Consider the following 260,040-nt stretch of genomic DNA (forward strand, 5'->3'; position numbering starts at 1 on the left):
TTTTATTTCAGGTGTGTCGCAGTTTGCAGTGTTTCATTTTAAAATAAATTTCAGTGTAGTACCATTAACAACTGACTGGCAATGAATGATAACAATTTTTCAACCGTGTGCTGGGGGATATCCCATTTTATCCTTTGTTTAATAAATATACTAATTTTGGCATGTTTTGGACCTTTTACGTTTTTCCTTATTTCTTCTAATGTCAACCGTTCGAAGTCTGCTTTGATCCTATTTTATACAATGTTCAGCATTGTTTATATGAGGCCACAACACAGTCTGTGGTCAATTGACAGGGTACAATGAGTTCTATATGCCTTCACTCCCTGTTGATGCAGAGCACAACCCTAGCTTGAGTTCTGTGATTCCTTACACAACATTTAGAGACACTGGTTATTTTTTATTCAAGATATGAAATTCCCTTTTACCTCCTGCTAACATACTGGGCATATTGACAAAGAAAGAAAAGGCCCAACACCAGCAAGGTGTATATACACTGTGGCTTATTATCATACTATGACGTGGAAATAAGTGTTTTTATTTTTAGATCCCTGACATGACCTGAAGCACTGTAGCTTGAAATCGAAACAAGATCCAAGATACTCTGGAAAAAAAATCGTTGAATGAAACGAGATGCATAACTGGTTCTTGATCATTTCATTTTACATCATTAATATGATCATAATAACAAAATAGATTGCAATTTGAAAGGAAGAAGAAGACATTACTTTTGATATGACTGCGCATTTATCCAACTTGTCGCACCAAGGTTGGTTGAACAGAGCTTATTAAGAGATAGTCCCAGTTAGGAGACGAAATGAATTACTCTGGCTTAGCAACACAATGATTTCAAAGCAATTTTACTTGGGGTGGATAAGATAGCAGCATGGATCTAATTTCTAGTTTAAGTGCCATAAATGAGATTCAACCACACATCTGCCTTATCCTTTGTTAGCGTTTGCTAATACCTCCAACAGTTCCTCCAGCAGTTTGTTTATTGCTCCGATATTAGACTTTACTAATGATGTTATTTCCACAATTTCCTCAAGCTTTCACCATCATTATTAAACTTGCAAGAGTAACTTCAGAAATGATGTGGTATTATTCACATGGGATGTCCATTAAGACTATCAGCTTGCCAGATTATAATTATTGTGAAACAATGCATCACATGCAGTCTAGAAATGCACCATTCAATTAACTGTGAAACCTAGCATAAATTTCTCATTTTGCAATGTTATTTCCAGATGCTTGAATAATTCTAATGGTAATTGCTGGATTGTTAATTATGGGGAGATATTATTTGCTGGGACTGGATGCTTTAATCATGTATAAGACATCATTGTTGTCACAAATATCATACTATGTTGTACGGGTGTCAGGGGTTATGTGGAGAAGGTAGGAGAATGGGGTTAGGAGGGAGAGATAGATCAGCCATGATTGAATGGCAAAGTAGACTTGATGGGCCAACTGGCCTAATTCTACTCCTATTCCTTATGACTATACATAGCATACCAAGAGATAAGCCATGGTGCATAGTTATAGCTTCTGACTGAATGGAGAATCTTGAAGGCAGCAGCAGTAGCCCAGCTGGTAGAGCTGCTACCTCACAGTACAAGAGATCCAGGTTTAATCCTGACCTCAGGTGCTGTCTCTGTGGAGTTTGCACATCCTCCTTTTGACAGCACGGGTTTCTTCTGGGTGCTCCAGTTTCCTCCCACACGTCAAAAACATGTGGGGTTGCAGGCTAATTGGCCTCTGTAAATTGCCCCCACTGTGTAGGGAGTGAACGAGAAAATGGGATAAAATGGAACGAGTGTAAATGGGCAATCACAATGGTCGGCGTGGATTTGGTCGACCGAAGTGCCTGTTTCTATGATTCTGTTTCTCCAAACTAAATTAAACCAAACTTAGAACAAACAAACATCTGGCAGCCGGAAGCTGGGGAGTGGTGGGCAGTCGGGGGGCAATAACACAATCGGAGTGTGGGATTCAAGAAGAAGAGGCAATGCAAAACCAGGAAGGTGAACAAGGGGACAGAGACCAAGGGCGAGGGGCGACTGAGGGAAGCAGTTAGAGGAAGGCTTTGGGAAGAGATAAGGATTGGGGGAAAGTGGGAGGGGACTGCGACATAAAATGTGCGTAAGTGTGTGTTTATGGTGAATAGGTGGTGAGAGTACATTGGTGAGTACTTTGAATGCGTGTACATGCTAAATTGGGGCAGCAGACCTCCTTGCCTCCTTGCCATTGGATGATGATCTCACTCCATCAGGCCCATGTGGTAGCTGGTGTGTCACAGCTTTCCTCTGTTAAAACAAATGCATGCATGTCATTCCTCAATGATAATAATATTGATAATAGATAAAGATATGTTATCTGAGACAGCAGGCACAGATTATTAACCTACTATTGCATACAATGTATGAGCATTGATTCATTTTGTTACATTTCTTTAAAGGTACAATGGGATTTAACCATTCAATAAGAAATACATGATTGTTGCTGAAGGATATTTTCACAGGGTTATGGGAAAGGGGGTGGAGAGTGGAGCCAGATGGATAGTTGTCTCAATAAGCTAGTACAGGTGAAGAGGACTGATTGGCCTCCTGTGTTGGTTGGTTTTGCTAAGTGTTGGATGCTATGTTTGACAGTTCTCTTTACTTAATAGTAATCAGGACTAAGAATATTTGCTTATTCATGCAATACACGAGTATCACTGTGAAAGCCAGCATTTGCCATCTATCTCTACAGTATATGCCATTTCTTATGTTTGATTCATCTCCTTGAAATTCTGCAGTTCCGTTACACAGGGATATTCTGGAACTTGGCTAATCAACGATAAAGGAATGGGCGATGTGTGACTTAAAATGGAATGGAAGGCTGGCTCAATGCCGTGGCATCTGCTGCCCTAATTCTTTCAGGTGGAAGAGTGGTGAGCAACTCTGATGTAGTGTACCTGGCATTATGCATAGCCAGCATCCTGCCAGAGGTGATGGGGTAAAAGCTTGTGATGAAGTATGATGAATGGATTGTCGGTCAAACAGGCAGGTTGACCAGGGTATTAAACCTGCTGAGTGTTAGTACCTCAATGTTCTAAGATGCCTGGGGATAGTCTTATCACTCTTCGGGTTTCTGCGTTTTAAATAAGCATGATAATTAATGAAGAAAGGACAGGGTAGGTCAATAAAGGTGGTGTGGCTGATGTAATCGACATGGATCTTAGCAAACCTTGTGATAGGCGGCTGGTCAAAGAAGTGCCAGTCTATAACATCCAAGTGGCAAGTTGGATCCAAATTCAATCACTGGCAGAAGTAACGGGTATTGTAACTGATCCTCTTGGCAACTAGAAGACAGTTATTTGACAGGACAAAAATATGGTGAGGATATTTACCATGTCAGGCATTATCTCTGAAGAGCAAAAGTCAGCTGTTGGCCTGTTTCCTTTATCACCGTCACTTTTTGGCATATATTAACCATATAACCATATAACAATAACAACAATTACAACCATATAACCATATAACAACAATAACAATTCATATAACAATTACAGCACGGAAACAGGCCATCTCGGCCCTACAAGTCAGTGCTGAACAACTTTTTTTCCCCTTAGTCCCACCTCCCTGCACTCATACCATAACCCTCCATTCCCTTCTCATCCATATGCCTATCCAATTTATTTTTAAATGATACCAATGAACCTGCCTCCACCACTTCCACTGGAAGCTCATTCCACACCGCTACCACTCTCTGAGTATATTTCATTCATTATTCTTTATCTCTCTACATCATCGTCTATATCTCTTGTTTCCTTTATACCTAACTAGTCTGAAGAAGGCTCTCGACCCGAAACGTCACCCATTCCTTCTCTCCAGAGATGCTGCCTGTCCCACTGAGTTACCCCAGCTTTTTGGGTCTATCTTTAGTTGAAACCATTACATGTTTAATCAATGATGTTTTATTATTAATGTTTAATGTTTTATGTATCATTCCTAACTGTCACTGTATGTCATTGTCACTTGCGGGCGGAGCAGAAAGGCAAATTCCTTGTATGTGAATACTTGGCCAGTATACTTATTCATTCATTCATTCAGTCATTCATTCATTCATTCATTCATTCATCTGCAGTTCCTTCCTACAGATGGTTTCAAATGACTGACCCTTTTGTCAGAACTTGTAAAGGGAGGAAATAAATGATTTTTTTTTGCAAGTGAACAAAGTGAATGTCTATGATAAGGTTTTCCAAGATGTACTTGGTGTAAGTGCTGTCAAAGCTAGAGACATGAATGCTGATTAATCATAGCAGATCTGTCTGGAGGAGCAGAAATATAGGAAGGTGAATGAAGGAATCAAGGTAAAGTCGAGGAAAGAAAACATGCTGCATGTAGGAGGTTCTACATAGAATACAGCCGTTCTTGAAATTCTGAAATAAAAGATAATAATGGAAATATTTAGGAGGTCAGGTAGCATCTGTGGAAAGAGAAAACAAAATTATTTTTGAAGCGTGGGACGACAGATGGCACAATGGGCTAAGTGTTCGGCTGGCGACCAGAAGGTAGCCGGTTCGAATCCCGCTTGGAGTGCACACTGTCGTTGTGTCCTTTGGGGCAAGACACTTCACCCACCTTTGCCTGTGTGTAAATGTAATGTAATTAGGTGAAGCACTTTGGGGTCAATGCAAGTTGACTAAAAATGTGCTATATAAATAAGATTATTATTATTATTATTATTATTAAATTATTATTAAAGGTGGATGACCTTTGAGATGAAGGAGCAGTTCACTCTCACATCATCTATCTTAGTGTAATGCATTGTTATAACAATGTAGAGGATATAGGATCAATGACAACACCCAAGGCAGCAATCCCGTTAAGAAGTGAGTTGCTCAAGATGTCTCTCGTGTTGTACAATACTGAATAGTTGACAATTCATACTCATGGATTCTGTTCAGTTTTTAAAGGAAGTAACTCTTTCCAAAGGGCCTTCATTTAACTCTCTCATGGGATTTATGTTTTGTCCAGGTGGATGTGTTCATTCCTCCTCACAATCTTCAGTCAACATGTTCCCCAAAAGCCCATGTTAGGAAAGATCAACATTCTTCACTAGAATATCAATCAATCAATCAATCAATATCAATAAATATCAGTTTTATTCGGCACATTGCACTTAAAGTGCAAGTTAAATGAATTTGTCAGCAGCGGTACAATGATAAAGAACACACAATACACAATAAAAATTTAACACAAACATCCACCACAGCATTCATCACTGCGGTGGAAGGCACAAAATTTGGCCAGTCCTCCTCCATTTTCCCCCGTGGTCGGGACCTCAACCCTCCGCAGCCGTTGCTGCGGGCGTCCAGATGAGTAAACAAGGTAAAGTCGAGGTAAAGGAATACCCAGCATTGTTCATAATGCCTAAAAAGGGAATTATCTGTTATATTTGCTGTACAATGCAGCACAGTGGCAAACCTAGTAGAGTCACTGCCTCACACACCAGGTGCCCTTGGTTCAACACTGACCTCTGATGCTTTCTATGGAGTTTGTACCTTCTCCGGGTGTTGCATGGGTTTTCTCCAGGTGCTCTGATTTCCTTCCACATCCCAAAGAAGGGCAGGTTGGTAGGTCTTGTAAATTGGTCTTGTCAATTACTCTGACGTGTAGGTGAGTGGTACAATCTGGGAATAATAATATAGGGAGTATTTTTTTAAATAATTGTTGTCAGATTAGGTGTAAATGAGTGATTGATGGTTGGCATGGATTCAGTGGACCCTATCTATGTTGCATTTCTCAATGAATCTATCTAGCTATAAATCATAACAAAGCTCAGTTAACTCAATCACTGAAACAAAATATTTGTACGTATATTGTACCATTTCTCAGTCCTTCTGAAACAATAAACCCTTGCAGTACTGTTATGCTGCCATGTGGCTTTGGATGCTGATTTAATTACAGTCCTAGAGTCATCACACAGTGGGATTGCCCCACCACAACAATGTTTCAATTTCAGATTCAGATTCAGATTCAGATTCAACTTTAATTGTCATTGTCAGTGTACAGTACAGAGACAACAAAATGCATTTAGCATCTCCCTGGAAGAGCGACATAGCATATGATTTGAATAAATATTTACATTAGCATATATACAGACATAGTGTTTTTCCTGTGGGAGGAGTGTCCGGGGGGGGGTGATTGGCAGTCACCGAGGTACGTTGTTGAGTAGAGTGACAGCCGCTGGGAAGAAGCTGTTCCTGGACCTGCTGGTCCGGCAACGGAGAGACCTGTAGCACCTCCCGGATGGTAGGAGGGTAAAACTATATTCTAAAACTATAGCTGAATATAAGGGCCGTAGAAATTAGGTTTAATATGTTTATTGTACCCTGCAGCTTGTTTCTAAGACTGTGCCTCACTGGATGCCAATCTCAGATTCCTAAACCCACGGAAAACTGCTTAACTAGTCCACAAAGATTAACGTTTAATTTCGATTTGTTTAGAGACACAGCATGGGAAAAGGGCCTTTGGCTCACCAACTCCACGCCAACCATCGATCATCCATTCACAGTAGTTCTATATTATCCCGCTTTTGCATCCACTTCCTACCCACATTGCGGACAATTTATAGATGCCAATTAACCTGCAAACCTGCATGTCATTTGGACGTGGGAGGAAAGCAGAGCACTTGGAGGAAACCCATGCGGTCACAGGGAGAACATGCAAACCCCACACAGACAGCACCTGGGTATGATTAGGATGATGTATTTCCTGACATGCACTTACCAGCCTGCAGTAGAGACACTAAATCAGAGAATTGTCTATATCAATCCAATTTGGATTGACTAAATTCTGTTGAATACTGGGCCTAGTTGAATGCTTATTAACAATTATATATTACCACATGCAATTCAGTTGCCTCGTTGGAATGTGGTGCATTCACAGCTGGCAATGCCCACAACAAGTTGTCAATGTTACTTCCAAAAATGATAAAAATTGACATTATTTTTAAAGTATTGACGAACTACTATTGCCCAAACACATACAAAAAGCCGTGATAGCTACTAGGGACAGCTAAACCTGACATTTTTAGATAGACACAAAATGCTGGAGTGATTCAGCAGAACAGGCAGCATTACTGGAGGGAAGGGATAGGTGATGCTTATCCACTGAGTTACTCCGGGATTTTGTTTGTATCTTCAGTATAAACTAGCATCTGCAGTTCCTTCCTACATATCTATCAATCAATCAATCGATCAATCAATCAATCAATCAATCAATCAATCAACCAATCAATCAATCAACCAATCAACCAATCAACCAATCAATCCATCCATCCATCCATCCATCCATCCATCCATCAATCAATGTTTATTTATATAGCAGATTTAAATCAACGTCAAGTCAAGTCAAGTTTATTTGTCACACATACGAGATGTGCAGTGAAATGAAAGACCTGTGTTGAACCAAAGTGCTGTACATAGAAGAATTTGCGTGATTTGTTTTTAAGTGGATGGAGTTATTTTTAATAGTGCCCTTAATGTGTGACTACCAGAAAAGGATATAAAGCTATTCGTCATTGTGTTACCACAATGTTATTAAGTAATAATCCTGTGTCTGAAAAGCAATGGGCAATGGGAATAATATGGAGAAATATCATTGATAATTATGTTTGCACCTTACCCAGGAAGTGTGTCAGCCAGACTGCTTCCACAGGAAGCTTGTGGCAACCCAGTGATAATTAGCCTGACTAAAAATACAAGCTGGTAGTACCTCTGAGACAAACAGAATCCAAGGGGAAAATAAATACTTCAGATAAAAGTCTGTGTGACTCCTTGGTTATCAACTTGTTTAACCATTTTAAAGATAGTCATCAGGGTTTACAACTATTTTAATTTGTGTGTGGATCCACAGGTTCTACAGGAATGGCAATAGGTCTTTTAGTTGAGTTTAGTTTAGAGATACAGTGCGGAAACAGGCTCTTGGGCACACTGTGCCTGTACCGAACAGGTCCCAGTTTTCACTAACACCATCCTCCAAACACTAGGGACAATACACAATTTTATTTTGAAGTCTCGTGACGAGACTACGTGAAGAACCTGCCAGCCCGCATGCGCATCAATACTTCGTCACATGGCGCGAGATTTGGATGCGTTTGGAAATGCTCCGTCAGAGTTCAATGGTGAGGTAAGGTTTTTTTATTTGCAGGAACGGTGCTTCTTGTTTCAACGTGGGTTTGATTTCCAAAAAATGGACAAACCAAGAAACAAGAAGAAATGTGCCACTGAAAACTCAGCGGGGAATGACGGCAATGAGTGAGGTTGTTGCTATTGAGCTCAGAGATGCTGACAGAGGGGTCGAGGACGCTGGCAGGTGTGGCCTGCACAGCAACCTCCACTAAAGCTCCGAAAAGGAGAAGCTTGTCGACCCGGGCTCGGAGACGCTGGCAGGTAGGGTCTGAATAGAATAGAATAGAATAGTTTCTTTATTGTCATTGTAACATGAACCATGTACAACGAAATTTAAAAATGTCAGCCAGTCAGTGCACCATTCAAACATTTCTAAAAGCTAACGATACATACAAGGTAAAGTATTAAAAGATAAACAACTAAAATAAATATCACGAAAATAGCACGCATAAACACCCAACCCTCCATCCTTCTGTCAATTTCACAGTGTACCACAGTCCCTTAGTATGTATCGCCCCTGCGTTCCTTGGCGGCTACATTTAGTGCTTTTATAGCAGTGGGGTAAAAACTGTTTTTTAGTCTGTTCGTCCTTGTCCTTGTAGATCTGTACCGTCTGCCTGACGGCAACAGTTCAAACAGGGAGTGTCCGGGGTGGGAAATATCCTTTATAATACTCTGGGATTTTTTGGTGCAGCGGGAACTGTGTAAGTCCTCCAAGGTAAGGAGAGGGCAGCCGACAATCCTCTGGGCGACAAAAACCTTAGCGAGAGCCCCCAAAATAAGCAGCTTGGCAACCCAGTCTCAGAGACGCTGGCAGGGGGGCCTGCCCAGCAACCTCCGCGAACGTTCCGGAAAGGAGCAGCTTGTCGACTCCGGGTTCAGGGAAGGTCAAGTCGGAACTGGCTGTCCAAAAGACCAATACTGACCAGGCAGGCACTGCCTCAACATCAGGTTATCAGTCAACTCACAAGAGTGGAGATAACTGAGTGAGAGGCTGGTGATGGGGAGGTGCATTGCACTGATACAGGTACAGTTCAATTCAGGTATCTGAGGATATCTCCCGCTCAGAGGCTGGGAGTTTCAACAAATGCACAAATTTCAGCTCCCGACTAAAAAAGAGCTGCCATTCCCTCGGGGATAGGTGAACCAGTAGACGCAGAGCTGGCAAGTAGTGTTATATACTTGACTTCACACCAGCTGAATGAGGAGAACATGCTGGACAATGCTGAAAAGTTTGTTAATCTTGGTAACTGCTAGACACGTGATGTATCATAGAAACATTGAAAATAGGTGCAGGAGTAGGTCATTCGGCCCTTCGAGCCTGCACCACCATTCAATATAATCATGGCTGATCATCCAACTCGGTATCCTGTACCTGCCTTCTCTCCATACCCCCTGATCCCTTTAGCCACAAGGCCTACATCTCCCTCTTAAATATAGCCAATGAACTGGCCTCGACTACCTTCTGTGGCAGAGAATTCCACAGATTCACCACTCTCTGTGTAAAAAATGTTTTTCTCATCTCAGTCCTAAATGATTTCTCCCTTATCCTTAAACTGTCCTGGACTTCCCCAACATCGGGAACAATCTTCCTGCATCTAGCCTGTCCAACCCCTTAAGAATTTTGTACGTTTCTATAAGATCCCCCCTCAATCTTCTAAATTCTAGCGAGTACAAGCCGAGTCTATCCAGTCTTTCTTCACATGAAAGTCCTGACATCCCAGGAATCAGTCTGGAATCGAAGGTTAACACCACCACCTGGGACATTCTGATTGGCTAAATGAAGTCTAAAGATCTAAAACTCCAGCGAGTTCAGAAAGCTCTCACAAGTGGGATTGTAGTGTTTGTGAGTTTTTGTGAGGTCAACGTTCTGAAGTGAAGCAAGACACGTTAGCACTGCTGTGTAAGGATATCATCACTAACAGGTTTGTGGCTGAAACCGCTGTACTGAGGCAGGTTGGAGCACCAGGCCTGCACAACTAAGACAGATCCAAAGTCTTTTAAGACACAGGTTGATAGCGCTCACTATGGAGACAGCACGTGTCACACACTCGGTCTCAACCCCCAGCAGGCCAAGATGTCAGAGCCAGATGGAACACATATTAGTGTCAGCAGATGCTGTCAATCAACCATCTAATCCCGTTGAGGTAGGTGAGTATTATTCCCTTCAGCTCCATGAAATGTACGGAGGATATTCAAGTCGAAGATATATTGAGGCTATTCAAAAGTGGGAAAAGATAGCCACTGGCCCCTTTACTTTACTAGCCATAAATGGCTATAAATCTGGTATTCTGTCTGACCCATTTCCTCCATGACAAGAGAAGCCCTAATTCCGTGTAAACAGCCTAAAGAGGAATATATAGCTATCCGAGTAGAGGTATTGAAATTACATAAAAGGATATGATTGAGGAGATTGTCCATGAACAAGATGAATATATTTCCAATATCTTCACAAGGTCTAAGGAAGATGTCCTTGATTGGGCTAATCTGAACATGTGCTTGGAATGAAACCATTTTAGAATGGATTTTCATTCGGCAAAGCTGCTGATTATTGAGGATTGTGGGGGATTTGGCACGCACGAGGGTACAGGGTTCATACTACCTAGTAAGCCTGTAATTACACTACAAAGTGAGGGCTGGGGTGTAACTGACACCTTTACTAGTTGTGGTGGTAGGTAGAATGAGGATGAGTTGAGACATGGCCATAAAATATGGCATCAACTAATTGGAAATGCTAGCAGCTGTGCCAGGCATTGAGAAGGTATTGTGGGAATGACCATGATATGCAAATAGGCTACATCGGGACAATACAACAGCAGCAGCGTATGTTAACCACATGGGAGCTGTAAATTTCCAACATGTGATGCACCAGCAAAGTCCCTTTTGGCGCGATATATAAGAGGAAAATATGGGTGTCAGCTGTACATCTGCCATGTAGGTACAAAATTGAAGCAGACACCAGGTCAAGAAATTCCTCATTCTACCTTATCGGAAGATGCTTCCAAAAGATAATTCAAGATGAGGCAACAGGAATTAAAGTACCTGTAGTGCCAAATTGGCCTACTCAACCATGTTTCCATTGTTAAAAGCTCTGCTGACAGAAGCTCCTCTATTTGCTCACAGACACGAGCAGTGGTTTCTGTCCTGGGCCTCCTCTACTGTCAGAGAGTGAGTCCCAGTGCTAATTGGAGGAACATAGTGTCTGATCATCAGCTTCTCATTTGCTTCAGCCCTGTAAATCTTTAGGCTCACTGACCATTTATGACTGTGTATGTCCCTTCCCTCTATCAATGATGGCTGTGCAATCAGCAGTTTACGCACTGTGTTCTGGAGTTTTTTTCCCTTAATTGCTATGTCTTTTTACCAGACCACAATCTTATATATTGTTATATGGTTAGTTCAACATATCACTCGTCACCGCATCCACTGCATGATCGTATTGATTTATTAATTTGAGGATTTAAAGAGACCCTTCGTGCGTATAGGACTATCCAGCAGGACAGTTGACATGATCACTGCAGCTTGGCGAGGTGGCACAAGAAACCAACCTACATAAAACAGGGGAAAGGTTTTGCGAAGAGATACATGTGAGCTATTTTAAAGCAGAAGTAGAAGAGGTTTGGGGTTTCTTTCAGTTTGGTTTTATGAGAAGTGACTAACTTATAGCGCAATTAACACTGCTCGCAGTGCCTTATCATCGTCTCTAGTGCTTGGGGAGGGGCAACAAACAATTGGCTCTCACCCACTGGTGACAATGTGTATGGAAGGTGTCTTTAATATGAACCCTCTAAAACCTAGATACAAAGTAGTGTGGAATGTGTAATCAGTATTAGATTTTTTACGCAACTTAGCACCAGTTGCATCCTTAATGTTGGAGCAGCTACATTAAGTTAGTCATGCTTATGACACTTATTTCAACACAAAGAGCTCAGTCTTTACGCAATCTCTGTCTGGATAACTCGGTCCTTTCTGACAAGAGGGTAGCATTTTATGTGAATGAACTCATAAAGCAGAGCAGGCACGGTTGGGTACAAGTTGGAGCTGACAGCATACCCACCAGATTGGAGATTGTGGGTGTTTATTATGTGATAAAGTATAGTGAGGTTACTAGTGATGGATAAGCTTTCTTCATAGTTATAAAAAAAGTCTCACAAGAGAGTGAAAGAGACTATTTCATGATGGCTAGAGTGTACGCTGTTGAAAGCGGGTGTGAATACAGAGAATTTCAAGTCACACTCCACCAGGGCTGCCTGCATGTTGGCAGCCAATAGAATGGATGTTCCTCTTGATCACATTCTTGCAACAGCAGGATGGTCAGATGAATGCACTTTTGGAAGTATATAATAAACTGCTTAACAGGCCTGGACGATTGCAGATAGAATTCTGGACAGTGTTACATGAGCTGTTTGTCTGTAACTCCAAAGCTAATGGGACTGTGGTCCAGTTAAGGTGATGTACATGTATGTAAAGTTAGCATCATGTGTTAATGGCCTATGTAATTTCTATTATTTATGGTTTATCTGTGCAGTGTGTTCACATACAGATTGGTTTACTGCATGAAACTTCAGAGCTTCAAAGGCTTCACGTAGTCTCGTCATGAGACCAAAATAAAATAGAAAGATTAAAGGAGAACTTACCGTTTGAAGCTTGATCTTTATTTTATGCGAAGTTGGAGTGAGAGAGACCATGTGCCCTCCACTCCCAACCCTGAATCTCATAAATTCCATTCCATACGTCAAGGGTTATTAATCTTTCTATAGCTTGATTCTGGGTCAAGTGGACTGTGGTTTCATGCAGTGGCTCTGAAGATTGACGCGCATGCGGGCTGACAGGCTCTTCACGTAGTCTCTCACTCGTGCTTCTCATAAAATAAAGATCAGAATTCAGAATCAAACCCAGGTCTCTGGTGTTTTAAGGCAGCAACTCTACAGCTGCGCCAAGGTGCTGCCCTAAACTCCTCGTGCTGGTGGCTGTGATTCTTCCTCATACAGGAACTCAGCTGCCAAACAGCATTAGTCACGAACAACAAATGCTGCAGAGAACTTATCAAAAAGCTCAAGTTATTCAACATGCTCATTTTTTACACTGAGGGTGAAAGGTGAATTCGTATACTCAAACTCTTGAATGGGAATTTAAAATGTACAACCTTTGCAAGTGGTCTGCTGGTTCAAGAGGAAAGTTAAGGGCCTGTCCCACCAGCATGCAATAGCATGCGTCTAGCGCGACCAAACGTGGTCGCTTGAGGCGTACGGCCTCGCGGGGCCGGTCCCACTTTGATCAGCGGAGGCGTATGGAGTTGTGCGGGGCTGGTCCTGACATCGCGCGGGGCTCCAAAAATCTTGCACTGTTCAAAAATTCCGCGCACAAACGGCCTGTTGGCCCGCAGGCGCATTGAAGGCGTATGCAGCGCCTCGACGGGCTTATACAGCGTCTCGACATCATACGCAGCGTCTCGACATCGTACGCAGCGTCATGACGGCGTACGTCTAGCGGGTGGCGTTGCGCGATGACGTCACCGCCTGGCGTGCCATTGCACGATGATGTCACCGCCCGCTGCCGTGTGACGTACAAATTCAGTCGGCCCGCCTCCTGCCCAGCTGATTGGTGAGTGACTTAAATTACGTCACGCACGAACTTTGCGCGAACTTTGCGCGTACTTACCGCGAACTCTGCTTCCGTTTGGTCGCGCTAGACGCATGCAATCGCATGCTGGTGGGACAGGCCCTTTAAGAAGTTTAAGGAATAGTGCTATCGGAAGAAGCGAGCATTATAAACACAAACAATTGATATAGGCACACTTCCTTTATAGATACGGTATCTAGAAATGGCACTCTGGTTATTAGTATGGATGAGGAATAGAGAAATACTCAAAGTATTCAAATTCTAGATATTATTATAACTCAAAAAAATTGAATATCTCAGGAAGGAGAGCAAATGCAAATGGCTTATTTTTAAATATCTACCATCAGGATTGTAGGAAGCAGCTAAATGTCAGTAATACATTTTGTTTTCATTAACTCACAATGACCTCAGTTTGAATCCTCTGCTTGATGAAAAGTCAAAGATAAAAAAAACGTAAGATTCCTTCCAGCAACAAATTGACGGGCATAATTTCCTTGGAGTGATTATTTTAGTGAGCCTATTATCGTCATGAATATTTAACTTCTTGTACGATCACGGTCAATCACGTAGGAGGTTAGTGGTCACATCTCTCTCAATGGACAGTGTAGGACTGTGAAAAATTAACTATTAACGGAATGTGTAGGAGCATCAAATTCTATTGTTCTAAAATATTAGATTAAATTTTTTTTTAATAAAGTGACAGAACTATTAATTTTGCAGGCGCTCGCTTACTTAGTGCTTCAATTTGCGGTAATGAAAATATTAGCTGGTTACAATGCACCTACATTATGATCACCTCACAATTTTGTTAAGTAGCTAAGAAGCTTCTTAATTGGTACTAGACCAAGTAGGACCCGTTGGGTCCCGTCCCCTCAACGCCCGGTTGCGGAGGCGGCCTGCGGGGTCACACACACACACACACACACACACACACACACACACACACACACACACACACACACACACACACACCCACACACACACACACTACACACACACACTAACCACCCACACACACACTCACACACTCTCTCACACACACACTCACACACACTCTCTCACACACACACACGCACACACACTCACACACACCCACACACACACACTCACACACACACTAACCACCCCCCCCCCCCACACACTACACACACACACACACACAACCACCCCCCCACCACACACACACACACCCCCCACCACACACTCACTCACACTCACACACACTAACACACACACCCCCCACCCACACACACACACACACACACACACACACACACACACACACACACACACACACACACACACACACACACACACACACCCCCACACACACACACACACACACACACACACGTGACATTTTAGATCAAGGCTCTTCTTCAGATTTATTTAGTTAGTTAGATTTAAATCCCACAGATGCCTTAGAAGGATTTGAACACCTCACTCTGGTTCCCTGCACTAGCAAGCACTTAGTTTACTGATCTATGATTTCAAAATGGGCGCAGCCTGCGGCATCACACATACACACTAACTTGATATTATATTAATATTATTCATTCGCTCCTTTCCCCCCCATCCCCTGCCCTATCCACTCATGCATAGCCCCCAACAAAGAGGGGGAGGGCGGTAGAGAGGGATGGTGGTAGAGAGGGGAGTAGAGGGGGAGGGGGGTAGAGAACAAGGGAATATAGAGGGAAGGGGTTAGAGAGGGAGGGGGAGGGGCGGTAGAGAGGGAGGGGGTAGAGAGGGAGGGGTTAGGAGGGAGGGGGAGGGGTTAGACAATAGACAATAGACAATAGGTGCAGGAGTAGGCCATTCGGCCCTGCGAGCCAGCATCGCCATTCAATGTGATCATGGCTGATCATCCCCAATCAGTACCCCGTTCCTGCCTTCTCCCCATATCCCCTGACTCCGCTATTTTTAAGCGCCCTATCTAGCTCTCTCTTGAAAGCATTCAGAGAAGCTGCCTCCACCGCCCTCTGAAGCAGAGAATTCCACAGACTCACAATTCTCTGTGAGAAAAAGTGTTTCCTCGTCTAAATGGCTTACTCCTCATTCTTAAACTGTGGCCCCTGGTTCTGGACTCCCCCAACATCGGGAATATGTTTCCTGCCTCTAGCGTGTCGAAACCCTTAACAATCTTATATGTTTCAATGAGATCCCGTCTCATCCTTCTAAACTCCAGAGTGTACAAGCCCAGCTGGTCCATTCCATCAGCATATGACAGTCCTGCCATCCCGAGAATTAACCTTGTAAATCTACGCTGCACTCCCTCAATAGCAAGAATGTCCTTCCTCAAATTAGGGGACCAAAACTGCCCACAATACTCCAGTTGTGGTCTCACTAGGGCTCTGTACAACTGCAGAAGGACCTCTTTGCTCCTATATTCGAAGTGGCCAATTAGGAAAAGGGGAAATGCAACGAGACCTGGGTGCCATGGTACACCTGTCATTGAAAGTATGCATGCAGGTGCAGCAGGCAGTGAAGAAAGCAAATGGTATGTTGGCATTCATAGCAAAAGGATTTGAGTATAGGAGCAGGGAGGTTCTACTGCAGTTGTACAGGGTCTTGATGAGACCACACCTGAAGTATCGTGTACAGTTTTGGTCTCCTAATCTGAGGAAGGACATTCTTGCCATAGAGGGAGTACAGAGAAGGTTCACCAGACTGATTCATGGGATATCAGGACTTTCATATGAAGAAAGACTGGATAGACTCGGCTTGTACTCACTAGAATTTAGAAGATTGAGGGGGGATCTTACAGAAACTTATAAAATTCTTAAGGGGTTGGACAGGCTAGATGCAGGAAGATTGTTCCCGATGTTGGGAAGTCCAGAACAAGGGGTCACAGTTTAAGGATAAGGGGGAAGTCTTTCAGGACCGAGATGAGAAAAACATTTTTCACACAGAGAGTGGTGAATCTGTGGAATTCTCTGCCACAGAAGGTAGTTGAGGCCAGTTCATTGGCTACATTTAAGAGGGAGTTAGATGTGGCCCTTGTGGCTAAAGGGATCAGGGGGTATGGAGAGAAGGCAGGTACAGGATACTGAGTTGGATGATCAGCCATGATCATATTGAATGGCGGTGCAGGCTCGAAGGGCCGAATGGCCTACTCCTGCACCTATTTTCAATGTTTCTATGATACATCACGTTATTTACCAAGTTACCAAGATTAACAAACTTTTCAGCATTGTCCAGCATGTTCTCCTCATTCAGCTGGTGTGAAGTCAAGTATATAATACTACTTGCCAGTTCTGCGTCTACTGGTTCACCTATCCCCGAGGGAATGGCAGCTCTTTTTTAGTCGGGAGCTGAAATTTGTGCATTTGTTGAGGGTATCCTCAAACTCCCAGCCTCTGAACGGGAGATATCCTCAGATACATGAATTGAACTGTACCTGTATCAGTGCAATGCACCTCCCCATCACCAGCCTCTCACTCAGTTATCTCCACTCTTGTGAGTTGACTGATAACCTGATGTTGAGGCAGTGCCTGCCTGGTCAGTATTGGTCTTTTGGGATCAGGGGGTATGGAGAGAAGGCAGGTACAGGATACTGAGTTGGATGATCAGCCATGATCATATTGAATGGCGGTGCAGGCTCGATGGGCCGAATGGCCTACTCCTGCACCTAATTTCTATGTTTCTATGATTCCTCTTGTTATAAAGGCCAACATGCCATTCGCTTTATTCACTGCCTGCTGTACCTGCATGCTTACTTTCATAGACTGATGTACAAGGACCCCCAGATCCCGTTGTACTTCCCCTTTTCCCAACGACGCCATTTGGATAGTAATCTGCATTCCTGTTTTTGCTACCAGTGGATAACCTCACATTTATCCGAATTAGACTTCATCTGCCCACTCCCCCAACCTGTCCAAGTCACCCTGCATCCTCCTCACAGTTCACACTGCCACCCAGCTTTGTGTCATCTGCAAATTTGCTAATGTTACTTTGAATCCCTTCATCCAAATCATTGATGTATATTGTAAACAGCTGCGGTCCCAGCACCGAGCCTTGTGGTACCCCACTAGTCACTGCCTGCCATTCTAAAAGGGACCCGTTAATCCCTACTCTTTGTTTCCTGTCTGCCAACCAATTTTCTATCCATGTCAGCACTCTACCCCCAATATCATGTGCCCTAATTTTGCCCACTATTCCCCTATGTGGGACCTTATCAAATGCTTTCTGAAAGTCCAGGTACACTACATCCACTGGCTCTCCCTTGCCCATTTTCCTAGTTACATCTTCAAAAAACTCCAGAAGATTAGTCAAGCATGATTTCCCCTTCGTAAATCCATGCTGACTCGGACCGATCCTGTTACTGCTATCCAAATGTTTGGCTATCTCATCTTTTATTATTGACTCCAGTATCTTCCCCACCACCGATGTCAGTCTGACTGGTCTATAATTCCCCGTTTTCTCTCTTCCGCCTTTCTTAAAAAGTGGGATGACATTAGCTAACCTCCAATCCACAGGAACAGATCCTGAATCTATAGAACATTGGAAAATTATCACCAATGAATCATGATTTCTAGAGCCACTTCCTTTAGTTACCTGGGATGCAGACCATCAGGCCCTGGGGATTTATCAGCCTTCAGTCCCATCGGTCTATCCAACACCATTTCCTGCCTAATGTGGATTTCCTTCAGTTCCTCCGTCACCCCTGATCCTCTGGCCACTAGTATATCAGGAAGATTGTTTGTGTCCTCCTTAGTGAAGACGGATCCAAAGTACCTGTTCAACACATCTGCCATTTCCTTGTTCCCCATAATAAATTCACCTTTTTCTGTCTTCAAGGGTCCAACTTTGTTCTTACCTAATTTGTTCCTCTTCGTATACCTAAAGAAGCTTTTACTATCCTCCTTTATATTCTTGGCAAGTTTACCTCCGTGCCTCATCTTGTCTCCCCATATTGTATTTTTAGTTATCTTCTGTTGCTCTTTAGACTTTACACAATCCTCTTGCTTCCCGCTCATCTTTGCTATGTTGTACTTCTTCACTTTAATTTTTATACTGTCCCTGATATCCCTTGTCAGCCACGGTCGCCCCTTACTCCCCTTGGAATCTTTCTTCCTCCTAGGAATGAACTGATCCTGCACCTTCTGTATTATTCCCAGAAATACCTGCCATTGTTGTTCCACTGTCATCCCTGCTAGGGAATCTTTCCAGTCAACTTTGGCCAACTCCTGCCTCATGGCTCCATAGTCCCCTTTGTTCAACTGTAACATTGACACCTCCGATCTACTCTTCTCCCGCTCCAATTGTTGATTAAACTTGACCATGTTATGGTCACTTCCTCCTAATGGCTCCTTAATCTCAAGGTCCTTTATCAAATCCGGTACATTGCACAACACTAAATCCAGAATTGCCTTCTCACTGGTAGGCTCCAATACAAGCTGCTCTAAGAATCCATCACAGAGGCACTCCACAAACTCCCTTTCTTGGAGTCCAGTAACAACCTGATTTTCCCAGTCTACCTGCATGTTGAAATCACCCATAACAGCCACAGCATTACTTTTGCTACATGGCAATTTTAACTCCTGATTCAACTTGCGCCCTATGTCCAAGCTACTGTTTGGGGGCCTGTAGATTAGTCCCATTAGGGTTGTTTTACCCTAATGGTTAGATAGGGAGGGGGAGGGGGTAGGGAGGGGGAAAGGGTAGAGAGGGAGGGGGTGGAGATGGATGGGGAGGGGTTAGAGAGGGAGGGGGTGGAGATGGATGGGGAGAGGGTAGAGAGGAAGGGGGAGGGGGGTAGAAAGGGGGGAGGGGTTAGAGAAGGAGGGGGAGGGGAGTAGAGAGAGACCTGTAGATGTTCCATTAGGGTCTTTTTACCCTAATGGTTAGAGAGGGAGGGGATAGAGGGGGAGGGGATAGAGGGGGAGGGGATAGAGGGGATAGAGGGGGAGGGGATAGAGAGGGAGGGGATAGAGGGGATAGAGAGGGAGGGGATAGAGGGGATAGAGGGGGAGGGGATAGAGGGGGAGGGGATAGAGGGGGAGGGCATAGAGAGGGAGGGGATAGAGGGGATAGAGAGGGAGGGGATAGAGGGGATAGAGGGGGAGGGGATAGAGGGGGGAGGGGATAGAGAGGGAGGGGATAGAGAGGGAGGGGGAGGGGATAGAGGGGGAAGGGATAGAGGGGGGAGGGGATAGAGGGGTAAAGGGGAGGGTGAGGGAGTAGAAAGAGGGGAGGGGTTAATGTGGGAGGGGAAGGGGTAGATAGAGAGCGGGGGGTGTAGGGGAGGGGAGTAGAGAGGGAGGGGGAGGGGAGGGAGAGTAGAGGCAGTTGGAGAGGGGCAGACAGGGATGGGGTAAAGACCCCAACCCATCTCCCTCCTCCTCATTTCCTTCATCCTCCTCTCCTCCCATTCCCTGCCACAGCACCTATCCATGTCGTAGAGCAGAGCCAGGGCCTGGAACTCGGCCTGGTTCTCATACTCAGCCTGGCCCTGGCTGTAGACTGCAGCCGTCAGCTCGGCCGCTGCATGGTCTCCAGTCCAGGCCCCGACCTCGTCTCCATGAGCAGCGATTGCAGACGGCAAATGCATGGCTTGTCATTGAGGAAGCTTCCGCCCCAGGATCTTATGTATAGAGAAAGCAAATGTTTAGATGCTTTGTTTTTTTAGTAACATGTTTGCAGAAGATGAAGAAAACAAAATTGTTTGGAATACATCCACCCACAGATGCACTTATCCCTAATGAGGCACAAAGACAAATGTATTTGGATGTAAGGATTTATATCCCCTATTACAATTCCTGTAATGGAATCATTTAATTTCACTTACAAAAATGCAGGGTTACATGGTTAAGGTTAATGTTACTGAAATCTTTTGAGTAGTTGAGACTTCCTAAAACTTATATCTAAGTTTAAAGTATCTCATAAACAAAATGCTGCATGTCGTTTGATTAAAATTAATGAATTGAAACCATGAAATGCTGGAATTATTGCAAATATATGCCAGCAGCTGCAGAGAAAGAAAAGACTGACATGGTTTAATCAAAAACTCAAATTTGCGAGTGTGTGTGTGTGTGTCTCTGTCTCTGTCTCTGTCTCTGTCTCTGTCTCTGTCTCTGTCTCTGTCTCTGTCTCTGTCTCTGTCTCTGTCTCTGTCTCTGTCTCTGTGTAATCCATGACTATTATCGCATAACTGTTAAGAATTCTGACACTTATAAGCTACTAGTAGAGGCTTATCGTAATGAGATCACATTTAGCTGATTGGATTTCATTGGTCCGGCTTAAGGCAGCTGAATAAAATGGCTTGTTAGACATTCAGAAGTCATCTGACTCAAGATGATCTAAATCTGCTTTTGTCCTTCACCTCTGCTGGGATTGCTAGATATTGCCTTTTGTATCGTGATCTAAGTGAACAAGCCAGGTAATTTGGATAAAAGCTAAAATATAAATATGCACAGAACTGATCCAGCAGTTATTAACGTCAAGGAAGGTTAAATATGTATGTTATCATTTCTGTGCAGGAAGGGATGGCAGTTATGTAAACTTATGGATGCCTTTAGCTAACCATTTCTGACAGGTCTTTCTCGGTTCTTCTTTCCATGTTTGTGCATTGTGATCATGCCATGTTGTGAACTTCTGAACTTTGTTATGGTGATTCACTACATACCACATTTAAGTTGCCTAATTATGTGCAATCACTTCCACAAGTGAGGCTTTTGCTCTTTAGTGAATAGCTCTTTAAAAGGCCACTCCCATAGTAATTAACCTATTGTCATTAGTCTCTTTTTTTAAGGTGAACTCACCCAACAATTAAATATCCAGAGATGTTGCCCGTCTTGTTGAGTTACTCCAGCATTTTGTGTCCTTCCTCTATCTTCGGTGTTAACCAGCATCTGCAGTTCCTTCCTACAAACTTAAAATACCTGTCCCTGGGATTTGAGATGAGGGCTGACGGCAGCCAAACTGAAGAGCTAGTCTTGTCTCAATGCAGTCTGGTTCCTCAAAGCCAAGAACTTCCAGGTTTATTCCATCACATCTTTTCAGTGTGGGTGCATTTACATGAATTAACAATTCTTTTTTCACGCAGAGAGTGGCGAATCTCTGGAACTCTCTGCCATTCCAAGGTAGTTAATGTCAACATGGAAGTCAACATGAATAATACTAGTAGTAATAATAATTTTTAATGGCACTTCACCATCAAATTGATAGCAGCAAATTTCCAATATAGTATCACTTCTGAATGTTGGTTCCAATGTGGGATTGAACATCAGAAGGAGAATACAATGCACAAACAAAACCATATATTGCACAGTTAGTAGTTAATGGATATGATAGAGTTGGAATTATGGAGACATGGATCCAGGGTGACCAAGGCTGGGAGCTGGGAGCTGGGAGCTGGGAGCTGGGAGCTGTGTGTGTGTGTGTGTGTGTGTGTGTGTGTGTGTGTGTGTGTGTGTGTGTGTGTGTGTGTGTGTGTGTGTGTGTGTGTGTGTGTGTGTGTGTGTGTGTGTGTGTGTGTGTGTGTGTGTGTGTGTGTGTGTGTGTGTGTGTGTTTTCAGGCAGAAACCCTTCTTCAGACTGCAGTTTGATTACTGGAGTATGGTTACATGTAAATTTTATTCTGCAAACTGGTTTCTTTTGAATTAACTAATAGCTGTCTCCTACTTTTTTTAATTGCAAAGTCTTTGATCAGATCCTCAAAATTAATGTTACGTAACACATCTGCTTCTATGCTTAGTGGAGATAAGGCATCTAGCCTGCCTTGTTGCATAGTTGTTCTGATGGGATTTTTAATATTCTTCAACTGAGAAAATGAACGCTCAGCTGAGCAATTTGTGACCATTAATGTTAAAAATATACAAAAGGCAATGTCTACATTTGGAAAGGCACACTCAATATTGTCTTCTACAATTATTTTATAAAGTTCAGCATGACTGAATCTTGTTTTTACATTTTTTGTTGCACTGAACTTATAGCGCACTTCGAAATTATATTTCCGATCATATAAACCACTTTGAATATTATTTTAGCAAGTGATTTCTTTTGTGCCGTAAATCATTTACCATTTCTGTGGTTCCCCCCTTCCCTTGATGCCCTAAGCACGTGCTTATTTTGCTTAATGGTTAATCCAGCCCTGGATAGAATTGAGTAAAGTCAGATTTCATAAATCAGGTCTTCCTTAACCTGGAGACCTCCTATACATCATTTCAGTACCAAGGGAGTGCTGTGCTTGCTGTTGGTTACAGCGTGTTCTTACAGAGCCACAAAGGCAATGCAACGCTTAGTTAGATTTACTGTATGTCTACAATTCCACAAATGTCAAAAGAATGATCACAAAGAGAAGGATTGGACCACTCAGAGTAGCCAGCCTCGGAAGGAGACCAGGGGACTTTAAACAAATGCTGATGATTTAAAATGGCAATGGGCTTTGTAGCTAGCAAGGGAAAATTATAACGTTTTCTATGACATTTGTAATAGTCGTGGAGCTATTATCAATATTATGTAAGATTACAAAAGTACATATTATCTATCAAAAAACCATGATAGTTTTAATCATAATTTTTCTTATCAATCAATTATCACTGCCAGCATTCTCACAGTTTATTTTCCCCTCGAGTAATGAAAAAATGCAAAGGTAGTCTTCCGATTCAAAAAGCTCCAATTACTGCAGTCAGTATTCAAAATATTTAAAGAGAGATTTAATTGGAATCAGATAACTTAACTTCACAAATAGTGGTAAATTGACTGAAAAATGCCATCAATTTCAAGAATGTTTCATGCAATAGTATTACTAGTGGTACCAGTTATATTGGTTAACAAAATCCCTTTATGGTTACATTTTTGTTCAGTTTGAAGCAAACTTTTACAAAGAATACAGAAAGCTGATGTCAGCTATACATCTCTCTAGGATATTAAGAATAACGAGAAGGTCACCACAAGTCATTTATTGTTTAGCTGTAGGTTATAAAATGAATCGAATCTTGCTCACAAAAGAAGCACTTACTGCAGCAGTAGATTCCCGTGGTGCTTTGCATACCACAGTGTTTACGCCTCAGTTATTTGGAAACCACATTTCTAATTTAACCCTTCCTCTTTCAGTTCTGGCCTTGTATCACTGCGGAATGAAAAAGTGTTTTTATTATCGTATTATACTCTGGATTATTTCTGTAGACACAGATTAAGAGAATAAATTATGAGTTACAACACCTTTGTTTGGGTTACATCTGGGATAGCTATCTGGGGATTGGCGATTATCTCTCTGTATATGAAATATGTGAACACACGTACATGATCAAGGAACAGATGGTGAACTCTGATAATTGGCAGCTAAACGTGCTTGCGGGCACAATCAACAGTGAAATGATGACCAAACGTGTGACTCTGCCATATGGAAGATACCACCCATTTCTTGAAAATATATTGCTTTGAGAAAAATGTGCACTTTATCAGTTTGCACTTTATCAGTATATTTATTCATGTATGTATATATTTATATTATGGTATATGGACACACTGATCTGCTTTGTAGTCAATGCCTACTACGTCCTGTGTGCTGAAGCAAAGCAAGAATTTCATTGTCCTATCAGGGACACATGACAATAAACTCACTTGAACTTGAAACTATAAATGAAATTATAGTTTAGCCTGGTACAAAATATCAAGTACATTTGCTCTGCTTAATGTGAATAGATTTAATGTGCATATCATTAATATTTTCTTTTCTCCTCTTTACATTCGTAGTGTCCTTTAGTTGGGGCGCAGATTCTTACTTCTATCTCACGAACATTTGGCAATGAGGAATGAGAACATTATCATCGGCAACCAAGCTATGCCCACACTCCAGCTGCTTCTCCAAAGAGCCAAAGGTTGAAGATGGTCCAGCCAGCATTAGCATTCCTCAGGTGCACAAAAAAGCTGGAGAAACTCAGCGGGTGCAGCAACATAACCATATAACCATATAACAATTACAGCACGGAAACATGCCATCTCGGCCCTACAAGTCTGTGCCGAACAACGTTTTTCCCTTAGTCCCACCTGCCTGCACTCGTACCATAACCCTCCATTCCCTTCTCACCCATACGCCTATCCAATTTATTTTTAAATGATACCAATGAACCTGCCTCCACCACTTCCACTGGAAGCTCATTCCACACCACTACCACTCTCTGAGTAAAGAAGTTCCCCCTCATGTTACCCCTAAACTTCTGTCCCTTAATTCTGAAGTCATGTCCTCTTGTTTGAATCTTCCCTATTCTCAAAGGGAAAAGATTCAAAGGGAAAAGGCAACATCTATGGAGCAAAGGAAAAAGGCAACGTTTCGGGCCGAAACCCTTCTTCAGACAGATCAGGGGTGGGGGTGGGACAAGAAAGGAAAAAGGAGGAGGAGCCCAATGGGAGGAGACATATGGAGGGGCTGTTTGGGAGAATTCCTCCAAGCGGAATATGAGGTGCTGTTCCTCCAATTTCCGGTGCTGCTCGCTGTGGCCATGGAAGAGACCCAGGACAGAGAGGTCGGAGACGGAGTGGGAGGGGGAGTTGAAGTGCTGAGCCACCGGGAGGTCAGCTTGGTTATTGCAGACCGAGCGGAGGTGTTCGGCGAAACGATCGCCCAACCTCCGCTTGGTCTCACCAATATAGATCTGCTGACATCTAGAGCAGCGGACGCAATAGATGAGGTTGGAGGAGATGCAGGTAAACCGCTGTCGCACCTGGAACGATTGCTTGGGTCCTTGAATGGAGTCAAGTGGGGAGGTAAAGGGACAAGTGTTGCATCTCTTGCGGTTGCAGGGGGTGGTACGGAGGGAAGTTGACAAGGGAGTTATGGAGGGAGCGGTCTTTGCGGAAGGCAGACATGGGGGGAGATGGGAAGATGTGGCGAGTGGTGGGGTCACGTTGGAGGTGGCGAAACTGACGGAGGATTACTTTTTGTATGTGACGGCTGGTGGGGTGAAAGGTGAGGACTAGGGGGACTCTGCCCTTGTTGCGAGTGGGGGGATGGGGAGAGAGAGCAGTGTTGCGGGGTATGGAAGAGACCCTGGTGCGAGCCTCATCTATGGTGGAGGAGGGGAACCCCCGTTCCCTGAATAATGAGGACATTTCAGATGCCCTGCTGTGGAACGCCTCATCCGTGGAGTAGATGCGGCGTAGACGGAGGAATTGGGAGTAGGGGATGGAGTCTTTACAGGAAGCAGGATGGGAAGAAGTGTAGTCCAGATAGCCATGGGAGTCAGTGGGTTTATAGTGGATGTTGGTCAGAAGTCCTCCCCTTCCTCAGTCCTCCTGCTGTCTCCTCCCAACCCCCAGCCTTTGGGCTCCTCCTCCTTTTTCCTTTCTTGTCCCAGCCCCCCACCCTCCCACGATCAGTCTGAAGAAGGGTTTTGTCCCGAAACGTTGCCTATTTCCTTCGCTCCATAGATGCTGCTGCACCCGCTGAGTTTCTCCAGCTTTTCTGGGTACCTTCGATTTTCCAGCATCTGCAGTTCCTTCTTAAACACATCAGTATTCCTCATCTTGTTTGACCTGCCTGCAGGCTGCTTTTATAGTTGTACAGCACAGTTGGACTGCTTTTAGATCTGAAACATCTTAATGGAAAAACATTATCCTTTTTCTCCAGAGATGTTGCCTGACCAATTGAGTTACTCCAGCACTTTGTGTCGATCTTTGCTCCATGTCTGGATCCATCAATTACTGGCTAGCTCTTGTCCCTCTCTTCCATTCGCTTCTTTCTATCTGTTATCTTCTCTCGAAACCTATCAATCTGAAGAATAGCTCTGACCCAAATGTTGGTCCATTTCCCTCCGATTTCTTCCCAGCTGTTATCAGGCAACTGAACCATCCTACCAACAACTAGAGAGCAGTTCTGAACTAATATCTACCTCGTTGGAGACCCTCGGACTATCTTTGATTGGACTTTACTGGCTTTATATTGCATAAAACTTTATTCATGTTATTCCATTGATAATGTATCTGTACACTGTGGACGGCTCGATTATAATCATGTATCGTCTTTCCACTGACTGGTTAGCACGCAGCAAAAGCTTTTCACTGTATCTTAGTACAGGTGACAATAAACTCAACTCAACTCAAATGCTGCCTAACCCATTGATTTCCACGCAGTATTTTCTATTCTTTCAGCTCAGTGTATAATACCATCGATTGGGTGCATTTCAAACACTGTTTGGATTATAATGGGCACCTGGGGTGTGTGGGGGTGGGGTGTGTGGGGGAGAGGGGGTGTGGGGGAGGGGAGGTGTAAGGGAGGAGGGGTTTGAGGAGGCGGCGTGAGGGAGGGGCGGTGGGGGGAGGGGGATGGTGTTTGCAGGGTGGGGGAGGGGGGTGTAGGGGAAGACGGATGTAGGGGAGGGGGTGTAGGGGGGGGGGGACTGCAGGGGAGCAGGGATGAGGGGGGGGGGGGGGGGGTGTAGGAAGGGGGGGGGGGAGGGCGGGGATGTAGGGGAAGGGGGGTGTAGGGGAGGGGATTGTAGGGGAGGGGAAGGGTGTGTGTGTGTGTGGGCTCACCAGTGTCCCGGATCCGACCGCACTCCGGGATCCAGGACCCAGCTCCGACCTCACTCAGCTATTCCGGTCCCCAGCGCCTGTCGCGCTCACATTCCCCACCCACGAACACAGCCCGCCCCCACCCACAACACAGCCCGCCCCCACCCCCGCGAACACAGCCCGCCCCCACCCCCACAACACAGCCCCGCCCCCACCCCGCGAACACAGCCCGCCCCCACCCACACAGCCCGCTCCAGCCCGTGGAACACCGCCCACATTCCGCTGCTTCAGCTTTATTCTCGGCGGTGAATTCCGCACGGGCGGCTTCTGCACATGCTCACAGACTCAGCCCGGCCTCCGGGGCTTTATTCTCCAGTGGTTGCCGGAAGGGGCATTACCTTCATAGTGACTGACAGGCGAGAAGACCAATCTGCTGATCTGGAGCGGAGGCGAACGGTGAGTAAGGTGGCAAATTAGATATAGGGTACGGATTTTGTGCAAATTTAAAAACAACGCAGACCAGAAGTGATCATGATGAGAGTTTTAGTCATAGTATAGCGAAGATGAGACTTCGAGATATGACTTCGAAATATGAGACTTGTCTTAGCAGAAAATTAGAGCAATTTTCGAAGACATGGACTCCATTCATAGATTCATTAAAAAAAATCCCAGAGCATCATAAAGGACATTTCCCACCCCGGACACTCCCTGTTTGAACTGTTGCCGTCAGGCAGACGGTACAGTCTACAAGGACAAGGACGAACAGACTAAAAAACAGTTTTTACCCCACTGCTATAAAAGCACTAAATGTAGCCGCCAAGGAACGCAGGGGCGATACAGACTAAGGGACTGGTACACTGTGAAATCGACAGAAGGATGGAGGGTTTGGTGTTTATGCGTGCTATTTTCATGATATTTATTTAGTTGTTTATCATTTAATATTTTACCTGGTATGTATCGTTAGCTTTTAGAAATGTTTGAATGGTGCACTGACTGGCTGACATTTTTTAATTTCGTTGTACATGGCGCATGTTACAATGACAATAAAGAAACTATTCTATTCATTACAAGGATAGTATGGTGCAACACAACTTTGGAATTAAACCGATTTACGGATGGGATGATGGATGGGGAGAGATATGAAGCAGATAGATCATCACTTTTTGTATTTCTTTCTGTTTTTGTCTTCTTATTTCTTTACGTTTTTCTCATTTCTTTTACTTTAATCACTCTTCGACTACACTTATTTGGTAGTCTAGGGGTTCTATTCTTGCACATTCACTATCTTTCTTTCTTGCTTTTTTTCTCTTTTTCTTTTCCGTCTTAGCTAAAAATTAAAGTTGAAGCTGTACAATAAAGGTGTTATGTCATATGCTGTGGTTTAAACATTTGTACACGGCTTCTAATAAAAATGAATTAAAAAATAGTATGGCGAAGAGATATAAAGATATCATAAATCGCATTGCAACTGCTTGAGCTCCTAGTGTTGGAGGGTGACAAATCTGTGAATGTGCAAAGTTGGTTATCTACACATTACACCTTTAAATGCTGCTTTCTTTATGATTAGGGAAGCTGATTTTAGAACAAGAATCAATATTTCCTAAAGATGCAGTGATACTAACAAAAAGAGGCTTGAAATGTAAGCGATTTTTGCCAAAACAGTATTGTCTTTCACACGTAACCAATTACAGGAGAGTCTGACAATTGTTATCAATCAGACACGTTTATGGCCACAATAATACGGAGCAATAAATAGGTGAGAGTTCAACAGGTTATTCAAGCTGACCTTGTGGTTCAGTTAGATACATAGAAAATAGGTGCAGGAGTAGGCCATTTGGCCCTTCGAGCCTGCACCGTCATTCAATATGATCATGGCTGATCATCCAACTCAGTATCCTGTACCTGCCTTCTCCCTGATACCCCCCTGATCCCTTTAGCCACAAGGGCCACATCTAACTCCCTCTTAAATATAGCCAATGAACTGTGCCTCAACTACCTTCTGTGGCAGAGAATTCCACAGATTCACCACTCTCTGTGTGAAAAAAATGTTTTTCTCATCTCGGTCCTAAAATATTTCCCCCTTATCCTTAAACTGTGGCCCCTTGTTCTGGACTTCCCCAACATCGGGAACAATCTTCCTGCATCTAGCCTGTCCAACCCCTTAAGAATGTTGTAAGTTTCTATAAGATCCCCCCTCAATCTTCTAAATTCTAGCGAGTACGAACCGAGTCTATCCAGTCTTTCTTCATATGAAAGTCCTGACATCCCAGGAATCAGTCTGGTGAACCTTCTCTGTACTCCCTCTATGGCAATAATGTCTTTCCTCAGATTTGGAGACCAAAACTGTACGCAATACTCCAGGTGTGGTCTCACCAAGACCCTGTACAACTGCAGTAGAACCTCCCTGCTCCTATACTCAAATCCTTTTGCTATGAATGCTAACATACCATTCACCTTCATCACTGCCTGCTGCTATCTCTACCAACCGCCAGTTGGTAGGGCTACTGCCTTCGAGAGCCATTGTCGTGGGCTGAAATCAAGACCTCGGGAGTTGTTGCTGAGTAGATTGAACGTTCCTCCTGGGATTGCATGGATTTACGTCCGGTGCTCGGGTTCTCTCCCAGATCCCTTAGATGTCCCGTGAGAGAGAATAGATTTCAGAGATGATGAAAATGCTCTGAGAGCTAGCATGGACTTGATGGGTGGAATTGCTTCCTTCTACCTCTTATGAAAACATAATGCATGAGAAAGACTGGGAGGAAGTACTGCCCACTAGTTGACATTTTCCCTTTTGATACAGAATCAGGAAGGTTATGATCTTAAAGGTAGACACAAAATGCTGGAGTAACTCAGCGGGACAGGCAGCATCTATGGAGAGAAGGAATGGGTGACGTTTTGGGTCGAGACCCTTCTTCAGACTCGATCCTAAACATCACCCATTCCTTCTCTCCAGATGCTGGTTTAAACTAAAGAGAAACACAAAATGCTGCAGTTACAGGCAGCATCTCTGGAGCGAAGGAATGGTGACGGTTCGGGTCGAGTCTGAAGAAGGGTCTCGAACCCGAAACGTCACACATTCCTTCTCTCCAGAGATGCTGCCCATCCCGCTGAGTTACTCCTGCATTTTGTGTCTACCTTCGATATAAACCAGCATCTGCAGTTCTTTCCTACACAAGCAATCTTTGCTACCAGACTCCCCTTAATGAGGCACTGACACCAGCCGCAAATGTGCTGTTAATGATTGGGCTTCTGATAGAATCCATTCACCCTGTGCATCAGAACAACATGCCTGTCAGTAGAAGGATCAGGTCCTTGTCCAGCATCTAAACCTAACAGTGTTCAAGAAGAAACTGCAGATGCTGGATGATCGAAGGTACACAAAATTGCTGGAGAAACTGATCAGATCAGAAAAAGTTCAGTCTGAAGAAGGGTTTCGGCCCGAAACATCGTCTATTTCCTTCGCTCCATAGATGCTGCTGCACCCGCTGAGTTTCTCCAGCAATTTTGTGTACCTTCTAAACCTAACAGGTTGGCTTTAGTCGAAAATAAAACTGAAAACACCATAAATCACACAAAATGAAAATAGGTGCTTGATCCAGCCCACAACTTAGATATATATGTTGGATTGAGGAGCTGTGGGTGAATATGGATTCAAGGCTAACATAGGCAGAAGAGCAGGAGCTCAAGAAAATACATGCTGTCTGTCTGTAAACACTCTTTAAATTGAGATGACACCTGCCTAGTGGAAGCATTTATGACTATTTACTGCTCGGTTATTAGTTAACTTTTCAAATGACCATATGACTAGTTTAGGTTTATACCTCCTTGTTGTCATTGGGTTTGAAATGCAGTACTCAACAGCAGAATCATTGAATTACAATTTTACACAATAGGTGGTCACTTGTTTGTATCTTTGTCCATTGGTTTTATACCAACGTTGCTAACCAACATGTTGTTCATCCAATGTTTTTTTAACAAGAGTACCTGTACCCTCAGGCATGCATTTCAAACACTGATTATCAAGAGAATCACAGAGTGTTATTTGGTCATTAATTGTTTGAGCATAGAAAGTACACAAAAATGCTGGAGAAACTCAGCGGGTGCAGCAGCATCTATGGAGCGAAGGAAATAGGCGACGTTTCGGGCCGAAACCCTTCTTCAGACTGATGGGGGGTGGGAGGGAGAAGGAAGGAAAAAGGGAGGAGGAGGAACCCGAGGGCGGGGGGATGGGAGGTGACAGCTCGAGGAAACGGAAAGTGCCCGGGGAGGGGGTGGTACGGGAGGGAAGGGAAGAATTGACAAGGGAGTTGCGGAGGGAGCGGTCTTTGCGGAAGGCAGATATGGGGGGAGATGGGAAGATGTGGCGAGTGGTGGGGTCACGTTGGAGGTGACGGAAATGGCGGAGGATTATTTGTTGTATTTGCCGGCTGGGGTGTTGACTAGGGGGACTCTGGGAGCGGAGAGAGAGCAGTGTTGCGGGGTATGGATGAGAGGTGCGAGCCTCATCTATGGTGGGAGGGGAATCCCCGGAACGAGGACATGGGAAGATGTGGCGAGTGGTGGGGTCACGTTGGGAGGTGACGGGGGCAAATGGCGGCCAGGATTCAGTTGGTTTGTAGTGTATGCCGGTCAGAAGTCTGGCGATGGAGATGGTGAGGTCAGGAATAGTAGGGACTTGTCGGAAATGGTCCAGTGTATTGGAGTGCGGGATGTAAGTTGGTGGTGAAGTGGATGAAGTCAGTCAGTTGTGTGTGGGTGCAGGAGGTGGCCCCAAAGCAGTCGTCGATGTAACGGAGGTAGAGGTCGGGGATGGGGCCCTGGTACGTATTGAACAAGGATTGTTCAACGTACCCGACAAAGAGGCAGGCGTAGCTGGGGCCCATGCGTGTGCCCATAGCTACGCCTTGTGTTTGGAGGAAATGGGAGGAGTCAACGAGCATGTCAATCTGTGCCTCTTGTGCTAACCCTGCTTGATAAGCTGAACACTGTCCAATGCCTCGGGCACAAGCGCTAAAGCCCTCGCCCATCTGCCGAGACAGCCAGAAATACAGCATTTTTAACCCAACGGAATCCATCTCAGTCTAGGTTAGGTTACCCTGCTCCAGAAATACACAGAGCTAACACTATGTTGCCTCGATTGAAACACTTCAATTCAAGTAAAGTCAAGTCAAGAGAGTTTATTGTCATGTGTCCCAGATAGGACAATAAAATTCTTGCTTGCTGCAGCACAACAGAATCTTGTCGCATAAATTCAGTTCAGTTCAATTCAATACACACATAAATAAACAGATAAAGTGCAATAGGCTGTTACAGTTCAGAGTGTGTTTGTTGGCAAGTTTCATTGCCTGATGGCTGTGGGGATGCAGCTGTTCCTGAACCTGGATGTAACAGTTTTCAGGCTCCTGTACCTTCTACCCGATGGCAGCGGAGAGATGAGTATGTGGCTAGGAGGTGTGGGTCCTTGATGATGCTGGCAGCCTTTCTGAGGCAGCGACTGCGATAGATCCCATCTGGGGAGAGGTTGGGTAGACAGGGTTTGTTTTCCCAGGAGCAATGGAGACCGAACGCTGGCTTGAGAGGTATATAGCATAGATAGGAAAGAGAGTCAAGATTTTTTTTTCTCCCGTGGTGGTCCAGGCAGGGGGGGGGGGGGGGTTACCGCTTTGTATTTCTGGAGCAGGGTAACCTAACCTAGGCCGTCGTTCCCGTAAGTCCAGGCAGGGCTGTAGGTTAACCTGGCGGGACAGGCAGAGCTGAGCTAGATTTAACGTTGCTTCTCTGCGCTGGATGTGGGCCTGGGGGCACCACACCCGTTGTCTCTGGCCACCCCCGGTGGGGGGGGCACTCGGGTGGGGATGGTCCAGTGGCGATTCGGCAGCGATTGCAGCGCTGGAGACCCGGGATCGATCCTGTCTGCGGATGAGGCGCACATCTGTGTCCAGGGCTGCCGAGAGTGTTTTTCGCTTGTGACCCTATGACCTGGGCATGTCATTCAAGCTCCGCTCTATGATCTTTGCTCCACCAGGATGTCTCCCTCCTCCAATCACCACGCTCTCACCTCAGTCCCACCCCCCTACTTCCGCCTCTGACCGACACCTCCCTCCTCCAATCATCGCGCTGAATCATCATGGTCCCCCCCCCCCATTGCCTGCTGACCGATGTCTCTCTCGTCCAATCGGCGCCCTCGATCATCAGTCCTACCCCCACTGTCTCGCGGAAAGCAGAGATTTTTAATAGTTTTTTTCACTGAATTTCAAAGTCTGGATTAAAAAACATGGGGGGTGGGGGTTTGTCCCCCACCTCTCAAAACAGGGGGTGAGTGACGTGTGTGTCCCCTGCCCCCCCCCCCCCCCCCCCCCCCCGACAAATGGCAGAAGCCAAAGGTAATCTGTAGAAAATCTTCTTTAACCATACCATATAACCATATAACCATATAACCATATAACAATTACAGCACGGAAACAGGCCATCTCGGCCCTACAAGTTCGTGCCGAACAACTTTTTTTCCCTTAGTCCCACCTGCCTGCACTCATACCATAACCCTCCATTCCCTTCTCATCTATATGCCTATCCAATTTATTTTTAAATGATACCAACGAACCTGCCTCCACCACTTCCACTGGAAGCTCATTCCACACCGCTACCACTCTCTGAGTAAAGAAGTTCACCCTCATGTTACCCCTAAACTTCTGTCCCTTAATTCTGAAGTCATGTCCTCTTGTTTGAATCTTGCCTATTCTCAAAGGGAAAAGCTGGTCCACATCAACTCTGTCTATCCCTCTCATCATTTTAAAGACCTTTATCAAGTCCCCCCTTAACCTTCTGTGCTCCAGAGAATAAAGACCTAACTTATTCAACCTTTCTCTGTAACTTAGTTGTTGAAACCCAGGCAACATTCTAGTAAATCTCCTCTGTACTCTCTCTATTTTGTTGACATCCTTCCTTTGGTTCCTATAATTGGGCGACCAAAATTGTACACCGTACCCCAGATTTTTTCTCACCAATGCCTTGTACAATTTTAACATTACATCCCAGCTTCTATACTCAATGCTCTGATTTATAAAGGCTAGCATACCAAAAGCTTTCTTTACCACCCTATCTATATGAGATTCCACCTTCAAGGAACTATGCACGGTTATACCCAGATCCCTCTGTTCAACTGTATTCTTCAATTCCCTACCATTTACCATGTACGTCCTATTTTGATTTTGATTTGTCCTGCCAAGGTGTAGCACCTCACATTTTCAGCATTAAACTCCATCTGCCATCTTTCAGCCCATTCTTCCAAATGGCATAAATCACTCTGTAGACTTTGGAAATCCTCTTCATTATCCACAACACCCCCTATCTTGGTATCATCTGCATACTTACTAATCCAATACACCACACCTTCATCCAGATCATTGATGTACATGACAAACAACAAAGGACCCAACACAGATCCCTGAGGCACCCCCACTAGTCACCTGCCTCCAACCCGATAAACAGCCATCCACCATTACCTTCTGGCTTCTCCCATTCAGCCACTGTTTGCATGGAGATTTGCTATGATTTGGACTGCACTGTGTGAGAGTGAAGGCAGATTCATTCACCTCTTCTAAAATAGATTTTGGTAGACACTTCAAAGGAAAACATTTGCCAGACCAGAGAATGGGACACCACTCAGTCCACGTCATCCATTGATATGCTATCCATGTATCCTCAGACTTATATGGAGGCCCAGACTACACTTGAATATTCCCATAAAATATATCTATATAAATGTATACATTGAGGAAAAAACTATAATCTATTGTTAGAGCAGGTTATATGCATCAATGTCTTGCCAAACTCTACAATTCGCGACTTATGTTCATTCATTTTTTTTGTACGTTTGCAGGAATGCGGGCGTCATTGGCAAAGCCAATGGTTCTTGCAAGTCCCTGATTACTGCTTGAAAGAGGTGCTATTCTTCACCAGCTATTTCGGAAGCTGTGAATGTTCAAACACTGTGGTGTGGATCCAGAGTTACAGATCAGTCAGTCATAGTGGAATTTAAACTTGTGTCGTTGGACAATGGTACAACACTCTGAATTTCTTATCAAGTGGTTTAACTATTCTGCTGCCGTGCTTTTCATTTCTTTAGAATTTGGAACTAATATTATTATTGATAATACAAATGTTGTTGTTAGTTAGTTCTTTAGTGGTTGGATGTTCTTGTGTGATGCAGCTGGTTCTTGGCTGATCCACATTGTATTGGGATATTCAGTACAGGATGAATAATCTGCAGTACAGAAGTGTTGTCTTTTATAACAGGATGGCAGAATAATTTAACCTAACCTAACAAACATTTTGCCTGAGAAGGTGGTGCAGGCTGGTAGTTTCAACACATTTAAGAACCATCAACACCTGAATTTATCACTTAAGGGCCTGTCCCACCAGCATGCGACGAGCATGACTTAACGTGGTCGCTTGAGGCGTACGGCCTCGCGGGGCCGGTCCCACTTCGATCGCCGGAGCCGTATGGAGTTGTGCGGAGCTGGTCCCGACAACGCACGGGGCTCCGAAAAACTGACACTGTGTAAAAATTCCGCGCGGCAACGGCCTGTCGTCCCGCAGCCGCGTTGAGGCCGCACGCGACGTCTTGACGCCGTACGCAGCGTCTTGACGTCGTACGCAGCATCTTGACGGCGTACGCCTAGCGCGTGGCGTTGCGCGATGACGTCACCGCCCAGCGTGCCGTTGCGTGATGACATCACCGCCCGACGCCAGAGCGACGTCCAAATTCAGTCGGCCCGCCTCCTGCCCAGCTGATTGGTGAGTATGATGTCGGGACCAGCCCCGCACAACTCCAGACGGCTCCGCGGTTGGAAGTGGGACCGGCCCCGCGAGGCCGTACGCCTCAAGCCACCACGTTTGGTCGCGCTAGACGCATGCAATCGCATGCTGGTGGGACAGGCCCTTAAAGCTATGGACCTAGTGCTCATGAGGTGCTGACGAATGGTATTAGTATAAATGGCGATTGATGGCCAACATGGTGGGCTGAAGGGCCTGTTTCTTAGTTGTATCATTCTGTGACTCTGTCTGCCCCTTGAATGATAAAGACTCCCTGCCTCAACTGTTCACCATAGGAAACAACTGCAATGCCATAAACACCCCACTCACCACTTTCCCTGAATGATGTTTAAATTGAAGAACACGGCCCTTATTTCATCTACTTTCCCCAAACAGAGGGAATTGCTTCTTTCTACTCAGTAGACCATTCATAATTGTAAAAGCCTACATTAAATCACCCGTGGACTTCACTTTCCCAGTGGAAACTTTGCTCTCCATTAACCTGTGTTTATTCAGATGTAGAATTGGACCATAAATAGGTTACAGACGTCTGATTTATAGCCTTACACACAGTCGAGCATTTGACAGACCAGTGGGAGGGATATGCTTGCCACTGTAGGACTGCTAGGCATCTTTGGCTGTGTGTGAACTCTGTTCCTGGCATGTCTAAATGGTTGCGTTAAACGCCCTGGTTTAGCTACACATTGCCTTTGCTTGGGCCTATGTTTTATTTGAATGCATTGTTGGGAGGCCGCATTTCCAATTTATGAACTGTTTGGGTTACCTGACATTACCTGGGTATACTGTTGGGAGGACCTGGGTAACCTTGGGAGGACCTGAACACTCACAATTTGATGAAGTTTCAAGGAGCAAATGTCTTCAGATAAGCATTAGACCCCACCCTCTGTTTTTTTTATTGGACAGGTAGAAAACGGCAAAACCAAGAGTTATTTCCATTATATGTGAGTGGTGTACTCTCTACAATTTTTCTTTCAATCAGTGATTTCCTTAACCCTCTTGTAATGAAATGTTAAACCTGGAGAAAATTGCACATGCGTGAAGCTGATTATCAACAGCGGAAGGAAATATCAATGTCTGCAATTAGATTACAATATAATAAACTGTGAAAAAAAGTATTGTGGAGGTAAGATTGGAAGCAAAGCTCATGAAAGGGGCAACGCTTGATTGTTCCTTATGTGTGTCTCACATGCTGGCTTGAACGAATGTGCTTCGTAATGAATTGAGTTTTAAAATTTACAACATATGACCATATAACAATTACAGCACGGAAACAGGCCATCTCGGCCCTACAAGTCCGTGCCGAACAATTATTTTCCCCTAGTCCCATCTACCCGCACTCAGACCATAACCCTCCATTCCCTTCCCATCCATATACCTATCCAATTTATTTTTAAATGATAAAATCGAACCTGCCTCCACCACTTCCACTGGTAGCTCATTCCACACAGCTACCACTCTCTGAGTAAAGATGTTCCCCCTCATGTTACCCCTAAACTTCTGTCCCTTAATTCTGAAGTCATGTCCTCTTGTTTGAATCTTCCCTATTCTCAATGGGAAAAGCTTGTCCACGTCAACTCTGTCTATCACTCTCATCATTTTAAAGACCTCTATCAAGTCCCCCCTTAACCTTCTGCGCTCCAGAGAATAAAGACCTAACTTATTCAACATTTCTCTGTAACTTAGTTGCTGAAACCCAGGCAACATTCTAGTAAATCTCCTCTGTACTCTCTCTATTTTGTTGATATCCTTCCTATAATTGGGCGACCAAAATTGTACACCATATTCCAGAATTGGACTCACCAATGCCTTGTACAATTTTAGCATTACATCCCAACTTCTATACTCAATGCTCTGATTTATAAAGGCCAGCACACCAAAAGCTTTCTTTACCACCCTATCTACATGAGATTCCACCTTCAGGGAACTATGCACAGTTAGTCCTAGATCCCTCTGTTCAACTGCATTCCTCAATTCGCTACCATTTACCATGTACGTCCTACATGTTGTCATTGAATACCATCCAGTATTTTCAACCACGCATCAGTGTTGGTAAATGCCACACTTCGAAGACAACTATGTGTATTTTTTTTTAAAGGGCATGTCTAGAATTCAGTACTCTCTAAAACTAAGATTGTGCATTTATCATGACATCTCCATCATCATTGGCCTGTCTGCATTATTCTCCAACAAAGAGGTTTGTCATTCTGGGTGTTTACTTTGATGCCATGGTAACCTGAATGTTGCTGTCCAACCTGCAGCAGAGATTTAAAAACAAATTCAAGTTGCACTGAATCTTCAGATGGAGTACAAGGACATCATCTTGGTGCAAACCCATTTGTAAACCATTCACAATCAATGCAAACACAATTGCATTGAGAGGGGACACTGTGCCCAAATCTACACTCAGAAATTGTCCACCTACAAACTTGCCCAGTAGCAGATCCAACAAGGTCTTATTGTAGATTTACCCTATTGATTTGGGGACAGAGAACTCAGACAAAACGTGTGAGAATTTGAGAATTTGATCTAATTCTCCATGTGAAAAAAAATTACATTGTCAGATTGCCCTGATTATGACAGCTTCAAGATATCTTACTAGTTGATGACCACATGTTTTAATTTAATTTGCTGTGTTTTCATTTAATTTTGAATATGTATATACTGTAGTTATATGTACATAAAGGCTAATTTTCACTGACTTGCTTTCAGACATAATATGTTAAAAATCTATTAAAAAATGGAGCTTAATTTCAATGTAATCTTCTGTACACGGTAAGCTGAGCTGGATAAATCACGTGACCCAGGATGAGATAGCAAATTGCATACAAAATTGACTTGAAATTAGGAAACAGAGTTGTAGTAAACTATAGTTTTTGATCTGGACACCTTTTATAAGAGACTAGACCAAGTGTAGACACGTTGGGTCTGTTCCCCCCAACCCAAGATTCCAACAGTCACCCGTTCCCCCAACGCAAGCCGTTCCCCCAACTTCCACCGCGGGGCCGGCATGGACTTACCAACACCCCTGGAGGGGAGCTTCGACTGCCGGCCCTGCAGTCTACGGTGCTTCTGGCTGCTGCGGGGACTTTAAATCTTGACCGCCGGCCTGCGGCCTACAACAATCTAAAGCCGCGGTCTCCAGTGAGGAAGAGCCGATCCGGGACTGACTCTGGACTCTGGTCCTGTCCACGGGGGGAGAATGGAGGAGGACTGGCCAAATTTTTGTGCCTTCCACCACAGTGATGAATGCTGTGGTGGATGTTTGTGTTACATTTTGTGTGTTCTTTATTATTGTATCGCTGCTGACAACCCAATCCTTACCGGGTCACTGCTCGTGCGGTCGACCGGTAGGTGCGGAGAGTAGCTTTGAATGTTTGTCTCTTCGTTGATTCTGTCTCTTTCTTTTTTTTTAAAAAAGCTGCTGTAATGCGCCCTTTTAAATTGCCCCTCCGGGATGAATAAAGTGCTTGATTGATTGATATTGCGCCACTCACACGTAACCCCCAACTGCACAGGCGCGGCTCATTTCTCCTCATCCCCAGCGCTCCCTCCTCCTCCTCTTCACCCTCCCTCATCAATCCCTAGAGAGGGAGGGGGGTAGAGAGTGAGAGGGGGGTAGAGAGGGAGGGGGTGGAGAGGGGTAGAGAGCGAGGGGGCGAGAGAGAGGGACAGGGAGTGGGTATAAGGAGGAGGGTAGAGTGGGGGGAAGGGAGGGTAGAGAGGGAGGGGGTAGAGAGGATGGGAGTGAGGGGCATCTCCCTCCTCAACCCCCTGCCCCATCTCCCTCTACCACCCCACTCCCCACCCCATCTCCCTCCTCCTCATTTCCCTCATCCTGCTCCCTTCACTCCCATTCCCTGCCCCAGGACCTACCCAGGTCGTAGAGCAGCACCAGGGCCTGGAACTCAACCTGGTTCTCATACTCACCCCGACCCTGGCTCTAGACTCCAGCCGTCAGCTCGGCTGCTGCCTGGGCTCCAGTGGGCTTGTCTTGACCCCGGACCTAGGCCTGTCCTTGGTTCCAGCGGCGGCTTGTGTCACGGCCCCATCCCAACCCCCGGGCTCGGCTCTCATTCCAGCTCCAGCACCACCCTCCCCATCGGGCAACGGCAGCGGAGTGTCCCGTCCTGCCTTGCGAGTCCATTGTGACATAACCCGGGGTTTTTTTCCAAAATCGGTGAGTTTTCTGGCTTTTTTAAAAAACTTTATAACGATTAAAAAGTCTGGAAATATAGGTTGGAATGTAACGGGAAGATGTTTATTGCATCTACGGGGAAAATGTGAGTAGAATGTGTGAAAATGCAAAGGCTGTGGCCTAGTGTTTGGAAGAAGATAGGAAAATTAACCAGAATGACACATACACACACACACACACACACACACACATACAAGACGAAGACTTTTAGTATTATAGAGATGTACCACAGGGATTGGTGCTTAGTCTACTGTTGACTGTTATTTATATTAATGATTTGGATGTGAATGTGGGAGGCATAGCTAGTAAGTTTGCAGATGACATTAAAATTGATGGATTAGTGTGTAGTGGCCTGGTCAAGGTCAGGAAAAGACCGGACGCCAGGCGGATTCAAAAGAAGCTTTTTAATTCCAACAGTCCAAGAACACACACCGACACTCTTATCTCTACCCCTCGGGAGTCGACCGGTAAACCCCGTGGCAGACCAACGCCCCTGTCCCTCAATCGTCGAGGGGGATGATCCAAGAAGTGGGCCTACCCCCCCAGGGACCCGCCACAGGACCCCCCCCCCCCCCCCCCCCCCCCCCCCCCAAGTGGACAGTAAAGAAAGGTATCTTGAATTGGGTCAATGGACCGAGGAATCACAGATGAAGTTTAATTCAGATAAATGTGTGGTGTTGCATGGTATGGGCTTTGAGGAGTGTTATAGAACAGAGAGACCTAGGTTGCAAGTGCAAGATGCCATGAAGGTGGTGGCACAGTGTACAGGGTGGTAAATAATAATAATAACCTTTATTAATCCTTTACAGGAAATTACAGTGCCACAACAGCTTCAAGACAGACATAACACCACACATTTCAACAGATATCTTCAATACATAATAAGTTAAAATTTTGTGCATTATAAAACCTTATAGCAGCTGGTATACAAGACTTCCTATGTCTCTCCGTTTTGCACATTGGTGCAATCAGTCTCTGGCTGAAGGTGCTGCACTTGATCACCTTCAGGGCGTGGAGTGGGTGAGTGGGGTTGGTCATTATTGAGCCTAGTTTTTTCAAAGTTCTAGCCTCTGCCACCTGCTGGACCGTTAGTTGCTCAGCCCCGACCACTGAGCCGGCCTTCCTGGTCAGCTTGTCCAGTCTGTTTTTGTCCGCTATTCGGGCGCCTTCTCCCCAACAGGCCACAGCAAAAAACAGAGCACTGGCCACCACTGAATGGTAGACACTGCACAGTAGGGGTTGGCAGATGTTGAATGACCTTAGCCTCCTTAAAAAATACAGTCGACTTTGTCCCTTCCTGTACACCGCCTCCATATGACTCTTCCAGCCCAGCTCACTGTCAAGCTGCACACCAAGGTACCTGTGGTTGGCGACCACCTCCACCTCAGTGCCCCTGATGGTGATTGATGTTGGTTGAGTCCTCCTCCTCCCCCTCCTGAAATCCACAACTATCTCCTTCGTTTTTGTGGTGTTGAGATGGAGGTTATTGTGTGCACTCCACTCCACAAAGTTGTTAATTGTGTCTCTATACTCCTCCTCATTGCCCCCTTTGATGAGGCCTACAACAGCTGTGTCATCTGAAAATTTCTGCAAAAAGCAGCTGTTGGTGTTATATTGACAATCCGCTGTGTAGATGGTAAACAGGAATGGAGCCAGCACAGTTCCTTGTGGAGCCCCTGTGCTGCTCATGATGGTGCTTGAGACATTGTTCTGTAGGCGCACATACTGTGGTCTGAGGAAAAGGTAATCCAAACACCACAGTACCATTAATGGATCCACCTTCATCTTCTCCATCTTCTCCCCTAGCAGTCGAGGCTGAATTGTGTTAAAAGCGCTAGAGAAGTCAAAGAATGTAATCCTTACAGATACATCAGGGATGTCCAGATGTGTGTACACCCTCTGCAGCATGTAAATAAGGGCATCATCGACACTGACATAAAGTAAGTATTTGGTAAGCTTGCCTTTGTCAGTTAGTGTATTGAGTACAGAAATTGGGATATAATGTTACAACTGCATAAGACTATATACAGTTAAATTATCAGGGGCATAGATAAAGTGAACACCCATCATTTTGTTTCCAGGATTCAGGATTCAAGATCTGTGCCTTGGGATTTACCCTGAACAATTTAAACTGTTTTACTCGAATAGACATTGAGAAGCAAAAAATTGAATATGGTGGAAATTTGGAATAAGTTGAGTAAATGCTAAAAACATCCATTAGGTCAGTCAGCATCTGTGAGAGAGAAAATAAAAAATAGGAATAAAAACCAAACTATGGACCAATATCATAAAGAGGTGATGGATACAGACCTGAGAAAACACATTACCTGTAGTTGTAGAATTCAATATTGACTTTAGACTTTTAGATTTAGAGATACAGCGAGGACACAGGCCCCTCAGGACACGCCGACCAGCGATCACCCCGTACACTAGCACTGGGGGCAATTTACAATTGATACTGAAGCCAATTAACCTACAAACCTATAAATCTTTGGAGTGTAGGAGGAAACAAGAGCACCTGAAGAAAAAACACATTGGTCACAGGGAGAATGTACTAACTCCATACAGACGGGCGCCCATAGTCAGGATAGAAGATGCCACGCTATTCTTCAAGCTTGTGTTTGGTCTCATTGTAACAGAACAGGAGGTCAGAGACCAAGCTCAGTGGGGATGGGGTGAGGAACTAAAGATGCCGGCAATGGGATTGTCAGAATCACTCCCACACACCAAGTACAGGTGTTCCACAACACCATCACCCAGTCTGTGATTGGTTTATCCAATGCAGGGGAGCCCACATTGTAGAATGAGTCAGTACAGAATCTGGTATCTGATTCTAATAAAAATTAGTGAAAATGAATCTACTTTAATTGTCTTCAAATTGAGCGAATCATTAGTTATAAAATGCTTTTAATACCATGCGCATTAAACACAATCATTGAAAGATTTATCTAATCATGAAACTCTCAACTAAAATAAATACTGAACTTTTTGTGAAGGCTTATTTTCACAAGTTTTAATGAATTTATTAGAACTTTTTAATGAATTGAGCTGGATCATTTTCTTAATTCTGATGACATTTGAACCCTAGGTTAAATTCACTTTTGCTAGTTTTGCAACAAATATAAAACAAGCATTGCTCATGTTATTGGCCATCTCGAATTGTTTGAGTTCTCTGCTCTATTTCCTTTTCGGCATTGTATCATCTTCCTAATGGCATCATAACACATCTGCAAAGGAATGTGATCTCTTCTGTTAGTCATCAGATGTTTTTACATCCTACCACAAGCCGTAGGAAAACTGTCTTTCCAGGTTTCTCCCCCCCCCCCCCACTACAATCAGTCTGAAGAAGGGGCCCGACCTGAAACGTTGCCCATTCATTCCCTCCACAGATGAGTTTCTTCAGAATTTAGTGTTTTGCGCAAGTTATGGGAGTTGTGTAAATGATGACACCACACATTCACACTCAACAGTAGCAGCAAATGTGTTTATAAATAAAATCGCTATGGACAGCTCACTAACGCCATAGAATTAACGCATACGTCGATTAACCATATGTGGTTATATGGGTTGTTGTTCTTAGACTACAGCTCAGCATTCAACACCATCATCCCCTCCAAATTGGTTACCAAGCTCACAGAACTGATTCTCTGTGCATCCCTCTGCAACGGGATCCTTGACTTCCTCAACAGAACATAATCAGTGTGAATTGTGTACTGATTCGTACACAATCAGTACAAAACACTTCTTGTTTGGGTGACCATTAGCATAGGGACACATCAAGGTTGTGTGCTCAGCCCCCTACTCTACCTATATACACATTACTGTGTAGCTGGACACTTTTCCTGCTCCATCTTCAAATTCGCTGACGACACCACCGATGTGGGAAGAATTATAAAAGATGACATGTCTTAGTATAGGAGGGAGATCGATCTATTGTGCAAATGGTGACAGAACAACAGCCTTGCTCTTAAAGTCAATAAAACCAAGGAACGAATTGTTGACTGTAGGAGAGGAAGGATGAGGATCCACCAACCTGTTTTCATCAACGGGATGGTGGTGGAGAGAGTCAAAACCTTCAAACTCCTGGGTGTGCATATCTCTGAAGATTTATCCTGGACCTAGCACATTTATACAATCATAAATAAAGCCCATTAATACTTCTACTCCCTAAGAAGATTGAGGAGATCCAGCACGTCAAGAATACTCTCTTACAGTGGTGTGCAGTGGAGAACTGGCTGCTTCATGGCCTGGTTCGGCAACTCGATTGCCCAGGATGGAAGAAATTTGCAAAAAGTGGTGAACATTGCCCAATCCATCATGGGTAGTAACCTCCTCACCATCGAAGGAATGTACAGCAGTCGCTGCATCAAAAAGGTATCATCATCAGAGATCCACACTACACTGGCCATGCTCTCATTTTAATTCTATCATTGGGAAGAAGGTATGGAAGACTGAAAACTGCATTGCCCAGGTTCAGGAGCAGCTTCTTCCCGACAACCACCAGGCTATTAAACATTACAACCTCCAACTAAGCTCGAAACTTCATAGACCTGGGGGCATTATTTTTATCTTTGCACTATTATTGGGTTTTTTTTTTAATAGATTCTGAACTACTACTTGTTGTTTATTATAGTGTTTACATAGTACTGTGTTTACATATGTGTTGTGCTACTGAAGGTAAGAATTTCATTGTTCTGTTTTGGGGCATATGATAATAAAAACACTCCTGATTCTCTCTTGATCCCTTGTTTAAAAATCTCATACCCTCAGAATTCATAAGCCAGAGACAGTGGTGATCTGTCAAAGTGCATGTTGGAGATGAAACCTGACTGTCTGAGGTCTACTTGCATCTTGGAGCCTGGGCATGTCTTGGGTATGGAGGTCAACTTGTTCAGCATCCAGAGAGGTACATTTGTTTAGGTGGGTGGTGGTTGCAGCTCAACTAGGCCCAGAGTCATCTCAAGACCAAGTCAAGTGTGTCCAATTGTCATATGCACTGGGAATGAAACAATGACATTGTCATTGCAACTGTACAGGCACATTAACGTAAGAACAATAAAAATATAATACACAATAATCTAATAAATTATCAGCTATACTAGCTGACCAGATCATAACAGTCATAAGCCAAACTATAGTCATGCAACTCTGATACGAAGTGCACTGTTGGAAGAGCTGAATGATGTATGGGGAGATGGCAGGAGAATGGGGTTGAGCGTTGAGAGGGAAAGATGGATCAGCCATGTAGGCTCAATGGGCCGAATGGCCAACTTTAGCTCCTGTAGATTGGTCATTGCATGTGAACTAATCATAGTAGAATAGCATCACAAACCCCACCTTACTGTACAATTCATACTAATACCCACTTCCTACACTGGTCGGTCTTGGAAGCGGTAACGGTGAACTAACAACTACCAACCTGCTGTACCGTTATAATATGGGTACTGATTAAAGATGATCTTGAAAGTCAGATTGTACCGTTTGCTTAGTTACATGGTGTCATTAAGCTTGGAGTAATCCACTGCTTCCGTTTCTCAGTTTTTCTCTTGCTTCACTATTGCTCAATCATTCAGAGAGCTTGCACGGCTTATCTTCGATTCTCACTTCGGTGAACGATGGGGACTCTTTGGATGATTACGGACACTACATCAATATCGTCTACCGAAATGAACCAGACACTGTCAAGGCTTCCCTCTTACTTAACCTGGCGGGACCCAAAGCCATGATCAGAGCTCGGACTTTTGAATGTGCACCAGCTGGCTATGACTAACAACAACACTACCTCTCCCGCATGCTCCCCCTGTCGGTCACCACGAGTGTCCCCTGCTGCTTTCTCACTTCCGGGTTCACCGCCTCCCTCTAATTTTTCTGGGTAAGGGGGAGAGGGCTTGGTCCGTACGTGTTCGGGCCGTGTTAGTAGACTGCCTGACAGACATGGCGAGTATGTTTGATTTCTAAGCTGCATGTGTGTTTAATTATATTCACTCTTTACGAGGAAGGATGGAGATTGGTTATTGCATGTGAACTAATCATAGTAGAATAGCATCACAAACCCCACCTTACTGTACAATTCATACTAATACCCACTTCCTACACTGGTCGGTCTTGGAAGCGGTAACGGTGAACTAACAACTACCAACCTGCTGTACCGTTATAATATAGGCACTGATTAAAGATGATCTTGCACTCCAGATTGTACAGTTTGCTTAGTTACAGCTCCTATGACATATGAACCTATGAACTTATGAATGGTTGATGGGAAGATGCTGTTCTTCAACCTGGAGGGCACTGTGTTTCTGACCCTTGTACCTTCTTCTTGATGGTAACGGACATGACATGAATATAGGAGCAGGGAGGTTCTACTGCAGTTGTACAGGGTCTTGGTGAGACCACACCTGGAGTATTGCGTACAGTTTTGGTCTCCAAATCTGAGGAAGGACATTATTGCCATAGAGGGAGTGCTGAGACGGTTCACCAGACTGATTCCTGGGATGTTAGGACTGTCTTATGAAGAAAGACTGGATAGACTTGGGTTATACTCTCTAGAATTTAGGAGATTGAGAGGGGATCTTATAGAAACTTACAAAATTCTTAAGGGGTTGGACAGGCTAGATGCAGGAAGATTGTTCCCGATGTTGGGGAAGTCCAGGACAAGGGGTCACAGCTTAAGGATAAGGGGGAATCCTTTAAAACTGAGATCCTAGAAGAACGTTTTGGACACCGAGAGTGGTGAATCTCTGGAATTCTCTGCCACAGAGGGTAGTTGAGGCCAGTTCATTGGCTATATTTAAGAGGGAGTTAGATGTGGCCCTTGTGGCTAAAGGTATCAGGGGGTACGGAGAGAAAGCAGGTACAGGATACTGAGTTGGATGATCAGCCACGATCACATTGAATGGCGTTGGAGGCTCGAAGGGCCGAATGGCCTACTACTGCACCTATTTTCTATGTTTCTATGTTAGGGTGGTGTGGGCATTTGATGATATTGGCTGCATTTTTTGAGGCAGTGCTTCCTGGAGATCTATTAGATTACTGCATTGCACTCAAATTGTAATAATTATAACACACAAACATTAAGAACTTGCCGAGCATGTTTAATTAATTTAACTATTACCGGATAAAACATCTAATTTAATTATCCTAACTGAGCACGACTCCTAAAAGGAATCAGTGATACTGTTTGCTCATGCAATGTAATCGTGACTTTTAGTCTACTTCATATCCTCTACAGCTTTTGGATTGAGCTGTAACAGAACCATTATTGAAGAAGCTAATGAGCTTTCACTTGTGATTTTGTGGAGATCCAAGCTAGTGACAAATTGAACATCCTGAAACCACAGTTGATGAAACATCTCTCTAATTTATACCCGGGAATCTTCAAATCTCGAAGAATAATTTATGTTCAGAGTCTGTGCCCTCAGGAAGTTGCACAGAATTAGTGCCACTTATAACATGTGGTCACATGTGGCTGTTCCACTACCGGAATATGTTGCATCTTCCAGAACAAGCTGAAATGAATGAAAGTAGTTCAATTTGTAAACAGCTCATAATATATTCAGTCATCCTTTACACCAGCAACCAGGCCGTGTATTATGTGATAATTTCCTCCTTTACTTGGCATTGTTCCTGACATCTCGCCCCCATATCTCATGGGAACAATGTCAATGATTACTGCATGATAGCACTCAACAGCAGCTGCATACACATATTTATAAATAGAGTTAGCACAGATACCCTGATGTTCTCACTTCACTTGTCGTCAAGTCCTGGAGTTTTTATTTTTTTTAAACTACTTCAAGAGTCAACAGTGTTTATTATACAAGCTCCACACATGAACAAGCAACAACATGTGTAGGAAGGAACTGCAGATGCTGGTTTAAACTGAAGATAGACACAAAATGCTGGAGTAACTCAGCGGGACAGGTAGCATCTCTGGAGAGAAGGAATGGGTGGCGCTTTGGGTCGAGACCCTTCTTCAGACTAGTGTCAGTGAGGAGGGAGATACATAGATAAGGAAGAACGCAACAACATAATGTACAATCATTTGGCATTGTCAATAAATTGTGCCATTTAAGATGATTTTAGATAGGCACGTGGATATGCAAGTATTGGAGGAATATAGAAAATGTCTAAGCAGATGAGATCCGTTTATCTTTGCATTATGTTCAACATGGACATTGTGAGCCAAAAAGCCTCTTCCTTCTTAATGCTGTACTGTATTGTTCAATGTGAATGTTATAAATGATCAGTTATTCCAAGTCCACCATGATAGTGCAAAAAACAAAGTACTTCATGCCCCAGTCCCATGCACAAGGAGTTAAGATCAAATGCAGGTTGGAGACCATCGATAATTGCATGAAGGGTGTGGGAGGAAAGTGGAATAATGGGACAGAGATTGTGCTGGTGTCGGGGAGGAAGAGTGGGAATTATCTCAGCAGTAGAGGAAAGAAGGGAGAAGGAGTTGGTAAGAGAGAACACGCTGAGTATGAAACGCAATATGAGGGTGTGTGTGGGTGGCACAAAGATACTGAGCTTGTCAAAAGGTAGAGGATTGGAATGGAACACATGACCAGCTGTGCAATGGGGGCAGCAGGGGAACCTTAAAGGGAAGGTTAGAGGTCTTATCTCTTCACAAGAAAATGCTTTGCCCACTAACCTTTCTCTGCTTCCCGATTTAGAATATTCACTGCTCAGGCATTAAAGTCTGAAGAAGGGTTTCAGCCCGAAACGTCGCCAATTTCCTTCGCTCCATAGATGCTGCTGCACCCGCTGAGTTTCTCCAGCATTTTTGTCTACCTAAAGCTTAAACACTGTGGCTGACCATGTGAGGAGCACAGTGGCACAGCAATTAGAATTGTTGCCTTACAGTGCCAGAGATGCCTGGTTCGATCCTGAGTACGGGTGCTCTTTGTACGTTTGTACTGCATGTGATTTCTCCGGGTGCTCTGGTTTCCTTCCATATTCGAAAGATGTGCCGGTTTGTAGGTTAAATGGCTTCTGTAGGTGATACCCTAGCATATCGAAACAGAACTAGTGCACGGGCGATTACTGGTCAGTGAGGACTGCGTGGCCAAAGAGCCTATTTCCACGCTGTATCTCTAAACTAAAACTATAACGATAACTAAAATTAAACCTAAAACTAAATGTGCTGTCAGAACATACACTGTTTTGGAGTAATAAAAATAACCATCAAAAGCAAAGAATCTGGGAACAAGGTAGCCTCAAGACACCTAGCTCTAACACAGGAGCCCAAACTCTGGGGCTTTTGCAGGGGGACTGGAAAATTGGCATGGATACGCCATGGATACGCCATGGATACGCCATGGATACGTCATGGATACGCCATGGATACGCCATGGATACGTCATGGATACGCCATGGATACGCCATGGATACGCCATGGATACGCCATGGGTACACTATTTTGAAGCCACCTTATTTTGAAGCCACAAGCCACAAAAAACAAGATAGCTGTGGTCAGCCTTTCTGATACCACAACAGCATTTGTTTTTTAATATGGGCTCAAACACAGGAATATCTCGCAAGGGACTTCACAGAAATGAGGCAAAGGGCGTTGCAAAGGGAGAGATTTAAAAAGGGTGACTTAAACACCTGGTCAAAGTGGTGGGCTTGAAGACGAGCCTGAATAGAGGAGTGAGTGGTGGAGATTTGCAGGGAGCAAAGTGCAGGACATACATTTGTGAAAACACTACATGGCTAACAGAGGCTGTGCGGACTAGATAAACATCTTGGAGGAGGTTACCGAGGGACATGATATTTGCAGACAAGGTAAAGCCAATGCAGGTCAATGAGAACAGAAGTAGAAACATAGAAACATAGAAATTAAGTGCAGGAGTAGGCCATTCGGCCCTTCGAGCCTGCACCGCCATTCAATATGATCATGGCTGATCATCCAACTCAGTATCCTGTACCTGCCTTCTCTCCATACCCTCTGATCCCCTTAGACACAAGGGCCACATCTAACTCCCTCTTAAATATAGCCAATGAACTGGCCTCGACTACCCTCTGTGGCAGAGAGTTCCAGAGATTCACCACTCTCTGTGTGAAAAAAGTTCCTCTCATCTCGGTTTTAAAGGATTGGGTCAAGAGGACACAGTTCCTGGAGATTTATTTTCACACCATCAAAAATCTAGTCTCAGACTCTCTACTCTTCCTTTCTTATTTTCGTATAACCCTTGTAAACAAAGCTGTTGCCATGGTGACACCAGAGAATTCAAAATGCCAACAGATTGCTTAGTATACATTTATGTTGAAAAATGTCTGTACCAGCACCTTATGTTGTCAAGGCCATACTGCCTAACCATTGGTTAGCTTCAGGTCTGCTCCCACCAGATGCCAATCACATGACTATTTTCACTGTGCTCCTTTGTTCTCCTGGCTCCAGAATTTCGCTCTGTCTCTCTGTAGCTTGTAGCATGCTCCCAAAGCCTGTTGGGATACTTGACATCCAGTCTCTTGTGTACTGTGTACTGTATGCTATACTGTAAACCCTCAGCTTAAATGAAGCATATTTGCTGGATGGTTTATTTCACAATATGTCCATTTGCACAGCCAGGCGTGTCCAGCTTCAAGCCTCCCCATTGTCTGGCGTGAGCTACTATTTCCGAGGAATAGTTCTGTTTTGGGGCATATGATAATAAAAACACTCCTGATTCTCTCTTGATCTCGTGTTTAAAAATCTCATACCCTCAGAATTCATAAGCCAGAGACAGTGGTGATCTGTCAAAGTGCATGTTGGAGATGAAACCTGACTGTCTGAGGTCTACTTGCATCTTGGAGCCTGGGCATGTCTTGGGTATGGAGGTCAACTTGTTCAGCATCCAGAGAGGTACATTTGTTTAGGTGGGTGGTGGTTGCAGCTCAACTAGGCCCAGAGTCATCTCAAGACCAAGTCAAGTGTGTCCAATTGTCATATGCACTGGGAATGAAACAATGACATTGTCATTGCAACTGTACAGGCACATTAACGTAAGAACAATAAAAATATAATACACAATAATATAATAAATTATCAGCTATACTAGCTGACCAGATCATAACAGTGCAAGCCAAACTATATCATGCAACTCTGATACGAAGTGCACTGTGGTTCAAGAGCTGAATGATTATGGGGAGATGGCAGGAGAATGGGGTTGAGCGTTGAGAGGGAAAGATGGATCAGCCATGTAGGCTCAATGGGCCGAATGGCCAACTTTAGCTCCTGTAGATTGGTCATTGCATGTGAACTAATCATAGTAGAATAGCATCACGAACCCCACCTTACTGTATGATTCATACTAACACCCACTTCCTATACTGGTCAGTCTTGGAAGCGGTAACGATGAACTAACAACTACCAACCTGCTGTACCGTTATAATATGGGTACTGATTAAAGATGATCTTGGAATCCAGATTGTACAGTTTGCATAGTTACATGGTGTCATTAAGCTTGGAGTAATCCACTGCGTCCGTTTCTCAGTTTTTCTCTTGCTTCACTATGGCTCAATCATGCAGAGAGCTTGCACGGCTTATCTTCGATTCTCACTTCGGTGAACGATGGGGACTCTTTGAAATTGATTACGGACACTACATCAATATCGTCTACCGAAATGAACCAGACACTGTCAAGGCTTCCCTCTTACTTAACCTGGCGGGACCCAAAGCCATGATCAGAGCTCGGACTTTTGAATGTGCACCAGCTGGCTATGACTAACAACAACACTACCTCTCCCGCATGCTCCCCCTGTCGGTCACCACGAGTGTCCCCTGCTGCTTTCTCACTTCCGGGTTCACCGCCTCCCTCTAATTTTTCTGGGGAAGGGGGAGAGGGCTTTGTCCGTACGTGTTCGGGCCGTATTAGTAGACCGCCTGACAGACATGGCGAGTATGTTTGATTTCTAAGCTGCATGTGTATTTAATTATATTCACTCTTTACGGGGAAGGATGGAGATTGGTTATTGCATGTGACCTAATCATAGTAGAATAGCATCACGATCCCCACCTTACTGTACAATTCATACTAACACCCACTTCCTACACTGGTCAGTCTTGGAAGCGGTAACGGTGAACTAACAACTACCAACCTGCTGTACCGTTATAATATAGGTACTGATTAAAGATGATCTTGCTCTCCAGATTGTACAGTTTGCTTAGTTACAGCTCCTATGACATATGAACCTATGAACTTATGAATGGTTGATGGGAAGATGCTGTTCTTCAACCTGGAGGGCACTGTGTTTTGGACCCTTGTACCTTCTTCTTGATGGTAACTGACATGACATGAGTATAGGAGCAGGGAGGTTCTACTGCAGTTGTACAGGGTCTTGGTGAGACCACACCTGGAGTATCGCGGACAGTTTTGGTCTCCAAATCTGAGGAAGGACATTATTGCCATAGAGGGAGTGCTGAGACGGTTCACCAGACTGATTCCTGGGATGTTAGGACTGTCTTATGAAGAAAGACTGGATAGACTTGGTTTATACTCTCTAGAATTTAGGAGATTGAGAGGGGATCTTATAGAAACTTACAAAATTCTTAAGGGGTTGGACAGGCTAGATGCAGGAAGATTGTTCCCGATGTTAGGGAAGTCCAGGACAAGGGGTCACAGCTTAAGGATAAGGGGGAAATCCTTTAAAACTGAGATGAGAAGAACGTTTTTCACACCGAGAGTGGTGAATCTCTGGAACTCTCTGCCACAGAGGGTAGTTGAGGCCAGTTCATTGGCTATATTTAAGAGGGAGTTAGATGTGGCCCTTGTGGCTAAGGGGATCAGGGGGTATGGAGAGAAGGCAGGTACGGGATACTGAGTTGGATGATCAGCCATGATCATATTGAATAGCGGTGCAGGCTCGAAGGGCCGAATGGCCTACTACTGCACCTATTTTCTATGTTTCTATGTTAGGGTGGTGTGGGCATTTGATGATATTGGCTGCATTTTTGAGGCAGTGCTTCCTGGAGATCTATTAGATTACTGCATTGCACTCAAATTGTAATAATTATAACACACAAACATTAAGAACTTGCCGAGCATGTTTAATTAATTTAACTATTACCGGATAAAACATCTAATTTAATTATCCTAACTGAGCATGACTCCTAAAAGGAATCCGTGATACTGTTTGCTCATGCAATGTAATCGTGACTTTTAGTCTACTACATACCCCCTACAGCTTTTGGATTGAGCTGTAACAGAACCATTATTGAAGAAGCTAATGAGCTTTCACTTGTGATTTTGTGGAGATCCAAGCTAGTGACAAATTGAACATCCTGAAACCACAGTTGATGAAACCTCTCTCTAATTTATACCCGGGAATCTTCAAATCTCGAAGAATAATTTATGTTCAGAGTCTGTGCCCTCAGGAAGTTGCACAGAATTAGTGCCACTTATAACATGTGGTCACATGTGGCTGTTCCACTACCGGAATATGTTGCATCTTCCAGAACAAGCTGAAATGAATGAAAGTAGTTCAATTTGTAAACAGCTCATAATATATTCAGTCATCCTTTACACCAGCAACCAGGCCGTGTATTATGTGATAATTTCCTCCTTTACTTGGCATTGTTCCTGACATCTCGCCCCCATATCTCATGGGAACAATGTCAATGATTACTGCATGATAGCACTCAACAGCAGCTGCATACACATATTTATAAATAGAGTTAGCACAGATACCCTGATGTTCTCACTTCACTTGTCGTCAAGTCCTGGAGTTTTTATTTTTTTTAACTACTTCAAGAGTCAACAGTGTTTATTATACAAGCTCCACACATGAACAAGCAACAACATGTGTAGGAAGGAACTGCAGATGCTGGTTTAAACTGAAGATAGACACAAAATGCTGGAGTAACTCAGCGGGACAGGTAGCATCTCTGGAGAGAAGGAATGGGTGGCGCTTTGGGTCGAGACCCTTCTTCAGACTAGTGTCAGTGAGGAGGGAGATACATAGATAAGGAAGAACGCAACAACATAATGTACAATCATTTGGCATTGTCAATAAATTGTGCCATTTAAGATGATTTTAGATAGGCACGTGGATATGCAAGTATTGGAGGAATATAGAAAATGTCTAAGCAGATGAGATCCGTTTATCTTTGCATTATGTTCAACATGGACATTGTGAGCCAAAAAGCCTCTTCCTTCTTAATGCTGTACTGTATTGTTCAATGTGAATGTTATAAATGATCAGTTATTCCAAGTCCACCATGATAGTGCAAAAAACAAAGTACTTCATGCCCCAGTCCCATGCACAAGGAGTTAAGATCAAATGCAGGTTGGAGACCATCGATAATTGCATGAAGGGTGTGGGAGGAAAGTGGAATAATGGGACAGAGATTGTGCTGGTGTCAGGGAGGAAGAGTGGGAATTATCTCAGCAGTAGAGGAAAGAAGGGAGAAGGAGTTGGTAAGAGAGAACACGCTGAGTATGAAACGCAATATGAGGGTGTGTGTGGGTGGCACAAAGATACTGAGCTTGTCAAAAGGTAGAGGATTGGAATGGAACACATGACCAGCTGTGCAATGGGGGCAGCAGGGGAACCTTAAAGGGAAGGTTAGAGGTCTTATCTCTTCACAAGAAAATGCTTTGCCCACTAACCTTTCTCTGCTTCCCGATTTAGAATATTCACTGCTCAGGCATTAAAGTCTGAAGAAGGGTTTCAGCCCGAAACGTCGCCTATTTCCTTCGCTCCATAGATGCTGCTGCACCCGCTGAGTTTCTCCAGCATTTTTGTCTACCTAAAGCTTAAACACTGTGGCTGACCATGTGAGGAGCACAGTGGCACAGCAATTAGAATTGTTGCCTTACAGTGCCAGAGATGCCTGGTTCGATCCTGAGTACGGGTGCTCTTTGTACGTTTGTACTGCATGTGATTTCTCCGGGTGCTCTGGTTTCCTTCCATATTCGAAAGATGTGCCGGTTTGTAGGTTAAATGGCTTCTGTAGGTGATACCCTAGCATATCGAAACAGAACTAGTGCACGGGTGATTACTGGTCAGTGAGGACTGCGTGGCCAAAGAGCCTATTTCCATGCTGTATATCTAAACTAAAACTATAACGATAACTAAAATTAAACCTAAAACTAAATGTGCTGTCAGAACATACACTGTTTTGGAGTAATAAAAATAACCATCAAAAGCAAAGAATCTGGGAACAAGGTAGCCTCAAGACACCTAGCTCTAACACAGGAGCCCAAACTCTGGGGCTTTTGCAGGGGGACTGGAAAATTGGCATGGATACGCCATGGATACGCCATGGGTACGCCATGGATACGTCATGGATACGCCATGGATACGCCATGGATACGTCATGGATACGCCATGGATACGCCATGGATACACCATGGATACACCATACTAACCTTATTTTGAAGCCACAAAATATTCCAGCAAGCCACAAAAACAAGATAGCTGTGGTCAGCCTTTCTGATACCACAACAGCATTTGTTTTTTAATATGGGCTCAAACACAGGAATATCTCGCAAGGGACTTCACAGAAATGAGGCAAAGGGCGTTGCAAAGGGAGAGATTTAAAAAGGGTGACTTAAACACCTGGTCAAAGTGGTGGGCTTGAAGGCGAGCCTGAATAGAGGAGTGAGTGGTGGAGATTTGCAGGGAGCAAAGTGCAGGACATACATTTGTGAAAACACTACATGGCTAACAGAGGCTGTGCGGACTAGATAAACATCTTGGAGGAGGTTACCGAGGGACATGATATTTGCAGACAAGGTAAAGCCAATGCAGGTCAATGAGAACAGAAGTAGAAACATAGAAACATAGAAATTAAGTGCAGGAGTAGGCCATTCGGCCCTTCGAGCCTGCACCGCCATTCAATATGATCATGGCTGATCATCCAACTCAGTATCCTGTACCTGCCTTCTCTCCATACCCTCTGATCCCCTTAGACACAAGGGCCACATCTAACTCCCTCTTAAATATAGCCAATGAACTGGCCTCGACTACCCTCTGTGGCAGAGAGTTCCAGAGATTCACCACTCTCTGTGTGAAAAAAGTTCCTCTCATCTCGGTTTTAAAGGATTGGGTCAAGAGGACACAGTTCCTGGAGATTTATTTTCACACCATCAAAAATCTAGTCTCAGACTCTCTACTCTTCCTTTCTTATTTTCGTATAACCCTTGTAAACAAAGCTGTTGCCATGGTGACACCAGAGAATTCAAAATGCCAACAGATTGCTTAGTATACATTTATGTTGAAAAATGTCTGTACCAGCACCTTATGTTGTCAAGGCCATACTGCCTAACCATTGGTTAGCTTCAGGTCTGCTCCCACCAGATGCCAATCACATGACTATTTTCACTGTGCTCCTTTGTTCTCCTGGCTCCAGAATTTCGCTCTGTCTCTCTGTAGCTTGTAGCATGCTCCCAAAGCCTGTTGGGATACTTGACATCCAGTCTCTTGTGTACTGTGTACTGTATGCTATACTGTAAACCCTCAGCTTAAATGAAGCATATTTGCTGGATGGTTTATTTCACAATATGTCCATTTGCACAGCCAGGCGTGTCCAGCTTCAAGCCTCCCCATTGTCTGGCGTGAGCTACTATTTCCGAGGAACTAACTCTGGGGGAGGTTTTACTGTGGCTCTCTACTCAAGGAGAGCACAATTTATTTCCTCCTGAGCAGAAAGCAGAAGGCAAAGCAAGTGCCATGATTTCCAAGTTTTGCAAGTTTCACAGTGTATCAGTTGCACCCAAATCACCTTGACAGGCAACAAAGGGATCTGGTGATAAATAGCACTACAGCGATCTGCAGATCCTGCCAATGAGTGCCCAATATTGGGGCAGTAGTCAGGATTCACTCATCCTACAATTGTGCATATGTCACTCAATATCACACATGCAGTGCAAGTATAAACAGTAATTATTGTTAGTTAGCAATAGAGTGCACATGTGGATCCAAAGCTTTGGGTGTCTCCAAGAGATTATTATCGATGGTACTTACTGTAGTCTGTGAGTGATGCCTTTGATGAGTGTGTTAATTAGGCAAACATTGTTGCTTGATGTAGAATGAATGGTGTTTTAGTCATTACCAGACTGGCAACCAGTCATTGGCTTTAATTAGAACTATACATGCTCTTAGAGAAATACAATGAATATTGTACTAACATAGCATACGACTACAGTTGGCAGCTCTATTTTCTGGTTCACAGAGGACCTCCAACAACAGTGTAAATGCAGACCAGAGGATTATTACATAGAAGCAAGGAAAAATCTTTGAACAACAATGACACATAACTCTCTAAACCTGTGCACCAGGTGCAATACCCCAGTGACAGTATCCATGCTGTCACCCTGAGCATTATAGGACAAGACATTGATGCCTTATACCAATGATTCCATGACGTAGACCATTGTGCCACTGTCGTGCATTTGAAGTGTAAAAAAAAATGCTCTTATCTATGGTGTACTCTGCAATGTAGAAATGGTGTTCACTCATTGCTTACAGCATCTGAAGAGGAAGAGGAGCGAGCAGCGTGAGCAGCAGGACGAAGAAGGGAGGAAAGTCAACATTGAGAAAGAATCAGAATCCCAAATCCATTTGAAACTCATCACAGAGTTCAGCCCACTGAGTCTACACCAACACATACCCTACCTCTATCCTACACATTCAGGACAATTGAAAGTAGCCAAATAGCCTACAAAGTTGCACGTCTTTGGAATGTGGGAGGAAACTGGAGCACACAGAGAAAATCCACATGGTCACAGGGAGAACGTACAAATTCCGTGCCCACAGCACCCATAGTCAGGATTGAACATACTGTAGGATTGTACTCAGGTCTTTGGCGCTGTAAGGCAGCAACTGCCTTACAGGTGGAATTTCATGTAGATAGGGTGGTAAAGAAAGCTTTTGGTGTGCTGGCCTTTATAAATCAGAGCATTGAGTATAGAAGTTGGGATATAATGTTAAAATTGTACACGGCATTGGTGAGGCCAATTCTGGAGTATGGGGTACAATTTTGGTCGTCTAATTATAGGAAGGATGTCAACAAAATAGAGAGAGTACAGAGGAGATTTACTAGAATGTTGCCTGGGTTTCAGCAACTAAGTTACAGAGAAAGGTTGAATAAGTTAGCTCTTTATTCTTTGGAGTGCAGAAGGTTAAGGGGGGACTTGATAGAGGTCTTTAAAATTATGAGAGGGATAGACAGAGTTGACGTGGACAAGCTTTTCCCATTGAGAGTAGGGAAGAATCAAACAAGAGGACATGACTTGAGAATTAAGGGACAGAAGTTTAGGGGCAACATGAAGGGGAACTTCTTTAGAGAGTGGTAGCGGTGTGGAATGAGCTTCCAGTGGAAGTGGTGGAGGCAGGTTCGATTTTATCATTTAAAAATGAATTGGATAGGTATATGTAGCAATGCTACAACATTTTGAGATTTAAAAAATCAAGTCTGCAATTTATCCCATCAGATAAAGCATGAAAAGAAGTTTAATTTGACATGTAATTCGCTTTCATATCTTCAGTATTAAAAAAGTTATGGCCATTTTCATACTCCGAAATTAGCATCTTGTTCCCTATTGATTTTCCATTGACTTAACACAAAAGCTGTGAGCAAGGACAGTGAAATGGCCATAACTTTATTAAAAATTAAGAGAACTGAAAGAAATGTTCAGTTATTATAGATTGAAGCATTCTGAAACAAATATTAAACAATCTTACTTGGATAACCTGAAATTAAAGCATATAATTAGTTAGTTACCCAATTGTAGCTAATTCCAAAATTCAATTACTAGATCTAAATATCTATCCATTTCTTAAGGAAAGATTAACATTTTTAAATAGCCTAAGTGTCCAAAGAACATTCACACAAGAATTCACAGTAAAACATGATTTTTAAATCTCATTGACATTAATTTATAGGCCAAATGGAAGGGATTTAGTGTTCAATTGCTGTAAATTAATGGCCATTAATTTACAGCATTTGAACGCGCTGGTTTGGAACGCTGCCATTGCGGTGAATTTGAAGCCCATATGGTGTGAAAAACAGTGCTGGATTGAATGGGCCCCCAAGTCAGCTACTCGCAACATACAATTTTGTATAAAGGGATCTTAAGAAGCCCTATTTAATGTAAAAATAAACAACCTACCTTGTCTTGTCCCCTACATGAGATCCATCCCGATGTCGGGGTTTGCAGCTTTAGAGGATGATTTTTAATCTACTCTAACAATTAAATAATCCAATTTAGTCTAAAAATACCTGCAGCGAACGAATTTTGCATCGATTTTTCGTCAGCAACTAAGTAGGCTGAACAACATCAATTTCAACAGCCTAGAGAAAATCGCATTTTAAACCCGCCCCCTCTCAAAGGCGCCAAAGTCGCGCACACAGGCAGCGGCAGAACTTTCAATCTCTGGCGGCCTCCAGACATCATAAAAATTAATTATTTCTAACAGTGTAATTGTGACCATGTTTGGCCAAGAACGTAAGGCTCTACAGAGGAATCTTTGACACAAATGATGGATGAAATTTAAATATCAAGAATCACCATCACTCATCCCTCACCACCACAACCCATATAACCATATAACCATATAACAATTACAGCACGGAAACAGGCCATCTCGACCCTTCTAGTCCGTGCCGAACACATATTCTCCCCAAGTCCCATATACCTGCGCTCAGACCATAACCCTCCATTCCCTTCCCATCCATATAACTATCCAATTTATTTTTAAATGATAAAATCGAACCTGCCTCCACCACCTTCACTGGAAGCTCATTCCACACAGCTACCACTCTTTGAGTAAAGAAGTTCCCCCTCATGTTACCCCTAAACTTCAGTCCCTTAATTCTCAAGTCATGTCCCCTTGTTTGAATCTTCCCTACTCTCAGTGGGAAAAGCTTTTCCACGTCAACTCTGTCTATCCCTCTCATCATTTTAAAAACCTCTATCAAGTCCCCCCTTAACCTTCTGCGCTCCAAAGAATAAATCCCTAACTTGTTCAACCTTTCTCTGTAACTTAGTTGCTGAAACCCAGACAACATTCTAGTAAATCTCCTCTGTACTCTCTCTAATTTGTTGACATCCTTCCTATAATTAGGCGACCAAAATTGTACACCATACTCCAGAATTGGCCTCACCAATGCCTTGTACAATTTTAACATTACATCCCAACTTCTATACTCAATGCTCTGATTTATAAAGGCCAGCACACCAAAAGCCTTCTTTACCACCCTATCTACATGAGATTCCACTTTCAGGGAACTGTGCACAGTTATTCCCAGATCCCTCTGTTCACCTACATTCTTCAATTCCCTACCATTTACCATGTACGTCCTATTTTGATTTGTCCTGCCAAGATGTAGCACCTCACACTTATCAGCATTAAACTCCATCTGCCATCTTTCAGCCCACTCTTCCAACTGGCATAAATCTCTCTGTAGACTTTGAAACTCTACTTCATTACCCGCAACCCCACCTATCTTAGTATCATCTGCATACTTACTAATCCAATTTACCACACCATCATCCAGATCATTGATGTACATGACAAACAACAGTGGACCCAACACAGATCACTGTGGCACCCCACTCTTCACTGGCCTCCAACCTGACAAACAACCATCCACCATTACTCTCTGGCATCTCCCATTCAGCCACTGTTGAATCCATCTTGCTACTCCACCATTAATACCCAACCATTGAACCTTCTTAACCAAACCTTCCATGAGGAACCTTGTCAAAGGCCTTACTGAAGTCCATATACACAACATCCACTGCTTTACCCTCATCAATTTCCTGAGTAACATCTTCAAAATATTCAAGAAGATTAGTTAAACATGACCTTCCAGGCACAAATCCATGTTGACTGTTCCTAATCAGACCCTGTTTATCCAGATGCTTATATATATTATCTCTAAGCATTCTTTCCATTAATTTGCCCACCACTGACGTCAAACTAACAGGTCTATAATTGCTAGGTTTACTCTTAGACCCCTTTTTAAACAATGGAACAACATACGCAGTACGCCAATCCTCCGGCACTATTCCCGTTTCTAATGACATTTGAAATATTTCTGCCATAGCCCCTGCTATTTCTACACTAACTTCCCTCAATGTCCTAGGGAATATCCTGTCCGGACCTGGAGACTTATCCACTTTTATATTTCTCAAAAGTGTCAGTACTTCCTCTTCTTTGATCCTCATAGTTTCCATAGCTACTCTACTTGTTTCCCTTACCTCACATAATTCAATATCCTTCTCCTTGGTGAATACCGAAGAAAATAAACTGTTCAATATCTCCCCCATCTCTTTTGGCTCTGCAGATAGTTGTCCACTCTGACTCTCTAATGGACCAATTTTATCCCTCGTTATCCTTTTGCTATTAATATAGCGGTAGAAACCCTTCGGATTTACTTTTACCTTACTTGCCAAAGCAACCTCATATCTTCTTTTAGCTTTTCTAATTTCTTTCTTAAGATTCTTTTTACATTCTTTATACTCCTCAAGCACCTCATTTACTCCATGTTGCCTATAATTATTGTAGATCTCCCTCTTTTTCTGAACCAAGTGTCCAATTTCCCTTGAAAACCATGGCTCTCTACAATTTTTACGATTTCCTTTCAACCGAACAGGGACATAAAGATTCTGTACTCTTAAAATTTCACCTTTAAATGTACTCCATTTCCCTTCCACATCTTTCCCATAAAACAAACTGTCCCAATTTACTCCTTTTAAATCCTTTCGCATCTCCTCAAAGTTAGCCTTTCTCCAATCAAAAATCTCAACCCTAGGTCCAGTTTTGTCCCTCTCCATAATTATATTGAACCCGTGAAACCCGTGAAAAGAATGTCCTGCAATCCATTTTAGAAGGCAACTAAGAGTGAACAATAAGAATGTGTTTGTGAAGTCATGTATTCCTCAGATTCTTCACACTGTCTTGACTCACCTGGACAGACAGGGCACGTACGTGAGGATGCTCTTCATTGACTATAGCTCTGCATTCAATACGGTCAACCCCACCAAGCTCACCACCAAACTCCACCAGCTAGGCCTCAGCTCGCCGATATGCGATTGGATCCTGAAGTTTCTGACGGAGCGACCGCAGGCAGTGAGACTGGGCCCGCACCTGTCCTCCACTATCACTCTGAGCACCGGCACACCACAGGGCGTTTGATTAAGCCCCATGCTCTACTCCCTGTTCACACACGACTGTGTTCCTGCATTCGACACCAACACCATCGTGAAGTTTGCAGACAACACAACAGTGATTGGGCTGATCACCAACGGTGATGAAACAAAATACAGAGCGGAGGTGCAGAACCTGGCGGACTGGTGCGCACGTAACAACTTGTCACTAAACACCTCCAAGACCAAGGAGCTGATTATTGACTTCAGGGGGTCCCATAATGGAGAATACGCCCCAATCTCCATTTACGGGGAAAGTGTGGAGAGAGTGTACAGCTTTAAGTTTCTGGGCACTCACATCTCAGAGGACCTCACCTGGTCCACCAACACCGCTGCGCTGGTCAAGAAGGCACAGCAACTACTGTTCTTCCTGAGGACATTAAAAAAGACTGGTCTGCCCCAACAGCTGCTGACAACGTTCTACCGCTGCACCACAGAGAGCATATTAACGTATGGCATCTCTGTGTGGTATCTCAGCTGCACGGAGGCGGAGAGGAGAGCTCTTCAGCGCGTCGTCCAGAGAGCGCAGAGGATCATTGGGATACAGCTACCAGCCTTGGGGGGCATCTACCACACACGGTGCCTCAGGAAGGCCGTCATCAGCATCCATAAAGACTCCTCACACCCTTGTAATGGACTGTTCGAACTACTTCCCTCCGGCAGACGTTACAAGGCCTTCTACGCCCGAACCTCCAGACTCAGGAACAGCTTTATTCCCAGAGCTATAGCGGCTCTGAACCGGCCCTGCTGAGTGCCCCCCATCCCCCCTGGACTGTCTCCCTCGGATGGTCACGTCACACAGACACATCTGCACTTTAGTCTGTTTAAACTGTTTTGACTGTTTTACTGTTGTAATGTTCTTTTTAAAAACCATGTTCGCGGGGTATTTAAATCTAAATTTTATTAGTTATTTAAGTTATGACATCGGATGGAAGCTTCATACCCAAATCTCGTTGCGCTTATGTGCAATGACAATAAAATATATTATTATTATTATTATTATTATTATTATTATTATTATTATTAGATGGGATATTAAAGGTAGATTTCTTTCCCTGGGGGGACTTGATTGGTTTGGACAAAAATCTATCATTTTCATTGTCACCATTATTGACACAAGCTTCTATTTAATTTCCAATTTGTTGAACTAACAAAATATAAATTCTTCAGGTGCCATGACGAAATTTTAACTGATACAACTAGGCAATTAGTAAAATAACCACATTGCTAACCTTCCTTAAATTTAATTGTGACGGTGTCATTTCACTTCTACATTTCAGCAGTTGGTTTATTCATACAAAAATAATCCCATACCTGTAATTTTCATAGGTGAAATTGAAATACTATCATTATTATCAAAGACCTGAAGAACACTTGTATACGTCTGAATTTTAATGATTGAATACATGAACTAACCAAGTCACCATAAAGCTTTCTGATAAATATGCAAAATACAAAACAAATTAGGACGATGAACTTCATTATGAAAATTGTTATCTGCTTTATTTAAAGTCAATATGCAAACAATACAAATAAAAACTTGCCAATGTTAGAAACGTGAAAAAAATAAATGTGTTGGCAACAGTCAGTGGGTCATGCAGCATTTGGGAAGAAGACAATTGGGCAAATAACTTGTGTACAAATTCTACAAGTTATTTGCACACATAACAATGTTTGTTCTGCAATCATGAATAGTCTATAATGTGTCTTTGGTTGCACTAAGGACTATAATTTGTTGCACTAGTATTGTGGTTATTAATTTATCATATGTTTATTATATATGAATCATTTTATTATTGGTTAATGTGTGTGACGACACCACATGCCTCCCCCCCCCCCCCCCCCCCCCCCCCCTCCCAACTGCACGTTGGGGGAACAGACCCAATGGGTCTGCACTTGGCCTAGTTATTGATTTTAAAAAGGCAGACAAATAAAAAAGGGATATGATTTGCTTTGGGAAAATGAATAGAATGTTCTATACATGAAATAAAAGTTAATGGTTTATTGCTGACCACCAGTTTGGTGAGGATTAGCTATAATTCACTGTAATCCAATTCCTTTAATGTTGACGGCTTCACAAGCTGATCACACACAGTCCCTGGCAACATTTTCCAATGCATTTTAATCATGCCAGGTTATTTCCACTCACACAACCAACATGGTTTAGCAACCTTCTCTCAATATGCCATTGTGTTATAAATTATTCCCTTGCACACCTCTCTCAGTTGTGCTGATATGAATTTGTTTTAGTCTGCCGATAATTGTGGTGATCACAAGCATCTAAAAGATCAGGAGCTTAACAAGTAAACCTTGTGCTATTGAGGGAATGCAATGTTCAAACTTTACAGCAATATGAGATTGAAATATAAAATGGATCGAATATTGGCAACTGTAATTGTGGGGAATTTATTAAGTGAAATACTAAAAGCATTGCACGGAAGATTACATCTTTTATCTATAAAACATATATTAACAGTTGGCCCTTGGCACTGGATAAAAAGCATTACATTTTGAAGTAAAACAAGATAAAGATGATCAGATATAGACAGACACAAAATGCTGCAGTGTGTCAGCATGTCACGCAACATCTCTGGAGAAAATGGATAACTGGCTTTTTGTGCCCTTTTTCAGACTAATTGTAGTAGAGATACGAGGTGTATTCCTCCAGTGGGGGGGAGGGGGGGGGAGGGGACATGGAAGCAGTGAAAAAACAGGACAAATTGGAGCAGGCAACAGATGACCTCAGGCAAAGTGGTTTCCAGATAGGCTGACTGTTGGCTAGGGACAGGTGTGAGCCCAAGAGGGATATATAGTTGCAAACTGTGGAATTCGTTAATCCACTTTTAGTGGACGAAGAGAGGGAAAGAAGGGAGGTGTTTGTAGAAGTGACCTAAATTTAGAGAGTTCAACGTTCATCCCATTAGGTTGTAAGCTAACCAAGCGAAATATGAGGTGCATTCCTCCAGTTTGCATGCAGCCTCACACTTGCAATGGCCCGCACAGGAGCCTCAGAATAGAAAGATCAGGATGGGAATGGGAGATCCAGCAGGCCTTGGTGGACCAAGTACAAGTGTTCAGCAAAACGGTAGCAGAGTCGACACTTGGTCTCGCCAATGTACAAGATAAAGCTTAGTGAACGCACTCCGTTTCACTTTAAACCCTCATAACAAGTTTAATCAAGTTACTAAATGGAAAAGGGATTGCGTGTTTTTCAATTACGTTACTACATGTTTTGTCCCATTCATTAAAAGCAAGAGAACACCTTCATACCCTTTTATTGTCTCCTCTAGTATTGAGGCAGCTTCATTCAGGCCGAGACCTTCTACTTTGTGTTTCCAACCATTTTACATTTAGATGATCAGCGCCCATTAATGAGAGTAATTTAATAACTTCATTCATGTTTATTGCTTTTCAGTTTTAAATTTTTTTAATTTCTTGAGTATATCTTGAGTTAATTATAATATTTTAAGGCTCGATAGGTTCCTCTGCATATGCTCTTGTTTTCAATATTTCATAATTGTTTTTCTCTCAGTTACACCTTCACTTCAATTTTGGCTAATACATTTGCTACTCCAGTCAAATTGTTCCTGACAGGCAGATAGATGATATTCACAGACAGGACAGACTAGATGCAACTAGATTGGTGTCCTTGCAATGAAAGAGAGATACTTCAGTCAGATGGCACAATGCTACCATCCGCCATGTCATCAAAACCTCCTTCTGTCACCTCCGCAACATCGCCAAACTCAGACCCTCTCTCACACCTCCCGCTGCTGAAAGACTCATCCATGCCTTCATCTCCTCCCGACTGGACTATTGCAACTCACTTCTCCTTGGCATCAGCTCCACCTACATCAACCGACTCCAACTGGTCCAGAACGCAGCCGCCCGACTCATCACCCACACCAAATCCTGGCATCACATCACTCCAATCCTCAAATAACTTCACTGGCTTCCCCATCTCCCACCGGATCAACTACAAAATCCTGGTCCTTACCTACAAAGCCCTCCACCATCTGCCCCCCCCCCCCATATCTCACTGACCTCCTCTCCCCCTACCAATCCTCACGGTCCCTCAGATCCACATCAGTCGGTCTCCTCTCCATCCACAAGTCCAACCTCCGCAGTTTTGGGGACAGAGCCTTCTCCAGGGCAGCTCCCAGGCTCTGGAACTCCCTCCCCCAACTGATCCGCAATTCCGTGTCCCTCACCATCTTCCAGTCCCGCCTCAAGACCCATCTCTTCACCTCTGCCTATCCTTAGCCCCACGTCCCCCTCCCTTTTCATCTGTGCTTGAATTGCCTCGTATTGTGTTTTGAATTGAATTCTGTCTTTAATTTATGTACTAGTCATGTCTCTACTATTTATTTCATTCCGCTTACACGTATTTCCTCTACCTGCTAAATTTTTGTAAGATGTCCTTAAGACTCTTGAAAGGCGCCCATAAATAAAATTTATTATTATTATTATTATTATTATTGTTATTGCGCCTTAAAGCACTTACAGCGCCAGAGGGTTCAATCCTGACTACGGGTGCTGCCTGAACGGAGTGAATATGTTCTCCCCCAGACCGCATGGGTTTTCTCTGACACTCCAAAGACGTACAAGTCTGTAGGCTAATTGGCTTGGTATAAATGTAAATAGTCCCTAGTGTGTGTAGGATGGTGTTAATGTGCAGGGATCGCTGTTCGGTGCGGACTCAGTGGGCCGAAGGGCCTGTTCGCATGCTGTATCTCTAAACTAAACTAAAGTCAAAAATAAAAATGAGTTTAAGTCAAACTCAGAATTGTTGTCACTGGAATTTTCCAATTCTTTTGTGGTGCTAATTCTGAAATGCAACAACTCCCATTCTTTGCTGATTCTTTCCCACAGTAATCTATAAAATGTGGGATAATTTGAGTGACCTATTGTCAAGGGTTCATCAGTGAGGTGAGAACTAACAGCAAAATAAGTAGGTTGCTGCCACGCTACGCATTGTGGACAGGCCTCTCTCTAAGATGCAGCTATAAAATTTCCCCTTGAAATTTAATAGACATAGATAAGACCATAGCTATATATCCATTTAGGTTCATTATAATTTAGTAAACTGGGAAGATTGCATCATAGTAAAACATCACATAAACCTTGCAAAAACAATAGAATAAACTGCAGCGGCAATATCAGCGACCAATTCAACGCATTGCAAACGACACATTAGAATTTAAAGAGCCTTTTGATGATGTGAAACTAAGAGTTTAATTTAAATAACATGTGGGTGAGTACTTTTGGGATTCTGCAATTTCATTTCCAACTGTTTCCATTTCGCCCATTTATTATGCGTGTGCTTATTGCAGCAGGCAGTGTGTAGATCAGCAATACAAGGAACAAAGTTACAATCAGCAAAATGAGCCCAATAATGATGTACTTCTTGTAGTTCTTCCAGATGAAATAATAGACGCATTTGAACGGTTGCATGAACCAAGTGAAGGTGGTATCAGGACGGCTATAGAGTGAAAACAATAGCTTAGTGAAATAGTTAAAACCATTGCACGTACATTGTTGATGAGCTTCTTAAATTTAAGAAGCTCCTGAACCAGGGGCCACGGTTTAAGAATCCAGAACCAGGGGCCACAGTTTAAGAATCCAGAACCAGGGGCCACAGTTTAAGAATCCATAACTAAGGCCACAGTTTAATAATCCAGAACCAGGGGCCACAGTTTAAGAATCCAGAACCAGGGGCCACAGTTTAAGAATCCATAACTAAGGCCACAGTTTAATAATCCATAACTAAGGCCACAGTTTAATAATCCAGAACCAGGGGCCACAGTTTAAGAAACCAGAACCAGGGGCCACAGTTTAAGAATCCATAACTAAGGCCACAGTTTAAGAATCCAGAACCAGGGGCCACAGTTTAAGAATCCAGAACCAGGGGCCACAGTTTAAGAATCCAGAACCAGGGGCCACAGTTTAAGAATCCAGAACCAGGGGCCACAGTTCAAGAATCCAGAACCAGGGGCCACAGTTTAAGAATCTAGAACCAGGGGCCACAGTTTAAGAATCCAGAACCAGGGGCCACAGTTTAAGAATAAGGAGCAAGCCATTTAGAACGGAGATGAGGAAACACCTTTTCTCACAGAGAGTGGTGAGTCTGTGGAATTATCTGCCTCAGAGGGCGGCGGAGGCAGGTTCTCTGGATGCTTTCAAGAGAGAGCTAGATAGGGCTCTCAAAAATAGTGAGTCAGGGGATATGGGGAGAAGGCAGGAACGGAGTACTGATTGGAGATGATCAGCCATGATCACATTGAATGGCGGTGCTGACTCGAAGGGCCGAATAGCCTACTCCTGCACCTATTGCCTATTGTCTATTGTCCATTGCATATTACCAGAGTATTTGCTGATAGGAATAAAACAAGTAACATTAAATCACCAAATATTAGGAAAGTGGAAAGATTTGAATTTCATATGGTTTTCAGGATGTCCCAAAGTGACAAAGGAGCGGCAGTTGCCATTTTAACACAGGCAATCCAACAGCTAATTTATGCTGAGCAATCTCTCCCTGGTCATTATATAGTAATGACCAGATCATTTGTTTTGGGACTGTTGCTTGATGGATAAATATTGGCCACAAAAAAGCTCCATTACTTTTCGTTGAAATAGCGCCATGCACTCTTTTACATCCACATGAATGGGTATGAAAGGCTTTGGCTTAATGTCTCTTGCAATACATGGCATCTCCAGCAAGGTTATTGACGCTCTGGACCAGGGCATCCCAACCTGTGGTAAATTTACCCCCAGGAGGTAAATTCTGCCTACCCAGGGGGTAAATTTGTTGATTCCGGATTTGTACATATTTTTCTCATTGGCTGACTGTGTTTGGTTCTGGTATACCCGTATCTGTTCATCATTAGTCGTTCATAAACAAGTGAAGTAACATTGTTATGTGCTATTAAAGTTGCCAGGGTGCAAGCGGGACGAAAAAGGTTGGGAACCCCTGCTCTGGAGTATCAGTCTAGATGTTGCTGTCTGCATATTTTCAAGCAGCAACCTGTTTACTTAAAGGTAATAGTGTTTTCAACCAGAACAAAACAGAAATAAATTTACAATCAACAATGCTTGGAAGTTCACACTGTTTGCAATATCATACACACTTAGAAAAATGCAGTGATATTTATTTGTTAAGAAATCCAATGGGTTAGTTATAGTAAAAGCCACATCATGGCACTACACTTAATTTAGCCCAATCCAAGAGTTTATTTGACTTTGCCAAATTTGTTCCAGTATTCGGTACGGCACGGTGGCAGATCGGTAGAGTTATGCCCCTGTCCCACTTAGGAAACCTGAACGGAAACCTCTGGAGACTTTGCGCCCCACTCAAAGTTTCCGTGCGGTTCCCGGAGGTCTTTGTCAGTCTCCCTACCTGCTTCCACCACCTGCAACCTCCGGCAACCACCTGCAACCTCTGGGAGGTGGGGCGCCAGAGTCTCCAGAGGTTTCCGTTCATGTTTCCTAAGTGGGACAGGGGCATTACTGCCTTTTGGCACCAGAGACTCTGGTTCGATCCCGACTACGGGTGTTGGGCTGTACGGAGTTTGTACGTTCTCCCCGTGACCTGTGTGGGTTTTCTCCAGGATTTCCAGTTTCCTCCCACACTCCGAAGGTGTTTGTAGATTAATTGGCTTGGTATAATTGTAAATTGTCCCTAGTGTGCGTTATGGGGCGGGGATCGCTGGTCGGCGTGGACTTGGTGGGACAAAGTGATTATCTCTAAACTAAACTAAAGAATATTATTGTTTAAGAAGGATCTGCAGATGCTGGAAAATCGAAGGTGCACAAAAATGCTGGAGAAACTCAGCGGGTGCAGCAGCATCTATGGAGCAAAGGAAATAGGCAACGTCTCCGGAGGTTTCCGTTCAGGTTTCCTAAGTGGGACAGGGGCCACTGAATAATATTCTTGGGGAATGTTACTTGATGGATAAATATTGGCCACAAAAAGCTCCATTACTTTTCGGTGAAATAATGCCATGCATTTTTACATCCACATGAATGGGTATGAAAGGCTTTGGCTTAATGTCTCATGCAATACATGGCATCTCCAGCAAGGTTATTGATGCTCAAGGGTTTCGGCCCGAAACATTGCCTATTTCCTTCGATCCATAGATGCTGCTGCACCCGCTGAGTTTCTCCAGCATTTTTGTGTACCTAAAGAATATTATTCATTGTTAATACGATTTTCTATGAAAGCACATGAAACCTAAGCTAATGTAATATTCATTCTGGAACATCACATCAACAATGATTAGCGCAAGGTAGACACAAAATGCTGGATTAACCCAGTGGGACAGACAGCATCTCTGGAGAGAAGGAATGGGTGACGTTTTGGACTAAAGACCATTCTTCAGACCTTCTTCTCTTAATCTGAAGAAGGGTCTCGACCTGAAACGCCACCCATTTCTTCTCTCTATAGATGCTGCCTGTCCCGCTGAGTCATTCCAGCATGTTGTGTCCATCTGCAGTTCCTTCTTACACAATGAATAGTGCAAGTCATGATTGAAAGAGACAAATTCAATTGAATGGATGCCCATAGATCAGGACATAAAATTACCTGTCGGCATCTTAATAGGAAGTGAACGTTACAAGCAAGTGTGAAGTACAGATAAGATTAGAGGAAATCCAGTCATCATGACACAGATCTGCAGTGAAATCAGACTTACTTGGGTTTCTCCAAAGGCTCAGGTTCTTTACGACCACTTCCAACTGGATTCTTCTCAGACTCTTCGGCAGTGAGCAGATGGAATTCAGCTTCAACCTTACCCTGATTAGTGGGGTACAGATTATGAATTCCACACATGAGCAAGGATTCCACACATGGATAATAACATTAAAACACTTTGATTGGCCTTTGATCAGAGCAGGAGTGGTATTACAACAGTTTGTTTTTACAAAGATGCATTTCCAACATCCCACTGCTTGGCTGTTTAGCAGCCAATTTCCACCATGGACTTATAAGGGTTAAGGGCCTGACCCACGAGCATGTGACCTGCATGCGTCAAGCGCAACCTAAAGGGCCGGTCCCACCAGCATGTGCCTGCATGCATGCGGCAAACTAGACGCGGGGACCGTGCGGAGGTCGAGTGAGTGAAATGAAGTTCGAGCGAAGTCCGCGGGGAGTTCGCGCGGTGCGTACGACGGAATTTTTGAACACGGTCAGTTTTTCGGAGCCCCGCGCGATGTCAGGACCAGCTCCACACAACTCCATACGGCTTTGGCGATCGAAGTGGGACCGGCCCCGCGAGGCCGTACGGCTCAAGCGACCACGTTAGGTCGCGCTTGCCGCATGGAGTCGCTTAGGTCGCGCTTGCCGCATGGAGTCGCATGCTCGTGGGACAGGCCCTTAATAGTCATAGAGTTCATTACTGTTGTCCTTTATTTCAATCAATCGCGCCCCAGTAATATCTTTTAACCTTTTACATCTGTCATTGTAAGTGTTCTTTTCCTTCTCTACATACTCACTGTATCAAACGTATCAGATTAATCTTTGGAGTAAAACTGTGCCAGGATTAGATAACAGAAACATAATTCAATTGAAGGACGAGGAAGGGTCATAATTACATTTGTGCAAATATGCTATTAGATATCCTCTCAAGATCCAATCATATCCTCACCATAATAACAAAGTTTTAGTAATTTGAATGTTAGTAATTGAAATGATGAAATTTAATTTTCATCAGAACAAACATCAGAACATAAGAGCAGGTATAGGCTATGGGGACCTTCAAGCCTGCCCCACTAGTCAATATGATCATGACTGGTCTAAGTTGGCCGCAACTCCTCTGCTCTTCCAATTCCCCATAACCTTCAACTCCTCAATCTTTCAAATATTTATCTCCATCTTAAATATATCTAATGATCTGGCCTGCATCGTGCTCAAGGGCAGAGAATTCCAGAGATTTACTACCTTCTGAAAGAAGACAATTTCCTTCATCTCAGTTGTATCTGATTGGCCCCTTGTTTAGTTACCACGTCCCCTTGTTCGTGTGCCTCCCACTGGTGAGAAACATTGTAACATCTATCCTGTCAAATCCCCTTTGGATCTTATATGTTTTAAATACGGTCACCCACTCATTCTTCTAAATTTCAAGGAATACAGACACAAAATGTAATGTCCATAATAAGACCATTTGGTCCATCAAGTCTACTCTGCCATTCAATCATGGCTGATCTATCTTTCCCTTTCAACACCATTCTCCCCATAACCCCGAACTTCATTAATAATCCAGAATCTGTCAATCTCCGCCTTAAAAATATACATTGATTTGGCCTGCACAGCTGACTGCGGCAATGAATTCCACAGTTCAGCACCCTCGGACTAAAGGAATTTTCCTCATCATCTTTTTAAAGGCATGTCCTTTTATTGTGATGTAATGGCCACTGGTCCTAGACTCTCCCACCAGTGGAAACATCCTCTCCACATCCACTCTTTCCAGGCCTTTCAATATTAGGTAAGTCTCCATGAGGTCCCCCCCTAATTCTTCTAAAGTTTAAATGTTGTTCGGCCAAAACAGCTAGAAGTCTACCTATTTTAGTTTTGATTTTATTATTTTTAATTAATCTTGATAATATAGTCATGACTTGCTTTTTGAACAATGTTTGAACAGTATCTGAAGCAGGGAATTCATAAAAAGGTAAGCTTCATGCAGAACCATATTGACCAGGCCACACTCGGGGGGCATAGAAACATAGAAACATAGAAAATAGGTGCAGGAGTAGGCCATTCGGCCCTTCAAGCCTGCACCGCCATTCAATATGATCATGGCTGATCATCCAACTCAGTATCCTGTACCTGCCTTCTCTCCATACCCCCTGATCCCTTTAGCCACAAGGGCCACATCTAACTCCCTCTTAAATATAGCCAATGAACTGGCCTCAACTACCTTCTGTGGCAGAGAATTACAGAGATTCACCACTCTCTGTGTGAAAAATGTTTTTCTCGTCGCAGTCCTAAAAGATTTCCCCCTTATCCTTAAACTGTGACCCCTTGTTCTGGACTTCCCCTTGGAGAGTTTGATGATTTCCTCTCCAACTGTCTTCACACCTATATCAAAAACCCATGCCGTTTCTTGGTAACCGTGACAACAACCTCGGCGTAATTATTGGCTAAAGGTCATGAAATAAAAATGTACTGCTTTGAGGGTTCTCCCTAAAAACAAAGGTTGTGATATCTCATTCAAGTTGCTTTCATCTTTCATGTGGATGAATTGGTGTCTGTTTCAAGGGTTATGTCTTTAAGGTTCGGTTGTGGGGAGATTTTCAGAAGATATCTAACTTTTCATGTTTTATGATCAAGGAAACCCCAATAATTCAGGAAAGAGCTTACGAAGATTTTCTTAACGTAAATAACTGAATTTACATTGTTTTTGGCTGCTCATTTATTCCTGTCACATTGTTTTATCTCACAGCTCATTTTACACAATGCTTTACCAGCGTAACTGGACTATAAAAAAGGTGCAGAGAATTATCAGGATGGTACAAACACACTGGGGTTCTAACTGGTAGTCAATGCACAAGAATTTTTTTAAATGGAGAAAAATATATACATATTTTTTTAACACCACAGTTGTCATGATCTGAAATGCTTTGCATGATGGAAACTGAGTATCATTTTCAAAAGGGAATTGGAGAAATGTTTGAAAGAGAAATGTTTGAGGTGTCGTGGCAAGGGAGTGAGACTAATTGGATAGACTTGTCAAAGCTCAATGGGCCAAATGTCCTACTGTGCCATAATATTCTCTGCTGCTTGACTTGATATTCCTGAATTACTTGGCATTTGCTCCCTTACTTTTAAGGTATCTGACTATTATATTCAGTATTATTATTTGGCCAAATCATAGGCTTTCTCTGCCTATAATGAGGGAAAGGAATGTTGCCAACTGGTTGTTATTTCTCAGCCCTCGTTCTCTATTTCTTTGTAAGTAGAACTTCAGCACCTTCATTATGTAGAGAATGTCGAGTACTTACAGTGAGTTCTCCTGATTTCTCTAAAGGCCACCAAGCTCGAAGACGCTTCTGCTGAAATATTGAGATAAGTTTAATCTGAGCACCCTCTTCAATCATGTGCAAGCCACATTTCTTTGCAGATTTTGCACCACAAGGAAATTCATTGAGATCGAGCTCCACGGATCCTACAAAAAGGTGAGGGAAATATAAATGCACACAAAAAACTATTTATATTAAATAACTTAGAAACATAGAAACATAGAAATTAGGTGCCGGAGTAGGCCATTCGGCCCTTCGAGCCTGCACCGCCATTCAATATGATGATGTCTGATCATCCAACTCAGTATCCCGTACCTGCCTTCTCTCCATACCCTCTGATCCCCTTAGCCACAAGGGCCACATCTAACTCCCTCTTAAATATAGCCAATGAACTGGCCTCAACTATCCTCTGTGGCAGAGAGTTCCAGAGATTCACCACTCTCTGTGTGAAAAAAGTTTTTCTCATCTCGGTTTTAAAGGATTTCCCCCCTTATCCTTAAGCTGTGACCCCTTGTCCTGGATTTCCCCAACATCGGGAACTTCTTTGGCTGATGCACAATGCAAGAAGTCAGTCCTACTCTCCAAGCACCCCTTTGCTTTAGATCCTGGCAGATATCCAGCTTTTCCACCAATAGAGTAACTGGGTCAGGAATTATCCCAACAAAAGTGGAAAACAAGCAATCTTATCTCTATACTTATAAAACTCTGATCTTGGATGTGTGTGTATTTGTGTGTGTGTGTGTGTGTGTGTGTGACGTTCGTGTGTGTTTCACATCTCCTCGAAAACACTACGCGCTAACGGTGAAATCTTTACATATTCCGATAGAGATTTACACCCTGATGTAAAAAATCGCCTTATCTGAAATTTTCACGCATTATTTCTCGAGTTATTCATGAGAATGTTCACAAATCTCAAATAACTTAGAAAAGAAACGAGATGGTCTCGCTGATGATGTCACAGTGGATCTGACTGCCTGCCTCTGCTCTCGCTGCGAGTGACGTCATCCCTGTTATGTCTTCTGTACTTCTTGACTTTCACTTCTTTAAATTTAACACTTAGCGTTTTTAAACTGCTGCTCAGGCCATGCTGCTCGCTCCGCTGGGCTCCATGTTCTAGGAGATCGTTATCGCCGCGCGGGTGAGGGCGCAGACAGCGCCAATAGAAGGCGGCCCGAGTGGCCATTATGGAGGCCGTCTGTGGAGACAGGCTGCCCGCAGCCTCGCTCGGACCCAGCGCCTGGTGGGGAGGTTGCTGCTCTACAACCTGGGTAGGTGCTGCCTCTATCCCCTCCCCATGGCTATTACATTATTTTCCGCAAACCTTTGAATATCTACAATAGGCTGTAGGTTGTCTGATGATGAGCGTGTCAAAATCCAAGATGAAAAGATACGTTTAACGTCAAGGAAACTATGGGAAATTAGGCTTCAACATGAAAAATGATTTGAGGTATTAAATCAATTATTGATTGGTTAAACATGCTCAAGGAACTAGAATGCGGCTTCTGCAGGTTTTTAATATTCTTGTGGAAACAATTATATTTAGAATGTTTGGAAGGAATTAGTTCTTCTCCAAGTAAATGGTGCCTAATGATTTAAAACATCTGCTAGTGTCCTTGCATTATACAAAATTCAGTTCTATAGTTATATAGAGTGTGATACTCTATCACACTCCATCGCAGTGAGGAGATGTTGGAGACTCACTGTGGTGGATGTTTATGTAAACTGTGTTAAGTGTGGGTCTTGGGTTTTCTTTGTAATGTAAAAAAAGTGTAGAAATGAAATTTCGTTCAAACCCAGGTTTGAATGACAATAAATAGCATTCCATTTCATTCCATGTTATGTCATAATTAAATTTATGTAGCACTTTCAGACACAATATAATATCATTTATATAGCAGTCAGTGAAATTCAAAGTATTTTATCTATAATGGAATTGAATCTTTGGGGTACATGTCTTTGATTTAGAAGGCTATGTTTTGTTATAATGAATTACGTGCCACAAATAATGTTCAGGAACACACAATACCAAAACCTGTCTGGATTCACACCTAAAATTTAATAGGCCGCTTCCCCAAAAGAAAATTAAAGTGGCTAAATTATCATGACAAAATATCAGGTTTCAGGTTAATTTGTTGTTTTCCAATTCACAAATTGCAAAATATATTACATTTAATCATAAAATGCATGGTCAGTTTTTTAAATCACCACTTCTGGGTTACTGGGCTGCTTCCTAATGATCATTGTAATGTGTGGCCTCAGATCTGGACTTCTTTCCAATTGAAAACATTTTCACAGGCAGAGGTACATTGTTTGGACATTTGGGGAATCATTCATCATCAACCTCTACTCAAAATCCAAGTGAATTTTCAAACTGACAATATTGCATAAAAGTAGCTCATATCTGGAAGAAACCTGGGTGACAGGTTCAAATCTACAGAAGCTGCTTAAAACTCTTCAAAAGTGGAACATTTAAACACTTATTTTTATGTCCATTAATTTGAATTGGGTCTCCAATAAAAGACAGTTTCCACAAAGTGAATTCCAAATGTTTTCTTAAACCTTGTGAAGGAACAATAGGTAACATTACAAACCTCCGACATACCTAGAAAGTCATTTGAAGAAAGCCTCTCAAAATCCCAGACCTGAAGTACAAGGATTGCAGGAAGTTTGCGTTCTGTCTTGTGCAAAGAGAAATTGGAATGCCTCTTGCTTGTAACCATCAGTTTCTCCGCAGGTAGGTAGTCAAAGGGAAAGATAAAACGCCAATTGAAATTTCCCTCCCCAGTCAATGAGTTGTAATGCACATCTGTTTCTTGCTTATCTTCTTCTTTTCCTTTCAGCCAACTGTGGATGAAAGTGAAAGTCTCATATATTTGGTACAGGTGACCTACTCACACTGAGAAAGTAAACAGGGCGTTTGCGCCTTGTCTCAAATCCAATACAATAAAATCCTGATTCCATTCTTTGACCGTTCAAAGATCCCATTTGTCTGGCGTCTGGCTTATCGGGTGAGGTTTACTACATTCTTCCACTCACAGGGGCCCCAGTGCCTGCACTCCCTTCCAGTCACCAGTCATCTTGAAACTTACCTTAAAATATTACTGCGATACATACTTTTAAAAAGTGAATTAGATTAGATTAGATTAGACTTTATTAAGTATCAAAGTAATGATAAAACATCGAACAGTCTGGAACTCCCCCTCCCATTCCCAATCCGACCTCTCTGTCCTGGGTCTCCTCCATTGCCAGAGTGAGCAACACCGGAAATTGGAGGAACAGCACCTCATATTCTGCCTGGGTTGCTTGCGTCCTGATGGCATGAATGTTGAATTCTCCCAGTTTTGCTAGCCCTTGCTGTATCCTCCCCTACCTTAACCCTCAAGCTGTCTCCTCCCATCCCCCCGCCCTTGGGCTCCTCCTCCTCCCTTTTTCCCTTCCTTCACCCCCCCCCCCCCCCCCCCCATCAGTCTGAAGAAGGGTTTCGGCCCGAAACGTTGCCTATTTCCTTCACTCCATAGATGCTGCTGCACCCGCTGAGTTTCTCCAGCATTTTTGTGTACCTTCGATCTTCCAGCATCTGCAGTTCCTTCTTGAACAGTCTGGAAAGTCTGCTGGTTTGACAGTGAATTTTGCAAGCATGAACCTATTCTAGTCCCTTTCCCCCCAAGAACACGTGCCAATAAACTCACTTGAACTTGAACTTGAACTTGATCTTCTATTGCAATAAGATAGCCTCTCATTCTTTGGAACCTCAATGAGTCTAGTCTCGACCTGTTTAACTTTTCCTAGTAGGACAATCCTTCCATACCTAGAATTATCTCTGAACTGTCTCCAATCACTCCTTAAATAGGAGGACCAAAATTATTCACTGTACTCTTGAATGTGTTCTGACAATGCTTTGCAGAATTGTGGTAAGTCTTCTTCACTTTACAGTTTAGCACTGGGTACTCTGTCATCCTGCAGGCACTGAAGGCACAGTAGGGTGTTTCTCTCATGGTGACAGGTCTCGGCTGAAAGGAACAATGAGATCTGAAGTGAAGTAACTCATGACCAAGGGAGTCCATGGCTCAGGAAGCTGGTTAAAGATGAGCAGGAAAAGAAAGAAACTCTCATGTGGATTTTCACTTGGAGTTTATAAATTTGGACACAGACCAATGCCTGGTGGAGTTAGCAATGCTGGAGGCTTGAAATTGAATGCCACTTACTGGGAACCTGAAACAAAAAAAACTGGAGGAAGTCAACATGTGTTGAGCGGAATGGATAGTTGTGTTTCAGGTCATGAGCCTTCACCTGGACTGAATGAAGCAACTTGAAGGTGGTTACATTCACAGCACGTTGCTTGCAGCAGGTCTGAAACTATAAATCGGTTCTGAGCTCAGCTTGTATGGTTCATGGGCAGGCTATGATTTGATTTTGTACCCAAGCAAATCACTGTTTTGACTTATTTGCTAATTTGCAAGAGAAATATGAAAAGATTTGTCAGAAACTCAGGAATATGGGTAAGAGGTGACCTGGGCAGAAATCATGGGATAGATTTTCACTTGGTCTGCATGCATGAATGGGATGCTGGTCCATCTAAACATGGTCCACTGATGCTCTCTGTGCCTCGTATCAGCTGGTGCCCCTTGTGAAAGAGTCCAGTACTAAGTGTCAGCTACTAAGTGTCTGCCAGCCTCTGGCAACAGAATTTATTGAAATCTGTGTGGGAGTCTTAAGACAAGGAAACACTAATGAACCCACTGGGAAAGCAACATGCCTTGGGCAGTTTCTTGCCTCCTGCTTATCGTTCATAAATCAGACCTAATATTAATACTTCTTTCATGTTAATGTATTCTTGACAACTGTACATATAACATTCAAATCATACGAGACATGTTAAAAAAAACATTGCTAAATTACAATCATTTAAAAAATTGTTTCATCACATATATATATACGCCTGCGCGCACACACACACACAAAATCTTTTAAGAATCTACCAAAGGTAGACACAAAATGCTGGATTAACAAATGCTGAGTTAGATAGAGCTCTAGGGGCTAGTGGAATCAAGGGATATGGGGAGAAGGCAGGCACGGGTTATTGATTTGGGACGATCAGCCATGATCACAATGAATGGCCGTGCTGGCTCGAAGGGCCGAATGGCCTCCTGCACCGATTTTCTATCTAACTCAATTGGGTCAAGCAGCATCTCTGGAAAACAGGACTGACCCTTCTTCAGACGTCTAACCCGAAATGTCACCCATTCCATCTCTCCAGAGATGCTGCCTGACCCGCTGAGTTACTCCAGCATTGTGTGTCTACCTTTGGTGTAAACCAGCATCTGCAGTTCCTTCCTACACATATCTCAAGAATAATTAGGTTTAAATTCGTGTTTATTATTGTCACGTATACCGAGTGTAAGGAAAGGCTTTGTTTTGCATGCTATCCAATCAGATCGAATAAATAGCTCTTCACCAAAACCTAAAATCTCAGTGTAATATCTCGCTGGATAATTTTTTCCCATTCATTTTAAGGAGTTCACAAGCACCCATCGGGAAAACTGTATGTTGTGGGCAGTTTTGTTTGCCAATACTGGATGAAGGCTCAGCGAGCAGGTATCGAACCTGAACTCTGGGATCTGTGCCCTGTTTACTGTGTCCCCTTGACTTCGCAGGCTATATACCTGTGCAGTACATGATAACCAGCAGCAGGGGAGTCAGAGTGGAAGATGCTGCACCTGGTTTAAACCCACTGCAGGGCTGGACATTGAAACCCCCACAGAGATGTGGGCATTGAGCTAAGTGGCAGCTCTCCCCCAAATATTCTTTAAAGCATAAAAGGACACAAAGTGCAGGAGTAACTCAGCAGGTCAGACGGCATCTCTGGAGTACATTAATAGGTGATGTTTCTGGTCAAGACACTTTCTGCAGGCATAGAGCATTTACAACTACATACATGAGAGAGAAGGTTGAAGAGATAAGTCCAAATCTAATTAATTCAGGCATAACCTCAGAAAAACAAGATGCAGTATTCAGGTACTGAGAGTATTCATATACTTGTGCAATGCTCAGATTCTCGTGTAATACTCTGGTACAGAAAGGTCCAATTCAATTAGTCATTGCTTAAAACTTTGAGATGGAACGTAGCGGCACCACGCTAAAATGACCTTAAACAAACTGTACACACTTCAGATATACACGCAAGAGCACACTTTGTTGAACACCCAACACCCAACTATTAATGTGCAAGATAAATGGTCTTTTACTAAAGCAGGACTATGTGATGGTGCAATAATTTACTAATGAGGTTTATTAATGTCGGCAGGTTTTATTATGAAAACAGAAAGTTAATAGAACTGTCAGCATTAACCTTTCATGTCGTAAAGAGCAAGCTCTAGATATGGTATGAAAACCAACTCAATAATTAGGTTTGTTCCATTTTACAGAGTCTTGATGAAATAATAAATATAGCTAAATCTCAGTTTTCATAAAGCCATTCTTCCATTGCAATAAATGAACGTCAATCACGTGAAATTCTTACCCTTTGATATAGATATCACTTGATTTTTGACCAGTAATAAAATTCTCATCTTCTAATACAACATCCTCAGTATTCCAAATAATGATTCTGAGTTCATACCTGTAATCACATGCAGCACCTTATCAGAGTCAACCTCAGCTTCATTCAAGATAAGACATTTTGTGTAGACACCAAATTGGAGACAATCTGATTTTTTTTTTCAGGCACTTTGTGGTAAACCAAACAAATTGCACAACAACTGAAAACAGGATCTCATTAGTGTAGATGACTAATGGACAGCATGGAGGAAGACAAATAAAAGACATATAAATAAGATCAATAAGCAGGCTAAGTCAATCGACAGAGGGATATTGGAAGTGAGGAGTGATAAGGGGCTATGTGTTCAGGGGGATTTTTTAGGATGTGGAGATAAGGTGGCTGAGGAACCACATTCAATGAAAAGTATACCATCGCTCATATCACTGAAAGCAGGTGAAGGGACAGATGGTTAGGCAAGTTCAAGTGAGTTTATTGTCATGTGTCCCTGATAGGACAATGAAATCCTTGCTTAGTTTCAGCACAATAGAACATAGTAGGCATTGACTACAAAAACAGATCAGTGTGTCCTTATACCATGATATAAAAATATACTCACATGAATAAATAAACTGATAAAGTAACAGATAATGGGCTATTAATGTACAGAGTTTTATCCGAGCCAAGTTTAATAGCCTGATGGCTGTGGGGAAGTAGCTATTCCTGAATCTGGTCGTTGCAGTCTTCAGGCTCCTGTACCTTCTACCTGAAGGTAGCAGGGAGATGAGTGTGTGGCCAGGATGGTGTGGGTCCTTGATGATACTGCCAGCCTTTTTGAGGCAGCGACTGCGATAGATCCCCTCGATGGAAGGGAGTTCAGAGCCGATGATGGACTGGGCAGTGTTATGGGGAGAACGCAGGAACGGGGTACTGATTGGGGATGATCAGCCATGATCACATTGAATGGCGGTGCTGGCTCGAAGGGCCTGATAGGCCTACTCCTTCACCTATTGTATATTGTCTATTTGTTAAAAACTAAACCATGGACAGAAAGGAAGTCAAGAATGAGTATCCCAATGACATTGTAAATGGGGCGTGATTAGACAATGATGTGGATTTTGGTCTCAAGTTGAACAGAAACAATGCACACACACACACACACAAAATCATTTAAAAGTCATTAGGTTTAGATTTATTATTGGATGTTAGTTTTAAGTTGAATTGAACAATGCAGAAGACGGGCAACTTTGCAAAAGCAAAAGGAGAAATCTTGGTAATGAGTTGGAGAAAAAGTGGGTTAGGCTAGAGAGAAAAAAAAAACAGAATTGCTCACAACCAGATTAGATAAAGCAGCAAAAGAACATGATGAAGTGGAGAACATGGGGATGTATGTGAGAATGGAGAGGCATTGATCACAGGTGACTGCTTGGCAGGCCTTTGGGGTCAATGCAGTGTTTCTTGCCTGATGTCCAGGATCTAATCCATAAGAGAACATTGCCACCGGATGTCAACAACACACATTAGGGAGGGAATTATATTAAGGATTCGATCGTAGCAGAAATTATATTCAATTTTTTAAAAGAATAAATGACACCACACCAGCTGCGCTGTGTACTTCTAGAATGATATAGTTCTCCTGGAAAACCTGTGAGAAATATTCTCTTACCCTTTGGGCTTGCGAGGGGAGATGTCAACAGGTGGCCCAGGAGGAGGTATATCCAGTGGGAACATGTCCACCCACATCTGAACACGGCCCTGGATGGATATTAAGAGCAGAAATATATTGACATTGAAGTAGTCACGTACATACAAGAGCCAATTTACAGCTACCAATGAACCTACCAGCCCATCTCTGGGGTGTGGGAGGGAACGCAATCACGTACAAGGTGTAAAATCCATGCAGACAGCACCCTACAACGGCTGTACTGGCTACACCACTGTGCCATCAAAGCCCTGGATCTTCCTGCTAGATGCAGGAAGATTGTTCCCGATGTTGGGGAAGTCCAGAACAAGGGGTCACAGTTTAAGGATAAAGGGGAAATCTTTTAGGACCGAGATGAGAAAAACATTTTTCACACAGAGAATGGTGAACCTCTGGAATTCTCTGTCACAGAAGGTAGTTGAGGCCAGTTCATTGGCTATATTTAAGAGGGAGTTAGATGTGGCCCTTGTGGCTAAAGGGATCAGGGGGTATGGAGAGAAACATAGAAACATAGAAACATAGAAATTAGGTGCAGGAGTAGGCCATTCGGCCCTTCGAGCCTGCACCGCCATTCAATATGATCATGGCTGATCATCCAACTCAGTATCCCGTCCCTGCCTTCTCTCCATACCCCCTGATCTCTTTAGCCACAAGGGCCACATTTAACTCCCTCTTAAATATAGCCAATGAACTGGCCTCAACTACCCTCTGTGGCAGAGAGTTCCAGAGATTCACCACTCTCTGTGCATTCTCATCTCGGTTTTAAAGGATTTCCCCCTTATCCTTAAGAAGGCAGGTACGGGATACTGAGTTGGATGATCAGCCATGATCATATTGAATGGCGGTGCAGGCTCGAAGGGCCGAATGGCCTACTCCTGCACCTATTTTCTATGTTTCTATGATTGCCATATTCTTGGATACCTACATTTCCATTCAATCTGTGTAAATCTTTCAGAGAAAGGGGGAGTGGCATCAATGTGGTTTGAAACATCTGCCCTCAACCTCATGCCTCAGGTTGACTCATTAGTAGAACTAAATTAGAGGGTTCCAGCTCTAGCAGCAAATTATACATAATCCAAGCTTGTGTTCCAGTATTGTACATTGGCGATTGGTGGAATCGGTTGGGATTGATTAGAATGTAGAGGAAATAAAAATGGGATTGATATAGGGTTAGCATGGATTCAGTGGGCCATAGGGCCCATTTCAGTGTTGTGTGACTTTGACGCTAGGCACTGCAAAGCTATCTACTGGTAGGCGGCGCGACTCTCGTCAGCAGCGGCCTCTGCAGCCCGTCTGCGTTTTTTATTATTTTTTGTCTATGTTTTTATTGTAGTTTTTTTTTGTTGGGGTGTGTGTGTGTGGGGGGGGGGGGCGTGGGGTGGGAGGGAGGGGGTAACTTTCAATCTCTCCCTGCACGGGAGACCCAACCTTTTCTTTGTCGGGTCTCCGTTGTCGTTGGTGCTGCAACGAGGAGCGGCCTCCAACAGGAGAAGACCGAGGGCTCTGGTGCCGACGACTCACCTCACCGTCGCGAAGCTGGCCGAGTCCGGAGCGGGCGGAGCGGTGGTGGAGCGCTGCTGCTGCTGCGGCCCGACCTCCGGAGATTCGGAGGCTGCAACTGCGGGTCTGGCGGACGACGGCACCGGGAGCCCGCGGGTCACTGGAGGAAGACCGCTTTTCAGGGCTCCCGCAACGCGACTTCTCCCGCCCGAGTTGCGGGGTTGAAGAGCTCCTGGAGCGGGGCCTAACAGCACCGCCCCCCGCGGCTTGGAATGGCTGCGGGACTCTGCGAGCGCACGCCGGGGGCTCCAACGTCAAAACCCGGTGTGCGACCTTGCACCACCCGGCGTGGCTTTAATGGCCGCGGGACAATCGCCATCGCCAGCCGGGGGCTTTGACTTTGACTCTGACATCGGGGGGGGGGAGAGTGCAGTAGAGAGATACGTTTTTTTGGCCTTCCATCACAGCGATGTGATGGATGTTTATGTAAATTACGTTGTGTCTTGGGTCTATTTGTTTGTAATGTATGGCTGCAGAAACATCATTTCGTTTGGACCTCAAGGGGTCCAAATGACAAATAAATTGAATCTTGAATCTTGAATCTTACTGCATTTCATCAAAATACCTAGAGCCACTTCTATTTTTGGTCTATTTCAGTCCTATAAAATACTTAGAGCCACTTCTATTTGTGTTCTAGTCAGATAGGTCACAACCATGATTGAACGTATCATGATATTACCTGATGGAGTTACACGGAAAGGTTATAAAATACGAAATGGTTGAAATGCAGCCAAGTATTAGCGACCAAGGACACTGCACATGTTTACGTCACCTGTTCAATGCCTGGCCTGTCTTTGTGGTAGAGGGGCCTTGACTCAATGTGTTCAGGAACCAGTCTATATCCAGTCCCAGGGATCGTTGACCACTGATTTAACACCTTTAGAGCTAGGTGTTCATGGGACACCACCAGTTCTTCTAAAATAGAAATGCAATTGAAATATGTTGAATAGGCAGAAATATTTGTTACAGCTCAGCTGTGGATGACTCACACACATTCTAACAAAATATAGACGATGAAAAACTTCTGCACTGCAAAAGTGACAAGAAACATGTTAATTGTACTCATGTTTATTATAATTCTCTGTGTAGCATTGGGAATAGTTCCAAGTAATTTAGCAAGACATGATGCCTGAGTGTGTCTTACCCATTGTTAATTTCACCTTCGGCTTCACATACTTTCAGGCACAGGGTTGCTCGCAGTCACTCCCTTACACATAACTTTGTTACTTATAATAATATAACAACTTTATTTGTATAGCACTTTTCATACAATTGGATGCAACCCAGTACTTTCCACAAAGAACACAGGTCTAAACAAAAATACAATTTAAAACAGTAAGGACCTAGACAGTAATGCCCCTGTCCCACTTAGGAAACCTGAATGGAAACCTCTGGAGACTTTGCGCCCCACCCAAGGTTTTGGTGCGGTTCCTGGAGGTTTTTGTCAGTCTCTCTACCTGCTTCCACTACCTGCAACCTCCGGCAACCACCTGCAACCTCCAGGAACCGCACGGAAACCTTAGGTGGGGCACAAAGTCTCCAGAAGTTTCCGTTCAGGGTTCCTACGTGGGACATGGGTATAACAGGCTGGCATTAGAAGACCTGAGCGCTCCAGTAGGAGCATAGGGAAGGAGCTAAGCCATTTAGGGCTTTATAGACCACTTTATAGTCTATCCTGGATCTCACAGGGAGCCAATGAAGGGAGAATAATACTGGGGTGATATGTTCCCTTTTCTTGGTGTTTACTACAAGCCAGGCTACTGCATTTTGAATGAGCTGTATCTTGTAAGTGGATTTTGAAGGTAAATAAGGCATTACAGTAATCAAGTCTGCTTGATATGAAAGCATGTATGAGTTTTTTACAGTCTTATTGAGTTAAGAAAGGCCGTAGTTTAGCAATATTTCTGAGTGATAGAAAGCACACTTTGTTACCTTATTTATATGAGATTTAAAATTAAGATCATTGTCGATTTTTACCCCCAGGCTTGTGACTTCTTGTTTGACTTAGGCAGTCAAATTTCCCAGTTTACCGAGTAACATCTCTCTCTTGGATTTTGATCCAAGTAATAACAATTTCTGTCTTGTCATCGTTGAGTTTAAGAAAGTTAGCATTCATCATTTTTTAAAATGGAAAATAGGCAGGAGGTCAAAGAACTTAAGGCGTTTACATCAGTGGGTTCAACAGAGAGGTATAACTGTGCCATCAGCATCATTTACATGATGCTGTCTGATAACTCCTCCTAGCGGCAGCATATACAAGGAAAAGAGTAACGGACCAAGGCTACACCAAAGGGTATATCATGCAGCTTAGACACATGGCCCCCAAGGCTATCAAAGCACTTCCTTCCACTTATATATAATTGGAACAAACTTAGTACCTGATCTGACAGGCCGACCCAGTTTCATAGGCGATCTATAAGAATACTGTGATCTATGGTATCAAAAGCCGCTGTGAGGTCTAAGAGGATCAGCGCTGAGACTTTGTCTTTGTCAGTACTAACTCGAAGGTCACTGACTATTATTATCAGGGCAGTCTCAGTGCTGTAATTTGCTCTGAAACCAGATGGAAATTTCTCTAAAATGTCATTTTGATTCAGAAAGTGTTGTATTTGGTTGAATGACATTTACAATAACATTCCAGTACCTTGCGGATAAAGGGCAGTTTTGATCTACCCTAATCTGAGGAAAGACATTCTTGCCATAGAGGGAGTACAGAGAAGGTTCACCAGACTGATTCCTGGGATGTCAGGACTTTCATATGAAGAAAGACTGGATAGACTCGGCTTGTACTCGCTAGAATGTAGAAGATTGAGGGGGGATCTTATAGAAACTTACAAAATTCTTAAGGGGTTGGACAGGCTAGATGCAGGAAGATTGTTCCCGATGTTGGGGAAGTCCAGAACAAGGGGTCACAGTTTAAGGATAAAGGGGAAATCTTTTAGGACTGAGATGAGAAAAACATTTTTCACACAGAGAGTGGTGAATCTCTGGAATTCTCTGTCACAGAATGTAGTTGAGGCCAGTTCATTGGCTATATTTAAGAGGGTTAGATGTGGCCCTTGTGGCTAAAGGGATCAGGGGGTATGGAGAGAAGGCAGGTACAGGATACTGAGTTGGACAATCAGCCATGATCATATTGAATGGCTGTGCAAGCTCGAAGGGCCGAATGGCATACTCCTGCACCTAATTTCTATGTTTCTAAAAACTTTGCAGGAACCACGTCAAAAATGACATGTAATGGATTTGCTCTCATCCACAATTTTACAAAGTTCTGAGGTAGAAATACTTATAAAACTGCTTATTTTTGCCTGCGCCTTACTAGGTCAGCAGCAGAGGACAGTAGCAGCAATTGGATCTAAAGGGATACCAGCTCTGATAGTCTGAACCTTATCTTTAAAATAATCGGCAAACAGCTCACATTTTTCAGCAGAAGCTTGGCTTAAAAAATCAGGGGTTGAAGGAGAGTTTAATAGTCTGTCAATGGTGGACAACAAAATCTTACTATTTCCACCACTTTCTGCAATCATTTGAGAACATTGGGTCTTCCTTGCAGGTCTTACAGCATTATTATAAGTAGCAATGGTATCTTTATAGATGCCAAGATGTACTTCTAGTCCTGTTTTTCTCCACTTTCTTTCAGCTACTCTACATGATTTTTTAAACGTATCAACAGAGTTATTTAACAATGGAAATATTTTAATCCTTACTTGCCTTTCAATCTTGAGAGGTGCAACTTTATCAAGTGTCTTAGCTAGGTTACTGTTAAAAGCTTTTATCATTTCGTCAACAGAATCTCCCTGGGTGAGAGAAGCGCATGTACTTACAAGCTCAGAACATTTGAGTTCTGCTGCTGGATCTAAAAAGAGCCTTTTACATGGGGATAAGGGGAATGGGGGAGGATAGGGGTAGGAAGAGGGATGGTGGGGCGCACTTGGGGATGGTTGCCGTGACTCGCGTCACAACGGGGATCTCTGGCGTTACAACATCAGCCGTGCCTGCGCAGTTGGGGGCTATGGGTGAGTGGTGGAATATTGCGTTGGTGGAACGGGTTGCGTTGGGGGACCAGGCCTCCCGTGTGACAGGGACTCATGGGTCCCACTTAGTCTAGTATATATTACTAAAACTCTCATCTTGTTTGTTAGTATGTCTGTGAATTGGCTGTTTGTCCGTGAGTCTATCTGTGTGTCTGTGAGTCTGATCCTGGAACTACATGATCCCAAAACGGTACATGATAAATTCATGGTATATTTTACAAGTTATTCACAATTTAAACTTTACAAAAAACACTTTGACAAAAATCTCTTCCATTTGCACTGGCCATTAGCAGTGTATGACATCACAATGGCATCTTATTTACATAAACTGCCCATCACCACCCCACTATTACATCACAATGGGATCTTATTTACATAAACTGCCCATCACTACCCCACTATTACATCACAATGGGATCTCGTTTACATTTTTAAAAACTCAGTTTTCAAAAACACAGCAGCTCCCACCTCACAATGACATCAAGGGGTGTAGGGAGGAGAGAGGGGTTATGGAGGGAGGGAGTGACTGAGGGTAGGGGAAAGGAGAGGGAAGGAGAGGTGAGGGAGTTAGTGGGGGAGGGGAGGGAAGGACGAGAGGGGAAAGAAAAGGAGAGAGGAGAGGGAAAGTGCTGGGGATGAGGGGCAATGGAGGAGGATAGAGGTAGGAAGAGGGATGGCGAGGTGCACTTGGGGAGGGTTGCCTTGACTCTCGTCACAACGGGAACCCATCAGCCGCGCATGCGCAGTTGGGGCTATGAGTGAGTGGTGGAATATTGCATTCGGGGACCAGCCCTCCCGTGTGATAGGGACCCAACGGGTCCCACTTGGTCTAGTTGATGATAAAAGTCTCGTTGGTTAATGATCTAACATTGAGCAGACCCATTTTATACTATTTCATGGATGTGATTTCAGATTGCGGGGAAGAAGTTCTTGTAGTTGATTTTTTTTACTGGCACTAGATTGAATCTATCCGCAGTGTGCAGAGATCTATTTAAAATGGATCTCGATGTAATCCTCACGGGGATTGTTAGTGGTTGTCCAGGAAGCCTATGTAAACTTGAGGAAGAACTACAGTTTTTATCTGAAACATGAGCGTACTGGACAGAGAGAAGGGGAGAGAGTGTTTGTGGGCTATGGATCATGGCCGTAGGTATGTCCAGATCATGGCCAGCATGTGGGGACAAATTAATTAGTCAGTCAAGTGCACTGCGTGTAATAGATTATTAGAAGGCTTTCGTGAGCCAAGGCTGTTGGGGTTAATGCCATCTTTCATAAGAAACATAGAAAATAGACGCAATAAATAAATAAATAAACAGATAAATAAGTAAGTAAATAAATAAATAAATAAATAAATGAATGAATAAATAGATAAATAAATAAATAAATGGATAAATAAATAAATGAGATGAGATTAAATTAAAAGCGCTGGATTTCCCCAGAAAAGATTAAAATTGTCAACAAAATGAAAGTTCTTTGAGCTGCAAAATGACTGCAACCATGTGTGGAAATGTAAAATCTTGCTAAAGCAACAACTTCCACAATTAAAAGTCGGAATTGGTCCTGAGACAAAAATACATTTCTCCGTGTCCTTCAACGAGTTTAAAATGGAGACAAAATTGTGTCTCAGCTGTTCGGATTGTTCCTGGGATGTGTCATTTGTGCCCGCATGGATAATGACATTTTTAATAGAAACATAGAAACATAGAAATTAGGTGCAGGAGTAGGCCATTCGGTATATCCATAATGTCTGTATATTTATCAAGAAGGCTCAGAATCTGCGCTAAGACCACCAAGACTTTAGCTCCAGGGAAAGACTAAGTTACAGCTGAATTCCCCCTCGCGCTTTTCATAATGGAGTCAGTATTAGAAGTGACGTCGGAGGAAGGGGCGAGGGGCCTGGGCCCACTGCTGCTGAAGTTGACGTTAGATAACCCCTCTACGTGATCTGGAGTCCTGGAGTCCTGCTGGAACCACTACCTGAGAGGTACCCCATGTGGGAGGGGGCGGACATGCCGGAACTACAACATGGGAGGCTGAAGCCATGGCGGGGGAGAGATTGCCCCGGACCGCACTGAGACTACAGGTGAGGATGCAGTAGACAACACTGGACGGGCAGGGCCAGCGAGAGGCACTGGAGCATAATCGGCGGGTGGAGATGCATGCCTGGTCGCAGCTGGCGGACCCAGGAGAGGTTTATTTCTTCTAGGCTGTACCACCTGGCCTCCTGTCCTCCCACTCCTTCAACAATAGCTCATCGAAAACTGTGCTCATTATTGCAACTTTCCATGATATTTGAAAGACCAAAATAGAAAATCTAGCAGTAGATGCTGGAAATCGGAAATAAAAATAGCTCAAGCCAGAAAAACTCAGCAGATAATGCTGCACCTGTGGGAAGAGAAACAGAGCTAATGTTTCAGTTCAAGGGACCTGACAAAGAGCCTTCAACCTGAAAGGTCGACTATTTTACTTCCCACCTATCCGGCTGACCTCCTGTATTTCCAACATTTCCTTCCCTTTTATTGCCCTTACTATCATCACTATTACTGGTCGTTAAATTGATCATTTAATTGATCATTAAATGACTCTTAATTTGAAGTTGCTGTGCTTTACAATGTTTAAATCCACTTGTGACTTTACCCTCATCTGTCATTATAGATTCATCTGACCCACTGTGTTCTTATGATTCCTGGTTGCATTTTTTTTTACATGGCCTCCTCTTCCCCATTTTTTACCCCACTAGAAATGCTGGTGTCTACAACTAATCATCCCCCTCTCAGATATCTACACCCAAATCGCTTTAGTGTCTCCACTCCCTTAAAAACAGTTTTTATCCACGAGTAGTTGCTAAAAAAAATTCTGTAGCCTCCCTTTGATCTGGTATTTCGTTGGTTCACATAGAAACATAGACATAGAAACATAGAAAATAGGTGCAAGAGTAGGCCATTCGGCCCTTCGAGCCTGCACCGCCATTCAATATGATCATGGCTGATCATCCAACTCAGTATCCTGTACCTGCCTTCTCTCCATACCCCCTGATCCCTTTAGCCACAAGGGCAACATCTAACTCCCTCTTAAATATAGCCAATGAACTGGCCTCAACTACCTTCTGTGGCAGAGAATTCCACAGATTCACCACTCTCTGTGTGAAAAATGTTTTTCTCATCTCAGTCCTAAAAGACTTCCCCCTTATCCTTAAACTGTGACCCCTTGTTCTGGACTTCCCCAACATCAGGAACAATATTCCTGCATCTAGTCTGTCCAACCCCTTAAAAATTTTGTACGTTTCTATAAGATCCCCCCTCAATCTTCTAAATTCTAGCGAGTACAAGCCGAGTCTATCCAGTCTTTCATCATATGAAAGTCCTGACATCCCAGGAATCAGTCTGGTGAACCTTCTCTGTACTCCCTCTACGGTAAGAATGTCCTTCCTCAGATTAGGAGACCAAAACTGTACGCAATACTCCAGGTGTGGTCTCACCATGTCCCTGTACAACTGCAGTAGAACCTCCCTGCTCCTGTACTCAAATCCTTTTGCTATGAAAGCTAACATACCATTCGCTTCCTTCATACCATTCGCTTTCTCATGCTTGATCAATGGCGTTTTATCATTAATGTTTTATTATTATTAATGTTTAGTGTTTTCCAAGTCATTCGTAACTGTCACTGTATGTCATGTTGTCACTTGTGGGTGGAGCACCAAGGCAAATTCCTTGTATGTGAATACTTGGCCAATAAACTTACTTACTTATACTTCTTTAAGGCCCTTCTTAGCATTTATTATCTGTGATTAGTTACTCTACATAATTTCCTTTTTTTCCATGCCTCCATGAGGTTTGTGGAGTGTCTTTCCTTCAGAGGCACCACAAAAGTGGGGCAGAGCAGTCTTGGGCTTTAATAAAGCTGCCACTCGCAGCACCAGAGATCTGGGTTCAATCCCGACGTTGGGTGCTGTCTGTGGAGAGTTTGTACATATCATCTTGGTGGTCTGGTTTTCTCCCATATCCCATAAAATGTATTGGGTTGGAAGATTAATTTGTGTGTAGTTGGGTGGTGGCATCAGATTGGAATTGACGGCAATGTGAAAAGAATAAAAGAGATTAAGGATTAGTGTAAATGGGTTATTGGTGAGCAGCACAAAATCGGTGGGGCAAAGGACCTGTTTTCGAGCTGTATCTCTCCATAACTCCGACTGGTGAATATTGTATTGCACTGAAGCTGGGTTGGATGCTACAGATCCCTCTGCTGATGAACTCCGACATTACATGCGACTCCCAGGGAGTGAAACAAGTGCCAATATACCAGAGCAAGAACTGATGCTTGCGAGAGGAACTGCAGATTTAACTCCAGTGGGAGACCAGTGTTCCATCAGGTGGGGATGTGTGGGACAAGTAAATTCATTCCCACCCTGCTGGATAACCAAGGTGTCCCGAACAAGGTAGCTGGGCCTTAGGCAATTCAATGGGATGACCTGTAGCCCTGCATAGGTTAGAACCCTTCAACAACTACTAATCCTTACTCATATCCTGTTATTTGTTTTTAAATCTCTGAATGGTCTCACCCCGCCTTACCTCTCTGAGCTGCTCCACCCATACGCTCCTGCCCGGTCCCTCATGTCAGCTGGTCAGCTGCTCCTGGAGGTACCGAGGTCTAATCGGAGGCTCAGAGGGGATAGAGCCTTCTCTGTTGCTGCGCCAGCGCTCTGGAACACCCTGCCGTTGCACATCAGACAGGCCCCCTCACTGTCCATCTTCAAATCCAGTGTTAAAACACATTTGTACTCCCTGGCTTTTGACCATGCCTGAGGCTTTGCTTCTGTTTGTGGTGTTTTTGATGTTTCTTTATTTTACATGTCTTTTCCTACTATTTATTTTGATTGTTATTATTGGTGTGTATTAACTTTTTTGTCAATGATTAGTGATGTACAGCACTTTGTTGCAACTATGATTGTTTTTAAAGTGCTCTATAAATAAAATTATTATTATTATTATTATTATTATTATTATTATAATATCATGACTATTGTTGTTACCCTGTACCTAACAAAAATAAAAAAACTTTCAGGGGACTAATTTGTGTCTTGTCTCATAATCAGAGGTCTGTACATGAGGATAATAGATATGCAATGAAACAGGATAATGCTTGGGCTAATTTAAGCCAATTCTGCTTCATTACAATTTAGCTACATTATGTTGGACTCCATCATTCCTTTCTGCCAGCATCAAGCATCACTGGAACCAACAAAAAAGTAATGGACAGTAAAGGAGGAATTTGTTTAAACGATGCAATCAGTCCATTTATTAATTCTGGTAATTTGCAACTTAAAACAAAGGTTCACCATTCACGAGTCTTGCAAATAAATGTATTTGCTTTAGAGATAGAGTATGAAAACAGGCCCTTCGGCCCACCGAGTCCGCACCAGCCAACGATCATCCCATAGACTAGCACTATCCTACACACTAGGGATCATTTAGAATTGTCTTTTACACAAGCCAATTAACCTTTGAAATATAGGAGGAAACCAGAGCAACTGGAGAAAACCCACGTGGTCACAGGCAGAACATGCAAACCCCATATAGACAGCTTCCATAGTCAGGATCAAAGCCTGGTACTGTAAGGCAGCAACTCTACCAGTGTGTCATTGTGCAACCTGCGACATTGGACACAATTCCCAGATCTTGGGATACAATTCCAACTATGTATCCCACCCAAGAAAGGAAAACTACTTTTGAATCAGATTCATTCAAAAGAATAGAAGATAGTTGTAAACATGGTGGGATTGCTGCGGATGTTGAAACAGTGAGGTGAAGAATGTTCAGGTACAAAGTCAGTGCCTGATATGTGACGAAGAATTAATGACCTGAAACATTAATGCCCCCTGTCCCACTTAGGAAACTTGAACGGAAACCTCTGGAGACTTTGTGCCGCACCCAAGGTTTCCGTGCAGTTCCCGGAGGTTCCCTTCAGTCTCCCTACCTGCTTCCACTACCTGCGACCTCTGGCAACCACCTGCAACCTCCGGGAACCGCACGGAAACCGCACGGAAACCTTGGGTGGGTACGCAAAGTCTCCAGAGGTTTCCGTTCAGGTTTCCCAAGTGGGACAGGGGCATAAACTGTCTCCACAGATACTGCATGAACACTTCCAGGACCTCGTCATCATACTTAAACATAAACTCCAGTTGCGACGTTGCAGTAGGAAACTGCAGTTTCAAGTTCTTAATAATATAAACATTGATAATCACCATCTTCCAGAAAGGTTGTTTTGCCGTGAAAGACTTTCCCATTCACTTCAATCTCTTCTGAATTACAGAAGGGTCTTTGAAAACCACTTTCCCTACACACCCTCTTCAGGATCTCTGTTGGTTTCATGGAATCACGCCAGGCGTTGGAGCCTTCTCTGCAATTGAAAAAGACTCAAAGATAATTAAATGACAACATTTTTGGAGGTGTGTAAAATACACCAACTATCGAATCTCTCAGAATACTATTGATGGTATGAAAAGCAGCACATGGAACCAAGTAACCTTATGAGATGTTTCTAATCTTTCCATTCCTCCTCCTTTGATTTAAGAAGCCAGGTAAGGTATGGCCTGAAGAAGGGTTCCAACCCAAAATGTCATTCCTTTTATCCATAAACGTTACCTGACCTCCTGAGTAATGCCCCTGTCCCACTTAGGAAACCTGAACGGAAACCTCTGGAGACTTTGCGCCCCACCCAAGGTTTCCGTGCGGTTCCCGGAGGTTGCAGGTGCTTGCCAGAGGTTGCAGGTAGTGGAAGCAGGTAGGGAGACTGACAAAAACCTCCGGGAACTGCACGAAAACCTTAGGTGGGGCGCAAAGTCCCATCACAGTGCAAAAGAAAATGAGCAAAAGAAAAAATAAAACGGAAAGTGATAGTAAACGTCAATTCAATGAATAGTGGGGAAATGAGTTCTTATTCATTGCGAGTCTGTCAGGAAAGCTGTTGTGCATTGTTTGTGAAAACACTCTCTCACAAAATAGAAAACATGATCTTAATAGACACTATAAAACACATCAGACTGAAATAGAAGGAAAACTGAAGCTAATGCTTGGATCTGAGTTACGGTAAGATTACGAGATGAAGAAAAAGGATGAAATGAAAAGACGACAAAATATATTTGTTAAAAGAAGTTGTCAAAGTTTGGTGTTGACAGAAGCGTCCTACGAAATTGCTTTAGTGTTGGCTAAATAAAAACCGGTGGCTTCACTGATGGCGAAGAAATTGTTAAGGCTGGTTCTCACGTTGCGATTTGAGACAAGATGTACCCCGAGTGAAAGACTCGTGGTTGTGTACGAGATTGCAAGTGTATGATCAAGAGTTTAACCAAGTTCCCACGGGTATGACAAGTTTGCCGTTTACTTGTCATTTCTGCGATGTTCCAAGTTCGTCTCCCGAGTTACTCTTGAGCCAAGGTACACAAAAAAGCTGGAGAAACTCAGCGGGTGCAGCAGCATCTATGGAGCGAAGGAAATCGGCAAAGTTTCGAGCCGAAAACCCCTTCTTCAGACTGATCGTGGGTGGGGGGGGGGGGGGGGGGGGGGGGGGGGACAAGAAAGGAAAAAGGAGGAGGAGCCTGAAGGCTGGGGGATGGGAGGAGAAGGCAGGGGGGCTGAGGAAGGGGAGGAGACAGCAAGGACTAACAAAATTGGGAGAATTCAATGTTCATGCCAACAGGATGCAGACTCCCCAAGCGGAATATGAGGTGCTGTTCCTCCAATTTCTAGTGTTGCTCGCTGTGGCCATGGAGGAGACCCAGGACAGAGAGGTCGGAGACGGAGTGGGAGGGGGAGTTGAAGTGCTGAGCCACCGGGAGGTCAGCTTGGTTATTGCGGACCGAGCGGAGGTGTTCGGCGAAACGATCGCCCAACCTCCGCTTGGTCTCACCGACATAGATCTGCTGACATCTAGAGCAGTGGATGCAATAGATGAGGTAGGAGGAGATGCAGGTAAACCTCTGTCGCACCTGGAACGACTGCTTGGGTCTTGATGAGGTTGGAGGCTCGGTCGGGTAGGGCATTGGAGTTGATGGTGTCGGTGTTGGTGATGGTGCTGGAGATGGTGGCCTGGTGCTCGTCAGTGGGGTCATGGTCCTTACAGGAAGCAAGATGGGAAGAAGTGTAGTCCAGATAGCCATGGGAGTCAGTGGGTTTATAGTGGATGTCAAACTATGTCAATCTGGACCATGACCAGATACAGAGAAGGTTCACCAGACTGTTTCCTGGGATGGTAGGACTTTCATATGAAAGTCCTAGCCTGTCCAACCCCTTAAGAATTTTGTAAGTTTCTATAAGATCCCCCCTCAATCTTCTAAATTCTAATGAGTACAAGCCGAGTCTATCCAGTCTTTCTTCATATGAAAGTCCTGACATCCCAGGAATCAGTCTGGTGAACCTTCTCTGTACTCCCTCTATGGCAAGAATGTCTTTCCTCAGATTAAGAGACCAAAACTGTACGCAATACTCCAGGTGTGGTCTTACCAAGACCCTGTACAACTGCAGTAGAACCTCCCTGCTCCTATACTCAAATCCTTTTGCTATGAAAGCTAACATACCATTCGCTTTCTTCACTGCCTGCTGCACCTGCATGCCTACTTTCAATGACAGATGTACCATGACACCCAGGTCTCGTTGCATCGCCCCTTTTCCTAATCAGCCTCCTCACAGTTTACACTGCCACTCAGCTATGTGTCATCTGCAAATTTGTTAATGTTACTTGTAATCCTTTCATCTAAATCATGAATATATATTGTAACTAGCTGCGGTCCGAGCACTGAGCCTTGCGGCACCCCACTAGTCGCTGCCTGCCATTCTGAAACTAACCAGTGAACATTTTCCAGAACTAAGATAATTTGCCCAAACTTATATCTGTCATTTTGGAACAACGTACAGATTTTCATCCATGATATTAAAAACAAAAACAAGGTCTCGATTGACTGATTCAAATTTGAAGAATTCGCTGCTGCTCTCAGTAACAAAGTTAACTCCAAACATCAAAAGCTTGGCATAATCAGACACAAAATGATCATTAAAGTAAGCAAGGTTTATCTTGTTTTTATAGTAAATCATTATATCATGTAAAAATGCTATGTACTTATTAAGATATTTTAACAAGAATTGAATGGGGGGTACAAGTGTTGTATGGCACATCTGAACTAGTGTGTGAAAAAATTGGGGCATGGAATGTAAAAGGTTGGCCACCCCTGCTCTAATAGGTTGGCTGGAAGAGTAAAGGACCTGTCCCACCAGCATGCAACTGAATTGAATTGAATTGAATACCTTTATTGTCATGCAGACCTTACGGTCTGAACGAAATTTCGTGCCTGCAGTCATACATACAATAATACAATAATAAACAACACTAAACACAAATTAACATCCACCACAGTGAGTCCTCCAAGCACCTCCTCACTGTGGTGGAGGCAAAAATCTTAGGGCTGCAGTCTCTGCCCTCCTCTTCTCCCTCTGCGCTGAGGCGATACCCCACCGGTCGATGGTACAACCAGTCCCCGCGGCTCACCGAACCCCGCAAACGGGCCGGCTCAACCACCGCGGCCCGGGGTGGTCGAAGCTGCTGCCCTCCAGTCCAGCGGACGCAGCCGCCGGCCCGCGGCTGAACCCCGGTCTCAGGTCACCGCCGCCAGAACGCCGTCCCAGCCACCGGAGCACCGTATGCGGCATGCACGCAAGTGCGACCAAACCGGAAGCCGCACGGAGGTCAAGTGATCCCCAACCAGGGCCTGTCCCACCAGCATGCCACTGCATGCGGCGAGTGCGACCAAACCGGAAGCGGGAGCCGCGCGTAAGTCGAGTGATCCCGTACGAGTTAGCGTGAAGTTCGGGCGAAGGCGTATGCCGTCAAGACGCTGCGTACGACGTCAAGACGCTGCATACGGTGTCGAGACGGTGCGTACGGCCTCAATGTGGCTGCAGGCCGGCAGGCCATTGCCGCTCAGAATTTTTGGACAGTGACAATTTTTCAGAGCCCCGCGCGATGTCGGGACCAGCTCCGCACAACTCCATACGGCTCCGGCGATCAAAGTGGGACCGACCCTGCGAGGTCGTACGGCTCAAGCGACCACGTTAGGTCGCGCTTGCCGCATGCAGTCACATGCTCGTGGGACAGGCCCTTTAACCCTCCCAGCCAACAGTTTGCAGCCCTGATTACTTCGGATTGGCTCATGCTGCGATAATGGTACATCTTCACAATGGTCAAGGACTTGACTGGGACTGTTTGATCTCCTCCCATGATGTTCAAGTACCTTATAGCATCATAGAGTTAAACAGTGTGGAAACAGGCCCTTCGGCCCACCAAATTCGTGCCAACCATCAAGAACCCATTTACACTAATCCCATTGTTTCCATTCATCCACTAAAATTATTTACACCACTTATCATTGTCTGGCTTACATGCAGAATATTTCTTCTGTAAAATTCGTTTTTAAATGTCAGTGTAAAGGTAATTGCTATTTCACCGTCCTTACATCTCGTATCTGTAGGGCAGTCCGCAGGTGGCTCGATGCTTGCTGTAAAAGCGGTTCTCCAGATCAATCTTGGTTTCTCCGATCATGTCATCTTTTCCAATCATGTCAAAGTCATAGACTCCTATTGTGAGCAGAGACTCCATTGGGAAGGTGGCCTCAATATCATAGGACCTGAGAGCAAAGTAAAGAATTACTGTATAGAAAATAACTTTTCCCAAACTAGCTAAAAGAAGAGTAAATAATCATTTCATGGAAGTATTAAACTGACAGAAACAAATGTTCGGACTTCAGAAATTACATTTGATGGGATCGGGCCATAGTCCTGACGTACCTTGCTGTGAATGGTGGCAGATACTTAAGAGGCTAAAAAGAGGCTCCAAGAATATGCTCAGCTTCAATTACGAACATCAGGGATAATTTACAACAAACTTCAGTCAAAAGTGCAGTGTGTTGAACCATTTTGCATTGGACCCACTGCAGTATCAAGGAGTCACAAGAAAACTAATTGGGCATCAAGGATGAAACAAAGCTAATGTCTGGAACCACAACCCACTCAAAGGAAGATGGCTGTGGTTGTTAGAGGCAAATCACTCCAGCCCCAGTACACCACTGGAGGTGTCTGATCATCTTCTGCTGCCATTAGTGATTTTCCTTTCATCATACAGTCAGACGTGGCAATAAGACACCGCTAGTTGCAATCAACAGTTCTATTTCAATTCCTCAAAAAATTAAACAGTCGACCCTCACACACACAGCAAAAGCTAAACAACAGTTAGGCTTGCGGTGATGTGACAAATAATATTTGCACCACACAACTGCCAGGCAATGTCTTCCAACAAGAAAGTCTAAGGTACTTAGACTTTCTAAGAGAGAATCTGAATCTGAATCTGAATCTGAATCTAATTGCCTATCCTTCACAGGCAGAGTCATTACCAACATTGAGTGCCCCACCATCAATGGTCTTTGAGTAGGGCGTTCGATGGTAAGGGTTGAGGCAGGTTATCACTTTCTAAAATTACAAAGCATCTCACTATTTACAAAACACAAATGAGAACGTTGACGGAACACCCTCCGTTAGTCTGGATGAGGGAAGCTCAAGCAATTCTCATCAAAAGCGATTGCGACATCATTCTTAATATTAATTTCCTTGACCACTAGGTCACAGCGGATGCAAAATACACAAACGACAAGATATGTTTATACATGCCTAAGATTATCATGACAGACACTCCTTTGAAAGGAGAACAAGGATAAAGGGCCCACAGGCACACCTCCAAAATTAGGCTCTTCTCCAAGTCACATGTGCATCCTGACTTGAACATTTATGGCATCATAGAAACATAAAAAATAGGTGCAGGAGTAGGCCATTCGGCCCTTCGAGCCTGCACCACCATTCAATATGATCATGGCTGATCATCCAACTCAATATCCTGTACCTGCCTTCCCCCCATACCCCCTGATCCCTTTAGCCACAAGGGCCACATCTAAAATATAGCCAATGAACTGGCCTCAACTACCTTCTGTGGCAGAGAATTCCAGAGATTCATCACTCTCTGTGTGAAAAATGTTTTCCTCATCTCGGTCCTAAAAGATTTCCCCCTTATCCTTAAACTGTAACCCCTTGTTCTGGACTTCCCCAACATCGGGAACAATCTTCCTGCATCCTTTCATTGTCACTGGGTTTAAATGCTGGAAATCACTTCCAACATCAAGACTCAAGAATGTTTAATAGTCGTATGCACCAGGACGAGAGCAATGAAATCCTTTCTCCCTTCATCTTTGCAGGCACATTAACACAACAAACAGCAAATAAATAAACAATAATACAATGACATCAGTTAGAGTTGGTAACCAGACCATATTAGTGCAAGCCAAGGTACATAATGCAACTTAGAACAAAGTCCACAGTAGATTGTTGCTGAGGGAAGGTTGTGGTTAGGGTTGTGCAAAGGTGGCTCAAGAGCCTGATGGTGAATGGGAGAAAGTCGTTCTTGAACCTGGAGGTAATAATGCTCGGGCTCCTGTATCGTCTCCCTGAGAGTGCAGGCAGATGGTGAACCTGATGACATTAGCATTCTTCTTGAAGCAGAGCTTCATGTGGAGAAAATGGTAACACGTGACAGCAGACTACTTGACAGTCAATAAAATACAGACCGTGACCCTAATGCATGTTCAATATGAAATACAGACAAAAACACACACACACACACACACACACACACACTCATACACGCTTCTTCAAACCTTCCAAATTGTGGATGCAATTGTTTTGGGATATAGTTGTCGCGATCCGTAATTTCAGTCTTTCCAAGCTTCAGTACAATGTATGGATCAGCTTTGCCATCAGGGTCTGCTGGATGTAGGTTGGTAGCCTAATAAAAGCAAACATTTTGAAGTGGCACATAACAAAAATCAAGTAAATAATCATGAAATATATTGGTTTTAATATACGTTGGTAGAGCTTCACGATCGTTTCACTGTATCAGCCACGAGGGGATATTCTACATGCAGTGTTGTGTGTTTGGAATTCCCTTCTGCAAATAGTACAGCACTAAACCAGTGGTTAATTTAAAAATGTGAAGCTGACTTTTGAAGAAGTGACGGGTGTTTGAAGCCAGTTGTAGATCAGCCACAATCACATTAAATACAGGACAGAGGGACTGAGATGTCTATTTCTGTCGCTATGAGAGAATATCCAGAATATAAAAGGGTAACTGAAGATACCTTCTAAACTTCATTTGGAATTGATGCAGGAAACAAAGAACACACTCCTCAGTGAAATATTTATGGCTGAGCAGATGGAGGAAGCTGATAGATAACGTTTCCTCTTAAGATCATTTTTCAGTGGCAGTACCACACCTGAAGATTAATTACCTCTCCTATCTACCAAAGCTGTCTGGTTTTCTTAGGGCTTCCAGCATTTATAGATATATTTACAGGTTTTCAACATATGGGGGCTTTGTACTTTTTTTTTAAGTCTTACAAGATACAAGATACAAGATACATTTAATTGTCATTGTCAAAAGTCTTGTCGTGTTTTACAGAATTTTCAGTGAAAACATGGAGGCTAGGGTGGGGAGCTGAGATCTATATATATATATATATATATATATATATATAGAAGAAACACTGATGATACTTACAGCTACAATGTAGGCTCGGATTAAAACTTTAACGGGAGTATTGGATGGCATTCCCTGCGGTATGTTGTATTGTCCTCCTGTATCGTAATCATCATTGCACTTCCACACAAAGAATGAACCCTGGAAGAGAGGAGAGACTTTTATACTGTAATCCCATGGACACTGCTCATTTATGGAAGAAAATGACCTACTAATTGTTCACCCTTGTATTCTGTATTGGCCAGGTACATTTGCAGATGCTCAGCCAAATCTCCACATCCACTTTTGATGGTGCTTGTACCTTGCAGTGAGTTAAATTACCCCTGTCCCACTTAGGAAACCTGAACGGAAACCTCTGGAGACGTTGCGCCGCACCCAAGGTTTCCGTGCGGTTCCTGGAGGTTCCCGTAGGTTTTGGCAGTCTCCCTACCTGCTTCCACTACCTGCAACCTCCGGCAACTACCTGCAACCTCCGGGAACCGCACGGAAACCTTGGGTGGGGTGCAAAGTCTCCAGAGGTTTCCGTTCAGGTTTGCTAAGTGGGACAGGGGCATTAAATTACCCCTCCATGGTCTTGCCTCCCACACCCCGCCCCCAATCTCTACAATAGGCTCCAGCTCAGGAACTCGCATTTACAAGCCTCTTGTGTAAGCTGCACATACCTCCACTGGCAACAGTCTCTGCCAATCTTGTCCATCGGATCTGGAATTTCTTTCCTTGCTCTCTCTTTCTTCATTTATCCATTTTTAGAAGTGGGCAAGACTGATACATAGCACCCATCCCATAATGCCCTACACAAGATGGTGTATCGCCTCTTGAACCAATGCAGTCTTTTTGGTGAAAGCACTTCCTTCATTTGGAACTCTCCGCCACAGAAGGTAGTTGAGGCCAGTTCATTGGCTATATTTAAGAGGGAGTTAGATGAGGCCCTTGTGGCTAAAGGGATCAGGGGGTATGGAGAGAAGGCAGGTACAGGATACTGAGTTGGATGATCAGCCATGATTATATTGAATGGCGGTGCAGGCTCAATGGGACGAATGGCCTACTCCTGCACCTATTTTCTATGTTTCATATATTTGAGGAGACCATTCCAGATTTAGACCAACGGTGATGAAGAAATGGTGTTATTTTTCCAAAGGCAGGAAGCTGAATAAGTTGGTGAGACGGTACTAGTGTTCCCATGTGTGTACCGTGTTCCTATGTGCCAGCTTTTGATTCAATAGACTTAAACCCACCTTGAATTTTCCAACAATTCTTTCATCATCTGCACTGGTGTCATCTTCACTTGCTTTGCCACGAAAGAGGTCAAACGTTTGCATCCAATCATTAAAGTTATCAAATGCTTCTTCTAGATCATTTTCATATATCTGGTGGCAGAAAAAAAAATCTGAAACCATTTGGCCTCTTACAATAAGGCAACCGATTTCCACCAAGATACAATTAGAAGGTAGAAATCTAGTACGAACACCACTCATAAACATCCACAGGAGATTTCAGGACAAGAATTTGTAAGGAATATCATAAATTTAAATTTGCAGTTTAGGTTTGTGGTTGGGAGACAATGTAAATTGCATTGCAAGTTACAACTGATTACTATAACCCTGTGCAATTCATTGACTACTGGACTATGCTACACAGGAATATTATAGGCAGGCCTTTCCACAAAGATAGCCCTGGCACAATGGAGAAAGTAATAGATATGATTCTGGGACTTGAAGCTGGTTAGTGGGAAGTATTTGCAGAACTCAACCTGTACTCTTCAATAAAGAACCAAGTTTTGTGGAATTAAGTTCAAGTTCACGTTTACATTTATTGTCATTGCACCAGTTGGTACAGTGAGATTTGTGTTGCCATACAGCTATACGAATAAAAAGAACACAACACACGATAGAATTTAACACGAACATCCCCACACAGCGGAATCAGCGTTTCCCACTGTGAGGGAAGGCAAAAAAGTTCAGTCATAGAAACATAGAAACATAGAAATTAGGTCCAGGAGTAGGCTATTCGGCCCTTCGAGCCTGCACCGCCATTCAATATGATCATGGCTGATCATCCAACTCAGTATCCCGTACCTGCCTTCTCTCCATACCCTCTGATCCCCTTAGCCACAAGGGCCACATCTAGCTCCCTCTTAAATATAGCCAATGAACTGGCCTCGACTACCCTCTGCGGCAGAGAGTTCCAGAGATTCACCACTCTGTGTGAAAAACGTTCTTCTCATCTCGGTTTTAAAGGATTTCCCCCTTATCCTTAAGCTGTGACCCCTTGTCCTGGACTTCCCCAACATCGGGAACAATCTTCCTGCATCTAGCCTGTCCAACCCCTTAAGAATTTTGTAAGTCATCTTCTTTCCCCTTTGTTCCCCGTGGTCGTGGGGCCTCCGCAGTCACCGCTACGGGCGGCCCGATGTTCAGGCCCTCTCGCCGGGACGATCGAAACTCCGACGTCGGAACGGAAGAACATTCTCAGCGGCTTGGAGTTTCAGAATCGGCCACTTCCTACCGGCCGGAGACCGCGGCTCTCGAAGTCTACAGGCCAAGCTGGGCGGAGATTCAACACTGGCGACCCTCGGCAAAGGGGTCCCAGGGCTCTGCGATGTTAAGGTCAGCGCCGCCCGATGGCTGGAAGCCCCGCAGACCACAGCTCCACGGTGTTAAAATCATCAGTCCCAGCACTGTGGAGCTCAACACGGCGACCCCAGTAAGGCATCGCCCGCTCCGCAATGGTACTTCAGTGCTGCTCCGCTGCTGAAGCTGAAGCTCTGGCCGGTCTCCGGCAGGAAAGGCCGCGCTAATCCAGATGGTAGGCTGCGAGGAGGGGGGACGAAGAAGCGGCTTGTAGTAAAGACGCATCCTCGACCCAGGTAGTGACTAAAAAAATCAGTTTCTCCTTCCCCCCACCCACCCCATCCCCCACATAAAAAGACTAAAAGACTTCCAAAACCAAACTTTTTGAAGGACTAGAAATAAAAAAAGGATGAAAGGCCAAACATAGAAATATAGAAAACAGGTGCAGGAGTAGGCCATTCGGCCCTCCGAGCCTGCACCGCCATTCAATATGATCATGGCCGATCATCCAACTCAGTATCCCGTACCTGCCTTCTCTCCATACCCCTGATCCCCTTAGCCACAAGGGCCACATCTAACTCCCTCTTAAATATAGCCAATGAACTGGCCTCAACTACCCTCTGTGGCAGAGAGTTCCAGAGATTCACCACTCTCCGTGTGAAAAATGTTTTTCTCATCTCAGTCCTAAAAGATTTCCCCTTATCCTTAAATTGTGACCCCTTGTTCTGGACTTCCCCAACATCGGGAACAATCTTCCTGCATCTAGCCTGTCCAACCCCTTAAGAATTTTGTATGTTTCAATAAGATCCCCCCTCAATCTTCTAAATTTTAGCGAGTACAAGCCGAGTCTATCCAGTCTTTCTTCATATGAAAGTCCTGACATCCCAGGAATCAGTCTGGTGAACCTTCTCTGTACTCCCTCTATGGCAAGAATGTCTTTCCTCAGATTAGGAGACCAAAACTGTACGCAATACTTCAGACGTGGTCTCACCAAGACCCTGTACAACTGCAGTAGCACCACCTTGCTCCTATACTCAAATCCTTTTGCTATGAATGCTAACATACCATTCACCTTCTTCACTGCCTGCTGCACCTGCATGCCTACTTTTAACGACTGGTGTACCATGACACCCAGGTCTCGCTGCATCTCCCCCTTTCCCAATCGGCCACCATTCAGATAATAGTCTACTTTCCTGTTTTTGCCACCAAAGTGGATAACCTCACATTTATCCACATTATGCTGCATCTGCCATGCATTTGCCCACTCACCCAGCCTATCCGTCACCTTGCAGCCTCCTAGCATCCTCCACACAGGTAACACTGCCCCCAGCTTTGTGTCATCCGCAAACTTGGAGATGTTGCATTCAATTCCCTCGTCCAAATCATTAATATATATCGTAAATAGCTGGGGTCCCAGCACTGAACCTTGCGGTACCCCACTAGTCACTGCCTGCCATTGTGATAAGGACCCGTTTACTCCTACACTTTGCTTCCTGTTTGCGGGCCAGTTCTCTATCCACATCAATACTGAACCCCCAATTACCGTGTGCTTTAAGTTTGTATACTAATCTCTTATGTGGGACCTTGTCGAAAGCCTTCTGGAAGTCCAGATATAACACATCCACTGGTTCTCCATTATCCACAATGCTAGTTACATCCTCGAAAAATTCTATGATTCGTCAGACATGATTTACCTTTCATAAATCCATGCTGACTTTGTCCAATGATTTCACCACTTTCCAAATGTGCTGCTATCCCATCTTTAATTACTGATTCTAGCAGTTTCCCCACTACCGACGTTAGACTAACTGGTCTGTAATTCCCCGTATATTCCCTCTCCCTCCCTTTTTAAAAAGTGGGGTTACATTAGCTACCCTCCAATCCTCAGGAACTACTCCAGAATCTAAAGAGTTTTGAAAAATTATCACTAATGCATCCACTATTTCTGGGGCTACTTCTTTAAGTACTCTGGGATGCAGCCTCTCTGGCCCTGGGGGTTATCGGCCTTTAATCCATTCAATTTACCTAACACCACTTCCCGGCTAACCTGGATTTTACTCAGTTCCTCCATCTCATTTGACCCCCGGTCCCCTGCTATTTCCAGCAGATTATTTATGTCTTCCTTAGAGAAGACAGAACCAAAGTAGTTATTCAACTGGTTTGCCATGCCCTTGTTCCCCATGACCAATTCCCCTGTTTCTGACTGCAAGGGACCTACATTTGTTTTAACTAATCTTTTTCTCTTCACATATCTATAAAAGCTTTTGCAGTCAGTTTTTATGTTCCCGGCCAGTTTTCTTTCATAATCTATGTTCCCTTTCCTAATTAAGCCCTTTGTCCTCCTCTGCTGTTCTCCCAGTCCTCTGGTAGGCAGCTTTTTCTGGCTAATTTGTACGCTTCATCTTTTGTTTTGATACTATCCCTAATTTCCCTTGTTATCCACGGATGCACTACCTTCCCTGATTTATTTTTTTGCCAAACTGGTATGAACAATTGTTGCAGTTCATCCATGCAGTCTTTAAATGCCTTCCATTGCATATCCACCGTCAACCCATTAAGAATCAATTGCCAGTCTATCTTGGCCAATTCACGTCTCATACCCTCAAAGTTACCTTTCTTTAAGTTCAGAACCATTGTTTCTGAAGTAACAATGTCACTCTCCATCCTAATGAAGAACTCAACCATATTATGGTCACTCTTGCCCAAGGGGCCACGCACAACAAGACTGCTAACTAAACCTTCCTCATTACTCAATACCCAGTCTAAAATAGCCTGCTCTCTCGTTGGTTCCTCTACATGTTGGTTTATAAAACTATCCCGCATACATTCCTCAGCACCCTTGCCAATTTGATTCACCCAATCTATATGTAGATTGAAGTCACCCATTATAACTGTTTTACCTTTGTTGCACGCATTTCTAATTTCCTGTTTGATGCCATCCCCAAGTCTGTATCCAACTCCCACTAGCGTTTTCTGCCCCTTAGTGTTTTGCAGCTCTACCCATATCGATTCCACATCCTCCAAGCTAATGTCCTTCCTTTCTGTTGCATTAATCTGCTCTCTAACCAGCAACACTACCCCACATCCTTTCCCTTTCTGTCTATCCCTCCTGAATATTGAATATCCCTGGATGTTCAGCTCCCAGCCTTGGTCACCCTGGAGCCATGTCTTCGTGATCCCAACTATATCATAGTCATTAATAGCTATCTGAACATTCAACTCATCCACCTTATTATGAATGCTCCTTGCATTGAGACATAAAGCCTTCAGGCTTGTTTTTACAACACCCTTACCCCTTATACAATTATGTTGAAAAGTGTCCCTTTTTGATTTTTGCCCTGGTTTTGTCTGCCTGCCACTTTTACTTTTCACCTTGCTACCTATTGCTTCTACCCTCATTTTACACCCCTCTGTCTCTACGCTCACACATTTAAGAAACCCTTTCCTTTTAACTCCATCCTCCACTATCCCATTTAACACCCCACCCCCCTTATTCAGTTTAAAGCCACCCATGTAGCAGTGGCAACCCTGCCTGCCAGAATGCTGGTCCCCCACCTGTTAAGATGCAATCCGTCCTTTTGGACAGTTCCCCCTTACCCCAAAACAGATCCCAGTGATCTAAGAATCTAAATCCCTGTCCCGTGCACCAGTTCCTCAGCCACACGTTCAGGTCCCGTATCTCCCTGTTCCTGCTCTCGCCTGCACGAGGAACTGGAAGCAAACCGGAGATAACAACCCTGGAGGTCCTGCTTTTCAGCTTTTTTTTCAAGCTCTCTAAAGTCACGCTGCAGAATATTCATCCCCTTCTTTCCGACATCGTTTGTGCCGACATGCACTACCACTTCCGGATGTTCACCTTCGCCCTTGAGGATTTTCTGCACTCTGTCCGTGACATCCTGGATCCTGGCACCGGGAAGGCAGCACACCATCCTCGCATCCCGTCTGTTGCCGTAGAAACTCCTATCCGTACCTCTCACAATGGAGTCTCCCACTACAATGGCGTTGCCTGACTTTGGTCTATTTGGTTTTGGCTCATCAGCCCTATTTACTTCGCAAGCCAGTCCGTCGCTCAGTGTAAACACGTCTTCTGTCCCGACAGCTTCTAAGTGGGTGAACCTGTTCACAAGAGGTACAACACCCGGGGACGTTGGCATTCCATGCTTCCCTCCCTTTCTCACTGTCTCCCATCTTCTCTCTTCAAGTACCTTAGGTGTAACAATCGTACTGTAGGACTTGTCGAGGAACGACTCCGTTTCTCGGACGAACCTGAGGTCATCCACTTGCTTCTCCAGTTCCCCAACACGGCCCTTCAGGAGCTCTACCTGGATGCACTTGTCACATTTGTAGCAGCCAGAGGCACCAGTGGTGCCCTTGACCTCCCACATAATAATAATAATAATAATAATATTTATTTATATAGCACTTTTCAACAAAACCAGTATTTGAACCAAAGTGCTTTACAGAGATTGATTAAATTAATTGAACAGATCAATGCAATAAATCCATACAAATTAAAAAAAAGAGAAAAAAAGAGAAAAAGAAAAAAGACACAGAAACAGTACACTATAGAAATCAACATGAAACGTTATCACATCAACACACACACTAACACACACAGACACACACACATACATACTGCAAGCATCACACTGAATCAGCTTGCCTGACATCTCCTTCTTTCATCTCTCCCTCTGCTGTGTATTGCGTGGTCTCCTCTCCTCAGCCTCCTCGCCGAAGACTCTCGACTCTCAAAGACTCACACTTTACTCACAGGGCCGCTCCCTCATTGCCGCTCCCTTAAAGCAGTCTTGCTTATATTGACTGATAAATTGCCTAATTTACCAATTTACAAACCAAATTCCTCAGTTTTCAACTGTTTTCCCCGCTTTGATTCTAACTCTCCTCCCACTTGGGCTAGAGCCAATCAGTGTTTTCTCTTGCTTATCTTCTGCTGCTGTTGCTTCCAAATCTACAGCAGCTCTGACACCACCTTTCAGCCACTGTCTTCGACCTTCAAGCTCGAGGGCACTCGCCTGAAAAACCTCGAGCTGGGTTGACCGTCAGCGATGAAACCGCGAGCCGGATCGACAGACGGCGCACACGCACACACACACGCGCGCACACACACACACGCACACGCACACGCACACTAACACACGAACACACACACATACATACATGCACACACACACACACACACACACACACACAGACACACACAGACACACACACATACATACATGCACACACACACACACACATACACACACACACACACACACGTATATATACACACACATATACATACACACACACACACACACACACACACACACACACACACACACACACACACACACACACACACACACACACACACACACACACACACACCCACACATACACACACACACACACACCACACACACACACACACACACACTAACACATCGCAAAGGCGGGGGCCAGGGAAAGGGGGGGGGGGGGGCGCTGTTTGAAATTCACACCCCGCGATGAACAGGAAGGTAAAAGAGGATGCACAGTGTACGGTAAGTCCTTTAGAGAGCGCGGAAGGGGGGGGTGGGAGAGAGAAGGGGAGGAGAAGGGGAGGAGAAGGGGAGGAGAAGGGGAGGAGAAGGGGGGAGGAGGAGGGAAGGAGGACGGGAGGAGGACGGGAGGAGGACGGGAGGAGAAGGGGAGGAGAAGGAGAAAGGGGGAGGAGAGAAGGGGGAGGAGAAGGGGGGAGGAGAAGGGGGGAGGAGAAAGGGGGAGGAGAAAGGGGGAGGAGAAAGGGGGAGGAGAAAGGGGGAGGAGAAGGGGATGAGAAGGTGAGAAAAGGGGAGGAGAAGGGGTGGAGACACTTTTAAGAAGCTAGACAACGTTTAAATAAATAAAAAATAAATGCAAGCCTTCCTTGTCTTAATAAAGTATAGCGGGCATTTAACATTACCGGTCGGTTTTCCTTGGTCCTGAAAACTCCAGTGAGCCAATTAAAATGCCCGGTCAGTGAAGGAGATTGCCTACGGTTACATCGACTGCCTATAATTACATAGCAACCCCACTCCACTGCACTACGAGTTCAAAAGAACCATGCCGACCAATTTTTACGCACGGAAACTTTTTCACCATGCTGCAAAATTTTCTCGACCAAACTGAGGCCTCGAGTATGCGGGAACTTCCCTCGTGCATGAAGGAGAGTTCAAGTGACCTCATAGGGCCACGTGTCAACCAGGCTGCGAGTTTGAGTCGAGGGCAAACTCGCAGATTAGGTCGCCGCAGTGGGACAGCCCCTTTAATATCTGATGAGAGGATTGAAAATGCTGCAGCAAAGCGTGTATTCAACTTAAACGCTTCCACATGCAGCAGCGTGCACAAGCAGAAAACAAAGACTTGGCCTTTCCCAGAAGATAAGTAGAACAGGTTTCCAACTGAGACACTTCCTACCATATGAAGTAAATACCTGGAAATAAACACTTCAGTATGGAATACTGCCAGCTTGATCACCAAACTCAGCGGACTTGGCATCTCCACCTCCCTCTGCAACTGGACACTGGACTTCCTCACTAACAGACCACAGTCTGTTAGGGTCAATAACCTCACCTCCTCCACTATAACACTGAACACCGGAGTGCCACAGGGCTGTGTGCTCAGCCCTCTCCTCTACTCCCTCTTCACCCACGACTGCATCCCAAAGTACGGATCCAACGCCATTATTAAGTTTGCTGACGATACCACGGTAGTAGGACTGATCAGCGACAACGATGAGTCAGCCTACAGGGATGAGATCCAGCACCTGACAGCCTGGTGTGCCGACAATAACCTCGTCCTCAACTCCAAAAAGACGAGGGAGATTATTGTTGACTTCAGGCAGACCAGAGGAGGCAGTCATACCCCCATCCATATAAACGGGACTGAGGTGGAGCGCGTCTCCAGCTATAAATTCCTCGGAGTGCATATCTCGGAGGATTTGTCCTGGTCCCTCAACACCTCCAAGCTGATCAAAAAGGCACAGCAGCGCCTTTACTTCCTGAGGAGGCTCAAGAAAGCCCACCTGTCCCCCCGGATCCTGACCAACTTTTACCGCTGTACCATAGAGAGTATCCTGACCACCTGCTTCACGGTATGGTACAGCAGCTGCACTGCAGCGGGCAGGAAGGCACTACAACGGGTGGTGAAAACAGCGCAGCACATCATCGGTGCCCCGCTCCCTGCCATAGATGCCCTCCACTGAAAACGGTGTCTGAGACGGGCTGGGAAGATCATCAAAGACCCCTCACACCCCAACCATGGACTGTTTGCCCTCCTCCCATCAGGGAGGCGGTACAGGAGCCTCAGGTCACGTACCAGTAGGATGAGGAACAGCTTCTACCACAATACAATCACATTGCTGAACTCGGAGCCCCGCCGATAGATTTCTCTGGTCCCTCCGTCCCCATTGTTTAATTATTCTGTATTTCCTGATTATTCTGTATCTTCTCTCTTTCTATTTTTTTTTGTTTTCTTTATGTACAACTACTACGGACTGACGCAAAACTGCATTTCGTTGTACTGATACTTGTATTTGTGCGGTGACATTAAAGTTGAATTAAATTGAATTGAATTGAATTGGAGGCTAGGTGTTGAGCAGAGGCACATAATCAGTGATTGACGTGTAGAAATGTATGTGCATTCCACAAGATCTTAAGAATCTGGCTTCACAGATTATTTTGTACTTTTACTTCCACGATAATTATATAACTTATGTAAAAAAAGGTGTTTGCTCAAATTCCCAGTTATTGTGCCAGTAAAAATGATCATTATTGGAGTGTTCATTGGTTCTTCCATCATCTGTCCTTATGAGATTCCAAGGGGACCATTCTTGACCCCCAAGAAGGGATGAGTCCGACAACCACACCATGTCTGGTATCAATGGATGCACATGGTGGGAGGTGGGGAGAAGAGAAGAGAGAAGGTGCTACATTGCACTCCCGGATCAGCTATTGAAATTATTACAAAAAACATATCTATTTCCTCATGACTTTTACTATTGGTTTAATTTAGAGATACAGCATGGAAACAAGCCCTTCAGCCCACTGAGGCCATGCTGACCATTGATCACCCGTTCACACTAGTTCTGTGTTATCCCAATTTCTCATCCCTACACACACTGAGGGCAATGCACAGAAACAATTAACCAACAAACCCACACGTCTTTGTGATGTATGGGGGGGATCCACCCGGAGGTAACCCACATGGTCACAGGGAGAACATACAAACTCCACACAGGCAGCAGCTGGAGCCAGGATCAAACTCGGGTCTCCAGTGCAATGGGCCAACATCTACTAGCTACGCCACTGTGCCGCCAATACCAACCGCGATTTCCAGGATAGGAAACCCATCAGATAAGCGGAGGCTGAAAGCTTCTATAATATACATTAATTTACAGCCCTACATCAAACCTTTTCATTGATCATCCAATCCCTATCTCACCTCCCATTAATTCGACCAAATACTGTACATGCTTTACATCGAAAGACATTCTTGCCATAGAGGGAGTACAGAGAAGGTTCACCAGACTGATTCCTGGGATGTCAGGACTTTCATATGAAGAAAGATTGGATAGACTCGACTTGTACTCGCCAGAATTTAGAAGATTGAGGGGGGATCTTATAGAAACGTACAAAATTCTTAAGAGGTTGGACATGCTAGATGCAGGAAGATTGTTCCCGATGTTGAGGAAGTCCAGAACAAGGGGTCACAGTTTAAGGATAAGGGGGAAATCTTCTAGGACCGAGATGAGGAAAACATTTTTCACACAGAGAGTGGTGAATCTCTGGAACTCTCTGCCACAGAAGGTAGTTGAGGCCAGTTCATTGGCTATATTTAAGAGCGAGTTAGATGTGGCCCTTGTGGCTAAAGGTATCAGGGGGTATGGAGAGAAGGCAGGTACAGGATACTGAGTTGGATGATCAGCCATGATCATATTGAATGGCGGTGCAGGCTCGAAGGGCCGAATGGCCTACTCCTGCACCTATTTTCTATGTCTATGTTTCTATGTCTTCCCCCAGACTCCACTGATTATTTTGTAGCAATCTCCACCATCACAGTCCAACATGATCTATAAATTCCCATCCACCCTGATATCCTCCATCCATTCTCCAAACTCTCACTGCCCATCCCCATCCCGCTCTCTGTTCACCGATTGTGTGCCTATACCTTTCTCATTAAATGGACAATCTCCCAATCAACCTAACTACAGCCAAGAAACTTAAAGAAACATTTAAAAGATGCCTTTCTTTTAAGTCTTCCACATTTACCCATCCATAACGTCTCCACAGACTGCTCGCTCCAGGCCTCCATGAAGGAAACTGGAATGTTGACGTTTCAGGTCGAGACATTTCACCTGGACTGCTCAGCATTGTGGTAATTTCATTGACTCTAGATAAAGGATCTCGACCCGATTTCCGTCCACAGACGGTGGCTGACCTGCTGAGTTCCTTCAGCTGCTCTCGTTTCTTGGCTACAGATTCCATCATCTGTAGTCTCTTCAGATTCAGATTCAATTTAATTGTCATTGTCAGTGTACAGTACAGAGACAACGAAATGCATTTATTTGTGCCTCCATTGCACTGCGGCCCCATGCTCTGTAACTAGGAGGGTCTAAATTCTATGCAATGATATTTGGAATGCAGCAATGCTGGAAACATGGCATTGTCACCCACACAATACAAATCCAAAATGTATCAATTTGTATACAAGAATAAAGTTGCAGGAATAGGCCATTCAGCCCCTCTAGCCTGCTGCACCATTTAGTGTGATCATGGCTGATGTACCTCAGGCCTCATCTCCTCTTCCACGCCAGTACCCATCACCTTCAATCCCACAATATTTCACTTTGTTAGACAAGAGATCTCCTCATTAAATATCTCCAATAGTCCACCCTACAGAGCAGAGAATCTCAGGGCAGGAGAATGGGGTTAAGTGGGAGAGATAGATCAGCCATAATTGATTGGTGGAGTAGGCTTGATGGGTCGAATGGCCTAGTTCTGCTCCTATTACTTATGACCTCAGAGATTTTCACCCTCTGCCAGAAGTTAATATCAGGTTAGCTATAAAATTCTTGTACTTGTTTTGCATGGAGTTTGTTGGACATTATGTTTAAGTTTCACCATGGTGATTGTTTTGGGTTTTGCATAAGGCTTGTCATCTCATTAGACATTTGAATGGATGATGTGTAGCAATGTCCAATGAGGCCTTAAGAATGAGTCTGACGGGCAGAACATATATATTTCTGTAGTGAACTAGGGGGTCATCTAGTTGTCAGTCATACCTCTAGAGTTGCCAACCATGGAATCTCCATTTTCCTCAATTGGAGCAATTGATCTTTGCATTTCTTCCCAACATCATCATCGTCGAAATAGGGTAGAGAGTCGTGCAAGTTCAACACTAGCAATAAAACAATCAGATTAAAATAAGCATTATTAATATACGCAACAAGCAGTGAAAAACACAAATCGTAATGTAAACAATGGTCTACATTATCATAGAATATAGAATAGTACAGCACAGGAACAGGCCCTTCAGCCCACAAGGTCCATGCCAAACATGTCAGGTTCAACTAATCTTCTCTGCCGGCATGTGATCTACAGCCATGCATTCCCTGCATATCCATGTGCTTCTCTAAAAGCTTCATGAAAGCCACTATCGGATTTGCCTCCACCAGCACCCTTGGCAGTATGTTCGAGGCACCCACTACAGTGTGTAAAATCCCCTTTAAACTTTGCCCCTCTCACCTTAAACCTATGCACTCTGGTCTGATGTTCCACCCTAGAAAAAGGTTTAGACTGTCCATCCTATCGATGCCTCTAATACTTTTATATAGTGTACAATGATCGTCTCCCCTCAGCCTCTGATGCTCCAGAGAAATTAATCCTAGTTTGTCCAACTCCTCCTTATAGCTAATACCCTCTAATCCAGGCAGGCTACTGGTGAACCTCTCCTGCAATCTCTGCGCGCCCTTCCTGCAACGGAGCGACCAGTACTGCGCACAATACTCCAAACGCAGCCTAAATAAATTCCAGTAAATCTGCATCATTACACCTATTGGTGATCGATGTAATGTGGACAATAACAGAGAAAGCTGCAAGAGTAGCAGAGTTTGTGTCATCAAACGTGTTCACCCACCATTCTCATTGTCCTTGGTGTGTTGGTTGGGCCTTGAATCTTTCAGTTTTACCTAATCAGAAAGACAATGTTAAAAGTAAGCACAGATGTAGCATTTGTAAATAATGTTGCAATATGTTCCAGGTGTTCAAATGAATGTAGCGCTTCAACAAATTAGTATTTTTTCCCTTCCCTAACAAACAGACCTGAAAGCCATTTGAGGCTCATTTAACATTGCCCCAATGTTGGACACTTGACCCACTAACAATGTGATTGGACTTTTTTTTTTCCCGTTGCTCATTGGTGAATGGTTAACCAACTGGAGTGTTAGAACAATATATAAAAATCACACTTACACCCTGTTTAAATAAGCAGAAAAAGGCTGTTATTCTATTCATTTTAACATAATCAACCAAACTAAATCATCAATGGACCACATATTGTCAACTCAAGGAATAGTCAATAAAAAGCAACCGCATACAGCCAGTAATTCCAATAGTATTAAGGTCCTGTCCCACGAGCATGCGACTCCATGCGGCAAGCGCGACCTAACGTGGTCGCTTGAGCCGTATGGCCTCGCGGGGCCGGTCCCACTTCGATCACCGGAGCCGTATGGAGTTGTGCGGAGCTGGTCCCGACATCGCGCGGGGCTCCGAAAATCTGACCGTGTTCAAAAATTCCGCGCGGCAACAGCCTGCCGGCCCGCAGCCGCCTCAACGCCGTACGCACCGCCCCGACGGGCATACGTAGCGTCTCGACGCCGTACGCAGCGTCTTGAACTTCCCACGGACTTCACTCGAACTTCATGTCACTCACTCGACCTCCGCGCAGCCCCCGCTTCCGGTTTGGTCGCGCTTGCCGCATGCAGGCGCATGCTCGTGGGACAGGCCCTTTACACTTGTATATATTACAGAATCTCTCAAACCTACAATATGGTGAATACTGACAAAAAGGACAAGGCCAGCACCTCCTGGAAACTCTGCTGCATACAAGTATCCATGCAAGTTGCATATCCTATAATAACTTGATCTAAATCGCAATCCTACAGCACAGTGGAAGCCCCGTCACTAGAAGTTTAAGAAGGTGGCTCACCGCCAGTTTTTCCAAGAATTAGAACTATAATTATTAAACAGCTTTCTGAATAAAACAGGGATCTTTTTCTTTTGTTGTTTAGTTTTTATTTTCTCATTGATTGATTTTAATTAACCTTTTTGTTGTGCATACGGCATTGTGAACAAGATCTCAGAAGTAGGCTTTTTCTGACCTGTGATACTCGCCCAATGTAAGGAGATGACAACATTGCAAATGTCCAGATTACAATCTTCCGATATCCTCTCGGTTTAGCATTGAACCTTTCGGTTGGAAAACTGCACACCAGTCAATTTTCCAACCGGAAATGGGCTGGTGTGCAGTCACTTTGTGCAGAGAGTAAATTGACAGGTGAGCAGTCGCTGGGGCGTTATGGACCAGTAAACTTAACAAGTTATGTCAGAAAGTTAACATAATCAATGCAAGAATAGTTGAAGACCTTGAAAATGTTCAATTGATCAGAAAGAACACCATGGATGTGTAAGAGGGCATTTATAATCAACAAATTGTTTGAAGTTAGTGAAAAACATTTTGAAGAGTTTGTCTGAAGTATTGGAGAGGAGATTGTCTATGGACTATACACAAATGGTCCGAAAGGAGCTCCCTTTTGAAATTTGCAGTTGATTCTTGATCAATTGGTAATTCATAGTTTTCAGTTAACCAAAGGCAAATATATCTTCTTGTGTGTGATGTGCATAGCCTAAAGTTGTAGACAGCAAAACACTACATCTATCTGTTTGTGCACATCAGGTTGCTTGCATTAGACAATAGACAATAGACAATAGGTGCAGGAGTAGGCCATTTGGCCCTTCGAGCCAGCGCCAGCATTCAATATAATCATGGCTGATCATCCACAATCAGTACCCCGTTCCTACATATCCCGTGACTTGAAACGGGGTGGTCCACATAAAGGTTGCAATCTCCCACCCCAGGTGAGTATATGGGATTAGGCCACAAATTACCCATAATCTCATTGAGTGGAAAAACAGTAGCTGTCTTTTCATTAAATGATGAAATGATATAAAAAGATGCAATTAAAAAATATATATTAACAGATATTCCCAAAAATCACCTTTTGAGCTTTTTCCACAGAATGATAATACCTTGACCACCAGTCCACAACAATTTCACTATCATCGACACAGGACTTTAACCTCCGTGAAGTAAACCTTCGTGACAATCTCCTTTTCTGAAATAAAGCAAAGGCAGTAGAAAGCAGCTTCAGTGTGTATATAATGAACGTTTTAAATCATTTTTGCACCTGTCCCATTGCTATATCCCATCATTGCAAAGACTCTTTGAGCTTGGCGGTTACATATTGTGGCTGATGAATGCAATGGAAATGTGACAAGATATTTCTTGAATAACCTGAAATACTGTCTAGACATCTGGAGATGAAGACCAATTCCAATTTACTTCCTGGCATTAAAATGAAAGGAATGAATAAAGCTAAATGCTTGATGCATTTTGAAGTTTCATGCATTTCCTCGCACCACCCGGCGTGGCTTTAATGGCCGCGGGACAATCGCCATCGCCAGCCGGGGGCTATGACTTTGACTCTGACATCGGGGGGGGGGGGAGAGTGCAGTGGAGAGATAAGTTTATTTGGCCTTCCATCACAGCTATGTGATGGATGTTTATGTTAAATGTAATTATGTTGTGTCTGGGGTCTATTTGTGTGTAATGTATGGCTGCAGAAACGGCATTTCGTTTGGACCTCCAGGGGTCCAAATGACAATTAAATTGACTCTTGACTCTCTTGACTCTTGACTCTTGATTTGCTAACTCTATCTGATTGTCTGAAGGTCTAGCATCTTACTTAATGTTTTTCACCCTTATTTCACCTACAACTGACTTGGTCAGCTACTTGGCCAACTCAGAGAGCCGATAACATTATCTTGACTGACATTCCAGCACAGTATCAAGGAAAAGCAGTTTGATGTTTTGGATGTCCAAAATATCACATCTCGGGAGGATATGAAAAATCTCGTGGGAAATGGATTTTTCTCAGTGCTCAGGAAACAACTTACCTCGATCAACATCACTAAAACAGATGAATTGGCCACTTATTTCCTTATAGTTTGCACAACCATGTTTGCCAATTCTGATCCTTTGCAATGAAACTATAACCACGTTTAGGTAGTGCATTGGCTGTGAAAAGCTTTGGAGTTTTAAAGGCTACTAGACCAAGTGCAGACCCGTTGGGTCTGCTCCCCCAATGGTGTGATTCCCCCAACCCAATATTCCACCATGCACCCGTCTCCTCCAATGGAACTGAAGCCGTTGCCAAATGTAAGTTTCCAGCACTCCCCTGCCTCCCTCAATTGCACCTCGCCTGCCTGCCGCAGCAGTGAAAAGTTCAGTGTTCCTGTCTTGCAACTTTGTTTCGAAGTGTGTTGGAAGCTGATAGGAAGGAGCAGCCGTCAACGAATCGAAAGGCAGGAAGGGATCCGTACTGCAGGCGGACGGATGGATTTGAGTTTTATATATTAATAGATGAAAGAAGCTGTATGCAAGCATATTCTTTGTTTTCTTTGCTGTTTGGTTGGTACAATGATGTCAGTGACCAGAAACCAATTTCATTCATCCAAGGGAGTGAAGAAGTGCATTTTGAATGCAATTTAAAAGCTGTCCAATTACAATACTGTGTAGGAAGGAACAACAGATGCTGGTTTACACCAAAGATAGACACAAAATGCTGGAGTAGCTCAGCGGGACAGGCAGCATCTCTGGAGAGAAGGAATAAGTGACGTTTCGGGTCGAAATCCTTCTTCAGACAGATCCTTCTTCAGTCTGAAGAAGGTTCTCTACCTGAAAAGTCACCCCTTCCTTCTCTCCAGAGATGCTGCCTGTCCCACTGAGTTATTTCAGCATTTTGTGTCTAATTACAAGACTGCCGTGGATAAAAATTCCGTTCAAACAGAGATCAGAAATTATGATTGCCCATATAGATTCCAACATTTTTCATCCATGGGCAGCAGCACTTCAAGATATTCAATGGAGATTATTTTATTTATTCAACCTCTTGATATGAATTGAGAATCGTGATTTGGCTGGTGAATCAAATTAAGCTTGAAGCTTCAAAAGAAAAGAGGTAAATAGAGTATTCCCTGGATAGTGGGATACTGTTTGGTCCAAGTACCAGTTGAAGCAGAGAGAACTACTTATTCAAAGATTACGTAAATAAGTTGGCATCATTTTATTTATTTCACTTTCTATTCTAATTTTAATGTAACACAGGGATAAGACTTATGGGATTGATATTCATTGCTCTCAATCGCCTACCACAATGTAGATTTGTGCAATTATACAACTTCTTGCGTGATTCTTAGGACAATCCAAAGCCACAGATAATGAGCTACTTATGAAGTACAGAAACTTGGAGATGCACGACTTTGACACTTTAGCCAAACATGGCCTTGGGCCAAATCACGAAGGAAAAGTCTCAGGGATTATTCTTCTTCTTCAAAAAACATAAGCTAATATTCAATGTCTCATCCATAATTAGTTAGAACCATAATCTAACAACCAATTATCCATTACAGTACAAACTAAAATATAGAAACATTCAAGTCTTACTGACCATGGAACGTTGTACGTTTCTTGAATTTGGTGATCCATGAGAATTTTCTATACCAACGTTTACATACACACTGCTTTCCAGTTTCGCTGATTCACTTTGCATTGCATTAGCACTGTCTGTTATTTAATAAAAAAAACACTTCAATAATTCATACAAATATGATTTAATCAATAACATGTCAGCAAATAGTATCACTGGTGGTTAAGGTTGAATGGTAAATCAACTTTTTTATTCTCCTTACACTTACTTTCCTGTCTGAATGAAAGAAATTTGCGTCTTTTCAGTTACATTTTAAGACTTTCAGATGTCCAGATGGAATTTCCGAGCATTACAGATGGATATCGTCAGCTCCCTTCTATCTGGTCCACAATCGGACTATCATTCTTTGCTGAAGATAATTGTAATTGTAATGTAGTAGTAATTAATTTGTTAGCCAAGTATGTAAAAACAAAGTGCTGGAGTAACTCAGCGGATCGGGCAGCATCTCTGGAGAAAAAGGATGGGTGATGTTTTGGGTCGGGACCTTTCTTAAGACTGAAAGTAGAGGGATGGAACTAGAGGTAAGAAAAGGCCAGAACAAAGCAGGACTGGCAACAAATGGCCAAGAAGGGTAAAATACGTCAGCTTGCCTCATCAGATGGTGTTCCTCTTTACAATTTCAATAGGTCTTGTATTTAAGTTGTCATTCAAAGGCTAGGTTATATTCTCTAGCCTGACACTTCAGAAGATTAATGGAAATATGCGGGTTTGGTAAAGTGCTCGCCAAAAAAAATCATCCTCAGATGTAAAGCTAAATATATACTCTGGTGGGGTCAGTGTGTCATATTCTCCCACTGAAATTCACTCCATCAAAGTCAAGCCTTTAAAAGACCTTTAAAAACAGCAGGAAAGAGAATGGGCGATAGGCATATTCTCAAGATAAACATCCTATGAGAAAAGAGGAGGGGGATGGAAAGAAATTAAAACAAAATAGACTGAATAATATAAACAAGTGTAGGGAAAATCAGGAAACAGCAAGAAATAGATGGGAGGAGAAACTAAAAGACAGCTTGGAGTAAAATCAGGTGAAGAGAGATTAAATAAACAAAAATGCTTTTTCATCAGACCAGAGTAATCATGAATGTCAGATTGTGTTTTTGGTTTTCCAACATATACTATGTGATTGTAGTAAATCTGGAATGATCCTTCTCATTACGCCAACACTCTCCCAGCATTGCACCATTGGTAACCTGTGAATGAATTCATGAGTGCATCTTACACCAATCAGCCATACAACGTTCTACTACATTACATATCCATCATCATGCATCAGCACTGAAGGAGCGTTTAAATAATTTACACTCAAATCACCAAACCCGTTTCAAAGCTTTGAGACACACAATGAAATTATAATGATAAGAAGAATGCACTTACATTGTACTTTTCATAGATTTCATGTCTCACAGTACTTGAGAATAAATAAACTTGTTTTGTAGAATAATCACTGCATCAGTTGCAAATTTAGAAAAATGATGAACGTGTGCGCAACACCATTTCATACATAGCAATGAGGTACATGACAATTTGAGGGGCAAATGTTGGACAAAAATTGGAAAGAATTCCCATTCCATGTTCAATCGTACAATGGGACAGCAGAGAAAACCTCCACTGAAAACACAATTCAATAGACACTGGCTCTGACAGTGAAACACACACTGGAATCCACACCTCGATCACTGCTCAAAACTCAGGTGTGGGCTTGAACTCACAAACGTCTGACTCATATAACCATATAACCACATAACAATTACAGCACGGAAACAGGCCATCTCGGCCCTACAAGTCCGTGCCGAACACTTATTTTCCTCTAGTTTCATCTACCTGCACTCAGACCATAACCCTCCATTCCTTTCCCATCCATATACCTATCCATTTTATTTTTAAATGATAAAATCAAACCTGCCTCCACCACTTCCACTGGAAGCTCATTCCACTCTCTATTTTGTTGACATCCTTCCTTTAATTAGGCGACCAGAATTGTACACCATACTCCAGAATTGGTCTCACCAATGCCTTGTACAATTTTAACATTACATTCCAATTTCTATTGTTCCCATTATTGATAAAAAAGGTCTCGGATATAAAGTGTTAAAATATTTATTTTTCCAAATATTGTTGCCTGACCTGCTGAGTATTTCCAGCATTTTCTGTTTTTATTTCAGATTTCTAGAAAATGTTGATTTTTTGAGAATCGGACTAGGGCCCCCGTTAATTTTTCAGAGCTTTTGAAATATTAGTCGACAGATTCTCACCAGTGGCATTTCTTGGCCTGTTATGTTTTGTTGGGTGATGTCGAGAAGGTTTGCGGATATACTGCTTCAGCGAGCTGATTGTGTGCGTCCCTACAAAAGTGCTTCGGCCAAATGCCCTCCAGTCGACAATGGAAATGCAGAGTGATGAGTGTAGGTGTTCATTCTCAGGCAATTCCTAGAAAAGTAAACAGGGACATTTCCCTTTTTCATTATGTTTTTTTCCATAATGCTCGAATGTTACTGCTGTGTAACAATCTGCTTACAGGGAAGAAACATGGAATTTAATGAACAAGCTCAACTACAACAGACATCCGCCAACTACATCCGACCTCTCTGTCCTGGGTCTCCTCCATGGCCAGAGCGAGCAACACCGGAAATTGGAGGAACAGCATCTCATATTCTGCTTGGGGAGTCTGCATCCTGCGGGTATGAACATTGAATTCTCCCAATTTTGTTAGCCCTTGCTGTCTCCTCCCATCCTTCATCCTTCATCCCTCAGGCTCCTCCTCCCGAGACCAGTCTGAGGAAGGGTTTCGGCCCGAAACGTTGCCTATTTCCTTCGCTCCATAGATGCTGCTGCACCTGCTGAGTTTCTCCAGCAGAGAACAGACAAGAACTTCTTGCCAGCTTGAACCATCTAAATTCATAGCTAATCTTTGTACTAATTATGGAAATATATTTTCCTGATGCCCAAGATGTCACGACCCAAATGTGATGGAGCCAATTGCAAGACAAAGCCAAGCAAATCAGGGGCAGGTAAAAGATCCACATGCAGAAAAATTGGGAAAAAAACTACAAAACCAGGTGTTGCTTCCTGTCAAAATTGTCAAAGAATATTAATAATTCTGAAATATTGAAAACATAATAAAATCAATGAAATAATTGAAAACTATAACATGCAATATAAAATTAAGCATGACTACAAATTAAACAACTTTCAAAACAATGAGGTTAAAAACTGTAAATAGATTTATTTGCATTCTTGCTCCTCAAGATTCTCCCACTCTTGAAATGAGTGGGATCAATCTTCCTGTGTCAAAACTAATGATGCAGGTTTGAAACATAGAAAAATAGGTGCAGGAGTAGGCCATTTGGCCCTTTGAGCCAGCATCGCCATTCGATATGATCATGGCTGATCATCGAAAAATCAGTACTCTATTCCTGCTTTTTCCCCATATCCCTTGATTCCTTTAGCCCTAAGAGCTAAATCTAACTGTCTCTCTTCAACCGGGATATTCCCCAGCTCTAGTAACGTTTCAGCTCCACCCCTGGATTTCATATGGGGATCAACAGCAGGAAATCACTAGGAGAACTTAGCCACCAAGTTTGAGTCATCTCTATTCTCCCAGACGTCCCAAACTTACCAATATTTACTGAGAGCCAATGCCAAGTTCAGCATCACTCTGCTGACATTTCACAGCAAGTGGCGGTCCCAATTGTATTTGTATTTTTTTTTCCTGTCTGCTGGCTATAGCTGGACCTGAATCCATACATTTGAAGGGGGATGGACACAAATTTCAGAGTCCTTAGCTTATCCTTGGACTGGGTGTATTAGGGCACTGGTTCTTCCTGCTATTGCCTGCTGCACCGTCACAGAGATCAGATCATTTAACCGATCCTGGCTACATATTTCCAAAGGTACATTGGCCCAGCAGAACAATTAGTTAAAAGCTAATTAGAGAGATACAATGCTGCTCTAAAGAGGAAAACGTGGCTAAATTGCAAACATATATGTTGAACCAATTCCTATAAAGTCATAGTAACGCAGCATATAAATAGGCCCTTCGGACCAACTTGCCCATGCCAACTAAGCTGCCCCATCAACATTAGTCCCACCTGCCCGCATTTGGCCCATAGCCCTCTAAACCTATCCTATCCATATATCTGTCCAAATGTCTTTTAAATGTTGTTATAGTAACTGCCTCAAATACCCCCTCTGGCAACTCATTCCAGTGGAAATGTTCCCCTCAGAATTCGATTAAATGTTTCTCCTCTCACCTTAAATCTATGTCCTCTGATCCTTGATTCCCCTACTCTAGGTAAAAAAAATCTGTGCATCTACTCTATCTATTCTCCTCATGGTCATATACACCACCTAAAAGATGACCCTTCATCTTCCTATGCTCCAAGAAATAAAGTCCTAGCCTGTTCAACCTCCTCCTATAGCTCAGACCCTCAAAACCTGGCAACATCCTCGTAAATCTCCTCTGCACCCTTTCCAGTTTAATAACATATTTCCGATAGCAGAGTGACCAAAACTGAACATAATATTCCACATGCAGCCTCACCAACAGAACATAGCATACCAACTTCCACACTCCATTCTTTAGGGTAAATCTTTTTTACTTCTTAGCATGTCTGGTCTTTGGACATATCTGGGGCATCTTCCTGACATATTCTGTTAATTCTTGACAGATCTCCACAGATATCCTGCCTTTTTCAGCTGGTGTAATGTCTCCTGGGACTCAAAGGAAGTGGTAAAATTCCTGGGACAGCCCTACAATTTTACACCTTTGAAAGTAATACGAGTACTGAATTCAGTTGGTTGTCCACTTACCACGACGAAACTCTCTGCTTGCACTGTAAAATTGGGATTTTTCTTGTAACTCTGGATGATGGAAGATTTGATGAGTGACCCGGCACATTGAATGAAAACTTGGGGTCGATCCACACTGAGGAGCTGCACTCGTTTGAGTTCACGAAGACCCCAGAAAAACACCTGCAGAATAAACAGATCCCATGACGAACAACTTAGAAACATAGAAACATAGAAAATAGGTGCAGGAGTCGGCCATTCGGCCCTTCGAGCCTGCACCGTCATTCAATATGATCATGGCTGATCATCCAACTCAGTATCCTGCACCTGCCTTCTCTCCATACCCCCTGATACCTTTAGCCACAAGGGCCACATCTAACTCCCTCTTAAATATAGCCAATGAACTGGCCTCAACTACCTTCTGTGGCAGAGAATTCCAGAGATTCACCACTCTCTGTGTGAGGTTTTTTTTCTCATCTTGGTCCTAAAAGACTCCCCCCTTATCCTTAAACTGTGACCCCTTGCTCTGGACTTCCCCAACATCTGGAACAATCTTCCTGCATCTAGCCTGTCCAACCCCTTAAGAATTTTGTAAGTTTCTATAAGATCCCCTTTCAACCTTTAAAATATAAGTGCTATATTCGGCCGACAAAGTATTGGGAATTTTGGAATGTGTATACAAATAAGGTAGTGGTAGATGCGTGAAATACAAGAGGATCTGGAAGATGTTGAACATATTATTGGCAGGGTTTAGAGCGTTTTTACATAGAATGGAGCAACATTCTGAGGACTCTGCTAATATTTATTGTTCAACCATAATCCGCATATTTAAACAATAATTCTGGCCTATTACACAATTAATAATGTTCATGGCGTCTCAAGGACATGCAGCATACCATCTCTTAAAATGTCTTTAGATGTTATTTCAGTGCTCAGCACCACTCAATATAAGGGGTGGTTCTGTCCAGAGGCTTCCACATTATCCATCTGAAGGCATTAAACATTGGAGAGAAGAATTCACTCCGCAATTCTAGTGAGGAGACTGGGATTATTAATGATTGTTTGGATTCTTCAGCAGGTAGACAAAAAATGCTGGAGAAACTCAGTGGGTGAGGCAGCATCTATGGAGAGAAGGAATAGGCGACATTTCGGGTGGAGACCCTTCTTCTTCTTCAGAAGGTCAAAAGAAGGGACTCAAAGCAGGTAACAAGGCTGGTCAATGAGGGCAGTGTTCTTGATATAATCAACATGGATTTTAGTATGCCTATTAGCAAGGTGCCAGAAAAACATAAAAGTCGATGAAATCCAAGGAAAAATAGCAAATCTCATCCAAAACGACTCAGTGATAGAGAGCAGTAGCTAATTACTGTTGAATCCCTGGAAGCTTCTTACCTGTTGACATACAATGGGTTCAGTACCCAACCATGTGCATTTTGTTCTATATGTTAACGTGTTAGGATTTGAAACGTATAAGATTGTTAAGGGTTTGGACACGCTAGATGCAGGAAACATGTTCCCGATGTTGGGGGAGTCCAGAACCAGGGGCCACAGTTTAAGAATTAGGAGTGAGCCATTTAGAACAGAGACGAGGAAACACTTTTTCTCACAGAGAGTGGTGAGTCTGTGGAATTCTCTGCCTCGGAGGGCAGTGGAGGCAGGTTCTCTGGATGCTTTCAAGAGAGCTAGATAGGGCTCTTAAAAATAGCGGTATCAGGGGATATAGGGAGAAGGCAGGAACGGGGTACTGATTGGGGATGATCACATTGAATGGCGGCGCTGGCTCGAAGGGCCAAATGGCCTACTCCTGCACCTATTGTCTATTGATGCCCCATAAGGATACGTTCTCAGCCCCTTGCTATACTCAATGTACACTAATGACTGTATGACCAAATTTAGAGGTTTCCAGATGATACCACTATCATGGACCAGATTCCAAATTCTGATGAGATGGAGTACAGGAATGAGATATAGAGTTTAGTAACCTGGTGTTAAGACAACAGCCTTTACTTCAATGTCAACATGATGAAGGAGCTAGTTATTAACTTCTGGAAATGGGGTGATGTACACAGCTCAGGCACCATCGAGAGCATCCTTACCAACTGCATCACATTATGGTATGGCAACTGCTCTGTCTCTGACCGGAAGGCATTGCAGAGGGTGGTGAAAATTGCCCAATGCATCCACCGGTTCCACGCTCAAGAATTGAGTCTGTCCAAAGCAAGCGCTGTCTGCGGAGGGCGCTCAGCATCGCCAAGGACTGCTCTCAACCCCAACCATGGACTGTTTACCCTCCTACCACAGGGAGGCATCACAGAATCTCCCAACCCCCCCCGACCCAGCAGGTCAAGAAGATCTTAAGTACTTGTCACTTACTCACACACCTCGGTGACTGAATCTCTGGATACTCTCTTTTTTTTTATTCAAATCGTTTGCTATGTCGCTCTTCAAGGGAGATGCTAAATGCATTTTGTTGTCTCTGTACTGTGACACTGACAATTAAAATTGAATGTGAATCTGAATCTGAATCTTGAATCTGAATCTGATGTACACAGCTCAGTCAGCAACAATGGTGCCAAAGTGGAGATGATCAAGAGCTTAAAGTTATAACCAACAATTTGTCCGAAACCAACCATATCAATGTTACAGCCAAGAAAGATCACTAACGCCTCTACTTTCACTGAAGGTTAAGAAAGTTTGACATGTTTCCAATGACTCTTACCAACTTCTACAGATGCATCATAGAATTAGGGTGAAGATGAGCAAGACATTTTTTTACCCAGGTTGATAGGGTTGTGGAACTCCCTTCCTGTTAGGGTTTTAGAGGCAAAAACTCTCACACACCGAAACAGTAGTTAGATTGAGGCGAGATGACTATAGACTGAGCTCTGGGGGTGAGATTATGAATGAGTATCTCTTTTTTACCTGGCATGGACATAATGAGCCAAATGGTTTCTATTACATTGTAAATTCTCTATGATTCTGAAGGTTTAGACTGACAGCAAACACAGTCAGGACCGCTGCAATCTCTCGAAATCTCCATTGTACAACGTACCTCCACCTTGTATTTGCTCAGGATTGGACGGATGTTGGCAGGCACTGGAAAAACCTGGTTTGTATCTGGTTCATCCACAGGAGGTAGATCTTTACCTTCTGGATCAGAGAGCTGAGGACCGGTAATTTATAAAACAAATGGTGATCATTCCATGTATTACAGCAATGAATACTATCCAATCCCACATTCCTTCCCCAGCTAAAACCTTTTGAAATAAACACCATAACCCGACCTGCTTTCATCACATTTACCTTTTTGGAGTGTTTATCATGTGAGCATTTTTAAGTAAATCATGTTGAAAGGGAAATTGAAAACTCTGCATTCAATTCAATCTACGAAACCACAGGTTGAATCTTAACTAACAATGAAAGAGTGGGGGACTTTAAAACTGGACTCCGAACAGTCTTCAACTCAGCTGCCTTGCACGGAGGCAAGACAAGGGGCAAAATTTCAGTTGAGATCAGTAGTTCAACTTTTAAACTGCTTTGTGAGTTAAAAGCTGAAAAGCATGCAGGCCACAGGGAAACGTGGCTGGTGAAAGAATGCAACAACTTCAGGGAGCAGGTGTAATTCAGTTCTCCTGGTCTACAATTGTTTATCAGATTTATATCCCCATTTGGAATTTGTATTAGGAGATTGAGGGGGGATCTTATAGAAACTTACAAAATTCTTAAGGGGTTGGACAGGCTAGATGCAGGAAGATTGTTCCCGATGTTGGGGAAGTCCAGGACAAGGGGTCACAGTTTAAGGATAGTGGGGAAATCCTTTGGGACCGAGATGAGAAAAACATTTTTCACACATAGAGTGGTGAATCACTGGAACTCTCTGCCACAGAAGGTAGTTGAGGCCAGTTCATCGGCTATATTTAAGAGGGAGTTAGATGTGGCCCTTGCGGCTAAAGGGATCAAGGGGTATGGAGAGAAGGCAGGTACGGGATACTGAGTTGGATGATCAGCCGTGATCATATTGAATGGCGGTGCAGGTTCGAAGGGCCGAATGGCCTACTCCTGCACCTATGTTCTATGTTTCTATGTTTCTATGTATTCTTCAAGGGATCAGATGCCCCATGCCACCAGAAGCAGAATACTTTTTACCTGCTGCTGCAACCAGCAATACAGCATTCCTTCTGGAAAACAGACCTCTCAGCCAAGGTGACTCCCTAACACATGCATTAGCACAGTGGAGGCAAATATATATAGCATGAAAGTGAAATCACAACCAGCCTCTCATGATTCAACCCCATCTCTTCACAAACTGAATCCATGGGCTAATATCATGATAAAGCAATTTCCATGAATTCCTCTTTCTTGGTTTCACAATTACATTATAATTCAAATATTTAATTTTTTAAATGTTGCTTTAAAATCCTGGATCTTCAAAACTTCCTCTTTTTTCGTAGAAATGTTTGAGGGGTTGATTTTATATTTTGGCAATAAATTTAAAATTACAATTCAAATTCTACATTTCATACATTCGACAGAACATCATTAAATATTTGTTTCTAACGGCCTTAGTTCAGTCTATAAAATGCATGCATTTCAAATTACCACTGTGTAGTCATCAATTGTACTCTATTCTGAGGGGCAGGTTTTCTTTGAAGCTTTCGTTTTTTATGCCTTATGCACCCATGAAAATAATTTAAGGTTAATGTGCCATTGAGGACACAGAGTCTTCCCTATTTGTCGTTGTAGATTGATGTTAATTGCCCTTTATTACAGAGTGTCATTTAATTCCACACTGAGACAGAACGGGAGAAGGGCTGTATTTACTGCTGTGTGGTTACCATTGGTGACCATTGACATTGCAGGTTGTCATTGGGCCCATTGGTATTGGATCAGGGACTTCCTCGGTTAAATGTCATGAGGGACTTGGAAACACTTGGAGATGAACCATATAACCATTTAACAATTACAGCACGGAAACAGGCCATCTTGGCCCTACAAGTCCGTGCCGAACAACTTTTTTCCCTTAGTCCCACCTGCCTGCACTCATACCATAACCCTCCATTCCCTTCTCATCCATATGCCTATCCAATTTATTTTTAAATGATACCAACAAACCTGCCTCCACCATTTCCACTGGAAGCTCATTCCACACCGCTACCACTCTCTGAGTAAAGAAGTTCCCCCTCATGTTACCCCTAAACTTCTGTCCCTTAATTCTGAAGTCATGAAGGTTGGAACTCTTTATAGTATTTAGCTTTGAAGGTATTTTTAAGTGTTTTTTCCCCCCATAATGCTGAGAAGATTCAAAGATTCTTGAAATGTAATGCATTTCGTAATGTATAGATTTGTATTGTTTTTAAGCATTGTGGAATGGGCCTCAGTTATCACAAGAAGTTCCTTCAAGCTGCCATTTATCGTCCTGTCTTTAGAAGGCCGATTTAAAAGGCACCATAGACACAACAGAAGGGTGGGAGATTGCAACCTTCACGTGGTCCGCCCTGTTTCGACAAATGCAATCAACCCGGCGTGCACAATCAAATAAGATCAAATAGAACAAGTTGTCCGACAACTTTAGGCTGTGCACGCCATATGCAAGAAGAAGAAGATAGGCACAACAGACAGTAAAACCATACAGATTCCTTCAGCAATGCTTCAGAAGACTGTACCCCATCTGGATGTTACCAGATGCATACTTCATTAGAAAGACCTAAAGATTACTGAGTCCACTGCCAGATGTGTCTTCTGATGTTATCAGGACACACATTATCTAAATGCTCCTCCTTTACCATCTAGTTTTATATAACCAGGCTCTTGTGTGAAGTATCAGCAGATTTAGTTACAAAAGTGACTATATATTATTTTCTATTATTTAAGCTTTAGTGTACCTTTATTGAGCATCATACAATGGTGTGCTTCCACTACATTGGCTTTGACAGCTATAACAAGCACTGTATTCAGAGAAGCATTTTAAGCGGAGGCATTGAACGAGGTGGAATTATATTTGAATACTAATACATCCATACCTGCAGGAGTTCAAAAGCGACAAGAAGCTCACCACCAGGTACACTGCCACAGTACATTGGGTAATATTGAAGTACAGGGGGAGTATAAGCCTGCCCAACCAGTTGCACAACTGGAAGAGCCACTGTGCTGCCAAGATACTCTGCTTTACCCTGCAATAAAGGGTGCATACAAGAACATCCAATATTTATAAGGTTGTAACATAGGTTTCAATCAATATAATCCATTAGGTTGAAAATGAGCTGATACAAGTTGGTGGCCAGTTAACGTGGTGTCCAGAGACACAAATGAATTGATGCTAAATAATTACTTGAAGTACTAATTTGAAGATCGTTCTCAGCAGAATAATAAATCTGAAGAAAGTTTCCAACCCGAAATGTCACCTATCCGTGATGCTGCCTGACTCAGTGCGTTACCCCCCCACCTTGTGTCCTTTTTTAATAATAAATCCAATAATCATGTGCGCTCGCAAATGCATTGTTGAATGACTTGATCAATAAATTCTTGCATTTTACAATAATTTCAATAATGAAAAAAACACACAAATACTTGATCAAATGATTGTTCAAGAAGGAACTGCAGATGCTGGAAGGTCGAAGGTACACAAAATTGCTGGAGAAACTCAGCGGGTGCAACACCGGAAATTGGAGGAACAGCACCTCATATTCCGCCAGGGCAGCTTGCATCCTGATGGCATGAATGTTGAATTCTCCCAATTTTGCTAGCCCTTGCTGTCTCCTCCCCTTCCTTAACCCTCGAGCTGTCTCCTCCCATCCCCCCCACCCTCGGGCTCCTCCTCCTCCCCTTTTTCCTTCCTTCTTCCCTCCCATCCCCCATCAGTCTGAAGAAGGGTTTCGGCCCGAAACGTCGCCTAATTTCTTCGCTCCATAGATGCAGCTGCACCCGCTGAGTTTCTCCAGCAATTTTGTGTACCGTTGATCAAATGATGATTGGATTTGTGCTACGAGGAGAGATAATACTCGATTTCCCATGCATAATTATCCATGTCAATGGTAAGGAAAGAAGAAGGACTTTAATTTATATCAGGACACAAGAGCAGGAAGAACTCAGCGGGCCGGGCAGCATCTGGAAGTCACAGAGCTGCTGCCCCACACCTCCAGCCACCCTGGTTCTATCCTGATCTTGGGTCCTGTGTAGGGAATTTGCACATTCTCCCTACGATTGCGTGGGTTCCTTCCAGGTGTTCTGGTTTCCTTCCACATCCCAAAGACATGTTGATTTATAGATTAATTGGCTTTTGTAAATTGCTCCCGGCACCCAGGTGGTGAATGCAAAAGTGGGATAACAAAGAACTCCCGTGTCTCAGGTGATCAATTGTTGCAGTGGGCTGAGGGGCCCATTTCTGTGCTGTATCTTTCAATCAATCAATCCAGTGGGAATGGGCAGGTCACTTGAGTCTGAAGAAGGGTCCAGAACCAAAATTTGCTTGTCCATTTCCTCCCTAGATGTTGCCTGACCCATTAAGTTCCTCCAGTACTTTGAGTTTTGCTCAAGATGCCAGCATCTGCAGTTCCTGTGGGTCTGGATGTATATCATGTTGTTTATGGATAGACTGTTGGATAGACTCGGCTTGTACTCGCTAGAATTTAGAAGATTGAGGGGGGATCTTATAGAAACTTACAAATTTCTTAAGGGGTTGGACAGGCTGATGCAGGAAGATTGTTCCTGATGTTGGGAAGTCCAGAACAAGGGGTCACAGTTTAAAGATAAGGGGGAAAATCTTTTAGGACCGAGATGAGGAAAACATTTTTCACAGAGAGTGGTGAATCTCTGGAATTCTCTGTCACAGAAGGTAGTTGAGGTCAGTTAATTGGCTATATTTAAGAGGGAGTTAGATGTGGCCCTTGTGGTTAAAGGGATCAGGGGGTAAGGAGAGAAGGCAGGTACAGGATACTGAGTTGGATGATCAGCCATGATCGTATTGAATGGCGGTGCAGGCTCGAAGGGCCGAATGACCTACTCCTGCACCTATTTTCTATGTTTCTATGTTTATAACCTCATGAACACTTTACTGAGAATGAAATACTTTATTATAGGCTGGCAGCCAATTTTTGCACAGCAAGCTCCTTACAACATCTCAGTTGACAGCAAACATCTCTTGGACGTGGGAGAGGAGAGCCGAGAGAATGTATTATACAGGATAATGCGTTATCAGCTGAAGAATGGAACTAGTGTTGGTTGCTTGTAGGGAAGTCAGTAATTGGTTTGGGGTTTGAGACTGAATTATGAATTGATAAAGAACTAAAGTCAACAAAATGCAAACAACAAAAGCCTCGAGGTTTGTTTATCTATGATACTTGCAGATTAACACTTCATACTCACAACAGCATCTTGATCATAAACCTCAATAACCACAAGTGGAGGATCGTCACTGATTTCCATTACTTCACCATAGAGGTGGATGTTATTGAATAAGAGCATCTGGTTCCATGTAGGTGATAAAGTCTGAGTGATAACCTATGAAGAATCCACAAGACAAAGACACGATGGGAGATTTTTGATCCTGGCTTCTTAAAATAAACATTACCACAATTCATTCAGGTTTTCTTTATTTATTCATGAGATCCGAACATCACAGGCACTCCCAAGAGTTAAAAGTCATTCAAATTGGTGAATTCAGAGTCACATATAGATCAGGTCAGTTTAGAATAGCAGACTCTCTCCCTGAAGCACATAAGTGAACCACACGGCTTATTAGGACGATTTACTAGCATTGTATTTATTGACACATATTCATCTAACAACGTTTGGTTACTGATTTTAATATAGAAATGGAAATTGAGCAATTTTGCTCATTGGCTTAGCCTTCTCATCACAACGACAACTTCTCAATGCCATGTCATAGAAAGTTGAAAAACATAGAAATTAGGTGACAGGAGTAGGCCATTCGGCCCTTCGAGCCTGCACCGCCATTCAAGTAAATACTGAGCAAACAACTCAGTATCCCGTACCTGCCTTAGAAACATAGAAACATGATCCCCTTAGGTGCAAGGAGTAGGCTAACTCGGCCCTAAAGCCTAGCAATGAAGTGGCCTATGACCCTCTGGCAGAGAGTTCCAGAGATCCACCAGTCTCTGCGTGACCTGTTCTTCTCATCTCGGTTTTAAAGGATTTCCCCTTTATCCTTAAGCCCCCTTGTCCTGGACTTCCCTAACATCGGGAACAATCTTCCTGCATATAGCCTGTCCAACCCCTTAAGAACCCTTGTAAGAGTTGAAAGACATACCACCACTCGATGACTTTAAAAAAGTTCAGGAATCTGAGTAAATACTGAGCAAACATCTGATAAAATGTTAATGTTTAATTTCATGAAGTGTTTCGATAAGTAATTAAGGGATGTTCAGGAGTAACAGATTCAATAGCTAAAGGACAACAATTAATTAATTGGCAGTTTGGAAAGGTTCTGAGTTTGGTGGAAAGAGCAGGAGAATGAGATTATATAGCTAATTATTTAAATGGCTAACACAATTGTGATGGCATGAATGGACATCTGTGCTTTATCATTCCGTGGTTTGGTGAACAGAATATGCTGTGTTCTATTTGTTTTGTTTATTTTATTAGAAGTTAATACAGTACAAAACAGTACAGTGGAACCTAATTTTAGGTGCCAACTATGTCATACCGTAATCCATTCTATGTACAACCTCAAGTTTTATGTTACGAAAAGGAAGTAAGCAAGACAAGAAAAATAAAACAATAGAAAGAGGAAAAAGTGGAAAAATAGATGGTAGAGAGTAGAAAAACGTGAAGTGTGTATATAAAAAATAAAAAATAAAAAGAAAAAGTGGAAAGTAGAAATAGAAGAGAAGGCCCCTTAAAAGAGAATTTTTCAAATCTGTATTCGGAGATGTAGATCTATCCACGTCATGAACTGAAATCAGCAATCATTTTGGTCTTTATTTAAATTGGTATCTTCTCCTATTATTCCAAATATAATCCATTCCGTTTTGGGTTCTATTCTTGACTTGAAAAGCTTTGTAAATATATCAAATATATCGCTCCAAAATTTATTCAACTTTGTACATCCTACAAATGAATGTGTTATATTAGCGTTTTGAAACAAACATTTATCGCATCTGGGAGAGACGTTTGGATAAAATGTATTCAACCTTGTTTTTGAATAATATAGTCTATGTAATAATTTGAATTGAATTAAATTATGTCTTGCAATAATAGAACAGTTATGTGTATTCAGAATATGCTGTTTAAGAAGGAATTACAGTGGCTGGAAAATCTAAGGTAGACAAAAATGCTGGAGAAACTCAGTGTGTGAAGCAGCATCTATGGAGCGAAGGAAATAGGCAACGTTTTGGGCCGAAACCCTTCTTCAGATATAAACTGAACCTCCCTGGGCATCCCTGTGCCAACTGATCTGATAGGCGAGGAACTGATGCCCCTCTATGCTTCTTTTCCTGACACAATAAACTCTTTAACACTGTACAGCAAATTGTCTTAAAAAGCCAAGAGCAGGGAAACCTCAATCAATGGGCCACATTGGAGGAACAGTCATGGGTACAAAATCATGAAGGCAATTAATAGGGTGAATGTACAGTCTTTTACCCAGGGTAAGGGAATCAAGAACCAGAGAATACAGGTATAAAGTGAAAGGGAAAGGATTTAATAGGAACTTGAAGGGCATATTTTTCCATTCAGAGAGTGGTGGGTGTATGGAATGATCTGCCAGAGGAGATAGTTCACACAGGTACTTTAACAGCATTTAAAAGACACTTGGACAGGTATATGGATAGGAAAGGTTTAGAGGGAGATAGACCAAATGCAGGCAAACGGGACTAACAGATAGGGTTTATTGGTTGGCATCGATGAGTTGGACTGAATGGCATGTTTCAGCGCTGAATGGCGATGTCTCTAACACCAGCTTCAATACATCTCTTTGAGATCAGGATTATCAGGTTGTCCTTTCTGCTGTAGAATAAAACACTCATCAGTCACAAAATATCACCTTTTCAAAAAGCAGAATTCCAATTTGTTTACTGCTTTTGCTGTTCATGTCATCCTGTGGTGCAGCTTTGCCAGGTCCAGCTCATTGTCAGTTGCACCTAGTGTGCTGCTCCGAGCAGATGCTGGTTTACAAACTAGGATGCAAAGTGCTGGAAGAACTCAACGGGTCAAGCAGCATCTCTGGAGAACATGGATAAGTGACATTTCCTGCCAAGACCCTTATTCAGACGGGATATTGATGGTTCAGCTCATTATCATTCCTTCCTGAACTCTTTGCAATATTCAAGCCACATCTATTTGCCCTCCCACTGAGGTATTCATTATCAGCCAACAATGGGCTGTGTGGGTGAGAGATCGAGACAAAGCACAGGGGGAAATGAAGCCCCAAATTCAACAGACCTTATAGTGGCCAGCTGTTTGATTACTCAATGAAAAAAAGATGGCATGCATAAAATGAACGATAAGCCATGTCCCTTATTTGTTCTTACTGCTCTTCAATAAGTGGAAGTCCTCTGAGTTCTGCATGCTTGTCTGAATCTGTACACTCCTCCTGTGAGTAAAATCCAATCTGTTCATCGGAATCACAAGTCAATAACCATAACCAACGTGGTAGGGACCTTTCCAAACATAATATTGAAACCATTTCCTTCAGATGGATACATCTGTCCTACACAAGATAACTGCTACCAATTCCTGTTAATTCTTGGTTCTTGGTTTCTTGGTCCTCCAAAATATTCCAAATGGAATTTAAACTAGTCTGCCGATTTTCTAGGCCATTCCCATTTGTACCATTAGAACTGACTTCCATAAGCTTTGCAATATAAATGGAACTGTAGCTACATTCAGAAAAGTCCATTTGCCTAGGCCTGGGCATTAGTTTGAACGTCTGAATGTAAAACATCTCAAGCTACTTACAGTACTCTACAGTTTTTCCAAAGTACAATGAAGTACAGTAATGACACATTAAACCCTACTCCAAACTCCTGCAATATTAGTCAGCCCACATGAAGACAATTGCATCATTTCTGGATGGCTCATTGTAACAAATCTAGCTGCCAATTGCTTGGAACATAAGACATTACTTCTATTTCATCTTGCCTCCAGGGCATTATTCCCATTTGAGATTGAACTGTAGTCAATGTTTAAACACAAACGGTAACTCGCCCATCACCACCACAAGAAACTATATCAGGTAGTTTCTACAATGACATATCATGCTCAGCAGATGTTCTGGGGACCCTTAGAGAAATCCGCGATGAACAGATTGGATTTTACTCACAGGAGGAGTGTGCAGATTCAGACATGCATGCAGAACTCAGAAGAACGCCACTTACCAAGTTTACACTGATTTTTGAAGCATGTCATAAAGTTTCTATGAAGAAATTAGGAGTTAAATTGAACTTGGTCAAATCAAATTCATCTTTGAATAATTCCCTGGCTCTAAAAACTTTTATGCCTGATACTCAACTAATCTATTTCTGCAGGAAATAAAGCATAGTTGCCAACATTCATCTTCACTAATGTGTTGGATAATTGCAGATATATTGTGAGATGAAGGATTGGAGCAGGTGACCTAAAACTGATTTATTGATAGACCTATCAAGCCAATAGAATGGGTTCTAATTATTGTTTAAAAAGGATGAGCAGTAAAGAATGTGCATGACTGGCTGACTTTTAAATTTCGTTGTACATAGTTCATGTTACAATGACAATAAAGAAACTATTCTATTCTTAAAAGAGTGTAATGAGCAGTATGATGCTCAGCCACTGCACATCAATAGAGAAACTCTAAAGCACGTTGGAAGACACAAGGAACATTTGTCCCCTGGTTGTTTCTACCTGTACCCTGAGATTGGTTGGGAAGATGCAGGGGTGGGATTCCAGTTAGTATTAAATTCCTTCAGGATTGAGCTAGACAGCAGAAAATGCTGCTGTTTGCTTTCTTATCTGCCTCATTAACTCGAGATAAATTAATAAGGTACAGGACCATGCCACAACAAGTCTAAAACAGCATTAACAAAGAACAAAAAACAGTACAACGCAAGAACAGGCCCTTCAGTTCACAGTGTCTCTGCCCAACATCTCTTATCTACATCCCTGCACATAACCCATATACCCCTACATTCATAGAAACATAGAAAATTAGGTGCAGGAGTAGGCCATTCGGCCCTTCGAGCCTGCACCGCCATTCAATATGATCATGGCTGATCATCCAACTCAGTACCCTGTACCTGCTCCCTTTAGCCACAAGGGCGACATCTAACTCCCTCTTAAATATAGCCAATGAACTGGCCTCAACTACCTTCTGTGGCAGAGAATTCCAGAGATTCACCACTCTCTGTGTGAAAAATGTTTTTCTCATCTCGGTCCTAAAAGATTTTGATTTGATTTTGATTTGATTCCTTTATTGTCATTCAGACCTTTCGGTCTGAACGAAATTTCGTTGCCTGCAGTCATACACAATAATAATAAATAACAAAACATACAATAAACACAAATTAACATCCACCACAGTGAGTTCACCAAGCACCTCCTCACTGTGATGGAGGCAAAAGTCTTAGTCTCTGTCTCTTCCCTCCTTGTTCTCCCTCTGCGCTGAGGCGATCGATCCAGGCTGAAGATGCCGCCCTCCCCCTTATCCTTAAACTGTGACCCCTTGTTCTGGATATCTATATGCCAATCCAAAAGTCTCTTAAATGCCTCTCTCATATCTGCCTCAACCACCAACCCTGACAGCAGGTTCCAGGCACTCTGAGTTCTTGATACAAAAGTGAAAGATTGCCCAATTAATGCAACACATCCAGGAGAAACAACAAATGAGGTGCATTGAAGGTGATTAAGAGAAACATGAAATCAAGGCTCTCTCTATCCTGGATGAGGAATCATACTCAGAGCCTGTATGTCTCTGTGCCAAAGCTCCTCAGAGGTAAACTCCAAGATGTTACCAGGAGGCTCGGAATAGGTTAAAATAGCCCAAGGAAAATAATGCTTCAATATTTGATGTCGAGTTAAGAAATGCTAGAGAGCAGAATGTTATGATGTTGGAAGCAATCTCAGTGAGTAAAGAAATGCTATTGATATTGGAGAAATATAAATATATTAAAAGTAATCTAAAATGTAAATGATGTAAAAATATTGACAAAGCAAGGCACACAGCTGTTTCCTACATTATAAGGTAACCTATACTTGAAAGCTATTTTACTGAATGTAAATAACACTTAGGGAGGTCAGAGGCCTTGAAAGACACTGAATAAACATATGTTTATTTCTACTTCAAGAAGATAAATTCAACTATTACGAAATTACCTGACACTAACAACCAACAAATCACAATCAACACATGGACTAACATTAGGCAGATATAGGCTGGGGCACTTTTGAAGAAGTATATAACTCGACAAAGACTTGTGATAAGCTTTCACAAAAAATGAATTCAATACTATGGATTCAGTGTGATTACTGGCAATGAAGAGAAATGGTAGGAAACAATGGAGTGTAAAAGAACTAGTTTGGAATAAAGTGGCGTACTTAGCATTGAAGAGAATGTCAAGTTGCTCAGGATTCACTGGATTGGATCACAATCTCTGCTAATTTACACGAAAGGCCTTGAAATCAGACAAGCAAGTGAAATGGGATACACAATTAGGAAGGACACTGGAATGGCAAGAAACTACACCAACTTTGCAGAATACATTGAACAAAACAGTCAAGAGGACAGAGATAACTGGAGTTCATAGTTAGTGCTCGAACATAAGGGAATTGCACACTGACATGAAAAGTTTTCAGGCTTATTCCAGGAATGAAGCAGAGAGGCTAAGAGGTCAATATGAAGAGTAATTAATAAGCAGGTCCTGGGAAGGGAAAGATGACAACATATTAACAGATACTGGAGTTCTAAGGCACAACATAATACCATGAAGGACCATGCTCGAAAAAACATTGCTTTCCCCAAATATGATGTGGATCTGGATAAAAGCTGTGATTATGTTTCCCAGAACATGGTTTTAACCTGCAGGTTTAAAGGCACTGTTGTATAGATAAACATAACATTAACATTAATGTGTAACATTATCTTCACTGTTTATCAAGGACAAAGCCAATGCTTATTTTATGGATAAACAATGGACTCACCCACACCATAGATTCAAAAACCCATACAAAATGCTGCCAGTAAATGGATTATTTAAAATGGCTGGCAGCCAATTTGAGGAAATGAGTTACATGGTGTGTTATGCTCAAACAGTGGGGTATATACAATCAGACACATACAGCACAAAAAACAGGCCCTTTGTCCCAATGCATCCATGCTGACGAAGAGGCCTACCTGAGCAACTCTTACTTACCTGAATTTGGGCCATATCCCTCTAAACCTTTCCTATCCATGTACCAAATGTCATTTAAACATTGTAATTGTAGCAATAGAAAGCGTTAAACTACTGCAATGCCATTAGCACAACATATTTACCTTAGTTGTCTGACATTGTGAAACAAATGTTACTTTAGCAAAGGGATCTGAAAGACCACTACTGTCAGCAGGCAGAAGTCCTCTCGCCTGATACATGTGGCATCTTAGCTGAAACACATGCTCATCTGTTCAATACAAGAAGTTCAAAGCACAGCTGTTAAATATTTTGCTACAATGATTGCAGCACCTTATTAGTTAATAATCATTTATTAACAATACTAATTATAGCTGGTGAAAATAAATAGGTACATATACCAAACAGTGGAAAAATATGTTATTTAATCATTCCCTTTTGTTTGCATTTAATTTAAAGTGTTTGTGTCTTAAATATTCCCAAGTCCTTTTAAAGGAAGTAATCTTGCAAAATTTATCTCTCTTCGTGTTTCCATTCTGGTAGCAATTTCTTTTATGGAAATATTATTCACTTTGCAATAATTTGTGGTTAGATATCACCTTTTCAACACCCATTTCCAGTCACTGAAACAAGCTCTTGAATTTGCAAGGTAAAACATTCATGAACAAGGCAAGGTGCTGTTCAATTGATCAGATTGTGCTCCAGTTTGCACAGAATGTTCATCTATCTTTAACCACTCTCTCAGCTTATCTTGCCCACAATATTAACATCCACAACTTCCATTGATTCTACTGAGTGTTTCCAACATTTTCTGTATTATTTCAAATTTCCAGCATCTGCCCCCGTTTTCATTTTCATTTTAGCCTTATTCTTCTCCCAGGTCCAATCCATTTAGTTTTTCTTGATTATCGTTTTGTCTCATTGGGCACTCATCACTGCTCATTAAATCTGTTCCCTCTTGACAACCAGCTTACATTTTGACTGTCTTTTACACCACCAATTACTGCCGTGGCCACAACATCGTCATGGAGTCAGCGATGTACAGCACAGGAACAGGCTCTTTGGCCCACCACGTCTATACTAACCCTTTTCCCCCTCTACACTAATCCCATTTACCTGCATTACAAACATATAACCATATAACAATTACAGCACGGAAACATGCCATCTCGGCCCTTCTAGTCCGTGCCGAACACGTATTCTCCATCCTAGTCCCATATACCTGCACTCAGACCATAACTCTCCATTCCTTTCCCGTCCATATAACTATCCAATTTATTTTTAAATGATAAAATCGAACCTGCCTCCACCACCTTCACTGGAAGCTCATTCCACACAGCTACCACTCTCTGAGTAAGGAAGTTCCCCCCTCATGTTACCCCTAAACTTCTGTCCCTTAATTCTCAAGTCATGTCCTCTTGTTTGAATCTTCCCTACTCTCAGTGGGAAAAGCTTATCCACGTCAACTCTGTCTATCCCTCTCATCATTTTAAAGACCTCTATCAAGTCCCCCCTTAACCTTCTGCGCTCCAAAGAATAAAGACCTAACTTGTTCAACCTTTCTCCGTAACTTAGTTGCTGAAACCCAGGCGACATTCTAGTAAATCTCCTCTGTACTCTCTCTATTTAGTTGACATCCTTCCTATAATTAGGCGACCAAAATTGTACACCATACTCCAGAATTGGCCTCACCAATGCCTTGTACAATTTTAACATTACATCCCAACTTCTATACTCAATGCTCTGATTTATAAAGGCCAGCACACACCAAAATCTTTCTTTACCACCCTATCTACATGAGATTCCACCTTCAGGGAACTGTGCACAGTTATTCCCAGATCCCTCTGTTCAACTGCATTCTTCAATTCCCTGCCATTTACCATGTACGTCCTATTTTGATTTGTCCTGCCAAGATGTAGCACCTCACACTTATCAGCATTAAACTCCATCTGCCATCTTTCAGCCCACTCTTCCAACTGGCATAAATCTCTCTGTAGACTTTGAAAATCTACTTCATTATCCACAACCCCACCTATCTTAGTATCATCTGCATACTTACTAATCCAATTTACCACACCATCATCCAGATCATTGATGTACATGACAAACAACAGTGGACCCAACACAGATCCCTGTGGCACCCCACTAGTCACTGGCCTCCAACCTGACAAACAGCCATCCACCATTACTCTCTGGCATCTCCCATTCAGCCACTGTTGAACTGTTCAGCCACATATCCATCTATGCCTTGCCTACTTAATTGTGGTTCCAGATGTCTCTTAAACGCAGTACAATATTTGATTCCACCACCTCCTCTGGCAGCATTTACCTGATATCACAATCTGTGTAAAAAAACTTTGAACCCCCTTAAAACTCTTTTCTCTCACCTTAAACCTATGCCTTTTTTTTTGTTTTTGATGCCTATAGCATGGGATTTTTTGTTTGACTATCTACCCTATCTATGTCTCTTATAATCATATGTACTTCCATCAGGTCACCACTTCTTATAGTGTGGTGACCAGAAATCCCCACATGTTTCAAATGTGACCAAACCAGACTTTTGTATAGTTGTAACATAACATGCTAGCTTTCATATTCTAAGATCTGAGCTAAGAAGTCAAGCATGCCATGTGCCTTCTTCAACATTTTACTGGCCTGAACTCTGGACTTGGACTCCTCTGTTACCAACACTCCAAAGTGACATATCATTTACGCTACACCTATTTGATTTCCCCAAATTCTTCACCTTGCAATTGTCAGGATTAAATTCAATCTGCCAATGTTCTGCCCAATTTTCCGTCTGATCTTTCACCTGCTGATGGCAACCGTATTCACTTTTCACCAATGTTTGTGTCATCCACAAACCCACCAATCGTATCTCCTGCACACACATCCAAGATTAGTATATATCACAAACAACAAATATCCTAACACCAATCCCTGGGACAAACCACTGGACATAGGCTTTCAATCAGAACAAGCTTCCTTCCACTGCTATCCTCTGCTTCCTATCACCAACCAATTTGTAGATCAAAATAGCCAGTTTACTTTGGATCCCATCTGCCTTAACCTTCTGGACAAATCGATCAAATGGGACCTTGTCAAATGTCTTAAAGTCCACATAGACAACATCCCAAACCCAGCGTTCATCAACATTCTTTGTTACTCCCTCAAAAGACAATCAAATTAATGAATCAAGAGTTCCTCCCACAGAAAGCCTTGTTGATTATCCGTGATCAGTCTTTGCCCTTTCAAAGTGCCCTACATAATCCTGCCCCTTAAGATTTTCTCCAGTAACATCACTAGCACTGACACTTAGCATTAGTGACAGAACCAAATGCCTGGGCTCCATTCTGCAGAAAGACCATTTCAATGCAATAGTGTTTGTTCAAGATATGTCATTCAAGTTTGCAAGCATGTAGATTTCAATGAAAAAGAAAGCCATTGAACTTACTGTCATCATCATTATTTGATTAGGTTTGGCTTAAAGGTTTCACTGCTGTGTGTCCCAGGGTTGAGGCAACTAGAATTAATATTCTCTCCACTCTCTTCAGACTAATTCTAAATGCAACCGACCATACAGAATGTGTTCCATCAAACCAGGCCTTGCCCAATTATTGGTTCAAGTCGTGCAAATTGCATGGTGCATGTTGAGCACAAGCCTGACCCTTGCATAAACCTTTGGGGTGAAAACCAGTCGGTACTCAAGGTTTGGCAAGGACCTCCTAACCATTCAGATTTCTGCTTGTGGCCAGAAAACCGCAGCCATCGATCCAGGCCTGCACTAATCGTGTTTATTGCAAATCCAAAGCCAGGATCCCGGCGTGAATACAGCCATCAGGAGGGCTGCACTCCAGGTCTAAGGCCAACATCTCCAGCGTCAATGTCCCCCACCCGCCCCCTTCCCATGCATAGAAACATAGAAACATAGAAATTAGGTGCAGGAGTAGGCCATTCAGCCCTTCGAGCCTGCACCGCCATTCAATATGATCATGACTGATCATGCCGAACTTCCTAAAGCAACATCCACCAGAGGGCTATGAGGCAGGAAACACTGTGAAATGTTTCCACACATAATCATTTCCCCATAAAATAATATTCAAATTATTTTAATGCTTGCTCTTCATCAGGACAAATATTTAGCATGCAAACAAAAGCTGCATAGCCGGTAGTTAAACCGGAGGACGGGCATTAATGCTTCGTTCCACGCCCAGAATGTCTGCACTTCCGTGTGGAATATGGGAAGCACGGCACACACAGGCTGGAAGAAGGAATCATTGGCGTAGTCCACACTTATCATACCTATATTCTAATCACAACTTCGTATAATAGAGATAAGAAAATGGAATGACCTGTAACAGCACAGATCAGCATCACACTCACCTTTATAAAGTATGCTAAAGGGTGGGGAAAGCTGATGGCCAGTGCTTGGTGCTGGAATTTCTGCTTCAAATCCATTGGGTAAGTTTGCCAACATAGCATCCACGTGTCTCATCAAACCCAACCAAAGGTAAAAATCCACTTTTGCTTGTACAGTCCAGCCCGTAACATGTTTGCCTGGCAACTTTTTAAAAAAAATTAATGTTTTTTTAATTACTTTGACAGCTGTTGTTATTATTTCTAAATACAATCAATCAGACCAGGCAAACCACAGATAATCAATGCCCTCAGGGTTGGGTAATTTGGATTTCCTTTAAATATTAAAGGAAATCCAAATTTTAATATCCTTTCACCTTAAACCTGTGTTATCTAGTTTTAGACTCCTCCATGCTTGGGAAAGTACTGAGATTACTTACCATTAATAATTTTATAGACTACTATCAGTTCATCCCTCAGCCTCCTATGCTCATTTGTGAACAATCCTAACATGCACGGTCCACATTTAATCTTGTCCCAGGACTATGGCAACTTGTTGTCTTATTTTCATTGTGATTTTCCATTGGAATTCCTAATGGATATGGATCTGGGATACAATGCAGCTTGCAATATAAAGCACATAAGTAAATCTGCTCTAAGATACCATAGGGATCTTGGCTGAAAATTATTTTTCATAAAATACAGAGGAGAAATTTATTCCATTCCTATCCATGTACCTGTCCAAATGCTGTTTAACCACCTAGTAGATCTCTTCTGGCAGCTTGTGCCACACACCCACTCCCTCTCTGTGAAAGACATGCCCTTTGGATTTCCTTTAAATATTTCTCCTTTCACCTTAAACCTGCGTTCTCTAGTTTTAGACTCCTCTATGATTGGGAAAGTACTGAGACTACTTACCGTTAATAATTTTACAAACCACTATCAGTTCATCCCTCAGCCTCATATGCTCATTTGAGAACAAGCCTAACCTATCCAATCTAACCTAAAAATGAAAGCTCCTTGAGCCTCTTTGCACTTTTTCTAGCACTATCACTTTCTTTCTCTAGTGTGGGGACTAGAACTGCACACAATATTTCAATGATGGCCCAAACGATATCTGGTACTGCTGCAATATAACTTCCCTATTATAATGTGTAGGAAGGAACATGTGGAGGAAGCGGTATGAACATTGACATCTCTAACTTCAAGTAACCCTTACTTTCCCTCTCTCTCCATCCAACCTGTCTTGCTGTCTCTGACTACATTTTATCTCTGTTTGCTTTGTTTTTATCTTCTCCCAGCCAACAATGATCTATTCTACATTGTCCGTGATCTTATTCCCTTTTTCACACCTTACATTTTCTTATCTATAGAAACATAGAAACATAGAAATTAGGTGCAGGAGTAGGCCATTCGGCCCTTCGAGCCTGCACCGCCATTCAATATGATCATGGCTGATCATCCAACTCAGTATCCGGTACCTGCCTTCTCTCCATACCCTCTGATCCCTTTAGCCACAAGGGCCACATCTAACTCCCTCTTAAACTCCCTCTATGTACCTCCTTCTCCTCTAACATCAATCTGATGTTGGGTCTTGACCCGAAACATCACCCATTCCTTCTATCCAGAGATGCTGTCTGTCCCGCTGAGTTACTCCAGCGTTCTGTGTCTATTTTCAATTATTATAATCAATACCCCTACCTATTACCTTCAGGACCCAACTGCATTTTCAGGGAGCTACAAATCCTTCTGTACATCATGCTTCTAAGGTCCCAGCCATTTATTGGATATAGCCCGACAGAATTAGATGACCTAAACTACATTCCCTCACACACTTGGCTAGATTTAATTTCACCTGCTACTATTCTTCCCAACCTTCCACCTGTTCTATGTCCCTCTTCATCCTTGGACATCAATCCTCACTCTCTACAACTCCACCAATCGTCATGTCATCAGCAAACTTACTTATCAGACCACAGACATCTCAAGACCAAGCCTTGTGGTGCATCACGGGATACAGACTTTTAGTCAGGAAAGCCACTCTCCACCATCACTGTCTGTCACCTATCACCAGGGGCGGAAAACCCAGGGGGCCCACGTCCCCCCCATGTATTGAGAGGTGGGGGACATCCCCACCCAAGTTTTTGTCATCCGGATATTAAAATCTCCGCTTTCCGCGAGACAGTGGGGGTGGGTCTGCTGATCGAGGGCGCCGATTGGACGAGAGAGACGTTGGTCAGCAGGCAATGGGCGCGGGACATGATGATTCAGCGTGATGATTGGAGGAGGGAGGAGTGGGGGTGGGACTGAGGATAGAGTGCGGTGATTGGAGAAGGGAGACGTGGCACAGACCTGCGCCTCATCCGCAGGCAGGATCGATCCCGGCCGGCTCTCCGGCGCTGTCCCGTCCCCACCCGAGTGCCCCCCCCCCACGGGTGGCCAGAGAGGTCGGGAATCAGGTGGAAGCTGTATCCCCAGGCCCACAGCCAGCGCAGAGAAGCAGCGCTAAACCCAGCTTAAATCTGCCTGTCCCGCCAGGTTAACCTGCCTGGGCTTACGGGAAATATGGTCAGCGCGGAGAAGCAGCGCTGGAATCCCGTCAGTCTAGTCAGGGCTTGTAGGTTAACCCGTCGAGATAGGCAGAGTTGAGCTGCATTTAGCGCTGGATTGAGCCTCCGAAGCCTCGCGCATGTGTGTGTGTGTGTGTGTGTGTGAGTGCCGCCAAAAAAATGTGTGTCCCCTGTCCCCCGATCCCCTCCATGTTTTGATAGCAAGTTCCGTGCCTGCCTATCACCAAGCCAATCTTGGATACAGTTTGTCATAACACCTTGGATCCCGGGTGCCCCATCTCCCTGATCAGTCCATCATGAGGGACCTTGCCAAAAGTCTTGCTAAAGTCCGTATATATCACAATTACCACCTTATCATGAAAAATTGCCTTAGTAACCTCCTCAAAATATCCAGTCAGATATGTGAGACTAGATTTCCCATGCGCAAAACCTTGCTGTGTCCACATTAGAAAGAACTGAAATAAAAGTTATGTGCAACTGACAAGGAGTAAAATGAACCTCCTATAATTCCAATATTTGAGACATGTGAGAACAAAATAAAATTATATACTTTCAGAAAGAATGTCTTGATTTTTCCACAGTCCTTTCCTTTCTCATTTGTTTTCTCGGAGAACAGGATATCTCGAGCCGGAATCCGTGCATATGCGATTCTCTTGTTACTGCTGTGCATCCAAATGAACACGTCCGGAATTGTATGCTGTGGCTGAAAATATTTTTTAAAATATGTTAAAAAGATACTTAAAAACCTGGCCCAATTTTTAAATGTTCCTGCTGTGATTTTCTCAGTATCTATGGTGCTGCAAATGCATATTAATACAAGTTTGTGTTTTGTATTTCGATCTATTTATAGCTCAATAATTTCCTTCCCATTGGCTATTTTTGGACTGCATACTCACTGAGTCAGAGAGAAGAGTAGAGCGTGTTGCTATGGATACCTCAATGGCCCCCAGCATTGATGTCGACACAACTTACAAGGACTGAAGTCCCAATTCAAACAACCAGAAAGGTTCCTTATTATTAATGGGAGTTGGCATAGCTTAGAGCTATACCTGATGGTTTCAGTGCAAATCCCTGGTCTCTCAGTACAAAGATAACATTTTCAAGCTGCATTCCTCAATATAATGATTGTCTCGGCCATTGTGTGTTATCAGCCCTCTAATGAAAATGCCAAAGAGTTGAAGTGATGTAATTGTACTGCAGTCAAGTTTTGATTTGTTATGTCATCAGCAGTGATCATGATTATGTGTTAGACTGCAATAGTCTAGGAGTTACACAAAAAAGCTGGAGAAACTCAGCGGGTGCAGCAGCATCTATGGAGAGAAGGAAATAGGCAACGTTTCGGGCCAAAACCCTTCTTCAGACTAGTCTAGTCTAGGAGTGTTTAATTTATCAAACTTAGATCCTTTAAGTGTAAAAATAACTTCATGTGTATAACTGTCAGACTTTGGGAGAAAATAAACTATTCTCTTGAGTAAATACTAAAAGAGGAAAAAAAATACAGAACTACGGGGAGAGGGTGTGTAAAGGGCCTGTCCCACTGCGGGGTCATAATTTGTGAGTTTAGAAGAGTTTGCCCTCGACTCATAATCACAGCATGGTCGACACGAGGTTCTAGGAGGTCTTTGTAACTCTCCTTCATGCTCGAGATAAGTCCCCGCGTACTCGAGGCCTCAGTTTGGTCAAGGCAGGTTTTTTTTGCATGCTGAAAATTGTCCATGAGTAAAGAAAGGTCGCCATTGATAAAAATCGATATTTTTTTACTCGTAGGTTTAGTCGAAGTAGGTCATAGTAGGTTGGCATGTTGTTTGGAGATAATCGAAGGCAATCAAAGGTAATCGAGGGTAGTCGAAGGTAGTCGTAGATAGTGTTAGTATAGTCGAAGTTAATCGAAGGTGGTCGTCTTCACTCGCCACTATTCGGTGTCCAATTTTCCTGAAGCTAGTCGAAGCTGGTCTTCAACATATTCGTAGGAGGTTCTCTACATAGTTGAGGAAGGTCGAAGGAGGTGTTCTACTTTGACTATACAACACGACCATGACACTTTTTCATACTCTCCTAAACTCTTCTACACTCGCAAATTAGGTCCCCGCAGTGGGACAGGCCCTTAAGGGGCTAATTGGGATAAATCTATCAAAGAGCTAGCACACCAAAATGGCCTGCTTTTGCATTGCACCAATCAACCAATCTGGCTTTGGTTAATAACCAATGATCGAGGTGTCAGGTAGATTTATGTTTTCTCTGATGTTATCTGTGGTCAAGAAGGTGTATTGGTAGTAAAGAAGGTGTATATGTGGTAAAGAAAGTGTATAGGTGATTACAAAAATGTGTAAAGTATGCTTGCCATCATTGTTCAGGGCGTTGAGTACAAGAGTCAGGAAGACATGTTGCAGCTTTAATTAGGTTACTTCTGGAAATATATGTGAATTTTTGATCACCCCATTACGGGACTGATTACAGCTTTGGAGGGGGTGCAGAAGAGGTCTACCATGATGCTGCCTGGATTAGATTTAGGCTAAAAGAAGAGACTCGGATATATCGGATTGTTTATTTTTCTGAAGCATTGGAGGCTGAGCGGAAACCTGATGGAAGAGTTTATAAAATGATAAGAGGCATAGATAGGGTAGACAGTCAGTACCTTTTTTCCCCAGGGTGGAAATGTCAAATATTAGACCAGCGGTCGGCAACCTTGTTCTGCATAGGGGCCGGGACGTATGTTTGTGAGCGGATGGCGGGCCACATCTATCCCGCGTACACATGGATCCCGCCACCATCCCGCCCCGATGGCAGGCATCAAATCACGTGTTCACAGAAGGTCGACAAAATGCTGGAGAAATACTGACCCACTGAGTTTCTCCAGCATTTTTGTCTACCTTCGATTTCTCCAGCATCTGCAGTTTTTTCGTAAACGTGCTCACAGAAGGTGCGCGGCTGTGCCAGCGGCCTTGCGCAGGAAGCGGTACAGCTAGAACTCAGCGCTTGACTGCGCTCGGCGCTTGGCGCTCGGCGGGCCGGATGACTACGAGGGAAAAAATCTGCCTGCGGGCCGGATGATTTCGGGTTATGGACCGCATTCGGCCCGAGGGCCGTAGATTGCCGACCCCTGTACTAGAGGCATAGATACAAGGAAAGGGAAAAAGGTTCACGTTAAGATAGGGAAAGAGGGAAAAGGCTTCACAAATTAAGACTTGTTTCTTCATGAGTCCAAAGGCCACAAACAAAAGACATATGAAGAAACCTGAAGGAAAATCGAAAACCTATGTCTGTCATAGCTAGTCTTTGATTTTCCATTATATTTTGTTTTTTGTTGATAGTGAATTGCATGATATGATGCTTTGATATCCGGTTCCTGAGCAAGAGAACATTTTTCTATTCTTCACTATACCTCATCCACAAGGAATCGCAGTCTTTGTATGCAGCTCTGGATTGCCCGTAGCTGTTCATTCACAGACAATTTCTTCTTTCCCTGAACAATGTTCTTGGCTTCATGGGACATTAACTCCTGGAATTAATTCAGATGAAGAATTAGGTGATAACAACAAAAATACAAATACATTTTTAATTTTGCTTTTCCATTTTCTATCCAGAGATGATATTGAAAGACAAGCCGGCACGAAAGCTTCCACATACAACTCCTGCAGTGACCAGATTCAAACCTGACCTCCGGTGCTGCCTATGTGGACCTTCTACAGGTGCACAGTAGAGAGCATGCTGACCGGTTGCATCGTGGCTTGGTTCGGCAACTTGAGCGCCCTGGAGAGGAAGAGACTACAAAAAGTAGTAAACACTGCCCAGTCCATCACCGGCTCTGACCTTCCTTCCATCGAGGGGATTTATCGCAGTCGCTGCCTCAAAAAGGCTGGCAGTATCATCAAAGACCCACACCATCCTGGCCACACACTCATCTATCTCCCTGCTACCTTCAGGTAGAAGGTACAGGAGCCTGAAGACTGCAACAACCAGGTTCAGGAATAGTTACTTCCCCACAGCCATCAGGCTATTAAACCCGACTCGGACAAAACTGAACATTAACAACCCATTATCTGTAATTTTGCACTTTATCAGTTTATTTATTCATATGTTTTGTAGTAAATGCCTACTATGTTCTGTTGTGCTGAAGCAAAGCAAGAATTTCATTGTCCTATCAGGGACACATGACAATGAACTTGAACTTGAACTTGTATTCTCCCTGTGATCCTCCATGTGCTCCGGATTCCTCCCACATCCCGAAGAAGTGTGAGGTGGTAGGTTATATTAACCACTGCAAATCACCTTTAGGATGTGGGGGAGTGGTAGAGTGTGGGGAGAGTTGATGGGAGTGAGGGGAGAACAAAATGGGTTCAGTGTAAATGTATATTTGATGGTTAGCACTAACTCAATGGGCCAAAGGGCTTCTTTCCATGTCATTTGACTCAAAGACAAAGTTGTGCACAGCTGAACTCATACCAACAATCTAGCGAGAGGAACATAAATGTAATTTTTCAATCTTCCGTAGCTCAGCAATACGGACCAGACTTCACCCAAAGACCTCTGGGACTGAGTGAGTCTGGCTTGAGTGAGTCTGAGTGAGTCTCCTCTTTCCTCCGTCTGTAACATTTCTGGAACAACCAAGTTCCAGCAGTCTACTCTGAATTCCTCATAAACATTGTCCCCTGGTGGAAAAAGTCCATGGTTAGCCACCATATAACCATATAACAATTACAGCACGGAAACAGGCCATCTCAGCCCTTCTAGTCCGTACCGAACACTTATTCTCCCCTAGTCCCATCTACCTGCACTCAGACCATAACCCTCCATTCCTTTCCCATCTATATAACTATCCAATTTATTTTTTAATAATAAAATCGAACCTGCCTCCACCACTTCCACTGGAAGCTCATTCCACACAGCTACCACTCTGTGAGTAAAGAAGTTCCCCCTCATGTTACACCTAAACTTCTGTCCCTTAGATGTCTCTGATCCTCAAAGACCAAGAGGAGGGGCAAGTCGATGGGCTTGGTGGCCCGTGGACCATGTAAAGTTGTTTGAAGCTTCATCTGATTACCATTGACATTGAGTGAACACCATGAAGTCCATTCCTACTGCTCATTTCCCAAGCTTGTCACGGGCAAGAGGGGGAGGATTGGAAGCAGAGTTGGATGTTCCTGCCTAAGCATTCACTTGCCTCAATGATACTCCACGCTGGTGATATGTACCAGCTACCTAATAACAACTCACCAAGTAGTTAGTAGCTAGCCTTTATCAATTACACATGGTGCAAAATGTAAAGGGCCTGTCCCACCAGCATGCGACTGCATGCGTCTAGCGCGACCAAACGTGGTGGCTTGAGGCGTATGGCCACTTCCAACCGCGGAGCCGTCTGGAGTTGTTCGGGGCTGGTCCCGACATCATACTCATCAATCAGCTGGGCAGGAGGCGGGCCGACTGAATTTGGACGTCGCACGGCGTCGGGCGATTATGTCATCATGTGGTAGGTTATGGCACGCCAGGTGGTGACATCATCACACAATGCCACGCGCTAGGTGTACGGTGTCAAGATGCTGCGAACGGCATTGAGACGCTGCGTACGCCCGTACGAGGCGGAGCGTACGGCTTCAATGTGGCTGCGGGCCGGCAGGCCGTTGCCGCGCGGAATCTTTGGACAGTGTCAGTTTTTCGGAGCCCCGCGCGATGTCGGGACCAGCTCCGCACAACTCCATACGGCTCCGGCGATCGAAGTGGGACCGGCCCCGCTAGGCCGTACGGCTCAAGCGACCACGTTAGGTCACGCTCGCCGCATGCAGTTGCATGTTGGTGGGACAGGCCCTTTACTTTCCCTGGAGTTGAATCTAAATCGAAGACCATGATCGAAGCCTTGATTGTTAAATGCCAAAGAATGTGGATGGGTACAGAAAAAAACCATTTGAAGAATGTAACAGTTTACATTGAACTGTAGTATTATGTTCTACTCTATCTGGAGGTAGAGTTATTTTTTATACTTGCACAGTGAGTCAGAGATGATAGGTTGTCATACTGATAACATTCGGAAAGCCTTCATATATTTATTTTTGATGTCTTATTTGTGGTAGGTATTTGCACTTCTTATTGAGAATTGAAATTTAAAACTGGTTTGATGGGTGGATATCTTCAGGTCTACTTTACTTTCACTAAGAATTGACATCCACCAGGAAATTACTGTATGCAACACGATCATTTGAACAATTAGTGTATGTGTATAAAATTCCTTAATCCATTATTAAATACTTTACCTTCAACAGAATAAAGAAATTTGCGGGCTTTGTTACTTCTACTTATAATGAGATACAACACTAAAATCATTGAGAAACTGACAGAGCTGCAGTTGCCTCTAGATAATAGTTAAAATGGGCATCATATTATGAAGTTGTGCCTTGAACATTGAACATAACACAAAGTGCTGAAGTAACACAGCGAGTCAGGCAGCACATAGAAACATAGAAACATAGAAATTAGGTGCAAGAGTAGGCCATTCGGCCCTTCGAGCCTGCACCGCCATTCAATATGATCATGGCTGATCATCCAACTCAGTTTCCCGTACCTGCCTTCTCTCCATACCCCCTGATCCCCTTAGCCACAAGGGCCACATCTAACTCCCTCTTAAATATAGCCAATGAACTGGCCTCAACTACCCTCTGTGGCAGAGAGTTCCAGAGATTCACCACTCTCTGCGTGAAAAAAGTTCTTCTCATCTCGGTTTTAAAGGATTTCCCCTTTATCCTTAAGCTGTGACCCTTTGTCCTGGACTTCCCTAACATCGGGAACAATCTTCCTGCATCTAGCCTGTCCAACCCCTTAAGAATTTTGTAAGTTTCTATAAGATCCCCTCTCAATCTTCTAAATTCTAGAGAGTATAAACCAAGTCTATCCAGTCTTTCTTCATAAGACAGTCCTGACATCCCAGGAATCAGTCTGGTGAACCGTCTCTGCACTCCCTCTATGGCAACAATGGAGGGAATGGAGAGGTGGTGTTTTGGGTTGGAATTCTTCTCCAGACTGGGGTCCCAGTCGAAATAGTGTATTTCGCTTGATTCCAGCATCTGTAGCTTCTTATGACAGCCTTGAAACATTGGCAGAGGTTCGCCCCAAACCCCTCCCACCGTATCCCCAGAGGGTGGGGGCTGGGGAGGGTGGGGGGGGGGGGGGGGGGGGGGGGGGGGGGGGGGGGGAATGCAATGGAGACTCCAATAAGAGATCTCAATGTATTTCTCCAGACTTCAAGTGATGAGGAAATTCCAGCTTTTATGCCAATTGCATTCTCCCAATATCATTGAATCAGGGTGATACAGTGTGGAAACAGGCCCTTCGGCCCAACTTGCTCACACCGGCCAACATGTCCCAGCTACACTAACTAGTCCCACCTGCCCGCCTTTGGTCCATATCCCTCCAAACCTGTCCTGTCCATGTACCATGTACTGGTGTATCTTACCAGTTCCAGCCGGCTCATGGTGACTCGTTTCTTATCAAGCACTGTCTGGTGAAGTCCATCCATCTGTCCAAAGCCGGCAAAATCTCTAAGGCACAGGTCAATTAGTAAGAAAAATCGGTGAACATTTGACCATCATAAAGGTGAGTTTTTATATTTGACTTTGAATTACAAAGTAACAATTTCATCGAGAAGAGTCCATTGGAACAATTACACATGTATTGACAACGTTAGCCATTTAATTCCATTGCTCCATCCTTTATCAATGAACTCAATTTCCTATTTAAATATTTATCAATGCCAGAGGATCAATCCACCCATTCGACTAACTAGTTTGGCTGCCTGAATGTACCTGCAGTCTGCCTCAAGGTTAGACTCTTGTTCACTGTTTTTATACCTGTTTACTCATTAGGGCGCTGCTTTAATGAGATTCAAGATTCAAGATTCAATTTATTTGTCATTGTAAGATGCTGACAAAAACAGCTGGGCATGTGATCTGAACCGCAACAGATTCCCCTACTGGGTGATATTGACTGATGATCCACTGCGGACAAGGCAAGCCAGCTGCCTTCTCAATCACTTGCATTATGGAGACAGAAGGGACTGCAGATGCTGAAATCTTGAGCAAAAACAAAGTGCTGGAGGAACTCAGCAGGTCAGTCAGCATCTATGGAGGAAATGGACAGACGACAGGACAGTCTCGTGTTGGGACACTTTTTCCGACTAATGGAGTTACAATGGGGGAAAGCTGGAAAAGGTGAGGACGGGGAAAAGCCTGGCAAATGATAGATGAATACAGATAGTGTGGGGGTTGTAGATGGGTGGAGTTAGTGAGGAAAGCTGGGAAAATCTGGAAATCAAATAATATGCGGGATATCAGGAATCCACTATACCATGGTTTTATAATTTTATACCTGATACAGTGAATATACTGTAAATAACAGGTCATGTTGTGGTAGGCATTTACAACTCTTTTATCTTCACTATTGATGATTATATTTTGAAGATGAGGTGAAAATGCTCAGCTTAACACAAGAAACATACAAGGGAAGCAAAGAACAAGAATAGAAAGACTGTGATGTGACTGAGAAATATTTTACCTGCAAGCATAAATGATACACTGGAATGTTTAACATGTCAGGACCATTTTTACCTGCATCGGAATATAAAATCATTCAGAACATCTTTCGTCTTCTTCTCCATTCGGGAATCAGAAACCTTCATGCATTCTTTGATCTCCTCCAACCCTTCTTCCTAAGTATAAAGTTGAGGCAATGAGTAAAGTTCCTGCAAAGTTCCTGCAAGGCTCCTGCAAACGTTCTGCAATGTTAAGCCCATTATACACAGTTTTGTTACCTTCCAGGGCACTCAATCTTGCATGACCAAGTGTGCAACTCGCTTAGGGAATCTATTTAATGGTACAAGTATTGATGCTGTTTTTAACTGATTCTGTACTGGCTGACACTTTCATTCTAGTCCTGTGGGTTCCGGAGTGACCTTTGAGGTCACTGTGAGTCGCATGGACACCACCAGAGATGGAGGGAGATGCCTGATGGAATAGGCAGATGCGTAACTTGTGGGGTAGAATGCTTCTTTGCTGGTATATTGTGTAGTAATGCAAGGACTCAAATCTTTCTCTACTTTGATGGGCACGAGTTGTGGAATACCACAATTCAGCAGAATTAAGGGCCTGTCCCACGAGCATGTGACTGCATGCGGCAAGCGCAACCTAACGTGGTCGCTTGAGGCGTACGGCCTCGCGGGGCCGGTCCCCACTTCGATCGCCAGAGCCATATGGAGTTGTGCGGAGCTGGTCCCGACATCACGCGGGGCTCCGAAAAACTGACACTGGCCAAAAATTCTGCGCGGCAACGGCCTGCCGGCCCGAAGCCGCATTGAGACCATACGCATCCCCTCGACGGGCGTATGCACCGTCTCAACGCCGTACGCAGCGTCTAGACATCGTACACAGCGTCTTGATGCCATACATCACGTGCGAACTTCCCACGGACTTCACTCGAAATTCATGTCAACTCGTACGAGATCACTCGACCTCCGCGCAGCCCCCGCTTCCGGTTTGGTCGCGCTTGCCGCATGCAGTCGCATGCTCGTGGGACAGGCCCTTTACTGAAGGACGTTTTGAGAACATCCTTTAATCTTTTCCTCTGTCTGGTAATCTCTTCCCATGGCAAAAGCAGGGATTATCGAGAAAACCAAGGAAATCCTTGAATCTTATGGGTGTGTGGATGTGCTCATTAACAACAGCAGTCTGGAAGTTAAAGGAGGTGCTCTCAATGCCCTTTTTCAACTGGACAAGAAGATAATAATGCCAATAGGATGTTTTGGGAGTCTGTTATCTTTCCAATAGAGCAGACCATGTGTAAATAAATTATCAATATTGAGAACTTTTGCCTGGGAGAGGACACCGACAATGGCTTTAAACTGTGAAAGGGGAGGAGTGAGCTGGCAGCTCCAATGTACATAGTTATGAAATAAAACACGAACAAGCCTGTCAGCGATTTTGTCCAGGAAGTTGGAAATATACAATCGAAAAATCTGGTCCTCCCAGCAACTCTTGACGAAGACGCATGGTTTCCTGCTATGAAATGGCAAGTAGTAGTAATTCCTGCAGACAAAGGAACAGATTCAGTCAGAATAGTCATCCATTTATTACTGTTATCATGATAATGGGACGGAAGTGGAACGTGTTTCCAGCTTCAGGTTCCTGAGGGTCAACATCTCCGAGGACCTCTCTTGGACCCACAATACCTCAACTTTGGTCAAGAAGGCTCACCAGCGTCTCTTCTTCCTGAGGAGACTGAAGAAGGTCCATCTGTCTCCTCAGATTCTGGTGAACTTCTACCGCTGCACCATCGAGAGCATCCTTACCAACTGTATCACAGTATGGTATGGCAACTGCTCTGTCTCCGACCGGAAAGCACTGCAGAGGGTGGTGAAAATTGCACAATGCATCACCGGTTCCTCACTCCCCTCCATTGAGTCTGTCCAAAGCAAGCGTTGGCTGCGAAGGGCGCTCAGCATCGCCAAGGACTGCTCTCACCCCAACCACAGTCTGTTTACCCTCCTACCATCCGGGAGGCCAAATACAGGTCTCTCCGTTGCCGGACCAGCAGGTCCAGGAACAGCTTCTTCCCTGCGGCTGTTACATTACTCAACACTGTACCTCGGTGACTTCCACCAGGAATTTTTTTTTTAAATAAAATAATAATTGCACTACCATGACTGTATGCACGTAAATATATTATTTATTGCTCATATTCTATGTCGCTCTTCTAGGGAGATGCTAACTGCATTTCGTTGTCTCTGTACTGTACACTGCACAATGACAATAAAACTTGAATCTGAATCTGAATCTGAATCTGAATCTGCATATAACAGCCAAAGGTTTTTAGGGAGGGGAAAAGCCTGGAGGGCTCAAGATAAGATATGGAACAATCCCTTCTTGAAACAACTTTAAATTCTAGTTTAATGGCTCTTTTTAAATGTTTACAGCTAGCGCAACCAAGCCTTACATAGGGTGATGGGTTGTATATACGACTAAGATACTGTATAGTATATGAGGCTTTTTTCTTTTTTCTTTCCTTTTTCCTTTTTTTCTCTCTTTTTTGTAAGGCTTTGTAAACATTTGATTAGTGTATAAATGTAAGTAATTTGGTGTACATATAGCTGCTGGTGTACATATGGTATACACCTATCTGCTAAATTTGTATAAGCAGTTGAATAAGGGGTGGGAATTAATAAGCTTTAGCTTCTTCCTGCTCCTTTTCGGACACATACGATTTCATTTATTTATAGATATTGTTTATGACACTTTATAAATATTCTAGTTTTGTTTTTTGTATGCTGTTTCACACTTGTGTTTTTATTCTTTTTTTCTGTTCGAAATAAAGAATTAAATCCAGCGCAATAAATAAAATAAAACACTTATACATAACCCACTATAACCCGATATAACAATTACAGCACGGAAACTAAAGGCCATCTCGGCCCTACAAGTCCGTGCCGACACAAAATTTTTTTACTGTGAATATTTGTGACCTGCCTGCACTCATACCATAACCCTCCATTCCCTTCTCATCCATATGGATAGATCCAATTTATTTTTAAAGTTTGAAATACCAACGAACCTGCCTCCACCACTTCCACTGGAAGCTCATTCCACACCGCTACCACTCTCTGAGTAAAGAAGTTCCCCCTCATGTTACCCCTAAACTTCAGTCCCTTAATTCTGAAGTCATGTCCTCTTGTTTGAATCTTCCCTATTCTCAAAGGGAAAATGCTAATGTCCACATCAAAATCTGTCTATCCCTCTCATCATTTTAAAGACCTCTATCAAGTCCCCCCTTAACCTTCTGCGCTCCAGAGAATAAATTGCAGACCTAATTTTTTCAATCTTTCTCTGTAACATTGCTATATAGTTGTTGAAACCCAGGCAACATTCTAGTAAATCTCCTCTGTACTCTCTCTTTTTATGTTGACAACATCCTTCCTAAAAATGGGCGACCAAAATTGTACACCATACTCCAGATTTGGCCTCACCAATGCCTTGTACAATTTTAACATTACATCCCAGCTTCTATACTCAATGCTCTGATTTATAAAGGCTAGCACACCAAAAGCTTTCTTTACGACCCTATCTATATGAGATTCCACCTTCAAGGAACTATGCACGGTTATTCCCAGATCCCTCTATGAAGCATGTTAGGATCTTTTTAAAGGCCTTTTATAAATGTTGTTAGTCTGGACAAAAAATCTAAAGGCACAACACAGCGGTGTTGACGGTGAGTTGGATGACAAGTATTGGATGGATACCAAGTAACAAATCAATTTCAAGCTGCTCCTTTACGTATACAAAGCCCTTAATGGGCTTGCCCCCACCTACATCAAAAATCTGCTAACCCACCACACCACCTCCAGGCCCCTCAGGTTGGCCGACTTGGGGTTATTGATCATCCCGCTGTCTAGGCATAAGCTCAGGGGCAACCGTGTTTTTGTGGTTGCAGTCCTCTTCCCATCAGAACTGCGCCCTCCTTCAACTCTTTTAAGTCTAGACTTAAAACTTATTTCTTCTCACAAGCCTTTCTTGAGGTCCTCTGTATTTATGAATGTATTGTTGATGTCAGATTCAGATTCAATTTTAATTGTCATTGTCAGTGTACAGTACAGAGACAACGAAATGCATTACAGAGACAACAAAATGTATGTACCACTGTATGTAGCACGGTAGTATCTGCACCAATGTAAAGCACTTTGGCCAACGAGAGTTGGTTTTAAATGTGCTATAGAAATAAAATTGACTTTACTTGATGAGGAGGACCAACTAAGTTAAAGGGATGAGATTTAAGAAAGAATACAGTGCACTGGAAGGGAATATCAGAACACGAGTGCTTGGTCATGATGGGATAGGTGCGAGGAGGAGACAGTGGAGTATACAGGGATGAGGTCAGATGCAGAGAAAGTGAGGGTGCAGACAGAGGCAATTGATGAAGAGAGTTCACCACAGGATGCGTAATTTAATTCTGGGCACCGGATGACCAATAGGCAATATTAATCAGCAAATTTAAGGTGATGGGTGAATTGGATGAGGGAATATTGGATACAATGAGCAGAGTTGTGTATGAACTGAACATCAAAAAATGTGGAAGACATCAAAAGTATTTGAGTTTGTTTCTCCAGATCCATTATGCAAACCATGATATTACAGTATGGATTGGTGGACTTTCAAGGAGGTATTTTGTGATAATAGTGGTTTCTGATATCATTCTGAATTTTTTGGAGAAGAGACTTCCCAAATTCTTTCCCCTGAATCATCATAGGAATCGTCTCCCTGGCTGTTCATCTTCTGCCAGGAATTTCAGACAGCTCTGTTAGTTTACAACATGACTCCATGGATCACCCTGTCTTTCTCTGTTCATCATTGTCATATGTTCAGACAAAGGGAGGTTGATGTTCCGTGTTAGAAGGAATTCTCTGCAGCCATCAATGGACCAGCCATGGTGAGCACACTCGCTGGGTAAGCAGTGTTGTAACAAACAGCCTTTAGCTGAGAAGGAGAACTCAGGATGGAATTTTCTCCCTTGTCCATCTGGCTCCATCTAGTGTTTAAGAAGGAACTGCAAATGCTGGAAAATCGAAGGTACACAAAAATGCTGGAGAAACTCAGCGGGTGCAGCAGCATCTATGGAGCGAAGGAAATAGGCAACGTTGCCTATTTCCTTCGCTCCATAGATTTCCTTCGCTCCATAGCTGCTGCTGCACCCGCTGCGTTCTTGGGTTTCGGCCCGAAACGTTGCCTAGTTCCTTCGCTCCATAGATTTCCTTCGCTCCATAGATGCCGCTGCACCCGCTGAGTTTCTCCAGCATTTTTGTGTAGCTCCATCTAGTGTCAGCAATAAGAAATTTGAATACAATGCCAGCAAAATAGGACTGCCATGAACAGAGCTTTCAATTTTGAAGTTGGGAGAACCATCTTCACAGTGTTGGACCACAATGATCTATTTAGATGGTAACCCCAAATGCCTCTTATGTAAAGCACTGGAAAGATGCAACCTATGTAGTGGTGCGATTAATGTTTCATCAATCAGACATTCACCACAAAAGTAAGCAATTACGTAATTTGAATTAGAATGAAATACATCCCAAGTAACATTTTTTTTAGTGTTAGTACAGTAGAATATTTACGGTTACCTATTGCCCTCGGTTAGAAGCGGCTTCACAGGTTTGGTAGCAGGATTGTCAGACTCAAGGGTTTGATCTGACCCAGTGGCTTGCAGCAAAGATGTCGCTTCTTCCTCATGTGTATCTGGTGCTCGCTTTTTGTTTGATGCAGTTGTAATAGCTCTCGCCATAACATTTCCGTAATTCCCTGTCAGACAATAAGCAACATTTAACTTCCTGTTCTCCTTCTGGCTCACTGGTCACTATAGTTTTCACATATTTATTTGTCCTAAACCTTTCTCCATTTGTTCTTCAGCTCCTTTCTTCAAAGATCGTTCTTATGTAGTAACTTGGATAGTTATATGGACGAGAAAGGAATGGAGGGTTATGGTCTGAGTGCAGGTAGATGGGACTAGGGGAGAATACGTGTTCGGCACGGACTAGAAGGGTCGAGATGGCCTGTTTCCGTGCTGTAATTGGTATATGGTTATATGGTTATTATATAAACATAGAAACATAGAAATTAGGTGCAGGAGTAGGCCATTCGGCCCTTCGAGCCTGCACCGCCATTCAATATGATCATGGCTGATCATCCAACTCGGTATCCTGTACCTGCCTTCTCTCCATACCCCCTGATCCCTTTAGCCACAAGGGCCACATCTAACTCCCTCTTAAATATAGCCAATGAACTGGCCTCAACTACATTCTGTGGCAGAGAATTCCAGAGATTCACCACTCCCTGTGTGAAAAATGTTTTTCTTATCTCAGTCCTAAAAGATTTCCCTTTTATCCTTAAACTGGGACCCCTTGTTCTGGACTTCCCCAACATCGGGAACAATCTTCCTGCATCTAGCCTGTCCAACCCCTTAAGAATTTTCTACGTTTCTATAAAGGCAGGTACGGGATACTGAGTTGGATGATCAGCCATGATCATATTAAATGGCGGTGCAGGCTCGAAGGGCCGAATGGCCTACTCCTGCACCTAATTTCTATGTTTCTATGTTTCTATGTTTCTATAAGATCCCCCCTCAGTCTTCTAAATTCTAGCGAGTACAAGCCGAGTCTATCCAATCTTTCTTCATATGAAAGTCCTGACATCCCAGGAATCAGTCTGGTGAACCTTCTCTGTACTCCCTCTATGGCAAGAATGTCCTTCCTCAGATTAGGAGACCAAAACTGTACGTAATACTCCAGGTGGGGTCTCACCAAGACCCTGTACAACTGCAGTAGAACCTCCCTGCTCCTATACTCAAATCCTTTCGCTATGAATGCTAACATACCATTCGCTTTCTTCACTGCCTGCTGCACCTACATGCCTACTTTCAATGACTGGTGTACCATGACACCCAGGTCTCGTTGCATCTCCCCTTTTCATAATCAGCCACCATTCAGATAAAAGTCTACTTTCCTGTTTTTGCCACCAAAGTGGATAACCTCACATTTATCCACATTATACTGCATCTGCCATGCATTTGCCCACTCACCAACCTATCCAAGTCACCTTGAGGCATCCTAGCATCCTCCACACAGCTTTGTGTCATCCGCAAACTTGGAGAAAACAGAAGGGTTGATATGGAAATGAGAAGAGAAGTTAAAAGGGTTAGCAACCGAGAGTTGCAGCAGGTTTTGGAGGACTAAGCACAAGCATTTGATGAAACGATCGCCGACTCGATGCTCGATTTTGCTGATGTCAAGGAAGATACATCAAGAGTACCAAATGCAATGGACAAAGTTGAAAAATGTGCACATGAATAATCTCTATCTCACTTGAAAGGGCTGCTGGGGTCTCGGGATGGAAGTGAGAGAGGAGGCAGAGGGACAGGTGTTACATCTCTTGTGGTTGCAAGGGAGGGGCCTGGGGAGGTGGCAGGTTTAGTGGGAAGGGACGAACCAACCAAAGAGTTTTGCTGAGGGTGATCCTTTTTGAAAAGGGTGAAAAATGTGACTGGTGGTGGGATCGTAGTGAAGGTGGCAGATATGAAAGAACATAATGTGTTGGATGTGGAAACTAGTGGAGAGAAAGATGAGGACCTGGGAAATACTATCCAAATTCTGTTTGTGGGGGGGGGGGGGGGAGGGCAACAAGTGCATAACTGCAGGGTACTGAGGAGCCACATGTGAGGGATCTACCACAACATCAGGGACGATACTACGTTTACTGAAGAAAGAGGGCATCTTGGACATTCTCAAGTAGAAAGCCTCATCTTGGGTGTAGATGCCTTGGAGACTGAAGATTGGCAAGTAAAGGACGGCATCCCACTACCCGAGTCACCTCCTCTGTACTCCTCCATTGTCAGAGTGAGGCCACACACACATTGGAGGAACAACACCTCATATTATACTGGGGTAGCTTACATCCCAATGGCATGAATAGACAATAGACAATAGGTGCATGAGTAGGCCATTTAGCCCTTCGAGCAGACACCGCCATTCAATGTGATTATGGCTGATCATCCCCAATCTCTACCCCGTTCCTGCCTTCTCCCCATATAGAAACATAGAAAATAGGTGCAGGAGTAGGCCATTCGGCCCTTCGAGCCTGCACCGCCATTCAATATGATCATGGCTGATCATCCAACTCAGTATCCTGTACCTGCCTTCTCTCCATACCCCATGATCCCTTTAGCCACAAGGGCAACATCTAACTCCCTCTTAAATATAGCCAATGAACTGGCCTCAACTATCTTCTGTGCTAAAAGATTTCCCCCTTATCCTTAAACTTATCTGTGTGAAAAATGTTTTCCTCATCTCGGTCGTAAAAGATTTCCCGCTTATCCTTAAACTGTAACCCCTTGTTCTGGACTTCCCCAACATCGGGAACAATCTTCCTGCATCTAGCCTGTCCAACCCCTTAAGAATTTTGTAAGTTTCTATAAGATCCCCCCTCAATCTTCTAAATTCTAGCGAGTACAAACCGAGTCTATCCCCTGCCTCCGCTATTTTTAAGAGCCCTATCTAGCTCTCTCTTAAAAGCATCCAGAGAACCCACCTCCACCGCCCTCTGAGGCAGAGAATTCCACAGACTCACCACTCTCTGTGAGAAAAAGTGTTTCCTCATCTCCATTCTAAATGGCTTACTCCTCATTCTTAAACTGTGGCCCCTGGTTCTGGACTCCCCCAACATCGGGAACATGTTTCCTGCCTCTAGCGTGTCCAAACCCTTAACAATCTTATATGTTTCAATAAGATATCCTCTCATCCTTCTAAACTCCAGAGTGTACAAGCCCAGCTGCTCCATTCTCTCAGCATATAACAGTCCCACCATCCTGGGAATTAACCTTGTATTCAACATTAATTCAACAAGTGAATATTACATTTACCAATTTCAAGTAAACACTCCCTATCTGCCCTCCCTTTTCCCACCCCACCACCCTGTCCCACCATCCTCCACTACCCTAGTCACCCTGCTCTATTTCCCTGCTCCAAATACTCATCTCCCATCCCAGAGTCCCATAACTCCTTTTTGTTTTCCCTCTTTTCTCACTCCAACATATCCCTGTCACCCACCCCTTCCATCTGCATCCCTCCATCCAGCTTTACATTTTACTCCTCCTCGTCTACCCTTGTCTATGACATCCTGTTGTCTTCTTTCGGCCTCTAGCCTTTGTCACTCACTCCGCCCATCAAGCAATCACCCCCCCCCCCCCCCCCCCACCTGTCACCACCTCCCAATTGCCAGACTTTGCCTCACCCTCCCCTCCCTCTCTCTCTCTTCTAGATTTTTTTCCAGTACATCCAGTACATCCAGTACATTTGCAGGAAGATTGTTCCCGATGTTGGGGAAGTCCAGGACAAGGGGTCACAGCTTAAGGATAAGGGGGAAATCCTTTAAAACGGAGATGAGGAGAAATTTTTTCACACAGAGAGTGGTGAATCTCTGGAACTCTCTGCCACAGAGGGTAGTTGAGGCCAGTTCATTGGCTATATTTAAGAGGGAGTTAGATGTGGCCCTTGTGGCCAAGGGGATCAGAGGGTATGGAGAGAAGGCAGGTACGGGATACTGAGTTGGATGATCAGCCATGATCATATTGAATGGCGGTGCAGGCTCGAAGGGCCGAATGGCCTACTACTGCACCTAATTTCTATGTTTCTATGTTTCTATCACGGTGGTGCAGTGGTAGAGTTGCTGCCTTACAGCGCTTTCAGCTCCAGAGACCTGGGTTTGATCCAGATTATGGGTGCTGGCTGTACGGAGTTTGTACATTCTCCACGTGACTGCGTGGGTTTTCTCCGAAATCTTCGGCTTCCTCCCACACTCCAAAAATGCGCTGGGTTGTTGGCTAAATTGGCTTGATGTATGTAAATGTAAATTGTCACCAATGTGTGCCGTTAATTACCCAACCCACAATCTTTCAGGCAGCAAAATGTACAGATGGATAATGGCAGGTGAGGGGACAATATATTGGAATTCATTACCCAATATTGGTCGTGAAACACAGAAACATAGAAACATAGAAAATAGGTGCAGGAGTAGGTCATTCGGCCCTTCGAGCCTGCACCGCCATTCAATATGATCATGGCTGATCATCCAACTCAGTATCCTGTTCCTGCCTTCTCTCCATACCCCCTGATCCCTTTAGCCACAAGGGCCACATCTAACTCCCTCTTAAATATAGCCAATGAACTGGCCTCAACTACCTTCTGCGGCAGAGAATTCCAGAGATTCACCACTCTCTGTGTGAAAAAAGTTTTCCTCATCTCGGTCCTAAAAGATTTCCCCCTTATCCTTAAACTATGACCCCTTGTTCTGGACTTCCCCAACATCGGGAACAATCTTCCTGCATCTAGCCTGTCCAACCCCTTAAGAATTTTGTAAGTTTCTATAAGATCCCCCCTCAATCTTCTGAAAGCCCATCCAATTGTACCATCATTAGACAAGAGGTGCAGGAGTAGGCCATTCGGCCCTTCGAGCCAGCACCGTCACCTGCTTTAAGGGGATCGCGCTTTGTTGCCTGTGGATCTCACATGGGTCTTAGTGGGAGGGGCTGCAAGGTTCTCCAAGGCTACGGAAGGATTTTGCTAATTTTATTGCATTGGAAGTCAGTGAGGCACAGGTATCTGGCCTCACCACTTACCTCTGCAGGGGAGAGTGCAATGGGAGAGATATTGCAGATCAATTATTACAATATGGTTCAATGGTTCTTTATTGTCACGTATGCACAGCACAGTGAAATTCTTTTGCACAACCCACAAATGTACAGTCGCCATAATTTGGTGCCGTTTACAAAGAAAAATCAATATTCGGGTGTAAACATTCTTGTCGCACACTTAATGTTTGCACATTGTACACTTAGTGCCTGGTGATGTGTCTGTACATATTAATCTGGCGCGATGGTCAGTGTGAACATGTGAAATGACCGGCGAATCCTTACCCAAGGATACCTCAAAACTGATTGGCTTTTCACCAAGTCTCCTGTCAATCATTGTTGCCTCAAAGAAGGTGCCAAACAGAAGAAAGCCCTGAAGACTTTCTTCATCGATCTGGAGAGAGACACAGCAAGTAATACACAGAACATAAACTATAGATAACATTTCAGATGAAAAATCTTTACTACTTTGAGATTTTTCAAAACGCAACATCCAAGAGAAAATTGAAATTCATTTTCAAATTCATTCAACACTCAAATGACAGCTTAATATTTATTTAACTTTGGGTTTTTTTCCCAGAACATTATTTTATCTGGAATAAAACCAAATTTGTGATCCCAGATGTTGTGACATTTTAAGCCCCTGTCCCACTTAGGAAACCTGAACGGAAACATCTGGAGACTTTGCGCCCCACCCAAGGTTTCCGTGCGGTTCCCGGAGGTTTTTGTCAGTCTCCCAACCTGCTTCCACTACCTGCAACCTCCGGCAACCACCTGCAACCTCCGGCAACCACCTGCAACCTCCGGCAACATTCTGTACAACCTCTAGGTGATGTTTTGCCTCTTCTATATGAACAGGCAATTTGATCTCAGGCCATGATGGTTTTGATAATGACCTCCGGCAACCACCTGCAACCTCCGGGAACCGCACGGAAACCTTGGGTGGGGCGCAAAGTCTCCAGAGGTTTCCGTTCAGGTTTCCTAAGTGGGACAGGGGCATTAAGGTGTTGGAATGCATTTCATTTGATTTTTGAGATGAAATGTGACCACATATTCAGTAATGTTAGAAACATAGAAATAGGTGCAGGAGTAGGCCATTCGGCCCTTTGAGCCTGCACCGCCATTCAATATGATCATGGCTGATCATCCAACTCAGTATCCCGTACCTGCCTTCTCTCCATACCCCCTGATCCCTTTAGCCACAAGGGCCACATCTAACTCCCTCTTAAATATAGCCAATGAACTGGCCTCAACTACATTCTGTGGCAGAGAGTTCCTGAGAATTCCAGAGATGTTAAGGCCTAAGACTAATCTGTAAAGTTGTTGATCCATCTGCTAAATTAATAGTATTATCTAGTGTCCTGGGCAGGCTCATGTGAGTGCTGAATAATCTTAGGCCCATCATAAGCACCAAGATGATGTTTGTGATAGGCCTATGACCCATTGAAGGATCCCCTCTCTAAGATTTGCAACCATGACCAGAACAAACACGGCAATGGTCATCAAGGGGATTCTTCAGTAACCACATAAAAGTAAATACGTTTTACTAAATATTTCCAGGAAGACCCTTGGATGGTTTCTAAAAAAATCTCCATCCATCCCTCCATCCCTCGGCCCTTCAAGCCAGCACCGTCATTCAATGTGATTATGGCTGATCATCCACAATCAGTACCCCGTTCCTGCCTTCTTCCCATATCCCCTGACTCCGCTATCTTTAAGAGCCCGATCAAGCTCTCTCTTGAAAGCATCCAGAGAACCTGCCTCCACCACCCTCTGAGGCAGAGAATTCCACAGACTCACCACTTTCTGTGTGAAAAGGTGTTTTCTCATCTCCGTTCTAAATGCCTTACCCCTTAGTCTTAAACTGTGGCCTTTGGTTCTGGACTCCCCCAACATCGGGAACATGTTTCCTGCCTCTAGCGTGTCCAAACCCTTAATAATCTTTTATGTTTCAATAAGATTCCCTCTCGTCCTTCTAAATTCCAGAGTATAAACACCCAGCTACTCCATTCTCTCAGCATATGACAGTCCCGCCATCCCGGGAATTAACCTTGTGAACCTACGCTGCACTCCCTCAACAGCAAGAACGTCCTTCCTCAAATTAGGGGACCAAAACTGCACACAATACTCCACGTGTGGTCTCACTAGGGCCCTGTACAACTGCAGAAGGACCTCTTTGCTCCTAAACTCAACTCCTCTTGTTATGAATGCCAACATGCCATTCGCTTTCTTCACTGCCTGCTGTACCTGCATGCTTAGTTTCATTGACTGATGAACAAGGACCCCCAGATCCCATTGTACTTCCCCTTTTCCCAACTTGATACCATTTGGATAATTATCTGCCTTCCTGTTTTTGCTATCGAAGTGGATAACCTCACATTTATCCGCATTAAATTGCATCTGCCATGCATCTGCCCACTCACCCAACCTGTCCAAGTCACCCTGCCACCCAGCTTTGTGTCATCTGCAAATTTGCTAATGTTACTTTGAATACTTTAATCTAAATCATTGATGTATATTGTAAATAGTGCGGTCCCAGCACCGAGCAAAGGAGATGGCTAAAAAAGAGATGGCTAAAAAAAAAGAACATTTAATTTCCAATTTGGACAAAGTTAGTGAAAATTAATGTTGCTTGTGGAGTCAATTCTATGTTTTCTAATAATGAGAAATACTTCAAATCTCAACGATTAAGTTGACATGCAATGGATCTTTGATAATTTCAAATATATTTCATATCAGACCACCGTTACAATTGAGCTGCATAAGATCTTGATACTGAAATTGAGAAAGAAACTAATTCACGTTAAATAAGGATAGCATCTGAAATTAACCTTCCTACTTTCTTCCCCAAAATTCTGCCTGAAATTGTAAACAACTTTGAGAACAGTTAGTGGTAATACATTTTAAGGAATAAGCAGAAACCCAAAGCTCCCCTTCTCAGTTGGATACATCCTTTTCCCAGGATTAACATGAAAGAAATATTGATTGCAATACAAACCCAATTGCAAGGTTCCACTGATTCCACTTCAACTTCAGTTGAATTTGTCTTTTCAGAACTGGATGAGTTGGAATCTTGCATTGCTGACTTTCCCAATTTCAATTCTTTGGGTGCAATCTTCAAATCCGTTGTCGGCTTTGAAAATGTGGTGTCGATAATGCTGGCTGACAGAATCTCCACCGCAATTTCAATCAGGAGACGGCCCCTGAATGACACGCCTTCTCCAAAGCCCTCATTGAGCTCCTGATTGCCATCCATAAGTGTGTAGTTGCGGGTGGAGCCATACAGATTGATCCATGCTGGTCCAAACGTGGGCAAAAATCCTGAAAGGTTTTGAAATATTAGCGTTTTACTTAGCGTTCTTGTTCTCTGTATTCTACAACCAACCCCAATGGGTTTCTCCATCTCCTTTACATTGTTTACTAATTAATGTAAAGTAAGGGGAGGTTCAATATCCAGACAGTTGTCTGCATCCCATTGTAATTCCTTGGTCAACTTCAAGGAGTCTCACAAGTAATCGATTAATGTTCATTATATTTTTAATCATTCGTTGGAATGAAAGGCTTGCTTAAATCTATTTTATTAGTTCCACTTAATCCCAATGTCCTTCCTCAACTCACAGAAAAAAAAAACATTTTCTAACCCTCTTTACTCAGAGAGTGGTAGCTGTGTGGAATGAGCTTCCAGTGAAGGTGGTGGAGGCAGGTTCGTTTTTATCATTTAAAAATAAATTGGATAGTTATATGGATGGGAAGGGAATGGAGGGTTATGGTCTGAGCGCAGGTATATGGAACTAGGGGAGATTATGTGTTTGGCACGGACTAGAAGGGTCGAGATGGCCTGTTTCCGTGCTGTAATTGTTATAACCCATGCCATTACATATTTCTCATCACTTCTTAGGATGTAGGAGTTAACCATTGAGTCAATTGTGCCCAATCCCATCAGTTCCATCCGTTCCCTTAATTCCCTGTACCTGGTCTTTCACTATACCTATAAACACCCTCTAATTTTCTTGCCAACCAACCACATTTAGACTTACTGTAACATTTTTATTCTATCCTTGAAGGTGGAATCTCATATAGATAGGGTGGTAAAGAAAGCTGGGATGGGCTGAAAGATGGCAGATTGAGTTTAATGCTGATAAATGTGAGGTGCTACACCTTGGCAGGACAAATCAAAATAGGACGTACATGGTACACGGTATTGAAGAATACAGTTGAGCAGAGGGATCTGGGAATAACCGTGCATAGTTCTTTGAAGGTGGAATCTCATATAGATAGGGTGGTAAAGAAAGCTTTTGGTATGCTAGCCTTTATAAATCAGAGCATTGAGTATAGAAGCTGGGATGTAATGTTGAAATTGTACAAGGCATTGGTGAGACCAAATCTGGAGTATGGTGTACAATTTTGGTCGCCCAATTATAGGAAGGATGTCAACAAAATAGAGAGAGTACAGAGGAGATTTACTAGAATGTTGCCTGCATTTCAACAACTAAGTTACAGAGAAAGGTTGAATAAGCTAGGTCTTTATTCTCTGGAGCGCAGAAGGTTAAGGACTTGATAGAGGTCTTTAAAATGATGAGAGGGATAGACAGAGTTGATGTGGACAAGCTTTTCCCTTTGAGAATAGGGAAGATTCAAACAAGAGGACATGACTTCAGAATTAAGGGACCAAAGTTTAAGGGTAACATGAGGGGGAACTTCTTTACTCAGAGAGTGGTAGCGATGTGGAATGAGCTTCCAGTGGAAGTGGTGGAGGCAGGTTCGTTGGTATCATTTAAAAATAAATTGAATAGGCATATGGATGAGAAGGGAATGGAGGGTTATGGTACGAGTGCAGGCAGGTCGGACTAAGGGACAAAAGTTGTTCGGCACGGACTTGTAGGGCCGAGATGGCCTGTTTCCGTGCTGTAATTGTTATATGGTTATATTGGCACATCTTTGAGATGTGGGAACAAACCAGGGCACTAGGTCGAAACTCAATCATTGACAGGGACAGCAAACAAATTTCATCAAAGCAGAGGTCAGGATCAAACCCAGGCCACTGAAACTGTGCAGTAACTGTTATGGATCATAGAAACATAGAAATTAGGTGCAGGAGTAGGCCATTCGGCCCTTTGAGCCTGCACCGCCATTCAATATGATCATGGCTGATCATCCAACTCAGTATCCTGTACCTGCCTTCTCTCCATACCCCCTGATCCCTTTAGCCACAAGGGCCACATCTAACTCCCTCTTAAATATAGCCAATGAACTGGCCTCAACTACATTCTGTGGCAGAGACGGGAGGTACATGATACTGAGTTGGATGATCAGCCATGATCATATTAAATGGCGGTGCAGGCTCGAAGGGCCGAATGGCCTACTCCTGCACCTAATTTCTATGTTTCTATGTTTCTATGTTTCTAAATCCCCAAATTGCTGGAAGTTGCAATAAAAATCAAAGTGACACCAGCAGAAGTAGAAAAAAGGGCATTGAAAACTGACACATTTTCTTGGAAGGGGTTATTTTTTCTGCTGAGAAATGCACATTATTTAGTTTACCTTTATCTCCTTCCTGTTCATTTGATATTTTCCGCAAGTCAATATAATGAGTTCCAATGACAACGTCATTGACATTTCCCTCGTCCCACACCTGAATTTTGACTCGACGGCAGAGCGGGGGAAACATTTCCTTGAAAATTATTTGTTCATTCCATACGGGGTCCGCACAGCTTTTCTGCACAGATGTTCGACCCTGTAGACCAGAAGGGAACAGTAGTGTTTCTGTCATTGGGAAGGTGGTGAAGAAACATTCAAATATCAACTCACAGCTCAAGGGTCCTCAAAGATTTGTTAATCAGGCGGGTTCAGATGCCTGGTGTGAACTGTACTGCAATCACATTGAGATGATTGCATGAATTCCCTCCGAGACACTCTCCAACACATTGCCAGATCATATTTTGCAAGTGTATTGAGGAAGTACAGGGAGAAACTTACAAAATTACAATAGAAACTTACAAAATTCTTAAGGGGTTGGACAGGCTAGATGCAGGAAGATTGTTCCCGATGTTGGGGAAGTCCAGAACTAGGGGGTCACAGCTTAAGGATAAGAGGGAAGTCTTTTAGGACCGAGATGAGAAAATCATTTTTTTACACAGAGAGTGGTGAATCTGTGGAATTCTCTGCCACAGAAGGTAGTTGAGGCCAGTTCATTGCCTATATTTAAGAGGGAGTTAGATGTGGCCCTTGTGGCTAAAGGGATCAGGGGGTATGAAGAGAAGGCCGGTACAGGATACTGAGTTGGATGATCAGCCATGATCATATTGAATGGCGGTGCAGGCTCGAAGGGCTGAATGGCCTACTCCTGCACCTATTTTCTATGTTTCTATGTTTCTATGAGAAATACATTAAGTATACAGTAAAGGGCAATTGGTCTTTGGGTCATTTCAACAAAAATAAAGGTTTGGTAAACTGGAGCATGAGAATTTTTATCATTGGGCCTCAATGGTAGATGCCAAATCTGGCACTTTCTAAAAATATTACCCTGGAGAATGTTTTGTGTTGGAAATATTCAATAGGTCAAGCAGCATTCTTGGAGGGAGGAATAGAGTTAGTGGTTCATATCATTGACCTTTCAGCAAGACTGCTGTCCTGTGTCCTGCTCGCACCTTAGTGTGGCACGGACGGTCTGCCAGGGTTGAAGTTGGCAGCTCACCAGCACCTTCTCAGCGGCAATTAAGAACAGGAAATAAATCCTGGAATTGATGGCCTCCCTATTTACACTCCTGAACTATAATGTCCTCACTATGTAGGCATTTTGTTAAACTAAAAGTCGGCTCTGCATGACACCACCACAGCCCATAGTACATAATTATGAAGGTATGCCATGCTCGTATCAATCAGTGGTTGATTCCAGATCTCAAACCCAGGGGGGGCAGAATACATTGCAACCTGCCCATTGGTTGGATGCATTCAGTGCAGCCTAAACACTGCATTTCCAGCAACCAAACTGGGCTAAAATGCTACAACATGAAAGTCAACCTACATTGTTGTCTGGCCAACAACAGTTCTGTTCTGTTTTTTATTTATTTATTTATTTATTTTTAATTCAATTTCAATTTTATTTTTAATATGTTTTATTATTTATTAATTATTATTTATTTTTTTTGTGATTTTTTTTTTAATGATACTGCCTGTAAGGGAAATTCATTTCGTTGTCTCAAATTGAGACAATGACAATAAATTTGAATACAATACAATACAATTGTTCCCGATGTTAGGGAAGTCCAGGACAAGGGGTCACAGCTTAAGGATAAGGGGGAAATCCTTTAAAACCGAGATGAGGAGAACTTTTTTCACACAGAGAGTGGTGAATCTCTGGAACTCTCTGCCACAGAGGGTAGTTGAGGCCAGTTCATTGGCTATATTTAAGAGGGAGTTAGATGTGGCCCTTGTGACCAAGGGGATCAGAGGGTATGGAGAGAAGGCAGGTACGGGATACTGAGTTGGATGATCAGCCATGATCATATTAAATGGCGGTGCAGGCTCGAAGGGCCGAATGGCCTACTCCTGCACCTAATTTCTATGTTTCTATGTTTCTAATACAAGTTCAAGACTAAGTAATAAACTAATGAAGAATCTGTCTCCAATAAAGTGTCTAAGGTATTTAATAATGCAAAGGCAAAAGTTCCAGAAAGACACAATGAAGTCAACAAGAAATATGTAAACAATTTTAAAGGAAATACCCTTTGGCCAAAAAAGTTGATTGTGACGTAAGGGTCCACAAAATCCTTGTTGTCTCGCATGAATGCTTTTGTTACATTTGCCACAAGGCTCGAGTTCATCGTCGGAAGTCCCTGGGCTTTGTAAATTTTGACAAAAAAGCGTGCCCACGGCCTCTCAGTTGGAAACCCCACCGGATTGAGAAGGTTCCTGTTACAGATCAAAAAATACACTGCAAATGGAAATTCTGCACCTTTTTACTTTTCCTTTAATAAATTAACAGCAACAAAATTCAAATAAAAACTGTTAAAAAACAATGGTTGTTTGGAACAGTGACCATTCAATTCTGCGGACCAAGGGTAAATTCTATCTCTGACATGGCAACGGATCTTTGATGGCACTGAACCAGCATTTAATAGAGTATTTAGTTCTTTTCATAGAAACATAGAAAATAGGTGCAGGAGGAGGCCATTCGGCCCTACGAGCCAGCACCGCCATTCATTGTGAGAATGGTATGGGGGTATGGAGAGAAGGCAGGTGCAGGATATTGAGTTGGATGATCAGCCATGATCATATTGAATGACGGTGCAGGCTCGAAGGGCCGAATGTCCTATTCCTGCACCTATTTTCTATGTTTCTATGTTTCTATGATCATGGCTGATCGTTCCCAATCAATAACTCGTGCCTGCCTTCTCCCCATATCCCTTGACTCCACTAGCCCCGTAGAGCTCTATCTAACTCTCTCTTAAATCCATCCAGTGATTTGGCCTCCACTGTCCTCTGTGGCAGGGAATTCCACAAATTCACAACTCTCTGGGTGAAAAACGTTTTTTCTCACCTCAGTCTTAAATGGCCTCCCCTTTATTCTAAGGCTGTGGCCCCTGGTTCTGGACTCGCCCAACATTGGGAACATTTTTCCTGCATCTAGCTTGTCCAGTCCTTTTATAATTTTATATGTTTCTATAAGATTCCCCCTCATCCTTCTAAACTCCAGTGAATACAAGCCTAGTCTTTTCAATCTTTCCTCATATGACAGTCCCGCCATCCCAGGGATCAATCTCGTGAACCTACGCTGCACTGCCTCAATCACAATGCCTCAATCCTTCCTCAAATTAGGAGACCAAAACTGTACACAATACTCTAGATGTGGTCTTACCATATGAGTATAGAAGCTGGGATGTAATGTTAAAATTGTACAAGGCATTGGTGAGACCAAATCTGGAGTATGGGGTACAATTTTGGTCGCCAAATTATAGGAAGGATGTCAACAAAATAGAGAGAGTACAGAGGAGATTTACTAGAATGTTGCCTGGGTTTCAACAACTAAGTTACAGAGATAGGTTGAATAAGTTAGGTCTTTATTCTCTGGAGCACAGAAGGTTAAGGGGGGACCTGATAGAGGTCTTTAAAATGATGAGAGGGATAGACAGAGTTGATGTGGACAAGCTTTTCCATTTGAGAATAGGGAAGATTCAAACAAGAGGACATGACTTCAGAATTAAGGGACAGAAGTTTAGGGGTAATATGAGGGGGAACTTCTTTACGCAGAGAGTGGTGGCGGTGTGGAATGAGCTCCCAGTGGAAGTGGTGGAGGCAGGTTCATTGGTATCATTTAAAAATAAATTGGATAGGCATATGGATGAGAAGAGAATGGAGGGTTATGGTACGAGTGCAGGCAGGTGGGACTAAGGGGAAAAAAATTTGTTCGGCATGGACTTGTAGGGCCGAGATGGCCTGTTTCCGTGCTGTAATTGTTATATGGTTATATGGTTACCAGAGCCCTATACAACTGCAGAAGAACCTCTTTACTCCTATACTGATATCCTCTTGTTATGAATGTGGACGTTTGCCGGTTTGTTGAAAATCAATGAAAATTACCAAACAGGGCCAGTTAAATCCCAACTATCCCTGACTAACTGTGCTCCTTGCCTCACCATTTGGTGTTTAATCCCTTGCCCAATGTCAGCAGGTAATCTGGGCACAAGTACCAGTGAAGAGGGTTGGGGGGATTTCAGGACCAATTAGTCTCAATGATGGGAGGTGGTGGGGAAGAGAGCAGACAGGAGAAATGTAATGAAGCACAATTTAAAGGAGATCTGAGGGGTATGTTTTTCACACTCCGAAGACGTACAGTAGGTATGTAGGTTAATTTGGTTTTGGTAAAACTGGTAAATTGTCCCTAGTGTGTAAGATAGTGACAGTGTAGGGGGATCATTGGTCGGAGTGGACACAGTAGGCTGAAGAGCCTGTTTCTGCGCAGGCTCTAATCTAAACTAAATCTGCAGTTGTTTGGATTCAACATCCTGCCTCTTTTCTTCATCTATACCACCTGATCAGACTTTAGTTTTTTTTAAGCCCTCATAGACTTCCAACCTATCACACCTTTAATTCTGTACTGTCCTTCTCATTACCATTGCCTCAATACTGATAGCCTTTGCATCTCAACACATTTCATTTTGCTTCTTGCTCCACAGATGCTGCCTCAATGTGACCATTCCCAACATGTTCTCTTATTACAATGGAATATGTTTTGTTCAGTTTGCTCAGCAGGGAAAACAAGAGTATCACCATACTTTTCAATTTCTTCCTCAGCTGCCTCACTGGTTTTCTGAAGCATTTGGATTCCATCGCCTCTCCCAGTCACAGAAATGTCACATTTAAGGTAACCTTTCACCCCTGTCTTAATATCACTGGGATTAATAAGAGGTGCCCACTTTTTGCTGAAAAGATGACCTGCAGAATAACAAGAGAAAATGGTGAACCAGAAAGATCACTCAAAAGCAATTTTGAAATCGTAGATAACTGCTCAAAATTACGTGCATTTATATAGCAGCTTTTACAATCTCAAGATCCCCTAAGCGCTTTACAATGTTGCAAAGTGACTGTCAAGTTGTGATAGCGAGTTCCACAATGTAAACATCACCAGTTTCCTGAGAGATATTGTTAATATTAACTTAATAAAGATTATTTCCATGTTTTCCTTCAAAATGGTAGACACAACAGAAGTATTGAATCCAAAAGATTACAACTCTAAGCGAGCAGTTCCTCAGCATCGTCTAGTAAGTAAGTAAGTAAGTTTTATTGGCCAAGTATTCACATACAAGGAATTTGCCTTGGTGCTCCGCCCACAAGTAACAACATGACATTCAGTGACAGTTACGAATGACTCAGAAACACTAAACATGAATAATAATAAAACATTAATGATAAAACACCATTGATGAAGCATGCAAACCAACAAAATACCAGATCAAAGGGAGGCTACAGATTTTTGGCTGTTGAGTAGAGCAACTACTCGTGGATAAAAACTGTTTTTATGTCTGGCTGCGGCAGCTTTGACAATCCGGAGTCGCCTTCCAGAGGGAAGTGATTCAAAGAGTTTGTGGCCAGGGTGAGAGGGGTCAGAGATGATCTTGCCCGCTCGCTTCCTGGCCCTTGCAGTGTACAGTTCATCAATGGAGGGAAGGTTGCAGCCAATAACCTTCTCTGCTGATCGGACAATTCGCTGCAGCCTCCAGGTGTCGTGCTTGGTGGCTGAGCCAAACCAGACCATGATGGAGAAGGTGACAACAGACTCTACGATGGCCGTGTAGAATTGGACCATCATTGCCTGTGGCAGATTGTGCTTCCTCAGCTGCCATAGGAAGTACATCCTCTGTTGTGCCTTTTTGACTGTGGAGTCGATGGTAGCCCCCCTCTTAAGATCCTTGGAGATGATGGTTCCCAGGAACCTAGAGTCTGCCTGAACACTTCCCGTGGAAACTGCTACTTTCTGATTCAAACAAAAGTGTTGGCCAACTGAGTCACAGCTGGCTCCAGGTCTGAATGATGTGAGTCCAAATCAGAGTGTCGGATTTGGTGTGCTTTCACATTGCTGTTCAGCCACAGTGCCACAACATGGTGACCCTGGTTCAATGCTAACTCCAAATGCTGATTGGGTACAGTTAGCATGCTCTGACTGCGACTGCATGGCATTCCCTCAGGGGCTTTGGTTTCCATTCACGTCCCAAAGATATGTTGGTAGATTAATTAGCTGTTGAAAATTACCCTAGCGTTGGTGGGTGGCAGAGAATCAGGAGTTAGTTAATGGGGGCATGTGAAAAAGAACCGCTAACAGCAAAATAACGGGATTGAGAGGAATGTTCTGAGAGCCATCATTGACTTAATGGGCCAAACAACCGCCTTTCACTTTATAAGGAAATCAAAGGGCATTTAGAATAACTGGTCTTAATAAGTTTTGTATAAGAAAGATTTTAAAGGGCTATGGCAAATGATGAGGAATTGGTCAGTGTTATTGAAGTGGTTCTTGTAAGATTTATAATTAGGAATTGAAATTTAGGTAGATTCACAGCAACAGAGGGTCAGAATAATGTGTTTTAAATTAGAGGTCACGTTCCAAGAATTCATCAGTTCTGGATCCCCCAGCGGGATTGGAAAAAAAACGTTGCATTTTCTCAATTTAAGTGGGACAACATCCTTCAACATTTAATATTTTCAATTTTACAAATATAAATTGATCTTTCCAAGAGAAGTAATATCTGCCATCGTGGGCATTAGCGTCATTTAATTTTTGTAAAGTTCTTTGGATGAGGATGGCTTAACTTTATGACGGGAATAATGCAGCCTAAGGGGCCAAGAAAATAAACATTGTTCGAAAACGATTCACAGGCAAGTTAGCTTGAAGTTTCCACGGCCAAGCAGATGTAGTGAACTAATGGAACCCATCAGACTTTATCATTGCCAGACAGCCGGCCAAACCTAGCACCACACAGCAAGAAACATGAGCACAAGTCACAGCACATAGATACATAGGTGCAGGAGTAGGCCATTCGGTCCTTCGAGCCATCCAATATGATCATGGCTGATCATCCACAATCAGTACTCCGTTCCTGCTTTTCCCCCTATATCCCTTGGTTCCTTTAGCCCTAAGAGTTAAATCTAACTCTCTCTTGAAAACATCCTGTGAATTGGCCCCCACGTCCTTCAGTGGCAGAGAATTCCACACATTCACAACTCTCTGGGTGAAGATGTTTTTTCTCATCTCAGTCCTAAATGGCCTACCCTTTATGGCCCTGTCCCACTTTCCCGAGTTGTTCACGAACTCTCCCAAGTTTTCCCCTTGATTCGAACTCGGAAAATTACGGTAATAGCCGTTCGTAGGTACTCGGGGTTATTTTTTTAACTCGTGGACATTTTTCAACATGTTGAAAAAATGTCCAGATTTACCTGATGCCCCGAGTTCCAACGCTGGCATTACGAGCTGCTACGAATCATCTACGGACTCCTACGGCCTACTACGGACTTGTTACGGGCATTCCCCGACATTCCCCGAGTTCGAATCAAGGGGAAAACTCGGGAAAGTTCGTGGGTAACTCGGGAAAGTGTGACAGGGACTTTATTCTTCAATTGTGACCCCTGGTTCTGGACTCCCTTTACATCGGGAACATTTTCCTGCATCTAGCCTGTCCAATCCTTTGGGAATTTTATATATTTCTATAAGATCCCCTTCCATCCTTTGAAATACCAGTGGATACAAGCCCAGTCGACCTATTCTTTCAACGTATGTTAGTCCCGCCATCCCAGGAATTAACCTGGTGAACCTAATGCTGCACTCCCTCTATAGCAATAATGACCTTCCTCAAAGTAGGAGACCAAAATTGCACACCATACTCCAGGTGTGGTCTCACCAGGGCCCTGTACAACTGAAATAGGACCTTCTTGCTCCTAAACCTAAATCCTCTTGCAATGGCCAACATTCCATTAGCATTGTTCACTGCCTGCTGTACCTGGATGCTTACTTTCAGTAACTGATGTACAAGCACACCCAGGTTTGTTTGCCTAATCTGATACCATTCAGGTAATAATCTGCCTTCCTGTTCTAACCACCAAAGTGGATAACCTCACGTTTATCCACATTATACAGCATATGCCATGCATCTGCCCACTCACCCAACCTGTCCAAGTCACCCTGCAGCCTCATAGCATCCCCTTCGCAGCTCACACTGCCACCTAGCTTTGTGTCATCTGCAAACTTGAAGATGTTACATTTAATTCCCTCTTCTGGACCTCAAAAAAGGGAGTTTGTGGAGTGCCTCCATGATGGATTCTTAGAGCAGCTTGTATTGGAGCCTACCAGGGAGAAGGCAATTCTGGATTTAGTGTTGTGCAATGAACTAGATTTGATAAAGGAACTCGAGGTAAAGGAGCCATTAGGAGGTAGTGGCCATAACATGGTCAGGTTTAATCTACAATTTGAGAGGGAGAAGGGTAAATCAGAGGTGTCAGTGTTACAGTTGAGCAAAGGGGACTATGGAGCCATGAGGGAGGAGCTGGCCAAAGTTGACTGGAAAGATACCCTAGCAGGGATGACAGTGGAACAACAATGGCAGGTATTTCTGGGAATAATACAGAAGGTGCAGGATCAGTTCATTCCAAAGAGGAAGAAAGATTCCAAGGGGAGTAAGGGGCGACCGTGGCTGACAAGGGAAGTCAGGGAGAGTATAAAAATAAAAGAGAAGAAATATAACATAGCAATGATGAGCAGGAAGCAAGAGGATTGGGTAACTTTTAAAGAGCAGATAACTAAAAAGGCAATGTGGGGAGAAAAGATGAGTTACAAAGGTAAGCTAGCCAAGAATATAAAGGAGGATAGTAAAAGCTTCTTTAGGTATATGAAGAGGAAAAAACTAGTTAAGGCCAAAGTTGGACCCTTGAAGACTGAAAAGGGTGAATTTATTATGGGGAATGAGGAAATGGTAGATGAGTTGAACAGGTATTTTGGATCCGTCTTCACTAAGGAAGACACAAACAATCTTCCTGATATAGTAGTGGCCAGAGGATCAGGGGTGACGGAGGAACTGAAGGAAATCCACATTAGGCAGGAAATGGTGTCGGATGGACTGATGGGACTGATAAATCCCCAGGGCCTGATGGCCTGCATCCCAGGGTACTTAAGGAAGTGACTCCCGAAATCGTGGACGCATTGGTGATAATTTTCCAATGTACTGTAGGTTCAGGATCAGTTCCTGTGGATTGGAGGGTAGCTAATGTTATCCCACTTTTTTAAGAAGGGCGGCAGAGAAAACAGGGAATTATAGACCAGTTAGCCTGACATCGGTGGTGGGGAAGATGCTGGACTCAATAATAAAATATGAAATAGCGGCACATTTGAATAGCAGTTGCAGGATTGGTCCGGGTCAGCATGGATTTACGAAGTTGAAATCATGCTTGATTAATCTTCTGCCATTTATTGAGGATGTAACCAGGATAATGGACAATGAGGAGCCAGTGGATGTAATGTACCTGGACTTTCAGAAAGCATTTGATAAGGTCCCACATAGGAGATTAGTGGGGAAAATTAGAGCATATTGTATTGGGAGTAGGGTGCTGACATGGATAGAAAATTGTTTGGCAGACAGGAAACAAAGGCTAGGAATTAACGGGTCCCTTTCAGAATGGCAGGCAGTGACTAGTGGGCTACTGCAAGGCTCGGTGCTGGGACCACAACTATTTACAATATATATTAATGATTTGGATGAAGGGATTAAAAGTAACATTAGCAAATTTGCAGATAACATAAAGCTCAGTGGCAGTGTGAACTGTGAGGAGGATGCTATGCGGATGCAGGGTGAATTGGACAGGTTGGTTGAATGGGCAGATGCATGGCAGGTGCAGTTTAATGTGGATAATGTGAGGTTATCCACTTTGGTGGCAAAAACAGGAAGGCAGATTATTATCTAAATGGTGTCAAATTGGGAAAAAGGGAAGTACAATGGGATCCAGGGATCCTTGTTCATCAGTCAATGAAAGTAAGCATGCAGGTACAGCAGCAGTGAAGAAAGAGAATGGCATGTTGGCCTTCATAACAAGAGGAGTTGAGTATAGGAACAAAGAGGTCCTCCTGCAGTTGTACAGGGCCCTAGTGAGACTACACCTGGAGTATTGTGTGCAGTTTTGGTCTCCAAACTTGAGGAAGGACACTCTTGCTGTTGAGGGAATGCAGTGAAGGTTCACAAGGTTAATTCCCAGGATGGCGGGACTGCCATATGCTGATAGGTTGGAACGGCTGGGCTTGTATACTCTGGAATTTTGAAGGATGGGAGGGGATCTTATTGAAACATATAAGATTTTACTTCGGAGTCACGTGAGGGACTCCATGAAAGAAACCCGCTACGACGCATGCGTGCCATATCGCATACACGCATTGAACGAGTCAGAAGTGGGAGAGGACGTCTCCCTAGAGAGAAAGGCAAAGAAGCAGGTAAGAGACTGCAAAAATTTTTCCACTTACCTTGCAGGTAGGAAATACAAGAAGCTGCAGGAGCTGGAGGGAGACTGCAGAAATATTGCAGCCAGACCAGCAGCAGCAGCAGCCGTTAGCGCGAACCCTCCGGAGAGGATTCCCAAACGGCTATTTTTAGCACAGAACAGCTGTGCCCGACGTCGCTCCCCGCACCGGCAAGAGACTGCTGCCGGGCGGGAAACAAAGCTACACGGCCCGGGGAGTTTCTAGACCAAGTCGGGTCTATTTTTAGATGCAGTCGTTCGGCGCTCCGCAGCTGATTAAAGCAGCTGCACCACCCGGAAAGAGAGAGAGCAGACATCGGGAACAGCAGCCCATGGACCTGCGCTACGGGGTACGTGGGGCTGCGGGAGGAAGGACGTTCCTCCGAAAACGGCAGGCTGAAAACCAGTACAGGTAAGAACAAATTTCCCTTACCTTTTTTGGTGCTTTTTCCAGAGTGCTTGCTGTATTCTGAAGAGACTGGTGTGTTGCTGAACAGCAGGGAGCCAGCTAAGGACGCCAGGGCACAGCCACAGGTCGTTACTGGTGTGATGCTGAACAGCAGGGAGCCAGCTACTGATGTCAGTATAGAGCTGAAGGGCTGTTGTTTAATGACCAGCAGCAGCCAGCAATAAATGTCGGCACCAGCATCTCCCAGATGGGAGCGAGTGCCAAACTTCACCCTAAATGGGTAGAGGTGCCCGTGAGTACCAGGACCATGGGGAACGGTCCAGTGCCCGTAGGCATGGGGACGGGCTGTGGGATATACCGCGTGCGACTAGTGCCCGAGAGCACCAAGGTCGGCAGGAGCGGTCCCATATATTAAGCACCCGCGACGACGAGTGCCCGAGAGCATGTAAGTCGGCTGGAGCGGTTTGCTGGAGTAAAATTCTCCATATTGGCAGGCTCTGGGATTGGAGGTAGCCACAGTGGGCAAATAATAATATAAGTCCCACAGCAGTTTCCCATATGGGCTGCATGAAATGTCGGACGCCTCTGAGGAGGGTATGGAAGGTCTGACGGGGTAAAGCCTGAGCAGGTGATGGAGCCACTGTCCCCTATTGAAGGGGGGGAAAACAACCTGCCGAACATGATGAGCAGTACTGCCAGCAGAACTCACGGAGAATGATTGCGAGAGGATGGCGGTGAGTATTGAAGGACTGTGTGTCCACCCATCAACTTCAAGCTAATATTTTTGCTGAAGTGTTGGCAAGGCTTCTATACCCCGGAATATTGTGGTGCTCTTAATGTAGCCATTGTTACAGGTGCATTTGCAGACATGTTGGGAAGGCCGTTAGGAGTTGGGAAAATCCGTAATACTCTGAAAGGTCTCATGGCGGGCATAACAGCTTTGGCCCGCATGTTAAATAAGGTGTACAAAATTAGTGACCACAAGGATGCCATTAGCACTATTTTTTTGCAATGTGCAGTTTGAAGGGCCATTAAGCCAGCTCTAGACCCTAGTTCGCTATACTATGTAAGCAAAGGGCTATAGACCCCGTTATTTGGGGGGGGGAGACCTGTCTAAACAGGTAAAGAATTGGCGAGGAGGCTTGACTTTGGGGCTGATTAAAGCATCCAAAGGTTATCTGGGGAAGACATTAACCTCATGTGCATCCTAAGAGAGGTAGTGTTTTTGTAATTATACTACAAAGAATTGGGCAGAGGTACCCAGCAGCAGCGTCCTGTTTAGGGTTTGGGCCGGGACGACCACTGTGGAAGATGCAAAAGTAACATTAACCATTAGGCTCTCCACAACCGCATATGAAACCAAGAAAAATAACTTGGTTACCACCAATACCATGGAGGTAGGTGAATTTGGGGCTCCAGCATTAATAGGGAGCACGGAAGTTGGAGGGATATTGCAACTTCATGTTGAAGCGTGGTGTAATATATCTATGGACAGATATATCCTTAGCAGTTTTAAGGGATATCTGATAGAGTTTCTACACAAACAAAACCCTCCAGTACAACATATACCGGACAGATATACATGCTGGTAATGGAATAAACCAAACCTGAACAACAGGATTTGTCTCAAATATCTTTATTAGAAATAAGAAAGATGGGGGTTGCCGTATTATTATGGATTATCAATACTTCACAATGTTGTGCAATATATTCATTTTAAAAATGGATATTTTTAGCAGTGCTAAAGACTTAGTGTTCAGCAGGCTACTGTATGGCAAGTATTAATCTTTAAGATCCTTGCTACTCAATATCCAACAGGGGGATTCATTATCCGTCCACTTAAGTCAAAATTGACACCATTAACACATTTAATATGTTAATGACTTTACTAATATGGAAAGCCACAGAGTTTAATGGGCGCATATATTATAGAGGTCATTTATTTTGGCCAATGGAAAAATGATAGAAGCTATTAAAGAATTACAATGTTGGGAACACAATGTTAAGTATTGCTCCAAACCCAATAGTTATTCACAACCCGTCTGTGCTATTACAAACAGATGCCAGTGCAATTGGTTATGGTACAACTGATACCATCTCGAGCTATGGGGGAGATGGAATATATAAGAAGCTAACCTACATAACACTAAGGGTTAGAAATGTTAAGTGCATTTCATGGGCAAAAATCTTATTGCTCAGGAATGAAACTGCAGCATGGTAGATGGTAGATAGATAATACCTCGGTGATGGCATATTTAAGTCATATGGGTGGAAAGATATCACCAGCTTGTGATGAATTGGCAAATTAAACTTGGGAATGGTGTGTCCAAAGGAATATTTGGTTATGGGCTACGTATCTACCAGGGATACTAAATCAGTGGCAGACACCAGGCCACGAAAAATTATTGGAAGTACTAAATGGATGTTGGATAGATGGTATTTGCTAAAATCAGTAAAGTAGGTAAGGCCGGATATTAGAATTGCATCCGGGGTTAAATCACCAGTTACCGAGGTATGTATCATTGATACCAGATCCTGAGGCAGAAGCTACAGATGCTGTTTCACTGCACTAGGGGAGGGGTTTTTCATTTATGTATTACCTCCTTGTCTAGTTTATAAATTTGGGGTACGAAGGGACATTCAACAGGAATCGGCATTGGGGATGTCTTAGTACCTGATTGGCTTACCCAACTATGGTTTTCCCGGGGTACAGGACATGGTGCTGGAACTATGTATAACGGTAGACGTAGTCCTAAGTTGCTGGTGCATCCAGTAACTGAGGATAGCTATCCATGTCATAGAAAATATTGATTTAGTAGGTTGTAGACTCTATAACACCGCTATGGGACATGGGGCTATCGATAGAACTGTGGACATGATCACAGCAGCACGAAGAAGGTCTACTCTATAACAGTATTTAGGTCATATTAAAATGGACTAATTACTGCCATGATAACTTTCTGGACCACAGAAATAAGGATGTTCCGGGGGTGCTACAGTTGCTTACCAGCCTGCAATATGGAGGACTGTGTTTCAGCACTGTGAATAATGCCGAAAGTGCATTGTCAAGTTATTAATGGCAAGAAACAGTAAGATAACTATATTTGGAATGTAAGTGTGGCTTTGATCTTGCTGAGGAATTGGTCGCCGGCTACAGCATTATATCTGGATAACTAACTAGAAATGGTAATGCTGATAGCGCTAGTCACAGTGCATAAGCTCCAGTTATTGCTAAAAGTAAGACTGGATGGCTTCACTATTGCGGCACGAAGATTGAGGTTTGTGATCCAGAACCGTATTATTAAACAAAATAGGCCAGGATTAGCGGGGCAGGTCATAGAATTGATGGCCTACCCGGAGGACAATGCCTCTGTATAGTAGTACGGTTTTGTTATACAGTAGGAAAAAAGGCTATCAGAGGCAAGGAATTGGCGTTTAATCAGCTATAAGATACTGTACCATAGAGTGTAACTCAGACCATTTCGCGGTGGCTGAAATATGGGATATGATAGGCGGGAGTGGACAATAACATATTTAATTCTCACCCCACCAGGGCTGCAGCTACATCTGCAGCAAAACACCTTGATGTATCCATGGACCAAATGCTCAGGATTGCAGGATGGTTGTTGGAGAATACGTTTCAGAAATGTTAACAAACCAGTTAGCAGTATGGGAACGGTTTTTCGGGGAACAATTTTAAGTTCTGTATGATAATTTATCCCTGAAGAATACAGGGTTATGATTTGAATTAATTCGATATTATTTATCATTTCCATTAAATAATTGGTATGAATGCTTTGAATATAATTAACAATTTCTCTCTAACTACCAAGGCAGTTGTGAAGCATGGACTCGTTTCCACGGCATGAGGTCACAGAGCTTTGAAATCTTTCATGGAGTCCCTCACGTGACTCCGAAGTAAAATAGTAAGATTAAACGAGAACTTACCAGTTTGAAGTTTGATCTGTATTTTATGAGGAGGAACGTTGAGGGAATACATGCCCTCCGCTCCCACCCTCATAGGGTCAAATCTTAAGCTGGTATCTCTTTGATAATCTTGCTATTTTAGGTCAATATAGGGTATCTGTGACCTCACACCGCTGCTTTGAAGGATGACACGCATGCGTCGTAGCGGGTTTCTTTCATGTATTCCCTCAACGTTCCTCCTCATAAAATACAGATCAAACTTCAAACTGGTAAGTTCTCGTTTAATCTTACTATTATTAAGTGTTTGGACATGCTAGAGGCAGGAAACATGTACCGAATGTTGGGGGAGTCCAGAACAAGGGGCCATAGTTTAAAAATAAATGGTAAACTATTTAGAATGGAGGTGAGGAAAAGCTTTTTCACACAGAGAGTTGCGAGTCTGTGGAATTCTCTGCCTCAGGGGGCGGTGGAGGCTGGTTCTCTGGAGGCTACCAAGAGAGAGTTAGATAGAGCTCTTAGTGGATAGTGGAATTAAAGGATATGGGGATAAGGCAGGAACAGGGTACTGGTTGGGTATGATCAGCCATGATCACATTGAATGGTGGTGCTGGCTCGAAGGGCCAAATGGCCTCCTCCTGCACCTATTTGTCTATTGACTGCAGCATATTCCCCACTACTGATGTAAGGCTAACTGGTCTATAATTCCCTGTTTTCTCTCTCCCTCCACTTTTAAAAAGTGGAGTTACATTGGCTACCCTCCAGTCCACAGAAACTGATCCAGAGTTGAGAGAACATTGGAAAATGATCACCCATGCATCCACGATTTCGAGCGCCTCCACCTTGAGTACTATGCGATGCAGACCATCAGGCCCTGGGGATTTAGAAACATAGAAACATAGAAATTAGGTGCAGGAGTAGGCCATTCGGCCCTTCGAGCCTGCACCGCCATTCAATATGATCATGGCTGATCATCCAACTCAGTATCCCGTACCTGCCTTCTCTCCATACCCCCTGATCCCCTTAGCTACAAGGGCCACATCTAACTCCCTCTTAAATATAGCCAATGAACTGGCCTCAACTACCCTCTGTGGCAGAGAGTTCCAGAGATTCACCACTCTCTGCGTGAAAAAAGTTCTTCTCATCTCGGTTTTAAAGGATTTCCCCCTTATCCTTAAGCTGTGACCCCTTGTCCTGGACTTCCCTAACATCGGGAACAATCTTCCTGCATCTAGCCTGTCCAACCCCTTAAGAATTTTGTAAGTTTCTATAAGATCCCCTCTCAATCTTCTAAATTCTAGAGAGTATAAACCAAGTCTATCCAGTCTTTCCTAATATGACAGTCCTGACATCCCAGGAATCGGTCTGGTGAACCGTCTCTGCACTCCCTCTACATACTGCATCTGCCAAACATTTGCCCTCTCACCCAGCCTATCCAAGTCACCTTGCAGTCTCCTAGCATCCTCCTCACAGCTAACACTGCCCCCCAGCTTAGTGTCATCAGCAAACTTGGAGATATTGCCTTCAATTTCCTCATCCAGATCATTAATATATATTGTAAATAGCTGGGGTCCCAGTACTGAGCCTTGGGGTACCCCACTAGTCACTGCCTGCCATTGTGAAAAGGACCCGTTTACTCCTACTCTTTGCAGGTTTATCTGCCTTCAGTTTACCTAACACCATTTCCTGACAAATGTGGGTAACATGAATGACAATGTGCTTATCGTAAGTTGTTAATTGATAAGTGACATTTCATAGTCATTTTTTTTAAATTTCCCAAGATCAAGGAATGACTTGTTTCTTATTTTCTCAGACTGCTCCTCAGATTTGTCTGGCTTCCACTCTGGTTCTGTGAGACCTTCCCCCTGTGATCACATGAATTTCCTCGCACATCCCAAAGACACATAGGTGGCAGGTTAAATGGTCACTGGAAATAGTCCCAGTATATAAGTTAGTCGTAAAATCTAAGAAAGATTGATGGAAATGTGCGAATAAATAACTATTGTGTAATCGTGTATTCCATGGTCGGCAGACTGTGGGCTAAAGAGCTTATTTCTGTGTGATATGACTCTATATCTTTTAAATATTATTGAGATAACACCTTCTGTTGGCCTTATCAGTATCAATACATCATTGGCCAGGAGTCCCAACCATCACTTGAGCCCCTGCTCATTTTCTAGGCTGAGACTTGATGAATCTGGGTACCATTAAGGAAGATCCTTACTCTTATTAGGAAGCAAACCTAAACAGTGGCAAGATGGACACCTTGGCCACGAGACAGAAGAAGAGAAGAAGATTAAGTAGGTATGTTACAAAACCTACCTGAATCGTCATTAGGAATCTGCCCTCAGCCAGGCCCGCGATTTTGGCGCTGTTTGGAGGGGGCGGGTTTAAAACGCGATTTTTACTAGGCTGTACTAATCACACATGTTCAGCCTAGTAAATCATTAACGAAAAATCGCTGCAAGACCCGGTCGCAAAAGGTATTATTAGTTTTATAGGCCTCGATAATATAGTTATAATAGTTTTAAAATAACTCTCTCAACTCGCGACCTTTCGCAGCCCCAGGGTTTTATAGAGCAAACAATTAAAGGTATGTACCTTATTTTTACATTAAATGGGGCATATATATAACCCTATATATCAAATTATCTATAACGAATAGCTCATTTTGGGCTTTTTATATCCCGCAGTATTTTTCTCGGCATTTGAGGGCACTAATCCAGCGCTATGTCAACGTTCTAAACCGGCGCGTTCCACATGAACCCACTAGAAAGCCGATTTAAATGGGCATTTATTTACAGCAATTGAACACTAAATTCCTTCCATTTGGCCTATAAATTAATGTAAATTAGATATAAAAATCATGTTATATTGTGAATTATTTGTGAATAATCTTTGGACACTTAGGCTATTTAAAAATGTTAATCTTTCCTTAAGAAATGGGCGTTTGATTATCCAAGATCACAGCTTTTTTGTAATGTCCATTGAAAATCAATAGGGAACAAGATGCTAATTTCCGAGTATGAAAATGGTCATAACTTTTTTAATACTTGAGATATGAAAGTGAATTTGGTGTCAAATTAAACTTATTGTTATACTTTATCTGATGGGATAAATTGCAGACTTGATTTTTTAAATCTCAAAATTTTGTAACATTGCTAGATTAAGGGCCGGAAGAACCCCAAATATTAGATTTTTAAATCCTGTTAAAAGATCTGACTGAGCCAATGGGCATTAAAATGAAGACATTCTCCTCTAAAAGACACGAGCAGACACAGGACTTACAAATCACTGAATAGTCATTATTTATATTACTATCATTCTCACACCTGTCCCAGAATGACAGAGAAACCGATTAGACAAGGCCCTTTTTCCCTACCATTCATGGGTATGCTTTGCCCCTGGAAAGAGGACACAATAACCATATAACAATTTACAGCACGGAAACCGGCCCTTGGCCCTTCAAGTCCGTGTCGAACACTTACTCTCACCTAGTCCCATCTACCTGCACTCAGACCATTACCCTCCATTCCTTTCCCGTCCTATCCAATTTATTTTTAAATGATAAAATCGAACCTGCCTCCACCACTTCCACTGGAAGCTCATTCCACACCGCTACCACTCTCTGAGTAAATAAGTTCCCCCTCATGTTGCCCCTAAACTTCTGTCCCTTAATTCCCAAGTCATGTCCCCTTGTTTGAATCTTCCCTTCTCTCAATGGGAAAAGCTTGTCCACGTCAACTCTGTCTATCCCTCTCATCATTTTAAAGACCTCTATAAAGTCCCCCCCCCTTAACCTTCAGCGCTCCAAAGAATAACGACCTAACTTGTTCAACCTTTCTCTGTAACTTAGTTGCTGAAACCCAGGCAACATTCTAGTAAATCTCCTCTGTACTCTCTCTATTTTGTTGACATCCTTCCTACAATATTAGATTTGCAAGAGTCAAAGTAGAGATACAGCTAGTTGGACCTTCATTCACGTACTGGTCATTTTATTTCATTTATCATGCTAATTTCAAGTAGTAATATTGAGGAAAATATGTTCTTTCATCTAATTGTTGCATGTTTGCCTATGTCACCACCATAGCAAAGATTAAATTCACAGCAGGTTACACCACATTATGTGAATAAATGTAGATGAATGGAATTGTATTTTTCATCATGAATTCCACCAGGTAATCCAAAAGATATTGCCGAGTTTACTGTTTCTTCAACAAATCCTAGCCTAATGAAGTGAATCCAACCATGGAATTAAGGTTTCAAGCTGCATTGCATCGACACAGGAGACAAAATATTCCATAGCAACATATAAACCAACATCTTCGAAGGAATCAAAGAGTTTGAAAATGCAGAAAGGTGAGACAGTGGGTGAAAGTATATGGTGAACTTTGATTACAATATTTGAGGTAAAATGCCGTGAAAAAGTTGGGTTTTTTTTTTAAGAAAGCCAAGAATTGCAATAAACACATTTAATTATAACTAATTTATAACATTTAAAATTCTCTATTTTATTGTTTCTAACTTTAAATACTCTACTTCAAAATTCTGAAGAAATAATGAAGTACATTATGGAGAAAGTTAGAAACATTAATACTGAATGTTTATACAGTAATACATTCTCCTGGATCTCGAACCACAGAGTAGACTTTGAAACATCAGATGGGCCAAACATGATCTCAGTACTGGAACTAACCCAAATTTACTCCAGGTGTGTGGTGCTATGCATCCATGTTACCAACATTTTATGGAATTCAGGTGCTCAGAGGCAAACCACCAGACACCTTGTATTTTATGATGAGCAAATAGCCATTGTTCCTACCTGGTTCATTGTAAACTGTTCCGACATCCAGTTTAAAAGCTCCAATCAGCGTTCCTCCGATCAATTTGGAATGCCTGACCTGCAGGATTGCACCAGTGTTGAGAGCAATAGTTAATGGATGCAAACGTTCACTGAAAATCTCCACATTTTCTAATGAATATTAAGATAAAAACAGGACAAACTCGCCTGTAAGTAATAATATAATTAAAGGGAAATGCAGATGCCGGTTTATACCAGGGGTAGATACAAAATGCTGGAGTAACTCAGTGGGACAGGCAGCATCTCTGGAGAGGTGGAATGCGTAAAGTTTCCAATCGAGACCCTTCTTCAGGCTGGTTTCTGTCAGCCTGGGATCTCTCGACGAGATCGCCAGTGTGTGGGGCTCAGTTCGGCGCGGTCTGTTGGCTTGGAAGCCGCGGTCTCCGGTAAGAAGGCGGCCGTTCCTGGCACCCCAAGCCACTGAGGGTTCTCCCAACGCCGGAGTACCATCACCCGGCGAGAACGGCTGGGAACATCGGGCCCTGTAACGGCGACTGTGGAGGCCTCAATAGGCCCGACTCTGGGTGGACAAGAGGATGGGGACTGGACTTTGTGCCTTCACCCACGGTGGGAACCTCTGTGGGGGGATGTTTTTATGTTTTAATGTTAAACTTCTTGAATGCTATGTTGTATTTTTATTAGTGTGCTGCAGGGACATCTGAATTTCCCCTGAATAAGGGGATTAATAAAGTAATATCTATCTATCTATGTAAATAGTTTCTGTCATAATCTAGACTAGGAAACCAAAACATTTCTACCTAAAAACTAGGTTTGTGCCAAGTAAACTTAACCTTGAGAGAGTTTGCAGTGAGAAAAATATAACATTCAGCTCAAAAATGGATATATGCTGATAAGAATCAATCAAGCACTTGATCACATCCTGAAGAATCAGCAACTCCAGAAGAACAACACTTGAAGCAAAGTTATTAGCTAATTGCAACAAAAATCCGTCATTCTTGGCCTGAGCATCTTGACATCTTGTTGGCCAAGGAGGTGTCCAAAATACCTCTTCTAATCCCCACCACAGTGTTCCGATCGAGAGCACTAGAACGACTTATAGATCTTTTAAAGAGAGCTTTGTGTTGGTCATAATATAGTGTGTTTGAGTCGTACAGCAAGGAAACAGCCTATCAGCCCCCTACGCCCATGGCAGCTATCAAGTGCCTATCTATACTAATCTGTTTTAGACAGACATAGACATAGAAAATAGGTGCAGGAGGAGACCATTTGGCCCTTCGTGCCTGCACTGCCATGGCAGATCATTCACAATCGGTAACCCATGCCTGCCTTCTTCTCAAATCCCTTGATTCTGTTAGCCCCTAGAAAGTGTTTTCTAGCACTTACCTATGCCATGTGTTCAAGGTGTTGTTGTGAGGCCCCCTGCCTTCACCACCCCCTTAGGCAATGCATTGCAGTTTCAAACCTTCATTCGAGCTGAAAATATTGTTCCTCCTGTTCTGTCTAAATAGCCTACCTCTTACCTTAAACATATAGCATCCATAGTAGACACAACGGCTAAGGGAAATGTTTCCTGTTACCTACACTACCGATGCGCTCTTACTTTTATATGCTTCAATCATGTCTCTCTTTAGTCTCCTCCGCTCCTTAGGAAACAGACCCAGCCTATCCAGCCTCATGTCTGAAATGATCCATCTCGAGAAACACATTGGCGAATCTGCCCTCCAGTGCAATCACATCCTTTATTAACTTCCTGGCATCCCAATGATCATTATATATCATATCATTATACTTATTTAAATTCTGATCTTGTGCCTGTGTATATGTGTGTGTGTCTTTACATCTTCGCTATAAAACTACGTGGTAACGATATCATTCTTGCATATTCCGGTTGACATTTTTCCCGTCGAGGCCGATCACCTTATCTGAACATTTCATGCTTTATTTCTTGACTTTTTACAGATCAAAGTTGAAAATCGTCAAAAGACTTTGAATTTAAAACGATCGACTTTCGCTGATGATGTCACAATGGGTCTGCTCCGAGCCATCTCACACACAGAGTCTTCCACGCACTTCGAGTGACGTCACCCCCCCCCCCCAACCCACCCCCCTCTCGCCCTCTGCCCCCCTCTCGCTGCCTCTGCCCCCTCTCTGTCTCTGCCCCCTCTCTTCCTCTGCCCTCCCTCTGTCTCTGCCCTCTCTCTACCTCTGCCCTCCTCTCTCTTTCTCTGCCCTTCTCTCTCTCCCCTGCCCCCTCTCTGTCTCTGCCCCCTCTCTGTCTCTGCCCCCTCTCTGTCTCTGCCCTCTCTCTGTCTCTGCCCCCTCTCTGTCTCTGCCCCCTCTCTGCCTCTGCCCCCTCTCTGCCTCTGCCCCCCTCTCTGCCTCTGCCCCCTCTCTGCACCTCTGCCTCTGCCTCTCTCTGCCTCTGCCCCTCTCTCTGCCTCTGCCTTCTCTCTGCCTCTGCCTTCTCTCTGCCTCTGCCTCTCCTCTCTGCCTCTGCCTTCTCTCTGCCTCTGCCTTCTCTCTGCCTCTGCCCTCTCTGCCTCTGCCTCTGCCCTCTCTCTGCCTCTGCCCTCTCTCTGTCTCTGCCCTCTCTCTGTCTCTGCCCTCTCTCTGCCTCTGCCCTCTCTCTGTCTCTGCCCTCTCTCTGTCTCTGCCCTCTCTCTGTCTCTCTGCTGCCCTCTCTCTGTCTCTGCCCTCTCTCTGTCTCTCTGCCCTCTCTCTGTCTCTCTCTGCCCTCTCTCTGTCTCTCCCCCTCTCTGTCTCTCCCCTCTCTGTCTCTCCCCTCTCTGTCTCTCCCTGTCTCCCCTCTCTCCTGTCTCTCCCCTGTCTCTCCCTGTCTCCTCTCTCCCTCTCTCTCTGCCCCTCTCCCTGTCTCTCCCCTCTCCCTGTCTCTCCCCTCTCCCTGTCTCTCCCCCCTCTCCCTGTCTCTCCCTCCCCTCTCTGTCTCTCCCTCTCCCCTCTCCCCTGCTCCCCCCTCTCCCTCTCCCCTCTCCCTCTCTCTCCTCTCCCCTCCTCCTCTCCCCTCTCCCCTCTCTCCCTGCCTCTCCCCTCTCCCTGCCTCTCCCCTCTCCCTGCCTCTCCCCTCTCTCCCCTGCCTCTCCCCCCCTCTCCCTGCCTCTCCCCCCGCCTGCCTCTCCCCTCCGCTGCCCTCTCCCCTCTCCCTGCCCTCTCCCTCTCCCCTGCCGCTGCCCTCTCCCCGCCGCTGCCCTCTCCCCGCCTGCTGCCCTCTCCCCGCCTCTGCCCTCTCCCCGCCTCTGCCCTCTCCCCGCCTCTCCCCTCTCCCCGCCTCTCCCCTCTGCCCGCCTCTCCCCTCTCCCCGCCTCTGCCCTCTCCCCGCCTCTGCCCTCTCCCCGCTCTCTGCCCTCTCCCCGCCTCTGCCCTCTCCCCCCGTCGCTGCCCTCTCCCCGTCGCTGCCCTCCCTCTCCCCGTCGCTGCCCTCTCCCTGTCTCTGCCCTCTCCCTGTCTCTGCCCTCTCCCTCTCCCTGTCCCTGTCTCTGCCCTCTCCCTGTCGCTGCCCTCTCCCCTGTCGCTGCCTCTCCCTGCCTCTGCCCTCCCCCTGCCCCTGCCCTCTCCCTGCCTCTGCCCTCTCCCTGCCTCTGCCCTCTCCCTGCTCCTCTCTCTCTCTCTCCCTCTCTCTCTCTCTCTCTCCTCTCTCTCTCTCTCCCCTGCTCTCTCTCTCTCTCCCCCTCTCTCTCTCCCCCTCCCCCTCTCTCTCTCTCCCCCTCTCTCTCTCTCTCTCTCTCCCCCCCTCTCTCTCTCTCTGCCCCCTCTCCTCTGCCCTCTCTCTCTACTCACTCTCCCTCTCTAGCCACGCCTGCGCAATTGGGGGCTATGTGTGAGTGGATAGGGTGGGGGATAGGGTAAAAGGAGCGAATGAATAATATTAATATAATATCAGGGGGGAGGGGGTTAGTGCGTGTGACAACACCACCAATTTGCTTCCCAACTGTAAGCTTACTTTTGCCTACATTTGCATCAAGATCACTCACATATAAAACAAATAGCATAATATTCACACATCTTTTTAAAGGTTTTTTATTATACATTGGTCTTTCCACCTGCATGATATACTGTGTTTTTGACCAGTTTGGCATGCTGATGATTTGAATTGGCAGTTGGCTTTTAAATATTAATTGGCTTCAATAGAGATAATAATAGGGTGTGTGTATACAAATGTGAACCTTGCTACCTTATCTTTTACTCAGTTTAATTATAATGAGCACATTTCTACTTTTGAATGATCAACCTTTTCCAAAATGTTAATGATATTCACTATTAACATTCATTAAATGTTAATGAAAATTTAATTGAATCATCTTTAAAATGCAATTAAAAATTGTGTTGAAGAATATGAATTCTCACCGAAAATGTAATGATTCTGTCAAACAGTATCTCTGCTGGACCAATGTAATCAAAGACAAAGTACTGCAACAAAAGAATAAAAAATAAGGTTTACAAAGGTCTACTGAACAGTCCATAGCAACACAGAGACAGAAGAATCACAAGTGTTGCTGGGTATTAATCAATAATAATAACACATCAAGCATCAGAGGAAGGAGCTTCAATGAACTTAATTTAAGGAATTTATACCCCTGTCCCACTTAGGAAACCTGAACGGAAACCTCTGGAGACTTTGCGCCCCACCCAAGGTTTCCGTGCGGTTCCCAGAGGTTGCAGGTGGTTGCCGGAGGTTGCAGGTAGTGGAAGCAGGTAGGGAGACTGACAAAAACCTCCGGGAACCGCACAGAAACCTTGGGTGGGGCGCAACGTCTCCAGAGGTTCCGTTCATGTTTCCTAAGTGGGACAGGGGCATTACACTCTTAGGTTTGAACCTTCCTTTTCATAAAAATGTACACTTCTAACAAGATGCAGAAACATTTGTAATGTAACGAAAGTGATGGCACATTTCACTCTGTTGTCAATCCTTGGAAATGGCAATCCATGGAAATAACATCACTTAAAAGTGCACGGGATAAATTTTACTTTGTATTCTAAAAGGTTAAATCAACAATGACTGACACAGCAAACAAATCTGCAATTTACACGTGTCCAAATGTAGCTAATTTCTATTTGGAATGATCTATGTGATTGTAGTCTTTTTTCCTTAAAATGAAACTAATTTCAGCCATAATTTGTTTGAGAATGATTTTCTTCTGACCCTTCTATACCTTATTCGTGGCAAAGAACATGGGATGTTGGGTGTGGGTCTGATGGATAGCCCGCATCCTTTGCAGTATTAGTCGGTAGCTGCGAGGAGCAGGATTTTCCAGAGGTTCCTCGGCAATATCCTTTCTCCATCCCGATGGGAGAAGTCCTATTTTCCATTGCCGATTCCCCACAGTCGGGGAATGAGTCAACATGCACAACTGCTCCAGAGAAAATCCAATGTCTTCCATTCTGAGCAAATTGTCTGAGAGCCCTCAGATTGATGCAGCATGTTTAGGATTCTTAAATAGAGATGTCAGAGGATTTATGGCTTGAACTTCCAGGTCTCCCCATATGGTGCAAACTGGGTGGCAGTGAAATGAAAATAATGTGCAAGGACATAGTGCCATTGCCATTTTGTCTGGGATCCTCATCTAGGCTCAAGCAGCTGCCTGAACTGGATGGCTGGCCAGTGGCTCAATTTAATTTGAGATACAGTGACGTTAAATGCAAATTCATTTTGAACATAGCTAGATGTGCTTAAAGCTACATACACTCTGCCAACTGTTAGCCTGGTGCTCAACAAACTCCCCTGACACCCTTAGGCCGCGGTTTCCTCCGAGCTGCGCAAACCTAGCCCAGACTTCTGCCTCTCTGGCTCATATCCTGATTCCAGGTGTGAGACCACATCTGGAGTATTGCGTACAGTTTTGGTCTCCTAATCTGAGGAAAGACATTCTTGCCATAGAGGGAGTACAGAAAAGGTTCACCGGACTGATTCCTGGTATGGCAGGACTTTCATATGAAGAAAGACTGGATAGACTCGGTTTGTACTCGCTAGAATTTAGAAGATTGAGGGGGGGATCTTATAGAAACTTACAAAATTCTTAAGGGGTTGGACAGGCCAGATGCAGGAAGATTGTTCCCGATGTTGGGGAAGTCCAGAACAGGGGGTCACAGTTTAAGGATAAAGGGGAAATCTTTTAGGACCGAGATGAGAAAATCATTTTTCACACACAGAGTGGTGAATCTCTGGAATTCTCTGCCACAGAATGTAGTTGAGGTCAGTTCATTGGCTATATTTAAGAGGGAGTTAGATGTGGCCCTTGTGGCTAAAGGGATCAGGGGGTATGGAGAGAAGGCAGGTACAGGATATTGAGTTGGATGATCAGCCATGATCATATTGAATGGCGTGCAGGCTCGAAGGGCTGAATGGCCTCCTCCTGCACCTATTTTCTATGTTTCTATCCTCACCTACAGTGTCAGGCCCCCAACAAATACTCACCAGGCTGCTACTATGCAGTCCTGTGTCCAGCAGACTCCTTGTTTAACCCTCCCGCTGGTACCAACAGTTGGACAACCAGCTCGCCAGAACATGCACATTCAGAATGACATTTTTCCGAATATCCAACTAACTTTTGGAATTCATTTGACCTTTTCAAAACTAACATCAAAACATCAGCATGCCGAACCACCACCCATGAATGACACAAGAGATCTGCTGCATTTACCTCATTGTAAAAAGGGAAATTTGTTCCTTCTTTCACTGTTGTTTGTTTTTTCTCATCACCAACTTCAATTATCACCATAGGGTCGATATTTTCCCCAGCTAACTGGCGTCCCTCAGTGATTGTAATGGCAATCTGTCAGACACATGAAACAACAATTCTCTGGAGAATAGTTTTGAAGTCGTATGTCACAGATTTTAGTTGATTGACCAAATACCTTTACAGTAAATGTTCTTACCTGATAGTGTTGAGACCTGCTTTCAGTTGATTGTATCTTGGACAGTGGTTTTGATCTGTACAATGAAGTTGTTAAAGATGTGTAATTCATCCATATTTATGGTTTAGAATTTCATTAATTAAATTAGTTAGTGAACTCAATACTCAACACCTGTCCTCTTAAATGATAAAAAAAAAATAATTACTGGGAAGAAAATAGCTTAATAGTCTTAATTCTTCCATTGAACATTGATTTTCTTCCAATTTTGTTAGTCCTTCTTGTCTCCTCCCCTTCCTCAGCCCTCCTGCTGTCTCCTCCCATCCCCCAGCCTTCGAGCTCCTCCTCCTTTTTCCTTTCTTCTCCCCCCTCCCCCCAACCCCCATAAGTTATTTTTACACTTAAAGGATCTAAGTTTGATAAATCAAACACTCCTAGACTAGACTAGTCTGAAGAAGGGTTTCGGCCCGAAAAGTTGCCTTTTTCCTTCGCTCCATAAATGCTGCTGCACCCGCTGAGTTTCTCCAGCTTTTTTGTGTACCTTAGCTTAACAGTCTGTTTGGTTTGATATCTGTTTGGTTTGATATCAGCAAAAATGTTTTCAAACTTTTCACCAGATGACCTGAAACATTAATTTGGTTTCCCTCTCCTCAGACGCTGCCTGATCGGCCGAATATTTATTTCTGATTTTATTTGGAGATATTAGCAGAGGAAGCCAAAAGGTTGATCAAAAGGCAGGATTTCAGTAGTACCTTGAAGCTGTGGTAGGGATGTGGATAGTTTAGAGCTTTGGGGTAGATAACTGTAGACTTGGCTGTCGATGTGGAGAAATTTAATTGAGCAAGGAAAAGGAGGCCCGATTGAGAGGGGGACAGTGATTTGGAGAGCGCTTGGACTGGAAAACGTTGTAGAAAGGTGACATTTTGGGCGAGTGCAGGAGATTCTGTGCTTGCCACATGGTCACCACATGTTCGCTGGTGGTCTCTGGTGAGTCTCCTTCATGGTCGCTAGGAGTTCCCGCACTCTGGGAACTAGTCGCGGCCTCAGTATGGTCGCCGCAAAGTTTTCAAAATGTTGAAAGTTTTTCTGTGACCAAAAACTGGTCGCCATGGTGATAATCGATGATCCTGTAGTCGTTGGTGCAGTTGTAGTGGGGTCGCCATTTAGTTATGGGTAGTCAAGGTGTTCGAGGTAGTTTTAGTTAATCGCCTTTGCCATTTTCGTTGGCTCATTGGGGGAGAAAAACAAAAGCAGTAGTTTCCAGAGCAAGGAGAACCGACCGGTAATGTTAAATGTCCACCGAACTTCACAGCCGTGTATCTCTGGCTTATTAACAGTTGTCTGGCTTCTTAAAAGTTGTCTTCCCCCCTTCTCCCCCATCTCTCTCCCCCCCCCCATCTCTTTTTTAAAGGACTTACCATACACTGTGCAAGCCGTCTTAATTACAGCGCCAACCTTCCTGTTCATCGTGGTGCGTGTCTGTATCACCTTGGCTTTGCACCGTGGGAATTTCTTAGACAGAGCTCCCCCACTTGCCCTGGCCCCCGCCTTTGCGATGTGTTTGCGTGTGTGTGTGTGTTCCAGTCTGCCCGTCGCAGTTCCAGTTCCCAGTGTTTCAGGCGACTGCCGGCAACTTGACAGTCGCAAGCAGTCCGCTGAAAAATCACCCCAGTGGGACAGGCCCATTAAGAACTTGGAAGGAGAGTCAAGTCTCTGGAGAAAGAGTCACGTCCATGGAGGGCGAGTTATGTCCGAGGAGGAAGAATCAAGTCAATGCAATGAAAGTTAAGTCCACAAAGCTACAGTTAAGTCAATGCAAGGAGAGTCGATTCCATGGAGGGAGAGTCGAGTCTGTTGAGGAATATGAAAATAAATGTGGGAATTATTAGATCCAGGCATTGTCATATTAAGAGACAACAGAGGGTGTTAATCTCAGGAGCGGCTAAAAAGGGATTACAAGTAACAGGTATTTGGATGCTCAGGTTAATGCAGAGTAGATGCCGGGAGTCTAAATATTATGATGCTGGAATAGGCAAGTAGAGAGGTATTAAAGGAATGTTGTGAGTTTCACTACCCATGTGAGCTGGGTTATGGACAGGTGATGTCATTGAGGTAAGTAGCCAATCTTACTGTGCCTGCTAACTGATCTCTGAATTAAATTGAATCGGCCGAACGCACTATGGGAACTTCACTCACCCCCCTGCAGGAACTATACAACAGGAGGTGCAACTCCAGAGCAAACAAAATCATGAGAGACCCCTTCCACCCCTGCAACAGACTGTTCCAGCTGCTACGGTCAGGCAAACGCCTCCGTTGCCATGTGGTGAGAACGGAGAGGTTGAGAAGGAGTTTCTTCCCAGAGGCAATTCTGACTGTAAACGCCTACCTCACCAGGGCCTAACTCTACAGAACGTTTTTCCTTCCATTATTTATTATGTAAAAAGAATATGTGTGTTATGATTGTGTTTATAATTTGTTTTGTTGTTTTGTTGTTTGTCTTTTGCACATTTGCGCATTGCCACTTTCATTTCACTGCACATCTCGTGTGTGTATGTGACAAATAAACTTGACTTGACTTGACTAAATGAATACTAACATTCATTTCAGCCACAGATTCAGCCACAAGTAATGCGGTTTCTGAAATGTGAATGGAAAATTTATCCGATGTGCTCTCATTGTCCGACGGGAATTACGCACCTTTTCCTGTGGGAAATATTACTGGAGAAACTGCTGGATAGAATGTCAGTACTGGCTCCATAAGCTTCTGCACCAGCGACTTCTGGGCTGCACGACTGAGTGTCAAAGTCATCTTGTTCATCTGGGAAGCAATCATAGTGAAAGAACTGATAACTAGTGGTTTCAAAAATTCTTAATTTATTATTTGAGAGACGCTGGGAAATGATTACTCATGCTGGAGAATCATAGAAACATAGAAAATAGGAGCAGGAGTAGGCCATTCGGCCCTTCGAGCCTGCACCGCCATTCAATATGATCATGGCTGATCATCCAACTCGGTATCCATATATAATATAACCACATATAATAGTTACAGCACGGAAACAGGCCAACTTGGTCCTTCTAGTCCGTGCCGAACACTTATTCTCCCCTAGTCCCATCTACCTGCACTCAGACCATAACCCTCCATTCCTTTCCCGTCCATATACCTATCCAATTTTTTTTAAATGATAAAATCATGTACCTGCCTTCTCTCCATACCCCCTGATCTCTTTAGCCACAAGGGCCACATCTAACTCCCTCTTAAATATAGCCAATGAACTGGCCTCAACTACCTTCAGTGGCAGAGAATTCCAGAGATTCACCACTCTCTGTGTGAAAAATGTTTTTCTCATCTCGGTTTTAAAGGACTTCCCCCTTATCCTTAAACAGTGACCCCTTGTTCTGGACTTCCCCAACATCGGGAACAATCTTCCTGCATCTAGCCTGTCCAACCCCTTAAGAATTGTGTAATTTTCTATAAGATCCCCTCTCAAAGGGGATCTTATTGTATAGTTCAAGTACTCAGCTATCATTTATTATTCCCAACTTCCCAAAAGATTATCGTAGATTGAATTTTTCTATTTACCAGTAGCCAATACTCGTGTCCCCCATAAAAGGAAATGCCAAATGACAGGTATTGGCTTTGCGCTAATAATTCACTACAAATCATATAGAAATTCTCCACATAATGAACCAACAACATTTGACACACTCCCACTCTCAGCTAGTAATAGGCAATGTAGTGCAGCTGGTACTTCTGTGCTTCTGTGTGGAGTTTGAACAGTCTCCCTATGTCAGAGTGGGTTTCCTCTGGGTGCTCCAGTTTCCTCCCATGTCCCAAAGACGTGTGGGTAAGTAGGTTTTTTGGCCTCTGTAAGTTGCCCCCGATGTGTAGGGAATGGTTGTGAAAGTGGGATAACATAGAGATGATCACTGCATGGACTCGTTGGGCTGAAGAGTCTGTTTCCATGTTGTATCTTTCAATCAATCAATCATATTATGATCAATTCTGATGCCACCATCCAATCAACTCGTGGAAATGTGAGTAATGAATGTTCCAACACAGGGTCTCAGACCTGCTATATCAATTGTTCCTCTCTCCACAGATGCTACCCGAGTTATTAATTTTATTCTTTTGCAAAATTGAAAATATAAACTTAGTGTTAACTCGCAATTTTTAACGACAAACTATGGGTCGCAAAGTAACACAGCCAGTACAGCTGCTTGCAGAAACTTGGGTTAAATCCTGACCACAGGTGCTGTTTATGTGGAGTTTGCGTGTTCTCCCCATTTCCTTAGGGATCTTCACCTTCCTCCCACATCACAAAGACTGATGAGCTTGGAGGTTAATTAGAAACTGCAAATTGTAACTGAGTGGGAGAATCTGATGGTGGTTGATGAAAATGTAGGGGGAATAAAAACAGTGGGAATAATGTAAAATTAATTTACGGAAATGGGTGATTGACAGTTAATTCGAACTTAATGAGCTGAAGGGTCTGCTTCAGTTGATATCTCTCTGTGATAATGACTCAGAATAAAATTACACTGTGCAAAGCAAAATTATTTCCAAAGTTTGCTGTTGTCTTGATTGCATTGGAAAATAATTTCTGCTCGTATGAATGTTGGGAATTTGCTGGCCCAGCTCTGGTTGTGCGGCCATATTTTACTGCCTTTCACATTCTCCCTGTATTTGAATCTTCCTGTTACGCAATTGTAAAAAATGACAGAATGACTGCGGCTATTATCAAGTATAGGTCAGAAAAGGACGTCAGTCTTTCATTGTTGCTGGGTCAGGATCCTGCAAACTCCACCCCAACAGCACCATGCAAGACCTTTCACCAGACGGACAGGAGCAGTTCAAGCTAATATCACACCATGACCTCGCAGGGGGAATTAGGGATGGGCCCTCCCAGTGACACCCAGAACCCAAAAAGTAAATACATCCAATTACAACGAACAAAAACCTTCAAAGAGTCATATTGCTCCCCATTAGTGTAAAGGCAAGGAGATTCCACATCCCAGCAATATCAAGAGAGATCACCTACATTGTGGGCAAACCACTATGTCAACCTTCTGACTGGAAGCAAGGGCAGCCCTGGGCATTTTGGTTTTGCATGCTATCCAAACACATCAGATATACCATATCTAAATACGATCAAGTTAAACCCGTATAACAGATAGCACAAATGGTGCAGTAAATAGTTCTCAGCATTGTAGTGCATCAGTTTCATAAACAAACTCCAATGTCCACACTAGGGTAGAGGTGAATCGAACAGTACCCTAGCTTACGGAAGAACTGTTCAGAAACCTGATAACAGAGGGGAAGAAGCTGTTCCTGAGTCTGGTGGTGCACACTGTCAAGCTTCTGTACCTTCTGCCACATGGGAGCAGGGAGAAGGAGGAATGACCATGGTGGGACAGTCGTGGTCTGAAATAACATGGAGCATAGATAGAGTCATTGATGGGAAATTTGATCTGTGTGATAGACTGGACTTTATCTACAACTCTGCAATGTCTTGTGGTCTTGGGCAGAGCTGTTCCCAAACCAAACTGTGACGTAACCCAATAGTATGCTTTCTGAGGTGCATCAGCAGATGTTAGTAAGAGTTTACAGTAGTATCTGCCAGTTTAAGGGTTGCACAATATATCCATAATCGAACAGATGTCAATGTCTGGATCAAGGTACAAAAGATAATGGCGTAAAGAATATCAAGTTTGCTACAGTATGCTTTGTATTTAAATTCTCCTGCTGTTGATTTATTTGCTGTTGAAAGAATTGAACCACAAGGAACGATTTGCATGAAATAATCACTCACAAGCTATTTATCTTTTGGGTTGGGACAATGGTGTGTTGTCACTAGGTTTCCTGGAAACTGGATAAAAGTTAGCAATGAATTGGTAAACCAGTTTTATTGATAACTTCATTTCAGATCTTGAGTATTAGATATCTAATCCAGATTTGACAAGCATTTATAGTCAAGTTTCAAGTTCAAGTTTTGAATTTATTGTCACATGCACCAATTAAGGTACATTGATATTTGAGTTGCCATACAGCCATACTAAGTGAAAAGCAATAATACACACAGCAACATAAAATAAAATGTAACATAAACATCCACCACAGCGGAATCTACATTCCTCACTGTGATGGGAGATAATAAAGTTGTTCCTCCTTTGTTCACCCGTGGTCGGGGCTGTTGAACCCTCCGCTGCCGACGGTCCGATACCCGAAGCCCTTGCATCAGGATGATGGAAGCTCCGACTTCGGGATGAAATGGAACACTCCGCGGCATGGAGCTCCTCTTCTTGCCGGATAGAATTTAGGAGATTGAGAGGGGATCTTATAGAAACTTACAAAATTCTTAAGGGGTTGGACAGGCTAGATGCAGGAAGATTGTTCCCGATGTTAGGGAAGTCCAGGACAAGGGGTCACAGCTTAAGGATAAGGGGGAAATCCTTTAAAACTGAGATGAGAAGAACTTTTTTCACACAGAGAGTGGTGAATCTCTGGAACTCTCTGCCACAGAGGGTGGTTGAGGCCAGTTAATTGGCTATATTTAAGAGGGAGTTAGATGTAGCCCTTTGTGGCTAAGGGGATCAGGGGGTATGGAGAGAAGGCAGGTACGGGATACTGAGTTGGATGATCAGCCATGATCATATTGAATGGCGGTGCAGGCTCGAAGGGCCGAATGGCCTACTCCTGCACCTAATTTCTATGTTTCTATGTTTCTATACCGCGGGCTTCACGGTATTAAAGTCCACAGGCCCCGCGGTTAGCTCTTTCACAGGCGATCCTCGGCAAAGGATGGCGGGCTCCTTTGATGTTCCAGTCCATCGCCTGCGGATTGAAATGCCAGGCCAGTCTTCAGGAACGGCCACACCACTCCACGTTGTTAGGCTGTGGGAGGGGGGGGAGGGACGAGGATGCGATGCAGAGAAAAATCGAATCTCCGTCGAGGTAAGTGATTGAGAAAGGTTTCCGCCATTTCCCCCCACATAAAACAGACCAAGAAACATTTAAAGATACTTTTAAAACGTACTTAAAATAATAAAAACAGAGAGGGGACTGACTGACTTTTGGTGAGGCACCACTGCACTACATGTTGGAGTGTATGGGGTGCTTGGGTAGGAGTAGTACATCTGGTCGGGGAGATGTTTGACAAGCTCCTATCAAGCTCCTCATCCACCATTAGTCCCCACCTGACACTTGGCTCTCACCTGTGGCTCCAAGCTACAGTTGCACATGGCAGTGGCCGCAGCCCAGGAAATGGCTTCATCATGCCGGCTCAACAAGGTGAGAGTGTGTCTCAAACTCTTGGGGTCCGCTCACCCCAACATTAGAGGCTATTGAATCAAGATTCAAACGTCAAGATGGTTTAATTATCTTGTGCATCAGGACCATAACAACAAGTTGCTTACTTGCTGAAGCTTTCCAGACACATTAACCACACCAATGCAGCAAATAAATATACAATAAATTATTAGTTATGCTGGGTAACCAGGCTATAATGGTGCAAACTAAAATAAGCAAAGCAACCGAAACAAAGTTCATTGTAGATTGTTGTCGAGGTTGGATTGTGGTTAGAGTTGCGCAGTGTGGTTCACGAGACCGTTGATTGATGGGAAGAAGCTGGAGGTAATTGTTCACAGGTTCTTGTGCCTACATCCCCATGGTAGCAGCAAGATGGGAGCATGCCCAAGCTGGTGTGAGTGTTTGATGATATTAGCTGCCTTCTTGGGGCAGCAATTGAAGAGCGCACCCCCAGAGATGAGGACTGGGCAATGTTCAAGGACTCGGCAACGGACTTGAACGAATACGCCACAGTCGTTACAGACTTCATAAAGAAATGTGTGGAGGATTGCATCCCTACAAAAACCTTCCGAGTGTTTCCCAATCAAAAACCTTGGATGAACTATGAGATCCGCACTGTTCTGAAGACCAGACACTGGGCATTCACGTCCGATGATACAGTGGCCTACATGAAGTCCAGATACGACCTTGGTAAGGCCATCAAAAAGGCCAAAAGGGACTTCTGCTCCAAACTGGAGGATGAGACAGATGTTCGGCAGCTGTGGCGGGGTCTGAATGCAATCACCTTCTACAAGGCGAAACCAGGAGGCAGCTCGAATGTCGGTGAAACATCACTCCCTGACGAGCTCAATGCGTTTTACGCACGTTTTGACAGGGAGAATACTGATGTGCCTTCCCGATCCCCCATTCACTGTGATGGCATTTCAATCTCAGTCACAGAGGCCGATGTCAGGAAATCCTTCAGAGGGGTGAACCCCCGAAAAGCACCTGGTCCTGATGGTATACCCGGTCGTGTTCTAAAAACCTGTGTGGACCAACTGGCGGGAGTTTTTACGGACATTTTCAACCTCTCACTTCTGAGGTCTGGGGTTCCCACCTGCTTTAAAAGGGCATCAATTATACCAGTGCCCAAGAAGAGTAAGGTGACGTGCCTCAATGATTATCGACCAGTGGCACTAACGCCGGTGGTGATGAAGTGCTTTGAGAGGTGGATCATGGAGCAAATCAACTCCTACCTCGACAAAAACCTGGACCCACTGCAGTTCGCGTACCGCCACAACAGATCAACGGTGGATGCGATCTCGCTGGCTCTCCACTCCGCTCTGGACCACTTGGACAACAAAAACTCATATGTCAGGCTGTTATTCATCGATTACAGCTCGGCATTTAACACAATCATCCCCTCCAAGCTGGTTACCAAACTCGCAGAACTGGGTCTCTGCACATCCCTCGACTTCCTCATCCACAGACCACAGTCTGTTCGTATTGGTGGAAATGTGTCAGCCTCGATAACAATCAGCACGGGAGCACATCAAGGCTGCGTGCTCAGCCCTCTGCTGTACTCACTATATACCCATGACTGCGTAGCCAACCACAGTGCGAACTTCATCATCAAGTTCGCTGACGACACCACTATTGTGGGGCGTATCACGGATGGGGATGAGTCAGAATATAGAAGGGAGATCGAGCAACTGTCCATATGTTGCCAGCGCAATAACCTGGCCCTCAACACCAGTAAAACCAAGGAACTGATTGTGGACTTTGGAAGGAGTAGGAGGGGGACCCACAGCCCCATTTATATCAATGGGTCGATGGTTGAAAGGGTCAAGAACTTCAAATTCCTGGGCGTGCACATCTCTGAAGATCTTTCCTGGTCCGAGAACACTAACGCAATTATCAAAAAAGCTCATCAGCGCCTCTACTTCCTGAGAAGATTACGGAGAGTCGGTTTGTCAAGGAAGACTCTCTCTAACTTCTACAGGTGCACAGTAGAGAGCATGCTGACCGGTTGCATCGTGGCTTGGTTTGGCAACTTGAGCGCCCTGGAGAGGAAAAGACTACAAAAAGTAGTAAACACTGCCTAGTCCATCATCGGCTCTGACCTTCCTTCCATCGAGGGGATTTATCGCAGTCGCTGCCTCAAAAAGGCTGGCAGTATCATCAAAGACCCACACCATCCTGGCCACACACTCATCTCCCTGCTGCCTTCAGGTAGAAGGTACAGGAGCCTGAAGACTGCAACAACCAGGATCAGGAATAGCTACTTCCCCACAGCCATCAGGCTATTAAACCTGGCTCGGACAAAACTCTGATTATTAATAACCACTTTCTGCTTTTTGCACTTTATCAGTTTATTTATTCATGTGTGTATATATTTATATCATGGTATATGGACACATTTATCTGTTTTGTAGTAAATGCCTACTATGTTCTGTGTGCTGAAGCAAAGCAAGAATTTCATTGTCCTATACAGGGACACATGACAATAAACTCACTTGACTTGACTTGTCGATCCCTTCAATGGTGTGGAGATCAATATCTGTGATGGACCGGGCAATGTCCACCACTTCCTGCAGCTTTCTTTATCCTTGGGCATTTAAAATACCGAATTAGCCCATGATGCAACCTACTAGAATGCTTTCCACCTGCCGAAGTTTTCTGGGACTTGCCAAATCTCCTGAAGCTTCTGAGGAAGTAGACTGTTCCACAAGACTAGGTGAAGGAAATCAATTGTATGATTCCAGCACTGCACTGTGGAGTGCATTGGGTACATCTGTGCACAGAAGAAGGCCAGTTCATTCATTGCACGCAAAGAAGTCCCAATCACAATTTCTCATCATGCCACATTGCCCTCTGTGGCCAAGAGGGTAGGATTGCTCCGTTACAAAAAACGGAGTACTCAACTCCGCTTGTTATGAAGGCCAACACGCCATTCGCTTCCTTCACTGCCTGCTGTACCTGCATGCTTACTTTCATTTCATGTTTTAACCATTTGTATGCTACTGCATCCAATCATGGCTTTTATTTCTTATTCTCTTCCTATAATTCTTTCCCAAGAGGTTACAACAGTGGGACTTTAGAACCTCTGGCATTTTATTCAATCAGCTGCTTTTTTTTTCTACGAAGCTCAGCTTGGTGTATGAGCATTGAAACGTACATTGGCTTTGAATTATTGGCATGGGACAAAGAGACTGCTGAAAAATTGATTGTCTACTGAATATTATGCAACTAATCTTGTTATTGAAACATAGCAATCTCTGTCTTACCTTCTAACACCAAAGTAAGCCAAGACATGTCTCAGCAGAAGGTAAATAAGATATACAGGGGCTGGTAGATGGCAGTAGAAATAGCAGTTCCTTCTAACACCAATATAACCAACATACCATTTACTTGTGGGGAAGGATAACCATTTGATTCATTTTAGAATATAGCTATCTGAGTGTGAGTCTTAAGGGCCTGTCCCACGAGCATGTGACTCCATGCGGCAAGCACGACCTAACGTGGTCATTTGAGCCGTTCGGCCTCGCGGGGCCGGTCCCACTTCGATCGCCGGAGCCGTATGGAGTTGCTGGTCCTGACAACGCCCGGGGCTCCAAAAAACTGACCGTGTTCAAAAATTCCGCAGGCCCGCAGCCGCCTCGCTCGAACTTCACGTCACTCACTCGACCGCACTCCGCACGGCCCCCGCTTCCGGTTTGTTCGCGCTTGCCGCATGCAGGTCGCATGCTCATGAGACAGGCCCTTAACAATTAGCTCTTGCTACATTCTAAAGCACAGAGTTCACGTAATATTGGCAATAGATATTTACTTTTGTTGTCTTACCTAGTGCGTCTTTGTTTGCTATAAATAAACCTTTATCTTCCTTTTTCTTCTTTTTCAGTTTTATACCAGCAAACACCTTCTTTCTAAAAAAATAAAACACACTCTGTGATTGTGAGCTAATGGTATAGCTTTGAAGTAAAGCGAGAAAAAATTGATGTGAATGTCTTTATGAGCAATGTAACAAATGGGTGATTTTACATTGAGATACCGGTTTGAAAGAACCTAAAGGAAATAGACATGCAGACATCCTTAAATATCCTTCCACACATCTCCCACACTCTTACCTCTATTAGTACTAAGTTCTTCACAGGACTAGACAGTAATTCATTCATTCTATTGTTTTGTTCTAGTATTGGCAATATTCACAGTGAATGGTAGGACCCCGTGGAGTACTGGTGAGCAATGTGATCTAGGACTGTTGCAGAGTGGAGAGATGTATGTCTACAGGTACATCGATCTCTGAAAATGGCATCTAAGGTGGATAGAGTGGTCAAGGCATTTGGTACATTTGCCATCATCGGTCAGAATATTGGGTATAGTGGTTGGGATGTTAAGTTACAGTTGTTCAACGTGTTGGTGAGGCCACATTTGGAGTTTTGAGTTTAGTTTTGGTCGCCCTGCCATAGGAAGGATGTCATTAAGCTGGAAAGAGTGCAGAGAAGATTTGCAAGTATGTTACCAGGACACGAGGGTCTGAGTTACAGGGAAAAGTTGGGCAGGCTGGGACTTTATTCCTTGGAGCGCAGGAGGTTGAGGAATTATCTTATAAAAGTGTATAAAATCATGAGGGGAAGAGATGAAGCGAATGCACAGAGTATTTTACCTCGAGTAAGGGAATAAAGAATCAGAGGACATAGAAACATAGAAATTAGGTGCAGGAGTAGGCCATTCGGCCCTTCGAGCCAGCACCGCCATTCAATATGATCATGGCTGATCATCCAACTCGGTATCCTGTACCTGCCTTCTCTCCATACCCCCTTTAGCCACAAGGGCCACATCTAACTCCCTCTTAAATACAGCCAATGAACTGGCCTCAACTACATTCTGTGGCAGAGAATTCCAGAGATTCACCACTCTCTGTGTGAAAAATGTTTTTCTCATCTCGGTCCTAAAAGATTTCCCCTTTATCCTTAAACTGTGACCCCTTGTTCTGGACTTCCCCAACATCGGGAACAATCTTCCTGCATCTAGCCTGTCCAACCCCTTAAGAATTTTGTAAGTTTCTATAAGATCCCCCCTCAATCTTCTAAATTCTAGTGAGTACAAGCCGAGTCTATCCAGTCTTTCTTCATATGAAAGTCCTGCCATCCCAGGAATCAGTCTGGTAATCCTTCTCTGTACTCCCTCTATGGCAAGAATGTCTTTCCTCAGATTAGGAGACCAAAACTGTACGCAACTGTACTGCAAGGTGTGGTCCCCAAGACCCTGTACAACTGCAGTAGAACCTCCCTGCTCCTAGACTCAAATCCTTTTGCTATGAATGCTAACATACCATTCGCTTTCTTCACTGCCTGCTGCACCTGCATGCCTTTCAATGACTGGTGAACCATGACACCCAGGTCTTGTTGCATCTCCCCTTTTCCTAATCGGCCACCATTCAGATAATAGTCTACTTTCCTGTTTTTGACACCAAAGTGGATAACCTCACATTTATCCACATTAAACTGCATCTGCCATGCATTTGCCCACTCACCCAGCCTATCCAAGTCACCTTGCAGCCTCCTAGCATCCTCCTCACAGCTAACACTGCCCCCCAGCTTCGTGTCATCCGCAAATTTGGAGATGTTGCATTCAATTCCCTCATCCAGATCATTAATATATATTATTTAAGGTTAGCACAGAAAGTTAATAGGAACCTGAGGGGCAATGTTTTCACACAGAGGTTGGTGGTTATATGGAATGAGCTACCAGAGGAGGTAGTTGAGGAAGGTATAATAATAATTTTACAAGATATATGGATAGGTATATGGATAGGATGGGTTTAGAGGGATACGGGCCAAATGCAGGCAAATAGAACTTGCATGGATGGGGCATCTTGGTCAGCATGGATGAGTTTGGCCAAAGAGCATGTTTCTGTGCCTCGACTCCAGGTGGTAAATCCCTAATTATGGAAGTGCCGGTATCTTTGTAATTTTCAAGCATGATAAAATATTACGTGAGAAAGAACTTCCCACTTCATCTATCTTCCGCCTGTAGTTACTGAGGTCCCTGAATCCATTGTGTTAGCTTCTCATGTTGAAAGCCCTGCTTGCGACTGAGTTCATCCAGCCCAGACCATTCCACACATGGTGAATGGCTGCTCACTGAGGCTTTTCCCTGGGGGATCAAAGCCATCCACCCAGTAACTGATGCTGTCCTGGCCTGGATGTCTACCCTTGACCTACAACTTTAGGCTGTACACGCCATACACAAGAAGAAGAAGACCCCCCTCCTTAGTGCTCCATGTTCTATGCTGGCATCTATTTCCCCCTTCGTACTCCATATTACTCCTTATCTGTACAGCCATTTGAAGTTGTTGATAAATATCTGCAATGGCCTCCAGATTCCGTACGTGACGAAAATCTTTAGTCAGGATAGGAACAAGGTTAAGAGCTGTCATTATTTCCCGTTCTCAAGCGATGAACAAACGAGCCTTATTTGTTGTTAATCTGTACGATCGTGTGATCGCCATATCCAGCCTCAGCAGCTCATAGATGGAGACAGGAGCAGAAAAGGGCTTGGAATATCAAAATGCATTAAAATAACTGATGAGTTTAACAAATAGAATAAAGTGAACTTCTGACATTTTTTTCCAATTTGGCCAGTTTTCTAAATTATTACTGTTGGTATCAGCAACTAGTCCACGCACTGCATCACAGTAATCCTCACACTCTATTGATCCCATCATTCAGAATGCCTGTGGATTGCCAGTTCATTCGTTTTATAGCCTTTCGTTCACTTTTTGGAGTGCTAAACATTTCAAACACAAACCTATACTCATTTAGTTGCTCCATTATGCCTGCAAGATCAGATATTTATCACAGCTTTGCACTGAAGTGTCCTTGGGTCAACCATGCTCCATTGAAGTGCACTCTGTTCGGGAGCAATGTTGCAATGACCAGGCAGTATGCTCAGCGCCTGCTACAGTTTGATATGCTGTACAGATCAATCAAAGGAAGGACATCACTTTTTTTTATTTTAAGCAGCAAAAATGTATTTAAATAATACCTGGAAAGGCACTTTATAGTTCTGAAGAAAGCCTGCAAATCTTACATTATTCATTGGAAAGGGAAAAATGAGCAGCATTTTGACACAGCCAGTAGAGACATTCCCTCATAGCTCCAGAGACATAGGTTTAATCTTGATGTCTGGTGCTCTTATTGTGGAGTTACCATCTTCTCTGTGGTCCTATGAGTTTCCTCTGGGTACTCTGTTTAGTTTAGTTTTTAGTTTAGAGCTACAGCCTGGACACAGGCCCTTCTGACCACCGAGTCTACACCGACCAGCGATCCCCACATATTAACACTATCCTACACACTCTAGGGAAATTTACACCCATACCAAGCCAATTTGCTTACAAACCTGTACGTCTTTGGCGTGTCGTAGAAACATAGAAACATAGAAACATAGAAAGTAGGTGCGAGAGCAGACCACCAGGTCCATCGAGCCCGCACCGCCATTCGCTCATGGCTGAACACTAAACAGACACACTTACCCACAAACAGTAGACACAAGACACAGAAAACCGAAGATCTTGGAGAAAACCCACGCGGTCAGAGGGGAATGGACAAACTCGGTACAGGCAGCACCACTAATCGGGTTTGAACCTGGGCTCCGGTGCTGCAAGCGCTGTAAGGCAGCAACTCTACCGCTGCGCCACCTCTGGTTGCCTCCCACCTCCCAAAAACAGGTTGGTAGGTTAATTGTCCCCTGGTGTATAAAGGAATGGTGGAATCTGGGCGGGAGTTGATAATAATAATAATAACTAGACCAAGTGCAGCCCCGCTGGGTCTGTTTCCCCAACGTGCGGTTGAGGGAGAGGAGAGGGGGGAGGGGGGGGGGGGGGGGAGGGGGGGGGGGGAAGGAGTTGAGGGGAAGAGAGAGAGAGGGGGGGGGAGGAGAGAGAGGAGGGGGGAGGGGAGGAGGGGGAGGGAGAGAGAGGGGGGAGGAGAGAGGGAGAGAGAGGGGGGGGGGGGGAGAGGAAGAGGGGGAGAGAGAGGAAGGGAGGAAGAAAGAGAATGAGGGGGGAGAGAGGGAGGGGGGGGGGGGAGAAGGAGGGGGGGAGAGGAGAGTGCCTTTTTTTTTACTTCAACCCAAACAACCATTTGCAGGCAGTGCTTTTTTACCTCTAACCATATTTTCATTTTCAAACCAAATTAAGGGTGCTCACAGTGCCGTAGACATTTGTCAGTGTCATTCAAAGCTCTGATTGAGGCACACCATTTGCAGAGACTGATTGAGGCACACCACTTGCAGAGTCTGATTGAGGCACACCACTTCCTGTGATATTCCCTCCCCCTTCCTCCAGCAGGGGCAGCAGAGAGAATATGGAATGTTGTAAAAACATTATTATATCTGTCAAATTTCATCGACGGGAAAAATCCTCGGCACACATGCGGCGGAGGGGGGCTCTGAGCGAGGTGGACAAAAATGACGGCCATAGGTGGCGGCGTACTCTCGGAAACCGCAGCACAGAAAGCCAAAACCGGTCAAGAACAGAGTTTTAGTAATATAGAAGATAATAATAATAATTATTATTATTATAATAATAATAATAATAATAATAATAATAATAAACTTTTTTACGGACTCAAGGTCCAGACAAGGGGCAACATTACATTAAAAATGCATTGCATATTAAATATCATAAAATACATATTAAAATCTTGGTATATCACTTATAAAAACATCATAATTTATATATTTTTTAAACACACAATACATAAGTTAAAAATCCAGATTAAAAGAATGATCAATGTCCTACAACGAGACAACGATACTGATGATAATGTGGGGAGGACAAACTGCATTTGTGTAAGATAATGGGTCTTTGATAGTCAGTATGGTCTCAATAGGCCAAGGGCAGATTTCCATAAAACTATGAGAGGGACAAGTGGGGAAATGCACCCTTCAGTCACCAGCGCTATGCAAGAATATCAATTGTGGCCAATTGTGGCGGAATTACAAAGCCAATACTCTTTTGTACCAGGGCCAATGATTAACAACAAATTTGCCTCGGCATTAATTTGAGATAAGATGCATGATGCTAGCAGTATAAATCTTGTTTAAAACTGAATTGAATAACTGATTGTAAAAAAGTAGAAAGGGATATTGGAAAGAATAAGGAAAAGGGATTCCAACTCTGGAACTGCAGGCGTAAGGCTGCATATTTTATGATTCCATGCAGAATATAGATTTACTGAATGAGGTCTTTAAAGTGGAATTACTTACTGGGCAGCTTTACCTCGAGGAACAGAAATGGAATAATTCCCCAAAGCTCTTCTCATATTTCTCCTCGGAGCAATCCCATCAATTTATGTTACCCATTCCTTCACACATGCCCATCAACTGCAGCCTGTCTCCTATCACCCTGTTCGGCACGGACTATACTGGCGGTAACATATAAGCTCAGGATTGGGATGAAGGAGAAAAACCAGAGCACTCAGGAGAAACCAGCACAATATGGGGTGATCATGCAAACTCCATACAGGCAGCAGCTAGGATCAAGCCCGGGTCGCTGGAGTTGTGAGGCAGCAACATTAATTCCTGATGATAGTTAATTCGGGAAATCTATTATTAAGAACCAATTAAGAATGACATTTATCATCACACAAAGCAAAATAAAATACTGTATTACATCTGGCTGCAGTCAAGAAACAAGTTCCACCAAGTACCATTAAGCATTGTGAACTATGAAAACTATAAAGCATGGAAACAAGTCATTCAGCCCAACTCATCCATGACTAGTAAGCTAGTCTCCTTTGCCAGTGTTTGACCCAGATCCTGCGAAATGCTTCCTATCCAGGTACCTGTCCAAATGTTGTTACTGAACCTGTCTCAACTGCTTCCACTGGCAGCTCATTCCATATACACATCATCCTCTGTGTGAAGAAGTTACCCCTCAGGTTCCTATTAAATCTTTCCCCTCTCACCATAAACCTATACCCTATATGTTAATTCCAAGCAAGACAGAAGTTAGCTAGTGTTTCTCTCTGGTTATTATTGCTGGGTGTATTGTATATAAGTGGAACACCGTGCAAAAAGAGATTTTGTTTTGATGATCCTAAAGCCATTATCCTCACATTTTCCTAATGTAGTATATTGAGTAAATCATGTGAAGGCAGATACCTCTGTGCATTTCAACTTACAGGAGAAGATTGTATAGGAATAAAAAATAAAAAGGAAACCCAGAGAAAGTAAGTGATGTTTTGTACAACTTTCTAGTCATCAATTTTACCAGATTAAAAAATTAAAATGTAATATTGTATATAAAACGAGAGAGGATTCTGTGGAAATATGCGGAGGATTGATGGAGTGAGTGCTGGCTTAGACACAATGGGGTGAATGGACTCTTCGTAAGTCATAAGGAAACACAGGAAAATTTCAGAGAGAGCGGATTCCTCCTAAGAAATTGGCACTCCCAGTAAAATTATGAACACACTGATATTGTTTTATATGGAATTTTCATCACAATTTATCAATCTTGGTAATCAAGGAGAGAATTGAACATTACCAATCCGTCTCTTGTCATTAAACAAACATTATGCAGAATTTCTTAAAAAGCAAACTAATAAAAACATACAATATCAATATATTACCTTGCACATTTATCATTATTTACTTTAGACCACGTTAAAAAGTAGCATATGTAGGAGCTTATAGGCCATCTCCATATTTAGAAAATGTTGCCAATATAATTTAATTTCTGTTTTTCTGCACTGCAAGGAACTCAAATGTTATTTGATTTTTCTCTCTTAATCACAGTTTGAATTAAATTCACTTGTCCCTGATATACTTTGTAATTAGAATGTAATGCATCACCCACATGCTGAAGGAACACATCAATAGCTGCTACTTACTTTAGTTGGATGCCCGGATCCATCAGTGTAAAATACTTGTTTCTCCAGTTGCAGGAGGTGAAGAAGATGGATGGCACTAATTCACCAAATTAAAACGGCAATGCTTTTTCATCAACTCTACCCCAGCCTGGCTGTTCAGCCTTCCAACGTTGAAGCAACTAAACACTTACTCCTATGTTTGAGTTTTGAATAATAATCATATTGTAATAAAAGAGGGAGGTACAGAATTTGTGATAGGTTGCTCACATGTTGCATTCAATTTGATTACATGGAAATAACTTTCCTGATAAGTCTCAACATTGGACGTTAAGGTTTTAAACAGAATTGTTGCTTCTGGTGTCAGCTGGGTTGTGCACAATTGAGGATGATGAAACTTTAGGAGAAGAGACTATAATAAATAGAGACTATAATAAATAACCCTTCACCTTTACAGTTAATTTTCTGGATATCAATACTTTCTGCAAGGGAACAGGGAAGAATCAGTGATAAAGGAGTCACAATGCAGGTGACTCATGTTGCATGGAATAATCCTTTGCATTAGATCCAGCTTAGATATACCCCTGTAGACATGTGGTAGACAAAACACAGAGCGTTTTAATAAGGCTGATCCATGCACTTCAGAGTTGTATTCATGATATGAAGATTAGATATCTGAGTGGGGTCAGTTCTGCACTTTGGGGATGCATGTTCTGGTGTTATTGGTGATAAGCAGCAAGAATTTGTAGGTCCCTCAGAGTTCCTGTGGGGAGTTAAAGTTCAATACACTCGGTTGCTGCCTTCAACCCAGAAGTAGCTTTGGGGCTCAACCATCGGGTACTGATGTTCCCACCCACTTCATGGATTACTTACACTGGATAAATGCATGCAAAATAAATCTTAGAACATTATAATAAGTAAATAAATTACATATTTACCCCTGAGTTTCCTGAAACGCAATAATTGAAAATCTCAAGTCAACTTTTCATCCCTACAAAAGAATATCTCTAACCAAAGTCACAGATGACCAGTCCTGTGTTTTACCTCTGTTGTTTCTGATATGCCAACCAAGGCATCTTCCTTCTTATTGGACCACATTTGCAACAGCTTGAAGGAGCTTGAAAGGTCAGGAGAAGTCCAGGCAAATGATTTTAATTCCATTTACAATTTTCTGCATCAGTTCAGACTCATAATTCTGAGCAATTGCTCAATATTGTCGAACTGTATTGGGTATGACCATGTGCCACAGTTGTAACAATATTTAATAAGCAAATGATATGGTTAATTTGATATTAGGTCCACCACACTCATCCGCAAACTAGATTTTACATTTTCACAAAAACAGTCACGCAACATCTCAGATGTATGTTTACCAAGGGCTGATTTGGGAACAGATGCAAAATGAGTCCCTGGGAGTGTGATTAGGTGGAAGATCATGTGATACTTACTGTGTACAGTTGTAAACTATACATGGTATTACTTTGACGTTTGTTTTGCTGTGTGATTTTGAATTTGGAATGAGAAGTAGATGAGAACTTAAAGAAATCGCTCACGGGAGTTTAAAACCCAGTTAAAGTATGCTGGTGATCAGTCTTTCCTATTTCTCAGTTTCGACAAAAGCATCTTTCATTTTTACAGTGCTCTTAATATGTGGAAAAATATCCCGAGGTACAATCACGTGAAAGTGGACTCTGATCAAGAAAGATACAATAGCTGGGATGATCAAAATGCAATGTGTGAGTGATCTGTTGCTGTTAGGGCTGTTGACAGAGATCAAAAGGACATTGAGATAATATATTCCTATTGGGGATGGGAAATTAAACTGGAACTTGAGAAATGAAACTGGACAGGTGGTGGAAGTGTCAGTTTCCCAAGAACACTTTGGTAATAGTAACTATAATACTGTAAGTTTCAATAACTTATGGAAAGGGATAAGTCGCTAGAATTTAGGAGATTGAGGGGGGAACTTATAGAAAATTACAAAATTCTTAAGGGGTTGGACAGGCTAGATGCAGGAAGATAGAAACATAGAAACATAGAAAATTAGGTGCAGGAGTAGGCCATTCGGCCCTTCGAGCCTGCACCGCCATTCAATATGATCATGGCTGATCATCCAACTCAGTATTCAGGGATAGATGAGTTGGATAATCAGCCATGAACATATTGAATGGTGGTGCAGGCTTGAAGGGCCGAATGGCCTACTCCTGCACCTATTTTCTATGTTTCTATGTAAAAATTTGAGTTGGGAGAAGTTGACTTGAATAACATAACAATGAAACTTGTACCTGCCTTCTCTCCATACCCCCTGATCCCCTTAGCCACAAGGGCCACATCTAACTCCCTCTTAAATATAGCCAATGAACTGGCCTCAAAGTACCCTCTGTGGCAAAGATTGTTCCCGATGTTGGGGAAGTCCAGGACAAGGGGTCAGAGTTTAAGGATAAGGGGGAAATCCTTTAGGACCGAGATGAGAAAAACATTTTTCACACAGAGAGTGGTGAATCTCTGGAATTCTCTGTCACAGAAGGTAGTTGAGGCCAGTTCATTGGCTATATTTAAGAGGGAGTTAGATGTGGCCCTTGTGGCTAAAGGGATCAGGGGGTATGGAGAGAAGGCAGGTACAGGATACCGAGTTGGATGATCAGCCATGATCATATTGAATGGTGGTGCAGGCTTGAAGGGCCGAATGGCCTAACCCTGCACCTATTTTCTATGTTTCTATGTTTTTATGTAAAAATTTGAGTTGGGAGAAGTTGACTTGAATAGCATAAGAATGAAACTTGTGAAAGTAGATAGGAAGCGAGGGAAGAAATACCTGAGGCCCGATTGCTGATCGTTGTTAGCTATAGTTAAGGTCCCAGAGGACTGGAGTTTAGTTAAAGTTCCTTTTTTTAAGAGGAGCAGCAGAGATATTTTCAGGAAACTACATGCTCATGAGTTTACATTAGCATAGAGAAATTATTGGAGAAAATCCTTAGGGATATTGGTATTTATGTATCTTTTAAAAGTTATGGGCTTGGCAGAGAAAGTCAGCATGACTTTGTGCAGCAGCAATCCTGCCTCACTAATTTGATTGAAGAGGTAACTAAAAAGATGGTTGAAGATATAACCATATGACCATATAACAATTACAGCACGGAAACAGGCCATCTCGGCCCTACAAGTCCGTGCCGAACACTTATTCTCCCCTAGTCCCATCTACCTGCACTCAGACCATAACCCTCCATTCCTTTCCCGTCCATATAACTATCCAATTTATTTTTAAATGATAAAATCGAACCTGCCTCCACCACCTCCACTGGAAGCTCATTCCACACAGCTACCACTCTCTGAGTAAAGAAGTTTCCCCTCATGTTACCCCTAAACTTCTGTCCCTTGATTCTGAAGTCATGTCCTCTTGTTTGAATCTTCCCTGCTCTCAATGGGAAAAGCTTATCCACGTCAACTCTGTCTATCCCTCTCATCATATTAAAGACCTCTATTAAGTCCCCCCTTAACCTTCTGCGCTCCAAAGAATAAAGACCTAACTTATTCAACCTTTCTCTGTAACTTAGTTGTTGAAACCCAGGCAACATTCTAGTAAATCTCCTCTCAACTCTCTATATTTTGTTGACATCCTTCCTATAATTGGGCGACCAAAATTGTACACCATACTCCAGAATTGGCCTCACCAATGCCTTGTACAATTTTAACATTACATCCCAACTTCCTTTACCATCCTATCTACATGAGATTCCACCTTCAGGGAACTATGCAGTTATTCCTAGATCCCTCTGTTCAACTGCATTCCTCAATTCGCTACCATTTACCATGTACGTCCTATTTTGATTTGTCCTGCCAAGATGTAGCATCTCACACTTATCAGCATTAAACTCCATCTGCCATCTTTCAGCCCATTCTTCCAAATGGCCTAAATCTCTCTGTAGACTTTGAAAATCTACTTAATTATCCACAACACCACCTATCTTAGTATCATCTGCATACTTACTAATCCAATTTACCACACCATCATCCAGATCATTGATGTAGCAATGTTACAAAATTTTGAGATTTAAAAAATCAAGTCTGTAATTTATCCCATCAGATAAAACATAAAAAGAAGTTTAATTTGGCACCTAATTCACTTTCATATCTCAAGTATTAAAAAAGTTATGGCCATTTTCATACTCGGAAATTAGCATCTTGTTCCCTATTGATTTTCTATGGACATAACAAAAAAGCTGTGATCGTGGACAGTCAAAAGCACATAACCTTCTTAAAAATTAAGAGAACTGAATGAAATTTTCAGTTATCATAGATTGAACCATTATGAAACAAATATAAAATAATCTTACTCGGATGACCTGAAATTAAAGCATATAATTAGTTAGTTACCCACTTGTAGCTAATTTCAAACTTCAATTACTAGATCTAAACATCTATCCATTTCTTAATAAATGATTAACATTTTTCAATAGCCTAAGTGTCCAAATAATATTCACAAATAATTCACAATAAAACATGATTTTTAAATCTCATTTACATTAACTTATAGGCCAAATGGAAGGAATTTAGTGTTCAATTGCTGTGAATTAAAGTCCATTTTAAATCAGCTTTCTAGTGGGTTCCTGTGAACGCGCTGGTTTAGAACGTTCACATTGCGGTAGATTTGTGCCCTCAAATGCCCAGAAAAATACTGCAGGATATAATGGGCCCAAAATTAGCTACTCGCAATATTAAACTTTGTATAAAGTGATCTTAAGAAGCTCTTTTTAATGTAAAAATATACTGCTACCCTTCAGATTTCTGCTCTATAGACCCAGCTGGTTGCGAGCCGTCGGGGGTTTAGAGGTTAATTTTTAAACTACTATAGCACTTAGGAAAAACTCGTAAAACTAATAATAGCTCATGTGAGGGAACCTACCAGCGAATTTTCGTTAATAATTAACTAGGCTGAACAAACTCGATTTGAACAGCCTAGAGAAAATCGCGTTTTAAACCCGCCCCCTTCTAAACGGCGCCAAAATCGCACACACGGGCTGTGACAGATTTTCAGCGATGCTTCAGGTACGCTTTGCAACATACCTAATTGATGTACATGACAAACAACAGTGGACCCAATACAGATCCCTGTGGCACCCCACTAGTCACTGGCCTCCAACCTGACAAACAGCCATCCACCATTACTATCTGGCATCTCCCATTCAGCCACTGTTGAATCCATCTTGCTACTCCACCATTAATACCCAACAATTGAACCTTCTTATCCAACCTTCCATGAGGAACCTTGACAGAGGCCTTACTGAAGTCCATATAGACAACATCCACTGCTTTACCCTCATCAATTTAGTAACCTCTTCAAAAAATTCAAGGAGATTAGTCAAACAGATGGCAATAGATGTGTCCAAAATGGACTATAGTCTGGGATTTGACAAAGTCCTACTTGGTAGAGAGGTCCATAACGTTAAGGCGCATGAGATCCAAGGTGAGCTGCTGATTAGTTAGATCCAATATTACCTTTGTGATGGGAGGCAGAGGGTAGTGGAAGAAGAATATTTTTCTAATTGAAAATCTGTGACCAGTGATGGACGGCATTGGTGTTGGGACCCTTATTTTTTTAATGATATATATTATTGACTTGGATGTCAATGTAGAAGCAATTATTAGTAAAGATGTTGTGGATAGTGAGGAAGGCTGTCTACAATCATATTAGGTGTAAATCAGATGGAATGACAGACAAAGCTTAATCCCAATAACTACATGGTGATGCATTTTAGGAAGTCAAATAGGGCTAGGACAGTAAATGGTAGATCACTAACGAATGTTGATGAACAGAGGCACCTTGGGATTCAAGTCCATAGATCCCTGTAATTGGTAAAACACAGGTAGGTACGGTGGTGAAGGTGGCAAGTGGCATGCTTGCATTTATAGGTCAGGGCATAAAATATAAATATTGGGAAATTATGCTGCAACATCGATAAACACTGATTAGACTACGCATAGAGTATTGTGTGCAGTTCCTCTCACTGCACTATGGGAAAGATAGGATTGCATTGGTGGGAGTGCAGAGGAGAACCACCACTTATAGAAACTTACAAAACTTATAGAAACTTACAAAATTCTTAAGGGGTTGGACAGGCTAGATGCAGGAAGATTATTCCCGATGTTGGGAATGTCCAGAACTAGGGGTCACAGTTTAAGGATAAGGGGGAAGTCTTTTAGGACCGAGATGAGAAATCATTTTTTACACAGAGAGTGGTGAATTTCTGGAATTCTCTGCCACAGCAGGTAGTTGAGGCCAGTTCATTGGCTGTATTTAAGAGGGAGTTAGATGTGGCCCTTGTGGCTAATGGGATCAGGGGGTATGGAGAGAAGGCAGGGATGGGATACCGAGTTGGATGATCAGCCATGATCATATCGAATGGCAGTGCAGGCTCGAAGGGCCGAATGGCCTACTCCTGCACCTATTTTCTATGATGTTGCCTGGAATGGAGAACTTTAGTTATGGGGAGTGATTGCATAGCTGGGTTGGTTTTCCTGGAGTAAAGGAGGCTGAGGGGTGGCCTGACTAAGATATATGAACTTGAGAGGCATGAATAGAGTAGACGGGATCTTTTCTTCCCCTGGTGTGGTTGTGAAAAGGCAAGAGGGCATAGGTTCATGGGATGTCACAGAGGTATCCAAGGAAACTGAAGGAATATTCAAGAAGGAACTGCAGATGCTGGAGAACCGAAGAGGGAGGAGGAGAACTTCTTAAAACATTGGCACAAAGTAGTCGTTCCAGGTGCGACAGAGTTTCACCTGCATCTCCTCCAACCTAATTTATTGCATTCGCTGCTCTAGATGTCAGCTGATCTACATCTGCGAGACCAAGCGTAGGCTTGGCGATCGTTTCGCCGAACACCTCCGCTCGGTCTGCAATAACCAACCTGACCTCCCTGTGGCTCAGCACTTCAACTCCCCCTCCCGTTCCGAATCCGGCCTCTCTGTCCTGGGCCTCCTCCATTGCCAGAGTGAGCAACACCAGAAACTGGAGGAGCAGCACCTCATATTCCGCTTGGGCAGTCTGCATCTCGGTGGCCTGAACATTGACTTCTCCAATTTTCCGGTAGCCCTTGCTGTCTCCTCTCCTCCCTTTCTCAGCTCTCCCTCAGCCCTCTGGCTCCTCCTCCTCCTTCTTCCTTTCCTCTCCCCCCCTAACCCTGCATCAGTCTGAAGAAGGGTTTTGGCCCGAAACGTTGCCTATTTCCTTCGCTCCATAGATACTGCCGAACCCGCTGCGTTTCTCCAGCATTTTTGTCTACCAAGGAAACAGAAGGTGCAGGGACGGTGGACTTTAAGCTGGAAGTAATATGGGCACCAGATCCTTATCAAACTTAAATTTATAGAGTGTGGAAATTGGATGACAGCTAGGGGAGCACTTCAATTAGAATGAGCATTTCAATTGCTACTTGAGTGAAGGCAAATGAAGGATTTGAAGGATGTAATCAGCATAATGGAGTGTCTATGGGTCACACAGAATATCATGCTCATAATTCACCTGTGACATTTGCTGAGGTGGGGATTAAATGCAATTAGGTCAGGTTCTCCGTTGTTTAACTGAAAGGATATGTTGCTCAGCCCAGACTGAATATACAACAAGAAAATGGTGAAGACAGACACAAAAACCTGGAGTAACAGTGCATCAGACAGCATCTCTGGGGGAAAGGAATAGGTGTCATTTCGGGTTGAGGCTCTTCTTCAGACTCAGAGTCGGGGCGAGGGAAATGAGAGACATAGAAGGTGGTAAAGAGAGATTTAGAACAAATTAATGAAAGATACTAGACAGAATTCTGGGCTTGTATTCACTGGAATTTGGGATGAGAGGGAATCTTATAGAAACATATAAAATTATTAAGGGATTGGACACACTAGATGCAGGAAACATTTTCCTGATGTTGGGGGAGCCCAGAAACTGAGATGAGGAAAAACGTTTTCACACAGAGAGTTGTAAATTTGTGGTATTTCCCTTCCTCAGAAGGCAGTGGAGGCTGATTCACTGGATGCATTCAAAAGAGAGTTAGATAGAGCTCTTAGGGCTAGCAGAATCAAAGGGTATGGGGAGAAGGCAGGAAAGGGGTACTGATTGTGGATGATCAGCCATGATCACATTGAATGGCGGTGCCGGCTCGAAGGGCCGAATGGCCTACTCCTGTAACTAACGTCTATGTATCTATGTATACAGGGCAAGATTAGCAAGTTTGCTGATGATATAAAAGTGAGTGGGGTTTTTTTGGGGGGTTTTTTTAATTTATTTTTATTTGAAGCAATTGTACAAAGAGAAAAATAATCGACATAACAGTTGTACGATTTTCGGTGAGTGGTTTTACAGATAATGAAGATGGTTGTGACAGATTGCAGCAGGATCTGAATCAATTGGCCAGGTGGGCTGAGGAATGGTTGATGGAATTTAATACAGAGAAGTGTGAGGTGTTGCATTTTGGGACGTCTAACAAGGGCAGGCCCTACACAGTGAATGGTAGGCCTCTGGGTAGTGTTGTAGAGCAGAGGGATCTAGGAGCGCAGGTGTACAGTTCCTTGAAGGTCGAGCCGCAGGTAGATAAGGTGGTCAAAAAGGCCTTTGGCACATTACCATATAACCATATAACAATTACTGCACGGAAACAGGCTATCTCGGCCTTACAAGTCCGTGCCAAACACTTATTTTCCCCTAGTCCCATCTACCTGCACTCAGACCATAACCCTCCATTCCCTTCCCATCCATATACCTATCCAATTTATTTTTAAATGATAAAATCGAACCTGCCTCCACCACTTCCACTGGAAGCTCATTCCACACATCAACCACTCTCTGAGTATAGAAGTTCCCCCTCATATTACACCTAAACTTCTGTCCCTTAATTCTGAAGTCATGTCCTCTTGTTTGAATCTTCCCTACTCTCAATGGGAAAAGCTTATCCACGTCAACACTGTCTATCATTGGCCTTCATCAGTCAGAGTATTGAATATAGAAGTTGAGAGGTCATGTTGCAGTTATATAAGACGTTGGTGAGACCGCATTTAGAATATTGTGTTCAGTTCTGGGCACCATGTTTTAGGAAAGATCTTGCCAAGGGTTCAGAAAAATATTTTTGAGGATGTTGCCAGGACTAAAGGGTGTGAGCTATAGGGAGAGGTTGAGTAGGTTGGATCTCTATTCTGTGGAGTGCAGGAGAATGAGGGGTGATCTTATAGAAGTGTACAAAATCATGAGAGGAATAGATCGTTGAGACTCAACAAGGATGACTGAAGCTGGGGAGGTTCGGAGGGAGAGGAGATGCAAGGGTTATTTGAAGTTAGAGAAATCAATATTCATACTGCTGTATTTGTAAAATATGAGATGCTGTTCCTCCAATTTGCGATTAGCCTCACTTTGACAATGGAAGCAGCCGAGGACGGAAAGGTCAGTGTGGGAATGGGAAGGGGAATTAAAATTTTTGGCAAACTGGAAAACTGGAAATCAGTGTCTCTTCTTCCTGAGGAGACTGAAGAAGGTCCATCTGTCTCCTCAGATCCTGGTGAACTTCTACCGCTGCACCATCGAGAGCATCCTTACCAACTGCATCACAGTATGGTATGGCAACTGCTCTGTCTCCGACCGGAAGGCATTGGTGAAAATTGCCCAACGCATCACCGGTTCCTCGCTCCCCTCCATTGAGTCTGTCCAAAGCAAGCACTGTCTGCGGAGGGCGCTCAGCATCGCCAAGGACTGCTCTCACCCCAACCATGGACTGTTTACCCTCCTACCATCCGTGAGGCGCTACAGGTCTCTCCGTTGCCGAACCAGCAGGTTGAGGAACAGCTTCTTCCCGGCGGCTGTCACTCTACTCAACATCGTACCTCGGTGACTGCCAATCACCACCCCCCCCGGACACTTATTATTATTTATTCAAATCGTTTGCTATGTCGCTCTTCCAGGGAGATGCTAAATGCATTTTGTTGTCTCTGTACTGTACACTGACAATGACAATTAAAATTGAATCTGAATCTGAATCTGAATCCGAGGTAGGCTCAGGGGGACTGATTGAAGGGGTTCAGCAAAACGATCACCCTGTCTACATTTGGTGCCGCCAATGTATAAGAGTCCACACCTTCAACAACAGATAAAGTAGATGAAGTTGAAGGAGGTGCAAGCGAACCTCTGCCTAACCTGAAAGGACTGTCGGGGTCCCTGGACAGAGTCGAGGTCGAAGGTATAGGGACAGGTGTTGCATCTCCTGCGATTGCTGGGAAAGGTACCTGGGGAGGGGATGGTTTGGGTGGGAAAGGAAGGGATGAGTCCCTCCGCATCTCCCTGGTTAACTCATCACTTCCCACCCAAACCACCGCTTTGCAGGAACACCTCAGAAGAGACGGCAAGTAATGGTTTAACCAGCTTTTCAAATTGAAATAAGAATAAATATTGTGAGAATTTTCCAATGGATATACACTGTACTAGTTTAAGGACAACATCACTGCGCTTAGAAATTGAAAAAAGGATCCACTTCTTTTAAAAATACCATCAAATATCCAGTTTTGCAGCATTAATCGAAAGGTATTCCAGATTCTCTTCCACAGGAACAAAACTGTCACAGATCTGAAAACTAAGGGGAAGAAACCTGAAATGTCAGCTAACAGGAAAGCAACTATCATCTTTACATAACTCAGCTGTTCATGACTGTGGGGTTGAAACGTTCATTCTGAGTCAGCTTCTCAAATTTCCTTTTGTAATGCAAGTGCAACTTTTCCCCATTATGTTAAGAACATCCTTGTATGTGGTTTGGCAAGTTCTGTTCCTGAAATTTACTTTGCATTGAACTCACCTTATTACTATCAAAACTTTTTTTTTTAAACTCATGTGTTTTGATGCGTGCAATTCATGCCATTTTCTTGAAATGCAACACTCCTGTGACCAGCCATAGGGTCATAGAGCCAAATAACATGGAAACAGGCCCTTCGGCCCGACTCAGCCATGCCAATCATGCTGTCTAACCGAGCTGGCCCCATTAGTCTGCACTTGGCTATATCCAGCCAAAATAATTCTTATCCATGTACCAATCGGATTGTTTTACAACTGTCAAAAGTATACCTGTCTCTCCAACATCCTCAGGCAGCTCGTTCCATGTTCACACCATCTTCTGTGCAAAAAGTGGCCCCTCAGGTCCCATTTAAAACTTTCCTCTCTAAACTTCTCCTACCCTGGGCAAAAGGCTGTGGCTGTTTGCCTTTTCTGTCCATCCTCATGGTTTTAGATACCTCCGTAAAGTCACTCCTCAGGAAAAGAAAAACAGCCTGTGCAACCTCTCATAACTCAAACCTTCCAGACCTGGCAACAACCTTACGGGTTTTTTTGCACCCTTTCCAGTTTAATGACAATCTTTCTTTAACAAAGTGACCAGAACTGTGCAGAATACTCCAACTGTACACTTACCTATGTCCTTGACATCTGTAACATGAAGTCACAACTACTGTACTCAATACATTGACCAATGAAGGCAAGCAGACCAAAAGCCTTCTTCACCAACCTGTCCACCTGTGTTGCCACCTCTGTGAAATTATGTACCTGCACCCCACGCCCTCCCTGATCTACAACACTCCCCAGAGCCCTATCATTTACTGTGTAAGTCTTGGTGAGACCACACCTGGAGTATTGCGTGCAGTTTTGGTCTCCAAATCTGAGGAAGGACATTATTGCCATAGAGGGAGTGCAGAGAAGGTTCACCAGACTGATTCCTGGGATGTCAGGACTGTCTTATGAAGAAAGACTGGATAGACTTGGTTTATACTCTCTAGAATTTAGGAGATTGAGAGGGGATCTTATAGACACTTACAAAATTCTTAAAGGGTTGGACAGGCTAGATGCAGGAAGATTGTTCCCGATGTTGGGGAAGTCCAGGACAAGGGGTCACAGCTTAAGGATAAGGGGGAATCCTTTAAAACCGAGATGAGGAGAACTTTTTTCACACAGAGAGTGGTGAATCTCTGGAACTCTCTGCCACAGAGGGTAGTTGAGGCCAGTTCGTTGGCTATATTTAAGAGGGAGTTAGATGTGGCCCTTGTGGCCAAGGGGATCAGAGGGTATGGAGAGAAGGCAGGTACGGGATACTGAGTTGGATGATCAGCCATGATCATATTGAATGGCGATGCAGGCTCGAAGGGCCGAATGGCCTACTCCTGCACCTAATTGCTATGTTTCTATGTTTCTGCCCTGGTTGCCCAAACAAAATGCAACACCTCACATTTATCTGAATTAAACTCCACCTGCCATTCCTTGGCCGATTGGGCCAGTTGAGCAACATCCTGTTGTAAACGTAAATAACCTCCTGCACTGTCCACTCAACGTTCACTGTAGTGCCATCCGCAAAATTACTAACCATGCTCGTTACATTCATATTCAAAATGGTAACATAACTAACAAACAAAGGCACAGTGATGCCGTTGCCTCACAGCACAGGAGACCTGTGTCCATTACTGACCTTGGCTGCTGTTTGTGTGGAGTTTGCAGATTCTCCCTGTGACTGTGTAGATTTCCTCTGGTGCTCCAGTTTCCTCTCATATCCCAATTAGATGAGCATTTACCTGTGCAGAATGTCTCACTTGTTCAAAAAAATACAAAACCGTGGAGCTTGAGTTTAAAAGGCCTGTCCCACTTTCATGACCTAATTCACAATCTCTGCCGAGTTTGCCCTTGACTCTAAAGGGCCTGTCCCACGGGCATGTGACCTGCATGCAGCTAGTGCAGCCTAAAGGGCCGGTCCCACCAGCATACGCCTGCATGCGGCAAGCGCGACCTAACCAGAAGCGGGGACCGCGCGGAGGTCGAAGTTCGCGCGTGACATACGGCGTCGAGGCGGCTGCGGGCCGGCAGGCTGTTGACGCATGGAATTTTTAAACACGGTCAGTTTTTCGGAGCCCCGCGCGATGTCGGGACCAGCTCCGCACAACTCCATATGGCTCCAGCGATCGAAGTGGGACCGGCCCAGTGAGGCCGTACAGCTCAAGCGACCACGTTAGGTCGCGCTTGCCGCATGTAGGTCGCATGCCCGTGGGACAGGCCCTTTACTCGCAGCATGGTCGTCATGAGGTCGTAGGAGGTCGTAGGTAGGTTGTAGCAGGTCGTGACGCTAGTCGTAGGTACTCATGGCATCAAGTAGGTCGGGGTGATTTTTCTAGCCTGATGAACAATGTCTACGAGTAAAAATTTAGGTCGTGAAAGCGGGACAGGCCCTTAAGGAATCTCATCAAATCTAATGAGTTTTGGAAAACAGAAACAAGAAACAGGTCCGATTTTGCAAGATTCATCTATGAAAGGCGTTAATGGTTAGCTTGCATTTACTTGTTATCTTGCACATTATTTATCTGAAGCTAGTAATTACATGGAAATCAGCATCATATGACCTTCATAAAGTAACCTTTATTTGTTCCGCAATTTAAAAAAAATTTGAATTATCTTTTTTGTCACACAGGACACGCTCACATTCTTTTTCAAACGAACTTCAGTGGCATCAACACAGATCACCAGCAGTAATACTTATCAAGTTGTCTTCCGTGAATAATTTAGAGAATCAAAAGGAAATATTATCCACAGAGCAATTAAATAAATTAAAGCAATGCAAATGATGTGGTTTGTTCGCAACTAAGACATGTTTTCCATAATGATTCTTTGTTGAATGTGAGATGATGAGTTGTCAGAGCAGAATACGAGGTTACACTGATGAATTAAATTGACGGACATCATCATCAGTTGGGGGGGGGGGGCGTGGGGTTTGTGGGGGCAGGGGGGTTGTGGCAGTGGGGGGGGGGGGTTGGTGGGGGGGGGGGGGGGTTTTGGGGAAGAGGATTTGTGGTGGCGGGGGGGCGTGTGGGGGCAAGGGCGGGTGTGGGGTAGTTGTGGGGCAAGAGGGTTGTGGAGGGGCTGTGAGGGTGTGGGGTATGGGGGGGACGGGTTGTGGGGAGGGGGCGTGGGTGGGGGGTTGTGGGAGGGGGGTGGGCGGGGTGTGGGCAGTGGGGGGGGGTTGGACAGGGGGCTTGTGGGGGGAGGGGGGGGGCTTGTGGGGGGAGAAGGGTGTGTGGGTGGGGGGGGCTTGTGGGGGGGGGAGGGTCTGCGAGCGAGGGGAGGGTGGGAGTGAGCTCGGAGAAAAAATGGGGGAAGAGCCATGGGGGAGAGGGGGACATCATGGTGGGGGGGGGGGGGGGGGAAGAGGCAGCGAGGGGGAGTGCCTGGAATTGGCGGTGCGATGAGGGCTCACAGTGAGCGCTGGTCGCTGGTCGTTCTCCTCCGTTGGGATCAGTCTCTGTTTCCATTTGGTGACATCGGCGACATCTCCGACTCTGGGCTGGGCTGGGTCTCCGACTCTGGGCTGGAGCTGGGCTGCTTGGGGCTGGGCTGCTTGGGGCTGGGCTGCTTGGGGCTGGGCTGCTTCGGGTCCCTCCGAAATTTGTGTCCAATTGGAAACCTCCACCGGCCATCCTCAGTAAAGACGCGATGGCGCCGGAAGGGGCGTTCCGTCCCGCGGAGTGACAGGGGAAGAGACTAATCCGCACGGCGCTAAATGGCAGGAGAAGAGATCGATCTGCACACGTGTGTTTTTTAAGATTGTTAAACCTCGCTAACTTTTGCAACATTCAACCGATCGGAACAAAACTTGGTGCACTCGCAGCACAGGGGAACGGTGAGTGAACTGGTGAAAAAGTCGTAGCACTATCGTGAACTGTTTTTGTGCAAATAGAAAGACCATGCAAATGGATAGATGGATAGATGGATAGATGGATAGATGGATAGATGGATAGATAGATAGATAGCATGCAAGCTAACCTACATTGGCTGCTGGTTAAACAGGGGCTCAAATTTAAAATTATCAATGTTATTTTCCAATTTCAGTATATCAACATTCTTTCTTTAGCTCTGATACCCTCCAGCCCTAAAACAAAATCATAAAATTATTATGGAAAGAGGACATTCAGGCCCTTGAGTTAATGGTGATTTCTCACCATTGTCTGTCTCTGTATTTCACAAGTTATAGTAGAATTAGGCCATTCGGCCCATCGAGTCTACTCCGCCATTCAATCATGGTTGATCTCTGCCTAATCCAATTTTCCTGCCTTCTCCCCATAACCCTTGACACTGGTTCTAATCAAGTAATTGTCTATCTCTGCCTTAAAAATATCCACTGACTTGGCCTCCACAGCCCTCTGTGGCAATGAGTTCCACAGATTAAAGAAGTTCCTCCTCACCTCTATTCTAAAATAGCGCCCTTTAATTCTGAGATTATAACCTCTAGTCCTAGACTCCCACACCAGTAGCAGCATCCTTGCAACATCCTTTCCACATCCACTATGCCTTTCATTATTCTGTATTTTTCGATGAGGTTATTTCTTCCATAACCATGTAAATTATTCCCTCAAAAGTGCCTTTCCAATTCTTCCTACGAAATTCCGAAGAGTTCTCAGTCCTCTGCACTCAGCTGGAACTCCTGGCAGCCTGCAGGTGGCAGAGAAATACCCAGCAGGCCACAGCCATAGAAACATAAAAAATAGGTGCAGGAGTAGGCCATTCGGCCCTTCGAGCCATTCAATATGATCATGGCTGATCATCCAACTCAGTATCCTGTACCTGCCTTCTCTCCATACCCCCTGATCCCTTTAGCCACAAGGGCCACATCTAACTCTGTCTTAAATATAGCCAATGAACTGGCCTCAACTACCTTCTGTGGCAGAGAATTCCAGAGATTCACCACTCTCTGTGTGAAAAATATTTTTCTCACCTCAGTCCTAAAAGATTTCCCCCTTACCCTTAAACTGTGACCCCTCGTTCTGGACTTCCCCAACATCGGGAACAATCTTCCTGCATCTAGCCAGTCCAACCCCTTAAGAATTTTCTATGTTTCTATAAGATCCCCCCTCAATCTTCTAAATTCTAGCGAGTACAAACCGAGTCTATCCCCTGCCTCCTGCATCCCAGGAATCAGTCCGGTGAACCTTCTCTGTACTCCCTCTATGGCAAGAATGTCTTTCCTCAGATTAGGAGACCAAAACTGTACGCAATACTCCAGGTGTGGTCTCACCAACACCCTGTACAACTGCAGTAGAACCTCCCTGCTCCTATACTCAAATCCCATACCCTTGCAGCAACTCTGGCTCACCCATCAGGGAACTGGGAACCCCGCCTGGAGCAGGAGCCTCATCCCCGAGGACTGAGCACCAGAGAGAAGGTCGGGGGAGTCAGCGAAGGTGGTGGACACTTTAAAAGGGTTGGTTGGAAGAACCGAATGTCTTACCTTCTGCGCACTCAAGGTCAGCTGCGCGAGGCGTAAAGGCTGAAGGTGGTCGGGCGAAGAGAGGGACGTCGGTTTGCAGATAATAGCGGATCCGGATCGTGACAATGTCTGTAAAGGGCCTTTACGGCCAACTGCAGCTGGGACTTTAAAAATGCCACCAAATCCTGATGACTCTTGCATACAAACTCAGTGAGCTGTTTCTCTGCATTCTGTACTTAATCGGGATTAGTACTGATGTATAACACTAATCTTACTAATCTGCATGTAAAAAGGAATTTCATTGCACCTTGGTATATATGTTAATCAAGAACCATTGCAGTGAGCATCAGATCATAACTGCACGGATTTGCATGACCCTACAGTATTAATTTTCCAAAATTGGTAAATGTGTCCACATATTTCCAAGTAATTTGCTAATGAGAACAATGTGCCCCTATCTTCGCTGTCAAAACCATTCATTATTTTATACACCTCGATCACATCTCAATCTTCTTAACCCCAAGGATTGTAACACTAGTTTCTTCAATCTAAGCTTATAGTTGAAACTCTGGCTAACCAGCGGATAACTACTCGGATGTCTCATTGCATTTTGACATACACTGTTGTCAGATGTGTCTTGTGTTGTCACTGCCCTGGCTTTGCAATTTCCTTCATAAACCTATTTGCCTCTGATTCCCCTAATCAGGACATGTTTAAGAATTTATTTCAATGACTAAGCTCACTATCCAACATTTTCGCCACCTCCAACGTGATCCCACCACTTGCCACATCTTCCCATCTCCTCCCCGGTCTTCTTTCCGCAGAGACCGCTCCCTCTGTAACTCCCTGGTCAATTTGTCCCTTCCCACCCGAACCACCCCCTCTCCGGGTACTTTCCCTTGCAACCGCAGGAAATGCTACAATTGTCATTTTACCTCCCCCCTTGACTCCATTCAAGGACCCAACCAGTCTTTCCAGGTGCAGCAGAGGTTCACCTGCACCTCCTCCAACCTCATCTATTGCATCCGCTGCTCTAGATGTCAGTTGCTCTACATCGGTGAGACCAAGTGCAGGCTTGGCGATCGTTTCGCCCAACACCTCCGCTTGGTTCGCAATAACCAACCTGATCTCCCGGTGGCTCAGCACTTCAACTCCCCCTCCCATTCCGGATCCGACCTTTCTGTCCTGGGCCTCCTCCATGGCCAGAGTGAGGACCACCGTAAATTGGAGGAGCAGCACCTCATATTTCGCTTGGGCAGTTTACACCCCAGCGGTATGAACATTGACTTCTCTAATTACTTCTTACTTTCTCCTCCCCTCCTCAGCTCTCCCTCAGCCCACTGGCTCCACCTCTTCCTCTTTCTCCCCTGCCCTCTTTCTTCCCCCCCCCCTCGCATCAGATTGAAGAAAGGGTTTCTACTTGAATCGTTGCCAATTTCCTTCGCTCCATAGATGCTGCCTCACCCGCTGAGTTTCTCCAGCACTTTTGTCCACCTTCACTATTTGGTGATTTGGACTTTTTTACAACCATAGATGTCTGAATATCAAATTTTGTTCTACAAAACTCCAAGGGACATTTCTGAATGTAATAATAATGTTACAACATTTGCTAATGTTCTAGATATGCTGCTATGTTACAGTTGCCAAGGTGACAGACCACATTTGTAGAGCAATGCTGCAATGCACATGATTTTTTATTTTTACAATTCCAAGATTGTTTCCTTGGTAATTGGATTTCCATACTACCATAAGTCGACAATATAATATGTCAATAGAATAGTGAGAGGTGATTTGACCAACAAGGTTGTTATTTTAAGTGCATCATTAAACTAAACCACTACCTAAAAAACAAACGGCAAAGTTCTGAAAGATAACAGATGCTGATAATAGATGCTGATTGGTTCAAAATCATAAAAACATTAACGTGATTGTTCAAATAATATATTCCTATTTGTTTTGAACCCTCCCATTGAATGGCATCATGATTGAAAAGATGCTTTAAAGATGAAATTAATGCATACATTATTACCAGACCAACTAATTTTGAAGATCAGTTTTAACACAATGTAAATGAATGGATAAGATCAGGGTCTTAACTACAGACAAGACAGCATTAAAACTACTTTGGATTAGTAAATTAGTAAATAATTCACTAATTATATTGTTCAATAAATAAATAAAAGTGAGTAGTCATGATGTGAGATAGTATTCAAATTATTTGCATTCAAGCTACTTTTTCTTACTTTCTTATTCATTTAAAATAAATTTAACATTTGTCATCTGCACATGATTGTGTGCAACCAGTGAAATATCTCCTCTCATATAATTTTGACCTCCTGAATGTTCCCAAATGAAATTGTCATGTTATTGAAGGCTGTCTTCAATCAACCAGCATGTCTATGGGATGTGGGTGAAAACAGGAGTTCCTATGGGAAATTGCAGTCACAGGAAGTCCCTCAGGCCATCAGAATACTCAACACACTCAAGAAAATTCCATGAACATTACACAAACTAAGACCAATTGACTGTCAAAATAACTTTAATTTAATGTCTGCAGTATGCCATTTGCACCTTTCTATATTGCACCTTTTATTATTGCACCTTAATAACATACCTCAAAGTTTTACTACACTCTGGCACACTGTGAATATTTTATATAATGTATATGTCCTGTCTATTTTTATTGGTATATAGTTTGTCTGTGTTATAAATATTACTTGCACATACAAAATTCTTAAGGGGTTGGACAGGCTAGATGCAGGAAGATTGTTCCCGATGTTAGGGAAGTCCAGGACAAGGGGTCACAGCTTAAGGATAAAGGGGAAATCCTTTAGGACCGAGATGAGAAAAACATTTTTCACACAGAGAGTGGTGAATCTCTGGAACTCTCTGCCACAGAGGGTAGTTGAGGCCAGTTCATTGGCTATATTTAAGAGGGAGTTAGATGTGGCCCTTGTGGCTAAGGGGATCAGGGGGTGTGGAGAGAAGGCAGGTACAGGATACTGAGTTGGATGATCAGCCATGATCATATTGAATGGCGGTGCAGGCTCGAAGGGCCGAATGGCCTACTCCTGCACCTAATTTCTATGTTCTATGTTTCTATGTACAAACATGAATCATTTTAAAATGATATATAAAAAAATAATTTTCATGGGGTACCGGGATGGAGGGGACGGTTGACAAGTGGGGGTTAATGTTTGTCTATTGCTTTACAATTGTTTACTTATGTTTGGTTACTTCATATATGAAGTTTGTATGTGTATAATAGTTGTATGTATATATATGTCTGTAGGTATTATGGGAAATTGTCTGGGGTGGTATTATTATTATTAATTAATTGATTTTTAAATATGGTAGAAGTGTTGGGGAAAAGGGGTGAGATTTAATAAGTTATTCTTCTCACTCCTTTTCGAGCTTGTACAGACACAGAGTTGGACATTGGAAATTTGCTTTTTGTTCTTTTCATTGCTTGTAAATATTGATTGTAATGTCCAATTGTTTGATTATTTCGATTTTGTTACTATTAATGTCTTTAATGTCTTTACTTGTTCGGAATAAATAAAAAATAAAATAAAATAATATAACAGAGCAATCCTTGATGAAAACCTGCTCCAGAGTGTTCAGGACCTCAGACTGAGGTTCACCTTATAACAGGACAACGACCCTAAGCACACAGCCAAGACAACGCAGGTACACAAAATTGCTGGAGAAACTCAGCGGGTGCAGCAGCATCTATGGAGCGAAGAAAAATAGGCGACGTTTCGGGCCGAAACCCTTCTTCACTCAAGACAACGCAGGAATGACTTTGTGACAAGTCTGTGTATGTCCTTGAGTGGCCCAGCCAGAGACTGGACTTGAACCCGATCGAACATCTCTGGAGGGACCTGAAAATAGCTGTGCATCGACGCTTCCCATCCAACCCAACATAACTTGTGAGGATCTGCAAAGAATGGGAGAAATTACCCAAATACAGGTGTGCCAAGCTTGTAGCATCATACCCAAGTAGACTTGAGGTTGTAATCGCTGCCAAAGGTGCCTCAACAAAGTACTGAGTAAAGGGTCTGAATACTTATGTAAATGTGATATTTCAGTTATTTCTTTTTAATTACTTTGCAAACATTTCTAAACATCTGTTTTTGCTTTTTTATTATGGGGTATTATGTCTAGATTGATGAGAAAAAAATGAATTTAATCCATTTTAGAATAGGCTGTAATGTAACAAAATGTGGAAAAAGTGAAGGGTCTGAATACTTTCTGAATTCCTTGCATGTGAATATGTAACAGGAAAATAAATGAGACTGATGAAAATGCTCCAGGAGTCAATATAAGCTTGTGTGGGAAAGAACTGCAGATGCTGGTTTTAACTGAAGATAGGCACAAAATGCTGGAGTAACTCGGCGGGACAGGCAACATTTCTGGAGAGAAGGAATGGGCGATGTTTCCGGTCATCTGCAGAAGGGTCTCGACTCAAAAAATCAACCATTCCTTCTCTCCAAAGATGCTGCCTGTCCTCCAGATACTCCAGCATTTGTTACTCCAGCATTATGTGTCAATATAAGCTTGATGAGCTGAATGTTCTCCGATTTTGTTAGAAAATATGACAAATCAATATAGATCCCTGACTTCCATTGTCCTTTAACCAGACTCTTGTGCATTTTGGAATGTATTAGAGATGGGAACTTAACACAATTAAACATGATATGATAAAAGGACACAAAGTGTTGGAGTAACTCAACAAGTCAGACAGCATGTTGTTCAAGAAGGAACTGCAGATGCTGGAAGATCGAACGGACACAAAATTGCTGGAGAAACTCAGCGGGTGCAGCAGCATCTATGGAGCGAAGGAAATAGGCGACGTTTCGGGCCAAAACCATTCTTCAGACTGATCAGAAGTCAGACAGCATCTCTGGAGAACATGGATAGGTGATGTTTTGGGTCGGGACCCTTTTAGTACGAAGAAGGGTCTTGACTCAAAAAGCCACCTATCTATGTTCTCCAGAGATGCTGCCTGACCTCTGGAACTCCAGAACTTTGTGCCTTTTGTGTATTAACCAGCATCTGCAGTTCTTTGTTTCTAAACATGATGTGATGCTCATTGAACATCAAATATTGTTCTTCCAACAAGAATAAAGAGGAAACATTTGAAATAAGCATTGACTTTAGAAGTTGTTTAAAAACCCTTTAATAATCATCAAGAAACCATCTGACACTTATAATCTTGTTCATATTCTCCTGTCCTCTCCTGGTTGATTGAGATGTGTGTGTTACGTTTGTCTACAAATTAAAATCTTGCTTTGTACCCAAACACCAAATATTGTTTCAGCCTGAAAAATATTTTCACATGTTTAACCAATATATAAATTCCTTCAGATTCCTGTGTCCTGAATTGAGCCAAACGAACAGCAGATGCTGGTTAAGGCACATCTACTACTTCAAGTACCTCATCTACTGTATCCATTGATGTGGATTCTTATACATCGGCGAAACCAAACGCAAACTGGGCAATCATTTCTCAGTCTGCCCATACCTACCTGATCTCCCAGTTGCTGAACACTTTAATTCTCCTTCCCATTCCCACACAGACCTTTCTGTCCGAGGTCTCCTCCATTGTCAGAGTGAGGATAATTGGAGGAACAGCATCCCATATTTTGCTTGGGCAGTTTACAGCCCAGTGGTATGAATATTGATTTTTCTAAATTCAAGTAACCCCGGCATTCCCTCTCTCTCTATCCCTCCCCCATCCAAGTCGCACCAGCTTCTCGTTTTCACCCAACAAACAGCTAACAATGGCATGTTTCCATTATCATGCTTACTGTTATGCATATCTTTCAGTCATTGTTCTTTATCTCTCTACATCACTGTAAGGGTGCGTCGTCCTGTGTGGTATGGCTGCCCAGCCTGCAGCTGTTCGTTTTTCACTCTTTTTTTATTTTTAGTGAATTTTAGTGTTTTGTTTTTGGAGCTCCAGTCTTTTTTATGTGGGGGGTGGGGGGAGGGGGAGGGGGAAACTACTTTTCAGGGTCCCTACCTGGTCGGAGAGGTAGCTTTTCTCCGGGCTGCACTTTCGACCCGTCCTCGCGGCCTACCAGCGGGTCTGGAGCGGCGTTTCCTGAGGGGACCGCCCAGAACCTCGGCTCCGGCGGCGGCACAGCGCTGGAGCGTTATCGCGGGTTGCCACACTGGAACTCCGGTGAGCTGAAGACCACTGATAAAAACATCATGGAGCTGCGGGTCTGTGGAGCGGCCAGCCGCGGGCAGCAGCGCTGAACTTTTCATCGGGAGCCTGGGATCTCTCGCCGTGATCGGCAGTGGTGGAGTTCCATCCGGCGCGGCCTTGTTGGCTTCGGAAGCCGCGGTCTCCGGTAAGGGAAGCGGCCGTTCCAGGGTTCCCAAGCCGCTGAGAGGACTCTCCCGACGCCGAGGCACCATCACCCGGCGAGAACGGCCTGGAACATCAGGCCTCCATAGAGGCAACTGTGGAAGCCTCAATAGGCCCAACTATGGGTGGACATGGGGATGGGGACTGGACTTTGTGCCTTCCCTCATAATGGGAACCATTGTGGGGGGATGTTTTTATGTTTAATTTCTTTATTACAGTTATGTCTGTATTCTTTCTTTATGTGCTGCATTGGCAAGAAGCATTTCACTACACCTAGGAGTATGTGACCAATAAAATAACCTTTGAACCTATATCTCTCGTTTTCCTTATCCCTAACCAGCCTGAAGAAGGGTCTCAACCCATTCCTTCTCTCCAGTGATGCTATTTGTCCTGCTGAGTTACTCCAGCTTTGTGTCCATCTTTGGTTTAAACCAGCATCTGCAGTTCCGTCCTACACATCCTACTACTTCAAGGTGGGTTCCAGAGATGCAACAGTTAAATAGAACTGAAAAAAACCAGAACCCATTCATCCAAGTCCCATCAATGAACTATCAATGTAACTATGTAACTTGTGTTTTCAAAGATGCTTTTGAATTTGGATTCTGTTAAACCCCAAACAAAAGAATACAAAGAACAGTTCGTCATCTGGTACTTTAGCTAGACAATTTGAATATCTGAGTTGCAAATGATGCGTCCTTCCTTTGAAAAGGGTTGATTTGAATTATCAAGAGAATTTGGATTTGTATAATTATAACCTTATCGATTAGTTGTTGAAGTCGGTGACATCAGCGATACTGACGTGGCTGCGAAGGTTGAATTTTACCGAATTTGTGAAGATGCGCAGCTCAGGAGTGACTTCATGGAACAAACGCTCGCAACGTTTTGGTGAAAGTGAAGGACTGTCCTGTTCTTTCGAAGACCCTATTGGTCCAGTTCCCCCTCGACCTATTGCTGTGAGGCTGGATTCTCAACCATGGTAACGCTGAATACGAGGGCACGGAATAGGCTTGTGATCGACGCTGACATGAACATTCGTCCTCACTTTGATCGCCTGAAGGCTGCAAAACAATTTCAGCCATCCCATTGACTGAGTATTTGGCAGACATGCTTTAATAAATCGGGCTGTTTTTCTTTCAATTTGTTTTGGGGGTCACGGTACTGACCAAGAATATCTGATGGGGTCATGGGGCCAAAAAGGTTAAGAACCACTGATTTAGACAGAATATTTAACAGTGCTATTAAATAAACAGCTAACTTTATAATTTCTCATACTTGGGGCATTATTTTAAAGTTTCTCGTTTAGATCAGTCTAAATAGTAAATAAATATCAGTCTTGTTTTTTTGGAGAGGGCTAATGACCCCAGCCGGACAACGGAAAAGGGTCAGACGATCCCCTCCCCCCCCATATGTTTTGAGAGGTGGGGGACAATCTCCCTCCCCCATCTTTTGTGGCACCACAGCCCCTTCAGCCAGCTCCGTGATGGTAAGTCGACAGGCTCTGCCACTGGAGCCCTCGAGGTCGATTCCAGTTGGAGGCCGCCAGCTCCTAAAATGGAGCAGCCCGGGACTGTCTGCAGTTCCCAGGTCAGCTCGCCTGCCCCGGGACTGGCTGTAGCGCCCAGGTCCCCTGCATGCCCTGGGAATAGCTGCAGTTCCCAAGTCGCAAAAACGGATTGAAAAAAAATACGCCTGTGGGCCGGATGATTTTGGGTTACGGGCCGGATCCAGCCTGTGGGCCATAGGATGCTGACCCCTGTCCTAGATGTCAGGCTTCATTGTGTCCCCCCCCTCCCCCTCCCCCCCCCCATTTCCCCCATCCCCCCCAGTCATGGTTATTTTTCAAAATGTACAACTTTTTTTTTTTTTTTACATTGAAAAAAGATGAGAATAAGAAAAAGAAGTTAGATAGTAAAGAATAGAAAGATGTGAAATATATAGTGTGTGAAGAAAGAGAACGAGTAAATGAAGAAAGTTGAGAGAGAAAATAGTGAAAAGAGAATAAAATAAAAAAGAAAAGGAGATCATTATTTATAATCTTGACCAACCCTCGTCCAGTCCTGAAACAGTTATTTTTTACAATTGTGTTGCACCATATGATTCCATTCTCTGGTAAAAGTTAATCTTCCTCCTGAGCGCAGCCACTTTGTCACGAGCCGTGTGTAGCATTGGGAGATTTCCTTAAATAATAACAGGTTCAAGGTATTCACCTCGGTGAAGAAGTCAGCCAAGTAAGCAACCTTCATCATGGACAGTGCATCCTGCATCTTTTCATGAAGCTGATTCTCGGTCTCGGTACACCCTCTCTCCAAGAACAGCGCTATTTCCTCTCAAAGTTGAATCGCACGATTGAGAACTTTACCACGCGAATGCCAGTGAAATCGGCGCCCATTTCTTCACACATCGCTTTGAAGATTCTTGAGTTTGTTGCACTCCCTCTGATGTGGTTCACAATCTTCACCACATCTGAAAGCACTTCTCAAAGGCCAGGAGGGAGGGAGAGCCCTTGATCACTAAAGCATGGTGATATATCATGCAGTGGGTGAAGCTCATGTTTGATGAGGAAGGTTTCCAGCATTCTGAACACACCTTCTCCCCGAGAGATAGTGGCCAATGGCTCCGAGAACGGGCACTCCTCCTGCATGGCTTCTCCGTTGAAATAACCAGTCAAGTCAAGTCAAGTTTATTCGTCACATACGAGATGTGCAGTGAAATGAAAAGTGGCAATGCTCGCGAATTTGTGCAAAATAACAAACAAACAACAAACTACAAACAGAATGGAACAGAATCACATATTCTTTTACATATTACATATTGTGGGAGGAAGGAAATAAAAAAAACAGTAACAAAAAAGCAGTAAACTTGCAGTTGGGAACATGAGGCAACATCTGTTGACTCGTCCAGTTGCAGTGAATACACTGGACTGCTCTTCACAGCGCTCACTACTTGCAGCAGAATATCATTACTCATATCCGAGATTCGACTTTTGACTGTCATTTGAAAGGGAAATCTGCCTGAACTTGTTTGACTGAAACTGTTCCCCCAGCACCAACTTCACTTCATGGAGAAGGCATGGCTTAATACGCTCTTAACCAATGGTGTGAGGTTTCTTAGTCTGTGCGATTCGATGAGCAATCTGATATGAAGCCTCCAGTGTTGCTTCATTTTGACGAGCGCAGTGACCCATCGAATCGATGCAGAACACTAGAGTGCAGCTTCTTTTGTTTGAAATAGTCCACGCCCTACCCCGCCAGGTCGCTGTGACAAGACTCCAAATGGATCTTCAGTTTGCTGGGCTTCATGCTCTCGTGGCTCAAAACCTTGGCACAGATAACACATTGCGGTTTGACCACGGATTTTTGAACAATGCTTGTGAAGCCGAACTTGAGAAATGCTTCACTATACGTGCGCTTCTTGGCAGACATGGCTCACAACACACAGTTTGTGTGCGTATACGTACGTACATACGCGAACAAAACACTGTGAGGTAAGTACCTTTGTTAGGTTCCCAAAGATGGGCTCAGCAAATTGATATAACCATATATAACCATATAACAATTACAGCACGGAAACAGGCCATCTTGACCCTTCTAGTCCGTGCCGAACACATAATCTCCCCTAGTCCCATATACCTGCGCTCCCTTCCCATCCCTTCCCATCCATATAACTATCCAATTTATTTTTAAATGATAAAAACGAACCTGCCTCCACCACCTTCACTGGAAGTTCATTCCACACAGCTACCACTCTCTGAGTAAAGAAGTTCCCCCTCATGTTACCCCTAAACTTCAGTCCCTTAATTATCATGTCATGTCCCCTTGTTTGAATCTTCCCTACTCTCAGTGGGAAAAGCTTTTCCACGTCAACTCTGTCTATCCCTCGCATCATTTTAAAAACCTCTATCAAGTCCCCCCCTAACCTTCTGCGCTCAAAAGAATAAAGCCCTAACTTGTTCAACCTTTCTCTGTAACTTAGTTGCTGAAACCCAGGCAACATTCTAGTAAATCTCCTCTGTACTCTCTCTATTTTGTTGACATTTATAAAGGCCAGCACATCAAAAGCTTTCTTTACCACCCTATCTACATGAGATTCCACTTTCAGGGAACTGTGCACAGTTATTCCCAGATCCCTCTGTTCACCTACATTCTTCAATTCCCTACCATTTACCATATACGTCCTATTTTGATTTGTCCTGCCAAGATGTAGCACCTCACACTTATCAGCATTAAACTCCATCTGCCATCTTTCAGCCCACTCTTCCAACTGGCATAAATCTCTCTGTAGACTTTGAAACTCTACTTCATTACCCGCAACCCCACCTATCTTAGTATCATCTGCATACTTACTAATCCAATTTACCACACCATCATCCAGATCATTGATGTACATGACAAACAACAGTGGACCCAACACAGATCCCTGTGGCACCCCACTCGTCACTGGCCTCCAACCTGACAAACAACCATCCACCATTACTCTCTGGCATCTCCCATTCAGCCACTGTTGAATCCATCTTGCTACTCCACCATTAATACCTAACCATTGAACCTTCTTAACCAACCTTCCATGAGGAACCTTGTCAAAGGCCTTACTGAAGTCCATATACACAACATCCACTGCTTTACCCTCATCAGTTTCCCGAGTAACATCTTCAAAAAATTCAAGAAGATTAGTTAAACATGACCTTCCAGGCACAAATCCATGTTGACTGTTCCTAATCAGACCCTGTTTATCCAGATGCTTATATATATTATCTCTAAGTATTCTTTCCATTAATTTGCCCACCACTGACGTCAAACTAACAGGTCTATAATTGCTAGGTTTACTCTTAGACCCCTTTTTAAACAATGGAACAACATGCGCAGTACGCCAATCCTCCGGCACTATTCCCATTTCTAATGACATTTGAAATATTTCTGCCATAGCCCCTGCTATTTCTGCACTAACTTCCCTCAATGTCCTAGGGAATATCCTGTCCGGACCTGGAGACTTATCCACTTTTATATTTCTCAAAAGTGTCAGTACTTCCTCTTCTTTGATCCTCATAGTTTCCATAGCTACTCTACTTGTTTCCCTTACCTCACATAATTCAATATCCTTCTCCTTGGTGAATACCGAAGAAAAGAAACTGTTCAATATCTCCCCCATCTCTTTTGGCTCTGCAGATAGTTGTCCACTCTGACTCTCTAATGGACCAATTTTATCCCTCGTTATCCTTTTGCTATTAATATAGCGATAGAAACCCTTCGGATTTACGAATATGTTATTTATGACCCCCGGCAAACCCCCAAACGACCCCCATGAGGGTCATGATCCCCAGGTTAAGAACCGCTGGTCTAAGAAGTCTTTTATCTATGATATAGTAAGTAAGTATTTTTTATTTATATAGCACTTTTAAATCACATCACGTTAAAGCCAAAGTGCTTTACAGAGAAGAAATCAGATCATACATCCACATAAAAGAAAAAAGACACAACACACTATAGAATTTAACATGAACGTCCCCCCACAGCAGAATCAACACTTTCCACTGTGAGGGGAGGCATTAAAAAGTCCAGTCCTCCTCCTCCTTAGTCCACCCGAGGTCAGGACATTTTCTGCCTGCAACTTAATTTTCCCATTGATTTCCATTTCCACTGGAGCTCTGAAAGTTTATTTTTATTGCTTTCTCCTGAGATAAGAACATCCTTCACAAATGTAGATGCATATGGAAAATTATCATCATCTTCCATCTGCTATATGATAGCATGCCAGCCATGATCTCCCTCGGTGGATCTAGAACAGATCTAATCCCTGTGCCGATTGGTATCAAGCAAGGTCATGTCATCACCCCAAACATTAATCTCATGACCACTCTGCACCTTGCCTCAGACAAGCCACCAACTGGAGGAGAACTAATGAAGAGGATAAATGGAAAAACCATTCAACATACATCACTTATATACCATAATCAATATTTATCCATGTTGATGCTACAGCCAAGGATGCACATTAACACCTCTACTTCCTCAGAAGACGGTAGAAATTCAGCATGTCTCCAATGACTTACAAATTTCTACAGGTGCTTCATCAAAAACATCCTTTTGGGATACATCGCAGCTTGGTTTGGCAATAGCTGACCAACACTGCAAGAAACTACAGCGAGCTCTGCCTTTTAACAAGTTGTATTTACAATACAATACAATACAATCAGTTTTATTCATCACATTGCACATAAAGTGCAAGTGAAATGAATTTGTCAGCAGCGGTACAATGATAAAGAACACACACAAAAACACAATAAAAATTTAACACAAACATCCACCACAGCATTCATCACTGTGGTGGAAGGCACAGAAATTGGCCAGTCCTCCTCCATATCCCCCCGTGGTCGGGACCTCAACCCTCCGCAGCCGTCGCTGCGGGCGTCCAGTTGGCAAAAGGACAAAGTAAAAGTCCAGGTAAGTCCAGGATCGGCTCTTCCCCACCGGAGACCGTGGCTTCAGGCTGGTGTAGGCCGCAGGCCGGCAGTCGAAGATTTAAAGTTCGCACCGCAGCCAGAAGCACCACAGACTGCAGGGCTGACAGACCAAGCTCCCCTCCAGGGATCCCTGGCGAGGGACCCCGCTCCTGATGGTAAGTCGCCACCGCGCCCGCGATCGAAGTTGGCCGCGGGCCGGTGGTGGAAGCTTCTTCTTCCCCCCGGGTCCCCAACATGAGATCCCGTGTAGACGCCGCACCAGCTGGAGCTCTGCAGACCGCGGCTTCAGGCTGCCGGCTGCCGCGGCCCAGCGAAACGGAGCGCTCCCCTCCGTCGAGCCCCAGCGAGGGCTCGCCCGCTCCATGCCAAGTGTCCACGCTGCGCCCACCACTGAAGCCCCGGGCGCGTCTCTGGGAAAGGCCGCCTGATCCCTGCTGTTAGGCCACGGGGGAGGCGACCTGGAAAAAGTCGCCTCTCCGTGGAGGAGGCGACCGAAGCGGTTTCCCCCTCTCCCCCCCCACCCCCCCACACCACCACCCACACAAAACACACAGAGGAACATTAAAAACATACATTAAAACATACTAAAAAAACAAAAAAAGTAGAAAAAAAACAGACACGCTGGCTTGCAGCGCCCCCCACCGACCAAATTTGCAAAGCAAACTACAGAATGTTAACCAAAACCACAAAGATTCAATGGAGATGCTGCAACTATAATGCAAGAGCAATAATCATTGCAATATGCAGGTAAGTATCACGTGAGCAGACCTCAGACACACACCCAACAAGAATTACAATCCTAAATGCTTAGGAGTAGGAATAGCCATTTAGTAACTTAAGCATCATTCAAATGTCATTCAATTAGGTCATATCTGTTCAGTACCTCACTCCATCTGCTTGCTTTAATTCCCCGTCTCTTATTACGTAAATGAATAGTGCACGCATGATATACAGATTATGGCTTTGGGTAAAATACATAGCAGATGCGGGGAAAATATTTTCTATTCAGTAATTAGGATCCGGAATTTGCTGCTTAACAAGGCTGCGGAAACACAAGCAATCAATGTCCGCAAAAGGGAATTTGACGGGCACTTTAGAGAAAATAATTTACAAAGTTATGAGTAAGGGAATGGGAGAAGTGGGACTACCAGGATCAGTTTATTCAAGGGCAGCAGAGACTTGATAGACTGAATGCATTCCTTTCATGCAACAGCATTCCAATGAATTTAGTTTCCTTCCACGAGAGAGAGAATAATTTACAATTTACAAGGAAGAGAATGGGAGAAATGGGACTATGGATCAACCTATCAGCTGAGATTTGATGGGCTGCCTGTATTCCTTCCATCCGGCAGCATTCTTTGATTCGATGGTCCTGGTTTTGAGACAGTTCTCCAACTAGACCTATCGATTCTTGTAGGGAGAGTTCTGAATTTTCACTACCGTGAAGTGACGTCTCCTGGCATTCTTACCAGCAGTCTCTCAGTCTGCTATGGCAGTTGCTCTGCTGCTGACCAGAAGGCACTACAGAGAGTGGTGAGGACAGCGGAGAAGATCACCAGATCACCCCAACCTGCAATCCAGGACTTATACCCATCTCGCTGTCGCAAGAGAGCAACCAATATCATCAAAGACACCACCCACCCAGCACACAAACTGTTCACTCTCCTACCATCTGGCAAGCGCTACCGCAGCATGCGGAGCAAAACCACCAGATTCAAAAACAGCTTTTTCCCTCAGGCCATCAGACTACTCAACACACTCAAGAAAATTCCATGAACATTTAACTTTAACTCAATGTCTGCAGTATGCTATTTTCACTTTTCTATATTGCACCTTTATTATTGCACCTTAATAACATACCTCAAATTTTTACTACAGTCTGGCACACTGTGAATATTTTAAATAATGTATATTGTCTATCTTATTGGTATATTGTCTCCGTGTTATAAATATTACTTGCACATTTGGAGTATGGGGAAACACAATTTCAATCCAATTTATTTGAATTGACAATAAAGTTTACTTTGAACTTTGAACTGACCATTCCCTTAAAACAGCAGAGCTCTAACAATACAGCCACATTCTGAGCTTCACCACCAGAGAAAAGAGTTTCTTATTATATCCAATATCAACTGATCAGTTCAGGATGCAAGAAATGACAGGGTTGTGAATGCAGGCAGCTCACACAAACCAGCCAGCCTGTCAACTATTCCATCCACATTTCATGCTGCCTCAGAAAAGCAGCCAACATAATCAAGGACCACTCAAAGCCCAGTCATAGAAACATGGAAAATAGGTGCAGGAGTAGGCCATTCGGCCCTTCGAGCCTGCACCGCCATTCAATATGATCATGGCTGATCATCCAACTCAGTATCCCGTACCTGCCTTCTCTCCATACCCCCTGATCCCTTTAGCCACAAAGACCATTCTCTATTCTCCCCTCATCAGGCAGAAGATTAAAAAAAAGATTGAAATCTTTTTCATGGGTGTCATGGTACACCAGTCATTGAAGGTAGGCATGCAGGTGCAGCAGGCAGTAAAGAAAGCGAATGGTATGTTAGCTTTCATTGCAAAAGGATTTGAGTATAGGAGCAGGGAGGTTCTACTGCAGTTGTACAGGGTCTTGGTGAGACCATACCTGGAGTATTGCGTACAGTTTTGGTCTCCAAATCTGAGGAAGGACATTATTGCCATAGAGGGAATGCAGAGACGGTTCACCAGACTGATTCCGGGGATGTCAGGACTGTCTTATGAAGAAAGACTGGATAAACTTGGTTTATACTCTCTACAATTTAGAAGATTGAGAGGGGATCTTATAGAAACTTACAAAATTCTTAAGGGGTTGGACAGGCTAGATGCAGGAAGATTGTTCCCGATGTTGGGGAAGTCCAGGACAAGGGGTCACAGCTTAAGGATAAGGGGGAAATCCTTTAAAACCGAGATGAGAGGAACTTTTTTCACACAGAGAGTGGTGAATCTCTGGAACTCTCTGCCACAGAGGGTAGTTGAGGCCAGTTCATTGGCTATATTTAAGAGGGAGTTAGATGTGGCCCTTGTGGCTAAGGGGATCAGGGGGTATGGAGAGAAGGCAGGTACGGGATACTGAGTTGGATGATCAGCCATGATCATATTGAATGGCGGTGCAGGCTCGAAGGGCCGAATGGCCTACTCCTGCACCTAATTTCTATGTTTCTATGTTTCTATGTAAATCACATACCAATAGATTCAAGAACTGTTCCTTCCCTGCTGTTATCAAGTTTTTCAAGGAGCCTTTTGAAACCTAAGGATGAATTTCCGATCTTCCATTCTAGCTCATTGCATCCGTTACACCTTTTCTTATCTAGACTTCCTCTGTAGCTGGAAGACTATATTTGCAATTTTTGGATTTTCCCTTTTGCACTACCTGATGTATTCATGTATGGTATGATTTTGCCTGGATAGCATATGAAACAAAGATGTTTAATATATCTGTGTATACATGGCAATAATAAACCAATACCAAAAAAGTCTTTAAGCATCTTAATCACAAAAGTTCATGTATGAATCAAACTTGATAACAAATCACCACAAAGGGGAAGTGATAAATTGAATATGTTAACAGCTGCTTTTATCACTAGTTCTAGGAAAGTCAATCACGAAAAAGCCAGGCTCTTCTGCAAACCAACAGCACCATCTGGTGATAAGGAGCTGCCTGGCAAACTCCTCACGCCATTATGATGCAGGTCAGGAAAGTGTCCTTTTGACAACTCTTGTTATTCCAAAATAACACTGGGACCACAGTTTATTCAACACAATCTCTTCATTGAAAAGTTGACAAGCTGCAGCCCGCTTGAAATGTTGCAAGTACACAGCAGGTGTTTGAGATGCAAAGGAAAAAGATTAATAGTGAAGAATCCAAATGCTGTCAGGGCTGATTTGCCGGTGTCAAAAGCCAAGGATTTTAATCATTTATGCCCCGTCCCACTTAGGAAACCTGAACGGAAACCTCTGGAGACTTTGCGCCCCACCCAAGGTTTCTGTGCAGTTCCCGGAGGTTGCAGGTGGTTGCCGGAGGTTGCAGTTAGTGGAAGCAGGTAGGGAGACTGACAAAAACATCCAGGAACCGCACGGAAACCTTGGGTGGGGCGCAAAGTCTCCAGAGGTTTCCGTTCAGGTTTCCTAAGTGGGACAGGGGCATAATGCTCTAGAATCAAGTAAAACCAGCTTTCGTTGAGATTACACGGTGTGAATAGGTTGGGCTAGGTCGTTTTCTCTTTCTCTCAAGCTTGTAACCTTGGTAACAAAGAAGGAAATTACATTCAAATTCATGTCTGTAACTTTAAACTGCACAATACAATTGACTTTTAAAAACTATCAATCAAGAGCAAAAGAGTTGACAGAAAGTCAGGCAGTACTGAATATGGAGAATGTGCATAAAAGGAACTTTACAATAGAAAGATACAAAGTGCTGAAGTAACTCAGCTTCAGTCGGGCAGCTCCTCAAGAACATGGATAGTTGACATTTCGGGTTGGGACCCTTCTTCATACTGATTCTAGGGGGGAGAAGGAAAGTGGAAGACAGGAGGGGCTGGCAGGTAATAGAACTTCAAAGCAGGCATCCCTTGAGGAGATTTTACACTAGAGCAATCAAAGGAACTGCAGGTGCTGGTTAACAAAAAATTACACAAAGTTCTTAAGTAATTCAGTGAGCCAGGCAGCATCTCTGGAGAACATGGATAGGTGACATTTTGGGTCAGGACTCCACAAATGCACCATAGAAAGCATACGGGTTGCATCCTCGCCCTTTTCCTTCGTCCCCCAAATGCTCCCCCCCCATCTCCCCGTGGCCCACCTGGACTCACACCTATTTCCCCTCTCCTCCTCTACATTCCTTCTTCTAGCTTCACAATTTGCAACGCGTTAATTATTTTTGGCACACACCTCCTGCCCTTTTTTATCTCTGGTCTTTGTCCACCATCTGCCTCTCAAAAACCCCTCATACCTATATCAACTTTTTACCTAGCCCCGACCCAAAATGTCACCTATCCATTGTCTCCATAGATGTTGCCTGACCCGCTGAGCTACTCCAGCACTTTGTGTCTATCAACCTATTATCTGCCAGTCTTTGCCATGTCCCTCCTCGCACCCAGCTTTCTTCCCCCCTCCCCCCTAACATCAGTCTGAAAAGTTCTGAGCAAAAATGTCACCTACCCATGTTCTCCAGTGAAGCTGCCTGACCCACTGAGTTACTCCTGCACATTGTGTCTTTTTTTTCTGAATATGGAAGAAGTGGACTTAACATAAAAATCGACACATGAAAAGTCTGGTGCAATTATAAAACTAATTATCAATTAGCTGGGTGAAGCAGTAAATCTTAAGAAAGATTGGGTTGAATGATATGAAAAGGTGACAGTTACACTTGATGAGCATGTCCCACTTAGGCAATATTTCAGACGAATGTCAAGTCGTCGGCAACTGGAATGGCAACTGTCAGAGTAGCGAGAGCGCACGCACACACGCATGCACACACACACTCACACGCGCACACTCACACACCGCTTCCTTCACCAGCAACGTTAAATTCTATAGTGTTTAAGAAGGAACTGCAGATGCTGGAGAATCGAAGGTACACAAAAAAGCTGGAGAAACTCAGCGGGTGCAGCAGCATCTATGGAGCGAAGGAAATAGGCAACGTTTCGGGTCGAAACAGGGTTTCGGCCCGAAACGTTGCCTATTTCCTTCGCTCCATAGATGCTGCTGCACCCGCTGAGTTTCTCCAGCTTTTTTGTGTACCTTAAATTCTATAGTTTTGTGTTTATCTTATTTGGGTGCTGCATGGTAACTCAAATTTCACTGCACTAATTGGTGTATATGACAATAAATGTCCTTTGTCCTTTAATGTGGTCGAAACCTACTGGAGCACATCTAGCAAACCAGACAATCCACAAAGAGGAAAAAGGAAAAGGATGACAGACAAAAATTATTCTTACATTAAAAAAAGTGCACGTTCTCTAATGAAATTAGGCGGGTGCGGTGCAATGTGCCTGCTGGAAGATGAAGTGTTGTTGCTCAAACTTGCTTTGAATCTTGTCAGTACTTAATTTTGTTGCCTATATCTAATTATGATTAATAATTTGGTTTTGCTTCAGATGCAAAAAAATGAGAATATAAATACACCATTGATTTATTGTTCTAATTTTAACAATGATTTCAGTTCTATCCATGGGATATGCTGTATTACCAAGTATTGCACATTAGAGGTCACACTCTGACTAGTAACAAATGAAGAAACACTTACTGATTCTTGATGCTGAGGACATGGGAAATATCAGTAAAAGTCGGAGCATGCAGAGATCATTGCATTATTATCTTTTGGATGAACAATTAGGTCCTATGCAGATTTATAAGATGTCATGGTGTAAATTGCTCGTTCTAAGCTCCCCCCCCCCCAGTCTAGTTTCAGTCAAATAGATATAGATATAGATATGCCATTTATTGTCACTATACATGTACAGTGAAACTGAAAGCTGCTCGTACTCAGTGCATACATACAATTTAGCACAAAAAACAAGAAACAGAAAAACAAAAAAAGGGAGAAGGGGGGGGGGGGGGGGGGGGGGGGGGGAATAGGTGCACAATTTCTGTGGCGCTACATACATATATACATATATACAGATGGAAGTCCGTGGTGTTGGGCAGTGAAGTCAGTGCATGTGTGAATTAGAATTAATAGTAGTTATAATTCTCGGAAAGCAACTATTTCTGAGTCTATTTGTCCTGGATTTGATGCACCTATAGCGCCTACCAGAGGGCAGCAGGTCGAACAGTCCAAACGCAGGATGGGAGCTGTCTTTGATGATCTTCTTTGCCCTGCTAAGGCAGCGGGAGGTGTAGATGTCCATCAGGGAGGGGAGAGGGCAACCAATGATCCTCTGCGCTGTCCTGGTTACCCTCTGAAGCCTCTCCCTGTCTGCCATGGTGCAGCTGCCATACCATGCTGTAATGCAGTATGTCAGCAGGCTCTCGATGGATGAGCGGTAGAAGGTCAGCAGCAGGTTAGAGTCCAGGTTGTGCTTCCTGAGGACCCTCAGGAAGTGCAACCGCTGCTGAGCCTTCTTGATGACCGCTGTCGTGTTGTCCGTCCAGGAGATGTCAGCAGCGATATGGACGCCGAGAAACCGGAAGGTGTTGACCCTCTCCACACACTCGCCGTTGATGTGTAGGGGGACTAAGTCGGTGCTGTGCCTCCTGAAGTCGACAATGAGCTCTTTTGTTTTTCTGGTGTTCAGAGCCAGATTGTTTTCTGAGCACCAGGTTGTCAACTTCAGGACTTCCTCTCTGTAGGCTGCCTCGTCTCCCTTTGAAATAAGTCCGACTACTGTAGTGTCGTCAGCAAATTTGACGATGCGGTTGTTGTTGTGGGCCGGACTACAGTCGTAGGTGTAGAGACAGTATAAGAGGGGGCTTAGCACACAGCCCTGTGGGGAACCGGTACTCAACCTGCGAGTGGAGGAGAGGTGGGGGCCGAGTCTCACAGTCTGGGGCCGGTTGGTGAGGAAATCCTTTATCCAGGCACATGTGAGAGTGGGGAGGCCGAGAGTGACCAGTTTACCAATGAGAATGTCTGGAATGATTGTATTAAAAGCTGAGCTAAAATCCACAAAGAGCATCCGGACGTAGCTCTGCCCCTGCTCCAGATGGCTCAGCACAGAGTGGAGAGCTACGGTAATGGCGTCTTCTGTGGATCTATTTTGGCGATAAGCGAATTGGTGGGGGTCGAAGTCTGGTGGTAGATAGTCCTTGATGTGCTGGAGGACCGATCTCTCGAAGCACTTCGTGATTACCGGAGTGAGGGCCACAGGACGGAAGTCATTAAGGCTGGTGATGGGAGACTTCTTCGGCACAGGGACGATTGTGGCTGATTTTAGGCAGGACGGAATAACTGCCTGGTCCAGGGAGAGGTTGAAAATTCTGGTGAAGATGGCAGTGAGCTGGTGGGTGCACGCTTTGAGCACCTTACCAGGGACTCCATCTGGGCCGGTAGCCTTCTTGGGGTTCACTGCCAGGAGCACCCGTCTGACATCGTGCTCCCTGACAGTGAGTGGAGTAGTACAGGAGCCAGGTGAGGGTGGGAACAGGGCTGTAGCAGGTGAGTGCTGCTGTTGTGATGTTTCAAAGCGGGAGAAGAAGCAATTTAGCTTTTCTGCCAGCGGCGCACTCAGGTCTTCTGACTTTGGATACACTGAATCAAGCACTTGAACAACTAATACACTGAACAATACATTGAACAATACACTGAAGCAAGCACTTGAACAACTAATCTTTATTTTAATAAAGCGCATCACAGTTCAACCACTGTACCTATCCCATCTCGGGTTCGATCCTCGTATCTGCCTGATCAAGCCCTCTAGGCCTCACTCAAACAGAGACACTCCAGAAGTTCACGCAGTCCCAAGCTCTCTCCCAGAAGATCAATGCTGGACCTCGTGGCAGCGGACTTTTATATGTCCCAGGACCTCGAGGGGCCGAACCACATGGGGGTGGTCTCTTAATAATCCAATTACAGATATCGATTAACCCCATACATGACAGACATTTCCCATAACCCAATAATACAGCAGCTACTACATTGTATTCAAACAGGACTTCTCAAGGAAGCCAACTTAGAAACATTTACCCTGAACTGCAAGAAACCCAGACAAGGCTCAATACCTCATCCAATCAACACTCGGCAAAGTTGAGTAATTGTAAACATTATTTACAATTATTTACAAGGTGTATGTCTGGTTTGCAGCCATCCAATCCATTATATGCATTTTGCTCCTAATTGCCAGGGTCTGCAGATGTTCTTATTCTTTTCTTGCAACTTGCAACTAGGCTCTAAACACACTGGCACCACTCCACAGCTTGTCCCAGTTCTGCAGAGAGAAATTCCAAATTGATCAAATCTGCCAACAGCCCTGAAGCTTTTACCCCATTTTAAAGCCCTAGCCTCTCCAATTTGGCCAGGATTACCATTCCTTCCTTTTTATCATATATGATAACCAATCATTTATGATAACCAAATAGATCAATAATCAGCTAACCAGATATACATGTGTGTGTACATTACATTTCCAATCTATCAGCAACACAAGATGATGATGTTTCTTCCCAGAATCTTGCCAAGAATCCCGAGTTTTCATGGGCATAACTTCACAATTTCCGTCTGATGAGTCTTTCCCTCCCGGGCTTATGGGCACGAATCCCCTCCATCCGTGTTGCTGCCATTCTTCCATCCCTTCACACATTCGAACCTAAAACCTGAAATTCCTGAAAAACTTGGGACAAAGCAAATTAGCATCACGCACCCATGCTTTCCCATACATTCACTGTAGTTCTGCAATACGATCCCTATTCGAACATATTATATGACTGTATCCCTATTCTATTCCCTAATATACTCGTTATCGTCCTAGGATCAACGCTAATCAGCCTTCTTCATACTCACACAATGTAATAATATAACATCAGATATAATATCTGATGACGGGTCCTCGAATAAATTTCAGCTGTGTTCAGTCCAGATTTCCCTACAGGCGTGACTCTAATTCAAAACAAACCATGATAAATGTTCCATTTAACCAAATTCATAGAAACATAGAAAATAGATGCAGGAGGCCATTTGGCCCTTCGAGCCAGCACTGGCATGCATTGTGGTCATGGCTGATTGTCCCCAATCAATAACCCGTGCCTGCCTTCTCCCCATATCCCTTGATTCCACTAGCCCGTAGAGCTCTATCTAACTCTTTCTTAAATCCATCCAGTGATTTAGCCTCCACTGCCCTCTGTGGCAGGGAATTTCACAAATTCACAACTCTCTGGGTGAAAAAGATTTTTCTCACCTCAGTCTTAAATGGCCTTCCCTTTATTCCAAGACTGCGGCCCCTGGTTCTGGACTCGCCCTACATTGGGAAAAATTTACCTGCATCTAGCCTGTCCAGTCCTTTTATAATTTTATATGTTTCTATAAGATATCCCCTCATCCTTCTAAACTCCAGTGAATACAAGCCTAGTCTTTTCAATCTTTCCTCATATGACAGTCCCGCCATCCCAGGGATCAATCTCGTGAACCTACGCTGCACTGCTTCAATCACAAGGATGTCCTTCCTCAAATTAGGAGACCAAAACTGTACACATTACTCTAGATGTGGTCTCACCAGACCCCTATGCAACTGCAGAAGAACCGTACAATTTCAAAAACCGAATCCAAAATTAATAAATTTATTTCTAATAACCATAATTTAGACAATAGACAATTGGTGCAGGAGTAGGCTATTCAGCCCTTTGAGCCAGCACCGCTAATCAATGTGATCATGGCTGATCATCCCCAATCAGTACCCCGTTCCTGCCATCTCCCCATATCCCTGACTCCACTATTTTTAAGAGCCCTATCTAGCTCTCTCTTGAAAGCATCCAGAGAACCCGCCTCCACCGCCCTCCGAGGCAGAGAATTCCACAGACTCACCACTCTCTGTGAGAAAAAGTGTTTCATCGTCTCCGTTCTAAATGGCTTACTACTTATTCTTAAACCGTGGCCCCTGGTTCTGGACTGCCCAACATCGGGAACACGTTTCCTGCCTCTAGCGTGTCCAAACCCTTAACAATCTTATATGTTTCAATGAGATTGTCTCTCATCCTTTTAAACTCCAGAGTGTACAAGCCCAGCTGCTCCATTCTCTCAACATATGGCAGTCCCGCCATCCCGGGAATTAACCTTGTAAACCTACGCTGCACTCCCTCAATAGCAACAATGTCCTTCCTCAAATTAGGTGTGGTCTCGCTAGGGCTCTGTACAACTGCAAAAGGACCTCTTTGCTTCTATATTCGATTCCTCTTGTTATAAAGGCCAACATGCCATTCGCTTTCTTCACTGCCTGCTGTACCTGCATGCTTACTTTCTTAGACTGATGAACAAGGACCCCCAGATCCCGATGTACTTCCCCTTTTCCCAACTTGATGCCATTTAGATAGTAATCTGCCTTCCTGTTTTTGCTACCAAAGTGCATAACCTCACATTTATCCGCATTAAACATCATCTGCCATGCATCTGCCCACTCCCCCAACCTGTCCAAGTCACCCTGCATTCTCATAGCATCCTCCTCATAGTTCACACTGTCACCCAGCTTTGTGTCATCTGCAAATTTGCTAATGTTACTTTGAATCCCTTAATCCAAATCATTGATGTATATTGTAAATAGCTGCGGTCCCAGTACCGAGCCTTGCAGTACCCCACTAGTCACTGCCTGCCATTCTGAAAGGGACCCGTTAATCACTACTCTTCGTTTCCTGTCTGCCAACCACTTCTCTATCCATGTCAGCACTCTACCCCAATACCAAGTATCCTAATTTTTCCCACTAATCTCCCATGTGGGACCAAATCAAAATAGATGCAAATTAGGTATTTTACTCCAAACCACAGAGGATTTTTTTTTTTTTTTTTTTTAAGTCAGTCCTTTAAAGTGGGGCTTGTCCCAAAAATCATTATATGTCATCGGTGTTGTTTCTTTCATAGATGATTAAAGTGTCCTTTACTCTCCTTTTTCTTTCTCCAATAACTAGGTGATATTAAAGTTGGGCACTATGGTAGTTCTTCTACTTCTCTTCTGATGGTAGTTTCAATTACAAGGGAGTAGGTATACTGAGGAGTAGATTGCTCTTTCTGCTGGCCATCCCAAATGTCTTAAAAGGGCAGGACAGTATCAGTTCTTCCTGCTGGTCACCTGTTTCTGGGGAGCTACATTACCTTTTCCTGTCTTCTTCCCGTTCTTAAGGGGTCTGTGCATTATTTTACCTCACTCCCCAGATTGTGTCTCGCTGATATACTGTCCTGCAGGCACAATCTCAGTAAAGGGCCTGTCCCACGAGCATGCGACAAGCGCGACCTAATGTGGTCGCTTGAGCCCACGGCCTCGCGGGACCGGTTCCACTTCGATCGCCGGAGCCATATGGAGTTGTGCAGAGCAGGTCCCGACATCGCGCGGGGCTCCTATAAACTGACACTGTCCAAAAATTCCGCGCGGCAACGGCCTGCCCGCAGCCTCGTACGGGCATGCGCACCGTCTCAACGCCGTACGCAGCCTCTTGACGGCGTACGCCTAGCGCGAACTTCGCTCGAGCTTCACGTCAACTCGTACGGGATCACTCGGCCTCTACGCGGCCCCCGCTTCTGGTTTGGTCGTGCTTGCCGCATGCAGTCACATGCTGGTGGGACAGGCCCTGTACGGGGATCACTCGACCTCCGCGCGGCCCCTGCTTCCGGTTAAATGTTTCCCCTCTGGAAGACCATTTACTATTGAGAACATTTTCCTGAACATGCTTGAATTTCACTCCATCTATACTATTAGCACAATTGCAGTCCCAGTCAATAGTTAACAGCCTCCACTATTACAACCCTATTATTCATGCAGCTTTCAATGATCTCTACACATTTCCTCCTATAATTCACATTATTTGGGGGCCTATAATGCAATCTCATCAAAGCAATCACCCTTTTCCTATTTAACAATTCTATCCTTATAGCCTCACTGGGCATATCCCTCAGGAATACACTCTCTAAGTACTGCTGTGATGTTCTCCCTGATTAAAAACAACTTTTCTCTATCTCTCCTGTAGAATTTGTACCCTAGCTGCCAGGTATGTCGTCTCGCCTATAACAATGTCCCTTTAATTATCCTACTCCAATGTACCCATTCATGCCCAGTTCATCTGCCTTACCTGTCAGGCTTCTTGCATTGAAATAAATGTAATTTAGTAAGTTGCGTACTACACCTTCCCTCTTTAACTTCTCTATCTTGCCACAACCTGCTCATCTACCTCACTGCTGCTCTGTAACAAATCTCCCTGCCATGGGGCTATTAATATTGATCCCTCTCCAGTTCAGGTGCAACCCATTCCTTTTATACAGATCACCTCTGCCCTAGACGAGACCCCAATGGTCCAAAGATCTAAATCCTTGTCCCGCCTCCTCAGCCCCAACCTTCATCTGCCCTATCCTCTTATTCATATGCCCCCTGTCCCACTTAGGAAACCTGAACGGAAACCTCTGGAGACTTTGCACCCCACCCAAGGTTTCCGTGCGGTTCCCGGAGGTTGCAGGTGGTTACCGGAGGTTGCAGGTAGTGGAAACGGGTAGGGAGACTGACAAAAACCTCTGGGAACCGCACGGAAACCTTGAGTGGGGCGCAAAGTGGGACAGGGGCATTACTCTCACTAGTTTGTGGCACCAGAGGGAGCTCCTGTTTAATCTTCTGCTCAGCGTCCATAATTCACACAGCAGGACCTCATCCCTTTTTCTATCAATGACATTGGTGCCAATCTGTACATTGGCCTCCAAGTGCTTACCCTCCCCCTTGACAATTTTCAGCAGCAGTTCAGTCAGCCTTGTCCATGGCATGCAGGAGGCTATATACGATCCTGTATATCATTCCTCGGAATCTCCTGCTGTTCCCACTAAGTCGAGCTCTCCCTCGCTCCAGGCTTCTGATTCGAACCATTTGTGGTGCCACAGCTGCTGTGCTCTGAAAGGCCATCCTGCCAAATAGTATCCAAAATGGTATACGAGGTATGAGGACAATGGGCACGGGAGAATTCTGCTCTCGAAGATAAGACACAAAATGCTGAGACCAGCAGCATCTCTGGAGAGACGGAATGGGTGACGTTTCGGGTTGAAACCCTTCTTCAGACTGATGCAAGGGGAGTGGGTGGTACAGAGATAAAATGTAGTTGAAGACAGTAAGATTGTTGAGAGAACTGGGAAGAGAGTTAGATGTAGCACTTAGAGCCAAGGGAATCAAGGGATATGGGGGGGGGGGGGAAAGCCAGAACGGGGTATTGGACGATCAGCCATGATCATATTGAATGGCGGTGCTGGCACGAAGGGCCGAATGGCCTACTCCTGTACCTATTTTCTATGTTTCTATGAATGGGGAGGGGATGGAGAGAGAGGGAAAGCAAGGGCTTCTTGAAGTTAGAGAAGTCAATGTTCATACTGCTGGGGTGTCAGCTGCCCAAGCGAAATATGAGGTGCTGTTCCTCCAATTTGCGCTGAGCCTCACTCTGACAATGGAGGAGGCTCAGGACAGAAAGGTCAGTGTGGGAATGGGAGGGGGAGTTGTTAAAGCATTTAGCAACCGGGATATCAGGTAGGTTTAGGTGGACTGGGTGGAGGTGTTCAGCGAAACGATCGCCGAGCCTGCGCTTGGTCTCGCCAAT

At 43.6% G+C, this 260,040-nt stretch overlaps 1 protein-coding gene across 1 annotated transcript; it reads right to left on the bottom strand.

Annotated features, from left to right (window-relative positions):
* Nucleotides 1–66,489: 66,489 nt before the first annotated feature.
* fer1l6 (fer-1 like family member 6) lies at nt 66,490–198,629 on the bottom strand. Its single transcript, XM_055633476.1, is given in 39 exon segments — nt 66,490–67,904; nt 71,113–71,213; nt 74,417–74,580; nt 77,037–77,278; nt 80,955–81,053; nt 82,636–82,724; nt 85,004–85,146; nt 94,507–94,661; nt 98,767–98,937; nt 101,011–101,138; nt 101,910–102,029; nt 103,124–103,255; nt 114,768–115,004; nt 115,570–115,577; nt 115,622–115,673; nt 117,762–117,878; nt 120,273–120,388; nt 122,564–122,738; nt 125,121–125,282; nt 128,152–128,262; nt 131,120–131,269; nt 133,461–133,595; nt 140,563–140,687; nt 144,800–144,980; nt 147,893–148,045; nt 150,725–150,841; nt 154,784–154,888; nt 155,921–156,034; nt 157,286–157,406; nt 161,489–161,666; nt 166,831–166,939; nt 169,544–169,866; nt 172,087–172,279; nt 174,270–174,456; nt 176,820–176,979; nt 191,688–191,766; nt 196,050–196,112; nt 198,344–198,475; nt 198,579–198,629. Coding segments are annotated over 38 exon segments (5,295 nt in total). The 5' UTR covers nt 198,422–198,475; nt 198,579–198,629; the 3' UTR covers nt 66,490–67,702.
* Between the last annotated feature and the right edge of the window lie 61,411 nt (nt 198,630–260,040).

Source organism: Leucoraja erinacea, chromosome 4 (assembly GCF_028641065.1).
Source record: "Leucoraja erinacea ecotype New England chromosome 4, Leri_hhj_1, whole genome shotgun sequence".
Taxonomy (NCBI): Eukaryota; Metazoa; Chordata; class Chondrichthyes; order Rajiformes; family Rajidae; genus Leucoraja; species Leucoraja erinaceus.